General features: G+C 42.9%; 1 protein-coding gene across 1 annotated transcript; it reads right to left on the bottom strand.

The window, feature by feature from the left end:
- Window positions 1–74,028: 74,028 nt before the first annotated feature.
- Window positions 74,029–212,001, bottom strand: LOC126267812 (trace amine-associated receptor 8a-like). Its single transcript, XM_049973117.1, has 7 exons — window positions 211,817–212,001; window positions 179,994–180,238; window positions 139,401–139,608; window positions 117,641–117,776; window positions 117,260–117,580; window positions 74,221–74,286; window positions 74,029–74,154 (listed from the first exon to the last, which is right to left on the bottom strand). The coding sequence occupies exons 1-7, from the start codon at window positions 211,999–212,001 to the stop codon at window positions 74,029–74,031; spliced, it is 1,287 nt and encodes a 428-aa protein (XP_049829074.1).
- Between the last annotated feature and the right edge of the window lie 76,357 nt (window positions 212,002–288,358).

Raw genomic sequence — 288,358 nt, forward strand, 5'->3', positions numbered from 1 at the left:
TGATGGTGCACTGACGTGGACAAGACCACTTAAACCGAAATAATCAAATGATTTATAAATACCACGTGCATGAAATAAGGATGACGTTTTTTGACCATACCGTTGTATGCAATAATAAGACACCTTCAATGATGAATCTTCGTTTTAGTTAGGCTGTGATACTGAGCCACTTCTCTTTCGGATATTAAACAGTAAGGCGTCCAATGGGCAAAAACGTTTGTCTTGTTTAAATCATTTATCAGAATTTGGAATAAATGGGATTGGTGGAAACTCATAGGTTTTCCGCAGGGTGATATTCAAGATCATATGCCGCAAATGTTACATTTAATTTTTGGCCTTCATGTCGGTGAAAAAGTGATAGAGTTTCAAAACAATATCAAGACTATACTTCCAAGGACAGGTATAGTCATAGTTCAAGAGGAATGGAAAGAGCTGAAAAAAGAGTATTGTTACGATAACCGAGAAGAATTATGGGCGAGCTGGTGGCAAAAGATAATGGAAGAAAACTACAAGATAGGAAAAAGAACAAGAACTTTTAGAAAAATGATGGTCTGCACACGTAACACCTTATAAATCAATCGGTTTCGGTCAGAAACGGACAATCCTCACATACAACGTGACACAATTAATCAGATGAACGACCAATCGTAAGTATTATCAAGCATCATGCCATAACACAGTTGAGGACGGTCCATTTCTGACCCACACGGTTGTTTAATAAAGTGATAATATAGCTGTGTGCTAACCGTGATTTTAGAAAAAAATTTATAAAGTTCTTCTCAAAATAATGAGAACAGGAACTGATGTGAACAACGACAAAATGCTTAAAAAATACTTTCAGACCGACATTACAGAGAGCCATACATAACCGCTAAGAATCATGCACGCCTGTTTACACAAAAAAAAGGTTTAAATGGCTCTGAGCGCTGGGACTTAACATCTGAGTTCATCAGTTCCCTAGAACGTAGAACTACTTAAACCTAACTAACCTAAGGACATCACACACATCAATGCCCGAGGCAGGATCCAAACTGCGACCGTAGCTGTCGCGCAGCTCCAGACTGAAGCGCCTAGAACCGCTCGGCGACACAGGCCGGCTTCAGAAAAAGTAGGAAAGTCGCTTAACAAATGTAGTGATTCATTACTAGAGTATGTCAATTAAAATAAAAAAAATCCTAAGTACCTAACAGATGATAACAGACATTTCACCAAGAATGACGATAAAATTAAAGAATTTTGGGTCTTACTTTGATGAGTTGTTAAATGAAAATTTCATACAGTATATACAAGATGACAGTGCTGTATCAAATCCATTTGATTAAAACAAAAGAAACAGATGTTGCAAGAGTATGCCTGGAGATACGTCAAAACTGGGAAATTGCTGGAAAAATTACTATGAACACAACCAAGACCTGTGGTTGGCCTTTTTGGATATAAAGAAAGGAAACTGGAGTAAAGGATGAGGTGGTACACGAAACCAAAAATTAGTTTAAAGATACCTCTCTACAGTAAGTCAAAGCATCTGTGGGGTTTAGATCCCTCTGCTTTTCATTACTGTAGTGAAAGAGATCCAGAGAAACGTACATCATACCATCATCAGTGATAAAATGATGTTCGCTGGTGACGTAAGCCTGTGGAGCGACTCTAAGCAAGAGCTTTAAGATCAAATGACGAAGTATGTGACCTGATCTGCACCGAGGAGAAAAGCGAGATGATGGGCATAAACGATATGGGCAACCAACCTGATATGTTGAAATAGAGGACAAACGGGCACGGATGACCCATCATCCCAATATCTTGGTAGTGTTGTCTTAGACACTGGTTCTATAGGTGTAGAAATCACTCACAGAATACACGCAGGTAAAATGGAAATGATCCTATGGCGCCAGTGGCTGGGAGTTCCCTGGCGGGAAATTCGGCCGTCAATTGCAGGTCTTACTGAGTGCGACGCCACATTGGGTGTCTTTCGCGTCGACAATGGGGATGAAATGATGTTGACAGCACAACACCCAGCCCCTGAGAGCAGAAAATCTCCCACCCCAGCCGGGAATCGAACACGGACCCCAGTGCTTGGCATTCCAACGCGCTGACCGTTCAGCTATTGGGGCGGACACAAACATACAGTAACTTACATAAAATAGTAGAAGACCTAATATGGAACAAAGACGTGGTACTAACATGTAAAAGAGAAATCTATGAAACCTTGACCATTTTGACATAGTGAAACGTGGACTGTGATAAGGAAAAACAGGAGCACAGCTCAAGCAGCTGAGGTTTCTCCGTATCACTGCCGTAAAGACACAGAGGGACAGAATTCGGAATGAGGAAATCCGAAAACAGGCTGAAGTTGTATGGCTACAAGACAAAACAATATCGTATCGTCTGAAAGGTTTAGAATTAGTAATTAGGATAACATATAGTTGGAGAAAGGTGTAGCACAAACTTGAAATTATAGTAAAGCTTGCAATGTAACAAAACATTAGACAGTAAATACTGTAGGGAAAGAATATAAAAATGCAACGAACCATTGTTGTGTTTCATGCACTAGTTTGACGTTTGTCATGATTGATCAATCAAAAATTGCCCTAACGTCTTGTGACTCGTTTCTACTGCCTTCTTTCAGTTTACTGGTTTTACTGTATTTTTCGAAACATTTGAAAGAAGGGTGGTTGAATTTGTTGATGCAGCTTTCCAGGTTAGTGACTACATTTGAAAATGACGACACAATGAGTCGAAACTTGTTATGTATCCTTTCAAAAATTTCATTGTTTGAATGACTGTGGCTAGACGACATTTGTTGTTTCAAATAAACATTTTAATTCAATCGTGCTCATAAGTTATAATTAGTCATTAGCATAACAGGTAGCTGGAAAGAGGTATAGCACAAGCTTGAAATAAACGTTAGACAGTAAATACTGTTGGGAAAGTATATAAAATGAAACGAATATTTATTGTGTTTGGTGCACTAGTTTACAGTAAATTTTTTCGGTCTGATTGTCCTCCAAGAAGTTCATCTGGCACGCACAGGAACCTTACAGGTTATAAAATACAACTTATTAAGTATCTGCCAAATTTTCTGGCAGATTGAGATCGTGTGTCATACTGGGAATCGAACTTGGGACCTTTGTTCAAATAGCTTACGGGTTTGCTGCCCGGTGACGATACTTTTGTTGTTAGGCCTCATGGTAGTGAGAATTTAAACCGGTTTTTGGAACACATGAATTCAATCCACCCGAATATTGAGTTCACAATGGAGGTGGAGAAGAATGGATGCCTTCCCTTCCTTGATGTGTTGGTCGGACGGAAGGCTGATGGTACGATGGGATATTTTGTTTATAGGAAGCCTACTCACACTGACTTCTATCTGCGAGCTAATAGTTGTCACCATCCAGCTCAGCGTGAAGGAGTAATTCGTAAGTGGTTAACAGGGCCCACGTTATCTCAGACCCTGAAAGTTTGGCAGCTGAGCTATCACATCTCGAAGTCACCTTTCATCAGAATGGTTATAGTAAGAGGCTGATGAAACGTGCGTTGCTCCATCAGCCCTCTGTGCAACGGGTGAGTGACGATAGCAACGAAATGGCTCCTAAGTCTACGGCCTTTTTGCGTTACGCAGGAAGCATTTCCAACAGGATTGGCCATATTTTGCGGAAATATGATGTGAAATGTGTTTTTCGACTATCTTCTATGATTAAGGCCCTGTTGGCGTTCGTAAAAGATGATCTTGGTTTGCGTAAGGCTGGTGTCTATCGTATTCCTTGCAGTTGTGGCATGTCATTTATTGGTCAGACAAAGAGGACTGTGGAAGACCGGTGTGTTGAACATACAGAGTCACACACGCTCGCAACAGCCGAGCGAATCCGCTATTGCAGAACATTGCCTTGACACCGGTCATCCTATGGAACACAACAACACAGAGATTCTGGCTTGTACATTCAGCTATTGGGCTAGTGTTATTAAGGAAGCTGTTGAAGTCAAACTATCAAGCAACCTTATAAACAGAGATGGTGGATTTTGTTTAAATGCTGCTTGGAATACGGCTCACTCTCTCATCAAAGAACAGAGGGATAGAATTAGTGCTATCTTACCTGTTGATTAATGGTCACTATCGATATTTCCGATGTTGGTTATCTTTGGTTGTGTGTTGACTCTGCGGTTACTTGTTCTGTGTGTGGTACCTTCCTTGTTTCTTCTCTGTGAACCGAGGTATTAAATTACCTTGCACATTGCTTGCTCCTTTCAGTTGTGCTTTGAGAATGGCAGGGTGTGCTCCTGTCGAAATGTTGGAGGTGGTCGACGACGTCACCCGGCAGCAGACCCGTAAGTTATTTGAACATTCAATTGACCGGCAAAAATTAATGTGTCACATTCGGACCTTTTTTTTTCACGGGAAAGTCCTTCACCAGCTGATCTATCGCAGCACGACTCACAACCTTACCTTCAACCCTTACTTTCGTCAGTACCTCTTTCGTCAGTACCTCTTTCGTCAGTACCTCATCTCTAAGCTTCCAAACTTCTCAGAAGTTCTCCTACATGCCTTGAAGGTGTAGCGCTCCTAGACAGCTCAGTCTGTAGAGCACTCACCTGCGGGAGACAAAGGCCCCCTGATCGATTTCTGTTCCGACACACAGTTTTAATCTTGCAGGAAGATTCAAATCAGCACATATTAGACTTCAGAGTACATAATGACTGTGCAACTGAGATGTTACGAAACGAGCCATTTCACTTCACATTGTGATATAAAGTGGATGTTACATCCAAATAATTCATGTTCTTCCACAATTACGAGAGCTACTGATGCTGAAGAAGTCATGTGTTGTTTGGACAATCAGTAAGACTGATCAGGTAGCCGAATGACTCAAAGGCTTGTGCAAATATTATAGGACGGCACAACGTCGTTCTAATAAGAAGCTGTAGTCGAAGACCAAACTCTGGGTCAATAAATTGGCAGCAAACAGTCAACAATAACCCATTATTCTACTTACGTTGTTATTAAGCTTACTTGTATGCTTCTCCGTCTATTTTATTACATGTTACAATTTTTATTTGTTTATTTTATTTATTTATACAAACCACCTTACACACAGTAGAACGTGTGCATTGTCTTTCCTTGGTGCGCGAAAGACTGTTACCTGATCTGTTAAGAGTTCATACTGTTAAGAAATGCAAGTCACTGCAAACACATACATAACGTAAACAATTAGTACTATAACATATATAGCTTAAATAGTTCAAAGTAAATATAGTGAACGTACAAAAATTTTATAGAAATGTCAGCAGACACCATCAGTTGTCAGTATCGTGAGTTCCCACATTGAATTTCTTCAGAAGTTCCACCTGGTCTGAAGTTTTCTAACTGAAATTTGTATCTTGAGCTCAGTATCTGTTATTTCAATTGACGGTAAACTATTTTAACTATCCTGTATAGTATGTCTACCTCTGCTGCGCCGTCTGAATTTATTCGCCGCTGGCTCACCCCACGGTGATCTCTATACTTATCGCGTTTGGCCGACCTCTGACACTTCTCGCTGATTTCCCTGGGGTAAGGGGCAGTCGCGAGAATAAAAAATAACACTAGCATCCGGATGTCTGGCTGTCACGTAATTTCCTCACGGGACTAACGGTACTACTACTCACATGTTCATTTTTCTTTTATTTTTTGTAATTTTTTACACAAGTTTGTCCAGCCAAAAGTCGATGGGTTCAATGCCTAGTATTTAGCAAACAACAGCTAAACGTTGCTACAGGTGAGGAAGGAATGAGGCTCTCCAATAGCTACTTTATCGCAACGTTGAAATATTTGCTTAGATACCTTACCATAACTGTTCGTTCAGCACTCCTGAAGTAGCAAGATTTGTGAACCAGGCTTTTTACATATAGTTTGGAAAAAGCGTTATGTTCCATCTTCTGTACAATTTTCTGTTTACTCTCCTACGATTTTGATAGTTACAACCATATTCAAAGAGGAAAACATTGTACATCAGTGGATCAATAATACATTACAGTCATATATGAGCCATACACGTGTAGATCACGTATAATTGTCATGGGTTGTGTTAAAACGGACAGTTACGACAATTTTACACTGACGGGAAAAAAATCGGAACACCAAAAAATAATTAAAGTACAGTAATAAAAGTTTTGGGAATACATTTCTGTAAGTAACATATTTAAGTGACTAACGTTGTAAGATCACAAGTTAATGAAAGTTCGAGGTAAGCCATTGTAAATGTGAAATGCTGGTCCTTTAAGAACTGTTGTAACTACCAGACTGTTGAATGCAAGCGTGCAAATGTGCACGCCCTGCGTTGTACAGGTGCCGAATGTCAGTTTGTGACATGGTGCTTCATACCAACACTTGGTCAGTCAGGGGCGGTTAACGCTGTTTGTGGATAACGCAGGAGATGTCATTCGATGATGTGCTCGATTGCAGACACATCCGATGACTGAGCAGGCCAAGGCGACAAGTCGAGACACTGTAGACCATGCTGGGCTATAAAAACGGTGTGTGGGCAAGCGTTACCCTATTCGAAAACGACCCAAGGAATGCTGTTCATGAATGTCAGTACGACAGGTCGAATCACCACACCGACGTACAATTTTGCAGTAATGATGCGTGGGATAACCACGAGAGTATTTCTGTTGTGACAGGAAATCGCATACCACACCATAACTCCAGGTGCGTGTCCAGTGTGTCTAGCACGCAGACAGGTTGTTTGCAGGCCCTCAACTGCCCTTCTTCTAAGCAACACAAAACCATCAATGCCACAGAGGCAGAACTACACTACTGACCATTAAAATTGCTACACCAAGAAGAAATGCAGATGACAAACGGGTATTCACTGGACAAATATATTGTACTAGAACTCACATGTGATTATATTTTCAAGCAATTTGGGTGCATAGATCCTAAGAAATCAGTACCCAGAACAACCACGTCTGGCCGTTATAATGACTGGGCATTGTGTCAAACAGAGCTTGGATGACGTGTACAGTTACAGCTGCCCATGCAGCTTCAACACGATGCCACAGTTCATCAAGAGTAGTGACTGGCGTATTGTGACGAGCCAGCTGCTTGGACACTATTGACCAGACGTTAACAATTGGTGAGAGATCTGCAGAATTTGCTGGCCAGTGCAGCAGTCGAACTTTTTCTGTATCCAGAAAGGCCCGTACAAGACCTGAAATATGCGGTTGTGCATTATCCTGCTGAAATGCAGGGTTTCGCAGGGATCGCATGAAGGGTAGAGCCACGTATCGTAACACACCTGAAATGTAACGTCCACTGTTCAAAGTGCAGTCAATGCGAACAATAGGTGACCGAGACGTGTAACCAATGGCACCCCATACCATCACGCCAGGTCATACGCCAGTATGGCGAACACGAATACACGTTTCCAATGTCAGTTCACCGCGATGTCGCCAAACACGGATGCGACCATCATGATGCTGTAAATAGAACATAGATTCGTCCGAAAAAATGACGTTTTGCCATTCCCGCACCCAGGTTCATCCTTGAGTACACCATCGCAGGCGCTCGTGTTTCTGATGCAGCGACAAGGGTAACCGCAGCCATGGTCTCCGAGCTGATAATCCATGCTGCTGCAAACGTTGTCCAACTGTTCATGCAGATGGTTGTTGTTTTGCAAACGTTCCCATCTGTAGCCTCAGGGATCGAGACGTGGCCAACACGAACCGTTATAGCCATGCGGATAAGTTGCCTGTCATCTCGACTGCTAGTGATACGAGGCCGTTGGGATCCAGTACGGCGTTCCGTATTATCCTCCTGAACCCACCGATTCCATATTCTGCTAATATTCTGCTAACATTCATTGGATCTCGACCAACACGAGCAGCAATGACGCGATACGATAAACCACAATCGCGACAGGCTACAATCCCACCTTTATGAAAGTCGGAAACGTGATGGTACGCATTTCTCCTCCAGGAGGCATCAGAACAACGTTTCACCAGGCAACTCTGGTCAACTGCTTGTGTATGAGATATCGGTTGGAAACTTTTCTCATGTCAGCACGTTGTAGGTGTCGCCACCGGCGCCAACCTTGTGTGAATGCTCTGAAAAGCTAATCATTTGCATATCACAGTACCTTCTTCCTGTTCGTTAAATTTCGCCTCTGTAGCACATCATCTTCGTGGTGTAGCAGTTTTAATGGCCAGTAGTGTAGCATTCATCAGAAATCACAACAGACCTCCATCCTGCGTTGCAATGATGTCTCGCTTGACACCACTGAATTCGCAAATGGCAGTGGTCTGCGGTCAGTGGAATGCACGTCGCAGGGTTTCCTGCTCGGAGCTGTCCTTGAAGTAACCGATTTGTAAAAGTTCTTTATGCCAGTATGGTGCCAACTGCTGCTCAGATTGTTGCTGCAGATGCAGTACGATGCGCCCCAGAGCCATAAGCCGAACACAATGGTCTTTCGTTCCATGTTGCCGTCCAGTAGCAATCATGTCCTGTCAAGTATTTCTGCAATGTCCATCTTCTCCTAGCCCTATTACACGAGCTCGTTCAGATTCAGTGAGATTTTGATAATGACGTCTTAATCGTCTTAATGGCATCCTTGATTAACATCAGTCTCAAAGGTAACTAACTCTCGCGCCCATTACACTGTGTATTTAAAGCAAAACTGATGTACATGCTCATAGTGGCGCTTTCCTATGCGACTGCCGCGAAATTTGAATAGCATCATCTTTCTGATACAGAAACGCGCCTATGAACTTTCATTTATGCAACACAACTACTTCTCGGTGTTGCGATTTCTTTCCGTCAGTGTTTAAAAGGCAATCTCCCGATTGACTGACTCGCTCACTCATCATCGCCCAGCCAAAACCACAAAGAACAGGAACTTGAAATTTGCAGAGGATGCTGATCTTGACTGTAGGCGTCATCTAAGATCGGATTTTTCTGTATTCCATCCCTAAGGGGGTGAAACAAGAGATGAAAGTCTATGTGAAAATATGTCGCCATTTGGGCAATTTTGGTGCTAGAACCAAGAAAATTGACGTTTGGTTTCTAGGTAAGAAATAGATAGACGTCTGAGCATTTTTGAACATTTTACCCCTAAGGGGATGAAATGGTTGGTGAAAATGTTTTTGAAAATAAATCATTATTAAACGGCTACTAAAATATTTTTGACGCTACATCTACGAAAATTGACGTTTCTGTTACAAATCAAAAATATGTATTTCACTGATTTTAGAAATTCAACTCCCAAGCACGTGAAATACGGTGTGAGGTACGTGTGGAAATATTATATTGTGAGAACATTCGTAAAACTAAACTTACCAAAATCGGTATTTCTCTTCTCTTTCTAGAAATAAACCAGTACGTGTTACACTATTCTTGGAAGTTCAACCCTAAGTGGGTGAAATAGGGGATGAAACTTTCTAAGAAAATATTTCGATTTAGTTAAAAAAATCGAAGCTAATTCTGTGAATATTTCTGTTTTTCCTTTCAGCTAGGTATAAAGAAATATGTGATAGACGATGAAAGTTTCTATGGAAATATTACCAAATCAAGGCATTTGGATGATTTATAAAAGCCATGAGCTCCAGCTGTTAGAATCAGTTTTTGGTCTGAAGTAAAATCAGGAAACAGTGTTTTTATGGCCTTAATTACAGAGAAAAGCATAGAACCTCTTGCAGTTTGCGGGCAACATAAAAATTCGATTAAAGGAAGACAGAACAAATATCTATAGAGCATACAGTCCACGGGAGCAAAGTGGTGAGCACTAAGCTAATTCAGTACGCAGAGGGAGATGAAAATCTAACAGTCATGGAGAATTGAAATGAGATTGTAAGATAAAGCGTGGAAGAATGGGTTAGGGGAGAATATAGGCATGGTGCTAGGAATGAGACAGGAGAAAGACTAACATAGTTCTGCAATGAATTTCAGCTGTGAAATCGAATACTCTGTTCAAGAATCACAAGAGGAGGTGATATACATGGAATAGGTCGGAATATATGGGAAGATTTCAGTTAGATAATATCATGGTCATCGGTCCCTGCCGTCCGGTGTGGCCGAGCGGTTCTAGGTGCTGCAGTCTGGATTCGAGAGCCCGCTACGGTCGCAGGTTCGAATCCTGCCTCGGGCATGGATGTGTGTGATGTCCTTAGGTTAGTTAGGTTTAAGTAGTTCTAAGTTCTAGGGGACTAATGACCTCAGATGTTAAGGCCCATAGTGCTCAGAGCCATATTTGAAAGGGGAGAGGGGGGGGGGGGGGAGGGGGAAGCCACGCGGACCGTGCAAGGCGCCCTAGATCGCTCGGCTACCAAGCGCGGCGGTGTGTGGAAGACCGCCACAGGAAAAGTTATCATCGATCAAACAATTCGAACATCCCATCACAAAGCTTCAATTGGTGTTCGTGATAGACTCAGTATCCGCTGCGTGTTCCGTGACGAAAAATTATTTGAAGACCTTTTCAAAAGAAAAAGCAAGCAAACAAAACTGATAAGGTGCTTAGTTTTCTGCTTTAACTCAGTAACAACCAGAGATAATCAGTGATCAGGATTACATTGCGAGACACTGTTCGCTTCGTCCACAAATGTCCCAGTCTTTGGATAAGTAAGTTGATCAATGTTCGGTCTGAGGCTCCAGCTTGAGCATCACGTCCTTAAGTAGCGCTCTGCAAACAGATACGGAACTGGGTTACTGACGTCACGGAGGCTCTTTAGGAACCAGTGTTCGCTGCAGAGCAGAGGTAGTCTGTGGGACTCCACCCAGCTTAAGTTGATAAATTACCCCGGGGTCCGGCAGCCTATTTCAGGCTCTTGTGTCCCAGAAAAACAGAGACCACCCGACCGCCTCTAATCGTTTTCCTTCGTTCCTCGAGGCATCTTGGTCTACTTGAGTGGGAGTTCGCAGAAATTTATCCATGAGGTGGAACGTTTCATAAATGGACGTTTCCTATTAAGTGATTTTGATCGGTCACTCTGTGAATCTATCGTTCCTCTAGAACTAAATTGTGTCTTAAAGGAATGATAAGTATGTCCTCAATGTTTTTAAGACAGATTGCTTTGGTACCTAAATAGTTAGAATATATTATCACAACATGCGAAGTACCTTTGTTTTTAATTTTATGGTGCCCATAGACACCGCTCTTGGTCAATCGACGCAGCAAAATAAATGAAAAACAATAAATGCAAAACAATAAAATAAAGTAATTCTCTTTACAGCACCATTCACTATACCATTGTATTTTACGAAGATATAGCTTCATCATTACATAACGACAGGAATACTTGATAATAAAGCTGTGACTTAGAAATATGCAATATCAAACTAAAAAATGGTAGAAAGACAACTGATTTCATTATTAAGTTTCCTATTTACATTTTTAAAAATTTGAAACCCAATAAGAATGGAGCCTTTTTGATTCAACGTTCCGATATTAGTTTCTTCTTATGGTTAAATCGAGTATATTCAACAAAAGATCCACAAAAATATGTTTTATTCATTTAATTTTAATGTTGAGTTAATACTGAAGATTAAGTGAGATAGAACAAAATAGAAAATCAATATGACAGAGAAAAATCCTGTTGGATAGCAACAAGAAACCGACTAAAGCGTTATATTAATACTTCTGTGAGCCTTTGTGCCCGAGAGGTTTTAGGCGCTTCAGTCTGGAACCACTCGACCGCTACGGTCGCAGGTTCGAATCCTGCCTGGGGCATGGATGTGTGTGATGTCCTTAGGTTAGTTAGGTTTAATTAGTTCTAAGTTCTAGGCGGCTGATGACCTCAGAAGTTAAGTCCCATAGTGCCCAGAGCCATCTGAACCATTAATACTTCTCATGGTCCAAAAACAGATGTTCAAAAGCGGAGGCCTGTTCCAGGACTTATATCACATATTATCGTACTTTGGATAGCGGTTATTGTATCAAACTTTCATTTTTCATTTTTTCTTTCCAAACAGTTCCGTGTTTGCCAAGTATTACTCGAAATTTTACGGATGTAACTCATGAGTGGTTAGGACGTAGTTGTTAGTAATGAAGACGGGTAACGATACCGGATTTTTTTCATCAAAGTCACTTCTGGTGACATTCAGATTTCTGTCCTCACATCCTGGATCGTCTTGTGGGAACGGGAACTTTGGAACAGAGACCTGCTCACACTCTGCAGGGCGACACGTCAGACAAACTCGATTTTTGCTAGTACCTGGATTCCCGAGAAGAGGCCGTTGTGGTGAGCATCATTCTGCAGATTATCCGCTGGCTGCATGTGATCAGTGGGAGGCAGACCTGAAAGCATTTATGCGAACTTTGCATACAGTAACAAACTGTACGTTATAGGTGGTGGTATTGGGTTCCAGTCCTCGTTAGAGCCATTAGTGGGCGGTTTTGGCCCTTGACAATGAGGCTTCCTTCTAAGTATGCTCTGGTGGCGCTGTTTTGCTAACCAAGAATTAGTGCTACACGTGCGCTTCAAAAATTTTCCCTGCGCGTCTTCCGTGGGAACAAGGCTTGCATCCTTTCTAAAACTGCATCGTGGAGAAGCAGCCATAGGAATCTTCACCGTTCCCTACTGGCTAGTGAAACTACACTCCTGGAAATTGAAATAAGAACACCGTGAATTCATTGTCCCAGGAAGGGGAAACTTTGTTGACACATTCCTGGGGTCAGATACATCACATGATCACACTGACAGAACCACAGGCACATAGACACAGGCAACAGAGCATGCACAATGTCGGCACTAGTACAGTGTATATCCACCTTTCGCAGCAATGCAGGCTGCTATTCTCCCATGGAGACGATCGTAGAGATGCTGGATGTAGTCCTGTGGAACGGCTTGCCATGCCATTTCCACCTGGAGCCTCAGATGGACCAGTGTTCGTGCTGGACGTGCAGACCGCGTGAGACGACGCTTCATCCAGTCCCAAACATGCTCAATGGGGGACAGATCCGGAGATCTTGCTGGCCAGGGTAGTTGACTTACACCTTCTAGAGCACGTTGGGTGGCACGGGATACATGCGGACGTGCATTGTCCTGTTGGAATAGCAAGTTCCCTTGCCGGTCTAGGAATGGTAGAACGATGTGTTCGATGACGGTTTGGATGTACCGTGCACTATTCAGTGTCCCCTCGACGATCACCAGAGGTGTACTGCCAGTGTAGGAGATCGCTCCCCACACCATGATACCGGGTGTTGGCCCTGTGTGCCTCGGTCGTATGCAGTCCTGATTGTGGCGCTCACCAGCACGGCGCCAAAGATGCATATGACCATCATTGGCATCAAGGTAGAAGCGACTCTCATCGCTGAAGACGACACGTCTCCATTCGTCCCTCCATTCACGCCTGTCGCGACACCACTGGAGATGGGCTGCACGATGTTGGGGCGTGAGCGGAAGACGGCCTAACGGTGTGCGGGACCGTAGCCCAGCTTCATGGAGACGGTTGCGAATGGTCCTCGCCGATACCCCAGGAGCAACAGTGTCCCTAATTTGCTGGGAAGTGGCGGTGTGGTCCCCTACGGCACTGCGTAGGATCCTACGGTCTTGGCGTGCATCCGTGCGTCGCTGCGGTCCGGTCCCAGGTCGACGGGCACATGCACCTTCCGCCAACCACTGGCGACAACATCGATGTACTGTGGAGACCTCACGCCCCACGTGTTGAGCAATTCGGCGGTACGTCCACCTGGCCTCCCGCATGCCCACTATACTCCCTCGCTCAAAGTCCGTTAACTGCACATACGGTTCACGTCCACGCTGTCGCGGCATGCTACCAGTGTTAAAAGACTGCGATGGAGCTCCGTATGCCACGGCAAACTGGCTGACACCGACGGCGACGGTGCACAAATGCTGCGCAGCTAGCGCCATTCGACGGCCAACACCGCGGTTCCTGGTGTGTCCGCTGTGCCGTGTGTGTGATCATTGCTTGTACAGCCCTCTCGCAGTGTCCGGAGCAAGTATGGTGGGTCTGACACACCGGTGTCAATGTGTTCTTTTTTCCATTTCCAGGAGTGTACAGGTTTCACAAGCACTTTCCATATCTGAGGTTGGGGGTTCTCTTGGGCTCTTTTGCTGACTGGTCTCGCAGGGATTTTGCGAGCGGTGTTCCGAGGTGGCGAGGAGGTCTGGCGTGCCTTAGCGGTGGACTGTTGGTCACTGGGCGGATCCGGAATGCTGAAAGTGATTACCTTCTACCAAGTCGCCCGGAGTCTAACTTTTTCGAGACTTAAAGATTCAGCCGTGTCGCTATCAACACGATATTGAGCTCGGCTTCAAGCAGTATTCTGTCATACTAGAAATTTCTATCGACGACCAAACACCTTTTTTTCATCTCAATAATATTCTTCATTACAACAAATAGTGAACAGCATACTCTATTAGCAGCTCTTACGCTTGGACGGTCGGCGCCACCACCTTTGGCTACGATTGCAGCGGCCAAGGTGGTATTTCAGGATGGGAAGCGCACTTTCAACTTCAGGTTATGTGTGAGATCGCAGAAAGAGAGGCTTAACCTTGATTTACAGTACAGCTAATATTTTTGATGTACTGTTTGAGTTAAGTAAAATTATGCATGTTTTTTTCTAAAATTGGCATTTCTTTTATAGAATTCAGTCGCTAGCCACTCATGAATCAATTAATTGATGCTGTTATCAGGTGTAAGTCTCACACCTATTTTAATCATTTTCCAACTCGTTTATTCCAAACTCTGTTCTGTCTGTGTACTCTGATGATATCATGCTAATATGATTCGCCTTCCACCACAGTTGAAATCACTACTTGTGTGTTAGTAAATTGTTTTCCGGCCACCACTGATTCGACTTGTCCAGTGCAGTGTTCGTGGCGAACATTTGTAAGTAATTACTTAGTATACATCTAAGTAAAGAAAGCCATGTTTTAACAGCTCTTTTGATTCCAATCTATTCGTGAAGCTTTTTTTATTTACTTGTAAGGGAACGGCCCAACGTAACATGTCGAAACCTACCTTGGAATAATTCACCTATGAAGAATACACCAAATAAACACACTGTCACCATTTTAGGTACTAAGGCAAATTCTGAGCTTTCCAAGAAGCTAGAGAAACGTTCACCCCTGCCGTAGCTGAAGCAGACAGAGCATGCCCAACAGAGTGGGCAGATATCCTTAATTGACGGTACGTCGGTAAACAGATAGCATAGTGTAGTGCACTCTTAATACATGCAAAGTGGATTTCACTTACTGTTGTTATTTTCTCTGACACAATTATTTTAAAAAAATGTGTGTGAAATCTTATGGGACTTACACTCTACTTAACCTAAATTATCCTGAGGACAAACGCACACACCCATGCCCGAGGGAGGACTCTAACCTCCGGCGGTACCAGCCGCAAAGTCCATGACCGCAGCGTCCTTGACCTCTCGGCTAATGCCGCGCGCAAGTGTTTTTATTCGCTCGAATTTGCAACTTATTTAATATCAGAAGTAATTAGTAGTTGCCCTTGCGGTGTCTCGGTTAATAATAGAGATAAAATTCAATTAATTTTGTTTGTGATTTCTTCGTATATGTTTGCTAATTGAATCTGTCTTTGTGCAGGTTCCAGGTTTTCACAGTAATGTGGAATCCAATTAATGTTTTCAACGTTGCAAAAAAGGAATTTGAAGTTCTGGGTATCCAATCGAAATCGCTTCTCCAACAGCCCTACGTATGTGTTACACTCCTGGAAATGGAAAAAAGAACACATTGACACCGGTGTGTCAGACCCACCATACTTGCTCCGGACACTGCGAGAGGGCTCTACAAGCCATGATCACACGCACGGCACAGCGGACACACCAGGAACAGCGGTGTTGGCCGTCGAATGGCGCTAGCTGCTCAGCATTTGTGCACCGCCGCCGTCAGTGTCAGCCAGTTTGCCGTGGCATACGGAGCTCCATCGCAGTCTTTAACACTGGTAGCATGCCGCGACAGCGTGGACGTGAACCGTATGTGAAGTTGACGGACTTTGAGCGTGGGCGTATAGTGGGCATGCGGGAGGCCGGGTGGACGTACCGCCGAATTGCTCAACACGTGGGGCGTGAGGTCTCCACAGTACATCGATGTTGTCGCCAGTGGTCGGCGGAAGGTGCACGTGCCCGTCGACCTGGGACCGGACCGCAGCGACGCACGGATGCACGCCAAGACCGTAGGATCCTACGCAGTGCCGTAGGGGACCACACCGCCACTTCCCAGCAAATTAGGGACACTGTTGCTCCTGGGGTATCGGCGAGGACCATTCGCAACCGTCGCCATGAAGCTGGTCTACGGTCCCGCATACCGTTAGGCCGTCTTCCGCCCACCTCCAGTGGTGTCGCGACAGGCGTGAATGGAGGGATGAATGGAGACGTGTCGTCTTCAGCGATGAGAGTCGCTTCTGCCTTGGTGCCAATGATGGTCGTATGCGTGTTTGGCGCCGTGCAGGTGAGCGCCACAATCAGGACTGCATACGACCGAGGCACACAGGGCCAACACCCGGCATCATGGTGTGGGGAGCGATCTCCTACACTGGCAGTACACCTCTGGTGATCGTCGAGGGGACACTGAATAGTGCACGGTACATCCAAACCGTCATCGAACCCATCGTTCTACCATTCCTAGACCAGCAAGGGAACTTGCTGTTCCAACAGGACAATGCACGTCCGCATGTATCCCGTGCCACCCAACGTGCTCTAGAAGGTGTAAGTCAACTACCCTGGCCAGCAAGATCTCCGGATCTGTCCCCCATTGAGCATGTTTGGGACTGGATGAAGCGTCGTCTCACGCGGTCTGCACGTCCAGCACGAACGCTGGTCCAACTGAGGCGCCAGATGGAAATGGCATGGCAAGCCGTTCCACAGGACTATATCCAGCATCTCTACGATGGTCTCCATGGGAGAATAGCAGCCTGCATTGCTGCGAAAGGTGGATATACACTGTACTAGTGCCGACATTGTGCATGCTCTGTTGCCTGTGTCTATGTGCCTGTGGTTCTGTCAGTGTGATCATGTGATGTATCCGACCCCAAGAATGTGTCAATAAAGTTTCCCCTTCCTGGGACAATGAATTCACGGTGTTCTTATTTCAATTTCCAGGAGTGTATTTATTAGTTAATTTCTTTGACATTCATTTAGATCATGTAGACATTTAGTCAGAAACTGTGTAAACGTGGAAGAAACAACAAACAATTTGGACAGTTCCCCGCCTGTTTGTTTCTAAGGATGATTGTTTCACTAAGTAAAGCCCAGAACAAAATAGAGTAGTTCCCAGGACCAAGCAAAACACATGTACTAACAGCTTTCAGTGACAAAGAAATGGCTGTCAATTTTTTGTTTGTACGAAGGAGGGAGAAAAGGCTTGAGCTTAAGCAGTGTGCAAACCCTCTTTTGTTTTGTAAAACCTGTATATGAACGGTTTGAACAGAAGAAATATTTACAAGAAGTACAAAATAGGTCCCAAAATAGAACTTGCAAACATCTGAGAGAAAAACTGTTCAAAAGATTTACAACTGCTCGTGACAGCCAATGCACCGTTAGTGAGGGAAATCTGAGAATGGGCGCTCTGAATTACAAGTGAGATGGAATTTACCTGCGGCAAATAAATAGAGGGGATATCATTAATAGGCAGTACTGCAGGGAAATTAGTATCTGACTGGAAGAAGAAGCTTCTCGTGATACCCTAAAATGATATGCATGAAGTCAATTGTTGGCTGCGTCGGGTAGCCGCACGGTCTAGGCCGCCTTGTCATGGTCCGCGCGGCTCCCCTCCCCACCCCCACCCCCTCCCAATCTGAGATTCGAGGTCTTCCTCGGGTATGGGTGTGTGTGTCGTCCTTAGCGTAAGTTTAAGTTGGATTAAGTAATGCGTAAGCTTAGGGACCAATGACCTCAGCAGTTCGGTCCCATAAGACCTTCCCACGAATTTCCAAATTTTCCTTTATTGTTTGCAGTATGAAAGTGGGAGAAAATGTTTTTTGAAAGGTACAGTTTTGGGTTTTTGGCCAACGTTTAATCCAGGAGCAGCATTTTATTAGATGACCATGGAAAATATCTCAAATTGACAGGTAGAATCGTGTTCCTATGACTGAACCCAGGCTGTCCTCGTCTCTTTCAGTTTGACTCATTATTGTGCGGCCGTACTATCTGGCATTTCCCATTGCGCTCGGCAGCGTTAAATCTGTGATTTAACACAATCGCGGCCAATCCGAAAAAGGACAAGTGCGCTTCTTGCCCCCTCTAGCGGAATCCTATGTTAACTTGCAGCTATGCAGTAATAGTTAAAATTATTCAGCGCATTTTGTCTCAATCTCGATCCACTTTATAAACACTGTAACATTCTATTGTTATGATCGTTTTGACGCTTAAGGTTGTGTGGAATATCATAAACAGTATAATTTACATCTGCATCTACATCTACATCCGTACTCCGCAAGCCACCTGACGGTGTGTGGCGGAGGGTACCCTGAGTACCTCTATCGGTTCTCTCTTCTATTCCAGTCTCGTATTGTACGTGGAAAGAAAGATTGTCGGTATGCTTCTGTGTGGGCTCTAATCTCTCTGATTTTATCCTCATGGTCTCTTCGCGAGATATACGTAGGAGGGAGCAATATACTGCTTGACTCTTCGGTGAAGGTATGTTCTCGAAACTTTAACAAAAGCCCGTACCGAGCTACTGAGCGTCTCTCCTGCAGAGTCTTCCACTGGAGTTTATCTATCATCTCCGTAACGCTTTCGCAATTACTAAATGATCCTGTAACGAATCGCGCTGCTCTCCGTTGGATCTTCTCTATCTCTTCTATCAACCCTACTTGGTGCGGATCCCACACTGCTGAGCAGTATTCAAGCATTGGGCGAACAAGCGTACTGTAACCTACTTCCTTTGTTGTCGGATTGCATTTCCTTAGGATTCTTCCAATGAATCTCAGTCTGGCATCTGCTTTACCGACGATCAACTTTATATGATCATTCCATTTTAAATCACTCCTAATGCCTACTCCCAGATAATTTATGGAATTAACTGCTTCCAGTTGCTGACCTGCTATTTTGTAGCTAAATGATAAGGGACCTATCTTTCTATGTATTCGCATCACATTACACTTCGCTACATTGAGATTCAATTGCCATTCTCTGCACCATGCGTCAATTCGCTGCAGATCCTCCTGCATTTCAGTACAATTTTCCATTGTTGCAACCTCTCGATACACCACAGCATCATCTGCAAAAACCCTCAGCGACTTTACGATGTCATCAACCAGGTCATTTATGTATATTGTGAATAGCAACGGTCCTGTGACACTCCCCTGCGGCACACCTGAAATCACTCTTACTTCGGCAGACTTCTCTCCATTGAGAATGACATGCTGCGTTCTGTTATCTAGGAACTCCTCAATCCAATCACACAATTGATCTGATAGTCCGTATGATCTTACTTTGTTCATTAAACGACTGTGGGGAACTGTGTCAAACGCCTTGCGGAAGTCAAGAAACACGGCATCTACCTGTGAACCCGTGTCTAAGGCCCTCTGAGTCTCGTGGACGAATAGCGTGAGCTGGGTTTCACACGATCGTCTTTTTCGAAACCCATGCTGATTCCTACAGAGTAGATTTCTAGTCTCCAGAAAAGACATTATACTCGAACATAATACGTGTTCCAAAATTCTACAACTGATCGACGTTAGAGATATAGGTCTATAGTTCTGCACATCTGTTCGACGTCCCTTCTTGAGAACGGGGATGACCTGTGCCCTTTTCCAATCCTTTGGAACACTTCGCTCTTCTAGAGACCTACGGTACACCGCTGCAAGAAGGGGGGCAAGTTCCTTCGCGTACTCTGTGTAAAATCGAACTGGTATCCCATCAGGACCAGCGGCCTTTCCTCTTTTGATCGATTTTAATTGTTTCTCTATCCCTCTGTCGTCTACTTCGATATCTACCATTTTGTCAACTGTGCGACAATCTAGAGAAGGAAGCACAGTGCAGTCTTCCTCTGTGAAACAGCTTTGGAAGAAGACATTTAGTATTTCGGCCTTTAGTCTGTCATCCTCTGTTTCAGTACCATTTTGGTCACAGAGTGTCTGGACATTTTGTTTTGATCCACCTACCGCTTTGACATAGGACCAAAATTTCTTACGATTTTCTGCCAAATCAGTACATAGAACTTTACTTTCGAATTCATTGAAAGCCTCTCGCATAGCCCTCCTCACACTACATTTCGCTTCGCGTAATTTTTGTTTGTCTGCAAGGCTTTGGCTATGTTTATGTTTGCTGTGAAGTTCCCTTTGCTTCCGCAGCAGTTTTCTAACTCGGTTGTTGTACCACGGTGGCTCTTTCCCATCTCTTACGATCTTGCTTGGCACATACTCATCTAACACATAGTGTACCATGGTTTTGAACTTTGTCCACTGATCCTCAACACTATCTGCACTTGAGACAAAACTTTTGTGTTGAGCCGTCAGGTACTCTGTAATCTGCTTTTTGTCACTTTTGCTAAACAAAAAAATCTTCCTACCTTTTTTAATATTTCTATTTACGGCTGAAATCATCGATGCAGTAACCGCTTTATGATCGCTGATTTCCTGTTCTGCATTAACTGATTCAAATAGTTCGGGTCTGTTTGTCACCAGAAGGTCTAATATATTATGGCCACGAGTCGGTTTTCTGTTTAACTGCTCAAGGCAGTTTTCAGATAAAGCACTTAAAGCACTTAAAAATATTTAATTGTAACTACTAGTTGTTTAACATTAATTATTTTGCTTATAAAGTTTTAAACAGCAAGAATTGGGAACGTTGCATTCTCTTTTTTTATGTGATAGTATAATTTGTTACAAATACAGTTCTGGAGAATGTGCTGACCAGCGCAGCAGTCGAACATTTTCTGTATCCAGAAAGGCCCGTACAGGACCTGGAACATGCGGTCGTGGGTTATCCTGCTGAAATGTACGATTCCGCAGGGATCGAATGAAGAGTAGAGCCACTGGTCGTAACACATCTGAAATGTAACGTCCACTGTTCAAAGTGTCGTCAATGCGAACAAGAGGTGACCGAGACGTGTAACCAGTGGCACCCCATACCATCACGCCGGCTGATACGCCAGTATGGCGATGACGAATACACGCTTCGAATGTCACTTCACGGCGATGTTGCCAAACACGGACGCGACCATCATGATTCTATATCACAACCTCGATTCATCCAAAAAAATGACGTTTTGCCATTCGTGCACCATTTTCGTCGTTGAGTGAACCATCGCAGGCGCTCCTGTCTGTGATGCAGCGTCAAGGGCAACCGCAGCTGTGGCCTCCGCGCTGATAGTCCATGCTACTGTAAACGTCGTCGAACTGTTCGTGCAGATGGTTGTTGTCTTGCAAAACGTCTCCATCTGTTGACTCAGGGATCGAGACGTGGCTGCACGATCCGTTACAGCCATGCGGATAAGACACCTACTGATTTCTCCTCCTTGCACGAGGCATCAAAACAACGTTTCACCAGGCAACGCCGGCCAACTGGTTGGAAACTTTCCTCATGTCAGCACGTTGTAGGTATCGCCACCGGAGCCAAACTTGTGTGAATGCTCTGAAAAGCTAATCATTTGCATTTCACAGCATCTTCTTCCTGTCGGTTAAATTTCGCGTCTGTAGCACGTCACCTTAGTGGTGTAGCAATTTTGATGGCCAATAGTGTACTTACATTGAAGGCTTTCAGAGCCAGTATTTAGATTGTAGGTGATTTCTGTGGGCTGTAATGCATTGTCAGAGGCCTATTTGTGGTGGATGTCTCTCTCATTAGGAGACAAAATTTTAGGCGTAGATTTATGACAGGTACCGGCTAGTGCCATAAAGCAGAAATCGACAAGGGCGGAGACATTACACGTTTCGATTCTAGACTGAATGCTGGAAGTACTTCGCTGTAAACGAATTTCCATGTCGACATGCCCCTGATATCACTGATAACACTGATCTGTTGACTGACCACGAAAGCTGCACTGAACCTACTCGTCATCACCAAATACGTCCACATACGTCAAATATGCAGGGCTTGGCCACAAAATGTCAGTGATAAAACTGGGAGCTCCACATGGCCAAGCGTTTAGGGGAAAAAAGCAGCATTTTTGGCGTGGGGTGCTTCAGGCATAAGATGAATGCACCAGAGGGAATCCCATGAAAACCTTAAAAGTGTAACTAAAAATCGCCCCTCTTGTGATTACAACTATTGGAATGCCTTGAGATTTGGCTATTAATGTCACTTTCCATATCGGAGACAATTATTATTTGAGACAATGTATTATTTTTCTTCCGGTGTTTAAGTTCTCTACTTTTTGTTCTTTGAGTGATTTGTAAGTGGTTCTTAGGGAGCTAAACGCAGAATATTGTCTTCCCTCCAAAGAAATCCGTGGTAGTATGGACGTTCGAACCACAGATTTTTGTGACCCATTACATACCTTATTGTTCACGCATCGAGTAAGTTGTATATCAATAGTTGTATATCAATAGTTTTTCAATAAAAGCAATCATTTTCCGGAATAAAATTTACCCACTGTAATGAATGATACGGCTGTTTAACTATCATGTACTCAAAAGCAGAATTTTTAGATATGAGAATGAAATCGCCTCATGTGCTAAATCATCTCAAAGGATTTATATTACCGTGTTAGACGTGGCCACTATTATCGCCGGAGTGCAGCATGATCGCTAGACGTGAAAATGGCGGCTCCACAAAATTAAGCATAAGCACTGGTGTCACTTGCAGAATCCAATTCGTCAGTCGCTGTTCTAAGAAATTATCGTAGGTAGTACGCATGTGAAAACTATTAAGGAGTGGTATAGGAAATTCCCGGTCGCTGGAATTTTTCTGAAACATTATTTTGGTGCACGTCGTAGTATTTCGGAAGAGACAGTGGATGACGTCAGACAAGAGTTTCTCTAAAGCTCAAGTAAGTCCATTCGGGAGGCATCTAGGCAACTGAGTGTACCCCGAGCAACACTGTTTCGTACAGTACACCAGCATCTTCGTTTGTATGCTCATAAAATGCATAATCTGCAACATCTGATGACGAAAGGCAAATTGTTCCAAAACAATTTGCTACGGATATGCTGCAGCTTATTGACATGAATGTCACCTTCTTAGAAAGATCTTTGTTCTCTGACGGGGCTACTATTCGTGTATCAGTAACGGTTAACCGGCATAACGTTCGGATTTGGATCTTGCAACATCTGCACGCTATCGCTGAACACGTTCGTGATGGCCCTAAATTGAACGTCTGGCGCGGGCCAATGCACGACAGTGTTGTTGGACCGTTGTTCTCCGCAGAAAACAAAGTGACTGGGTCAGTGAATCTTGATCCGTTGAAGCAATTCGTATACTCTCAGATACAATACTTGCAACCCAATATCGTCTTTCAACAAGATGGAGCTACGCTATATTGGTCAACGGTTATTTGCAAGTTCCTGGAAATGGAATTTCCGAAGTGATAGGTCGGACGTGGAGGAACGATTGTCTGGCCACCATATTTCCTCAGCGTTACCCCGCTGAATTTATTCTTGTGGGTATTCGTGAAGGAACGCATGGATGTGCCTGCAGTGAACAATATTCCTATGTTAAGACGTACTATCATTGATGCGTTTGCAACTGTTACAGCGGACACGTTCCGAAGAACATGGCAAGAAAGTGAACACAGATTCGATATTCGTAGTGGTACAAATAGCTCATGTGCGGAGATGTTCCTATAAATATTAAATAAATTATTTGAGATGCTCTAGCATATAGTGCGATTTAATTATCATTAGTACTGTAGTTTTTTTCCTGTGCCTCTGAAATGTGGAAGGGTGATTCTGTGATGATCCTACAATATTTTTAGGGATGATTAGCAAAAATTCTTCTGGTTCCTCTAACAGTGAAATACACTCCTGGAAATGAAAAAAAGAACACATTAACACCGGTGTGTCAGACCCACCATACTTGTTCCGGACACTGCGAGAGGGCTGTACAAGCAATGATCACACGCACGGCACAGCGGACACACCAGGAACCGCGAATGGCGCTAGCTGCGCAGCATTTGTGCACCGCCGCCGTCAGTGTCAGCCAGTTTGCCGTGGCATACGGAGCTCCATAGCAGTCTTTAACACTGGTAGCATGCCGCGACAGCGTGGACTTGAACCGTATGTGCAGTTGACGGACTTTGAGCGAGGGCGCATAGTGGGCATGCGGGAGGCCGGGTGGACGTACTGCCGAATTGCTCAACACGTGGGGCGTGAGGTCTCCACAGTACATCGATGTTGTCGCCAGTGGTTGGCGGAAGGTGCATGTGCCCGTCGACCTGGGACCGGACCGCAGCGACGCACGGATGCACGCCAAGACCGTAGGATCCTACGCAGTGCCGTAGGGGACCGCACCGCCACTTCCCAGCAAATTAGGGACACTGTTGCTCCTGGGGTATCGGCGAGGACCATTCGCAACCGTCTCCATGAAGCTGGGCTACGGTCCCGCACACCGTTAGGCCGTCTTCCGCTCACGCCCCAACATCGTGCAGCCCGCCTCCAGTGGTGTCGCGACAGGCGTGAATGGAGGGACGAATGGAGACGTGTCGTCTTCAGCGACGAGAGTCGCTTCTGCCTTGGTGCCAATGATGGTCGTATGCGTGTTTGGCGCCGTGCAGGTGAGCGCCACAATCAGGACTGCATACGACCGAGGCACACAGGGCCAACACCCGGCATCATGGTGTGGGGAGCGATCTCCTACACTGGCCGTACACCTCTGGTGATCGTCGAGGGGACACTGAATAGTGCACGGTACATCCAAACCGTCATCGAACCCATCGTTCTACCATTCCTAGACCGGCAAGGGAACTTGCTGTTCCAACAGGACAATGCACGTCCGCATGTATCCCGTGCCACCCAACGTGCTCTAGAAGGTGTAAGTCAACTACCCTGGCCAGCAAGATCTCCGGATCTGTCTCCCATTGAGCATGTTTGGGACTGGATGAAGCGTCGTCTCACGCGGTCTGCACGTCCAGCACGAACGCTGGTCCAACTGAGGCGCCAGGTGGAAATGGCATGGCAAGCCGTTCCACAGGACTACATCCAGCATCTCTACGATGGTCTCCATGGGAGAATAGCAGCCTGCATTGCTGCGAAAGGTGGATATACACTGTACTAGTGCCGACATTGTGCATGCTCTGTTGCCTGTGTCTATGTGCCTGTGGTTCTGTCAATGTGATCATATGATGTATCTGACCCCAGGAATGTGTCAATAAAGTTTCCCCTTCCTGGGACAATGAATTCACGGTGTTCTTATTTCAATTTCCAGGAGTGTACATGACCGGTACTGTTGTTACTACGACTGTAAGGTAGGCAGCTTTCAGATGGACCAAAACAACGAATGGATGTCCAGCAACCATGGGATGAAAATGCTTGTCTTAAGAGCTACGAGCACTTAGTTATCTTCGCTACTGTGAAACACATCTCTTCTACTGAACAAGTGCCCATAGTTACTAAGGCATTCATTTTGGATCACCTATTTACTGGACATTTTCTTTAGTTTTTGGGTATAGTACCTCTTCCAAAAATACGGAAACCAAAGAGCTAGCAGTAGTAGAGATGTGTTTCACAGTGTCGAAGATGTAGAAGTTCTCATAGCTCATAGCTTGTAAGGTGTGCATTTTAGAGCACATGTTTTCCGAACATTTTTTCTTCTTTTCGTCCGTACCACCACCTATAATATTTGCCTACCTCACAATTTTAGCAATAACAGTACCTGTACGTGTACTCTACTGTCAGAGATACCAGAACGATTTTCTCTTATAAATGGCTCTAAGCACTATGCGACTTAACTTCTGAGGTAATCAGTCGCCTAGAACTTAGAACTAATTAAACCTAACTAACCTAAGGACATCACAGACATCCATGACCGAGGCAGGATTCGAACCTGCGACCGTAGCGGAGGCTCGGCTCAAGACTGTAGCGCCTAGAACCGCACGGCCACTTCGGCCGGCTTTCTCTTATAACTTCAGATTCTGTCGTTTCAGGTCCAGGGTTCCTTATCACAAATTAACACGTTGACCCTTCACCATCCTCACTGGAAGTTTGTAATATAATTGTAACAACAACGACGCTGTACTATTGTACATATAACTAATTTTTTTTTTCTGATTTTTCGATAAATTTGTGTAATTGATGTTCTGATTTCATTTCTTTTGTGTTTCATGCAATTGTGTTAAGACACAAGTTTCAATGGCTGTGAACAAGTTTCAATGCGAAGATTAATGTTTATGTCAAATGTCAAGTAATATTGTGAGAGAATTGAAATGTAACAAATTTTGGAACTGTTGTAAGATTTTTAACATTGTAATTGTGCGTCTGGTCCATACGTAGGCAATGTGTTAGGATATGTAGAATGCAAAAGCTCGGGTGTATACCCTGTCTGTAAGGGAGCGGTAAAAGCTGGACGGCAGGCGAGCGCGGGAGAATGCGGACGGGAATTGCATGGCACAACGGGCTCAGCAGCAGTAGTTGGAGTTTGGCACTGGTTTGAGCAACACCTTCTGGAGCGAGGAGGCTCTCCAGGAAGACGTAGTTTCACAGAGCCTCGGGTATGCCGTTACAAATCCCACACATCATGGTAAAATTCCATAGGCACTAAATGAAAAAGTATTGCGACGCTAAGAAGAATTAAAGTGCCGATACATCAAGAGCCATAGCTGTGGTTGTATGTGTGCTCTGTGCCTCATCATCTCGCCACCCGCCAACCGCCGCATCGATAGTAGCAGGTTGAAACTTTTAGTACTGTATTAGTATGGATCAGAGAGTGAACTGTTCAATAATAACCTAAATTTTACCAGAACTTTCCCATCATTTAATTATCCTCACAACTAACCTAGGCAGGGTCCTTTCCAAATGTTGTGCAATCCGAGTGTCCCGAAATGAAAAATAAAATTTTGTGTTAATAATAATAACTTGCAGACCTAGCTATGTTAGAATGGTGTTTAAAGAACTGTTTTGTTAATGAACGAGTAAATGAATAACGAAGGTCTAACGAAGTTGAAAGATAACTTTAATATTGATATAGTAATGAAGTTTAATTACTTCGAGACAGATATAAAGGTATTTAAATGAGCAGTAAATAAGATGAAAAGAGTAGTAACTTATATACTGGAAATCTTGAACGCATAATAAATTCAGTAATCAATTTTTTTAATACAGTGATCATAACAGTTTCAGGGTCCCCACCCATTTTTATTCATTTGAATTCTGAAGTGTTCTAAATTGGTATGACCAGCAAAAGTTAAAATCAATATAAAAGTCAAAATTTATCAGTGTTTTATCTATATCAAAATTGACATTTTGTGTATGGCTCAAAAGTGCTATTTCTAGGGTAACCTATGCCCAATTTCAATCAGATTAATAGACAGTATAAAGTTTTGTAGTATACATTGTAGTGTAGTATTATGTATTCATGGTTTTTCCATATCAGTACAGAACGTGAAACTATCAGTTCAATAGATTTCCTGGTTCTAAAATTCTACTATATTATGCACTGTTACTATGTGTTGGTTTGCATGAATATATACCAACTTGTACAGGGAAGAAACTCAGTTAACCCCTAATTAGGCTGGCGACCGTATTATTATCAAATTGGTAGCATCTTCAGTGTTGCTTTTGGTCCATCTTGACGTTTAATTCCATTTCGGACTTGATTGACGCATCATTGTTATTACAGAGTGGGTATAAGTCTGATTTGCCACTATTCAGGGACACTCGGTCGATATCTATACGAAAATCCTTTCTCATAAGGTGACCCCGTTCTCTTACTATAGCACAGGCTTTAAAAAGTATTGTGTGCTCCACGCACACATTACATAATAACGAAATCACCCTGTATAATCGTTATGTGTGTACTGGTTAATAAATGTTTTCCGTTCCATGGTTAATAACTATAATCGTTATATTTATCTTGTTGTTGCGAATTGCCCTAATTTCATGATTTCGTCAAATAATTCAATTATTCCATTATTACATGTCGTTGCCTTCCTTTATTTTCTACATACATAGTAAATTACAGTGAACATTCATCTACGTGAGTTAGCGTCGCTCTGTTCATTGGTTAAACAATGCATAAATTCCCCTGTGAGAACGAGCTATTGTGTTCCGTTGTGCCGAAATCTGACAGACACCGCTGATGTGTTTCGGATGTTGACACAGATGTGGACAGTAAAGAAATAAATGCTGTGCCTCCATCCTGGGAGGACCCGAAAGAAATGATATTCGACATCATCACAGGTATACCTGAGTCTCTGTGATCTGTCAGGCTAGGGAATACAGCCTCTTCTTCCAGTCCAGCACATAGGTAGCATAGCTCTGTCACAAATGAAAACATACACTTTCAAAAGCGGCGGTACTGAAGTCCACATGTCCTAACTGGCGGAGTTGTGGCGAAGGGTACGTATAATACGTATTTGAAGAACTCATAAATATTGTTGACACAGTGATGGAAATTATATTTACAAATTTCTTCCTAATTGAGTGATACAAAATTAAAGCAACAAAATTACACGACAAATTCCCACAAATATATTAAACTCCTGTCTAAATTATACAGTTCTTACGTTCTTGTACAAAATCAGCTTGTGCATACTGAAGTTGAGGCAAGCAGTATTTCAGTTCCATATAAAATTTTATGAAGTTTTTAGCGTAATACGATAAGAACAAAGGCAAATATGAACGTTAGTATTGCTGTACGACCTGCTGAACTATTTCGAGATCAAACTGAAACCTTTAGTTTCACACATAATGAATTCAGTTGACGTCAGTATGCCACAAGTGCTTTTATCAGAATTTTACAGTTGTGATTGTACAAGCCAGCAGCTGAATAAAATATCATTGCGTATCTTATTCAAATAACATAGAAATCACTACTTACCTTGTTCAATTATTGTCTTTGTGAAATCATCATCACGACATTTATTACGCCATATTTAATAATGAACGTGGAAGCTTTATTAAAATATTTTATTCATTCAGAAAAACATTGGTGATTGTAATTTCAGCAGTATAAAAAATAATAAAGAAGGATTAGCAAAGACGTTACGAAACTGAGGAAAAGTCATTATATTTGGTGTTAACACCAAGATTTCCAACTTTTTTTGTACAAGGAAGCTGTTGTAAGAGAGAGAGAGAGAGAGAGAGACAGTGAAAGAGAGAGAGAGAGAGAGAGAGAGAGAGAGAGAGAGAGAGGAAGTAAGCAAGATATTTATTCTTTCACAGTCAGCTTTCATCGTTTTATGAAGGAGGCAAGCTGCTTCAGTATGATGAGTCGGAAGAACACAATCGAAAAAAGCAATAGACGTGATAGATCTTAAGGCGAAAGCACCATCTGCTGCAAGTTACGTCCACCACCAGACGGTTGTTGGTTGTGACATCTGGAACTACCAGAGTGCTTCGAGCGCCTGAACGAATAACGAGTGCACCGGAAGGATCCAATCATTATTAACACTGCCATTAATAAACCTATCGATAAATTCCAACACTTATGCCTGCATGGACAATGAAACAAGTAAACAGAAAAATAAAAGAGGGTGGTGGTGTGCTTTGAGAAACTGAATGTCGTATGCTGCTGTAACTTCTCCAAGCGCGTGAAGCAGAAAGTGTATGTCGGGTCTGTGGTTATTACCGACTGTAAAGTGTGTCACTGTGACATAGAACAGAGTTGTGCCAGTTGACCAAAAAACTGAGGTTTGCCTAACAGACAATGTGATGAAGCATATCGAGAATAACGGTGGACGTCAAATGAAACTGGAGTTATAAATTCTTTGAGTTTATCGTGGTGGTAAACGGCATAGGTGATGACAATGAGGAAGGCCCGCAAGCCTCTCACAAAGCATATTTTGAAGCATGAAGGTGGAACTGTAATAAGTGGAGCAGTCTGGAAATTGAATTTATGCTCCAGTGAATGGAAGTAGGTGGTAACAGTGATGACGATGATGATAATGACGACGTCAATTCCGAAAATAATGACACAAGAACGGAAAGGACGATACGTCAGAACTTCTGCTACGCATGAAGAGTGTAAAAGCTACACCGAAAAAACTTCGTAGATTACATGGCGAAATTTTCTGAAAGCTTTGATGTGGAGCACTCATAGTTTTTATTGTATGGCCAGTGAATTATCATTCGATAGGATAGGCAGAACGAAGGAGTCTATAAAACAATCCTCGAAGATATCCAGCCATACTTCCTACCAGACGCACGCTTGATGATTCATAGGTTTGTCTGGTTTCAAAGTGACGGAAACCCGAAAAACCTTGTATTCAGTGTTAGGAAACTTGCAGATGATCATTTTTACCAATAATGAATTGGTCATGGTAGTCCTAATACGCAACTGGCTCATCATAAAAGGTAACGATGTTGACAGTATTCTTCTAGGTTCATGTGATGCGTCTACTCTCACAAATCAGTGTTTTCCTGGTTGCTGAAATATCGCATTTGCTGTACGACACTCTCCACGGAAGTCGCTGATGATTCGCTTCCGCGATGACTGCTTTCAACATTTGGAAAAGCTGCTTTTACCGAACCAGTTCAGCATCGAAACCAGTATTTGACTCTCCTATTGCTAAAGTTTGCGTGATTCTCTTGACCTTTCTTGTGTCACTCGTGTGATTTGTTTAGTGTTATAATTTTGCCTTACAAAATACACGATGCTACAAAGACAAGAATGAAATGAGTAGCTGAATTATTTATTTTTAAAGTTGAAGTCCGTCTTTCACAGGGAATTTTCATTAGGTGTCAAACTTCTGTTTCCAATTAGTAGTTAGCGTAAGATTTGAAAATATTCAATAAGCATCTATGAACAGGAACTGTAAGTTTATTGGTATAATTCATGTTCAAAGTGGTGTTTTTCATTAGTGTTTTAACGTGTAATAATTACAAAATGAGCGAGAACTCCACCGGCAAACTTTCATGTACAGTTGTATGGAAAAAACAAAAAAAAGGTCCAGTAAACATAGGTTATAAAAGTAAATACCTCATGAGCTATGAACACCTGTTCGTGTTTTCTATAGTGAGGTACATCTTTTCCATTGATAACTCTTTGCTTTCCATATTTTGAGAGGTGGCAGTAGGGATACAAACAAGAAGAAGACATTTAGTAAACATGGCTTCTAAACTGCATACCTGAAGAGCTATTAGGACTTGCTCACCTCTGCTACTTTCTGTTACTGACAAAGTACTCATAGCTCATAAGTTATGAATTTAAGAACACATTTCTTTTTCTTATTTTGTTCCATACTTCTACCTTTGAAAGTTTTCAGTTCCATTCTGTTTCGCCCTGTATACTGAAGGGGCGATGACGCTAATTTCAGAACTTCAATGTTTACGTAGAAAATGTAGTATCACCAAGACAAAATATGACGTTCCTCCTTTGCCTGCGCAATGACAATGTAAGAAAGCCACAGCGCAGGTAATATATGCTTATGGTTGTCAGGTAAACGAAATTTCTAATAATCTACTCCCATTCATTCCCAACTGGGAACCCCACTTCCCAGTCCCGAAAGAAGGCTGCTTGGTCATTGGCTAAGAAGAACCACAAAGGGGCCAGATATAAAAAAAAACCACTCTACTTGACATGGAGAGTAAGAAATGGAAAATAAGAGAAAGGATTTGTCAATAGTGACGAAGGTACCTTGGATACATCGAGTACGTCACTGACGTCACTCTGTATAGACATAGTAAATTACACCTTTACGTACACTAGGCTTGCGCATTTTAGACTGGGATTCATTTTCACAGCACTAAATTAAAAGTAGTTCCCATTCATAGGTTCTGACCAAGGTTTTCTGCACGTTTCCCTTGATCATAGAGCAAATTCTGGGAATGGCCATCCTTCCTTTACCCACCACGAACTGGAATGCATTTGTCTGTCTCACCACTAGCAGCACTCGTGTTTATCTCCCTTTGCCCTGCCAATAGCTGGAATTTTATTTATCTCCCTTTGCCCCACTACCAGCTGGACTGGGTTTGTCTCCTTTTGTACCACCACTATCTGGTCCAGTATTTGTCACCTTTGCCATACCACCAGCTGGGATCGTATTTATTTTCCTTTACCTCACCATCAGTTGGATTGGTATTTGTCTTCGGTTTTCCTAGCAGCGTCTGGTCTGCTATCTGTCTCTCTTTGCCTAACTATATTTTGCTGCACCAGTTGGACTGGTAGTTGCCTATTGATGATTAGGTAAGTTGATAATAATCGCTGTAGAATCGGTGAGAGTGGACTGGTATTCAAATCAAATGGCTCTGAACACTATGGGACTTAACATCTGAGGTCATCAGTCCCCTAGAACTTAGAACTACTTAAACCTAACTAACGTAAGGACACCACACACATTCATGCCCGAGGCAGGATTCGTACCTGCGATCGTAGCGGTCGTGCGGCTCCAGAATGAAGCGCTGCTCGTCCTCTCCTGCCGGCTGGACTGGTATTAGTCTCCGTTTGCCCCACCACCAGTCGGGCAGGTATTTACCTGCAGAGTCACTGACTGTCCAGTGTACCATTCCTTGAACTGTCTATTCTACATTTACGGGTAGGGAACGATACGTAATAATAAAAATAAAATGTCTGTAAACTACGTGATATGAATGTACACAAAAAAGCAAGATAGCGTTATGTGATTCATTTTTAATTAGCAGAAAAAGGCAGGTATGGAAGAAAAAGTTGATAAATTTGGAGGAGGACGAGAAATCATTAGCTTATCCCTTGTAGCAAAGAATTCCACATTGCCAAGAATGGTAAAGTCTTTTTGTGGACAATAATGAATTCGACGTCGCCTAAGTACAGCATGGCGCTTCCTGGAGGAATGTATTTACGCCATCTAGAGATAATAGTGGCAAGACTCCCAGAAACCATCGTATTATGGAGGTACGTACAAACAATAATTGCAAACTAGGTCCTCGTTTGACATGAGGACGCACGGTACTAATGTCCGAAAATTACGTCTGAAATAAGACAGTGGCCCCTTATATAGAAACTGCATGAATGCTTTTCTCTATCCCAGATGAGCTAGATGGCCTTACACTAACTAGTTATTGCATATATTGCTTATGAGAGGACATGGAAAAAATTGTGGACTTGCAAATCAACGATCGACAGTATCAACCCACATATTTATCATAGCCTCCTGACGATTAGGTGGACTGATAATATAAGAAATTAAGAGGTTCACTGCAAAATCGGTGAGAAAAAGAACATATGGAGGGCACTGACATGAAGGAGGGAGGTGTCGATAGGCCACATATTAAGAAATCAAGGAATATCGTGGTAACAGATGGGGCTGTAGAAGGTAAAATCAGCACGAGAAGACGGAGAGTGGAATATGTTTAACAAATAACTGCGGACCTAGGGTGCAAGTATCAAAAGTGTTACCTGGATGAAGAGGCGCCACTCTCAGATGAAGAAGTTGGTGCAAGAGAGGAATTCGTGAAAAATATTAAGTGTTGCTGATGTCTATCCAGACTGTCACATTCTAATACAGCATCTACCAAGCGATGTCTCTGGAACTTCCAGAGGGAAAACACAATTTGATAGGTGGGTATGTGTGTAACCTGAAATTGGGATTTAGTATATTGGTCATTAGTCTTCTGACTAATTTTAACGCCACTCATCATTCCTTTTCTTGGACAGTCGGTCCATGCTAGAGTAACACCTACACCGAACGTCCTCAATTATTTGTTGTAAATATTTAATTCTGTGTTCCCTCCAGGTTTTACCCTCTGCGGCTCCGTCTAATACCATGGAAGCTATGACATCCTAATGCATATCATCCTGCCCCTCCTTGAACTTCATGTTTTCTTACCTCGGCAATTGTGCGATGAGCCTTCTCAGTTTTTGTATATAGCTCACTAAACATACAGCCTGAGATTACGCTGCTCACATTAATTTCTCTTATTGCCACCAGGATCGTCGACAACGTGATACATAACACCCACCTTAGATGATGTTTACAGCGTTCATCGTTCCCCCTCAGTTCACCAGCAGCTCACAGTGGGATGAGAACTCCGTAAGTCAAATGGACAAAGCCCGGAATATTTGCATGTTTGCTGGCTAGGCTATCGCCGTCTTGGAAAGAGTCTTTATCTCCACTGCGCTACACTGCGTTCTATGTCACCAGATCAACAATGCTTGCGATACTTGCGAAGTTCATGGCTAACCATAGACGACCATTCACTTGTTGCTTCACAGGATGGTCGTGATCAGCCCACTGAGATTGACTTCATCCTGTATTCTGAATGTGTGCAACAGGGCATGTAATTATATGGTTGGATGGCGCCTTTGCTAAGCTTACCGAGTGATTCGATTGCAGCTCTCGCAAAGTCATAAATAGAGCGACTACTGTAGTGCAGCTTTCTTTCGATGAAAGTCGTTTAAGACAAACGTTACCGTATTTTTTTTATATTCGGAAGCACTGTGCAAGGGAGAAAACAGGAAACGACCTGCTCAGTCGAAATATAAACCTGACTGCGGATACTATGTCAACACATCCAGTGTAGTGGTCTGAAACAAGAAACATCTGCCAACCAAACGCTCGCTCTCAAGACATGAAAATATAACATATTACGTCCCCACACATGGTACGACACCGCAGTCGATAGGCTTAACGAAAGCAGAGAAGAGGTGTGCAATGCCGCTGCAGCGTCTGCTATTCGTAAACAAGAAGTAAAAGCACCACTTGTATTGACTGTATTGTATGTTAACCGGGGACCTACAAACGACGGAGAGACTCCGTCCCCGCCGCAGCCGCAGTGGTCCACAACCCCACGACGACTGCAGCAGTCCACTTCACCCCTCCGCCGCCCCACACCGAATGTGCGGTTCGGCCCCTGGTGGATCCCCCTCCCTCCCCCCTCAGGGAACGTCTCACACCAGACGAATGTAACCCCTATGTTTGCGTTGTAGAGTAATGGTGGTGTACGCGTACGTGGAGAACTTGCTTGCGCAGCAATCTCCGACATAGTGTAACTGAGGCGGAATAAGGGGAATCAGCTCGATTTCACTGAGGTAGAAGAAAACCGCCTAAAAACCATCCACAGACAGGGCGGTTCACCGGACCTCCACACAAATCCGCAGGGCAGATTCATGCCAGGAACCAGGCGCTCCTTCCCGAACGTAAAGCCATGCGTTAGTCCCCACGGTCAACCGGGAAGCTCCACTTAGTTTATAAACAACTTACATCGCACAAGTTTAGAAGTGAAGCCCACGGATACCGTGAATCAAGCTCACCTTTCCCACCAACATTCCAAGCTTTAACCAAACAATTGGTCCTCCAACGGGTCATTGCGTAAATTCTTATATCACTATATTGTGATCGTCTGCATTGACGCAACGCTTCTACTGGTTGTGAAATCTGTCTCTGCAGGAGAAAAACGTTATCAAGGCTCCAAGGTCCCACTATTGTATTTTCTGTATGTTGCAGTCTACATCATTTGCACTAATTCATTAAATTAGTATTATCGAACAAGAATTAAAGAAGCACCAGGATATAATCGATCAAATCATTTAATAATTATGTAACAGATTTCCTTTACAGGCCTCATGAACGATGATGTATTTTAGTGTTTTCATGTTAAGCAATTGTTATTTTTTTAACTTACCACCGAAATATTTTGCTACAAAGATTCATACTCTTATGTGACTATGTTTTCCAGACAGTATCAGATTTTTTCCAGACAGTATCACATTACTCAAGAGTCATTAGGAAGGAGGTTTTCAGACAATTATTTGCTCAAGTAACACGATTTTTCTGAGGTGGTGATTAAACTTAGGCGCCTTAACTGAAACGAATATTTTCTTTAGAAATAAATCTCATAATTATTATGCATGTTTTACACACAAAGACATCGAAAACATTTTGATATTTCCAGGATTTTCTTATTAAGTGCGAAATGAAAGAAGCTGCACTTGAGTGAGAGGCGTAATATACAATTTCCGTTAGAAGGCTGCATAATCCAGAACCGGTATACCAATCGTGCAAAATTACCGTTTGCAGGGAGGCAATAATCCTACCCAGGCACCATTTTGAAACTACCCGTTTAGTAACATACCGTGTCCCGCTGCCTGCTGCCCAACTCGTCCGAGAAAAATCGTCGATCCTTCAAGGCTTATTGTAAGTGACCGAAGGCGTGGTAACGTCATGGGGAGAGATCAGGACTATACTGTGGGTACACAAGTGTCCACCTGAGTTGGCGTAACTTCTGTGTTACGACATTTACGATATTGGCCCTTCTTGTGTCAAATTTTGACCAGGACGGAATTTGGGGCACCATTCTACGGTCGTTTTCGACAAACATGCTGCCTCATACACATTCTCCATTCTCCATTGCATGTCTACTTGTGTTTGTCCTTCGGCAGCGAAAAAAGGAATAACAGCTTGTTTGTCATGTTTCGATGCATTTGGCAGTAACATAGCCTTAGTTCACGTTTCTGCAATTTCCATATGCACGTTAGGAATACACGAATGCCACGCTAATACCTTGCCTACTTGGTAGTTCGAATATACACGCATGAAGTCGCACTACATTACATATACGCTGCATCAACGCTCTCAATCGAAAACCTTTTCATCGCCCCTTATCCATTGTATTAAAAGATCATATTGCAGAAACCAAATTCTTGGACTCATTTTGTTCAGAGTAGTCAGCATAAACATCACAAACTTATGTAATATGAAATGAGAAAGTTCTGATGTTGCGCAAGCTATTATTAATTTCGTCACGGAGCTTCACATGTCGAAGCCCTCAGAAGCCGAAAGCTGGTTAGTGATCAAAGAACCATTACTTGGCGGAACTTCGGGAAAGTGTTTCGTACTTAATACTGTTCTCATGTTCTTTTTAGTACCGCGGGAAAATTAATTCCATTTTACAAACTTTTATCTTTGGCAAATATCTTACATGCATTACGAACATGTCATGTGGCATGAACGGCCTTTGCAGTTGAATGAAATGGAGTTCTTTACTCGAAGATTGTTGCGATGAAGGTTACCTGTGCACTTCAGTTCCTTTTTTTATTATTAAAAACCACTTTCACAACATTGAGTTTCGAAGAGTAAAAGGGACAAATACCACACACACACGCACACACATACATACACACACACTCACGCACACGCACGCACACAGCACACACAAAGTTTATGTTGTTCTTGCTCTCTTCACAGGAAACTCACGCTTCCAGTTCATATTGTACTGCATTACTAAACATAATTCGTTATGGTAAAATACCGATCAATATTTGTGTATCGCACAATTGTTCTCACATAATCCACCAATTTGTAGTGTAGGCTGATTTCATTGTTGTGAAGCGTAATTACTCGGCGAGACCTGACAGTATTGTTCAGGCGTGTTCCACAGAAAAATGGGGAAACTCCATCGACGGGGAAAAAACTTTCTGCTAGCGCTCCTGGTTTCACCACGCTGCGTGGCCAGTTCGTCGCGCCGCCTGCAGGGGCGCTGGTGTCGCCCTCTCAGCAGTCGCTGCGGCCACGTCCTTCAGCGTCTCTAGCAACAGAGCCAATATTAACCCATTACACACAGTGCTACGTCTGAAGACTATGTAGAAATGTTATTTGCCCTAGAAGTATGGAAAGATGACTAATGCACGTTAGTAAGCCATCTTCAGCTACATCCATATATTTACCCCTCTTAGTCTTAGGTGCGAATGGTAATTTCACAGTATTACGAGTATAATTATACCAAGATCCAGGTAAGGTATCGAGAGCAAATCATGGTAAAACAAAGTTTCAGGAACTGTAAAAACGACTGCTAAGCATAGATTCAGACTATAACTAGTATCCTAAAATGTCAGAAACGAAGCGAGATAGCAGAAATTTGGAAAAAAGTGAAGTTCAGCAGGAAATCTCCCGAATAGAATCAAGCTCATAAAGTAATAGCGCTCAGGATTGTTCTCTAACAGACATACGAAACAATATGAAGTGAAACATAAAAACTACTGTCTAACGTGAGAAAAAATACTACCTGGTGCCGTTACGGACACGTGACATAATAAGGAACATCTAAAAGTGAGTAGAGACGAGTGGTGAGCCATTCCGAGCGAATATATCTGCGCCGTCTACTTCAACTCCTCACGTAGAAGTAACCGCAATCAGAGGAGCAATCTGGATATCGTCGAAGACGTCCAATGACCACCATCGCTGTGCCTAGTCGGGGAGGTGGTGTACTCTCTTGAAATGAGGAAGTATTTCAGGACAAAATTCTTCATCTTATAAGGGCGTTTTATTCAATGTAGCACGAAGGCATCCTCTAAAACATATAAATATGGGGGTAACTCTGGCCCAGGTTCGCTTCATCAAATCTTACCTGGAAGGAAGCTCCTATTTCTTGCGCGCCGACGCCACGCCAACAGAATGCTGTATCGTTAGTGATGCCCCACAGAAGTCAGTCCGATGACTGTGCTTGTACATATTGTACACAGTGAGTGTGCCAAGGATTCTCAAGTTGAGATGGCCTTTAACGCCGACTACTCAGCTCTCTACTACGGGAGTATGAATCCAACTATTTTTTACATTTATTGGATTTTTATAATTTACTTTTTTTGTTACTACACGTCGGTTTCCTTTCCACTTTACCTTTTAATAGTTATTGTTCCAATCTCAGTATAAATTGGAATATGAGAAGCAATCCACTATACATGTTCCGAAGTTTATTCCACCTTCTTCCTTTATAAGACTAATTCTAGAGTTATTCTACTGTGTTCAATTTTAGAATGAATTCAGTAATCAGTTTTTATTTCTTTAACAGATTCAAACTATCATAAGACAAATTCAATATTCATACAGTTAATAACAAAGTTTTTTTTCTTACTTACACACTAACGAGAATATTTTATAGAACTCTCCTTTTAATTGCTTTGTATAATTGTTTGTGCATTATGGATATACTCTGGAAGTCCACTGTTACAGGACTGGACAGTACAGAACTTCATGCTCGCCCATTGCCACAAACTCGGAAAAGAAAATTACAAGAAAAAGAAAAAACATTGTGTTAGATGACCATATTGTGCACACATACAGACAGTAAAAAATGTAGAAGCAAATGTAATTCCTGTCGCAAAATTCGCCTGCTAAAGCCTCAGATTCACCAATTCTGAAACATACACCATACTCTGAAGCGACAATTTGTTCCATTAGATCTTCCAATCTCCAACCTTACATTAGGCGTGACGGAATACATGCCTGCAGTATCTTCAAATCGAGAACGCGAATTAGCCCCTGCTTCGCCATCAGAACCTTCATCTCTGCTGCCATCGAAGCTGCTGATGCTGCTGCTGCAAGATCTCGGGCTAAAGTGTATTTTCGCGCCAAAAGTCCTGTTATTTATAGCCAGAAACCTAATGCATCTAGTTTTTGTGCTAGATTTGACCAGTAGGAGACTAGTGTGGTTCTTCTCCGTCACATGGCCGATGCCGTGTTCGTTCATGCAGCTCTCCAGTCAGTCGCACGTTGGCGCGTAGGCGCTGGCCATTGCCACTATCTAATGTGTTTCTGCATCTGTCCGTGCTGTTCAAAGAATACTGTACATACTATGTAAGGCTCCGTTTCAGGTAGCTGACACTGTGGGTACCTAGGACTGTTATCGAGGTCCCATGTAGGTGTTACGAAGGCAGAAAGTGATAATACTTTTTACTCTGCCAGTAAGACAACACATGAGCTCTGACAATTACCCAGCTTTGGATGGCTGCTGTGGTGTCCAGCACGCATATTGCCTGCGATGCTTGCTATCTAGTCATAAAGCCCCACTTACGTATTGCGGTGCTCCTACTCTCTGTTGTGTGTTAACGAATGATACTCGTACAGCCCTAACGTTTAAACAATAGAATGCTGTGAGGAAAATATATGACATCCACTTAACCCTGAGGAAGAAACTCCATATTGACATACGACGGCATTGTCTGCCAATACTATGTTTTAGCAATATAGTCATAATTCCTTAATGTTGAGCAGTTTCTCAGTACAAAGTGTTAAAGCTGCAATTTATTGGTATTAAGAACTCACCTATCTAGATACTACACGTCTCTATATACACACATAAAAAAAAAAAGATTTGCATCAGCACTGTTCCGAGAGTTCCAGAACCTGTACAGAAAATTGGAATAGAGATTACAAAAATACCATTTCCACCCTTTTTATTGCTCATGAAAACCATTCATTGCATATGGTACCACCATACAGCGAGACCTTCACAGGTGGTGTTCCAGATTGCTGTACACATCGGTACCTCTAATACCCCGTAGCACGTCCTATTGCATTGATGCGTGCCTGTATTCATCGAGGCATACTATCCACAAGTTCATCAAGGCACTGTTGGTGCAGATTGCCCCACTCCTCAAAGGCGATTCGGCGTAGTTTCCTCAGAATGGTTTGTGGGCCACGTCGTCCATAAACAGCCCTTTTAAATCTATCCTAGGCTTGTTCGATAGGGTTTATGTCTGCAGAACATGCTGGCTACTCTAGTCGACCGATATCGTTATCCCAAAGGAAGTCATTCACAAGCTGTGCACGATGGGGGCGCGAATTGTCCATGAAGACGAATGCCTTGCCAATATGCTGACGATATGATTGCACTATCGGTCGGAGTATGGAATTCACGTATCGTACAGCCGTTACGGCTCCTTCCATGACCACCAGTGGCGTACGTCGGCCCCACATAATGCCAACACAAAATGACAAGGAAGCAACACCTTGCTGGACAGTGGGTCTAAGGCGTTCATCCTGAAGAGGTTGCCTCCCAACACGTCTCTGACGATTGTCTGGTTGAAGGCATATGAGATACTCATCGGTGAAGAGAACGAGATGCCAATCCTGAGCAGACCCTTTTGCATGTTGCTGGGCCCATCTGTACCGCGGTGCATGATGTCGTGGTTGCAAAGATGTCCATCTTCCTCGTCATGGACGTCGGGAGTGAAGTTGCGCATCACGTAGCCTGTTGCGCAGTCTCAGTCGCAACACGACGTCCTCTGGCTGCACGGAAAGCATTATTGAACATGGTGGCGTTACTGTCAGAATTCGACCGAGCCATAATCCGTAGGCAGTGGTCATCCACTGCAGTAGTAGCCCTTGGGCGGCCTGAGCGAGCCATGTCATCGACAGTTCCTGTCTCTCCGTATCTCCTCCATGTCGGGACAATATCGCTTTGGTTCACTTTGGGTCGCCTGGACACTTCCCTTGTTGAGAGCCGTTTCTGGCACAAAATGCGGACGTGACTGAACTGCGGTATTGACCGTCTCTGTATGGTTGAACTGTTGAAGTACAGACAACACGAGTCGTGTACCTCCTTCCTGGTGGAATGACTGGAACTGATCGGCTGTCGGACCACCTCTGTCTAATAGGCACTGCTCATGCATGGTTGTTTACATCTTTGGGCTGGTTTAGTGACATCTCTGAACAGTGAAAAGGACTGTATCTGTGGTATAATCTCCACAGTCAATGTCTATCTTCGGGAGTTCCGAAAACCGGAGTGATGCAAAACGTTTTTTTGATGTGTGTAGAACGCAGATGTGTGGTGTCTCAATTCAATTAAAAAAAACACGTCCTTTGGCTGTGTATATCAGGATAGAGTATTCTTTACTAAATTAACCACAGTATCTCTAATGCAAAGCATACTACACACAACATTCTGCTTTCCATTTTGCATTCGAATTAAACAAGAAAAAAGAAATCCCAACGATTTGTTGCATTATGCACACATCTATAAGATGATGATCGATTCGAGGCACTTGATGTGTTAGAACATAAATTTAGGTTGGCTTGTGAGATAGCCATAGGTTTTTTTATTAATCTCTTTAAATGATTTCCGGCACTTCTCTGCCAATTCTTACCGACATACCTATTGCACATGCTGTATGGCCTATGTGAACGGGGTTATAGCAGTTTCCTCTCTGTAATGTACTGTCATTGAAAGGAGAGCAGCACGTTTAGTCACAAGTTTATCCAGTAAGCGTAATGGTGCCACGAAGACGCTCAGCAACTCCAGTCGCAGATAGTGCAAGAGAGGCTTTCTGCGTCACAATATGGTTTACCGTTACAGTTCCGAGTGCATATGTTCCTGGAAAAGTCGATCAATATATTGCTTCCTCCTACGTCTATACCGAGAAGAGACCTAGATAGGCTTAAAGAAATCCGTGGCCACACACAGGCTTGTCAGCAATATCTCTTCCTGCAAATGATACTCGACTTGGACAGGGAAAGGTGGGGGAGTGACTCCATTACAAAAAGTACCACCTTAGGTGGTTCATGGAGTATACATGTAAAGGTATTAACACATACATAATACGTGGAGTCTTCTATTCCAATCCCAAAGAAAGCAAGTGTTTGACAGGTGTGAAAATTACCGAATTATAAGTTTAATAAGTCACGGCGGCAAGCAAAATGCTTACACAAATTCTGTACAGACGAATGGAGAAACTGGTAGAACCCGACCTCGGTGAAGATCAGTTTGGATTCCGTAGAAAGGTTGGAACACGTGAGGCAGTACTGATCGCTACGACTTTTCTTAGAAGATAGATTAAGTAAATGAAAACCTACGTTTCTAGAATTTGTAGACAAAGAGAAAGCTTTTGTCAATGTTGACTGGAATAATCTCTCTCAAATTCTGGGAGTGCCAGGGGTCACATACAGGGAGCGAAAGTCTATTAACGATTTGCACAGAAACCATATGGCAGTTATAAGAGTCGAGGGGCACAAAACGGAAGTAGTGGTTGAAAATGAAGTGAGACAGGATTGAGGCCTATCGCCGATGTTATTCAATCTGTATACTGAGAAAACAGTAAAGGAAACAAAAGAAAACTTTGGGGTAGGATTGAAAATCCATGGAGAAGAAATAAAAACTTTGAGGGTCGCCGAGAACATTGTAATTCTGTCAGAGTCAGCAAAGAACCTGGAAGAGCAGTTGAACTGAATGGACAGTGTCTTGAAAGAGTGATATAAGATGTACATCAACAAAAGCAAAACGAGGATAATAGAATGTAGTCTAATTAAATCAGCTGATGTTTAGGGAATTCGATTAGGAAATGACACACTTAAAGTAGTAGATGCGTTTTGCTATTTGGGGAGAAAAATAACTGATGATGGTCGAAGTAGAGAGGATATAAAATGTAGACTGGCAACGGCATGGAAAGCGTTTCTTATGAAGAGAAATTTGTTAACATCGAATATAGATTTATGTCAGGAAGTCATTTCCGAAAGTAGTTCTATCGACGATGAAAAGTTTAGACAAGATGAGAATATAAACTTTCGAAATGTGGTGCCTCAAAAGAATGCTGAAGACTGGATGAGTAGATCACGTAACTAATGAGAAGGTACTGAATATAATTGGGGAGATAAGGAAATTGTAGAACAACGTAACTAGAAGAAGTTTAGTACTGTAGGGAAGTGCAGAGGGTAAAAATCTTAGAGGGAGACCAAGGCCAGAATACACTAAACAGTTTCAGAAGTATGTAGGTTGCAGTAGTTACTCGTAGATGAAGAAGCTTGCATAGGATAGAGTAATATGGAGAGCTGCATCAAAGCAGTCTGTGGATTGAGGACTACAACAACAACAACAACATCTGTCACCTGTATCTCGGTGTTACATAAGAGTCTTACAGCTCCTACCACAAATTCCAATTACGCACTGTTTGCAGTGCTCTTTTTTCTGCTGTATATCTAATGCTTATGCTGCAAATTTTGATTACTCCCTTTGTATAAACACCGATTTCCTGTAGCCCCATTTCGCATCCGGAATTTTTTCCATATTTTCCATATTTTCGAATTTTATCCATAACTCAACCTATTCTACCAGTAAATGTAGAAGAATATTTGTGATTTTACTGTATATCATCTGAGGTATCTTGAGCATCCGATAAAAATGAAATGATCACATCTCCCTGATGACTGGGTCTTCACCTGGGGAAATTTGACCCCCGAGTTGCAAGTCTCATCAGTTGGTGGGACATTGATGGATCTGCCTGTCGTTGATGATAAAAATGATGAGGTCAACACGACACCCAGTCCCCAAGAGGAGAAATCCCCAACTCGTCTGTGAATCGAACCAGGGCAGTCAGACGCCCAGTCAGACGCGCTGACCTCTCAGCTAGAGAGGCGGACAGTATCAAACAATGATTTGGATTCACCCACCAAGTCAGAGAGAATCTACACAGCGTCCGCAAAATCACTTGTTACTCAACGTCTTTCAAATGTCAGCACATAAATGAAACTTCTGACAACACAGAATACTAACTTCCGAAAACAAAGATTATGTATGCTCAATCACACAAGGCTTATAAACACATCACGCCACTACTACCTGACAACGATAACGATACATTCCAACTATAGCTCTCAAAGTTTCATACATACTATAAAGATACAAGATGGGAACAATGTTTACAATACTGTCAAATTGAAAAAAAATGGCTCTTAGCACTATGGGACTTAACTGCTGAGGTCTTCAGTCCTCTAGAACTTAGAACTGCTCAAACCTAACTAACCTAAGGACATGATTAATAAAATTCTTTTCCGGAAAAGAAATTTATTAATCATGACTGTTCCGGCCGTGAAAGTTTACATTTTACAATTAACCTAAGGACATCACACACATCCATGCCCGAGGCAGGATTCGAACCTGCGACCGTAGCGGTCGCGCGATTCCAGACTGTAGCGCCTAGAACCGCTCGGCCACCCCGGCCGGCTGTAAAATTGAAGATATCAAAGTTTGATGTATCAATAGCTTAAAGACACTGAGTGTATGTATGTCTCAGATGGAAATATTAACATTCGAGGAACTGGGTTTGTCCTATTGTAATAACACAAAGTCCAATCGTCCTATTTTTTTGTGTGTGCGTGTGTCAGTTTCTCGCGCTTTGGTTCATCCGTAAGCTGATGACGGCGTTGGGGAACAAACAGAGACAAATTCTACACTACAGAAACTTCCAGCGGTTTGGATATGAAGTTTATTATAATCACATGCAGTACCTCCGTCAAACAGTCGTGCTTGTTGTGAGAGCATGTAGATGTAAACACAGAAAAGAGGGCTCTCGCAATATTTGATTTTCTAAAATGAATTTTATAAATTAACTAATTATTTCGTTTGAAGGAAGTCAATGGAAAATGTAATAAACACCGCAAAACTAATTTAATTTACCGATGGGCATAAGAGATATCATCACCAGGCCCAATTTTAATCATACCCAATCTTCAGACAAGGATTAGTCGCTCTGGACAGGGCTGAGGTCCTGGTGCAGCCCATCTCTGTCAGTGTTTGTATTCTGGCCCTCTCGAAACTCCACATGTACATTCTTTACTATGGGTTTGTGAAGCCGAGCTTCACTGATCCAAAGCTACTTTACAGGGTGTTCAGAAATTACCGTTACAAACTTGCAGAACTTGTAAAGGGGATTGAGAACATGATATTTTCAACAGGAACCTATGTCCGGAAACGCACCGTTTCCGTGCTACTGGCGTTTGAAAACATGTTTACTAGGTAGGTATGCAACAAGGTAGTTATGGTGGGGGGAGGTGGTTACATCGGTTGGGCTGATGTCTTTTGACATCTGTCCTACCTCTCTGACATGGTTCGAAGATCATTAACGTGTCTGTGTGTGCTAGAGCAACATGGCTGATTACAGGCTTACAGAATACGCCGACATGATCCTTCCGAACGGCGAAGCTCCTGGTAATGGAAGTACTGATAGTCGCCTTTATCGAAATCGTTCTGCACAACGCGCAACTGCATCGCATATCTTTTTCACCACAATTACGCAACGGCTTCAAGATAGGGTACCTTCACCGTCGTCAGGGGTGATTGCGGTACTCTAAAGAACCACTGCACACCCGAACTGGAAGAGGCCATACTGCATCACCTTGAAGAGAACCACTCGACGAGTACACGAGTAATACTTTTGGCTATTAGTTCGTAGAATTGTACAACAAGTAATGCATTGGGTTATATCTAATCAGTGGTCGCGTTACCAACATGTTCTCAAACGGTTGTAGCACTGAGACGATTCGCTTCCGCACTAGGATTCAAATTCAAAATGTTACCAACTCACTCCTCTTTGTAAGTCCTAGAAGTGTGTAACGGGAATATACTGTTGTTGTTGTTGTTGTTGTTGTTGTGCTCTTCAGTCCTGAGACTGGTTTGATGCAGCTCTCCATGCTACTCTATCCTGTGCAAGCTTCTTCATCTCCCAGTACCTTCTGCAACCTGCATCCTACTGAATCTGCTTAGTGTATTCGTCTCTTGGTTTCCCTCTACGATTTTTACCCTCCACGCTGACCTCCAATACTAAATTGGTGATCCCTTGAAGCCTCAGAACACGTCCTACCAACCGATCCCTTCTTCTAGTCAAGTTGTGCCACAAACTTCTCTTTTCCCCAATCCTATTCAACACTTTCTCATTAGTTGTGTGATCTACCCATGTAATCGTCAGCATTCTTCTGTAGCACCACATTTCGAAAATTTCTATTCTCTTCTTGTCTAAACTATTTATCGTCCATGTTTCACTTCCACACATGGCTGCACTCTATACAAATGCTTTCAGAAACGAGTTCGTGATACTTAAATCTATACTCGATGTTAAAAAAATTTTCTCCTTCAGAAAGGCTTTCCTTGCCATTGCCAGTCTACATTTTATATCCTCTCTACTTCGACCATCATCAGTTATTTTGCTCCCCAAATAGCAAAAATCCTTCACTACTTTAAGTGTCTCATTTTCCAATCTAATTCCCTCAGCATCACCTGACTACATTCCATTATCCTTGTTTTGCTTTTGTTGATGTTCATCTAATATCGTCCCTTCAAGGCACTGTCCATTCCGTTGAACTGCTCTTACAAGTCCTTTGCTGTCTCTCACAGAACTAGTATGTATTCCAGTCAACATTGTCAAAAGCTAATGGGACTTAACATCCGAGGTCATCAGTCCCCTAGAACTTAGAACTACTTAAACCTAACTAACCTAAGGACATCATACACATCTACGCCCGAGGTGGAACATGCGACCGTAGCGGTCACGCGGTTCCAGACTGAAGCGCCTAAAACCGCTCGGCCAACCTCGGACGGCTTGGATGACGTTATCCAGGATACGGAGCAGCATACTTAGCACACGCCCGTTGGGAATTTTGATCACAATAGCCATACATCAACACCATATCGACGTTTTCAGCAATTGGTAAGCGGTTCATTTTAACGCGGGTAATGTATAAAAAATCAAATACAGTCCGCACTGGTGGAATGTTACGTGATACCAGGTAGTTATACGCTTGTGATTATTACAGCGCCTTCTATCACAAAGCGAAAAAAGTGGTCCAACTAAAACATTGATATTTCTTTACGTACTACACGAATATGTAATAAAAATGGGGGTTCCTATTAAAAAAAAAAACACTTAATATCCGTTTGCCCCGTGGCAGCGCCATCTAGCGGGCCAACCATAGCGCCACCTGGTTTCCCCCTTTGAACTAGACGAGTTTCGATCTTTATAGTTTTTTTTGTTTGATGCTTATTTCGTGAGATATTTGGCCCGGTTTCTATCAATGGACCACAGTGTAAATATACTGTAAACTAATAACAGTAAAGAAGAAGAATACTCTATACACTACATTTCCCATTAAATCATTATTTTATTCAGATTGGGTTTTTAGACAATTAATTTTTCCTTCCAATTATTTCTGTATATAGTTTTCAAGTTTTCACTCTTCTACACTACAGTGCATGGAAATCGCGAAATAGGGGAGCGAGTGTTACTGGCATACAATAGGATTTAGAGTGGACATCATTAAAATAAAGGCGTTTCTCGTTCTGGCGGGATCTTCTCACGAAATTTCTATCGCCTACTTTCTTCTCCGAAAGCGAAAATATTTATCTGCCGCCGACCTACATAGGGAGAAACGATGGTCACAATAAAATAAGGGAAATCAGAACTCGTACAGAAAGACGAAGGTATTTGTTTTGTCCTCACTCCTTCTGAGATTGTAATAATAGAGAATTATTGTGAAGATGGTTCGATGAATCCTCTGCCAGAGATCATAGTGCACACAACACACGCATAATTTGCACTTGCACACACGCACACGTGCACACACACACACACACACACACACACACACACACACACACACACACACACACACACACACAAGCAGTGTGCAATCCATTAACTCCAGCACACGTACTCACGTATGACAAACGATTCATCCACTCTTAACAGTTCACATGATTAGCGTCAGCATACACAAAGATGAAGCGTTTGTCTTCATGGCGTGACAACTTTCAGCACCAAGGCAGTTTGTTGCAACACGACCAAAGGAACATGGCACTCCACATGGAGAGGTCGAGACGGAGCAGTACCACCATCGACTATCAGCAACTTCTCATAATCTTCGACTGTGAGAGTTTGAGGCCGCAGGATGCACACACTTATCACTTCTTTGGGTGGCAGCTGCAATCCATATGGCACACATACACCTGATGCCTACAAACAAACAGTTGCGACCCATTCGCCTCACCTTTCACTGAGACGATAACCATCGTACATCAAATGTTATGCTATAAGGACTGTTGGTCGCATATCCAGACATGTCTAATGTATCAAGATAGTATCTGATTACTTCATATGGGTTGCAGCTATTTCACACAGTTGATGATTCTTTCTGTACCTATATACTGTATCCATAAACCATGGACCTTGCCGCTGGAGGGGAGGCTTGCGTGCCTCGGCGATACAGATGGCCGTACCGTAGGTGCAACCACAACGGAGGGGTATCTGTTGAGAGGCCAGACAAACGTGTGGTACCTGATTAGGGGCAGCAGCTGAAAGCAAGGGGAAACTATAGCCGTAATTTTTCCCGAGGGCAAGCAGCTTTATTGTATGATTAAATAATGATGGCGTCCTCTTGGAAGAAATATTCCGGAGGTAAAATAGCCCCATTCGGATCTCCGGGTGGGGACTACTCAAGAGGACGTCGTTATCAGGAGAGAGAAAACTGGCGTTCTACGGATCGGAGTGTGGAATGTCAAATTCCTTAAATCGGGCACGTAGGTTAGAAAATTTAAAAAGGAAAATGGATAGGTTAAAGTTAGATATAGTGCGAATTAGTGACGTTCGGTAGCAGGAGGAATAAGACTTTTGGTCAGGTGAATACAGGTTTACAAATACAAAATCAAATAGGGGCAATTTGCACAGAGCATAACTTAATCATAGCTAACACTTGGTTCAAGACTCACGAAAGAAGGTTGTATACATGGAAGAAGCCTGGAGATACTGCAAGGTTTCAGATAGATTATATAACGTTAAGACAGAGATTTAGGAACCAGGTTTTAAATTGTAGGACATTTCCAGGGGCAGATGTGGACTCTGACCACAATCTATTGGTTATGAACTCTAGTATAAAACTGAAGAAACTGCAAAAAGGTGGAAATTTAAGGAGATGGGACCTGGATAAACTGACTAAACCAGAGGTTGTACAGAGTTTCAGGTAGAGCATAAGAGAATAATTGACAGGAATAAGGAAAAGAAATACAGTAGAAGAAGAATGGGTATCTTCGAGGGATGAAGTAGTGATGGATGAAGTAGTGAATCCAGCAGAGGATCAAGTAGGTATAATATGCACTATTGGGCAACGGAAAATCCACGATGGCTGCGACAAGTGGAACAAGAGCGATCTTGGCGGGTTAATGTACGATGCGGAATTATGGGAGGAAGGATAATTGGCCCACATTTTATCGATGGCAATCTAAATGGTGCAATGTATGCTGATTTTCTATGTAATGTTCTACCGATGTTACTACAAGGTGTTTCACTGCATGACACAATTCCCGTCATACCCCATGGCCTACCATATAGTATGAACTTCCTAAAGCAAATCGTTCAGATGCTATAACGATTTTATTTCATATGGTTCGATAATTGTCCCTAGTAAGTTGAAAGTAATTTATTGGAGAATAAATTTGTATAATTATCCAGTTAGATATTCATTCAATTAAGCCCATCTTTGCTTACTACCATTCCTTGCACTTACTTCCTCTCTGCGGTCACTGTAGTTAATGTTGTCATCTGTAAAGTTGACTGTAATTTTTTTCTTAATGACAGACATAGTCGAAAGTTACAATCTGATATCATGCTAATCAGTATATCTCTTTTTCATTTGTTGTATACAAAATACCTCTCAGAGTTAGAGCGGTTTTAGATGGAGAGTGAATGCGAGTATTATTCATCAGCTTCCATTCATGCAAATATACAGATTCGCAACGAAATTAGCGACCTCCAGTAGGTTTTAGTATTCGATTACTACTTTGCTTTTCGTTATAAACAATCATACTCTGTCTCTGTCGTAGTATTTGATGAACCTCAGGTACACAGCTTTCGCTTTCTCCACAAAAAAGGTGGAAATCGATAGCTAAAAAGGAGTTCTTATCTCGAATGCATTTCAACGCTTGCCAGGTCCATTAGCGGCGCTACGTTGTGACGGAGTTGTATAGAGTCCGCGTTTCCTAAACTCATAACTGGGCCAAGCGCAAGTTAGCAAGGTTACAGCTGCGAGGTACCGAGTGTGGAAACTACTGGCCCTGTGCACATACTTATCGAACGATGGCAGCAAGCGGTATTTACGCAGTTAGACCAAGTAGAAGCAGTGCTCCACTGTATATAAGTGCCACATTTCAAGTCAGACAGCTTCTTCTAATGGAGGAGAACTCCAGCTATCTCGAATCTCAAGTAAATAAAGCAGTGCGTCATATGCTACAGGGGCCGATAAGATCAGGTTTACAAAAAGGGTGCCTTACACACAAAATCGCGCTAAATGTGCAATCGCAATCTTTTGACGGAGCGTGTTTAGAGCCTTATTTCGTTATTAACTTCGTCTAATAGAACTAAAACTCCGATATTCTGGAAAAAAAAGCGTAAAATTCACTACCGTCTTACTACTGTTTTTTTGTGAGGATCGTTTTTCGTAAAATTGATATCAGTGCACTCATTGTACGACCTATAAAATTCCGTAGAAACACGTAGCTCGTTCGCGTGAACAAAACTTGTACCAACACATGGTGTTCGGAAATTCCTATTGCAAGCTTCTAAGACTTGTAAAGGCGAGTGACGAGATAATATTTTGAACTGGAACTTATATCCAGAAACGTACCTTTTCCATATTACAATCATTCGAAAACATGTAGCTAACGCGACCACTTTTACAAGTAACTGGTTAGGCGTCACCCAGCACATCACTTGTTTTACAACTCCATTGACTAATGGGCAAATAAATTGCTAGTGTGCTCGTTGACTGATTCTCTTCAACGCGACGCAGTACGGCCTCTTCCAATCCTGGAGTGCAGCAGCTTCTTGGATCACCACCGTCAAACTGTGGCTCTAAGCACTATAGGACTTAACATCTGATGTCATCAGTCCCCTAGAACTCAGAACTACTTTAACCTAACCAACCTAAGGACATCAGACACATCCATGCCCGAGGCAGGACTCGAACCTGCGACGGTAGCGGTCACGCGGTTCTAGACTGAAGCGCCTAGAAGCGCTCGGCCACAGCGGCCGGTGATCACCACAGTCACGTCCACTGATGGTGAAGGTACCTTTTCTCAAAACCGTTGAGTAATTTCAGTGGAAAGGGTTCTGCTATGGAGTCAGATGTTGCCAGATGTTGCGGAGAACGATCCTAGTCAAGGCGACGAACAGCTCTTCCATTATCGTTAGCTTTGTCATTCAGAAGGATCATGTCAGTGTACTCTGAAAATGTGTACTGAACCATGTTGCTCTAAGACTTGCAACACGTGAATAAGACTCGAACCAGGTTTTAGAGAGTTAGCGTAGGCGTAAAATGAAACGAGTCAATCCGACATAATCGCCCCCCCCCCCTCCACCCACACCTCCTCCCCTCACACTCTGACTATTGTATACCTACCTAGCAGACACGTTTTCAGATGGCTGGAGCATGGAGACTGTATGTTTCTGGACCATGATTTATATTCAAAATATCATGTACTCACTCCCTTCTACCAGTTCTGAACGTTGGTAACGGAACTTTCCGAACATCCTGGATATTGCTGTCGTAGTGGCCCCTTATCAGAGGGTCCGCACAACAGAGAAGCAAGGTCGACTGCCGACCTCCATTCAAGAGCTCAGCTCAAAACATCACCAGTGGATACAAACATCAACAGACTTTACGCATAAAATGGCACTACTTTGTGAAAAGCCATGTGACAGAGATCCACCAATTGGAACTAATGTGACTACGTGTTGCACTCCGCTGAACCAGAGTTATAAGCACGCCGGCAAAGGCAGACCGGCAGTGTGTACCTACAGCTATGACAGCTCCGGCAAATACCTACGCCAACTCTAGCCTAGTAGACACTCGCTTCAATAGGCAATTGCATTTTTGTTAGATGTAGCAGCACTTTGTAAATGTGTAGAGTAGTACTTTGGTTATTATATATTTCCATTGTCTTGTAATCTTATCTGGCTTTTCCCACCACGAGAATTGTTGTGCTACTTGTTGTTCTTGCATTCGGATATTAGTGTACACCAAGAAGGCGTTTTAGTTAAATAAAGTGTGTTCAAACTTGATAATTAGTTCTTTCCTACAGATTGCAGGACAAATCAATCGGCAGGTAGAAGAAGTGCAGAGTATTAACGATATATCAAAATACTCCTCCCATTGGTTCATATTATTAATTTACAACCACTTTCCAATATCTTCTGACTGAGGGTTGATTTCCTATTTCTATCTGTGTCCTCATCAACAATACTTAAGAACTCTACTGTCCTTATTTCAGGGTATATTGTGCAACTTATTATAAACTTATCCATTTTTTCCTACATGCCCTATGTTATAAACTGGGTACGTGTTGTGTAGGCGTACCATCCGATTCAACCGTAAAGCGTACTGCCAAATGATTTACAGTCAATGCGACTGAAAGGGAGAGGGTTCAGTGATGTACTGTTGATTAACAGAGACTTAAAATTCACTAACGAGTCTATTAGAACTGATATTGGTACACTAGCTGTGTGGAAACCGTCCTTTAGTTACTGATTTCAGGAGAATTCATTTGTGTAAATTTTACAAGATTTTACGGCAGTGAGAAATACGGAGACATAAATGTCAGCTTTCGCAGTTGGGAGCATTCACACAGTTTGGGAGCGTGGAGCGACGAGTCTCTACGGTGCTTTGCACGAAAGCCCGTCCTGACTACAGCGCACTTCAGCGTGGCCCTGCTGTGGCAGCAGACCGGCCAGCGATTAACAGGCTTCCTAAGTGCTGCTCAGTGCCGGAGTTTGAAAGCCGTTGATCGAGTTCTCTTGTACGGAACTCAATGAAAGGCTGCGCTCCATTGCGTCCTTTCTTGGCTTCCGAAACAGAAGCGGTAGGGGATGGGAGGAGAAGCTTGTCTCACTAATTACTTTTTCGGCGCTCTTGCTACCCCATGGCCCCTTATAAGTAATCCAAGGTGTATTCATGGGAAAAGCAGTTTCTTTTTTCAAAGCAGTTCTCCAATTATAGGTCAGTTTCTCTGTGGAAAGTATTAGTGGCTTTCATTTTATCTTTTTAATGTTCTTCTCCAGATTTTTTTTATGCAGCTACTGTTGTCTATCATTATTACACATTTACGTTACCTTTCAATACTAGCTTGACGCTTTTCCGACGGACATGTTGTATATACGGTTCTTGGGTGAGACGTCGGATGTCATAATGAAAACCCCACAATATTTCATCAGCGCAACTGGCCGACATCTTCAGGTGCGACGAACATACTGCTAAGGCTTGACTAGAGCCCCTGCCAGTCTTAGGCAGCAAGTGCGCATGCGTGGAGGCGCCAAATTCAATGACCAATAGCGACGATATCAACTGAAAGCTGTAAGGATAGCAACGCCACCTGTAGGATAAAGAACCAAAGACTTCGGCGCACGCGCGGAGGCTGCCGCCGCTGCTCTGCGCTGCCATCGGCCGCGCCAGCTTACCTCTGTCGGAAGCCGCAAGCAAAAATGTGCGTCCGCATAGGTGCGTGACTATCCTCCCGTTGTCAATAGAATATTTATGATAATACTCGGCCACTGCGGACTTCTCTGGTTGCTCCAGACCAGTGTAGCGTCGGTGTTCAGTACATCTCTCTTCTACAGTGCGACAAGTTTGTCCGATGTACGACATGCCGCAACTACAAGGAATCTCGTAAACACCGTGTTTTCTAAGGCCAAGGCTGTCCTTAGGTGAGCCCAAGAGAGCGCTGAGTTTTGCCGGTGGACGAAAGACACATTATGTCTCTTCAATAATCTTCCCATTTTTGAAGATGACTGTTCTCCTTTGTTCTTCGCCTTCTTCCAGTTCTTCACGTTGGGTAACCCGCTTCGGGTGTAAGACACGGCGAATCTCTTGTTCGGAATATCCATTTTGTTGGAAAGTGGTACGTAGATGGAGCAGCTCATTGGATAAGCTGTCTGAGTCTGATATGGCTCGTGCTCTGTGAACCAACGTCCTAAGTAGGCCACTTAGTTGCGAAGGATGGTGGCAGCTGGTGGCTTGTAAGTATAAGTCCGTGTGTGTTGGTTTACGGTACACTGTTTGATCTAATGTGCCATCTTCTTTTCTCCGTTGGGGTGAAGCGAGTTAAGATACTCAAGAAATACATTCAGTGATGCACTGCCGTGAGGCCAGATAACAAAGGGGTCGTCCACATATCGCCAAAAAACACGTAGGTTTCAAATCCGACGAGTGGAGTGCTCTCTTCTCGAAGTCCTCCATAAAAAGGTTAGCCACAATGGGTGGGACCCATTGCGACGCCGTCAGTCTGTTCAAATTACTGTCCATAGAATAAAAAATACGTCGAAGCGAGCACATGTTGGAATAAGTCTAAAAGTTCCCCAAGTGTGTAAAATGTAAATAAGACTAAGGCGATGAAGATCAGTGAGTCGTTGCCCATCTTAAACTGTAGGCTCCCATATAACTGACTACTGAAGTCAAGGTAAATTTGGCGCAAACTGCAAGTTCAAGAAAATTTCCCATAACTGAGTACTGGATAAAAGTGTGTAGTAAACATCAGTTATACTTAATATGTAAAAAATGCATAAAGCTGTGAAACTACGTGAGCTGAGAAAAACAAGACAGTTGTAAGAAGTTAAGCACATTGGGAAAATATTGGGAGTGCATCCGGAAAAGCGGAAGTAAGTGAGCCACTCTTGAAACCAAAAAGGGTTGACACTGAAACCACAGTGGAGGAGGATAAGTTTGAATTTAATCCCCGCAGTGAAATTAAAATTAGAAAAGCCCTCTACATTTACAGTTACTCTAAGTCGCCCAGATCTTCACGTCATCGCCATCAACCATAATTATCATCTAATCGCTCATAGACCCTGATAAAGTACAGTGAGCAAAACGTTTAACCTCCTATATAATCAAAAAATACCGCGTATATAACGACCACCTATCCACAGAGTGCAAACCAACTGCCCTCACTGTAAGTCCAAGAATTTATTCATATAGTCATAACGCCATTTCCCTTCCTTCTTGTAACACTTCCAACGTGGCGTATCGTAATTACTCCTCAAGGTGTAAGGCTAATCCTTCACGTGCCAAATCATAATAAGCTCTTACCATCAGAGATACTGATATTACTAATTATATAAACAATTCACACTCCTGAATAATGAAGGAATAACACACACACACACACACACACACACACACACACACAAAACCAACAATTATCCTTTGCAGCTTGTTCTGTACTTCATCTTAATATCCAAGCCACCTACTCCTGTAACCATGCTTCGTATTCAACTGCCTCAACACCTCAGTCCCCTTCCTCGAACACAACTCTCCAGAGACCTCTCCATCATCTTATACTATGAAGTGTTAGTAGTATAACATTCTCTTTTTTCTACTCATCAGTCTTCTGACTAGCGTTATGTGAATTACTGCTGATCCCTCTTTTGTGCCAACCTCTACATCCGATTGTAACACTTGCAACCAGTATCCTCAATTACTTGTAGGACATATTTATATCTCTGTTCTCCCCTTACAGTTTTTACCCTCAACAGCTCTATCTAGTATTATAGATATCGTATTATCCTGTCCCTTCTTCTTGTCAGTTTCTTCCACATATTTCTTGCATAGATTTTCTCACAGTCCATGTGCTTTGTATATGCAGTTCACCCTTTGTACCAGCTACCTGTCTCACACCACTGTTATGCGAATGGCCTACGTGGGAAGCCCGCAGGGGCCACACCCGCGGACGACAGCCAAAAGGCCCTCACGCGCCGTCGGGATGACAGACGGCAATGTGAAAGCTGCCACAGGTCACTGGCCATGTGACCCTGAATGCTTACGTGGTGTCACGTGGCTGCAAATATATCTCCGGGCACCGCAGGGTAGTTAGGCAGTCACCGAGCTATTCAGGGCCAGTTTATTCCTCTGAGTTCTCTGGGCTTGGCGCCAACCAAAGTGACGGTTCATTAATCAGAGCTCTCGGTAAGCAACTTATCAGAATCTCTGACGCCATGCTACCGCCAGTCGCCACTGCAGTGTGGAGCCACTAGCGACTACTTTAAGCATCGCCAGGAAGAGGCCTCTACACCAGACTAAGCAGCGGTCTTCGATATTAGCCGTCATCGTTACTTTGTGTTGTAACTTTCCAAGTCAGACTTAAACGTGGTCATTTATTGGCCCCTTTTTCCCAGTTACGGACTTGTGTTGATCAAGTGATAACCAAAACGTTACAACGAACGGTTCTTGTAAAAACTTACTGCATAAGGGAACTTTTTATTTGTGTGTCCTTTATAAACTTGTTGCACATTGTGTATCTGGGCTGCATTCTCATTGTGCCTCAACCGGCTCGAGAATTATCGGCGTGATTCACTACCACAAAATACTTCATACATATATTCTCACGAATTTCTTCAGAAGATTAAGGGCAGTGTTACATACTACCAGACTTCTTTTGCTCACGTATGCCCTCTACATCTGTGCTGGTCCGCTATTTATGTCATTCGTGTTTCACCCATATATGTTATTTTACTTCAATGCCGTGGTCCCCAATTTTGATGTCTGTCTTCGGTTTACTCACAATCTATATTCTGTACTCATTAGTTTGTTTATTCCATTCAACAATTCCTGTAATATTTCTTCGCTATCATGAAGAATAGCTGTGCCATAAGAGCCTTATCACTCATATCCACTCACGCTGAATTTTAATCCCACTCTTGAAACTATTTTCTAGCTTTTGGTTCCTTTATAGCTTCTTTAAGGTGTAGATGGAACAGCAGTGGAGAAAATATGAATCACTGTGAGCCGTGCTCACTACCAACTATGCGTTTTCAGGAACTTCGCTGTCTATCTGGTTTGGGTTTCCCGCCTTTGTTGTGGCTACGTTGTGGTTATTCTTCCTTCTACGTGTGGCAGCAGTGATGTGTATCGATACTTGCACCATGTACCATCTTCGGTTTGATGCATATAGTTTCCGACTAAGGGGTCTGCAGGCAGTCGGTCGGTTGTTGCGAACGAGGGAAGTTATCTCCGTGCGGTGCAGTCGGCTGGGTCCGCTAGCAGCCACTGCGTACTGTCGGAGCGTGTGTGGAGCTGTCCGATCGGTAGGGGCTTTGTGGTTCACCGTCCCAGGACGTTAAAGTTGAATAGTGGTTTCAAGCACCCAAGCCACGTCCATTCATGTTGTGGTGGTTCGTTTCGGTGGTTTACTGTTGGGGAGGTCTTCCTGTGAGCAACACGGAGCGTTTCTACTTCTGAATTTTAGCCGCCATGTGGTGCAGTTAACTGTTTTGGTTGACTACAGTTCTTGTGCACCAGTGGAATTTTCTGCCTTGTGGCCGTTAGTGTTCTGGTTACCTGCCCTGCACACTAACGTAATTTGAAGCAGCATCCTTTCCCCACCTGTTGTCGCTGTCCGACATGGTGTGTAATTATGACAGCTCCCCTCAGGGAGTCACACCTAGTGATTACGTGGCTGGCGACCACGGGGCCTCGAGCTGAGTTCTGGAATTGCTTCCACTTACTTATGCCAGGCTCCTCACTATTATCGTTCCTATCTGGCCACCCTCGGCCAGCTCTTGTTCTTTTCCGACCCTGACGCTATTGGGTTTCGAGAGCTAGGGGTCTCTCATTTTCCTACCCATACTTCTCATGCAGCATCTGACCCGGAGCGGGCGGCTGCAAAAGGCGTCTGAATCCCATGTTAGGGGAGGCCTCCAGAACTGCGGAAGGCAATGGAATACCAAAAATGGTTCAAATGGCTCTGAGCACTATGGGACTTAACATCTATAGTCATCAGTCCCCTAGAACTTAGAACTACTTAAACCTAACTAACCTAAGGACATCACACAACACCCAGCCATCACGAGGCAGAGAAAATCCCTGACCCCGCCGGGAATCGAACCCGGGAACCCGGGCGTGGGAAGCAAGAACGCTGCCGCACGAACACGAGATGCGGGCATGGAATACCACCGCAGATTATCTTCCCTGTATAATGCAGCCTCCATTTTACGCACATGCACAAAAATGGCTTCCTCTCATGTTAATTCAGTGTCCGCAGGTAAAATAGTCCCCCATTCGGATCTCTTGGGGGGAGGGCAACTTGAAAGGAGGCAAAATATCAAAACAAGAATTGGTACCTGGAATGTTAGAACTATGCTACAAGCAGGAAAACTAGAAAACCTTAAAAGAGAGATATAAAAGAATCATATGGACCTCGTAGGAGTTTCTGAGGTAAGATGGAATGGACGTGGAGGGTTGCAGTCAGATGAATATGTATTGTACTAGTTAGGAGGAGAAGTAAAAGGAATGAAAGGAGTAGGAATGATTATGACAAAGGAATTGGCTAAATGTGTGGAATATGTAGACTATGCAAATGATGGGCTATTGGTGTAAAGCTGAAAGGAGCACAAAAAGATTTACTGATTGTCCAGGTGCATATGCCAACTTCAGAACATGATGATCAAATTGTAGAGGAAACGTTCAATATTATAGAGATGATAATGGATGAAAATAAAAAATGCTGCAAAATAGTTTTGGGAGATTGGAACTCCACTGTGGGAAAAGGAAAAGAGGGAAACATAGTAGGCAGTCATGGTCTTGGAAAGAGAAATAACAGAGGTGAACGGCTAATTGACTTCTGCAGGGAAAGGCAGCTGAGAGCGGCAAAGACATAGTTCTAGAACTACAAGAGGAGGCTCTACACTTGGTAATCACCAGGGGATACATACAGAAATGAAATTGATTTTATACTGGTAGGAGAAAGATACATGAATGGAATCAAGAAGGTGCACACATTACCAGGTGCAGATATTAATAGCGATCACAACTTACTTATGGCAGAAATAAAAATAAGAATGAAAAAACTGAAGAAGGCGGCTTTGGTGAAGAAGTGGGATCTAGAGATGATAAGATCCAACAAAGAACAAATTACAGAAAAACTGTCTCGGCAGTTTCTAAACACATTACGAGACAAAGAACCACCTGTTAATCCCAACGAGCACTGGAATATGCTGAAAGAAGGAATCATTAAAGTAGGGCAGAAAAATGTAGCATATGTAAAAGGGAAAGGGGAAAAAACCATGGGTCACACAAGACATGAATTCCAAGATGGAGGAGAGAAGAAAGTTGAAAAAAAAAAAAACACTGAAGATACAAGAAAGATATACCGAAGGTTAAATAATGAACTGCCAAGAGAAACAGAGCAGGCTAGGAGTAAATGGATTAAAGAGGAATGTGATGAAACTGAATAACTGGACAGGAAGAGATGATACGACTTACTATACAACAGAGTAAAGACAATGACATGGGAACAAAACAGAGCAGGAAGTGCTACTACAGAAATTTTGACTAAAGACGAAGTGGTGATGTACAAAGATCGTTCTCCGGAGATGGGAAGAATATCTAAAAGAGCTGTATGACACAAATAGCAGAAACTCTGCAACCTGAATCAAACAACACTGTAAGTGATGATGAGAAAGGACCAACAATCATAATGGAAGAAGTAAAGTCTGCCATGGCTGCAACGAAAAATGGCGAAGCGTTAGGTACAGATACGATACCGGGAGAAATATTAAAATGCATGAACCAAGATGGAATAAGAGAAATATTGAGGTTATGTAATAAAAGGTATGACAGTGGTGAATGGCCTGAGGACTTTCTGACAACAGTAATGATTCCATTACCGAAAAAACAAGGAATCAAGAAATGCAGCGAGCATAGGACAACCAGCCTGATATCACATGCAGCCAAAGTGATGTTAAGAATAATTAATAAAAGACTTGAAAAAGTAACGGAGGAGAATCTTGGCGAGGAGTAGTTTGGCTTTAGACGGAATACTATCACCAGAGATGCAATAGGGCTCCTACGAATCTTGGGGGAATGGTTTATTGAAAAAGGAAGAGACCTATATATGTGCTTCATCGATCTAGAAAAGGCATATGACAATGTGGTTTGAGGCAAGCTGGCGACTATAATGAGGGAAAAGAGACTGGACTGGAAAACCAGAAGACTCGTAAACTCATTATATCTTAATCAAGAAGCCTCAATTAAAGTGAGAGGGGAAAGTAGAAACTGGATCGGACTAGGAAAAGGAGTAAGACAAGGATGCTGTTTATCACCTACTCTTTTCAACCTCTACTTGGAAAATATGATTGACCAATGCTCATTAGATGACACAGGAGTAGAAATTGGAGGAAGAAGAGTAGGGTGTTTGAGGTTTGCTGATGACATGGTCCTTCTAGCCACAGGGGAAAAAGAGTTACAGGATTTGCTGGACTACATTGAAACTAACGGAAAAAATATAGAATGAAAATTAACACAGAAAAAACAAAAGTATTGGCACTAGGAGGAAATAAGGAAATAAAAATTATGCTAATGCTAGAACAGGTGCAAAATTTTAAGTATCTTGGAAGCACGATAGGCACCGACTAGAAGTGTACCACAGAAATTAAAACAAGGATAGCAATGGCAAAAGAGACGTTTTATAAGAAAAGAAGAATTTTCTGCAGTAGTATGGACAAAGAACTCAGGAAGAGACTCATAAAATGTCTTGTATGGAATGTTCTTCTACATGGCGCTGAAACATGGACTATGAGGAAGAAAGACAGAGAAAGGCTGGAGGCTTTTGAGATTTGAACATCGCGGAGGATGTAAAGAATAAGTTGGATGGACAGGGTAAAAAATGAAGAGGTACTGGGAAGAGTGGGAGAGAAAAGACATTTAGTAGATGTAATAAAGAAAAGAAAAAAATTGGATTGAGTATGTATTAAGAAATATAGACGGATAGATAAAAACAGTTTTAGAAAGTTATGTAGAAGGGAAAAGGAAGCAAGGAAGGAAGAGATTCCAGATACTGGATGGCATGATGGACGGTACAACATACAGCAACCTTAAGAAGGAAGCAATGGATCGCAGAAAATGGAGTGGCAAAGGATCTGGTAATATAGCAGATAACTGATGATGATGACATACTCCATTGTGGATTATCAAGTTTGTAACCTTTTCTGTTTGAGTTCTCGTGTACTGATTGGTGGGAAGCAAGTCGTTGTGTCGGTCGGTCAGTGGCTGTACCCTGGTTGGGTTCCGACAGATCAAGTGTAGTTGGGCTCACTACCTGCCTCGCCTAAGTGAACGAGGGCACACCGACCTCCGTGGAAGCTTCTGAGTGCCACTGGTGTCTAATTATGTTTTCAGGTGCTTAAAATTAAAGGCTTGTGGTTATTTTCCTTTTCTCTTAAAAATTTTGCAAAATTAATTCTTAAATTTATCTATCAAACTTAAACATTGCGACCTTCTGCCTTTAAAAGATTATGGTAATATATTTTAAAATTTTGAAACTTAATTGTGGCCTTCAACCATTTGTATTGCACCTTGCATATGTTTGTTCTATCTACTTTGCGGTGATGTTTCTTAATTGTTTTATTTCTATAGTAATTGGATTTTTATCTTGTTGATTTGTTAAGATTTCTTGTTTGGAGGCCTTCAGCCGTGAAAGAGTTGCATTCGGTAAAGGTATGGATATGTGTCGCTTTGGTTGTAGAAGTGTTATTAAATTACAATAAATTACATTTAGAAGATGAAACCGAGCCCAGCCTATATGTCCCTTTCCACAATCCTAATTACCTGTTCTGCCCAGCGGGTTTAGCGGGGGTTTCACACTGTCTAGAATAGTCGCTTGGTTGCCACTTCCCCATTGATTTGAGAAATTCGGATGGAACATTAGCTATGTCTTTCATCTTATGTGACTGCAAATCTTTGAAAGCTCTGTTTACTCTAATATTGAATGACGTATGTCTCCTAATATACTTCAATTTCCAATTCCATCACGTCATCAATAAGTTCTCCTCGTCGCTGAGGCCTTCGTTGTACTCTTTGCACTTATCCTCTCTTTCCTCTGAGTTTAGAGATGGATTCAATATTGCACTCTCAATGATGGCGCCTCTGATTTTAGTTTCACCACAGACTGTTTTGACTTATAAACATTTCATTTCAGATTTCTTTGCACATACCCTGAAGCTATTTCAACTACGCTTCCCTATACTTCCTATTAAATTCAACACTCAGTGATTTGTATTTCAACATTCCTGTTTTTCCCTGAGTATTTTTGTTCTTTCGTCTTTCATCAATCAGTGGATTTCATGTATTACCGTAGGCTTCTTCTCAGTTACAACCCATGTTTGACTGTTCAACTTCTGTGATTGATCTTTTTTCAAATGTTTAATCCTCTTTAACTGAACTACCATCTGTGGTGCTACCTGCTGGCGTCACATAACTTCAAACGCAAAACATCGTTACTCTGTACTTCAGTGTCCCTTTTCTTTCTGAACTGATACTTCCGATTCCATTAATCTCCAGCCTACTCTTTCATCAACATTACTAAATTTTCATCTGAGTCTATATCTATTGAAGGGTTTATCTTCCAGTCCAGTATTTTATATGTGAACCTCTGTCTCTCTATAATGTAATCCATCTGGTATCTCCCTATGTATCCAGGTCTTTTACAAGTTTTTACCCCCTTAAATCGTAATTCCTGAATAATGTATTCACTGTTAATCACTGAAATTTATTGGAGGACACTGTTAGTTTTCTTATTCTTACTATAAAGCCCATATTACCGAGTAACACTGCGTTTTCTGCCGGCCGCGGTGGTCTCGCGGTTCTAGGCGCGCAGTCCGGAACCGTGCGACAGCTACGGTCGCAGGTTCGAATCCTGCCTCGGGCATGGATGTGTGTGATGTCCTTAGGTTAGTTAGGTTTAAGTAGTTCTACGTTCTAGGGGACTGATGACCATAGCAATTGAGTCCCATAGTGCTCAGAGCCATTTGAACCATTTTGACCTGCGGTTTCTCTCTTCCCCTACGACAGTATCCCCTTCCACCTTGATTATCAGATTATTATCTGGTCTTGTTTTGCTCTCAGTTATGATGAGAATAAGTCACTGTATTGTTCACAGTAACTCACTCTGTGATCTACCTTTCTATTCGAAATAAATGCTTCTCCTATTACACAGTTTTGTGCTACTGTTAATATTATGTTATATGCGTCTGACTGTAAATATTTATGTTCATTGCTTTTCATTTCACTGACCATCATTATATCTAGATCTTACTTTTCCTTTTCCATTACCTTACTTAGACTTCTGACATCCCACACAACTATATGTAGAATGTTACTCTTTCATTATACAAGCTGCTTTGAATAATGACAGTGTGTTATGAATGAATGAGCACCTTGAAAAGGCGAAAATATGTCTTGCGATTGTTGTGACGTTACTATCTTGAGTCATTTTTCGCCACTATTCTGTGATTATTCTATTGACAGACTAGACATAGGGGCTTGGAGAGATTGCTTTGCATTTTTGCGCTGGGGAGGTACACTTCCAGCTGTAGTCATCAGAGGGCAAGCAGTGAATCTCTTTAGAACAGGTAAATCTCCCCAAGGAGACAAGCAGGTTTAGAAGAAATAAGGCTGTAGATTGCTTCTGATTTTTCTGAGCAGAGCTAGCGATCGACCTATCTGAGGAAAGGTGGCGCGATGCGCCCACTGCTGTCCACAGAGAATAATTGAGGTTGACATTTTCACCTTTTCTGCACAAACATGGTGCCATCGAACCAACGTAGGAAAAATGATTGCTTTCGCTCCAAAAGCTTGGTCACCAGGTCAAAATGAGTCGTAAATAAACGGTATTGTAATCTGCCACACTGGTAACAGGAATAGAGCGTCCCCTCCACAGTACATTTTTCAAAACGTTGTTAGCCAGCTGAGGACCGTGAACTAAGATTCTGGACTATCCTGTTCTGAACGGCTGTGCTGGGAGTCTCAGAATGATCCACATTCTGAGAAGCTCGTTATTTGCATCCTTTTCTAGGCTACTTGTTTTGATTAACCTGGTTATAACTTGTGGCTTTTGCTTATCTCCTTCACTCTGATTTCGGAAGCTTACCAGATGAGGAGATGTTGTTGCGCTTTTCCATGAAGCATTGTACTCTTCTTCCTAACTTCATCCAGAGTAACGTCATTTTGTAATTTGATTGTAGTTTTAGAGAACTTGGTTCTGTTAAATTTCATTGTGAATTTTGCCACTAATTAGAGCAAATGATTTTCTGGGAATCTCAGTCTAGGCAAACATCTCAAGATCCTTCAAATTGGCCAAAACTTTCCCATAGTTAGGCGACCCACTAAAAATAACTAAGACATGGTGCATACCCAATCTTGTTGTTTCCACTGTAACGGAGTTATCACTGTACACAGAGGCGAAACTCAACAAACATACTCTTATTATTCAGTGAAGATAAAGAACATTCAAATAGATCGTACTAGGGAGAACTGTGTCAAATTCACAAAGATTTTAAATTTTCTGTATGCTGTTTCATGACTATTTGACTAACATCCTTGCAGTATCCACAGTTAATAAGCTATAACACTGCTTAATGTCGGGTATTCGTAAGCTTTCACTGTGTAACCGCAGGTAGGCGATAAGGTGATGGACGTCCATGCCTCATCATAGAACGTGCGGCTTGGGTATTTGCCTTTCCTTAGATGCAGGATAGATGGAGATCTGTGACAAATATGACAACACAGTACAATGCTGGTACAGGGACAATCAATTCTGAACACACAGTACATTGCACATTGATGGACATTGGTATCCACAGCAGACGACTCCTACATGTACACATCGTCATTTAAGATAGTTCTTTGCCGAAGATCAAGAGAAACGTACCATTGGTCTGATGAAGCACGTTTCTGCACCAGGTTGATGGTCTTGCCCGCATACTCTGTTATTCAGGTGAACATCTGTTCGAAACATGCAGCTCGCAATTGATGGAAGCCGGTGAAAACAGTATTATGATGTGTGTGTGTGTGGGGGGGGGGGACATTCACGTGGGTGTTACAGAGACCTGGTGGTGGATCAACTGCTTCCCATAATGCTTAATGCCTCCCAAACAATTTCTTGCATAATAGCTGTGTTACCAGGTGAGATTAGTGTTGCAGTGGTTTGAGGAGCAGGGTAATGATATCTTGGGCACTACATTCGCCTGATACGAACCTGTTAGATCACATCAGGGACTCTATCAGGCGCTAGCTCCGAACCCGTAATTACGGAAATTGCGTTATCTGTGCGTGGAAACACGGTGCCACAAACCCTTGGGAAGCTACCTAGCACTTGTCGAGTCCATGACACCACTGAGAACTGCTGCTACCTTATGATCCAAATGCGTATCAAAATGCTATTAAGTGGATACTGTGCATCAAGGCTCCGTTATTTTCCCACTATTGTGCATCGTTGACACTGCAGATGTATCTAAATGTATGGGGGAGGGAGGGGCGGGGGGGGGGGGGGGGGGGTGGCAAGAGACGTAAAATACTGTTGTTGCTGGTCATAGAAGGAAGAGTAGTGACGTTTAGCTTTCAGCTGAGCGCTGACGCTACCAAATTTGAAGTTCGTTAATGTAAGCGTTCGCTGCTTGTCTGGACACATTGCTTGGGCTTACACACTGACTTGTGTTGTTCAACTGCAACCTTTGCTTTTTCTAATGTTTGGAAGTAGCCTTCGGTGTAGCAGTTAGTTCCATTGTAAAAGAACAATGTTAATCAGATCGCCGAGTATACTCGTGTCTCCTGCTGCGAGCGTTCTAACGAGTCTTAAGATCTGCGCCTTTCGTATTTGCACTGTGACAGTACTAGGCGCTACTGCAAACAATCAGCCTGCCTTCACCCGAAGTTTCTTCTCTGCATTTGCTCCTAACCACTCGGAAACTGCAGACCGATCTGTAACCCCCTCTCTCCTGTGTTAGGACACGACAGTATGCATAATCCTGGTTAACAACACGTGAAGATGGCGATCAAGTGCTTAAATTGGTACTGTAAACGTTACCATTTTAAGTGATTTTAGAAATAATACTAATTTTATAGGTATTTTGAAACGTCGCATTCTTCCATTTGTTCCCCTTCATAGCTCAGTGGTCATCGTGTCTGGCTTATATGCACGGGACCCGTATTCGATTCACATTGCTGCCAGGAATCGATTCCTTGATTTGTAGACTGGAATGGGGTGTACTCGTCCTCATGAGGCCAACTGAAAAGTTACGTGATAGATTGAGAAATTACAGCTCCAAGGTCAAGAAAGCTGATAACGACCATGAGAGTCGTGTTCTGACTTCATGTCCCCCAGTACCTCATCGAAATGACACCATTAACATAGCAGGACAAGGCAGTCACTCGGTTCCAACTGACGCATCTGCGCCAGAACGCGGAGATTGTCTTTTTCTGAATTCCATTTGGAAATAGCACAGTTTTCAAAAACACTACAGTACAACCGACTAAAACTAGTAAACTATTATGGAAACTGAAGCTGCGACCCATCCAATAAAAAGCCCATAATAATTTCTACTGTGTGGAACATAGGGATAACTTCTGTGCAACATAGTCAACACGTACAAAGCCTTTAGGCGACCAATCTCCTGTTAAGCTATTATTTAGTAGATTTCTACTCCACCATAATTTTACCAACCCCTAAAAATCCTGGAAAGCCATGCACTCCAGTTTGCCTTCCGTACCATCCATCTAATTTAATAATTTTAAAAAATATACATTGTTTATGTATGTAATTCTTTTGAAACTAGGTTTAATTTATTTATGCTCTTGATTTAAGACCGACAATAAACGGGAAAAGTTTAACCTGGTAATCAGAAGTCTTACCTCCTGAGAGCGAAAGCAATGATTGCTGGTGAAAGCTGAAAATCTAATCTCAGTTGAAGTGAAATGGAAGTCTAGAACAACTTATCAAAAAAAAAAAAAAAAAAGGTTCAAATGGCTCTGAGCACTATGGGACTTAACACCCTAGATCATCAGCCCCCTAGAACTTAGAACTACGTAAACCTAACTAACCTAAGGACAACACACACATCCATGCCCGAGGCAGGATTCGTACCTGCGACCGTAGCAGTCCCGCGGTTCCGGACTGCAGCGCCTAGAAGCGCACGACCACCGCGGCCGGCAACAATTTATCCAAATATCGTTGCGCATACTGTGACATCAAGAAGTTCACTATCTAATCAAAAGTATCTGGATACCTGATAGTTGGAAATTAATATGGGGTGTGCCATCCTTGGCCTTTAAGAAGGCAAGAAATCTTTTTGGGACACTTCCAATGTCTTTCGAGGAATGGCAGAAACCAGATAATGTAATGGTGTTAGACGCTGGGGTGTATAGCGTTCTAACAACCCCAAAAACTGTTCCTCTGGGCTCAGGTGGTGATTTAAGAAATGATGTTGTCCACAGATCATTGCCTGACAGATTCTGACTTGTGTCAGGATGCGTCTTTATGGTGATACAATCACTGTCTCCGAACTGTTCCTCTAATGTTCGCAACGCACAATGCATTAAAATTTGTTCATATCTTTCCGAATTGAGGGTTTTATTAAGCGTAATAAAGGGAACCATACCCCACACATTAAAAAATGCGCATACCGCCTCATGCGTACTTGTCTATGAGTATTACATGTGATGGCAGGTAATATTCTCTAGGAATGTGCAAAACCCAAGCTCTCCCATCGGATTGCCCCAGGATATAGCGTTATCCATCATTCCAAATCACTACAGAAACGTGTGGCTACTGATGAACTGTCCACCTATTATAGCCCATTCTCTTTTAACTAAATGCGTACAGTGTAATGATAACTTGACTGCTGGAACTAACGAGCGATTTCATCTGCTCATGTCACGCGGTTTTTAAAACCACCCTCTGCGACGCTGAATGTCCCTTTCTGTCAGTATTTGAGGTCTATCTGAGTTTAGGTGAGGAATTGCGCTTCGAACCCACATTTGCCGCTGTTGTTTTAACAACTTCGCGTATTCGGACATGCTTTCCGTCCAGCGCAAAGTCTCAAATTCTCGCTCACTACACATGTAGCGTCCTCTGTCCATTATCCTCATTGCTGGCAACTTAACCAAATTCCTGCAAGAATTCGAACATAGTGAGCAACCGCACTGATGTCATCACTGTGAAGGATCATATATATATATATATATATATATATATATATATATATATAATATATATATATATATATATATATATATATATCTTAACACAAATCATACTTTCAAATAGCAGATAAATTCTAAGTTTTGATTTGCAAAAATTTATGCCACAGTCTGTATTTTTCCATCAGTGTAACGTCTTGGAATCCTTTCTTTGCAGAAGTGTATTTTTCGTTGTGTAAGCTGTGTCGTGTCGATGTGTATGTAGCCAAGATTAAGAAAGGAACTCTGTTAGCGTGCTTGTACCTCAGCGCCAGTTGATTTTCAGACGAGAATAGTTGCTGAATCCAAGAGAACGAAGGCGTTTTCACTGTTTTCATGATAAAAAGTGGAATGTATCGTCTGTGTCGAAGATGCGAAGAAATTTTTCTTGGACTGAATAAACAGCCAAAATGGAAGCTTTCGTTTTCTTCAAGCAACTGATAGAAACGCGCACCATTATTAACACTAGGTCAACAGAAGAAACTTTCCTCGAGACAACTGTGCCGAAGTGATCTGCAATCATTTATTGAATGTACTCCTCTTCAGTTTAATTCGAAGTTCCCAATAAATGGTGTTGGCTCTGAAATGCTTTATTGATTAAGGGAATATTTTAGCCGATGGGCACAGAAACTGGGTGATGTTAGGACTTTTTTCATACATTGATTGTTTTTAATAAAATGAGGGTTTTAGCATTCTATTATTGATACATTCGTGTAAGGGAAACATTGTTTTATTTCATAACGAAACAGAACTGGCGGCTGCAGTGCTTGTCAACGTATAAGCCTCGCGGAGCGTCCGAATTTGCACAAAGCGTTATACAGTCTCGTGCCTATTGCTGAAACCCACCAAAACAGAAAATTATTAAATTGAGCTGGATCAGGATTAGGTTCTGAGTAATCCCTCGAATAAATTATGACAGGTAATTGAAGAATTTATTTGCGTGTTTCTTTATATTAAAATGTTTAATAGGAACATGTAGAATAAGAAGAAGAGAAAATGTGCTCTCTCACGCCCCTGGACTTAATTATTTTTCATTAAAAAAGTTCAAATGAATCGGTTAATCTGTCGAGACTCCAGAGTGCTTCGCGCGCTGAAAAACGTTGTTTATAGTTGGAAGCGAAAAAACGTTGTTTCAAAATTTACAGTTAATCTGCGATTCAAGGACGATAGAGGCATCCTTTCTCTTCGTCAATCATGCTCTGGTTCTCAATATGGTGCTGTGTTTTTTTTTCAGTCTGGTCTCTTTTAACAAGCTGAAACATTCCTTACTTCGCGGTGGCCACTCTTTTTCTGTGAGATAACTCCGCGAAATAATCGCTATTGGTGCCTATGACAATTCCCAACACGGTCAGGGTTTTCAGAATATATTAGTAACCTATGCTGAATACATCTGCAGTTGTATACGCTGCTATTTCAGCTTTATTTGCTCCACAATGAAGATGTGTCGGTGCCAGTTTCCAAACGCACCCGCTGAACCTGCAGGAGAGACGTCCAGTAGCTCGGTACGGGCTTTTGTTGAAGTTTCGAGAACATACCTTCACCGAAGAGTCAAGCAGTACATTGCTCCCTCCTACGTATATCTCGCGGTGAGACCATGAGGATAAAATCAGAGAGATTAGAGCCCACACAGAAGCATACCGACAATCCTTCTTTCCACGAACAATACGAGACTGGAATAGAAGGGAGAATTGATAGAGGTACTCAAGGTACGCTCCGACACACACCGTCAAGTGGCTTGCGGAGTATGGATGAAGATGTAGATGTTGTCATTATGCGTATTGGCAGGGTGCACCATTCAAGAAAATCTTTATTGGATAGAAATTCATGTCTTGGTCGAATATTTTCTTGAACCAGTTCATCGAGTGTCTCAAACTGCCTACATTTTTCTCAGTGTATGTTTCCATTCAACAAGCTGTAGTTTCTAAAATACTTCCACAATTTTCTATACGTAACAGTAATGCAAATTATGTAAAACAATAATCTATTTCTTTATTTCTTTAGCAGGTTTTACCAAAACATTCCCTTGGCTGTTCTGAGTAGTATTATTGTGAAAGTTGTGTACATTTCACACAATACACAGAGTATTCTGAATATTTTGGATCAGATAATGTATATTCGCTCCCACAAAAAGTCCTCCACATAGTGTGTGTAGGTAGTTGTGGTCCATAAGAAAGATAGCACAGCGGCAGTCATGAAAATAGACACCTCAAGGTCACTTCACCGTCTTACATCATTTCCAGTTAGTGATTATTTCAAATGTGAAAAAAAATTTTGAAAAAATTTTGCATACCTCTGTTTTCATTATAGAATATGATTAAGTACTTTCCAAAGGAAAATTCTTGCCACCTTTACGGAAAAAATTAGAAGCAACTTTATGAAAATTTGAAGACTTATAACTTTTTACTTAAACCTGTGGGAAATGCAAAATCACTGACACGTTTGGACGTATAAAACATTATGAATATTCTCAAAGTTTATAGAAGCTTGTTATATGTATTTTATCGCGAAAACATGAAAGTAGTCCACAATTAAAAATAAAATACCGTTAGAGATGTGCAACAACTCCACCTGTATAAGAAATAATACCGTCGCTGATGAATTTCCATTCTGTTGGTCCCTGTAAAAGTTTCCAGAGCGAAAGTTGTTAAGAAAACAGTGAAATTTAAGTGTGATAACATCTGAGACATCATTATGGTATCGTGTCACGTATGAACGCATTTTATTTACGAGAAACTCCATGCACGACAGTGAGCGATTATTAGTATGCCACCACCAGGATTTCAATTCCTGTAGCTCGTCTTAATATGACCAAGAATATTCCGTAACTCCCGAAAATTTCTCATTTGCAGCTCCTACTAACCCTTCGTCACTGCACCCGTCATCCAGTTCGTCCAGATAGGGTGCACTAACGTAGCTGCAGATACCTTCAGGCTAATATTTACGTTGACATCGAGCAAAATATACCTGTGTGTAAGTGTTTGTGTAACCCAAGTTTTATCGACGTATTCTACAGATCTACACTCCTGGAAATGGAAAAAAGAACACATTGACACCGCTGTGTCAGACCCACCATACTTGCTCCGGACACTGCGAGAGGGCTGTACAAGCAATGATCACACGCACGGCACAGCGGACACACCAGGAACCGCGGTGTTGGCCGTCGAATGGCGCTAGCTGCGCAGCATTTGTGCACCGCCGCCGTCAGTGTCAGCCAGTTTGCCGTGGCATACGGAGCTCAATCGCAGTCTTTTAACACTGGTAGCAAGCCGCGAAAGCGTGGACGTGAACCGTATGTGCAGTTGACGGACTTTGAGCGAGGGCGTATAGTGGGCATACGGGAGGCCGGGTGGACGTACCGCCGAATTTCTCAACATGTGGGGAGTGAGGTCTCCATAGTACAGCGATATTGTCGCCAGTGGTCGGCGGAAGGTGCACGTGCCCGTCGACCTGGGACCGGACCGCAGCGACGCACGGATGCATGCCAAGACCGTAGGATCCCACGCAGTGCCGTAGGGGACCGCACCGCCACTTCCCAGCAAATTAGGGACACTGTTGCACCTGCGGTATCGGCGAGGACCATTCGCAACCGTCTCCATGAAGCTGGGCTACGGTCCCGCACACCGTTAGGCCGTCTTCCGCTCATGCCCCAACATCGTGCAGCCCGCCTCCAGTGTCGTGACAGGCGTGAATGGAGGGACGAATGGAGACGTGTCGTCTTCAGCGATGAGAGTCGCTTCTGCCTTGGTGCCAATGATGGTCGTATGCGTGTTTGGCGCCGTGCAGGTGAGCGCCACAATCAGGACTGCAAACGACCGAGGCACACAGGGCCAACACCCGGCATCATGGTGTGGGGAGCGATCTCCTACACTGGCCGTACACCTCTGGTGATCGTCGAGGGGACACTGAATAGTGCACGGTACATCCAAACCGTCATCGAACCCATCGTTCTACCATTCCTAGACCGGCAAGGGAACTTGCTGTTCCAACAGGACAATGCACGTCCGCATGTATCCCGTGCCACCCAACGTGCTCTAGAAGGTGTAAGTCAACTACCCTGGCCAGCAAGATCTCCGGATCTGTCCCCCATTGGGCATGTTTGGGACTGGATGAAGCGTCGTCTCACGCGGTCTGCACGTCCAGCACGAACGCTGGTCCAACTGAGGCGCCAGGTGGAAATGGCATAGCAAGCGGTTCCACAGGACTACATCCAGCATCTCTACGATCGTCTCCATGGGAGAATAGCAGCCTGCATTGCTGCGAAAGGTGGATATACACTGTACTAATGCCGACATTGTGCATGCTCTGTTGCCTGTGTCTATGTGCCTGTGGTTCTGTCAGTGTGATCATGTGATGTACCTGACCCCAGGAATGTGTCAATAAAGTTTCCCCTTCCTGGGACAATGTATTCACGTTCTTATTTCAATTTCCAGGAGTGTATATTCTCAGCACGCAACACGTGCACTGTCCTCAAAATTTCGTTCTTGGTGGTGCAATGCGTCTGTTCCCTACTAAAAATTATCGTCTATCATTACGCTTTATGTACGAAAAACCAAGTGAGTGGAGATAAAGAACGGAGGTCTCCGAGATAGAATAGTTAATCTTTACGCAGAGAACAACCTGTACTTTCCAAGCCTGCGAATACTCTCCTGTGTAGCACTATCGGAGTAGAGTTCAGTGCACTAACTTTCATCAAATTCCGCAGATATTCGTTTTCATTTAGATCCCTTTCCTGGAGAATCAAAACACTAGCTCACATCTAGATATTCCGCCGATGTTAGTGCGCTGTTAATATGGAGCACAGTCGATACACACTCCGTAGCTCGTGGTCTAGTGGCTAGAATTGCTGCCTATAGATCACGGGGTCCCAGGTTCGATTTCCGGCCGGGTTGGGGATTTTTCCCTGACTGGGGACTGGGTGTTCTTGTTGTCCTCATCATTCCATCATCATTATCATTTGTGACAGGTCTAGACTGGATTGTTAAAACGTTGGACCTTGTAAAAATTGGGATTTTTTACGGGCTCTGATGCTCCCGCAGTTGAGCTCACCTGAAACCAAACATCAGTCGATTCAGAAATACCACAATGTTTTGTTCTCATTTTATGAACTTTCTCAATATTTATATTATTCATGGCTTCGTCATTGTTGGTCAGATCAGTAAAAACCTTGAGTATATTCGATACGGCAGTTTTAAATTGTTCCAAAAAAACTTATAGCGACATCGATAGGAGTAGCACCACACGTGAGCCCTCAATCCTGCATTTGGTTCAGGACCAAACACATGTCAATGAAGCGTTCCACGGAAGACTGAAACAACAACGATATCGCATGGAAACAATGAATATTCAGCTAACGCTAGCCTGCTGCACTTTACTTGGCAACACAGGTATGATGTGAGCGAATCACAACGCTTAGTGCCTGCGGATTGCAGGCAGCGGGTGTCGTCTTGAGGAGTCTAACTTCGTGACGGCCACTCTAGTAGCCCCATTGCTTGTCCCGCTACCTGGAGAGCGAGTAGACGTACCGTTGCACGGCTGTCGCGGCGCTCAGAGCTGCTCGCAGCCGAGGCGGGCCCTGCTGTGTGGGCGGCGCAGGCTGCCGTTGGCGGAGCTGGAGCGCGAGCAGCGGGCAGCGGCCCGCGGGCCCAGCGAGGCGCAGCGCACCAGCGACAGCTCCGTGGTGCCGCCGGCGACCGCCCCCGCGCCCGCCCCCGCAGACTCCTCCGCCCCCCCTGCCACCTCCAGCAGCGGCGCGCACCAGCGGCACGTTCTGCGCGCGCTCGCCATCATGCGCCGAGTCGCTGCCTGCCACACACAAAACGTACACCGCCGCCTTCACTCAGGCATCACTGCACCTCACAATGTTGTCAAGCTAGTGTCTGCACCAAAGTAACAAAAGTCACGTGATAACGATATGCACTTGTACATGTATAAGGTATAAAAGGGCAGCGCATTGGTGCAGCTGTCATTTATACTCAGGTGAACCACATGAAAAGGTTTACGATGTCATTATGGACGCACGAAGGAAATAAACAGACTTTGAACATCGAATCATAGTTGGAGCTAGAGGCATGAGACATTCCATTTCGGATAGTAGGGAATTCAATATTCCGAGATCCACAGAGTCGAGGATGTCTACATCTACATATACATACATATTCCGCAATCCTCCATACGGTGCGTGGCGGAGGGTACCTCGTAACACAACTAGCATCTTCTATCCCTGTTCCACTCCCGAACAGAACGAGGGAAAAATGGCTGCCTATATGCCTCTGTAGGAGCCCTAATCTCTCTTATCATATCTTTGTGGTCTTTCCGCGAAATATAAGTTGGCGGCATTAAAACTGTACTGTTGTTGTTGTTGTTGTTGTGGCCTTCAGTCCTGAGACTGGTTTGATGGAGCTCTCCTGTGCAAGCTTCTTCATCCCCAGTACTTACTGCAACCTACATCCTTCTGAATCTGCTTAGTGTATTCATCTCTTGGTCTCCCTTTATGATTTTTACCCTCCACAGTGCCCTCCAGTACTAAATTGGTGGTCCCTTGATGCCTCAGAACATGTCCTACCGATCCCTTCTTCTTGTCAAGTTGTGCCACAAACTTCTCTTCTCTCCAATCCTATTCAATACCTCCTAGATAAAATCTCTTTATTTAATACTACCTTTTGGCGTCTGCCAGCATCAGATATCAAAAAACTTTGATTTTGCGAAGTTGACGCCACAGCTGCGTATTCAACGACACCCAAAAGTCCTTTAATATTGAAAGCCCTCTACTTCGCGGAATAATGTAGGGAGACAGGTAAAACCTGCTACACATGCCTGCAACGTCATAGGGTCTTATTGAAACCAAAAACCAGTGCAAAAACTGGCTAACAGATGGCGCTGGACAGTAACACGATAGTGGCACCGCATGAGAATCGTGTAGAAAATGAGCTGTAATGAGGGAAGGAGTCGACGCTGAACGACGACTCCATACCAGCACCCAGCCCCAGCCGCCGAGCAGCACAACGCCAAGGTATCGACAAGCACGATACCTACTACTAACAAAGCCTATCCTTGCACAACCTATCGCAGGCAGCAAGACAACCGCTACTGCTCTTACCACCCGACCTAGCTAACGCAGAGATTTTTTTTCCCTTGGCTCTTGCCCTGGCACTTTTTTTCCTCTGACCTTAAAACCGCTACCCTTCGTCAGATTTCGACCAATCTATCTCCAGATGAGCGCATATTAATGGTTAATCCTAACCAGACGTACGCATACATCTCAGTACCAACATCCTGCGACACCTCACTTTAGTGAATACTAACCCTTATGCAGAAATGGCAGTAGACCTTTTGTGTTGGCCATCATGCCGGTGTGGGGGTGGAGGGGCTCCACCTCTTATAAGGAAGGAGTCAGGTCATCATTAGCCTCACTGATACACACCTGCTGGAAGGTACGACTTTTATGAAAGATGGCACTCCACCCCATATTGGTACACGCGTCAAAGATCTCTTGCGCATATAGTTTGGTGAAGATCGCGTGCTGAGCCGCTGCGTCCCTTACGCTTGACCTCCCGGGTCACCAGATCTCAGCCAGTGTGATTATTGCTTGTACGGTTACTGGAAGTCGCAACTCTAGCACTATCGTCGGACCTCATTATGGATGCTAAAAGACAACATTCGACAGAATTTTCTCTCCACGCATACTGATATGCTGTACAGTACCGTTCACGACATTGTCCCTGATTGAAGAATCGTTGATGAATGATGGCTGACATGCTGAGCATTTATTGTAAAGAACATCATGTTCTCTAAAAATCAGTTGTTCTGATAATTATTGCGGTATCATATGAAGCGCCATCTGTTGGTCATTTTGTGCCCTTTTTTGTTTCCAATAAAACGACATCTCATTTCAAGCATGTGTGTGAGTTTAGGCTTCTCCACTTATATTGTTCTGTGAAGTATAGGGTTTTCAAATATTGAAGGACTTTTGGGTGATCTGCATCTTTTAGGTAGTTAGATATAGTTTCATACTGACGCTGGAGCTTGTTTCGCAGGTTCACAATGTTTTGTTTTGATGTTGGCAGATGCCGAAACATCGTAATAAATAGACATTTTATTTAGCAATCTAGAAAGAACATAAAGGGGGGTTGTTCAGGGGGTTCGAACTCCCCCTTCCATCACTTACACCAAATTACACACGACCTAGTTGCCGTGTAGTGAAACTGAAACATACAAGCGTCGGTCGAAAGTTTCCTGTTTTGGACGCTGCTGCTAAGCGCAAAGTAGTGTGACTGTGATGCGGGTGTATAAGTACCGACACGTGGGAAAGGGATTAATGTGGCATTCACGTCTTCCTGATGTTCATGCGGTAAATGCGGAAACGTGAACTATCTTTTTCTTTGTTTCCGAAGGGTAAAAACTGGTAGACACCCATCGGCGGATAAACAATGAGCGTGGGGCAGCATGTCAATCGAAAACCACATTTCTGCTGCTGCTTCATTTTAGTTCACGTCTACATATACCAAGTGTCCTAATGGAGAAGTTTAACCAATTCCGATGGGAGACGGTGGACCACCCGTCCTATACTCCTGATCCTCGCCATTCGATGATCACGCCTTTTGTTCTTTAAAAAAATTCTTGAAGGGTTGTCGATTCCTGCGTCCACACTACTGTTACAGCCTAATTACCTACCTACTGCAGTTTAATGTTAGCACTGGAGTCGTCATCTGGAGACTGGCAGAACTTTACGGTTGCATTATTTCAATATTTTACAAAGAAACGGAGCCGTAACGATCATTACAAAAAACATTAAAATGAAATCTGTGAATAAAAGTACTATGCCCTTATTTCGCTGTGTCGCCCAAAAATCGCGTTGATCAACCAAAATATCACCGAAACGGCGTATTCTGCCTTTCTATAAAAAAATGTGATCGAATCACTCCCTCTAGTAGCCCAAACGCCGAAATGACGCTCATTCTGGTCACCTGGGCTGTACTAAATTATGAAAACCAGTTCTGCCATGGAGCGATGGGGAGGGTTGTGGAGAGCGAAAGTTGTACGTGTTGACAGTACACTCTACAGTTCCTTTGCTTTTAAAAGACTTCTCAGCGGGCACATCAGTTTGTCCGAACCGGCTGCGTCCTGCATCAAGCCCCCCCCCCCCCCTTTTCCCTTTTTGCAAAAAATCTATTCCCACTCTCGTAATACTATAATAACTGGCGGAACAAATTCGCTGTCCAATTAAATCTTAAAATATGTGTGCATTCATGCACAGTCAAACGAGGAAACATGAGCAAGTAAAAGGAAACCTGCAGTGCCAGAATCCTATCTCTTATTGTGATGCATTTTATTTGATTTGAAAACAATGTAAAGGAACAAGTTTTTAAGGATTCTTCACCGGTCGAGGTAGCTCTGTGCATTGAGGTGTTGGGCTAGCAGTCCCTGGATTCAGGAGGCGAGGTAGTTCGAATTCATGTGCAGGCAACCTTCAAAATGGCTTTATGTGGTTTCCAATTTTCAATTTAGCCTCTCTGTTTAAATGAAAAGAGCTGTATCAAAAGCGAGCTGAACGTCTCTTCGGAGACTCGTGGCACTAAAAGCCATATTTACATTAGAAGTCGGCTAGCAAACAATGTAACTGTGCATTGTGCTTGTAGAACGCATGGAACTCCATTTCCTGTCTGGAGAGTGGGACTATGGTTGGTCAATGTCCAATAATACAGTACCTAAATAACGGCTATTGATCTTGTATTATTGGATATTGAGCACTTGTGGAATATTGGAAAACGTTTTACTGTAAGAACAAGGATCAACTGCGAAATGTTTTATTCGTAACATCCTAGGAAAAGGGATTCCAACCATCAAGACTCTACCATATTTGTAAATAAACGTCATATAAACGACATTCCATGTTCTACATGTTAAGAGGAGTTTACTTGTATCAAAGACTATATAGCCATATTTCCTAGGAAAACTCATTTTTGAGATGGCATACGTTAGAAATGTAGTTGAAGTTAATGCTTCAATCAGTGTTAAGATCTCAAAATTGTAGCTCACAGTAATTGTGTATTCCATTTCCTTAAGTGGTCAGGGCATCTTCTTTGAATTATTATTTCAATAGTCAACTTGAAACTGTAGCAAGTAAATGTATTTGTAAAACAAATACATTTAATTGCTATAGTTTCAAGTTGACTATTGAAATAATAGTTCAAAGACGAGGCCCTGAGCACCTAAGGAAAGTTAAGCATTTTAACGAAATGAAAGATTTCTAGCTTGGTTTCAGATACATGTGAATTTGAATACAAGGCTGCTATAGGAGAAAGATATCTATTGTGAAAAAAGATTTGATCCGATTTGATTCTGTAAGTTATTCAATCTAACGTTACTATTCTTCTACTCTACTATACTGAAGCTTACATTAGAAGACAGACTTTTGCATGTATACTGCTAAGAATATATGTTACAATCTTTTTAAGAGAAGCTCTTCTTCTTAATTCTATAGACCAAATACTGTTTCTATGAAGGCCTCACAAAAGTAAATTTTATACATAGAATAAATAAATAGACATGTTTTCAGAACACAGTAAGAAAGATGAGTCTATGTAAGGTTCTCTATTGCAAATGGACCTCTCCCCGCGCACCCTTGGTCTGACAAAATCCTGACTATGCTCTTGACTCTAGACTGTTTTCTTCATAAGGTATTTCATAATTTCATATGCTCGTGCGATACAATACTCAAAGGGAAAGAATAGGTATTTCCAGTCAGATGTTTATAATATCCGATGACTGCCATAAAAGCTCTATTAGGGAGATAGATCGAACATTTAAGGCCTGCTTCAAAGAACACACTCTCATGCAACGTAAAACTGGACTGTATACACATTTATTAACAGACAACCATAAAATCTCTGGTGACTACAATAAATTTGATATTTTACATGGTTAACAAGGGGTGGATCGTGATGTCCTAGAAGAACTGCAACTTTGTGTTGCCAAAAATGTAAACAATAAAATGAAATAAGAAATAAAAGTGAGCCATAGTTGTGTCCGGCTCTTCGAAAAGCGTGCAAGGCGGAGTGCTTTCGCTTCGCGTCTAGTGTTTGTGATGGCACTTTTGTTTTGGCGCGCTGTTTGGATCGCTACCGCCCTCTGGCGGTTTGTGGAGCAAGTGTACGGTCGCGTAACGATCTAGGCAGTACCTACTGGGCGGTGACCGAGAGAGGTGGTGGCGCGAGCGAGACACTCTTGTTGGGGGTCGTCAATTGCTCGACACGTGCTTTGCCCGACCTCTTGGCTGTAAGGGGCTAAGTATGCCTTACCCGCATGTACGTGGCTTATGAAGTTTAGAAGCCGTGGTGCAGGAGATCAGCGCTTGGGACCGTATGTCTTCTTATCGGTTGTTGAAACCATTGGCAGCGGTTGGCTCTGACGAGCATTTGGAAGTGCAACGTGTTGCCGGTGCTGTGGTGGAGTGTGAGAAGTTGAGTACTGTTTTTATGTAATATATATATATATATATATATATATATATATATATATATATATATATATATATATATATATAGGGATTTTTCAAGTTCTAGTGATCTAGCATTTAGTTTCGAGTGATATTGATCGTAAGATCATTTCGTAGTTGAAGCACAAGGTGGCTGCGTTGCAGCTAAGCTAGCTTGTTTAGAGTTTGGTTCTGAGGAATTCAGTGGGTAGGTCGAACCGGATCGGGCGCAGTCGGGGATCTTGCCGAGAGTTCAAAACCAGAAGATCGGAGGTAGTTTGGAACCTTTTGCTAAATTACCTAAACCGATTGGGCTTCTTTTGAATGATATAGGGGAGTGAACTGCGGATTCCTTGAGTAAGTTGGAGGTTCACTTTGAACAGCACGCCCACTCCTTTCGGGTAGTGCACTCCACCCTTTCAGCTTTACTCTATTCTTTAGCCAAAAGTGGACTTAGAGATTGTGCCTCCAGAGCTCTCGCTGAACAGATGCCCTTACTTCAGCGTAGGCAGAAAATTATTAGTGAGAGACTTACTGCGGGGTTTGGGAAGTATTTAGAGTATTTGGAGGGTACAGGGAGAGTGTGAGAGCCTACAGCAGTATTTGGAGAGGGTGAAAGTTGCCTCACAAGCGCTCTCGGTCGATATGTCTGAGGACCAGTTGGTTTCTGTGATTTTGGGAGGGACGGCTGCTGCAGATAAATTGCATTTTCTCCTCAAATCCCCTCCGGTTACATGGGAGGATCTGCGTGGAGCAATTGTCACGGCGTCTGCGTTAAAGCTGCGAGACGACACAGGGGGCGCTAGTGTTTCTAGGCCCGTAAAAGTACTTTTGGGGGCCGAGGAGCGCGGTCGGGGCAGAACCACCGGAGTTGAGACAAGGCGATGTTTTCGTTGTGGAGAGGGTGGTCATTTAGTTCGGGATCGTCCTGTTCCTCGTTGTAGTAGGAGTAATAAATGACATAAGGCAAAGCGGCCAGCCTTGTTTGGAAAAGTTGCAGCTTGTTGTGGGCGTGCCGTCGTAGCCGAGTCCCGTTCGCGTCTTCCCTATATTTGTGTTCAGCTTAATTATGAACCCATTTGCGCCTTGTTGGATTCTGGTAGTACGTTCTCCTTACTTAGTGAGGCTTGGTTTTTGGAGTTTGGCCACCTTACTAAACTTAAGCCTGAGAAGATTCCGCTTCGGAGATGTCGTGTCGCTAATGGTCAGGTGTTGCCTCTGGCGGGGTGGGTTGATGGTAGTGTTTCGGTAGGGAAATTTTTTTGGCCAATCACCTTCGCTCTCGTGACGCGTTTTCCATTGAACCTGGTACTTGGCTGTGACTTTATTTCTAAAACTCAGCTGGATTTGGATTATGTCGGTGGGCTTTTCTTCTTTAAGTTTGCTCCTATGGAAAAGTTCGGTATCTGTGACTGTCGGGATGCGCTGTCGTCGGTGATCCCTGCCTTTGCGGTATCTTCTGTTGATGCAGTGAATATTAGCCACCTTTCGCCACAGCAAGGTCAGCAGGTGCGTGAGTTATTAGGTGAGTTTCCGGTTTACTGAGAGACAATCGCCGACATAATGTAGCTGAGGCGGAATAAGGGGAACGAGCCCGCATTTGCCGAGGCAGATGGAAAACCGCCTGAAAACCATCCACAGTCTGGCCGGCTTACCAGACGTCGTCACAAGTCCGCCGGGCGGATTTGTGCCAGGGACCAGGCGCTCCTTCCCACTCCGGAAGGCGGTGCATTAGACCGCTCGGCTAACAGGGCAGGGGAAGAGCGGTGTAGTCGACCCTGTATGAAGAGTTTTCAATAAGTAATGCAACACACTTTAACACATTTTTCCTCACCATTGTCTGTTGAAAAAAATCTTGATTTGTTGTGGGACACAGTGGAATATTCCGATTCACCCCCAACAGTTTCATGAAGTTACTACACGTGACGGTGATACAGGTAGTCTTCAAAACGGTGTTTGTAACGGAGGTGCGCTCCAAGCACGGAACTGCCGTTAGTTTCTTTTGACGGAAAACTAAAGCATCACAAACGTTCATAGGTGCTTTCGGAATACCTACTGAGTCATAGCAGTGAACAAAAGTAAGATGAGTCGTTGGGCGAGTCGTCTGTCATCCTCGCAAAATCCGATCCTTGGCTTGCCGCACATAGCTGTGACTTCTGTAATGTTGGAGCGTGCGAATACTCTCATTCGATGTGACTGACGGATCACACCTCGCTGCTCCATTGAATGTCTCTGTTAGTAGTGCTGATACACTCGTCCACCATTTAGGGTACTCCTCAGATTTGTTTGCACATTACGGGGCTGATCGTGACAGTTTTTCTTCTTTTCGTGGTTTTTTTTTTTTTTTGGGGGGGGGGGGCGTCACAGGTGATGAAACGTGGGTTTTACCCTTCGAACCGTAAACAAAACCATGGAGCGGCACCACACAACCTCTCCGAAGGAGAACCTAAGACGCAACCTCAGCCAGTAAAGTCATGGCGACGGTCTTCTGTTTTATCTCCTCCCTAATGGTGCAACGACTTTAGCTTGTTCGTCGCCACAAAATGCAAACGAACTTCACCTTCTTTACGATAATGCAAGGCCTCCACAAGTCTACGTTCCTGAGAGGAACCCACAAATCTTCATTGGACCTATCTTCCACATATATCCTACAGCCCGGACTTCAATCTGTTTGGACCGATGAGGGGTGCTCTCCACAGAAATAAGTATGTGTAAGTACTTGGATAATAGGAGGCTATTGATGCAGCAAGATTTCGATTCGTACAGAAGTACCATGTGAGCATACCGACCCTCTTTGTAAGACGGCGAAAGGCCGTCATTATGTTTAAAAATAGGGTTTCAAAGCCAAAAAGGGGTGAATAATATGGATTATTGGAAACCTGGATAGGACCAACATGCTTTCAGAAAAAAATGTGTTGCACTACTTACTGAAGGCCTCACAGTCACAGAGGTTCAGCACGGAGGTGCGTCGTTCATGTTTTGGGCTGGTGTCGTAGTAGGACGTTGGACGCCTGTCAGTGTTGCCAAGGGTAGCTTGAGGGCTCTGCCGTATCAGTATAGGATTCTCCAACCTAACGTCGAGTCCTACAGTCAGCTTTAATTTGATGGGTTCATCTTTAGGAAAAATAATGTGCGAGCACAACTACGACCAATTAATGATGGCCTAGAGCGAACAAGTCAGCCAAACGGTCCTTGCTATCCTTTGACATGTACTCGACCTGTCAAGCATGGGAGCAGCTGAAACGTGCAGTGCGTCATTGCCGAAAACCACATCACATGTTGGATGCGCGCGGGAGGAGCACCGGGAAGAGTGAGACAGGCTTGAACACCTTGCCAACAGCGTCCCAAGATGGTTCCATGCGTACCAAGGTGCGTGGGGCGGATCAATACGCTACCGTATGTTACCAGTAGCAGATTACGATTTCATATGTGTGAGGGAACTAATACTATCGAATATATTGACTCTGGTTATTGTTTTACTTTTCCTGCAGTTATTATATTTAATTTCATAAGACTTGTCTTTCGATTCGCGTTCCACTAAAATATATGTTCACACGCGTCGTAGGTATACAAGTTATGAAAACCTTTTTTTAAGCAGCTTCTATAGAAGATTGGATTGTTTTGGAGCTCTTTTCCACTTTGCTACTGTATGCGAAAGATACATGTTGTAGTGATTTCGTCATTTTGAAAATTGTCCGTTACGTCAGAGATTTTGTTATTATATCATTACATTGCTCAACTTCCCAGCGGCAAGTGATTCGTGCGTTTTGTGCAGGGCATAGTAGCATTAAAAGTGCATGTATATTCAGCCTTTTTTATTAGATAATAACATTTGTGAAAACAAAGATCTACTATGGACGACCTCACACATGGCCTTCAAGTATAAGTAGCGGAAAGGCAGAGATTGCCAAGGAGTTTCGAGAACAATAAAACTGGAGCATCGACCATGCCTCAGTAACAAAATAACGTTAAAAGGCAAATAACATCGTGAGTGAGAAATTGTTCTCCAGCATTTACTGACATCGATCAGGTTTCTTTCTGTTCCAAGTGATGTTTTACTTGCCTGATTTGTAAAGCACTAATCAGCCCTCGTGGTGTCTGAAGCAACGGTTTACTCTTTGCTACGGTTCATCAATAAAGTTACATTTATCGAAAGCCCTGGCAGTTCGAGTTCATCTAATATGGTTTTACGAAAGTTTATAAGCTCAAAATTACGAGAAGCAAACTTTCGGAATCTATACGGCCCCTGGAGATAGAGCTTTTTTTTGCAGAACCAGGGCAGTGAGTTGCCAGAGTGAAGAAACATAATGAGGCTGGCAGCTATTGCATCTCAGTCACAGACAGTCGCATGCAGCACAAAAGAATATTAACCTCACGAGTGCTTACCGCATTATTAATCTCTCACTGACAGACATTAGGCCAGTAAGTATATGATCCAGTCACATTAAAGTGACCAGCTCCCATATTCGACATCAGCGTTCCATAGCCATTCCGGCAGATGGCAGCACTATCAATGGAGAGTATCTAAAGCTTGTCGGAAATTGTGCAGTCGTCCTAGTAACGAAGAAACGGAGCGATTTGTCTGACGTCCTAAAGGACGTGATCATTGTCTTTAGTGTCAATGTGGAAGGATTTTCGCAACGGTTAAGTTTGTAAACGGTTTGCGTGACGCAATGGCTAAAGTACACGGTGTGTGGAAAAATGGCGGTATCCCAAATCGGCACCGGAGGAAATGCGGTGCACCACCGGCCACAGAATACGGGGATGAACGAAGGCTGCGAAGACGTTGATTGCCGAATAGAGATGCGACTGTCGAGCACCTGATCGGCCAGATGAACCAAGGGGCTACCAACAGTGTCTCCTTCAACGACTGTTCAGCGAATGTATCTGCGTATGCGTCCCCGCAGCAGACGCCTGGTTCATGCACCCATGCTGACTACTGGTATCGACAAAGGCTGTAGTTTGCACACCAATCACAGCAATACCGCAAGTGGACGTCCGCTGAGTGGTGACAGATGGTCTTTTCAAATGAATCACGTAATCACGTTTTATGCTCCATCGGACAAATGGCCTTTGGTGTATATGGCGTGAGACGGCTGAAAGCACTCTGAAACAATCGTCGGAAGGGTCCAGGCCGGAGGGCATTCACTAGGCGATGTCGTCATTCTGGAGCGCACAGTGGATCAACGCAAGTCTCCGTCTATCACTGGGGATCTTGTCCACACCTACATGGAGTTTGTTTTTCCTTGCACTATGGTATATACCAGCAGGACAATACAATGTGTCACACAGCTTGCAGTGCACGCTCTTGGTTTGAAGAGCAGCAGGATAAATTTACCGTAATTACCTGCCTAACAAACTTTCCGATTTAAACCCAATTGAGAATTTATGAGACCACATCGATGGTGCTGTTCGTACCATGGCTCCTCAACCGATAAACAGCGCAGTTGGTCACAGTACTGGAATCGGCGTGGTTCCACGTCCCTGTCAGTACATTCCAGCAATCTCCGCTGCAAAAAGTGATTAAGCAGGCTTCTGACAGGTGGTTACATAAATGTCGCTGGACAGTGTAGTATGACAAGCATTTAGAAAAATGACACGAGTTTGCACAATCGGAAAGAGGGGGGAAACAAATCTACGCAGAAAGTGACCGAGAACATCTTTTACTTCTAGGTGATTTGTCGCATTAAAGCAAGTTTTTAGCCGATGATGAAATGTGATACTATAGTAACCTGCAGTGTTACCATAGATTTTCTGTTTCTCATTTAGCATCCTAACCAAATCGTCTAGTTGTGAGTTTGTGCGCGAAAGATACAAGAGTTGTAAGTAGGCTGTTTAGGTTTTTTTATTGGTAACGCCACATAGCGCTCTGTTTGAAATATCACTGGCTGTGCTGTGTGCAGTCAGTGGCTGGTTGGCATTGTTGTAATACTCGCCATTGTAGTGTTGGGCGGCTGGATGTTAACAGCGCGTAGCGTTGCGCAGTTGGACGTGAGCCGCCAGCAGTGGTGGATGTGGGGAGAGAGATGGCGGAGTTTTGAAATTTGTACGAATGTTTGTCATGAACTGCTATATACATTATGACTAGTAAGGTAAATACATTGTTTGTTCTCTATTAAAATCTTTCATTTGCTAACTATACCTATCAGTAGTTAGTGCCTACAGTAGTTTGAATCTTTTATTTAGCTGGCAGCAGTGGCGCTCGCTGTATTGCAGTAGTTCGAGTAACCAAGATTTTGGCGAGGTAAGTAATATGTGAAACGTGTTGTTGTTGTTGTCTTCAGTCCTGAGACTGGTTTGATGCAGCTCTCCATGCTACTCTATCCTGTGCAAGCTGCTTCATCTCCCAGTACCTACTGCAACCTACATCCTTATGAATCTGCTTAGTGTACTCATCTCTCGGTCTCCCTCTACGATTTTTACCCTCCACGCTGCCCTCCAATGCTAAATTTGTGATCCCTTGATGCCTCAAAACATGTCCTACCAACCGATCCCTTCTTCTAGTCAAGTTGTGCCACAAACTTCTCTTCTCCCCAATCCTATTCAATACCTCCTCATTAGTTACGTGATCTATCCACCTTATCTTCAGTATTCTTCTGTAGCACCACATTTCGAAAGCTTCTATTCTCTTCTTGTCCAAACTAGTTATCGTCCATGTTTCACTTCCATACATGGCTACACTCCAAACAAATATTTTCAGAAATGACTTTGTGACACTTAAATCTATACTCGATGTTAACAAATTTCTCTTCTTCAGAAACGCTTTCCTTGCCATTGCCAGTCTACATTTTATATCCTCTCTACTTCGACCATCATCAGTTATTTTACTTCCTAAATAGCAAAACTCCTTTACTACTTTAAGTGTCTCATTTCCTAATCTAATTCCCTCAGCATCACCCGATTTAATTTGACTACATTCCATTATCCTCGTTTTGCTTTTGTTAATGTTCATCTTATATCCTCCTTTCAAGACACTGTCCATTCCGTTCAACTGCTCTTCCAAGTCCTTTGCCGTCGTGTGAAACGTATAGGTTAATATTAGTCAGGACCATTCTTTTGTAGGGATTTTTGAAAGCCAGATTGCGTTGCGCTAAAGATATTGTGTGTCAGTTTAAGCACAGATATGTATCATTTTTCTAAGCGGATGTTTCATATGTCGACCCTTAGCCGAGGATACCTCACTGGAATCTTCTGATTTTTTCCTTGTAGTTTGTGTAATTAGTGTAGCTATCGTTTATTGCTAGCGCGTAATTGTAGCGAGAATCTCCTTGTAGTTGCAGTCTTTTATTGCTGTACAGTAAAACAGTTGTGGCATGCATGTAGTTTTGCACGAAGTATTTCGCAGCTGCGCTTGCAATTAACTAGATGTTATTTTCAGTGCTATGTTAAGGTGTTCTCTTATTTTTGCTCTACAAATTGTGGTTTTCTGTGTTATCGTGTGAAATATTGTGACAATAATGGCGTGTGAAAAACGTAATAATAGGCTCCAAAGTAAACTGAGAAATAATAGTGACGACGGGCGTAGCTTACCAGCACCACTGTGTAATGAAATAACAGACATTCAAAGTAGTAATTTGGTAACTATGCATAGGGAAATGGAGCGCGCGTCAAATAATGGTGTAGACAGTGAAACAGGTAGTGAACAGGGAAGCATTAACGATCGATCGGTCGGCAACAGTTCGCCTCAGGAATCCGAAATGACAGAACACAATATTGCAAATACTGTAGACTTAGGTTTTGGGTCCTCACCGTTTTCTCAAATGAGTCAAGACACATTTTCTGCCTGTCAAAATGTGAATGTTGCCGGTGAAAATGCACTGACAAAAAGCATAAAGAAACAGATTCCTCACACTAATACATTATTATTGCAATTAATGCAACAAATGGAACAGAATCAGAAACAAATGGGACAAAATCTTCAAAAGTTAGACACAATGGAACAAAATCTTCAAAAGTTAGACACAACGGAACAAAATCGGAGACAAACACAGCAAAAGCTTCAAAAGTTAGACACAATGGAACAAAATCAGAGACAAACACAGCAAAAGTTAGAGGCAATGGAACAAAAGCTTCAAAAGTTAGACTCAGTGGAACATACGCTTGAAGAAACACATGAAGATTTAAGTACTGAGTTGCATAAAATCGAATCGAAATGTCAAAAAGTCTGTAATGACGTAAAAACACAAATTTGTGAGCATTTTCAACCTATTTTTTCGCGGCATGAAAATGCATTACAGAATCACGAATCGGCAGTAAAAGAGCTGCAAACTATTGTTCATGAAAATCATGAGATCTTGCAAGCCAAAACTGACTCAGTTGCATCTACCGATTCGGTTACGCAACTTGCAAAAATTCAAGAAGACTTAAAGGACACAGTAGATACTCTGAAAATTGGTTCAGAAAGACACATGGAGGAAATTAGTTCATTATCAGAGAAAGTAGTTGAACTTTCGGATCAGCTAAATAATTTATCTACGAAGGTAGATGATAATCTGAATGACGCAAAACCGGTAGTCTTTAATGACACAGAAGAGTGCGAACAAATTAGGAAGTTCAAACAAAATCAGAATCAAATTAATACGCAACACCAAAGAGAAATCCGTGAAATACAAGATCAGCTGACACAGGTAATACAAGAATTACGTATTTCAGAGGACACTCGCGCTCCAATACGGCAAGAGGGACATAGAAATACGGAACAGCCACAAAATAATAACACAGGGCACTTGGGAAATTATGAAAGAAATTGGCAAGGTACACCGAATTTTGAGATGGAACCGCCGAAACGACGTAACAATGACCGACATGCGACTCGCCGACATGATGATTTTGACTATAAGCTGTTCATTACTACACTTAAAATCAAAACATTTAAGAATTCGTGCAACGACAATCATCCACAAGCGTGGCTTCATCAATTCTCTCATTGTTTTCCTCCCAACTGGTCATTAGAACACAGATTAGAATTTATGTGTGGCTACTTAGAGAATGAACCAGCTGTAAGAATGCGATCGGTCATTCACGATTGCCACAGTGAAGGAGAATTTTATCATGCCTTCCTCTCAGCATATTGGTCTCAAGCCACACAAGACCGAGAAAAACATAGCATCATTTTGATGAAACATTTCGAACAATCGAAATTTTCCAGTCATGGGAAATATTTTGAAGACATGTTACATAAGAATCAGTATCTTTCAAACCCATACAGCTTTTCAGGGACTGTTACAAGAAATGGAAATTGACACTGACAATCGCGGAACGCCAAAACAGGAACACAAAAATTACAGCTCACATCCGTCACAATTCCGCGATGAAAGAAATAATAACAGGACACGTCAAGGCTATTCTCACAATACAAATCGTGATCAAAACAGACACCACCCGTATGACAACCGTTGGCAGAATAGTAATAATTACAGGGAAAGGTCACCTCTCCGCGGTAGTGACTATCACAGAGACAATCAGAGAAACAGACAATATGGGAAACAAAATAATTATTATCAAGGGAAAGAGAATAACTTCAGACGCAACGGTCCAGCGCGCAGTTACGATTCAGGGAGAAATTCTCCACCACATGACCGACAAACAAGAAACTATGTAAACTACCGACAAAACGACAGACCTGAATTCCATCAGAGCTGGCGAGCTTCAAACAGGGGAGGGCTTTCTCGTCAAGGTGAATTTGTAGAAGTTAGGTCTCCTAATCCCAATAACGGCCTTTTCCGTAACACAACAATACGTTACAGCACAGCACTTCCTTCATCACGGCAATAAGCGTAATAACTAATATATCTATACGCCAAGCAATTCACTTCGTTTATTACAAGGGAAGTACATTGACTTCAGCAGAACTTTGCTTACAGAGTACGATAACTACGACACTTCCACAGAGATTATCTTACAACAAGACGCACAGTTTAGCGCTACAGTACACGTATTTGAGTGATTAGTTCTGTACTTAAAACATTATTTTTGATATTTGAAGTACTATGATACAAAGGCTTTCCGTGATACATTTCATTCCATTGCTGTAATCTGTAACACCTGAGGGTATAATTACATTAATCCTCAGGGGGGTACACGCTTACTTTGTGTACCATGTGTTTGTCAAGCACAAGGAGCCTTAGCTAATATGGTATTTGCTTATACAATTTTACACATCGGTACCATATTTCTCTAACACAGAATTACACAGCTATCTGATTATTTGACAGAGAAACAAACATCTTTTTACTACGCCAGTGAGACATGTTTACGCAATTACGCAGGTGTATAACTTCGCACTTATGAAATTGTATTTTGTCTGTACTTTGTGAAATGTTCATATTTTTTCGAAACCATTGTGATACTGTGAGAACTTTGAATGATGTATTTGGTATGGGATCATGATTTTTAAAGTACGTTTGAGGCAGATGACACTTTTGACATGAGCAGAGAATTTTTTTTTTAGGTTTTGAAATTATTGGAGGAAGCTACGACGTCTTTGATATTTGGCTGAGTTTTTATGATGTTATTTTTACGATGGCAATGTGTATTATGCTGTTGAGGTATGTTTATGATCAATAAGCTGATGCTATATGGGTATCTGTTATGATGAAATATTGAAGAAGAGTCGAGTATAAGGTGAGAAATAAAGAGTAGTGGTTAGGGACTCTGGTTTGTGAAAAAGGTTGTTGGAAACCAAGAATCGTACTTTAAGAGTTATGAAATGTATGTAGGTGCGTGAATGTACCACAATGCCGACAAGGATGTTTTGGAGACTGTTATATTTACAGGATTTTGTTTCTACACATTTTAACGCAAATTCTTGACCTGTGAAAGTTTTTATATGAGACTGCCACTGTAGGCTGCTGTCGTAAATGTTTCAGTAAGGTGGGTGACCTTGACGTGATGTGTTTTGGGCGCACGGCTGAGAGGTAGTCGTCTGACAAAAGAAAGCCATTAGGTGGAAAAAAAGAGGGCATTATCCTCGCTATTGACATTCCTTTGTAGAAAGCATCGCAAATACGACACGCTCATTACTTGGAAAGATACTTTCTTACATCTGCACACCTGATAATGACAACCGTCTTTCTACGGGAATTGAGGGAATTTGTACTAACTTATGAAATGTCACATGACTATTGAATGATATTTTATGCTTTGCCTTTCATAGTTGCTTATTTCATTTGATATCTGGTTTCCAGCTGTGTTGCAGCATTGGTTTTATAAAATAAACTTAAATGCATTTGCTAATGTGAACACTTTCTGTCAACAGATCTATTAAATAATCATTTTATGATCCACGTTCTTCGAAAAAGGAGCACTTGGAAAGGAAAGAACAATAAGAAGGGATTAATAATAGTTATTGCATACTTAATTTTCTTTTCAACTACTTGGTAATATCTTTTGTAGAATTTGTTTTGTGGTGCACCACTTTAATGACATAGATATTAATATGTGAATAGACATTTCCCTTTCTTGCATTGTTTTTTTTACTGAAATATTTTTTCTGCTTGAGCTTTGTCATGTTTAGATATAAGTTATTGCATTTGCTGCTGCTGTTTGCCAGGCATAGTGTAACCGAATTTCACTTTGTATTACTCTGTTAAGCCAGTTTTACTACTGATTTATTTTTCTTGTTGCTGTTCATTGCTTCATATTAGTTGTAATGTTGCATTTGCTTTGCTAAGTCCTATATTGCTGCCTTTTTTGCCAATTTGTTTTTTTGTCATGTTGTTTGTGTTAATTGTTTTGTGTGCTGCTTTGCATCGTCCCTTAGTTTAGCATCTGAGCTCAGTAGGTTTAGGTTAGCTTAAGAGGGGGTAGACTATATAAGAAACTAACTATGATGAATTGGAAGAAAAGCATTGAGAAGCTATAAGAAAATGGTTTGGCCAAAAAAGTAGTGTAAAGTGGAGAAAAACTATTTTTGAAAGAGGATGTGAACAGAATACAGAAAGCATGCTTTAATAGGATTTTTTTAGCTGGAGCAAATGTTGAAATAAGAGGGACGATCTATGGAATGAAGTTTTGGGTTGGACTGCAGTACCAAATGTTACCCTGAAAACAAACCCTGTCCTTTTCTTTTGTGTTATCCCACTATGTGTTTGTGTACCCTTGTGTATTTGTTTTCTACCTGTCTCTGTGTACTGTTTCATAGAATTTTTTCTCTTCTAATACTAAGCTACATTCACTATGATGAGGAATACTGTTATCCTCAAATATAATTTGCAAGAATAACGTGTTATTTACTTCACAAAGATGTTTACATATTATTTATTCTGTTTTGTTCTAATGCTCATGTGTGAAGTTGATGTTTCAAAAGTTATTCTGATCTTTTATGTATGTACTTATCTCATAATTCCTGTAACACTGATGTATATGTTTATTTCTATTCTTTTGTAAAGCATGTTTTACTACAAATGTTATCTGTATTATTATGTTTTTAATGATATATTTTGTACCTTTGTGATTGTATTCTTATGCTGTAAATTTATAATTTTATAGACACCATTTCTTCAAATTAAGTTTCATTTCAGTGCACACGTTTCTGTTGGTCATAATATATGGACAATATGTGAGAAGTAGGGAGTGATAGTGTTTGCATGTGTGTTAATAATTCAGCAAGGGACTGGATAACAGCATTGCTGGTTCTAAGGATAATTCCAAAAACTTTGTGAGTGCACAAGTGAAAAACGTAATACTAGGCTACAAAGTAAACTGGTCACTAGAGCACAGATTAGAATTTATGTGTGGCTATTTAGAGAATGAACCAGCTGTAAGAATGCGATCGGTCATTCACGATTTGCCACAGTGAAGGAGAATTTTACCATGCCTTCCTCTCAGCATATTGGTCCCAAGCCACACAAGACCGAGAAAAACATAGCATCATTATGATGAAACATTTCAAACAATCGAAATTTTCCAGTCATGGGAAATATTTTGAAGACATGTTACATAAGAATCAGTATCTTTCAAACCCATACAGCCCTTCAGAACTGATCCGCATTTGCTTAATGAAATTGCCGGAACATTTAAGGAATATTATTTTGGCAGGGCGTTGCAAAGACGACATTGAAGCCTTTCAGGGACTGTTACAAGAACTGGAAATTGACACTGACAATCGAACGCGAAAACAGGAACACAACAATTACAGGTCACACCTGTCACAATTCCGCGATGACAGAAATAATACACGACAAGGCTATTCGTACAACGTAAATCGTGACCAAAACGGACACCACCCGTATGACAACCGTTGGCAGAGTAGTAATTATTACAAGGAAAGATCACCTCTCCTCGGTAATGACTATCACAGAGACAATCAGAGAAACAGACAATATGGAAACCAAAATAATTATTATCAAGGGAGACGGAATAACTTAAGACGCAATGGTCCAGCGCGCAGTTACGATTCAGGGAGAAATTCTCCACCACGTGACCGACAAGAAAGAAACTATGGAATCTACCAACATGACGACACACGATATGATCGTAACGACAGACCTGAATTGCAGCAGAACTGGCGGGAATCAAACAGAGCAGGGCCCTCTCGACAAGGTGAATTTGTAGAAGTTAGGTCTCCTAATCCCAATAACGACTCGCGCCAACAAAGATACAATAGGCAATGACTCATACCGCTGGCAGCCTCAAAACGTGCTTATGAAACTGACGACGCAGCTGCCGTAGCTAGTAATTACGTTAAAATGGAAGACATTAGGGACATATTACTCCAGGAACACGACGTAAAACATAACAACATTGCATATCCTGTGATTCACATTACTATAAATGACGTAAAATTTACGGCAGTACTTGACTCAGACAGTCCCATTTCGGTAATTAGTGAAACAGCTTTTAGCAAATGCAACAAATCGAACGATTGCCCCACAATTCCGTTACGCAAGATTAAATTACAAGGTGCAGTCATTGGAAAAAGTGTAGATGTACGCCAACAAACCAACTTAGAATTCTTTTGTCAGAGCCACAGCTTCTCTATGAACTTTCTTATTGTTCCATTGTTGTCGACGGAAATTATACTGGGAGTAGACTTTTTGAATGAATACAAAGCAATCTTAAACTTTCACGATGCTGAAATAAGTTTAGAGAAAGAAGGTAAGTCAATAGCTTTGAAATTTGAAGATTGGCTCTCAAACCATGACGAGGAAATTAATCGGCTTTACCTTCTGTTAGACAACAGTTCGGAATTTTCTATGGAACTAGACACTAACAGTCGCTCTGCAAGTACTGACAGGGATGATATCGACGGCACAATTGAAACTAATGAGTTAATTCAGAATAAAATTCAAACAATTGAGAATTGTAATGACACTGATAGGCAGGACCTTTTTGAGATTTTACAAGCACATTCCACAGTTTTTACTTACAAAACAGGAACAATCAAGGGATTTCAATACCAATTTTCGTGTTCGTGAGCATACTAAATTTTGTGTTAGACCATACGTAATTCCAGCACATTATAGGGACCGTGTTAGAACAGAAATACAATCCATGCTTGACGACGGCATTATTGAGCCTGCAGTAAGCTCATACAACAATCCATTACATGTTGTTGAGAAGAAAAATGGATCGATCAGGCTTGTCTTAGATTCGAGACAAATCAATACTATCATTATTCCTGAAACAGACAGGCCGCAAACGTTGGAAGAACTTCTTCAAAATTTTAATGGTGTAAAAGTGTTGTCTTCCATTGATCTCAGATCCAGCTTTTATCAGATCGAACTTCATCCAGAATGTAGAAAATACACAGCTTTCCTTTGTTTCGGCGTTTGTTATCAGTTTCGGAAACTTCCTTTTGGTTTGAACATTTCCTCTGCAGCATTCATTCGCGGGCTAAATTCCATATTACCTGAGCTCTTAAAACGTCACATCACCTTATATGTGGACGATATTCTGATAGCAGAAGCCTCATGGGAACAACATAATCGCATCCTCAACAGCGTGTTACATATTTTTGCAGAATCTGGAATTACAGTTAACTTGGAAAAGTCTGAATTCGGTAGGACAAAAGTGAAGTTTTTGGGACATATTATTTCTTCTGAAGGCATCCAGCCGGATCCTGAAAAGTTAGAAGCAATCAGAGCCATTCCAGTTCCTTCCACAAAAAAACAAGTCGGCAGTTTTCTAGGTCTCGTAAATTTTTACCGTCGTTTTCTGAATATGCAAATTCTAGTTACACCAAAACTTTGTTCTCTCACTGGAAAAAATACTATTTGGAACTGGGACGAACAAGCACAGTTGGAATTCAATTCTTTGAAAGAATCGTTACTTAACGCGCCACTACTAGCTCATCCAGATCTCTCACAAGATTTTTGCCTTAGCACGGATTCTTCTAAAGTCGGTCTTGGTGCCCATTTATTTCAAGAAGCCACAGAAAATGACATTACTGTTCAGAAAACCATTGCTTTTGCTAGCTGAGTGCTAACAAAATCTGAAAAAAATTATTCCGTTACTGAATTAGAAGCTTTAGCTATCGTTTGGGCATTTAACAAATTCCGTTTCTTTCTTTGTGGTAAGCACGTAAAAGTATACAGTGACCATCGTGCATTACAATTTCTTATGTCTTCAAAATTAAATCATGACAGGTTAAAACGTTGGGCATTGTTTCTGCAAGAATTCCACTTCACAACAGTCTACATTCCCGGCAAGGAGAACATTGTTGCGGACGCACTGTCACGCGCACCGGCTGGGCTTGAGAAAAGTAACACAGAAAGCAACCTCGAGAGAAATTTCAGTATTCTTTACATCCAAAAAGTCGCCTTTGAAAACTTCATCACCACATCTTCAAAGGACATTGCTCATGAACAAGATAAAGATCCGATTTGGAAAGACATCAAAAGTAAATGGCATGAAAAGACACACACACAGATTCGGCATTATTATCTGGTTAGAAACAACATACTGTTCAAACGATGCACTGTTGATGACAAGCTGTGGGTACTTTGCATTCCAGACGATTTTGTTAATAAGCTCATTTGGTACATTCATTTCAGCTATGCACATTTTGGTGCACGAAAATGTTATCATATTCTTCGAACGACTTGTTATTTTAACAATATGGAAAAGAGAATTCGAAGAGTCTTGTCTATTTGTAAACTTTGTCAAAAGGCGAAACCATCTACTGTCACTCATCGTGCTCCATTGTTTCCTATCATTCCTTCTAAATTAAAAGAATTTGCTGCTGTTGATCTCTTGGGACCGCTTGTCAGAACATCTAATGGATTTTCGTACGTTCTAGTCGCTGTTGAACTTACTTCAAAATTTGTTTCTTTCACTCCGTTACGTAAAGCCACTGGACGGTCTGTATCCAACGCCTTTGTTAGAAATTTCTTACGTGAAGTTGGACACGTTAGTAAAGTAATTTCAGATAACGGACCGCAATTCAGATCTGCTGTTTGGTCACGCATGCTTCGTAACCATAAAATCAAATCTGTTTTTGTTTCATTGTACTCACCACATTGTAACCCGTCTGAACGGATTATGAAAGAAATCAATAAGCTTTGCAGACTTTATTGTCACAGAAAGCATCAGCATTGGGACAGATATTTACACTTATTTCAAAATGTGCTGAATGAAATGCCTCATGACTCCACTGCTTTACCACCTGTTCTTGTACTGAAGAATAAAGAACCACCAAACAGAATCAGAGAGCTTGTACCTTTTCCGAATACACGTAAACTTCGACACAAAGACATAATTGATTTGGCTATTAAAAATATAAATTCTGCTGCAGACAAAAGGAAAAAATTACACGGTAAAGCAAATGCAAAGAAATTATATACTGGTCAGGAAGTTCTCATTAAAGCTCATCCATTGTCACATAAGAAGAAACACTTGAGTCACAAATTCTTTCTAGTTTACAATGGACCTTACAGAATCCGACGTATACCACATGATAATTGCGTTGAAGTTGAAACTCTGCGTACTAGGAAGAGTAAAGGTTTACACCACATTTCACATGTAAAACCGTTTATTGAAAGATAATCTGCTTTTTAACTTTGTCTTTGCCATAAAATTTTTCACTTCACGTTATTAGTATGCTTTGTCAGACTTAGAAACTGTTAACATGCAACAATGTTTTGAAGTTCACTATCCAGTCTAGAACCTGGGGAACATTTTTAAACAGAAATTACGAATGCATTGTTATAGTGAACAGACGTCACAGTGTTATTGTGCGTGTACATTCTTGCTTGTTAGTTGCACGATTACGTAACGACTATAAGGCTGACATACTTAGAACAGTTACCAATACTGCTAATGAGATTTTAATGCAACATTTTGGTTCACTTGAAAATAAATTCTGGATTTAAAGTTCTTTCTGTGAGATTAAAGATGACTTAGCATTTGGTTTCTTTGATAGCTACACGACTATATCACGACGCTACTAATATGTGACATGATTTACATTGTTGCTTTTGCGGTGTATCTGTTTTATATCTGCACAGTTTTTCTGTATTATTCTGGAAAGTAAAACATGTTTTAGTAGTAACTTTTGTGGTATAGTTACAATGAGACAGCCTTTTCTGTAGCACAACAATACGTTACAGTACAGTACTTACTTCATCACGGCAATAAGCGTAGTAACTACCATATCTATACGCAAAGCATTTCAATTTCGTTTATCATGAGGGAAGTACATTGACTTCTGCAGAACTTAGCTTTCGGAGGACAATAACTACGACACATCCACAGAGATTGTCTTACAGCAAGACGCACATTTAGCGCTACAGGACACGCATTAAACTATTTATTTTTCAACATATTTGAATTACAAAGAAAGTTTTCCGTGATACATTCCATTCCATTGCTGTAATCTGTAACACCTGAGGATATAATTACATTAATCCTCAGGGGGGTACATGCTTACTTTGTGTACCATGTGTTTGGCAAGCACAAGGAGCCCTAGCTAATATGGTATTTGTTTATACAACTTTACACATCGGTACCATATTTCTCTAACACATAAATTACACAGCTATCTGATCATTTAACTGAGAGAAACAAACATTTATTATACTACATCAGTGACAGATGTTTACGTAATTACACCATTGGATAACTTCACACTTACGAAGTTGTATTTTGTCTGTACTTTGTGAACTGTTCATATTTTTTCGGAACCATTGTGATACTATGAGAGCTTTGAATGACATATTTGGTATGGGATCACGATTTTTAAAGTAAGTTTGAGGCAGATGACACTTTTGACATGAGCAGAGAATTTTTTTTTTAGGTTTTGAAATTATTGGAGGAAGCTCCAACTATTTTGAGATTTGGCTGAGGTTTTATGATGTTATGATGACGATGTGTATTACGCTGTTGCGGTATGTTTATGATCAATAAGCTGATGCTATATGAGGAATTTGATTATGCTACGTATTTATTATGATGAAATATTGAAGAAGTGTCGACGAATATATATATGTGTAATAAGGTAAGAAATAATGAGTAGTGGTTAGGGACTCTGATTTGTGAAAAAGGATGTTGGAAACCGAGAATCGTACTTTAAGAGTTATGAAATGAGTGTATATGCGTGAATGTATCACTATGCTGACGAAAATTATTTGGACACTATTCTATTTAAAGGATTTTGTTTCTACAGATTTGAAACGCAAATTCTCGACCTGTCAAAAATTTTTATATGAGACTGCAACTGTAGCCGAAACTGGTGTCGTAAATACGAGGGTCGGTCAAAAAGTAATGCCTCCCATTTTTTTTCTACTTAAAAAAATTAAGTTAAGTGAAAAATTTGAATTTGGCGCCATTCCTCAAACCTTCTTCTGCAATCCACTGCAGTAGTAACTTTCTGTGTCAACAGGTGGCAGCACAGCATAAGTTTGTAAGATGGCCGACATCGATGTTCGTTTGAGACAGCGTTGTGTGATTGAATTCTTGAATGCAGAAGGTGAAACGCCCATACGCATTCATGAAAGACTGAAGAAGGTGTATGGTGTTGTGACAGTGGATGTCAGCACTGTTAGACGATGGGTTCGTCGTTGTAAGGAAGCTGAAGGGCAAACACCGTTGACTGACGAAAAGCGGAGCGGCAGGCCGGTGAGTGCAGTGACTCCACACAACATTCATCAAGTTGATGACATCATTCGTGGTGACCGTCGGGTGACTGCAGATGAAGTGTGTCGCATTATTTCTCTTAGTAAAGGCAGTGTGATCACGATTATTAAACAATTGGGGTACTCAAAAGTTTGTGCATGGTGGGTTCCAAGAATGTTAACCGATCAGAATAAAGAGGCAAGGAAAACAATAGCCTCCCAACACTTGCAGCGCTTCCGTTTGGAGGGAGATGAGTTTCTGAAAAAAATTGTGACCGGGGACGAAACATGGGTGCATTTTTTTGAACCCGAATCAAAGAGGCAGTCAATGGAGTGGCGTCACACAAGCTCGCCGAGGAAGAAAAAATTCAAAACTGTGCGATCGGCAGGGAAAGTTATGGCAACAGTTTTCTGGGATACAGAGGGTGTGATTCTGGTTGATTTTTTGGAGCAGGGATGCACAATAAATTCTGTTCTATACGTCACAACCCTCAAAAAACTTAAAGCACGTCTTCAGCGAGTTCGCCCAACAAAATCAATGGCAGATGTTCTTCTTTTGCATGACAATGCAAGACCACACACCAGTCGTCACACCTCTGACGAGATTGTCAAAATTGGATGGGAAGTTTTGCCTCATCCCCCAATACAGCCCTGACGTGGCACCATCAGACTTCCATCTGTTCGGGCCACTAAAAGAATCTCATCGTGGAATTCATTTTGAAGATGAGGAGGCCGTCAAAACATCCGTGCGTCAATGGCTTAGGAAGCAGAGCTGTGATTTTTACCGTGCTGGGATACATGCCCTTGTTCAAAGATGGACCAAAACTGTAGAGATGGGCGGAGATTACATTGAAAAAATGACAAAATGATCCTCAATGTTGTGGTTTTCAACCTATGTAATTGCATTTAAATTTCCTGACAATTAAACGTAGAAAAAAAATAGGAGGCATTACTTTTTGACTGACCCTCGTATTTCGGTAAGACAGTTAAGAGACCACCTGCCCGTAATGCGTCGTGGGCACCCAGCTGGGCGACAGCAACCGGGAAACAAGCCATTAGTGTGTGCCTTTCAGAGGCACAGGTGGAGAAAAAAATAAAGAGGCCATTACCCTCGCTATTGACATTCATTTGTAGAAAGCATCGTAAATACGACACCCTCAAACTTGAAAACATGATTACACTGTAGAGTTCTTAATTTATGATATTTACTGAAATGAAATGATGAGAAACGTTTCATGTCTATTGTCTTGCTAGCTGGAAGATTGTTTACTGCATTATGAAGTGCCTTATGGCTAGCGAATGACGTTTCACGCCTTGCTTTGCCTATTTTTTTTAATATATAGTTTCTTGTTGCAATGCAGCATTGTTTAAATTAAAATTTAGTACATGCACTAATATAACTACTTTCTGTCTACAGACCAAGTAAAGAATCATTTTATGATGTACTTCCTTAGAAAAGAGGGCACAAATAGACATTTCCCTTCACAGGACTTGCAAAAATAATTTTTTTTACGATTTGGTAACTTATCTGCTAGCGTATGTTCTAGTGATGCATCACACTAGTGTTAAGGTGTGACATAGGTATTAAACATTTTTACTGTAATATTTTTTCTGCTTCAGCTTTGTCATGTTTAGATATAAATTATTACATTTATTGCTGCTCGCTATGCTTACTTGTATCTTTTTGTCATTGCTGTTTGTATTAATTGTTTTGTGCTGCTGCATTGCGTCGTCCCTTAGTTTAGCATCTGAGCTCAGTAGATTTTAAGTTAGCTTAAGAGGGGGTAGACTATATAAGAAACTAACTATGATGAATTGGAAGAGAAGCATTGAGAAGCTATATGAAAATGATTTGGCCAAAAAAAAGTAGTGTATAGTGGAGAAAAACTATTTTTGAAAGAGGATGAGAAAAGTACAGAAGCAGGTATAGATAGGACTTTTTGGAAATAATGAAGAACGAAGGGAGATCTTCCGAGAAGTAAAGAAAGTTTTGTTTGCAAAATACTGCAGTAAAACAAACCCTGCCATTTCCTTGTGTTATCCCACTATGTGTTTGTGTACCCTTGTGTATTTATGTTCTTCCTGTCTTTAAATGTTTATCTGATAAGACTTATGTTGCAGAATTTTTCTAATACTAAGCTACATTCACTATGATGAGGAATACTGTTATCCTCAAATATAATTTGCATTAATAACATGCTATTTACTTTGTGTTTACACATTATTTATTCTGTTTTGTTCTAATGCTCATGTGTGAAGTTGATGTTTCAAAAGTTATTCTGATCTTTTATGTATGTACTTATGTCATAATTTTTGTAACACTGATGTATTTGCTATTTCGATTCTTTTGTAAAGCCTGTACTACTACAAATGTTATCTGTATTGTTCTTTAAATATGTATTTTGTACCTTTGTTATTGTATTATGTTATAAAATTGTAATTGACACCAGTTCATCAAATTAAGTAACTTGTAAATTACATTTCACTGCACACGTTTCTGTTGGTCATAGTATATGGACAATATGTGAGAAGTAGGGACTGATAGTGTTTGCACATGTGTTAATAACTCAGTAAGGGACTGGATAACAGCACTGCTGGTTCTAAGGATATTTCAAAAACAATTTTTCTGAGTGCACAAGTGGTGGTTATGGACTTGTTATATTATCCGCAAGACTCTTCAATGGTGATTGTGCGCCTGCACAGTCAAACAGATGGCTGCTGGCCATCTCTACAAGGACTACAGTGGGTCTACACCTTTGATGACCCACCAATACCATTATTTCTACAAGGACTGCAATGGGTCTGCACCTCTGGTGGCCCACCAATACCGTAATCTCTATCAGGACTATAGTGGGTCTGCTTTGTGAAGACCTACCTACCGATAGTCTTCAACGTCGACTGACTCTGCTGTGGGTTTGCTCTGTTGTGGCCCATTACCTGTCTGCATGTCAAGAGTCAGCACTGTCTTTCGTTGGAAGGACAACACTACTTCTTCAAGATTGCATGGAAATCCACTTCTTCCGTGTGTATTTTCTTTTACTACTCAGACCTTGAGAAAAACACTGCAATTTTACTTTGATGAATGATCAGGACTGTCTTTATGGACTGTGAGAAAATTTTAGCTCTTGACCAACATTGTATCGATAAGTGTGTGCATTTCATTTCTTTGTTATTGTAATTATGAAAAAATATTTCAAATCTGTATTGGCCATGGCCCAAAACAATTTGAAAATTTTTTTGTGGGGAGCATAAGGGCTATGTAAATAAGCTGTTTGCATTTTTTATTGGTAACGCCGCCGCCAAGTAGCGCTCTGTATAAAAATCACTGGCTGTGCCATGTGCAGTCTGTGTTTAGTTTGCATTGTTGTCTGTCATTGCAGTGTTGAGCAGCGGCAGCTGGATGCTAACAGCGCGTAGCGTTGCGCAGTTGGAGGTGAGCCGCCAGCAGTGGTGGACGTGGGTAGAGAGATGGCGGAGTTTTGAAATTTGTAGGAATTGGTGTCATGAACTGCTATATATATTATGACTAGTGAGGTAAATACATTGTTTGTTCTCTATTAAAATCTTTCATTTGCTAACTATGCCTATCAGTAGTTAGTGCCTTCAGTAGTTTGAATCTTTTATTTAGCTGGCAGTAGTGGCGCTCGCTGTATTGCAGTAGGTTGAGTAACAAAGATTTTTGTGAGGTAACTGATTTGTGAAACGTATTCTTTCGTAGGGATTTTTTGAAGTCAGATTGCGTTGCGCTAAAGATATTGTGTGTCAGTTTAAGCACAGTCGTGTATAATTGTTCAAAGAGGACGTTTCACATAGACCAGTCTTATATGATTGTTCTAAGGTGACGTTTCAACTACAGTGGGTCTACACCTTTGATGACTCACCAATACCATTATTTCTACAAGGACTGAAGTGGGTCTGCATGTCTGGTGGCCCACCAATAACATAATCTCTACCAGGACTACAATGAGTCTGCTCTGTAATGACCTATCTACCAATATTCTTCAAAACTTCGACTGACTCTGCTGTGGGTTTGCTCTGTTGTGGCCCATTACCTGTCTGCATGTCAAGAGTTCCGTTGGAAGGACAACACTACTTCTTCAAGACTGTATGGAAATCCACTACTTCCTTTTGCATTCTCTTTTACTGCTCAGACTTTGAGAAAAACACTGCAATTTTACTGTGATGAATGATCAGGACTGTATTTAGCTTTTGACCAACATTGTATCGAAAAGTGTGTGCATTTCATTTCTTTGTTATTGTAATTATGAAAATTGTTTTCAAATCTGTATTGGCCACTGCCCAAAACAATTTGTAAAATTTTTTTGTGGGGAGCATGGGGCCTATGTCAGTAGGCTGTTTAGGTTTTTTTATTGGTAACGCCACAATGCGCTCTGTTTGAAATATCAGTGGCTGTGCTGTGTGCAGTCAGTGGCTGGTTGGCATTGTTGTAATACTCGCCATTGTAGTGTTGGGTGGCTGGATGTTAACAGAGCGTAGCCTTGCGCAGTTGTAGGTGAGCCGCCAGCAGTGGTGGATGTGGGGAGAGAGATGGCGGAGTTTTGAAATTTGTAAGAATGGGTGTCATGAACTGCTATATATATTATGACTATTAAGGTAAATACATTGTTTGTTCTCTATTAAAATCTTTCATTTTCTAAATATACCTATCAGTAGTTAATGCCTTCCGTAGTTTGAATCTTTTATTTAGCTGGCAGTAGCGGCGCTCGCTGTATTTCAGTAGTTCGAGTAACCAAGATTTTTGTGAAGTAAGTGATGTGTGAAATGTATAGGTTAATATTAGTCAGGGCCATACTTTTGTAGGGATTTTTGAAAGCCAGATTGCGTTGCGCTAAAAATATTGTGTATCAGTTTAAGCACAGTTATGTATAATTTTTCTAAGGGGACGTTTCAGAGTGAAAACGTAAATTACTAAGGCTTGAGTGTAAGTCTACAGCAATACAATCCTAACAATGTTCGTGATTAAATTGTTTCTCCTTTCACTTCGTCTGTCGCTATTGAGTCGTATGAAAACCTTCTCTGTGTTCCTAATTAAAATATGTCCTAGGTTACTGCTAACTGTAAGACATTAGATTGATATAATTTTTGCTCTGACTGCCACCCATGAGAGTATGAAGAATAAATAAATAATCAGTGACCATGACATAGATATAGGCACATGCGAACTCGTGTGCGCTCCTGCACACACCCACACACCCACGCAGACTCACCCACCCACCCACCCACCCACACACACACACACACACACACACACACACACACACACACACACGAACGCAGACACACGTTATTTAATTTTTGTTTGGAATGTTGGGCAAAACCGATACAGAAATAAAACAGCTGCAATTCCCTGTTTCGACCAACGTTTATTGGAGGTCTCCTTTCTCCGCTGGAATGCTGGAACAAGTAATTCCGAATACTGACAATTGAAACCCTTTGCCCCACTGGTAGCCTACTGGAATGTTTAGCTAATAAGGACGACGTGTGTTCTGTAGCAGACTGTGCCACTCACGTTAATATAGGGTGCAAGGTGGTGACTTTTCTTTTTATGTGCACATGTGGAGCAAGTCTTCGATGTTACTCTGTCACCGGTACTCATAACCATATACACTTTCATATACTAGGCTTTCGTTTTTTGTATGCATCATTTTTTTCCAGAATTATATTAAACGTAGGTTCAAATGGCTCTGAGTGTTATGGGACTTAACATCTGAGGTCACCAGTCCCCTAGAACTCAGAACTACTTAAACCTAACTAACCTAAGGACATCACACACATCCATGCCCGAGGCAGGATTCGAACCTGTGACCGTACCGGTCGTGCGCTTCCAGACTGAAGCGCCTAGAACCGCTCGGCCACACTGGCTGGCTATTAAAAGTAGATTCCATTTCCCATTTCTGACGAAGTTCCTCGCAATGCTTCTCTTGGTTGTAATGTAAGTGCTGGAACTGGACACCACATCGTAAATATTCGCAATTGAGATAACCTCCGCTCAGTACTCAGTCTATTTCAAATTTTGGTTGAAGAGAAAGGAGTCATTGACTTTACTTTGTATACTCAGACAGATATACGCTTATATAAAGGATGTTTGTGGTATAAGGACTAAAGACAGTGTACTGAACAACATCACATCAATATTTACTCATATGCAGGTTAATAATTATAACTATTAGGAGTAGTACGTTTCTAGTTTGGTTAGCACCTCCACGTGTTCGTGGCTAGAGCAAGCCATCAATGTTTATTTTCCCCTGGGCTGCAGGTCAGTTGAAGAAGTGTGAGCGCAAGACTTTTATGACATCTATACTAAAAGATGTAGTTCACGTAATGGTGCAGCTGCTACCATGCAGATAACATACTGTATCAAATAATGTGACTTTTTTGCGGGAGATGCAGAGATCGTACTGGTTAAGAAAGTTGCTGCACGTCTAGCAAAGAACGTTAACTTTCACGGCCAGCGTGCATTATCCTATTGGAACAACATATCACCTACCTGCTGCAAGGATGGCAAAAGACCGGATCTAACAACATTCTGCATGTTACCGTCCCCTTCAGAAACATCAAACGTGAACGAGACTTGGAACTTATCGCACCCCAGACCACAAGGCCTTTGGTGGAGTCAGTATGTCTTGGATGAATGCTCTCTACAATACAGCACTCACCAGATCTACGTCGTACGCGCAAATGGCCATAGCCTGCATGCAGGCAGAGTCTGTTTTATCCCTAAAGACCACGCAGCGCCATTCCATATTCCAAATGACCCTCTGACGAAGTCTGTCGAGTTGTGCACTTCAAGCTGTGGTGTGAGAGGAAGACGGGCTGGAGGAGTGCGTGCCCATATGCCAGTTACCAAGAACCGGTTCGCAACAGTTCGGGTTGACACATATTGGCTCACAAGCCCCTTTGTTTGTGCTGTGGTAGCTGTACAATTTTCCACTGTTGCCCTTACAATACGGTGATCCTGGCGGACGTCTGTGCTGCGTGGACGTCCAGAACCTCGTCTATGGGTGTGAGAACGTTTACGTGACCACTGATATAGCAACGTTGCACAACCAATATAGCTCGTCCAACTTACGTGGAAGTTCTCTGAAAGGACCATCCCTCTCCTCGGAAGGCCACAGTTTGACCCAACTCAATCAGTTGGCTGTAGGAAGGACAGGTGCGGCTCTCTGGGAAGGTTGCATACTTGCTTCACACGTTTGCGCCACACTGAGCGTAATGGCCGTGATCATTTCCTATTAAAGGGTAGACACAGATGACGCTCTGGTAGCTGCGTCACTATGTTACCTGCTGGCAGATGACGCTAAAACCATTACCAGTACGTCTACTGTCCCACAGGTGGCATACGCCGCCATTGGATCAAACCGACATCACCTTTCCACGTGCACTATTTTGCTCCGGCAGTGTGCTTTCTGTGAAAAATGTATGCCTGGAAGAGAAAGAACTTGCTTATTGCACTGAAAAAAAAGACTGTGAGGTCTAGTTCTCCTTAAAAAATAACCACTGCAGAATTGACAAGTCAGTGTAATGCTTTCACCTCTGTCGAATACGAACACATCAGTTACGCTAATGAATGTAAATGTCTGGAATTATAGGGACGCCTCTGCTTCTGATGACTTGGCATAATATAGGCGATATCTGACGTGTTATATTGCCGCTGGAGCTAAATTTACACGAATAACATATCTGAGTAACCTACAATATGTCTTGAAATCTGACAAGCTTTACTCGATCATACCATATGTAAGTGTTGCTACACGCTCTAAAAATCTCATCTATCTCCTAAGATCCCTTCGTAGGTATCTTATTCGTTTGCATTTACGTCGAGATTTTTTACCGCTTTCTGTTCTGTGATTCAAACTTTTAATTTCCATAAGAAAAGTTTTCCTTGTCGCAGGCGCTGTGTGAAAGTACCGCAAGGGTTTAGACAATAGGTTACTACAAAAAGTATAGTAATTCTTAGGACGACAATAAGATTCTGAAGGTCACAGTATAAATGCCCATTTCCACCAGAGGAGAAAGCGATCATGCTTTTAGTTGGAGTTAAGCTTCCCTCCCGCAACAACCGTCTACAAATTCTGCTCGACCAATAGGATAGTAGAGATGAGATGCTGTTATCTTAATGGAACTAGCAGCGGCGCTTTCGAGCCATTGCAACCCAACCGACATCAGACATCAATATCTGTCAAACGGACTGCTAACGACTTCGTGGTCTGTCAAAGAGGAAAGATCGATATTAGAACGTGGTACAATTCTTGCTTATGGGTGCGATACCCAGGTGCTTTGATGTGCAATCGTCCGTAGCATCTTGTATGGTCACACTATAATCGGAACAACAGCCATGATATTGGAAAGTCAGCTGGCTGACAGACTGCCAGTTCACTTACGTACATACCAGTCGTGGTAAATCCAAGTATCCCCCCTCTTGTAGCACAGATGACCATGTAATGTGTAATTTGTGGGCAATTAGAACAGTACCACACGTGCGATTGTCTGATGGGAACGATAAAGTATCAAATACAGGAAAGCTGACTGTAGGACAGACGGCGCGCCGCTTGTAGAATGTACACATAAATACACAACCTTAGTAGAAGATCTGACATCAGGCAAAGAAAGTTATGATATAGAAAACCAATGTAATTGCTAAATAAGGAGATCCTTGCAACGAGTTTTGAGCCTACGCTCGTCTGTAGCTGCAGCACGTCTCTGTTTCTTCGACTAAAGTGAGCAAAGCAATTCAGTAGTTGACACAATCGACTCGTATCTGAGCAATGAGGAATTAAGATAACCGGCTGGCTATACAGAGTTGAATAATTATGATCTCCCTAAAATGATTACGATGGCCGTCGGAATTTTACCTTCGAAATTAGTACGGCCAATCCTGCCCCTGTCCTTTTCCTATTGTTGGCATATCTTTGTTGGCATGACACTAAATTCTAGTTTTACTTATTTTTCTTCTTCGCATAAGAACCTTAAAACACTGATGCATAGTTTTCTACATCCAGCCAATCAGCGAAATACTTCCAGCATCTACACTCATGGTCATAAATTAAGGATGATTGCAGAATGTGGTGCCACACAACGTGACACTACACAAAACTGACACTAATAGCATAGGTACATAGGAAATACACACGACACAGATCTTTAAGTCCACGTTATTGGTCCCGGGGGAGATTCGAGTCCTCCCTCGGGAATGGTTGTGTGCGTTTGTCCTTAGGATAATTTACGTTAAGTAGAGTGTAAGCTTAGGGACTTAGCAGATACGTTCCATAAGATTTCACGCACTTTTTTTCCCACGGTATTGGTGATAAGGTGAGAAAACCGTCCCGAAACATATGTGCTACAAAACGCCACTGTTTCCTGCGCATGTACCCCGACATCAATGTGGAATATGATCACCATGCAAACGTACACAGGCCACACAAGGGGTGGGCATACTCTGGGTCAGGTGGTCGAGCAGCTGCTGGGGTATAGCCTCCCATTCTTGCACCAGTGCCTGTCGGAGCTCCTGAAGTGTCGTAGGGGTTTGCAGACGTGCAGCGATACGTCGACCGAGAGCATCACCGGCGTGCTCGATGCTGTTTAGGTCTGGAGAACAGGCAGGCCACTCCGTTCTCCTGACATCTTCTGTTTCAAGATACTCCTCAACGATGGCAGCTAGGTGGGGCCGTGTGTTATCATCCATCAGGAGGAAGGTGGGACATCCTGGTGGAATATGACGTCCCGATACACATGGTCTGTTACAGTTCCTCTGTCAAAGACATGCAGGTGTGTACATGCACCAATCATAATCCCATCCCCACTCCATCAAACCACGACCTCCAACTAGGTCCCTTTCAAGGACATAAAGGGGTTGGTATCTGGTTCCCGGTTCACGCCAGATGAAAATCCTGCGAGAATGGCTGTCCAGACTACACGTGAACTCGTCCATCAACATAACCTGGGACCACAGTTTCAATGACAGTGTAGTGTGTTCTTGACACCACGCTTTACGCGCTCTCCTGTGACTAGCGGTCAGTGGAATGCACGTTGCAGGTCTCCGGGCGAATAAACCATGTCTGGTCAGTAGTCTGTAGACCGTGTGTCTGGAGACAACTGTTCCAGTGGCTGCAGTAAGGTCCCGAGCAAAGCTATCTGCAGTACTTCGTGGCCGTCTGCGGGCACTGATGGAGAGTTGTCGGTCTTCTTGTGGTGTTGTACGCTGTGGACGTCCCGTACTGTAGCGCCTGCACACGTTTCCTTTCTGCTGGAATCGTTGCCATAATCGTGAGATGACTTTGTGGCACACGGAAGGCTTGTGCTAGGACTTGCTGTGTTTGACCAGCCTCCAGTCGCCCTAGTATTCTACCCCTCATACCTTAATCAATATGTGTTCTTTGAGCCATTTGCAACACACAGTCACCATTAGCACGTCTAAACACGCCTGCACACTTACTCGCTCACCGTACTCTGACATGCACCAACACACACTGCGTATGTGGACTGCTGCCAGCGCCACCGTGCGACGACCATAGGTCAAATGCACCGCATGGTCATACCCTGAGGTGATTTAAACCTGCAAACCGCCAACCAGGGCGTTGTTTCATTATGTATCAGCATTATCCTTTATTTATGAGCATGAGTGAATAACACTGAATTAGCGATCCGAGCCGACTTCATACAGGTAGCTCTACCTACGGCATGCTGACTTGTGTGAGGGAGCGATAGTAAATTTCACACACAAACGTTCATAGTCAATGAGTCCAACTAATAATGAAACCCAATCAAAATTCCTACAGCAGTTTCTGAGTTTAGTCGCTACATTCACTTGTATAAAACATGTAATAAAACGATGGGGTAATTTAATTCATTGTAGTGCAATCAATTAGCTGGAATTATTTATAATTATATAGGCCTACACTCACTTTCTTCGTCAATTAATCTATTAGTGAAAACCATATGAAAATTTCTACAGTAGTTCCTCGATTAGCCTTCACTTAGAGATAGAAAAGTGTTGCATGCGACTTCCTACGTATAACGGTACAGACGAGTACTAGTGAAAAGTAATAGCGGTTTGACTACAGTGATCACACATGTGATATTATGTTTCATCAAAGAATGTTCTCCTTATGCGTAAATATCCTGCATAAAGGAAATAAAATCATCAATAAAAACGAAGAGAGATTTTCTGACTGCACTTCTAAGTTTTTGATAGGAATATACTTTCCATTTCCCTTCTACTCAGATATAGACTTATACAAAATGGTGACACTGATTTCTGTACGAACCTCATTCAGGACTTTGCACTGATGTACATGAATTTTACTCCACTATGATACTCTCTGTAACGCATTACGTGTTGTACTTTGACGAGATGCGAATAGTTACAAACCAAATAACTGTGGTAGACACTGTTCTCTACTGTAGATGACCCTGCCTTTGGCTGTAAGGATGGACTGCCGTATTTTCGTGATCATTACGGATTAAAGTATCCTATTATGCCAGTAATCATACTAAAATTTTGTGGTCTCTATTGTCAGCTTTTGTACTAGATATTAGTAGCAATGGTAACAGTATTAGTATTAGTAGTAATCTTTGTCTGTTATTCACATTTATACCAATAATTAATTGTGCAGATCTAGTTTTAAACGTGCAGATATCACCCCAAACTGAGCCAAAGACAGTCTGACTGCAATAGTATACATTATATCCTTTCCTACAGAATTCTATCCACGTTCGGCCTTATCATCCTTGGACTGAAATGAATTGCCAATCATAAGTTTGGTCAGAGCTTAAAGACTTTGTAAATTTTTGTTTAGTTGCCCAAACTGCTTAAATAAGTGTCTGAAGAATTCTCGTATATCGTGCGAAAAACTTCTTGCGGAGGCTTTACCAGCAGCAAAGTTTATGGCACAGTACAAAAGGTTTCAGTTGCCTGTTGCTTAAAACAGTTTCATTTAATGTTTCGTTCGTGCTGTTATACGAGTTTTACTCTGTCGTTACAAGGTGAAAGAGATACGCAGATATGATTTCTGATGAATTTTACCTCAACTTCGTAATTAACGACGAAATTAGCACTATCTTTTGCAGAACCACCCCGTAGTCGTGACGGATCACGTGATGAATTCTGGAGGCTCTGGTAGCGGAGCACATGAGATAACGACCATATCTGTTTAGGTCTTACTTGACACAACGTTTGTAGAAGATACTATCATAGGGTGCGTTGGTTTCTGCAAAGTATTCTTAAGGTAATAGTGGGTTACCTGTTATTTGACCCAGCTTATCCTTACGAATTAAACAGAGCAGCTCTCGGATCGTTCGGTTGTGTCCTAGTCATTTACGTTATTTTAGATATTTATGTGAGGTTTAGACATTTAATTTAAGAACTGTAGGTAAATATACATTCTGCAATTTGTTATTCCACATGGGTTCATTAGTCCTACGCTATGTTTGACTTTCATGCTATTCCCTTAATGTGTTTGTGACGTTTTCTTTGATGAATTTCATTTTTATGTTACTTATTTTAATTTAAATATTGTATTTGTTGGAGTTTGTTAAATTAATTCCAGAGTACTCCTATTTACTGGAAATTTCTTCAAGGTTTTGAGAAGAGAGCCACTGCACATCGAATCACACGATTTAAAAAAAGAAGAAATATTAGCACTAAGTCTGTATTCTATGTTTTCATACACTTAAATATTTTATTAAGTTTTGAAATTTGCAGTGCAGATAAGGTGCTGTTTCTAAATCTAGCTTGATACTCTCCAATTTCTTTACGGTATATTACTGAGTATTTAAAATGTCCAGAAGAGCTATTGATAAGGTTTTGTATTTTGAGAATGGTAATAAAATTCCTCTCTAATTATTGATATCTGTTTTGGGAACTAACGCAAGTTTCCAGTTATCTGTAATCGTTTCAGAGTACCAGATACTATCCACTTTTCCCTTTAAGATTATGAACCGTACCCTAGATGTTCACTATATTTTAGAATTTCTGCTGGCAGGCCTTTTTCACATAGGGCCCTGTTGCATTGTAATTGTTGATGCAACATTAATCGATGCTTGGTGGTTCTGGAGATTAATTTGGAATATTATCAACGAATTACACTTATTAGGTCGGTTTTTCGTAGTTCAACAATTTTTTTATAATAAGCTGCTAGTAACGTACAGTTTTCTTCATTGTTAAGTGCGAGTTTTCCATATTCTTTCCTGAATCTTAGCGAATGCGGAACGTACCCAGACATACTGTTGTGGAATGTTTTCCAACAACTCCTGTATTATTTTTTTGAAGTGCTCTTTCATAGTATTATGTTGCTCGTTTTCCAAGCACCATTTTGCAATAATTTATCCTTATCTAACTGAGCGCTAAAGTTTTTTATCGTGATTATTATGTGGTTTATATAAACTTTCAACAACTTTTTTTCAGGTGCTGGGGAGCTCTGTGTTACTAGAAATTTCGTACGAAAGGGGGTTGAGGCGACATTAGGCGGCTGAGCCGCCAAAAGTTCACCGACAGGAAGTGGACCTCTGGAGTTGGGTGGAAGTGTTTAGACTGGACCATTTATAAGTACTTTAAGACTGGGTACTAGATCACAGTTTAGGCGTATAGGAAAACCAAACACAACAGAGTAATCACGGCACAAAGTTAAATGTTTTGAGACAAAGGCATCACGTATATCCCAAAAACTACAGATGTTATGTCGTGGCGGCAAATGTATATTCCTGTAAAAAAACGTTAAAAATTAATGACAATTGAATTCTTCATACAGTCTTGACAGATAATGTATTAAATCACAGCAGAGGACACCAGCTATCTTCCTTAAAATCCACACATCTGTATACATTTTCTTTGTTGACTTATTATCTTCTTTTTATTATTTAAATACACTAACAAAAGCAAAACTGCAATATCCTCAAGGAGCGTGTTTAGCAGCAGCAGGTTGTAGGATTCGTCACAGTCAGTCTGGACATCCTCTGTTTTGATTCTGCAGGCAGTAACTGTGCTGACTTTAGAGGTGAACTGTGGTGTGCGTACTGTAAGACCTTCGGTACACACACCATCAGATTATTTGACTTGTCGCTCTAACGAAGTAGGCGAGCGTCAGCAATATGTCTCTTGGTCTTATCGTGGCGTGTTTATCTTCTGCCGTTAGGTCAGACGATAGAAGTGCCACTTGCACGCTTGGAGTAGCAGATTGACGGTGACCAACTTTAAACAGAACTTGATTAATTTTCACACATATTTATTAAAATAATAAAAATCATAGATATTACGTAAATTGCTTCTAGATCCTGTTTACAATTGACAATCTGAAGTTCCTTTCTTCTTGGTACGCTAATCTTATTCTCACATATCTCTGATACTTGACAAAGTGTCTATACATTTATCTTCATGGCTATGTACAAGAATATGATAATCTTATTAGGCGCAGACTGAAACTTGACTATACACTGGTACAGACAAATGCAGACTAATGCAGACTGACTGATCGGAGGTCTGTACACTCGTTATAATACCTCGCGCGTTTAGGTATCACTGTACGAGTGTGATCCGCGTGGAGATAAGGTTCTACGTTACCAGCAATCTCATTGGCTGCGTTACATATTAATACACGGATCGGCGGAAGCAGAATTTGGTCAGTCTCTATGACAGCGCCATCTCGTAGTGTGGAGACGGACGAGCGCTGCGCCTGCGCTCTTGTGCTTAGCGGGGCGCGCTCTAGTGGGCAAGTTGTGTACGCTCTGACTACGCGGAACTATGTACGCAACATGAACAGTGTTTGAAACATTCATTGTAGGGTACAGCCATGTAACACTGACAGGTGCATAGAGCCAGCCATTTGAATGGAGTTGTATTGGGGGCCTGCGGTAAACTGTATTCAACAGTGGTCTGTGGAACATTTTCACGCCTATAGATCAGGTTCTGGCCATCGTCGTGGTACATACGATTACCAAGTTCGACGTTTGGTGTGAGCAATGATGGTTGAGTCTACTGTGCCATCAGGTATCATTGGGAACAATCTTCTTGCTAGGAGATTAATATCACTTGTCCTTCTTTTCAGGATACATCTGATACCACGACACCGCCAAGCATTGATACTTTGGTGTTGTGAAAGACCTGGTTATGGAACGGCACTCTTGTATTCACTGATGAGATTAAGTTCTAAATGTATGTGAGTAATGTAGATACACGTGCATGGTGGTTAAGTATGCAGAGTGCATTCGCTCACGACACACAGGCTCCATCCGGGACTTCATGGTGAGTAGCACCATCAGTTACTACTCGCGGTCACATTTGGTGTTTCTGTAGGATAAACTAACCATTGTTTCTTCATCTCTACAATGCACGTCTCCATATGCCTGCTTTGAAGCAACGCGCTCTTTGTGGAGTACAACTGCCCTGGGCGAAAAGATCACCAGATTTATCGTCATTTGAACATGTGTGGGGACTGCTGAAGTCGGAAGTTATATTTCCTGTGGGTCTGCAAGAACACGTGACGAACTGCAATAAAATTCACAAAATGTTCGGGACAATCTATCGCAGGATGGCATTCGACACCTGCATGGTAGTTTGCAGGCGAGAATACCACCTGCGTTGCCCCCAGGGTTGGGACACTGGGAGCTGATGTAACTGTTTTGGCGTCCTTTACTGTGACATAACTGTTTCACTTAGTTTGAATTTGTTGTGGTCACTGAGCTAACTTCGTCCATGCTAGACTTGCATTTTTCTCCAGCAGTGTATGTAAAGATACCACAGTTACACAGAAGATGAATGTAGCATGACTTTCCTCTTTCCTTTCCTATGTGCCCATGTGTATACGTTTTAGGCGATTTCTAGCTAACTTAATTAAACATTAAATTTGGCCATGAATGTGGTATTCTGAATAGAGTAATTGAACAGAGCTTCTGTTAGAAAGGTCACTTTTATTTTTCCCTTACTTTCGCAGCTATTTTGTAACAATTTATCGTAAGGGTGCCTCTGACCTGTAATCTCACTGGCTGTAGTAGCATCGTCTTGAGTTATGAGTTCCGCTTCGAACTGAGTCCCGATGACCAACGAAGACGTGCGTGTTGACGCCTCGGATACTGATGGCAAACCAACCTGACTGTCGGCCAGCATAAAGCCTGTCATCCAGGAGTGATGGTCCGGGGGCTCATTTCATTTCATAGCAGGACCCCTTTGGATGTTATCTGCGGTTTCCTTATAGTACAGCGGAACGTCGACGAATTATACCCAGCCTACCTCTCCCCCAGTGTTTTCCCACACAGCAACCATCCTGGGCTTACATTTTTACATCTACATCTTCGTGATTACTCTGCTATTCACAATAAAGTCACTGGCAGAGGGTTCAATGAACCACCTTCTAGCTGTCTGCTTACCGTTCCACTCTCGAAAGGCAAGCGGGAAAAATGAGAACTTAAATTTTTCTGTGCGAGCCCTGATTTCTTTTATTTTATCGTGGCGATCATTTTTCCCTATGTAGGTGGGTGCCTACAAAATTTTTTCGCAATCAGAATAGAAAACTGGTGATTGAAATTTCATGAGAAGATCCCGTCGCAACTAAAAACACCTTTGTTTTAATGATTGTCGCTCTGACACTATCTCTCCTATTTCGCGATAATAGAAAACGAGCTGCCGCTCTCTTTTTCGATGTCATCCACCTGATGCGGATCCCACACCGTACAGCAATACTCCAGGATAGGGCGGAGAAGCGTGGTGTAAGCAGTCTCTTTAGTAGATCTGTTGTACCTTGTAAGTGTTCTACCAATGAATCTACCCACAATATTATCTATGTGATCGTTCCAATTTAAGTTTTTTGTAATTTCAGCAAGATAGTGGCTACTGGTAGATAGCGAGAGTTACTGCTGTTTGCCTTCGTGCTTGTCAAACTCTGTGTTGACCAGAAAAGTCGCCGCATCTCTCAACAACTGAGAACTCTTGGAGAGGTATCTGCAAGACGCTTTAACCTGCTCGGGATTTTGATGGCCTTACACGACACTCGGACAGAATTTTTCACGATATCTCTCATGAGGACATCCAACAACATTGTTGATCAATAGCAATCCGAATGACTGCTTGTATAAGGACCTGAAGTGTATCGTCGTGCTGTTAACTTGTTCAATTTCTGAAGATCATTTTCTCGATAAAATCATCCACGTGTTCTGAAATTATAATCAGTTTCCAGAATGAGATTTTCACTATGCAGCGGAGTGTGCGCTGATATGAAACTTCCTGGCAGATTAAAACTGTGTGCCCGACCGAGACTCGAACTCGGGACCTTTGCCTTTCGCGGGCAAGCGCTCTACCAACTGAGCTCCCGAAGCACGACTCAGGCCCGGTACTCACAGCTTTAGTTCTGCCAGTATCCGTCTCCTACCTTCCAAACTTTACAGAAGCTCTCCTGCGAAACTTGCAGAACTAGCACTCCTGAAAGAAAGGATACTGTGGAGGCATGGCTTAGCCACAGCCTGGGGGATGTTTCCAGAATGAGATTTTCACTCTGCAGCGGAGTGTGCGCTGATATGAAACTTCCTGGCATATCAGCGCACACTCCTCTGCAGAGTGAAAATCTCATTCTGGAAACATCCCCCAGGCTGTGGCTAAGCCATGTCTCCACAGTATCCTTTCTTTCAGGAGTGCTAGTTCTGCATGTTTCGCAGAAGAGCTTCTGTAAAGTTTGGAAGGTAGGAGACGGATACTGGCAGAAGTAAAGCTGTGAGTACCGGGCGTGAGTCGTGCTTCGGTAGCTCAGTTGGTACGCCGGCATGGTAGCTCAGCGTGTTCGGTCAGAGGGTTACGTGCCCTCTGTAATAAAAAAAAACCTGAGTTAATCGATCATCATCGAAGTTGAAGGGATGTCTTACGACGTCCGCCCCGAGCAGACACAACGAACAAAATCGAACAAAATGAGAATAAAAAAAAAATTGGTAGAGCGTTTGCCCGCGAAAGGCTAAGGTCCCGAGTTCGAGTCTCGGTCGGGCACACAGTTTTAATCTGCCAAGAAGTTTTATAATCAGTTGTTTGTCTGTACATGCACAACATATGTAGTGATTTCTGTCCGATTCTGATAATACCTTCGTTGTGCGTAATTCTTTTTTTGTCTTATATGTGTTATATAGAGCAATAGCACATTTATCACTAAGCTACGTCATTTAATGTGTATATGGCTGACCATATATTAGCTATAATTTGAATTGTACTTCTAGATGGTTAAGAAATCGGATACAGTGGTTAAGAAACGGTTGCACCAACCTTGATCTCCTGCATCCGCGCCGCGTAGATGATGGGGTTGAGCAAGGTCTTGAGTATGATGAGGAAGTTGACGGTGGTGTAGATGAAGAACATGCGGAACTTGTCGCGCGGCGTCTCGGGGAACGGGAAGGGGCAGTCGGCGCAGACGAGCACGAAGACGAGCACGCCCGGCATGAGGCCGACCACGTACGAGCCGAGGATGAGCAGCGTGGTGCGGATGGCCTTGACGCTGCGCGCCATCTGCTGGTTGCTGTGCTGGTGCTGGTGCTGGTGCTGGTGGTGGTGGTGGTGGTGGGCGCGGCGCTGGCTGCCGCGGTGGCGCTGCGGCGCGCCGCCCGTGGCCGCGCTCGTGCTCGTGCTGGCGGTCGTGCGCAGGCTGGCGCGGCTGAAGCGCAGTCGGCTCGCCTGGTGCCGCCGCACGATCACGAAGATGTGCGCGTAGATGATCGCCATCAGGAGCAGCGGCCCGAAGAACAGCGAGGAGAAGGTCGCCCGGAACTTGCAGAACAGCAGGAAGCTGCGCCGTGGGAAACGCGCTGTGGTCGTCCCGCCGAAATCTGTCTACAATATGCGCTCTACTGCCAGCTGCCGCGCCCTATGCTAGACATCAGACCACTGTTGACCTAATACCTGGTAGTAGCGTCGCATGAGCAATAACCTTAAGGGCACCTGGGCGTCATGAGGGCCTAAAATTTGTTATATAATAAAGTTGTCTGATTCTTCTTGATTCTAAAAATACACTACTGGCCATTAACATTGCTACACCAAGAAAAATGCAGATGAAAAACGGGTATTCATGGGACAAGTATATTATACTACAACTCACATGTGATTACATTTTCACGCAATTTGGGTGCAAAGATCATGAGAAATCAGTACCCAGAACAACCATCTCTGGCCGTAATAACGGTCTTGATGCGCCTGGGCAATGAGCCAAACAGAGTTTGGTTGGCGTGTACTGGTACACCTGCTCATGCAGCTTCAACACTATACCACTGTCCATCAGGAGTAGTGACTGGCGTATTGTGACGAGCCAGTTGTTCGGCCACCATTGACCAGACGTTTCCAATTGGTGAGAGATCTGGGGAATGTGCTGGCGAGGGCAGCAGTCGAACATTTCCTGTATCCAGAAAGGCCTGCAACATGCATTCGTGCATTATCCTGCTGAAATGTAGGGTTTCGCAGGGATCGAATGAAGGGTAGAGCCACGGGTCGTAACACATCTGAAATGTAATGTCCCCTGTTAAAAGTGCCGTCAATGCGAACAAGAGGTAATCGAGATGTGTAACCAATGGCACCCCATACCATCACGCCGGGTGATACGCCAGTATAACGATGACGAATACACGCTTCCTTTGTGCGTTCATCGTGATGTCGCCAAACACGGATGCGACCGTCATGATACTATAAACAGAACCTGGATTCATCCGAAAAAATGATGTTTTTCCATTCCCGCACCCAGGTTCATCCTTGAGTACACCATCGCAGGCGCTCCTGTCTGTGATGCAGCGTCAAGGGTAACCGCAGCCATGGTCTCCGAGCTGATAGTCCATGCTGCTGCAAACTTCGTCGAACTGTTCGTGCAGATGGTTGTTGTTTGGCAAATGTCCCCATCTGTTCCCTCAGGTATCAAGACGTGGGTGCACGATCCGTTACAGCCATGAACATAAGATGCCTGTCATCTCGACTGCTAGTGATACGAGGCCGTTGGGATCCAGCACGGCGTTCCGTATTACCCTCCTGAAACCACCGATTCCATATTATACTGACAGTCATTCGATCTCGACCAATGCGAGCAGCAATGTCGCGATACGATAAACCGCAACCGCGATAGGCTACAATCCTAACTTTATCAAAGTCGGATACGTGATGGTACGCATTTCTCCTCCTTACACGAGGCATCACAACAATGTTTCACCAGGCAACGCCGGTCAACTGCTGTTTGTGTATGAGAAATCGGTTGGAAACTTTCCTCAAGTCAGCACGTTGTAGGTGTCGCCACAGGCGCCAACCTTGCGTGAATGCTCTGAAAAACTTATCATTTGCATATCACAGCATCTTCTTCCTGTCGGTTAAATTTCGCGTCTGTAGCACGTCATGTTTGTGGTTTAGCAATTTTAATGACCAGTAGTGTATATACTTTTGCATAGGACCTCATGGTTTTCATGTTTAAATGCTTTTCTAAACCAGATAATCGTGAATACCAGCTGTCCCATTACTGTCAAACACAAATCCTTGCCTAGAATGTCTCTTTACTTTGTTCTGGTGCTAAGAACTCTTTCAAGGGGACGCTGATAACCTCGTCGTTGAGCGCAGATAAAATCAAAGCACACACACTAATTCCTACGGTAGAACTAAAGCCAATTTATATTTATCTCTCAGACTCTTAACTCATGGAAAAATTTTTACATATCGAAACACAGAATATGAATGACAGCTTCAATAGTCGTATTTGGGAACACTTGCCAAAAAATCTTTTTGTTGGCATGTCAGCGTTTCTGAGTAATATGATGAGCCCCATAATATGTTTTAAAGCTGGATTAACAAGTAGATAAAAACCATGGGCAGACTGGGCATAAAACAACCCGAACAAAACGAAAAGTGTGTTGGTATTGCCAGACAGACAACGTGTCGCTGAAGCTGAAAAAGCTGCTCAGAGCATGAAACTGGAGGCTAGAAATATAAAGACTAGAAAGAAAACTAAAGAAGATGAAAATAACTCTTAGAATCAATAAGATTATCGAGCTGGAATGTTTTGACATTTTGTCACTGATAAGAAAGTGACATGCCAGTCTTCAGTTTCAGCTTCCTGTAATCAACATTATAAGTTGCTTGGGTACCTTTATCTCATTCGGTATAAAAGCTTCAAAAACAACCTTTGTGGGAATAGTAATACTGTACTAGCCTACGCAATGAATCACAGTATTCAACAATGTATTACGTACTTTTAGCAGGAGCATGACACATGTTCGTGAATTATTAGGAGAAAAGTTTATTCTAAAAAAAAAACAGTTTTTTAAGAATACACATAACAACAAACTGGTAAATATTACTGGTTTACTGCTTTGACAAATTAGAAATAAAGAAAACAAAATTTGTTTTGTCTTATGTTGAATAGTGAACCTAAAATAAAAATTACATGTCATTCAATACGTAAAACAAAAATCAATATTCAGTGCACCATGCATTCTACAATTTTCAAACTTATTTCACAATAGAGTTCACTATCGACGAATTATTTGGTTAAAGTTTCATTCTAATATCTATTAAAGTTTTTAGTTATTAAATTTAAAAATAGTAGTAAAAATTACATTCCATGATGTCCAGGTCTCGTTAAGAAGTCTTCAGGTGGGACGAGTTAACTGACGTTTGCCTGAAGTTGTACGAGTTTGAGTTTTGTGACTTCACTTCCTGGTTTTTCACGTTGCGGAGGCACTGTCGCACGTGAAACACAAAACTAGCTCTGAAATATTTCGCAACGCACTACGAAATATTGAGACAATAATAAGGAAGAACGATCTCTGCGTCAAGAGCACAACTTTAGAGATGCCGTGTTGGATTTTCTCTTTTGGAGTCCAAGACAGTATTCGCTGGTTTTACATTATAATGTATACTATTAGAATGCAAGATCGCTTGTTGTGAACTATATTATTATTTCATGACCAATTTCGACAGTAACAGGCTGTCATCCTCAGAGTTCAAAAAAAAAAAAAAATGGCTCTGAGCACTATGGGACTCAATTGCTGTGGTCATTGGTCCCCTAGAACTTAGAACTACTTAAACCTGACTAACCTAAGGACATCACACACATCCATGCCCGAGGCAGGATTCGAACCTGCGACAGTAGCAGTCGCACGGTTCCGGACTGCGCGCCTAGAACCGCGAGACCACGGCGGCCGGCCATCCTCAGAGTCTCTGGTCTCCAAGAAGTGTAACTAAACATTAGTCTCGTTGACGTACGGGTACTGAGAACATGTTCCGGCAACACACTATGAACATTTCGCAGCTTGTGTTGCCAGCAACTGAGACTCCTGTTACGTTGGTGACGAACGCACATAAACGTGACCTTCAGCACAGTCTTCTTCCTTTCGATCATTGATGCTTCCAAAACAAGTTGAAAACAATTTTTCCAGTGTATTTATATAGGTTAATTTTATTAGTTTCATTATTAACCTTTTCATTCTTCAATCACTCTAGAACCCGATATTTTCCTGGCTAACATTTGCGAAGGGCATCGTTTGTTGCTGGACATAGGCCCACAGAACATATTTTAATCGGTACAGTAATGACAGTTCGTAATTGTAACACAGATTAGTCCCAATTTTGGCAGTTGTTCCACATTACACGGGGATCGTTCACATTTCTTTTTCATTTCAGGTACTGCCTCGTTGTTTTTTAATAACGGTTCAGTTTCTAATTCCTAATTCCATTCCATCGCTTTTATATAATGGGCATTCTTCATTAATGATGGTCTTAACACCTGAAGCGCCAAGCCGTGCCAACCGTTACTCTGCGGCATTCGGTAATATACTATGTGATCAAAAGTATCCGGATACCTGGCTGAAAATGACTTGTAAGTCCTCCATCAATAATGCTGGAATTCAATATAGTGCTCGTGATGACTGGGTGTTGTGTGATGTCCTTAGGTTAATTAGGTTTAAGTAGTTCTAGGTTCTAGGGGACATGACTATAGACGTTAAGTCCCATAGTGCTCAGAGCCAGCCAATATAGTGCTGTCCCACGCTTAGCCTTGATGACAGCTTCCGGTCTCGCAGGCATACGTTCAGTCAGGTGCTGAAATGGTTCTTGTGGAACGGCGGCCCATTCTACACGGAATGCTGCACTGAGGAAGGGCATCGATGTCGGTCGGTGAGGCGTTGCACAACGTCGGCGTTCCAAAACACCCCAAAGCAATGCTATAGGATTCACGTGAGGACTTTGTGCAGGCCAGTCTATTACAGGGATGTTATGGTTGTGTAACCACTCCGTCACAGGTTGTGCATTATGAACAGGTGCTCGATTACGTTGAAAGATGCAATCGCCATCCCCTAGCTACTCTTCAACAACAGTGAACGAAAAGTGTTTAAACCATCAATACAGGCCTGTGCTGTGATTGTGCCACGCAAAACAAGAAGGGGTGCAAGCCCCCTCCATGAAGAACCCGATCACATCATAACACCACCGCCTCCGAATCTTTCTGTTGGTGCTACATACGCTGGCAGATGACGTTCACCGGGCATTCGCCATACCTAAAGCCTGCCATCGGATCGCCACATTGTGTACCGTGATTCGTCGCTACACACAACGTTTTTACGCTGTCAAATCGTCCAGTATCTACGCTCCTTACACCAAGCTAGGCGTCGTTTTGCATTTACCGGCGTAATCTGTGGTTTATCAGCAGCCGATCGACCATGAAGTCCAAGTTGTTTCACCTGCCACCTAGCTGTTTTAGCACTTGCAGTGGATCCTGATGCCGTTTGGAATTCATGTGTCTGGATAGATGTCTGCCTATTACACTTTACGACCCTCTTCAACCGTCTGTGGTCTTTGTCAGTCAACAGACGGGATCTGCCTGTACGTTTTTGTGCTGTACGTGTTCCTTCACGTTTCCACTTCACCATAACATCGGAAACAGTGAACCTAGGGATATTTAGGAATGTGGAAATGACGCTTACGGACGTATGGCGCAGTCACTTACGCACGTTCGAGGTCCGTGAGTTCTGCGGAACTCCTCATTCTGCTCCCTCACGATGTCTAATGACTACTGAGGTCGCTGATGTGGAGTACCTGGCAGCAGGTGGCAGCACAATGCAGCTAATACGAAAAGCGTATGTTTTTGGGGGTGTCAGGATACTTTTGATCACATAGTGTATTATAAATCTGCGCAAGCCGCCAACCTCACCGCCAAACTACACTCGATGTGTAAACTACTTATCTAATTAACACAAATATATTACAGATTTTGTTAAAAAAATAAGTTTCCTCTTTAAAATCATAAAGCTAAGGTAACTTTTAACGTTGGGCCACGTGTCTCCCTCATCCAGTATGACTTGCGTCAGAAACAGTCTGTGCTCACACGTAAATTAAATTCTATTGATAAAAGATCAAGCAATAGATACTTGGGAGTGTCCGGATACTTCTGATCATATAGGGTACGTCCCTTACCATATGACATAGCACTGTAAGTAACCACGACCCTTGGAAAAGGGGGTCCAGAAGCATACAGAGAGTCAGGGTCCTCCCCAGCCCTTGCGGTGGGAAACTGCCCCGAAAGGAGGGGGAATCGCCAATGTCAACGGTATGAGGATGGAGAAGACAATGGAAACCACTGCATTAAGGACACATAATATGTATCCATAGGACATGTAGCCTGTAATTGAGAAAGTGTCTTGAGATCTGTCCAGTGGCAAAAGATATCAGAATAGCTCATATTCGGATCTCTATGAGGAGGCTGCAATGGGGAGGTGACCGTGAGAAAACGTTTCAATAATCAATGGAAGGATAACGTTCTACGAGTCGGGGCTTGGAATGTCAGAAGCTTGAAGCTAGATAATCTGAAATGGAAATGCAAAGGCTCTATTAGATACAGTAGTGGTCAGTGAAGTGGAGTGGAAATAAGACAAGAATATCTGGTCAGATGAGTATAAGGTAACATCAATAGCAGCAAAAATTGGATTAACTAGAGTAGGACTTATTACGAATATGAAGGTAGGGCAAATGGTGTGTTTCTGTGAACAGTTTAGTGATAGGTGTTGTTCTCATCGGAAGAGACACAAACCAACAACGACAGCAATAATTCAGCTGTACATGATGCCGTCGCAATCAGAAGATGATAAAGGTATATGAGGATATCAAAGAGTAACTCAGTACATAAAGAGAGATCAAAATCTAATACGCAAGGGGGGATTGGAATGTTACTGTAGGGGACGGAGTGGAAAAAAGGGTTATGGGAAAATATGGGCTTCGTGTTAGGAATGACAGGGGAGAAGACTAATTGAGCCTCCAGTAAATGTCAGCTCTCAACAGAGAATACACTGTTCAAAAATCACAAGAGGAGGCGAAGGTATACTTGGCAAAGGCCGGGAGATACGGGAAAATTCCAGGTACATTACAACATGGACAGGCAGAGATTCCAAAATCAGAGACTGTGCCGTAAGGCGTACTCTGGAGCAGATATAGAATCAGATTACAATTTGTAAGCTCAGGTTTAACAGATGGTCAGAAAAAATAAATACGCAAAGAAACGGGTTATGGAAGTACTAAGTAAGGAAGAAACACCCTCGAAGTTCTCTAAGGCCCTAGATTCTGCAATAAGGAATAACTAACTAGGCAGTTCAGCTGAAGAGAAATTGGCAGCTCTGGGAAGGGTAATCACATAAGTAGCAAAGAAAAACATAACTGTAAAGAAGGAACTGGAAGAAGCCGTGGGTAACACAAGAAATACTTTAGTAGATCGATGAAAGAAGGAAATACAAAAGTGTTCAGGGAAATTCAGGAATACAGAAATACAAATCGCTGAGGAATGAACTAAACAGGAGGTTTAGAAAAACTAAGACGTAATGGTTGCAAGAAAAATCAAAAAAGAAATTATAGTCGGAAAGACGTTTTCAGCATATGGAAAAGTTAAAAGAACCATCGTTGACATTAAAAAGAAGCGTACTAAATCTCGTCTCCTCTCTCTCCAACGTGCACGATTGTATGGTGTCGTGGTGCGTTCCCGACGACAGGACCTCCTCCACGACGAAACGCCATCCACAAGCCATGCAGTATCCGACCATCGTCGTCGACGACGACTTTTCGGCCCCCACATCACGACCTCCGACGGTGTTCACCACACAACACACGCGCCAGTGGTGTCTGCCTTTGCTTAACATAATAGCCAATTTTATGACGATGAACCGATGGCAACACCAATTCTTGATGATCTCTATCCTTCGCGTGATCGGACCCTCACCGTAGCGGAGTTAACGTCCATGGTGTCTGCAATCAACGCAGAAGAGGTGGTAGATGCGATCAACAAAGGGGCCTAGAACAAATCAACAGGACCGGATGGTCTCCCCATGGAGTTTTAGCCGGAGTTCACCATTTTAATGCTTCCTTGCTGGACGGAAATGATCCAGGAACTCTTTACTACGTCCTTCCCAATCCCACCTGAATTCGTCACTGACATTCTTCTACCTGTGCCTAAGCCGAAGGGAGGGTCTCATGTCTCTGCATGTCGCCCCCTCACATTACTGAATGCAGATTATAAAATCTATGCACGCCTCTTAGCAGCGCGCATACGCGCCGTCTTACCCACGGTCCTCTCACCGGAGCAGACTGCACGTGGTTGTGGGGCCACCCTACAGACAGTCCTAGGACAATGCCGTGACCTCATCGCGCTGGCGGCAGTTTGTCGCCTTCGTGCAGCACTGGTATCCATCGATTTCACGAGTGCCTTTGATCACTTTCGGCACCAATTCCTCCTCATGGTGGCGAAACGTATGGAGTTCCAATTACTCTTTGTCGATGCCATTCACCGATTACTACTTCCCGCGGTCTCGTTGGTACAAGTAGTTGGTAGATTCCTATACGCCGCTATGAGCGTCAATGATCCCTTATGTCTACTTTACTATATGTCATTGCACTTGACCCGCTCATCACTGGACTTACCTCTAGACTGCAGGGTCTCACTGTACAAGACTACACCTTTCACTGCAGGGCTTATGCGGACGACGTCCTCCTTCTCACCTGCTCCTCGACGGACTTCTGTGATGCACATTGGGCGCGGCCTCCTGTTTATGGTGACGATCCCACTCTCAGTCAGTACCACCCTTCGTTACTTGGGTATAGAATTTACAAGCTCCGCACACCGCACAGTGGCCCTGGCATACCGGCGGCTTTTGCAGTCGATTCGGCACCATGTTCACAGTCAAGTGCACCGTAACTTAAATCGCCTCCAACGTGCGTCCTATGTCAACATGTATGTAGTCCCTAAGCAGGTACACGTCCCCCAGATCCTCCCGATGCCGTTACTCCTTGGCCGCCGCATCCAATCAGCCTTTGGATATTTCGTGTCAACAGGGGCACCTTTCAAAGTCCCCCACAACACCGCCTCCTGCACAAGGTGATCTCGGACTCGTCAACGTGCGGGCACGATCTTCTGCACTCTTTGTCCACTATTGCGGCACTGGCTGGGGCCGATCCCGTCCTTAACACGCAGTCTCTTAGATATCCTCCGACCAACTTCCCTCGATCTACCGATCAATGTGGCAACTATTTCTCCATTATTGTACCATGTCACCAATTGTTTGATAGAACTTAGATACGTTCGGGCCGCTCTTCCAGTCACCCGTCTTCCTCGTACAAAAGACTATTGTCGTTTGCTTATGCTGTCCAACCCTTGCAACATCATGGTACTACAGCACCCTGAAATTCACTGGCGAACGGTTTGGGGGTGTGTGCATGCACCCTTTTTACCGTCGTCTGTGTCTGCACTCTGGTATGTTTTAGTCTATGGCAAATTCCCGACCAATAGTCGACTTAACCGCATAGGACTGGCCACCTCCACACTCTGCCCTGACTGTCAGCTCGAAGACACCGACGAGCACCGTCTTCTCTAAAGGGAAATGTTTTGCTCCTCACCCAACGAATCGTGGGCTTCTACCTCCGTGCTCCGCCAACTTCGGTAACGTAAGATTTCTTGTTGTTGTCCCAGACATTTCACTACCCTCTTGCTAAGCTCAATACACTCGACTGGTTTCTTTCAGAGTGGTCTGCATACAGTCCTCGACTTCTGGTACAAAGTTGTGACCGTGCATAGCACCCTCACCCGAAAACCATCCCACCGAAAAACTTTTGCCACTTATCTCTTCTTTGACCCCCCTCAAAGTTGGGGTGTGCCATGCCTACCCATCACATAATGCAACACCCTTATCCACGTTCTCTTGCATCGAAAAAAAAGAAGAAGACATAGGAAGAAGACAGAATGTTTTTATGTTGTTGTATTTCATGTTTTTCTAATATTTTTGTTAAACTAACAATCATTTGTATATGTATAAATTGTAGTACATTGAATAACTGTTGCATCATATATATATATATATATATATATATATATATATATATATATATATATATATATATTAAAAAAAGAAAATAAAGGGAAGTGACTCAAATTAGCAATAGAACTGTCATCGCTCCCGGGTCCGAACCCTGCCATGACTCAACTTTCGATGCGAAAAAAGTGATTAGCGCGACGGAATGTCATCCTAACGGTCTGGGTTCAGTTCCTGGCTGGGTCGGAAATTTTCTCCGCTCAGGGACTGGGGGGGGGGGGGGGAGGGGGGGTTCCTTAACATCATCATTTCATCCCCATCGACACGCAAGTTGCCGAAGTAGCGTCAAATCGAAAGACTTGCACTAGGCGAACGGTCTTTCCACACTTCTGTGATAGTTTTCTGTCGTAGCTCTTCTTGACATGTATCTGCGTACAAGCTCCTCAGCAGCTACACACTTGTAGATTTATAGAAGCAGTTCTTTCAGCAGCTGCTGTAGGGTGGTTCCCCGCCAATTTTGAGCGTTATTATGGGCTATGGCACGCAGCAAGGTGAACATATACAAACACGCGATTGGATAGGGCCGGTCGGTGTGGCCAAGCGGTTCCAGGCGCTTCAGTCTGGAACCACGCGAGCGCTAGGTCGCAGGTTCGAATTCTGCCTCGGGCATGGATGTGTATGTTGTCCTTAGGTTTAAATAGTTCTAAGTCTAGCGGACTGATGACCTCAGAGCCATTTGAACCACTTGATTTGAAAGGTAAACAAAACTCGTTACAAGCATCCTCAGTCATGCTCCATTTACCGAGGTGGAACACCTCTGGTTCATTCAGTCTGGAGTAGCGGAGTAGAATGAAATTGTCTCCAGCACTGTGGATTGACTGGCCATTTCAAGAACCATAAACAGATTCTGCACAGGCAGTAGTCTCCATGAGTTACAAAATGCATCCTCAGTCCAGTCTCTTGCCTCATCATTATTTTGTGGGAAGTATTCCGCATATCCCATCCATTATCTCTTTACTCACCCATTAAACTCCAACATGAACCCGCCAATTCTGTGCAGTTGCATTTCTTTGAATTTCAAGCAGCGAGAGTGTAGGGTAAGTGTCAGCTCCGTTTCCCCATCAAAATTTTGGCTATTCTTCCAGCAGGACAATACACATATGAATAGATGAACACAAATCCCATGGCAGTACCTTAAATACTTCGTCTTCAGCAGCTCAGCGCAAAATAAATCTTTTTCTCACCAGTTCGCAAGTGGGGGAGGGGAGGAGCCCTGTCTCCCACAAACTGATTAAATAAAGAAAATTCTAATAGAATTTTATAAAGAAACAGTGTATCATCTGCATTGTAACTAACACTGATTTGAACTTCGTGTTGTGAGATCCTTCCACAGCAAGAGTTCATCGCGGGCTGAGATGGAAAATCGAGTGGGAAGGGAGGGGATGTGGGGGAAGTGGAGGAATGGGGGGAGGGGAAGTGCCTTAGAACTGAAATGGGAAGGAGGTGACCAAAAATGTCCTAGCATTGACATACGGTTCCCAGAGAGGCGGGGGTGGGAGATGGAGGGAGATGGCTCAGGGGTTTCCTAGATGGGTGGACTATCCCAGGGGGTAAGTATAACGGTATGCTAAGGGAAGGTGAATGGGTATAACTTGCCCTTCAATGTGTTCTTCGCCCTGGAATGTAGGCAAACTACACAAAAATACGTGCTTTCACCCTCCTCTGTCCTTTACTACTTTCTGCTTTAGAGTATATTGTTTGGTGTCCATCCTGAAGCCACAGTCTTATGATAATCTGAGGGAGGAAACTGTATGCATCACGTAAACTGTGTTAACTCTATACCTTGTGTTACCATATTTTCACTGTGTATCGTATGAGGTGGAATTTGTAGGTGACCCAAATATTTTGCTAAATCGCCTAAAAACAACACAGGTGGCCATGCTCCAACACACGGTGGTTAAACCTTCACGCAGATTCGATCCAGGTTTGGTTCACCTCGCTGTATCGCAAGTTAGTTGTTTGTGCATTACAATATACAGGTGTGTCAATGTTTCTACAGTATAGGTTCATGTCACTTTCCGACGTAGTCAACATGGTTGTCTAAGCATTTGATATAACGGTAAACCAGTCTGTCGGAAGTAGTACAAGACAAACCAGGATCCAATTATAGGAGCCACTTACCTACAGGCAACTGGATGTCGGGATAATTTCTTAATTAAATACTTTGGGAGATACGGGCTATTAGCACGGTGTTCCGAGGCAGTCCTTCGGAAACACCGAACCAAATCACACGTAATTGAGCTCATTAGGGTAGGCCACCGTGGTGCATCAGCAAAACTCCTAGAATGGAACACACTACCGACGACAACGCTTTAAGTACTAGATAGACAACCCTATTCATTTGGTATTATTTCGTTTCAGCGTTGCTGCGGTACCCAGCGAGAATACATCCTATGGGTCAGTGGGTTGCGTACACAGTTAATGAAGATGCTTTTGTGCAGTGTACACTGTACGTCATTCTACGATGGGAGTGAATCAATCATTTGCCGTGTGTGGTAGCCGCTCGATCAGACGCTGCTCGCAGGGCTACCCCAGTCGTAGGTTCGAGTCCTCCCTCGGACAAGCGTGAGTGTGTTGTCCTTAGTGTAAGTTAGTGTAAGTCAGATTAAGAAGTTGTGCAAGTCCAGGGACCGATGACATCCGCAGTTTGGTTCCAACAACAATACCACACCAACCAACCCTTCAAAATAACACAATTTGACATTTTAGACAACCTATGCTGCCCTATTGTGTGTGTGTGTGGTGTGTGTGTGTGTGTGTGTGTGTGTGTGTGTGTATTGAACTGGGGACCTAGAAACGACGGAGATGCTTCATGCTGCTGTAGCCCTCAATGGTTCACAACCCCCCATCAGGTCACAGCAGTCACCCCACCCCACCGGCGCCCCCACTCCGAACACAGGGTTATTGTCTGGTTCGGCCCTCAGTGGCTCCCTCCGGGAACGTCTCATACCAGATGAGTGTAACCCCAAATGTTTGCGTGGTAGAGTATTTATGGTATGCGTGTACGTGGAGAGAGTGTGAAGCAATCGCCGACAAAGTGTAACTGAGGCGGAACAAGGGGAATGAGTCCGCATTCTCCGAGGCAGATGGAAAACCGCCTTAAAAAACCATCCACAGACTATCTGTCTCGCGTGTGTCGACACTAATCCACCAGGCGGATTTGTGCCGATGACGGGCTTCCTGCTCGGATAGCAGCGCGTTAGACAGCACGGCTAACTGGGCAGACTACCCAGGGATTACTACAAACAACATCAACTGGAACTATGGCATAGAAATGCTAGTGGAGGAGGCGAAACATACACTTAGAAGATTCATCATATTTAACAACGACACTGCCTAAACTACGTTAGTCCATCCTCACCTGGAGAACAGCTGCATCATATGGATTCCTTACCAGATGGGGCTGACAGAGCCGATCGAGAAGGTTCATTGAATAACAAGCTGTTTTTCATTATCGTGAAATACGAAAGAAAGTGTTACGGATGTAACATGTGAATGGGGTGGTAATTATTAAAACACGGAGGCGCCTTTCTTTTTTTTTTGGCGATTTCAATCAACAAATTTCTCTTCCGAATGACAATATTTTTTTGGAATTCCACCTGAAATGTAAGAGAAATGAGAGATCGCACTGAATGCTGTAGGCCTTTATTTTTCCACGTGGTATTCGAGAGTGGAAAGTGGAGAAACAGTCTGAAACTGCTTGCATAAACCCTCTGCCACAAAGTAGTCATGTAGATATTTAGCTGGGCATCAGTTGAAAGTCACTGGTTCCTGTGGCTGCTTGCCCCTTATTCAGGGTATTACAAAAAGGTACGGCCAAACTTTCAGGAAACATTCCTCACACAAAAATAAAGAAAAGATGTTATGTGGACATGTGTCCGGAAACACGTAATTTCCATGTTAGAGCTCATTTTAGTTTCGTCAGTATGTACTCCAACGTGATCAAATTGTAAATTTTCATAATCAACATGTGTGGGCTGACGTGAATCCGCACGCAATTGTGCAATTACGCCATCAACACAGATTTTCTGTGAACGTTTGGGCAGGCATTGTTGGTGATGTCTTGAATGGGCCTCATGTTCTTCCACCTAAGGTCACTGGAGCACGTTATCATGATTTCATACGGGATACTCTACCTGTGCTGCTAGAACATGTGGTTCATGCACGATGGAGCTCCTGCACATTTCAGTCGAAGTGTTCGTACGCTTCTCAACAACAGATTCGGTGACCGGTGGATTGGTAGACGCCGACCAATTACATGGCCTCGACGCTCTCCTGACCTCAACCCTCTTGACTTTCATTTATGGCGGCATTAGAAAGCTCTTGTCTACGCAACGCCGGTAGCAAATATAGAGACTCTTTGTGCTCGTATTGTGGACGGCTACGCCTGCCTCCAGGGCTGCATCAGCGCATCAGGGATTCCATCCGACGGAGGGTGGATGCATGTATCCTCGCTAACGGAGGACATTTTAAGCATTTTCTGTAACTATGTGTTTGAAGTAACGCTCGTACGTTCTGCTGCTGTGTGTTTCCATTCCATGATTAATGTGATTTGAAGAGAAGTAATGAAATGAGCTCTAACATGGAAAGTCAGCGTTTCCGGACACATGTCCACATTACGTATTTTCTTTCTTTGTGTGTGAAGAATGGTTCCTGAAAGTTTGGCCGTACCTTTTTGTAACACCCTGTATAGTTATCAGCGTCGCTCACACATTTACAAGGGGGGGGGGGGGGCAAGGCGTTCGGATCACGTATTTCCATTAAACTATGAACACTTCCATTAGTCCATTACGTCAACGCAGTGTGCTAGTAGTAAAGCGCACTACTTGCACATTTCTGGAATATCGCAGAAGAAATTTTGCGCGTAATCGCTGGATCGCTGGAGGAAGTCCGGCTCTTTTTTCTTTCTTTCTTATTTTATATTTTTTATAGCGCTGATCACGTCATTTAACATATATTACATCCTGAAGTAACATAAGGAAAAGAAACGCGTATATTTACACGGAAGTTTATTGAATTTCCAATGTTATTTGACTGTTTACTAACTTCTATATCCGTCCACAAGTAAACAACCAATGCAGAAAGTTTTCCTGAAAATATATGCCTATCGTGATTTGCGACATCGCTTTACCGGCTATCAGGTGAGCTATCCGTTATTGCTTTGCATCTGGATGCGTCTGCCTGCAGACACAGGTTGCCAGTACGAGCGACAGGCTTGGAAAGCCCAAGTGATACATCGATAAATAAAGGTATAAATACATTTGTTCACTAACACAGTGAGTTACAGTACGCCATCATATAAAAATAACGTACGATTGAACATCGGATGTACTTTAGACATTACTGTTTTTATGTTTTCTTCTTGTCCCCTTAAATCGTCCTTCGTTTTTTCAATTTATCGTGAGAATTTGTACATTCGAAGTGGTGCATTGTTTTGCCAGTCTCACTACTTTTACTTCTGTCTCCAACGGAGTGAGTCCACCTTTGGAGTGGAAAAATTTTCATTTTAACGGAATACGCCTTTTTGATCTACTTCGTGCTAATGAGTATATCGACGGTAGACCGATAAATTTCTTCTCCAGTCGTCATTGCATCCGCACAAATCTTTTTTACTTATTCTGTATCAATAATGCTTCGTGAAGGATAGTATGGCAGTACACAATCGCATCTTTTAACTGGCGCTTTGCAACTTCTTTATGCATTGAATCTTCATGACATTCATCATCCGCAGTAGTCGAATAATTGGGAGTACCTCCCTTTTTGCAATAAAATTGTAAATTTTGTGATTTTCAAAAAATTCGCACTATTCGTTCTTGCTACACTGGTAAGGTCTCACCGCTACGCAAGTCAACTGTCGAATGTGGCCAGTCTCTGTGTATGCAGTTCGAAGCGTCCAAACACAAACCCATTCAGGGTATCTTCTCGATTAAAGGTCTAAGATTGGTTGGTTGGATAATCTGGGGGGAGGGGACCAAACAGCGAGGTCATCGATCCCATCGGATTAGGGAAGTATGTGGGAGGAAATCGGCCGTGCCCTTTCAAAGGAACCATGCTGGAAATTGCCTGGAGCGATTTAGGGAAATCACGGAAAACGAAAATCACGATGGCCGGACGCGAGTTTGAACCGTCGTCCTCCCGCATGCGAGTCCAGCGTGTTAATCACTGCGCCACCTCACTCGGTCAGGCCTAAGAGATTTCGCAAATCACTACATGCACACATTTTCAGGAAAACATTATGCGTTTGGTCGTTTACTTGTCGATACTAATATCTAATATTTGTTGTAATAATGACGATTAGTACATAGCCAAATAAAATTTGTTGTTCAATAAACGTTCATGAAATAAATACAAGCAAATATAGGTGATGACTTTTCATTATATTATGTTTCAAATGTAATCTACAGTATATGAAATTACGACCATAGTTTGAAAAAAAAGTACATAAATTAGAAAAAATAATTAACGGGACTCGATCCAGCGATTCACAGATTGCGGAGCTAGAGCGCTAACCAAGTGATCATGCCATCCCGTGCTGAGGGGACGCAACGCGCCGGTACATCATCGACGCATAAAACTTCTTTTGCGGTTTTGTCGAAATCGTGTAGTAGTACGCCTTACTATGCACATTATGTAGTCCTTATAGACTAATAAATGTGGAGTAAAAGTGTGTTCCGAACGTCGTGGTCTCACCCTGGTTAGTTATTACCCAATTTACGTTTAGTCAATAGGGCTATAACACAGGAACAAAAGGGGTTTTACGTCTCCGTGGAATGCAGTTACAGCTGTGCCGTGACATCGCTGTACAGATTACGGCGCTTTATGTCTTACAGCCCAAAGCTGGGTAAAGCGCACCGCGGCAAAACGACTTCAATTACTGCAGTAAGACGGGACGTGCTAGCGTAAGTACGCAATTAATTTTACTATTGTGTGGAAGGTTATAATTTTTGTGATGGAGGGCAGATGCAAATTTTGTGAAAAGTAAATTAGAACTTGATCTTGAACGTAAATGCAAAGAAGTAACACAAGTTCAAAAGACTAATTGCCCTAAGAGTAAGTAAATTTCACCTCATGTTTCTGTCTTCATTCATGTGAATCTTTTTGAGACGACTTGCAGTTGCATTAAAACAGTTTGTAAATGGAAAGTAATATCTTCATCAACGGAAAACCGGAATTACCATCTGTCTCTTTGTTACGAGGTTCGTTCAACAAGTAAGGTAACAAGAGCTCTCACCGCACGCGGTAAATGAGACAATCCAGGCTTCTAATCACTGCGGTAGATAGCGGTAGTTGTGCATTTGCGCTTCGAAATATGTTTTTAAGGTGGAGCGGTTTAGTGATACATGGTCGGCGATTGAACTGCTAAGTGCTGTGTTGCATTGACGCAAAGAGCCCCTACAAAAGTTCATCACCTACTGATAGAAGTTTATGGGGTCAATGGTTTTGGGCCCGGAATTTGATGAAGCAGAACACATGTGAAAGACGACCGACCATAGGTCAGCCTGCCCGCCTGGCTAGCCGCACGGTTTGACGCGCTGCTTTGCGAGCGGGAAGCCCGTCCCCGGCGCGTATCCGCGTCGAGGTCCGGTGTGCCGACCAGCCTCTGGATGGTTTTTAAGGCGGTTTTCCATCTGCCTCGGTGAATACGGGCTGGTTCCCCTTGTTCCGCCTCAGTTACATATTGTCGGCGATTGCTTCACACTCTCTCCACTTACGCGTACACCTTAAATACGCCACCACGCAAATAATTTGGGGTTACACTCGTCTGGTATGAGACGTTCCCGGGGGGGGGGGGGCTCCACTGGGGATGAACCGCACAGTAACCCTGGTTTCGGAGTGGGGCGGTGGTGGGATGTGTGGACTGCTGTGGCTTGTTGTAGGGTTGTGAACCACTGAAGCCTACGGCGGGGACGAAGCCTCTACATCTTTTATAGGTTCCCAGTTCCATACAATACAATACAATCCCTAGGTATTCAGTTGAATCTAAAACGTTTAGCCCGGAAGTGTTTACTGATGAAGACGCCGGCCGTGAAAGCCTACATGGGATGATAAAACCTTTAAATTTATGTCATTCAGTATGCAACCGAAATTTAAAGGACTTTTTATAGTCATATGAAGAACTTCACACTTTTTATGCTTACAGTCAATTACCACTTCTTGCATCTTGCTGATATCTATATTATATCCTTTTTTTATCTTCTGGTATCTTCAGTAGATGGTAAATGACAACATCATCTACAGACAATCTAAGAGGGCTGTCCAGTTTGTATACTGAATTGTTTTTATAGATTAGGAACATCAGAACATCAGAGGGGTTATAACATTTCCTTTAGGAAACCCAGATATCGCTTCCTACTTCATGAGTTTCTGTCAGTTACTACGAATTGTCACCTATCTATCAGGATACCACGGATATAGTAACACAACTGCGGCGATGCTTCCGAGGTATACAGTTTGATTAGAAGCCGCTTGTGACTAGCGGTGTCAAAAGATTTCTGCAAATATAGAAATATGATGTCAATCTGATGTCTCCCGTCGATAGCACGCATTATCTCGTGCGTACAAAGAGCCAGTTGTGTTACACAAGGAGTATTTTTTGTAAAGCCGTGTCACTAGGTGGTTTTCTTCTGGGTAATTTGTGTGTTTCAAAATCCTACTTCAAATCAATATCAACGATATGGTAATCAACGATATGGTGCTAAAACTCACAGAATTACTTGTATATCGTTTATCGTGTTTTGCACGGACCTGTGCTATTTTTCAGTGCTTAGGTGCGAATTTTTCGTCGAACAAGCTGTTGCGAATGTGGGTTGGATAAAAAGTAGTGACGACAGTGTTTTAATTCATACCAGACTTTATTGAGAGATATTCAGCGTATTGCATGGCCTCAATGTATTCGCTCCAGATATCTATCACCTTGCCCCACAGTGATTGAAGGCATTGTACACAGCGCGCTCATCTCTGTCCATGTCTCTCATGGACAGCCCTTTGGCAGCATGATGTCTTCTCTAGTATTGTATCGTGTGCCGTGTAGAAGTCCCTTCTTCTTGGCGAACAGATTGTAATCGAATGGACTGATGTAGGGTGAATACGGTGGATGTTCCAATATCTCCTACCTCCACACGCGCAGCAGCTCCTGCACGTGTTTCACCATGTGGCGTCATGAATTGTCATGATGGGTGATAGGATGCAGTGATAGAAACTGCCGTCTTTTATTTTTCTCAGTGCGGCACGAAAGTCAGATGGTTCAAATGGCTCTGAGCACTATGCGACTTAACTTCTGAGGTCATCAGTCGCCTAGAACTTAGAATTAATTAAACCTAACTAACCTAAGGACAGCACACACATCCATGCCCGAGGCAGGATTCGAATCTGCGACCGTAGCGGTCGCTCGGCTCCAAACAGTAGCTCGGCGCCTAGAAACGCACGGCCACTCCGACCGGCGAAGGTGATGTCCCAAGAAACTACTGTAGTAGGACTGCAGTATGCTGCAGTGACCACTTGTCCCTGTGGTACAACGTGATGCGGGATTAACCGATGGATGTCGTTTCCACGACAACCATCGCTTTGGCACCGGCTGGTTCATGGCGCACGTACTGTGGGCGAGGAGAACCAGGACGCTTCCATTCATTGGATTGGCGCTTTAATATTGGCTTGTGCAACAGAGCCCAGGTTTCATCCATATGGACCACCCTTCCAAGGTAGACTTTTCACCCTTCCTGTGGTAACGGTTGAGCAATTCCTCTGCAAGTGCATAACAATGCCACTGTTGCACCTCGGTCATTGCATGTGGTATCAACGCACTGAAATTTCGCGGAAACGAGGAATATAGTGCAAAACGTGTGGCACTGTTTTATGGTACACGCCTGCATTTGCAGCTAACTCACGCTCAGTCCAGTTCACATCCAGCGGGAAGGCAAGGAGTTCAGTTGTCATATTCTGTTTTGAGGGGTCTCCCGAACGGGGCAGATCATGAATGACATCGCTGCTATCCCAGAACATTGTCCTCCATGTCATCACTTTACGATATGGCAATGCTGCATCACCACTCGCCTCATGCTGTCGCCGAAGATATTGTTGTGCACTTCAACCACGTGCCGCCGAAATCTTGATCCACGACGCACTTTGTTTGTGTTCCCTAAACATACTGCCAGGGTGCTTCAACATCACTGGCCTCCCGCACTTCCAGACAATACACACTGCAAGTGACACAAACACAGCCGACACTGCATACTGCACTGCTTCAACTGCTATAACAACAGCCACAGCTATTGTCAGCCTGCTTGCCATTTGACAGACATCTGTCATTTTACAACATCGTTGCCACAACTTTTTATCAAATTCTGGTATCATTGGTAAAAACAAAGATACACAATGTGATCGGAAATATCCGGGCCCTCAACTCCCCCCCCCCCCCCCCCCGCCTGAAAAAAAGTTTTTCATAGTAGATGGATTGTGCTGCCACAAAATGCCAGGTACTCCATATGAGGAACCTCAGTACTAATTAGACATGGCGAGCGAGCACAATGGGGTGCTTCAGGGATCCCACAGACTTCAAACGTGGTCAGTTAGTTAGGTGTCACTTGTGTCATACGTCTGTACGCGAAATTTCCACACTCCTAAACATACCTAGGTCCACTGTTTCCGACGTGACAGGGGGGAAACACGTATAGCAAAAAAGCGTACAGGCCGTCTTCGTCTGTTGACTGACAGAGGCCGCCGAAAGTTGAAGAGGGTCGTAATGTGTAATAGGCAGACATCTATCCAGACCGAGCGAGGTGGCGCAGTGGTTAGCACACTGGACTCGCATTCGGGAGGACGACGGTTCAATCCCGTCTCCAGCCATCCTGATTTAGGTTTTCCGTTATTTCCCTAAATCGTTTCAGGCAAATGCCGGGATGGTTCCTTTGAAAGCGCACGGCCGATTTCCTTCCCAATCCTTCCCTAAACCGAGCTTGCGCCCCGTCTCTAATGACCTCGTTGTCGACGGGACGTTGAACACAACCACCACCACCATCTATCCAGACCATCACGCAGGAATTCCAGACTCCGTCAGCATCCACTGTAAGTACTATGACAGTTATGCGGGAGGTGAGAAAACTTGGATTTCATGGTGGAGCGGCTGCTCATAAGCCACACATCACGCCGGTAAATGCCAAACGGCCCCTCGCTTGGTGTAAGGAGCGATCGAACAGTGGATAAACGTTGTGTGGAGTGACAAGTCACTGTACACAACGTGGCGATTCGACAGCGGGGTGTGGGTATGGCGAATGTCCGGGTAAAGTAATCTGCCAGCGTGTGTAGTACCAACAGTAAAATTCGGAGTTGGTAGTGTTATGGTGTGGCCGCGTTGTTCATGGAGGGAGCTTGCACTCCTTGTTGTTTTGCGTAGTAATACCACAGCACAGGCCTACATTGATGTTTTAAGCACCTTCTTGTTCCCACTGTTGAAGAGAAATTCGGGGATGGTGATTGCATCTTTCAACACGGTCATGCATCTGTTAATAATGCACGGCCTGTGGCGGAGTGGTTACACGAAAATAACATCCCTGTAATGACGGATCTGCACAGAGTCCTGACCTCAATCCTATAGGACACCTTTGGGATGTTTTGGAACGCCGACTTCGTGCCAGGTCTCACCGACCAACATCGATACCTCTCCTCAGTGTAGCACTCCCTGAAGAACGGGCTGCTATTCCCCAAGCAACCTTGCAGCACCTGATTCAACGTATTCCCGCGAGAGTAGAAGCTGTCATCAAGGCTAAGGGTGGGCCAACACCATAATAAACTCCAGCATTACTGATGGAGGTCGCCGCGAACTTGTAAGTCATTTTCGGCTAGGTGTCCGGATACTTTTGACCACATAGTGTTTTTGGTCAGCACACATAAGTGAATAGGTTTAGATTTGCCATGCGTTTGTATCTTCAAAGATATAGAGGGTATAAAATCGGATGTCTTTCTGCAGCACACTGCGCACATCACTACACAGAACAATGTGTTAGTCATGCTGCTGGTTTCATCACCGCAACTACCGGCTGGCGACTTACTTGTAGTTGCAGGTGGGGCTCTGGTAGCCCTGTCCCGGGACGGACGAGAAGTACACAAAGAAGAAGGCGGCCGGCAGCAGCCACAGCAGCGCGATGCACGCGGACGTGTTGCGGTGCGTCATGATGGCCGGGTAGTGCAGCGGCCGCAGGATGCCCAGGTAGTGGTTCGCCGCCAGCGCCAGCAGGTGCGCCACCGCCGCGATAATGCCTGAGCAGGGGCGCACTCAGCCGCAACCACGCACATCTGAGGTTGCTCATAGTCCTAATCAAAATATCTGAAAAATGCACTGCTACGTGAGTCGAAGCAAGGCTCCGGGATTAGACAATATTCCGTTAGAACTACTGATGGCCTTGGGAGAGCCAGTCCTGACAAATCTCTACCATCTGGTGAGCAAGATGTATGAGACAGGTGAAATACCCTCAGACTTCAAGAAGAATATAATAATTCCAATCCCAAAGAAAGCAGGTGTTGACAGATGTGAAAATTACCGAACTATCAGTTTAATAAGTCACAGCTGCAAAATACTACTGGTAGAAGCCGACCTCGGGGAAGATCAATTTGGATCCCGTAGAAATGTTGTAACACGTGAGGCAATACTGACCTTACGACTTATTTTAGAAGAAAGATTAAGGAAAGGCAAACCTATTTTTCTCGCGTTTGTAGACTTAGAGAAAGCTTTTGACAATGTTGACTGGAATACTCTCTTTCAAATTCTGAAGGTGGCAGGGGTGAATTACAGGGAGCGAAAGGCTATTTACAATTTGTACAGAAACCAGATGGCAGTTATAAGAGTCGAGGCGCATGAAAGGAATGCAGTTGTTGAGAAGGGAGTGAGACAGGGTTGTAGCCTCTCCCCGATGTTATTCAATCTGTATACTGAGCAAGCAGTAAAGGAAACAAAAGAAAAGTTCGAAGGAGGCGCTAATATCCATGGAGAAGAATTGAAAACTTTGAGGTCGCCGATGAAACTGTAATTCTGTCAGAGACAGCAAAGGACTTGGAAGAGCAGTTGAATGGAATGGACAGTGTCTTGAAAGGAGTATGTAAGATGAACATCAACAAAGGCAAAACGAGGATAATGGAATGTAGTCGAATTAAGTCGGGTGATACTGAGGGAATAGGATTAGGAAATGTGACACTTAAAGTAGTAAAGGAGTTTTACTATTTGGGGAGCAAAATAACTAATGATGGTCGAAGTAGAGAGGATATAAAATATAGACTGGCAATGGCAAGAAAAGCGTTTCTGAAGAAGAGAAATTTGTTACCATGGAGTACAAATTTAAATGTCAGGAAGTCGTTTCTGAAAGTATTCGTATGGAGTGTAGCCATTTATGGATGTGAAGCATGGACGATAAATACTTTGGACAAGAAGAGAATAGAATCTTTCGAAATGTGGTGCTGCAGAAGAATGCTGAAGATTAGATGGAAAGATCACATAACTAATGAGGAGGTATTGAACAGATTTGGGGAGAAGAGGAGTTTGTGCCACAACTTGATAAGAAGGGGCCGGTTGTTAGGACATGTTCTGAGGCATCAAGGGAACACCAATTTAGTACTGGAGGGCAGCGTGGAGGGTAAAAATCGTAGAGGGAGACCAAGAGATGGATACACTAAGCACATTCAGAAAGATGTAGGTTGCAGTAGGTACTGGGAGATGAAGAAGCTTGCACAGAATAGAGTGGCATGGAGAGTTGCATCAAACCAGTCTCTGGGCTGAAGACCACAATAACAAACAACAACCTTATTGTGTTGTGAATTGTAGCTAACTGTGATATTAGTTACTTCAGATAGTTTTCATTTTCTTTCCGTTTAGTATCTAAAGCATTTCCATTCATTTGATTCTGTCACGTACAATTTTCAAATTCATAAACATTTTGTGCTGGTATACTCGTCATTACACTACTACTATACCAGCCATTCACAATAATCTTTAATACATAGCTAAGATTATTACAGCACACTCGCGGGATTGTTAGAAGAAAAAAATGCACAATAATCTGTGATGCACATTTATTATCCCGATGATGTCCTTTTAGGACAACTCACAAAAAAGACCGTGAAATCAGATCTAAATGTGTTTTCCATAAAGATCGCATTATAAAGTTGTCTTCTAACTTCGTTATCACTGTCTTCCAACACGACAGCTATGTATTTCCTTTTGAACGGGCTAGGAGTGGAATGGTGTGATCAGTTTGAGTTTGGCTGGAAACAAGTACCATCTTGGGCTCGACGCAAGAGACCAGTAAAGTACCAAAAGAGGACTTACTAGCATAAAACTTCACTGCAATAACTTCCGACACTGATCTTATATCCAGTTTGTGAGCGACAGCAGCGCAGTAGCTGCGGTGGCAGCCTGAACTAACAAACGCAAACATCAGATGTGCATTCCACCAGTCAGTTTTGGCGAGGCAGTGTTAAGCAGTGGGCATGTGGTCATACGTAGTGTTTCAGCGTTGCTGAGTCACAAATCGGAGTGGAGAAATATCTCTAAACCAAGTGTTCGACATTTGCTAGAGTATTTTGATGAAGAGAGAAATATATCCTGCACGTCTTGACTGCCGAGCAAAAAACTACGACGCTTGGACGCCTGGCGCAACTCGACTGAAATAAAATGCCAGAAAATTCTTTTCTGAAAAAAAAAAAAAAATGAATCATCACAGACGTGGCTTGGCCTTATCAATAGTAACCTATCACGAAACGACAAAATACAGAGTAGGCTTCTGATGGCTCGCCGAGACCTAAGAAGGTCTGAATGTGACGCATGAGTTGAATAATATCCCAAAGAAGTACTTTTCTCGCAATTTCACATTCACATGGTTTTATGAACGTTGTGTGCATAGTCGGTAATGTATGACTATGTGGAATATTTGAAGCACTGAACCAACCGTCATAACTTTCATCTATTTTTTTAAATCCAGTCCAGAAATTTTTCGTATTCACAGAATACAACTCAGTAACTACACTTTTTAATGTTATTGTCAAACAAACAAACGTTCCTTTTTAACTTTTCTACCCAACATATCACGTAGACTAACTTTCCTGAAACTGTGTACATCACAATCATAGAAGTTCCGTATGAATTTTCACTGTATTTACTGACTTCTCTGCCAAATTGGGTGATTTTAGTTATTATAACACATTTCTGTCTAAGCTGACTACAGGACCTGTTTCAAGTTTATGAATGAGCATTCGATTGAAGCCTGTGAATACTATAACGGTGCTGTTGTATACATTAGAAAAATGACTGTATGTTGCAAGAGAACAAAGAGGCCAAACAAGCACAAAAAATACCTAAGTACAAGATTATTACAAGCGACTGAGGCATGAACTACGTGACTGCAGATGCATACCCGACTGGTTGCGGTAAATCTTCCAGCTTGGTGCAAGCAGTATCAGCGACTTGCCTGTCAAATTTGCTACTTATTTTATGAAACAGCTTCCAAATTACACTAGCGAGGCTTAGTGGGCCTGGTTTCAGACATTAGTAGCACAGAAATATGTGAGGCGGGCACCAGTAACTGGACATGGATCACTGTCAGATAGGCTACCAACTTAAAGGTATACATCCTCAAGCCACTTCAGAGTGAGATTTGGTCGATACTCCGCACCATTATCAGCTATAATTGTGGATATAATCCTGTATCTACATCTACATCCTACTCCGGGGGTAGTTTTGGTACCGCTAACTGAACCCCCTTCAATGTTCCACTCGCGAGCGGTGCGTAAGAAGAATGAGCCGGTAGGTCTTTGTGTTCGCTCTGGTTCCTCGAATTTTCTCGTCGTGGTTATTTTGCGAGATGTATGTGGAGGAAGTAATATGTTGTCAGACTCTTACCAGAAAGTGTTCTCTTGAAATTTCAATAGTAAACGTCTCCGTGACGCACAACGCCTCTCTTGCAACGTCTCCATTGGAGTTTGTTGAGCATCTCCGGAACGCTCTCGCGCGAACTAAACGATCCCATGAAGAAACGCGCCGCTCTTCGTTGTATGTTCTGTGTGTATTCCATAAGTCCTCCCTGGTCCTAGTAAGGAACCCAGACACATGAATAATGTTCAAGAATCTATCAAACAAGAGCCTAGTACGCCACTTCCTTCGTAAATGAGTTAATTTCATGAGATTCTTTTTACAAATCTCATTGTGCCATCTGCTTTTCCTAATATTTGTCTCAGTTGGTCCGCGTTCTCGGTTCCCGGGTTCGATTCCCGGCGGAGTCAGGGATTTCCTCTGCCTCGTGATGACTGGGTGTTGTGTGATGTTCTTAGCTTAGTTAGGTTTAAGTAGTTCTAAGTGCTAGGGGACTGATGACCATAGACGTTAAGTCCCATAGTGCTCAGAGCCATTTGAACCATTTTTTTCTCAGTTGTCATTCTAATTAAGGTCGCTCTGAACAGTTTCTCCTAGATATTTTACGTAAATACTGTTTCCAGCAATTTGTGATCAATAGTGTAGTACTGCAGTAGTGAATTTCTTTTCTATGTTTGCGCCATGTACTACATTTATATACCTTCAACTGCCAAAGGCCGCAAAATTACTCAGTAGTCTTCAGGTCATTCTGCAAATCGATACTGTCTTCTGGCATTGTTACTTTCTTATACACAATCGTATCATATGCGAAGAATGTTAAAGAGCTTCCGACGATTTCTACTAGATCATTTATATACATGGTTGACAATATGGGCCCTATCACACTTACTTGGTGTACGACGGAAACGTTTACATCTGTCGATTTTGTTCCGTTAAGTGTGACATCGACATGCGAGGAACTCTTGAATCCAGTCGAATCTCCCGTCTAATACTCGGTAAGCTCGGATTTTTTTTACTAAATTGCAGTGCAGGACATCGTCAAATCCCTTGCTGAAGCCAAGGAACACGACAGCGTATCTCTTGTCTACAGCGCTATGGATCTCACGTACGGTCAGAGGGATCTGGGTTTCACAAGATCTTAGTTTTCGGATTCTATGGTGACTTTTGCTGAAGAGATTTTTATTCTCAAGAAGTGTCATAATTCTACAGCAAGAAACGTGTTTCATAATTGTACAACAGATTGACGTCAACGATATTGGTCTATGATTACTTGCATCTGACCGAGCGAGGTGGCGCAGTGGTTAGCACACTGGACTCGCATTCGGGAGGACGACGGTTCAATCCCGCTTCCGGCCATCCTGATTTAGGTTTTCCGTGATTTCCCTAAATCTCTCCATGCAAATTCCGGGATGGTTCCTTCGAAAGGGCACGGCCGACTTCCTTCCCCGTCCTTCCGTAATCCGCTGAGACCGATGACCTCGCAGTTTGGTCTCTTCCCCCAAACAACCAACCAACCAACCAACTTGCATCTGTCCTGCGTCCTTTCCCGTAAACGGGAATGACGTTCGTTTGCTGCTAAATTGGAGCAAGTTTTTTCGCATAATCTTTTCAGAATCTTATAGGTACCTCATTTGGTCCTGACGCATTTCCACTACTAAGCGACTGTAGTTGCTTTTCTATTCCGTTATCGACTAATTCAATATCTGCCGTTTGTGCGTTCTCACGGTGACTGAAAGGAGTGAGCGTGTTACGATCTTTCGTGGTGAAACAATTTCGGAAGACAGAATATAATATTTCGGCCTCCTATCTGTCATCTTTCGCTTTGGTGCCAGTATGGCCAGCGAGTGAATGAACAGAGGATTTTGATCTGCTTACAGATTTTACACAAGACCAAAACACCTCAGGGTTTTTACTCATACCGTTTGACAAAATATTTGCTTTCCAAGTCACGGAATTCCTCTCTCATTGCTCTCCTTACTCTTATTTTCGCTTTGTTTAGCTGTTGTTTATGAGCTAGGTTTTTACTTCTCTAGAATCTGTGACGCAGCTCTCTTTCTGTACGTAGTAGTTTTCTAACACTGCTATTAAACTGAGGGGTGTCTTCCCGTTCCTTCGGACCATAATCGGAACATATTTGAGAAGAGGAGTGGCTGGCAGTCGGTGAAAATAAGCTGCGTCTGGTCAAGGCCACCACGCGGCCATGGCGAACGTCCTACCAGTCAAGCAGGCGGGATGAGGTTCTCCTCACTCGCCTCTGCATCGAGCACAGTCCCTTCACGCATGGTTTCTTACTCCGGCGGGAGGACCCCCCAATCTGCAGTGCTTGTGGCGTCCAGGTTACTGTCCGCCACATTCTACTTGACTGTCCTTTATTCTCTGACCAGAGGGCGGTGGTTTCCTTGCCACTGGATTTGCCCTCTATTTTGCAAGATGACGCAACGACTGTGGTTAAGGTCTTACAGTTATGTGTCCTGTCCAATTTGTTGCCTCGGATTTTAGGTAGAGGACTTTAGTGTGCTGCTGAGTGACTGGCTCACCCAGGTTTTAGGTACGAGGTCCGCCAGGCACGATTACCTACTTGTTTCACTTCGATTTCTGTTCTCTTTTCCTTGTGTTTCCTTTCTTTTTAGTGCGTTTCTTTTCCTCTTGTTTTGCCTCTGTATGAGAGGATTTAGAACTGCGTCAGGTCTGTGTCTTTTAGCAGTTTTCCTTGTTCGCTGTCCGTCTTCGTGCCTTCACCGCATGTGTTCCTGTTTCTAAGCGTTTGGGCGCTGATGACCACGCTGTTTAGCGCCCGAAAACCTCAACCCCCCCCCCCCCCCCCCCCCCACTCACACACACACTGAACGATGCTTTTGAATATTTTCAGTTTATGTGCCACAGCTTCGTCCTCGACACTGAATATTTGATGCTGAATTCTGAGATATTCTGTAATTTGTATCCTGTCACCCAAGCAAAGAGAAAGTATTTTCCTACATTTTTAGCATTCCTTGCAGATGCGATCACAGTCTTATGATCGCTGATATTTTCCTCTCCGTTAACTGATACGAATTTTTGGACAACAGATTCAGAATAACAGGACTCTCTGGCTGCAGTACCAGTTTTTCTGGCATGACTCTCCCAATATATTTCTGGCAAGTTGAAGACACCCCGCAATACAACACCACGATCAGGAAAATTACTAACGATATTCTGCAAGCTCTCTCTGAAGCACGCTACTACTATAGCTCCCGGCACAGGCGGTCTGCAAAAGCATTCGATTACGCTTTTTGACTGATCTTTCACGCTTAACTTCAGTTAGATTAATTCACAGTCCGAATCGCTGCATAGTATCGAATTTCTTGCTGCAATAAATACTCCACCGCCATTGTCGATTAACCAGTCCCTATTATAATTTTCCAGTCTGAACCTAACATTTCGTTGCCATTTACTGCCGTTTGAAGCAACTTTTGTTGCTAATACTATTCGGGTGTTGTGACATTCAATACGCAATACAAATTCTGGGATCTTTCCTTAGATGCTCAAGCAGTTTACTACACTATTGGCCATTAAAATTGATACACCACGATAATGACGTACTACAGAAGCGAAATTTAACCGACAGGCAGAAGATGCTGTGATATGCAAATGATTAGCTTTTCAGAGCATTGACACAAGTTTGGCGTCGGTCGCGGCACCTACAACTTGCTGACATGAGGAAAGTTTCGAACCTATTTCTCATACACAAACAGCAGCTGACCGGCGTTGCCTGATGAAACTTCGTTGTGATGCCTCGTGTAAGGAGGAGAAATGAGTACCATCACGTTTCCGACTTGGTCGGATTGTAGCTTATCGCGATTGCGGTTTATCGTATCGCGACATTGCTGCTCGCGTTGGTCGTGATCCAATGATTGTTAGCAGAATATGGAATCGGTGTGTTCAGGAGGGTAATATACGGAACGCCGTGCTGGATCCCAATGGCCTCGTATCACTAGCAGTCTAGATGACAGGTATCTTATCCACAGCCACGTCTCGATCCCTAAGTCAACAGATGGGGACGTTTGCAAGACAACAACCATCTGCACGAACAGTTCGACGACGTTTGCAGCAGCATGGACTATCAGCTCGGAGACCATGGCTGCAATTACCCTTGACGCTGCATCACGGACAGGAGCGCCTGCGATGGCGTGCTCAACGACGAACCTGGATGCACGAATGGCAAAACGTCATTTTTTTCGGATGAATCCAGGTTTTGTTTACAACATCAAGATGATCGCATCCCTGTGTGGTGACATCGCGGTGAACGCACATTGGAAGCTTGTATTCGTCATCGCCATACTGGTGTATCACCCAGCGTGATGGTACGGGGTGCCATTGGTTACACGTCTCGGTTACCTCTTGGTCGCATTGACGGCACTTTGAACAGTAGACGTTACATTTCAGATGTGTTACTACCCGTGGCTCTACCCTTCATTCGATCCCTTGTCCAATGAATACCCGTTCACCATCTGCATTTGTTGTTAGTGACGCAATTTCAGTGGCCATTAGTGTAATATCATATTGAAATTCTCTGTAGCTCATTAGCAAGGACCAGCATTCTCTGAGGACATTATGCCTTTTTACTTCGATTTTTGCTAATAATTAGTCTCTGATCCCAAGGGAAGAGCTTCCTGTGTGCACGCCACACGTTCTCCGCTACTTTTGTAGCAGCCCCATGCATGTAGTGCACGCCTGACTTATTAAGGGCGATCCCCCGAAAGTAGAGGTTGGGAAATTCGCATGTGATACCGTTACAGTGTCGTTTGAGCCCATGCTCCAAAGCAGGGGACCAGGGTTGACCTATATGCGATGCTAGCTATCTTCCCCAAATCAGCCATCTGCCGAAAGCAACTGAGGATGGTATCAGAAACCAAGCAGCAGGCGTCATTCGCCCCGACATGTGCCACTATTTGCAGCTGGTTCCACCCAGCGCGCTCGATGGCCGTCGGCACGAGCTCTTCCGAGTCGCGGACGAGGCTCGGCCGGCCAACATACCCAGTGCTCATTCTTTCCTGCCTGCATAATTCAGTATTGGCTGCGTTCCGTCGTACTGAATTTATATATAGATCAAGGGCCATATAGCCGTCTGTATGCCTCTCCTCGAGCGCCAGTCTTTCTCCTCTTACCTCCGCGATCCCTAGGCCAGATAATCACTGCTGGCAGCAGAATGGTCACTCTGTCTTCCTTCCGTATTGTTTCTCTAGATTTACCCAACATAGTGTTGTTAAAATAATATTGTCACTAAAGGATACGCGACCAGTATGAGTACTGAGAAGTCGTATCCCGTATTTGGCTGTAGAAGTTATTCTTACGCTTTTGCACTTTAGGCTTTGTGCCTCTGACAAGCATAAATTATTGGTGCTACATCGAGGGACAGGTATAAGTTATTAGTAGTGGTACTGCTGTGAGCTACACTCCTGGAAATTGAAATAAGAACACCGTGAATTCATTGTCCCAGGAAGGGGAAACTTTATTGACACATTCCTGGGGTCAGACATGATCACACTGACAGAACCACAGGCACGTAGACACAGGCAACAGAACATGCACAATGTCGGCACTAGTACATGGTATATCCACCTTTCGCAGCAATGCAGGCTGCCATTCTCCCATGGAGACGATCGTAGAGATGCTGGATGTAGTCCTATGGAACGGCTTGCCATACCATTACCACCTGGCGCCTCAGTTGGACCAGCGTTCGTGCTGGACGAGCAGATCGCGTGAGACGACGCTTCATCCAGGCCCAAACATGCTCAATGGGGGACAGATCCGGAGATCTTGCTGGCCAGGGTAGTTGACTTACACCTTCTAGAGCACGTTGGGTGGCACGGGATACATGCGGACGTGCGTTGTCCTGTTGGAACAGCAAGTTCCCTTGCCGGTCTAGGAATGGTAGAACGATGGGTTCGATGACGGTTTGGATGTACCGTGCACTATTCAGTGTCCCCTCGACGATCACCAGAGGTGTACGGCCAGTGTAGGAGATCGCTCCCCACACCATGATGCCGGGTGTTGGCCCTGTGTGCCTCGGTCGTATGCAGTCCTGATTGTGGCGCTCACCTGCACGGCGCCAAACACGCATACGACCATCATTGGCACCAAGGCAGAAGCGACTCTCATCGCTGAAGACGACACGTCTCCATTCGTCGCTCCATTCACGCCTGTCGCGACACCACTGGAGGCGGGCTGCACGATGTTGGGGCGTGAGCGGAAGACGGCCTAACGGTGTGCGGGACCGTAGCCCAGCTTCATGGAGACGGTTGCGAATGGTCCTCGCCGATACCCCAGGAGCAACAGTGTCCCTAATTTGCTGGGAAGTGGCGGTGCGGTCCCCTACGGCACTGCGTAGGATCCTACGGTCTTGGCGTGCATCCGTGCGTCGCTGCGGTCCGGTCCCAGGTCGACGGGCACGTGCACCTTCCGCCGACCACTGGCGACAACATCGATGTAATGTGGAGACCTCACGCCCCACGTGTTGAGCAATTCGGCGGTACGTCCACCCGGCCTCCCGCATGCCCACTATACGTCCTCGCTCAAAGTCCGTCAACTGCACATACGGTTCACGTCCACGCTGTCGCGGCATGCTACCAGTGTTACAGACTGCGATGGAGCTCCGTATGCCACGGCAAACTGGCTGACACTGACGGCGGCGGTGCATAAATGCTGCGCAGCTAGCGCCATTCGACGGCCAACACCGCGGTTCCTGGTGTGTCCGCTGTGCCATGCGTGTGATCATTGCTTGTACAGCCCTCTCGCAGTGTCCGGAGCAAGTATGGTGGGTCTGACACACCGGAGTCAATGTGTTCTTTTTTCCATTTCCAGGAGTGTATAAGTGAAAAGCGGCCTTAGAATTGCTGTGACACGCCACAAATTATTTATGTTGCACAATGCCATAAAGCTGAAAATGCTCAATACAATGGAACTTTTACGTGGAACATGGAGTCGTTTCAACGTCACTATTCTCCCAAAGATTCCCTTTTATCTTTCTCGAACTTCTTGCGTGTCAGCCCTGTATAGCTTAAAACTGTCGTATGACCGTACCCAGCTCTATGATACGTGAAAAACATATTCCATGTGCTGTACACCTTAAAACTCGCATCCATAACTGTATTAATATGAAATAAGTGGAATGTTTCCTCCTAGCATGAGTCCATTACAGACCAGAATACTACCACCACAGTATTTGCAGTTCCAGATGCACGCCAGATGAAGAGCCGTTGAGTATTATTATCCACTATTAAACTCTACTAATCCGTGACCAACAATTGCACCACTGTGCTTTGAAACACCCACAGAGGACAAAAATTCGAGCCACGTAGTGTCTTTGCATTAGGGGAGTTAACCTTGCGATCGCGAGGCACACAAAACAACTTCTCAAAGCCAGCGATACAAAATCAGGTGAGAGACGTGTTATGGTGTGCGTAGAGCTCCCTCCCCCCGCTCCTATCTAGCGGGTCTGTGTTTTGAGCACATCTTTTGCCATATCAAGGAAGATAACGGCTGACGTTCTGGCATGCATCAGTACCGGCATGCGGTACTAATGTTGAATGTTTCCCCTATTCTAGTGTCTTGTCCTTACGCTGATTGCGGCTGGCACCTGATCTTCCAATTGTCTGGCCATGTGGAGTATCATCCAGCTATGTCCGGGTATCATCTTGACCACCCTACTTATCTACAACTAGAATGCTGTGATTAACGCACAAATCAAGCAGCCAGAACCAATGTACTAAGAATGAATTTCGCGCTGGCATTTGTTTGATGTTCGTCTATTTAAACTATGAAAGAGGATGAGAGCTTGCCTCGTCTGAGTCGAAGTTGTTACACTGAGCGCGAAATCCACCTTGTTTTGTTCAACGAACCACAGTGGCATTCGTTTCAAGTGAGTAAGTCAAACCAAGGAAAACCCCTAAATAAAGATGGTCTGAGCGGTATTTGAATGCTGCAGATTCCAAATCAATGTATTAAAATTAAATGAAGTTTCGGACAGCTATTTTAGGAAACATTTAAATCACGAGTTCTTAAGATATGAATAAGCCTCTTCATGGCTACATAAATATTTTTGCAGTGAGGCACAAAACGTTAACTTGCTGTAAGGTTTGTGGGGTATGTGCCCTGGGTTTTACAGAACTGTACCTTTGTACAGAGATGTACCTCGTGGATTGACTTATCTCAAAGGCAGTATAACAGATGATTTTGTTAATGGCGTGCTTGAAAATCTGTGCATTAACCGTGTCCATATCATCAACAATATGGTTTTGTCATAGGCATCCTTACTGTTCTGGTTAAAAGTAGATTGCAACTGACCTTTCAATCTGTTTTATGACGCCCAACATTTCTTCCCCCTTGAGATGTATATTTCTGTATCAAAAATAGGTGTTTCTTCATACGACATCCTTTGAATGTATTCCTGCCATTTCTTTCTGTACTTTTTTTTCTTTGTCCGATTCATGAGTTTGTAACCAGCTACAGGTCTTAGGAGTCTCATCCTGCTACTCAAATACACCTCCGGTGAATGGCAGTTGGAGTCCAAGTCTCTGACCCACACATTGGAACAGGTAGTGCCATCACATAAAATTTTAGTAAGTCTCTTTCTTTACTTTTTTAAGGAGAGTGCGATTTATAGTATCTTACAATTGTTCGAATTTTTGCTGTTTGGTTTTTTTAATCATTGCATGTAATATTCGAGATTTCACATCCCAGATATTTAAAAGTGTTTGTTTGTTAGAGGGGTTTCTCGTCAACCAGCAATGCGCTCATTGCTTCGCTGGCATAGACTGTATGGTCCGCAAAGGTTTCTTTTCTTTCATTGGAGCTTTTATATTATTCACGAATGGCAGCAGCATCTAAATGTTTCATCATCAAAAAGCGATTCTGGTAGCAGGAGAAGAAGATCTTTGTTAATCCTGTCTTTTGAGTTGTTGTCGTGATAATTCAATAAAAACTTTCGTTCCGTAACACCTGTTCATCTAGAAGTAAAATACGAATTTTCCTAGGTTTAGCTTTAAACAAGTTTAATATGCACATGAAACAAAGTTTTGGATCACCCCGGTTTCCAGAACTCGTGAAGATAGACGTTGACTATTTATATTGTATCACAGACACAGTCGCTTAGACTCCATCCATGAGTAGCGGCTATACATGGAGGGGGTCCGACAGCCGATCAGTCCCAGTCATTCCACCAGGAAGAAGGTAGGCGGCTCGTGTTGTCTGTGGTTCGTCCATGCCTAGACGGTCAATAACGCGGTTCGATCACGTCCGCATTGTTAGTTTGTGCCAGGGAAGGCTCTCAACAAGGGAATGTCCAGGTGTCTCGGAATGAACCAAAGCGATGTTGTTCGGACATGGAGGAGATATAGAGAGATAGGAACTGTCGGTGACATGTCTCGCTCACGCCGCCCAAGGGCTACTACTGCAGTGGATGACCGTTACCTACGGATTATGGTTCGGAGGAACCCTGACAGCAACGCCAGCATGTTGAATAATGCTTTTCGTGCAGCCACAGGACGTCATGTTATGAATCAAACTGTGCCCAATAGGCTGCACGATGCGCAACTTCACTCCCGACGCCCATGGCGAGGTCAATGTTTGCAACCACAACACCATGCAGCCCGGTACAGATGAACCCAAGAACATGCCGAATGGACCGCTCGGGATTCGCATCGCATTCCCTTCACTGATGAGTGTTGAATATGCTTTCAAAAAATGCTTCAAATGGCTCTGAGCACTATGGGACTTAACTCCTTAGGTCATGAGTCCTCTAGAACTTAGAACTACTTAAACCTAACTAACCTAAGGACATCGCACTCATCCATGCCCGAGGCAGGATTCCAATCTGCGACCGTAGCGGTTGCGCGGTTCCAGACTGTAGCGCCTAGAACTGCTCGGCCACTCCGGCCTGCATATTCCTTCAGTCAGACAATCGATGGAGACGTGTTTGGAGGCAACCCGGTTAGGCTGAAGGCCTGACACACACTGCCCAGCGAGTGCAGCAAGGTGGTTGGTTCCCTGCACTTTTGTGGTGGCATTATGAGGGGCCGACGTACGCCGATGGTAGTCATGGTAGGCGCCGAAACAGCTGTGCGTTACGCGAATGCCATCCTCCGACAGATAGTGTAATCTTATCGGCAGTATACTGGCGAGTCATTCGTATCATGGACGACAATCGTGCACATCTTCTTAAGGACTTCGTTCAGGGTAATAACATTGATCGACTTGAGTTCGCCAGCATGTTATCCAGGCATGAACCCATCGAACATGCCTGGGACAGATTGAAAAAGGCTGTTTATGGACGACGTGACCTACTAACCACTCTGAGGGACCTACGCCGAATCGCCGTTGAGGGGTGGACAAACTCGACCAACAATGCCTTGATGAACTTGTGGATAGTGTGCCACGACGAATTCAGGAATGCATCAATGTCAGAGGGCGTACTACTTGGTTTTAAAGGTACCGATGTGTACAGCAATCTGGACCACCACCTCTGAAGGTCTCCCTGTATGTTGGTACAACATGCTATGGGTGGTTTTCATGGGCAAAAAATAGGGCGCAAATGATTTTTATGTTGGTTTGTATTAGAATTTCCTGTACAGGCTCCGGAGCTCTCGGAACCGAGGTGATCGAAAACTTTTTTGATGTTTGTATAACGAAATATTTCCATACAAAATTTTCATCACCTCTTTCACCCCGTTTACGGGTTTAATTTCCAAGAAATATTGAAGCACGTATTTTTTCTTTGTAAATGAAAAGCCAAATACCAATATTCATATACGTAGATCGGAAAATGCGTTAGTATAACTTTAATAATATTTTATTTTAGTAATAAACTTTCACGCACTATTTTACCTCCTCAGAAGTTAAATTTTCAGGAAACAAAAACCAGTATCTTTTTCGTCCTGAACGAGAAACCAAATACCAGTTTTCATGGTTCTAGATTCAAAATTTTTATAATAGGACGTATGTTGAAAACACATTTCCCCGTCTACGTCACCGCCTCAGAGGCGGAATGTCAAGCAGTCCCTCACTAAAGAATGCCTATAGTATAAGAACAACACCATCTGCACATTTCACGTTTCTATCCTTAGTAGATCAGGCTGGGCGATAGTGACCTCTTAAAGGTTGAATTCCCAAACACGTTGAAAGATTAAATTTTTATTTGCAACCGAGAAGGTAAGTAGCAGTTTTCATAGATGTAGCTTTAACACTTCTTTAGTAGTTTGTAGTGATCCATACCATTCATGGAAAGATATGTATCACGTACGTCAAATACAGAGCTCAGTATAAAAATATGCGTGATAGCAATTAGTTTGTAAACATCGGGCCACACACTTTGAGAAAGTGTTACACAACAAGTGTAGAATCTGCTTGCCGGAGAACATTTGTAATTTCCGTGGAACGAGGACGAATGAAGAAGCTCTTCTACCATGAAAGATCTGCGGCACCAAGGAAGATGAATGTGACGTATTTGAGCGAGTGTTGTTATGTACTATTCACAAAGAGAATGTTAACGACAAATCTTTGAGACAGAATGTTAGATGGTTCCCATGTAACTTTTTGTGACAGTTTGTGATAATGTACAGAGTTAAGTGGAACCAGTCTACACTTCACGTAGAGAAGCAGTGTTTTGGTTGAAATGGCTCTGAGCACGACGGTGCTTATCATCAGAGGTCATCAGTCCCCTAGTACTTAGAACTACTTAAACCTAACTAATCTAAGGACATCACACACATCCATGCCCGAGGCAGGATTCAAACCTGCGACCGCAGCGGTCGCGTCGTTCCAGACTGAAGCGCCTAGAGCCGCTTGGCCACAATGGCCGGCTGCAATGTTTTGTTTTATTGTCACTTTACTTACTGAAGTCTGCACGGAAGAACGAAGTTCGATTCCGATGAAGAACAGGACACGGCATAGCGTGACCTTGTGGTAAACCACTAGAGTTGCAAGGCTGAATATCGACACCAGTCAAATGAAGGAGTGTTAACGCAGTGGTGTTAGATGTAGCTGCAAGGAATAGTATGTGTAGAACAGACGTTGCTCAAGCAGTCAAAACGCCGCCGCACTACCTAAATAAAGTAGTCATCAGACGCAAAGAACCAGTCCAAGTACTTTAACAATGAATTATTTTCAAAAAGCTTTCGCCCAATATTTGACGCCCAAAAGGGTTATGTTTCCAAAAAGATGAAACACGTATTTCTTTATTTCTGACTGAGAACGAAGTAGCAGTTGTCGTAGTTCTAGCTTAGAGATTGCTTAATACTGACATATTTTCAAAAATCCTTTCATCCCCTACTTCATCTCTCACAGTTCATATCGTTCTTTGTCACTGTCAAGCTGCTGTTCGTTTTATGTGGTTCACGATGGTTTATGGGGTACCGGCAAGAAGCATCTTCTTTTTTGTTATGTACAGGAAGATTCTACATTCGATTACGTATTTTCCTTTTAAAAGTTATTCAAATCACAGGATTTCGATGTATCCAACCTTGTCGGATTATAAACCATAAACTGTTTTTTCTTTCCTACACAGGTGGAATTTAACGTAAAGATGAAGACTTATCGAAGGAAGGAAGGGTTCTTTAAATTGATTTTAAACTTTCTACTTCAAGTCTGCTGTAACTAAATTTCGCTTCAAACTAAATACTACACTGGGCTAGGTTATCCTGTACAGCTCAATGCATGTACATTCGAGACAGCTGAAGTTTGAAATAAATCATATGGATTTAAGGCATGCTTTCTCTTAATGCATGTGACTTAAAGGGAAAATAATGTGTTCATTATCCTACAAAAAACGCGCACACACACACACACACACACACACACACACACACACACACACACACACACATACACACACACACACACGCACACACACACGTGTGTGTGTGTGTGTGTGTGAGATAGATATACAGAGAGAGGTAATCATTAACGATTTTATTCTGGGTAACGAGACCTCACTACTTCCAACCAACCTTTGCTTTTGCTTTACTTGCCATAAATATTCGATTTAAACGGCACAGTAACGCTTACCTCCCCTCTCTCTTTAAACTAGAACTCGCACCAAGGCTTTAGCAGAAAGCGTTACACCACAATTTCAGAAAGTGAAATGTGTTTTCTCTCTCTCTCTCTCTCTCTCTCTCTCTCAAGGGCTCCGCCTCGAGAGAAACATTTTTTATTTTCTTCTGTTACACAGAATTTGTTTCGCTAAACTTTCAGCGTTTTCAGTGGGCTTTCATTTTCTTTCGATTAAACAACAGGAAATATTCTCTTTCGTACTTGTACAAATTAGAGTTTTTTTCCTACTGTATAATAGAAAGAAAGTAATAGCGCACTGATGGTGCTGAAACTCAGGGAAACATGTCTGGGCAATAGAAAAAAAGTAAAATCTGTGTTCTGCACAGGGCAGACCCCATACACAAATTTATCAAGGAGATGATGCTTTCTTTTCCTTTATCGCCGTACAAGAAGACTGTGATACGTAGTATTAATATACCGAAATACATTTAACTGAACATCAAAACGAGTTATGTGTCTTTTCCCTTCTAAGTTTCGTTTAACAAGCAGTTGTTCATGTATGAAATGGGACCTCGGAGTGAAAATATATTTTCCAATGAAATATGGTATATTTCACAGCTATAGTATTATGACTGGCGCAGTCGATATTTTAGTTCAATTCAAACAGCAAGAAACTAAACATGCTTATATACTATGTAAAACAAAGTAATCTGTAAGCCATGCTGTCGCTGTGGAGAAACGAAGCCGTAGTGTGACAGGTATTATAGTCATCCATCGGTCTGACGAGAACTTATCAGGCCCCCCTAAATTAATTAAGCACGAAATTTTCTTCTGGCGATTAATTCACTCCACGATGAGCAAGTAACAAAGTAGTTCCATGCCTCTGCTGATAACCTAATTTAACTTCGTGGCCTGAACTGCTGAGGCGTCTTATTGCAAAGTCCAGAACTGGCCGCCTTCCAATACTGCAGATGCGCCTGTGGCTCTTGAAGGCTTCTATTCATTTAGTATAGCGCTAATGTCAGGGCTGTCCAAGCTATGAAAATGTAATGTAACAGTCCAAGGGTATACGAATAGGGAAGAACTTACATCAATAGAAAATATGTGTATGAAAGCTACGTATTGCTTCCTTGAGACCACGGTATGAAAAGTGGCAACTAATGTCAAGCTTTCATAGTGGATAAAAGTGGCAACTAATGACAAGCTTTCATACTGGATCTCCAAACACAAATTTTCTAGGAAAGAAAGTGAATTCTCAGTTGAAGTGGTGTGAACAGCCAAAGATGACTGCAAACAAAGTGTCATCAGAATGTTGTGCGCTTAGTGCTGTCATCACTGCGTAACAGCCAATGCCTTTTAGTTACATACTCTTCAATTTCAGTTCTTAGCTATTGAATTCCTGTCTGGGAGACAACTGCACAAAATATGAACACAGCATTCAAGCTACAGAAAGGAGCTATGAAAACAGTAACCAAAAATAGGAGTCGAGCTCATTGTAAAGATCTGTTCGAAACATTGGTTATTTTAATTATATCATTTAAACACATTTATTAGAGAATTATACACGTCAAAAATAACTTTGAGAATTGCTGCACAAACAGCTCTCTCCATGACCATGGAACAAGAGCTAGACAGAATTTACGTTTACGAAGAAAGCATAAACATAAAATTCAAAACAGCATTTTCAACCAGGCAATAAAACTGCACAATAAATTAGTGAAGAAGTTTACAGAATTTACTGAAACAAACATAAAAAACAGTTAAAACACCCGTTAAGCAATAAACTACATACAGTGAAGGATTTTCTGATTTTAAATAGAATTATTTATTAGGAAGAAGGGCTTAACACCAACACATTGCATACTAAATTACTCATAAAAGACAGAAGTTTATAAAAAAATATAACACATATAAACTATAGTAACGAAGATAAGAAAACATACATTATTTCAGATAACACCTTCCAGTTTCACACCATGTTTCTTCCTTCGTACTTGGAAAATTTACTCCCACAATTGTATAATGAGTAATACTAACACTTGATCCTCCTTCTGTTCTCAACATCTCACTCGTTACAGAGGGATGCTGAATCAGGCTAGTAAAGGGGAAGTTACGCTACACAAAATATAAACCTGACCATGTCGCTATGGTCCTGACATCAGCTGAGAGTCCTCACATCAGCTAATAGTTTGTGTATTGTTATGTTATGAAACAAAGTGTGTGGCGTGTGTAGTGTGCAGTGACCGTGAGTGTGACACGAATGAACAGTGTAGCACTGGGCTTTTACATTATTAAATTACTTTACCAGAGAGCATTTTACACTAGAGAGAGGTCTACTAAGGTATCACTGTTTTAAACATACTGGCCATGTATTTTGGAGGGTGGAGGCTCTAATATTGATCTGACCCGCTTGATTTAGGTTTTCCATGATATTTCTAAAGTACAGGGTGTCCCAAAAAGAATGGTCTGATTTTAAATAGAATTATTTATTAGGAAGAAGGGCTTAACACCAACACATTGCATACTAAATTACTCATAAAAGACAGAAGTTTATAAAAAATTCATCATAAATGTTCAATATGCCCACCATTGGCTGCACGAACGACATCTAGCCAATAGCCGATTTCATCCCAAGCAAAGTGTAAGGTGTCTTCTGTCACTGAAGCTACAGCAGTTGGTATTGTGGTTTCTAGTTCATCAATGTCACGAGGTAAAGGAGGAGCTTAAGTACATTGTTTAACATATTCCCACAAGCAGAAATCACATGGTGTTAAGTCAGGGGACCAAGAAGGCCAAGAGTGCAAAGCCTGGTCTCGTGGTCCTGTACGCGCTATCCAACGTTGAGGCACGTTGACATTGAGAAAACTGTGCACGTTGTTGTGCCAGTGTGGTGATGCTCCATCTTGCTCGTAGATGAAATTATCAGAGACAAATTGTGGGAATAACCAGTTCCATAGCATTTCAAGATATGATTGTCCTGTTACGGTTTCTTCCTCAAAAAAGTAGGGTCCATAAACCTTGCTTTGCGAAAGAGCACAAAAAATATTCACTTTTGGTGAATCACGCTCGTGTTCAATTGTTTCATGACGATTTTCAAGCCCACATATACGCACATTATGACGGTGAAAGTTGCCTCATCGCTGAATATCGACCGTGACATAAAAGTATCATCTTCCATGTCCTCTAGAATAGCACTGCTAAAGTCCACTGGCTTCACTTTGTCAATATCTCGAAGAGCTTGTACCAGCTGTAAAGAGTATGGTTTGAGGGCTAAACGTCGTGTGTTAACACGCCACACTGTTATGCGGCATAACGCAAGTTCTCGGCTAGCACGAGGCGTAGACTTAAGGGGGCCCCGCTCAAATGCTCTTCGGGTTTGTTCCACTTCTTGTTCAGGAGTGTGAGGCCGACTAGGACTTTTGCCTTTACAGAGGCACCCTGTTCCTTCCAACTATTTACACTGCAGTTGAATGTTCTTCGGTGATGTTGATTTAGCACAAAATCGAATATGAAACGCCCGCTGAACTGCGATCACTGACTCAGTGCGACTAAATTCAATAACACAACATGTCTTGTGTTGCACGGACGCCATATTGCGAGAGACTAACTGCACGCTCCAGCGACATCTAGCGGATATTCTCTGAAACTTTAGACCATGTCGATTACATCTTGGGCTGCTTCAGTTACGTAGTGACATTTGTCTCAATATTATTACAAGTTGTAATCGGGTCATTCTTTTCGGGACATCCTGTACTTCAGGCAGATTTCTGCTTTGTTCTTACTATAAGGCTGCGGCTGAACACTGGTCCCACACGTCTGACTGGGTCTCTTAAGTACGTAAATGTCTGTATATGTGAATGACTTCCATCCCTCCAAAAGCCAGGCGATCATTGTAGGCAAAACCACCCCTTCCTTCCGCCTCCTTGATTTCTATCTCACCGTCTCTGTCCGTCCTATCCCCCTCACCCCCACCCTCAAGTACCTTGGCGTCACCCTCGACCGTCGACTCTCCTGGACCCCACATCTCCGGACAATCCAAGCCAAGGCATGCTCCCGACTCCGTCTCCTCAAGCTCCTTTCCGGCCGTATGTGGGGTCTGGACCCCTCCACCATACTCCACATCTATAAATGCCTCATCCGCCCTATCCTTTGTTACGCCCATCCGGCCTGGATCTCCGCCCCCTCCCACCTTTTACAAATCCCTACAAATCTTTGAACGCTATGCTCTCCACCTCGCCTATCGCATCCGTCTCTCCTCCCTACGCGAATCCTGTACAATCTCATTCCATTCACCCACCTACTCCTTTTCCTTGAGAGGATGCAGATCCTGTACACCTCCTGCAAACTCGATCCTGCTCAGCCGCGTGTCTCACCCATCCTCTCCCGTCCCCGCCCGCTGCCACGCCTGTATTCCCACGTCCCACCCGGTCTCCATCTCTCCACCCTCCTTACCCTCTCCCAAGGTGGCTTCCGCCAGCTCCCCCTCCCTGATGATGCCCTCCTCCCCTCCATATACCCCTCCTACCAACTTTGATCCTCGTTCCTTCTTCCTGTGTCTGTTCCTTTTGGCACCTTCCCTTCCTCCTTCCTTTCTCCCCACTCCTCCCCCAGGCTTCCCCTCCCCTGTCCCTCTACTCCTCCTCCCATCTCCTCAGTCATTGGATTCTTTGTTCTCCCGTCTCCACCCTCTCCACTCCCCCCCCCCCTCACCCTTCTTCCCCTCTTGGCAGGTCCCTGGACTCGCACACGCTACATGGACTTTCGCGCTCCGGAGATCATCGCCATCAGTGTCTCGTGTGTGCCGTCGTGTTTAGTGTTCAGTGTTCACCGTCGCACTCCATCGTTCACCTGTGCCATCGCCGTCTTCAGTGTTTGTGCGTCGTGTCAACAGTTTCAAGTGTGGATTATCGTCGAGTGTGAACGGCTCCGTGTTTGTCTTTCTGTGTCAACTGTTTTCTTGCCCACCGTTCTGTAACCTATGTGTAATCTTTCTGTATTTCCTCATTGTGTATCCTCTGGCTGAAGAGAAGCATAGAACGCTGCTGACAGCCTGCCTGTTGTACAGGTTTTAAAATAACAATAAATAAAAAAATGAATGACTTCCTTTGTTGTTGTCAATTTGTAATACGAATACTTATTCAGTTTTCTTCTAAGTGTAATATACATATGAATAAAGCTACCACTACTGCTACAAAAACAAAACGTTTGATGACAGTTTGTCTTAACTACCAACTCTGCCTACGCTTAAATAGCGAGTCATTAATATGATTTCATTTCAAAATGGTGTCAAGACTGCTAACTTGGTGTAATTGTTCTTAAATGTCAAATTGTGCACGTCACTAAATAAAAAATTGGATATCCTATGATCTCATCATCTCTGAGTTAGTATTGGAATCGGTCAATTCCTGTAAATAATTATATCTAACACTTTTTAGTGTCATGAAACGATCCCATAGACTCAGTCGTAGATGAAGCAGGTAAGAGACTGCAGTTCATCTGTAGGACACTAGCGAAATGAGACCTGTTTACAAACCATATGCCTTACAAAACATTTGTGCAGCCCATACTTGAAATTGCTCAAATGTGTGGAACCCATATCAGAAATACCAACACGGGATTTTGACCAAACGCAAAGAAAAGCAGCGCGGGTGGTGACACGATTGTTTGATCCATGGGATAGATTCAGAAAGATGCTGAAACAACTGAACTCGCCAGCAACCGAAGAGAGATGCGAACTATCCCGAGAAAATCTACTTTCAAATCTTAAAAAAAGAAAAAAAAAGCTTTAAGTGATGAATCTAGAAGTACACTACAGCTTCTACACATCCTCCCCGTAGGGATGGCGTAGACAACATTAGACTAATTTCAGCGCCCACAGAGGCGTTTTAGTATTTTTCATCTCGCGCGCCATACATGTATGGGACGTCAAGAAGCCTTAATAACTTCTACAGTGAGAGATACCCTTTGCCATGCACTTCCCATTGATTCGCAGAGTATGCATGTAGTTACGATTTATAAGGTATTGCGATAAAATCTGGACAAACATGTAGGGCAAAGTGATTTTTTATAGTGAAGTAACTTCTTTGAATTTGTAAGTGAATTCAAGTTGTAGAGTCAGCTGCAGTAGAGGTAAGCTTCGTAACCGTAAGTCGTAATCTGATGACGGTATGAAACTGACAAGAAGTAACACCACACATTTACATCCGGTTCCTGTCGCTCAGTTTCGACATGTTACCCAAGTAGCCGCCACGATTTCTTCTTCGCCAAAACAATTTCGGTGTCAAGTCCCATATCTCACTGCGTACACAATTCATTCGATAGGGACCTTAATATTTATGGGAGAGATATCTCAGCGAGAAGTAAAAACTCAAAATAACCACACAACTTAAAGTAATGAGAACCTAACACGGCGTCAGTGAAGAGCGGTTTATTAGACACACTGTCGTATCCTTTTCCTACGACTCAAGCTACTACGGTATTGAACACCGCGTAGTTTTGTTCTTTTCCTTGTCTCGTTTTCTCAGGGAAGTCTAGGTATTAGCTGACATTTTTGGAATCATACCCTTCACTAATTTCAGTAATTAATTTGTAACTTCCTTATTACAAGCACCGTTAGCTCTTCGCGACGGTCACCCGTATCTCTCTCCTCCTCTAGCTTACACATCCACACTCCCTCCTCATCTATCCATTCACCCGTGTGCGTCTGTGTTCGTCTGTGTGTGTGTGTGTGTGTGTGTGTGTGTGTGTGTGTGTGTGTGTGTATGCACCGGTGTATGCGTGCATTTCAGATGCCATCCTCCCTCACAAATCCTCCCATAAACTTAGGCGTGCGATTACAAGCGCGCACTCTCTCTCTCCCCCCCCCCCCCTCCCCCATCTCTCTCTCCCTCTTTCTCCATTCTATCTCTCTCACACATACACACAGAAACGGATAGGAGCTATTCTCGGTAGTGAAACTGCAAAAACCTGCATTAGCATCCTGTTTGCAGCCTAATGGAGCCCGACGTGAAGTGCAATATATCACGAATCCTTCTTGGAAGAGTGTCATAAATACTGTGTTGTCAAGAGGAGATTCAGTCTCTTCTGATAAGTCAGTCATTGGGGCTTAGAGCGCCGCAAATAACCGGGCGGTGATAAGTAACTGCTCGATAGCCTGTTTTATGTAGAAGATAGGTAGTGAGTTTCGAATTTATGCGTTCCATAATTCGATTTTCAACTGTTATTCAATACGAGATGTCACCGTTATATTGCATACGATTCTCGCGTTCGTCTACATTGGAGTCATTCGGTGGCAAAATGCTCCAGTCAGCGAAAAAGTGAAAAATCCAGGTGTTTGGTTTTCATAAAAGACATTCAGCTCTGATACAGGCGTAGTTAGATAATTGACTATAAAACCTACTTCCGGTTGTGTTTGGTGTGAATAATAAACATTATTTGGCAAAATATAAAAAAGCTCAGTTACTTCTCCTGGTGATCGTAGTTATTGAAAACTGAAGCGCTGGTTTTTGAAATATCTGTGAGTTCCGTGATAAGTCTTTAAAACAAACCAGGCTTTTTTGCTTTCACCATACTTATGCATGGTGTCACAACACAACTGTAGTCGTTTCCAAGGTTCAAGTCAACTGAGAGCGTGAGTCACTAGTTGCCGACGGTTTATAGAATATGGTTTTTGGTGGAACGTATAGAATGGTACTCCCACGAGGAGCCACTTATAAGAAAGCAACATAGTGCCTAGTGCCTAGTCTAGCAACGTCCTATGACGCACGTTGGATAACGATGCACTGGTACTGAGGTGAGGTTTCACGCTGTTGGTCATTGAAATAGCAACATCGAGAAAGATATATACGACAAACTTCAAATAAGCGCAATGTGTACAGCATGCATGAATATGTAAACGATTAGCATTTCACCGACACCACGCAATTTACGGTTGAGTAATGCCAGCGACATTCAGTGTTTATGGACAGACTGTGCAGCGGATTTCTCATTCACAAATCGCGCTTCAGTGTTAGTTGCCCGTAAGTAGATCTTATTATGCGTCGAGCTGAGTCCCGGGATCGATTTCAGTCACTACTTAAATCTCTATATGTATAAAAGTAAGTGTCCTGACTGATTCACTGTCTCATCATCGTGCAGCTGACACCACTAAGGAAAAAAACTTGAAATTTGCAGAGGATATCGTTTTTATACTGCATACATGGTTTTAAAACGGATTCCCCTAAATTCTGCCGCTAAAATGGTGAAATACGAGATGAGGGATTTTTCGAAAATATGCCACTATTGCAGAATGTTTGAAGCGAGAAAACTGGCATATGAAATGTAAATCAATTTTTTTGGAAATTCGACCCCTAAGGCAGCCAAATAGTGCTCAGAATTTTTCTGAAAATAAATCATTATAAAAAAAACCTACATGTTCGAAAATTGGTGTTCGATTTCTCAGCTGGAAATAAAAAAATTGATGTTTCAGTGTTTTTGGAACCTCATCCTCTGAGGAGGTGGGGGGTTAAATAGGAGATGAAAAGTTTTTTGAAAGTGTTTCATTATGATAGAATTTTTAAAACCAAATCAGTGAAAAGTTACGTTTGGTTTCTGGGTTAGACATTAAAAAAAAGAATGTGTTTCAGTGTTTTTGGAAATTCGAGCCCTAAGGGAGTGAAATAAGCACTGATTACTCTTGTAAAATTACTTTGTTATACGAAAACATTTTTAAAGCTAAATCTATGATAACCGGTATTTGACTTCTCGAGTAGAGATAAAGATACACGTGTTAGAGAATGAAGTCTCTATGCGAATATCACAAGAACCTAAAAGGCAGGATTAAGAAAAACTTCCAAATGTAGCTACCAGAATCTCTTTTTGGTCAGAAGTACATCCGGAAGATGCTATGCTTCTATGGCCTTAATTAGCTTGAAACATTTAGAAGAAGTTGCAGTTTGTTAACTAAAGCAATTTATTATTTAAATAAATTTTGTAATCACCATGAAAAATCGGCTTTATCACACCTGCATACAAAAAGAAATGGCTTTATAATACAATTTTTTTTCAGTAGCCCTAACGTATGTTTTTACAGCCATGTTTCTTATAATTATTACTGAAACGCGAGCGAAGCAGCAGGCACCAAACTGATTTTGAATAAAAATCATCAGCAATCACGGCCGACGTTGTTAAGTATAAGCAGTGTCCCCGTTCTGCCAAAGGCCGTGTCAAAGAGGGTGGAGGAAGAGACATCGGCTGCAGGCATCTCCTTATTGTTGGATGGAAAACTGTCCCAAAAAGGGGGAAAGATCAACAATAATCAACGAAACGCGGATGCAGGAGGCAGTGGAGACGACTGTATTAGGAGGCCACTTACGTATGTCCACAGGATGTATGGCTTGTAATTGAAGGGAAGTGTTATGCCGGTATCTCCGTCGACAAAAGATTCGGAATTAGTCCCTCATTCGGACTTCTGGGTGAGAAATGTCAACGGGGAGTTGCCACACTGAATTTGGTAAGGAATCAGGAAAATCTGGAAAGGGAAATGCAAAGACTCAGTCCAGTTCTAGTGGGGTCAGTGACATGAAATGGAATGAAGACATCAATAGCATCGGAAAGGACTGTAACGGGAATAGAATTGCTCACGAATAGGAAGCAGAGAGGGATCTCCTGTGTTTCAGCATGATTAACCTCTTCAGAACCGACCTCATACCGACGCCAACAACAATCGCTTAGGTTTCGTGCCGACGTTGCAAGCACAAGATGAATAGATGGAGAAATTGAATGAGAAAATTGAACATTTAACTCAATATATAAATGGTGAAGAAAATCAGCAGTGACTGGAATACTACGGTACGGAAAGGAATAAAACACAGAGTTACGGGAGAATGTTGACACAGAAGTAGAAATGAGAGGGGAGAAAAATTAATTTTCTGCAACAAATTTCAGCTAGTAATAACGAATACAGTGTTTTTAAATCAGATCACGGGAGGAGAAGCTGTATTTGGTGAATGTCTGGAGACCAGCGATGATTGCATTTGGATCCATCATGATGAGAAATTCCGAGGTGAGATATAGGATTGTAAGGATGAGATATAGACTAAGATCACAATTTAGTAGTGATGAAGAATCAATGTGGGAAGTAGTGGGATACTGAAATATTAAGGAATGATGTGGAACGTTTCAGTTTCTCGAATTGTTTAGATACTGCGATGATGAATACCACACAAAAGCACTTCAGTTGAAGAGACATTTACGTCTATAGTCATTGTAGAATGAAATTAAAAGGAAGCATAGGAATGCCAAGGCAAAAGGTTGCAAGAAGAAAGCAAAGAAATCGGAAACTAAAAGGTGGCTGAAGGTTTGATTCAGCACATAAAAAAGTGAAATCAGCCGTCGCGGAAACAGAAACCAAAGACGGAAACTTTATGAACCTAAGAGAAAGTCTACTCTTAAATGCAGAGATTGGAAAGGTGCAAACATCACATTGAAAGCCTTTACGAAGGAGAGTCGGTTTCATATGAGAAGTAATGGGAGTCGATATGAAAGATATACGTATAAGAACAACGTCCAGAAGAATGAAAATCAGTGAGCAGTTTGGCATTAGGATAGACAAAAGGGACCAGAGAAGCAATTTTGTCGTTGTGGTTGCTAATGGAAGCAAGACGTAAGAAAAACCAAGACACTTTCATAGGGTTTGTCGACCTAGAAATGGTTTTGATTGTTTGAGGGAAGAGGCCAAACAGCGAGGTCATCGGTCTCATCGGATTAGGGCACGACGGAGAAGGATGTCGACCGTGCCCTTTCAAGGGAACCATCCCGGCATTTGTCTGGAGCTATTTAGGGGAACCACGGAGAACCTAAATCAGGATGGCCGGACGCGGGATTGAACCATCATCCTCCTGAATGCGAGTCCAGAATGCTAACCACTGCGCCACGTCGCTCGGTGACCTAGAAATGTATAATGGCTGAAGCTATCTGACATTTTCAGGAAAATGGGTGTAAGCTTTGGGGATAGGCAGTTAATATCCAGTTTGCTCAAGAGCCGGGGGGCTCCAATAAGAACGGAATACCAAGAACAAAGGCCCTAGTGTTCAATCAGTACATCAAGGAAGTCATGACGGAATAAAAGGAAGTCTCAGGAGTCGTATTACGATTGAAGGTTAAAGGATATCAATGATAAAATTCACTAATGAAATGCTATCCTTAGTGAAAGTGAGGAAGAACTGCAGAAATTGTTGAATGTAATAAACATTCTACTGAGCACACACTGTGGACGGAGAGTAAACTGAAGAAAAATGACAGTAATTGAGGTTTGGAAGAAACGAGATTAACGATAAATTTAACATTAAATAGTATTCCGCGATAAAGACTATGTGGAGGAATTCTGGGAAGCAAATTAACACTTGGAGGACGGAGTAAAGCGGGAAAGAAAAAAAGACTAGTACAGTTAAAAATAGCTTTCCTAGCCGAAAGAAGTATAATGGTAGCAAATGTCGGCATTAATTTGAGGAAGAAAGTCCTGAGTGTATATTTCTGCCACAAAATTGTACGGCAATAAACCATAGAGTCTGGGGAAATCGATAAGGAAAAGATCGAAGCGTTTGAGACGTGCTGCTGTAGAAAGCTGTTGAGTATCGGGTGGACTGATGAGATCAGAAATTTCTCAGAATAATCGGCTAGCGAAGGAATGTGTGGAGGGATGATTTTCAACACATAAAAACATAGCTTCATTGGTACTTGAGAGTACTGTTGAGGATGAAATCTGTAGTGATAGACAGAGGCTGCTATATAATCAAGAAATGACTAAGGGAGACCGGTGCATGTGTTACTGTGAGATGATTATGTTGGAATAGGAAAGGCATACATTTCAGAAGACCCAAACAGAAAAGAATATTCCCTTCCGGAATGTGCCAGAATTCGACAGGATCGTGGCCCACCGAGTCTGTCGTTTCGTGGTATATCTGCTCCTGTTTATTGCGACCCCTCGTCCATCATGCACATGTGGAATTGGTGAGTTCAAGTGGGCAATACCCACGCAGGATGTCATTGGTCCCGTCGAATAGTGTCGGTGGTAACCCGGTAGAGCAAGGTCATCCGACCATGTCAAGGAAATGGACGTGTTGCAGGAAGACAGCATACGACCATCACGTGGCATTAGGGAGAGACGAGCAGACGGTGATGAGCTCAATGACTGGGCACAGCAGTGGCGTGACGTCGTCCGTTCAGTCGAGTTCCAGTACTAGAGTCGCGATAGAGGCTTTGCAGAGTACGAAGTTGGCCATCCCAACAGAAAAATGATGCTTGTTACCGCCACAGCATTTCTTTCCACTCTGTAAGTACTATGCGTGCCCGTGTTTTTCGTCCACAGATGCATATGTCAGACATGTTGAACATATTTGACACATATTTGTTCACATATTTTACTTTTAGTTCTATCGAATTTCGTCCTACAGTTTCGTTCAAGCGCATTTCAATGTTTATGCGTGACATTTCCTTAACTATGTGTCTACGGTGATAGACAAACGGTGGTATATGTGAATACCGTTTGTAAATGTGTTGCAAATAAAGTTAGTGGTAAAGAAATATTAAATTAAAAGGCAATGCCTGATGTAGCAGTCTTGCTACGAAAACGTATTAAGTCGTAACTTTTTTTCTTTCGCTATAGTTGACACACTCGTCGTGAGAGATTCAGCAACTTGTTGATATTAAAAATAATTCTCAATTGTCGTTCTGTGTAATTAAGAATGTGGCGTTGAAACGGAACAATAAACGAGAATTATCTTAATTTTTTTTCTTTCATCATTCTGTTGAGGGTGCCAGCGAGTAAAATGTTCGTAATGATTCGAATTTATGTGTGAAGTAGGTTGCAGATCACTAACTGCTCTCATTGTCAAATACTGGATGAATATAGCTTGGCTATCGAAGCGTCGTGAACTACGCAACTTTTTCATCTCCAACCCCACCATTTTGAGAGGTAAGTGATTCATACCTCCACCAGACATAAATACATTTTCATAACCATTTGAGAACCTGGCGCTGCTCGATTATACATTTGTTACAAATCTATTATTCCATCTCCTCCTTCCCCCTCTCTCTGTCTGTCTCTTCAGTTTCCCGCTCCATCCACCTCATTATACCCCATAATTCTATCAATATCCTTCACCCTCCACTCATTTTCCATTTCCTCCTACCCTTCTGTACATCTGCTACTCCTTCCTCTCTCTCTGTCCATCTATTCCTCTCCATCTCTCTGTCCTTCTCTCCTCTTCCCTTTGTCCATCTACCCCTTCCAATCTGTCCATTTCCTCCTCCCCTTCTATCTCCTCATGCCCATTCTACCTCCTTCTCATCCTACATCCTCGTCCCCCCTCTCTCGGTCCATCATCTCCTCCCACTCGGTCTACCTCCTCTGCTCTTTCTCTATTTCGCCTTCCTTCTCTCTGTTCATCTCCTCACATAACTACGCCTATGTCCTCGTCTGTCCATGTCTTCCTTCTACCATTCCCTCAACGTCTTCACACCCACCTCAATACGTGGTTACTGGTTCTCATCCTCAAAGTATTTCTTTAAAGGTAGTAAATCACGTGTGTACCATGTCTGTGTGAAATCGATCCCAGGGATTGGCAGTTGTTTTATGCGGCTTTGCCTGCATACGCTCATCTCACACATCATATCATACATCGTTAACGTATTTCACATTTATTTGTTTATATATTTCAACAGTATTTTTAAAGAATTTCCCTGTGTTTCATTTTCACGCAGTGTTTATAATCGTTATATCTCTGGAAATATGTTTCGTACAATGATATAATTTCTTGAGTACACTTAACGTCACATCTGGACATTACCTGCGAAATCTGTGGTGAGTAAGGCTAATAGCAAAGAAGTCATAAATTTAAACGGTGTACATAAGCTGTAAGTTTTTCACTCATCTCAGTGTGTATGACGTCGTGTATGCTGAACTGTGTGTCGCTCAATGACACAGTTTTACAGGTACATATAATTATAGTGTGAATAATGTCTACAAAGTGTGTCGCGATTAAAATGAGAAGTAAAGAAGTGATCAACTGAGACGTCATGCATGATGCTTCAGTCTTACTCTATGAACAGCGAAAATGTAGTAAGGGTAAACTTTTTCTACTTTTCATCTCCTTTTGAGGGTTGTGATCGAGAAAAAGTTTCATCGACGTTTTTAAATTATGTATAAAGGTGTCGCAAATCACCAAGTGCTCTCATTCTCTAGGATTATTAAAGTGTGGATATTAGCTCGTCATGGGCTACACATTTTGTCACCACCATCCTTTTGATAACCTGTTCTTACTACCCCAGCAAATCCTCCCTGACAGCAGTTGATGTGTATACCAAGTTCTGTTGAAATCGGTCCAGTGGTTTAGGAGGAGATGTGGAACATTCAGACGTTCATACGTCTAGTTTTATAATTACTATGAATAGGTATAGATTGTTGACTCGCTGAACAGTCTTGTAATTCCTGTCTTCATCAGTCACCTGAATTATATATTTTGTTACCCAAGGCTTCTTCGCAGTTACCTTCCCAATACCTACGTTTGTCTTTCCAACATCACTGCTTGCTTCATTTAGGGACGTCCAATCCTCTTCAACTGCACTGCCTACTCTGGTATTTCTAATCGCAGAAGCCACGTCTTTAGCGAACTTTAGGTACTTCTCATCATTCCTGTATTCCTGTACGTTAGTATCCACCTTCTATCCACACTGACTTTTCCGGACAATCCTCTCAAACTTCAACATTCGCTTCATTACCAAATTGTGATCTGAGTCTATATCTGCTCCGGGAGCAGCTTGCAATCCAGTATCTGAGTTCAGTCACTGTCTGATAATGATGTGATCAAAATGGTATCTTCCCGTATATCTGGGGTTTTCCACTATACTTTGTACTCTTGTGATTCTTAAACAGAGTATTATCTATTACTAGCTGATATCTATTGCAGAACTTTTCTCACTCCTGCTACCAAGTCCACCTTCTCCTGTAACCCTTTCTTCTTCTAATCCGTCTCCTTTTACCGCATTCCAGTACCCCATGATTCATTGATTTTCATTTCTCTTTATAAACTGAATTATATATGTATACTCGTATATTTTCTCTGTTTGTTTATCTTCTGCTTGTGATGTATAAAAAAATGGCTCTGAGCACTATGGGACTTAACAGCTGAGGTCATCAGTCCCCTAGAACTTAGAACTACTTGAACGTAACTAACCTAAGGACATCACACACATCCATGCCCGAGGCAGGATTCGAGCCTTCGGCCGTAGCAGAAGCGCGGTTCCGGACTGAAGCGCCTAGAACCGCTCGGCCACAACGGCCGGCTGTGATGTATAGCTGAGGCATTGCAGACGTTGGTTTGCTGTCGATTGTGATAAGTACAACGCCGACACTGATTTTTGCACAGTAACTCATTCACCGTCCTACCTTCCGCTTCATAACGAATCCTACTCATGTCATACCATTTTTTATGCTGCTTTTGATATTGCCATATATTCGTTTGACCATAAATCCTTATCTTATTTCCATTTCACTTGAAACGTCCCATTAGAATAATTATACATGACTGTGCTTAAACTGACAAATTTTTTAGCGCAACGCAGTGTGACTTTCAATAATACCTACAAGAGAATGGCCCTGACTAAATTAACCTATACGTTTCACAAATCAGTTACCTCACAAAAATCCTCGTTACTCGAACTACTGCAATACAGCGAGCGCCACTTCTGCCAGCTAAATAAAAATTCAAACTACTGAAGGCACTAACTACTGATAGGCATAGTCAGCAAAAGAAAGATTTTGATAGAGAACAAACAATGTATTTACCTTAATAGTGTTTAAAGTCAGGCCATGCTATCCAATATTACAAATTTACTCTTTCTGATGGACACACGTCCAGATCTTCAGCTCTCAAAGTTCCGCCATCTCTCCCCCCACATCCACCACCGCTGGCGGCTCACTTCCAACTGCGCAACGCTACGCGCTGTTAACATCGAACTGGCCAACACAACAATGCAACTAACCACAGACTGCACACAGCACAGACAGTGATTTTCATACAGAGCGCTAGGTGACGTTACTAACATAAAAACCTAAACAGCCTACTTACATAGCCCCGAGCTCTGTATGAAAATCACTGGCTGTGCTGTGTGCAGTCTGTGTTTTCATACAGAGCGCTAGGTGACATTACTAACATAAAAAACCTAAACAGCCTACTTAGACACTTCACTGACGCCCTCTGTACCTAGAATGCACCTTTGCATCTCCCTTTTGAAATTCTGTTGCTTCCCTGCCACGTTTAACCGTCTTACATTTTACGCTCTGAGTCACAGAATATTACTCTTCCGTTAATTATTCCCTCTTTTTCTCAATAACATCTCCCATTTGGGAGTGCCCTCCCGGAGATCGGAATGGGTAACTAATCCGGAATCTTTTTCCGATACAAAAATCATCATGATACTTTTTCAACTACTGGAAACATGTCCTGTGAATATCTCTTACATCTCTTTAATGCAGTGGCTTCCAGTGTCTTCTGTATTCTCAGAGGTCGTCCATCATTGTATCATTGTTATTCATCCAACCTATAGGGCACTCCACCCCCCCCCCCCCCCACCCCCACCCCAAAGGGCAAGAGAGCGCCCTGAAACTCTGTCCGCTCATCCGCTCTATTTGACAAGGCCGTTGGAGGAACGCGCTCACTTCTTATACCGGAAGACTTCGGCCATATTTGCTTATGTAAATCAATCTGTTGCTCCTGGGGTATCGGCGAGGACCATTCGCAACCGTCTCCATGAAGCTGGGCTACGGTCCCGCACACCGTTAGGCCGTCTTCCGCTCACGCCCCAACATCGTGCAGCCCGCCTCCGGTGGTGTTGCGACAGGCGTGAATGGAGGGACGACTGGAGACGTGTCGTCTTCAGCGATGAGAGTCGCTTCTGCCTTGGTGCCAATGATGGTCGTATGCGTGTTTGGCGCCGAGCAGGTGAGCGCCACAATCAGGACTGCATACGACCGAGGCACACAGGGCCAACACCCGGCATCATAGTGTGGGGAGCGATCTCCTACGCTGGCCGTACACCTCTCGTGATCGTCGAGGGGACACTGAATAATGCACGGTACATCCAAACCGTCATCGAACCCATCGTTCTACCATTCCAAACCGGCAAGGGAACTTGCTGTTCCAACAGGACAATGCTCGTCCGCATGTATCCCGTGCCACCCAACGTGCTCTAGAAGGTGTAAGTCAACTACCCTGGCCAGCAAGATCTCCGGATCTGTCCCCCATTGAGCATGTTTGGGACTGGATGAAGCGTCGTCTCACGCGGTCTGCACGTCCAGCACGAACGCTGGTCGAACTGAGGCGCCAGGTGGAAATGGCATGGCAAGCCGTTCCACAGGACTACATCCAGCATCTCTACGATCGTCTCCATGGGAGAATAGCAGCCTGCATTGCTGCGAAAGGTGGATATACACTGTACTAGTGCCGACATTGTGCATGCTCTGTTGCCTGTGTCTATGTGCCTGTGGTTCTGTCAGTGTGATCATGTGATGTATCTGAACCTTGGAATGTGTCAATAAAGTTTCCCCTTCCTGGTACAATGAATTCACGGTGTTCTTATTTCAATTTCCAGGAGTGTATATCCTGCTTACAATAAACATGTCGTCCGATGTCTTTAGATAACGAAATATTGACTGAATATTAAGTAGCATGAATTGTTGTTATCACCCCTCGGATTCCCACCTGTTATCACTTTTAAAGAAAAGTATGGTTGAAGAGCATATGGGTATTTTGCACAGGGAGACCCTGAATAAAATGCATGCAGAACAGCTGTACCTGATGTGGTGTAGACAAAGGCAGCATATTATACGAGTGGACTGGCGTCAAGTCTTGGTCTTGCCATAGATGTAATAGTCGTCAGCAAGATGAGTAACATGTATGAGAGTGCGTTCCCGGCACTTGCGAGGTTGCCAGGAGTTCAGACACTAGAGATTTCACATGTATCATGTCAGAGATGTAACTTAAGTATTGCGATTCGTGGGAAAGCACTGCCGACGCGACAAATGCCTCACACAACAGCTTTTAGATGTCAAGGGTCCCTGTCACTTATCGCGGAATTTACGATTGGTAGATGGGCCACAATGCAGCCAATCTTTCGCAGATGTGCTCTTGGATGTGTGATTATGGTGGAGTCGATAACGCGACTGTATCACGTAGTAACAGCGCCGTCGGGATGAATGGAAGAAAGATAGCTTTGTGAGGAAAGGGGGAGTGGAACCATACAGTAGTATCTTTCACAGGCAATTTACGTAGAGGTCAAGATACGGGGTGGTGTCATGATTTTGACGTTGTTGCTTTATATCACGATAATCGGAGATGTCTCTGGAATAAAGCATTTTGTATTTTCGTAAAATACCAGTAAGCCAACCACCCCTGATCCTCTAAAAATTTAAATACTCGTAAATAAAACAGCTTTGAACATTTGATTACCTTACTTCTTCTTTTTCTTCTTCTTCTCAGCGATCACGAGCCCTGTAGAACACGCGCTGCATCATCGATCTGCTTACATCACCTTCTATCTCTAGCAGTCTCTCTCCACCCTCCGGAAATTCCTAATTTTGCGGTGTCCTTCTCTATCTCATCTTCCCACCTTGTACAAGGTCGGCCAATGGTCTTGTTGCCTGGAGAGTTCCTTCAAATGCTTTCTTGCTGATTCTGTTGTTTTCCATTCTAGCCACATGTGCAGCCCACCGCAGTCTCCTACTTTTTGATTTCTGGATGATAGTGGGTTGCTTCATTAACTGATAAATCTCATTGTTCTTCCGAATTCTCCATATACCATTCTCCAACACAGGTTACCAGATTTTTCTCATTACTTTTCTTTCGAAATCATTTAGTTTTTCTCTTTCATTCTTTGTAAGCGTCCAGCTTTCTGAACCGTTCTCTAATATGGGGCAGATGATAGTATTGTATATCTTTATCTCTGCGGTGACTGACAAAGCTTTACTTTTGCGTGGGTTGCTTAGTGAGTACAGACATCTTGACCCTGAGGCTATTCTTTCGTTTATATCCATTCTTATGATATTTTTACTGTAGAGACGTGATCCAAGGTATTTAAACTTAAGAATGTTTCTGAATTTGGATTGTTGTTCAATTTCAAAATAAGGATTTGGGTTTATGACTCGACCTATTTCAATATATTCTGTTTTCTGTTGATTAATCAAAAGCCCCATTTTGCTGGCACTGTGTATGAGAGATTTGTACTTGTCTGTCAGTTCTTCCTGAGTTTCACTCAGCAACACTATATTTCCTGCATAATCCAGGAGTTTTATTTCACTGTGTTCGATTCGGGGACCATTGTTTGGATGTAAATACTCTCCTGAACCACTTTCTCTAATGCAAGGTTGAAGAGGACACATGAAAGAGCGTCTTCTCGTCGTAAACCCGTTGTAATTGGAAAGGTTGGGGATATGGATCGTCTGACTTTACTCCGGCCTGGAAGCCACCCATGCACAGTTGTATTATCCTAATGATTTTACTGGATATACTAAATTCTCGTAATGTGTTGTAGAGGCTACTTCTGTGGAAGCTGTCATATGCTCGCTGGAAGCCAATGAAGAGACAGTGGATGTTTTTGTTAAATTCCCAGTATTTCTCAATGACCCGTTGTATAGTAAACAAATTATCAGTTGTGGAACGGTGTGTTCCAAATCCCACCTGGTAATTTGAATAATGTTTTCTCCGTAAGGTTTAAGTTTTTCAAGAATGATCATTGACAGAATTTTATATCTTATGTTATGTTATTACCTTATGTTATGTTGTTACCTTACCAATGAGTTAATGTGTGAAGTATTTGATGTTTGGCATATAAGCGGAAGGGTTTCAAGTTACGTCAAACTTTGTTATAAATCGCTAACTGCTCTCATTACCGAACACAGGATGTGTATAATGCGGGTAATTTGCGCTTCACTTTAAGCGAAGCTCATTTTTCAAGCTATTCAATGTGTATGACGCCACTATGTGTGGTACAATGATATACACAAGTACATTCAATGGTATACATGCTATTGTCCGCTAAACGCGTGTCCGATAGGAAGTAATAAATTACGATGTCATCGCTGATGATGATGTTTTACTACATAAAGAGCGAAAAATGTAAGCGACGGACGTTTTTTGTTTCATCGTGTAGTGAAAGATATCAGCGAGGAAAAGGTTCTTAATAGTTTGAAACTATGTTTAAAGGTTGTTAGATGCCTCTAATTGGTCTGATTCTCAAATAATGGATGGATGTAATGTGGTTAATTTGCACGCAATGAGTTCTACTGGCTGAAGACATACATAAAATAAGACATACATAACACTGGGCAGCTGCGTTAAATCTTTAACGTATAGTTGTATCTCTCAATGATAGACTATGAGCGCATTTTAATGTTTTCAAATTTGGTCCATAATTATATGAAATATGGAAAACGAAGCTTTTTAAATGTCTATAAGCCGTTAGACAGCGACCAGGCAACTAAGAGACCATCCACTGTGCACTAGATTAACCTTTCACTACTGTACAGGATGTTTCACAATTCATGTTGGACACATCTAGAGGTTGTTTAGGGGAATTAGTAGAAGTAATTGGACGTACGAACCGCCGTCCGGAAACGTCGTCGAGAGACGTTACAGACTGTCAAGGGTATAGGCGCAGGCGCCTGTAAATGTACTGTATGTATATACAGGGTGATTCCGTGATGATGTTTCAAACTTTCTAGGATGATGGAAAATAAATGAATCAATTCGAGGTAAGGGTTCCTGTAATGGAAACGAAGGAGTTGTAAGTTACAAGCGAAAACCGTTCTGATAAGTCTGCCGCTGGAATAGATTTAATGGTGCTGCTGTTGCTAAGATTCCAGGTTAGGCAACTTCGAGAGATCGTACTATGGACTAAAACATGGAAAAATGTCCAGTAAACATGGGCTCTACAATGCACACCCGAGGCGCTGTGAGCACTTGTTCATCTTCGCAACTGTGAAACATATCCCTTCCACTGAAGAAGTGCTCATAGCTCTTAAGGTATGCATTTTAGATCCTATGTTTACGACATTTTTGTCTTGTACTGGTCCATACGAATACATCTGAAAGTTGCCTGCCTTACAGTCTTAGCAGCAACCCTACCAGTACATGTGTTCAACTGTGAGAGGTATCAGGAAGGTTTCCGCGTGTACTTGTCAACTCTGTCGTTTTCGGTACAGAGATATCTACCTAAAATTGTTCCATTTGTCTTTCTCCATCATCCTAAAAAGTCTGTAACATCATCACGGAATCTCCATGTATGTACATACATCCACAAGCACGGCATCTATAACTTGACGCAGCCAAAAACTCAGACAAACAGAAACTAAACGATGTCAAAGTTAGCGTAAGGAGGGCTATGCGTGAAGCGTTCAGTGAATTCGAAAGTAAAATTCTATGTACCGACTTGACAGAAAATCCTAGGAAGTTCTGATCTTACGTTAAATCAGTAAGTGACTCGCAACAGCATATCCAGACACTCCGGCATGATGGTGGCATTGAAACAGAAGATATCACGCGTAAAGCTGAAATACTAAACACTTTTATCCACAGCTGTTTCACAGAGCAAGACCGCACTGCAGTTCATTCTCTAAATTTTCGCACAAATGAAAAAATGGCTAACATCGCAATAAGTGTCCAAGGAATAGAAAAGCAACTGGAATTACTCAACAGAGGAAAGTCCACTGGACCTGACGGGATACCAAATCGATTCTACACAGAGTACGCGAACGAACTTGCCTCCCAGAATGAGATTTTCACTCTTCAGCGGAGTGTACGCTGATATGAAACTTCTTGGCAGGTTACAACTGTGAGCCCAACCGAGACTCGAACTCGGGACCTTGGCCTTTCGCGGGCAAGTGCTCTACCATCTGAGGTACCGAAGCACGACTCACGACCGGTACTCACAGCTCAACTTCTGCCAGTATCTCGTATCCTACCTTCCAAACTTTACAGAAGCTCTCCTGCGAACCATGCAGAACTAGCACTCCTGAAAGAAAGGATATGCCAGGAAGTTTCATATCAGCGTACACTCCGCTGCAGAGTGAAAATCTCATTCTGGAAACATCCCCCAGGCTGTGGCTAAGACATGTCTCCGCAATATCCTTTCTTTCAGGAGTGTTAGTTCTGCATTGCAAGTCTCTACAGGAACGGAAGGTTCCAAATGATTGGAAAAGAGCACAGGTAGTCCCAGTCTTCAAGAAGGGTCGTCGAGCAGATGCGCAAAACTACAGACCTCTGACGTCGATCTGTTGTAGAATATTAGAACATGGTTTCTGCCCGCGTATCATGTTGTTTCTGGAAACCCAGAATCTACTCTGTAGAAATCAACATTGATTCCGGAAACAGCAATCGTGTGAGACCCAACTCGCTTTATTTGTTCATGAGACCCAGAAAATATTAGATACAGGCTTCCAGGTAGAAGCTATTTTCCTTGACTTCCAGAAAGCGTTCGATACAGTTCCGCACTGTCATCTGATAAAGAAAGTAAGAGCCTACGGAATAAGAGACCAGTTGTGTGGCTGGATTGAAGAGTTTTTTAGCAAACAGAACACATCATGTTGTTCTCAATGGAGAGGCGTCTACTGACGTTAACGTAACCTCTGGCGTGCCACAGGGGAAAGTTATGGGACCATTGCTTTTCACAATATATATAAATGACCTAGTAGATAGTGTCGGAAGTTCCATGCGGCTTTTCGCGGATGATGCTGTAGTATACAGAGAAGTTGCAGCATTAGAAAATTGTAGCGAAATGCAGGAAGATCTGCAGCGGATAGGCACTTGGTGCAGGGAGTGGCAACTGACCCTTAACATAGACAAATGTAATGTATTGCGAATTCATAGAAAGAAGGATCCTTTATTGTATGATTATATGATAGCGGAACAAACACTGGTGGCAGTTACTTCTGTAAGATGTCTGAGAGTATGCGTACGGGACGATTTGAAGTGGAATGATCATATAAAATTAATTGTTGGTAAGGAGGGAGAGTCCTTAGAAAATGTAGTCCATCAACAAAGGAGGTGGCTTACAAAACACTCGTTCGACCTATACTTGAGTATTGTTCATCAGTGTGGGATCCGTACCAGATCGGGTTAACGGAAGAGATAGAGAGGATCCAAAGAAGAGCGGCGCGTTTCGTCACAGGGTTATTCGGTAAGCGTGATAGCGTTACGGAGATGTTTAGCAAACTCAATTGGCAGACTTTGCAAGAGAGGCGCTCTGCATCGCAGTGTAGCTTGCTGTCCAGGTTTCGAGAGGGTGCGTTTCTGCATGAGGTATCGAATATATTCCTCCCCCCTACTTATATCTCCCGAGGAGATCACGAATGTAAAATTCGAGCGCGCACGGAGGCTTTCCGGCAGTCGTTCTTCCCGCGAACCATACGCGACTGGAACAGAAAAGGGACGTAATGACAGTGGCACGTAAAGTGCCCTCCGCTACATACCGTTGAGGGCATGGGTTCCTGTGTAAAACCTGATCTACTAAGTTTCCTCTAGAATCTCTAGACGTGTGTAACGTGAATTGTGGAACATCATGAAGGTGAAGTGATACATTTAACCTGTGGTGTACACATGATGGTATACAGTAAAACCTGTTGACATACGTGTGGATTTAAGGAACATATGTGCCTCAGTTGCTGACGTGCGCTAGCATTATTACGTCATGAAGACCTTAGATTGCGGCAGACGTATTAGAATAGAGAGTGTACCTGTGAGCCGCAGCGCCTCGACGGTGAACTGCAGGCACTGGTCCTGCTGGAGGTGCAGCGCCTTGAAGAGGCTGTTGAGCATGAGGCCTGTGGCGAGGGCGGCCGAGGCGAAGAGGTCTGCGCCGGCCAGGCTGAGCGAGATGTGCAGCGTGGGCGACAGCGGCCGCCGGATCCAGCACACGGACACCAGCACGCGCGCGTTCACCGACAGCGACACCATGCACAGCACCAGCAGCGCCGGCACGCTGCGCCACCGCCGGCAACAGCACACGACCACGTCACCAGCCAGGTCCCGCACTACTGCAGGTCACCGAGCAGTCAACAAGTGGCGTTACGGTGAGCAGCACCACCAATGGTAGCACGTTGCTACTGCCAGCGCCGATGATGCACGACCACTTCACCATACAAATCACAGATTACTGTGGATCACCAAGCACATAAGAAGTAGCAATATCCTCGACTGTACCAGCAATGCTGGTATGCTGCTACAACCATCACCGACAACACGCAACTATGACACCAGACAGTGGCGATGCTGCTGCCAGCCATTAACCTTTTCAAAAGTAACAATACAATGAACAGCACCAGCACCACTAGCATGTTCCACCATCATAAACACACAACCATATTACCAAACCAGTGCTCTACAGCTGGCCAGCACAAATATCGATGCACGAATGTAGGTCCACCAAAGTAGCTCCATGGTTAGTATTGGTGGACTGCTAAGTGAAGGGATCTGGGCTCGATTCCTGGCTGAGGGAGATTTTTCTCCACTTGGGGCCTTATGGTGGTGGTGGTTAGTGTTTAACGTCCCGTCGACAACGAGGTCATTAGAGACGGAGCGCAAGCTCGGGTTAGGGAAGGATTGGGAAGAAAATCGGCCGTGCCCTTTTCAAAGGAACCATCCCGGCATTTGCCTGAAACGATTTAGGGAAATCACGGAAAACCTAAATCAGGATGGCCGGAGACGGGATTGAACCGTCGTCCTCCCGAATGCGAGTCCAGTGTGTTGGGGCCTTATGTTCATATTGTCATAAATGACACTCCACTGTCGAAATGGCTGTATAGGCATGTCCCAAATGCTAATAAAGAAAGCAACATGGATCTGAATGGAATCTATAGCAGCTCCACGTGGGTACAAGTCTCAACTCTATCACGTAAACAAACTTTCGATGTGAAATTTTGCTTTGGAGGCAGCGACATCAGGAATGAAAATGCTCGCCCGAAATTAAGTGCGGCACCTTGCAATAGCAAAGCGTTCCTTAAAACAGAAGCACGTTTCGATATAATCAGTAGATCAGCAGTTTATTTATTTATTTATCTAACCTCATCTGATTAGGGCAGTTAGGCCCTCCCCTACTTTGGACCACGGTTTCACACATACAGTACATCTTTTACATCATTGTTATTTAAGAAATAGCAATTTTTATGTGACAAATAGTATGAAAATGATTCGAATGCCTATAGAGTAAACAGTGGGAGTAAACGTTAATACTGACTATGAACTAAGAAAGTTAAAACTGGAAGTGCTTCTACTACTGCTGCCAGTAACATTAATAATAAAGTCCAATAACCTCGATTCTAAAGGTTCTGAGGTTGCCTTTCGCATCCCAGGGTAAAGGGGGAGTGATATAGGACTAACATCTCTGGAAAAGAAAAAAAAAACCTAGGTTGAGCTGCCCACCTGATATTATCGTGTAAGAGCCCCTTTGAAAGGGCGCGGTGAAGACCTGAACGGAGTTGGAGAATGGGGCAACCCATTGTCCAACGCTAAAATGGGCAGGGGGTACGATGGTTCCACACGTATCTCGACAGCGTCTGCTCCACATGTTAATGGCGGTTCAATCAGTAATGTTCCTGGAAAAAATACTAGCCTTTTTTTGGAAATTCAAGGATGACTCTACATTTTTTCTCTCACTACAAATTACAACTTCAATTCGTGAAGTTGAAAGTTCGCACAATGCGTGCACTACCACACACGGTAACTATGATGAAGGATCTTGTAATACTTGTAACGCTTTGGCACCTAGGGTTCTGGGGTGTCCCAGCATTTGCAGTGATGAAGACATGGACGATACTGAAAAGCCTTCTTAGTGTAAGTTCAAGGAAAAGTACTACTTTGAGACAATAACTACAAACTCTCTTCTGAAAATTAGGAAACAGAAGGAATTAGATGTATTTGTACAAATTTTAGCAATGCGAGAAATGACGTTCTTAGATGACATTGTAATTAACAAGAAATGTTAGAGAATCTATAAAGAAATTGAAGAATAGTGTAGGTGAATAACCAGCACACTTGAGAAAAAACAGAAGTGGTGAGAGACTGATCAATATGTGTAAAATTTTACAGATAAAATTGATGTCAACAGATTTTAAGAAAATACCAAGAAAAACCAAAACTTGGATACATCCAAATCCTGTCGTAGAAAAATTTCAGATCTATCACATAACCAAATATAAAAGGAATGTCATGGAAGTTATGAACATAAAGTAATCAGGAATAGGACATTTGATTCAGACAACTATCTAACATTAAAATACAATTTATCCCGTACAAAACAAAAAATACAACCAAGAAAGTAATCAAACACAACCCCACTGCAGCTAATGCTACAATAGAAAACACAGAAAAATTTAAAGACAAAATGGAGACAAAAACAAAAACAAAAAAAAAGCAAAGTCATTGCCATGAAATCCAGGTATAAATTACAAAAGCAGAGGAATCGAACATCGAAGACGTAATGCTTCCGTTGTGATGAAGTATGAGGACTACCATAAGAAGATCAGTGACATTTTGAATTATAACACTTACAAAAAGCTTCAGAAGGATCCTACAACGAAAGAGTTAGGAGCTACCAGTCGATTAATAGAAAAGTCTTCCATTCCTACAGAGGATTAATAAATCTATGCAAAACGAAAGCTTACCCTCCTAGATTATTTGGGCTTGGGAAGAAACATAACCCTAATGTCCCAGTGAGACCGATAGTGAGAGCTGTTGCATCGTCTATTCAAGATTCGGCTACAACAGCATATTGGTAAAACAAATTATCACATTAAAAATTCTATGCACTTTATCGAAAAACTGAAAGCGATTAGTGTCAGCCAAGGTGATCTCCTTGCCACTTTTGATGTGGTATCCCTGTTTACCACGGTTCCTGTTGACGAAGCTGTTTCATACATATTTGATATGTTTCGCACTGATATGGTAGCTGTGTTTCGACATTGCCTGTCTACAATTTATTTCCAGCATAATAATGAATTTTACGAACTAACCGAAGGAGTGGCCGTTGGCAGCCCTGTCAGTCCAGTAAAAAGAACATTGAAGTGGTATCTGTCTGTGGATGACGCTTTTGTGGTTTGGAATCACGGTGAAGAGGAGTTATGTGGTTTCTTGATGCACCTAAACAGTATTTATCCAAAGATTACTATGTAGGAAGAGAGTAATGGACAACTAGATTTTTGGGATTTATCAGTATTTAAAAGGGTAGACGGGAATGTAGGGCGTAAAGTGTGTAGAAAAGATACACACATCGAGCGTTGCCTCCACAAGGCTACGAACCATCATCCTAGGGAGAAAAGAGGTGTCATTAAAACATTGGTGGAAAGAGCTAATAAGATCTGTGAGCCAGTTTATTTACAAGATGAACTAAATCATTCGCGAACTACTTTTAAAGATCCGCTGACAACGAGACAGATCCAGAACTTAATCCCGGAAGAAAAGTGTCTGACAAAATTCAGCAACAACAACTATCAGCTGGAAAAGTATTTCTTCCATTTATTCGGAATATTACGGACGTTATTGGGAATGTTCTGGCCAAGTTTCAAGTGAAACAATGTTTAGACCACCAAGAAGATCAGTGAGTGCTTAAGATCGGCGGAAGATTCTCGATACCCCTTAGCAACTCCTGGGGTGTATAAAATTCCATGTAGCTGTGGGAAGGTTTATATAGGAACAACGAAACAAGTGTCAATACCCGCTTAAAATGGCTCTGAGCACAATGCGACTTAAGTTCTGAGGTCATCAGTCCACTAGAACTTAGAACTACTTAAACCTAACTAACCTAAGGACATCACAAACATCCATGCCCGAGGCAGGATTCGAACCTGCGACCGTAGCCGTCGCATGGTTCCAGACTGTAGCGCCTAGAAACGCTCGGCCATCCCGGACGGCAATACTCGCTTGACCGAACACAAAAGGAACTGTCGACTGGGAAATACCGATGAATCAGCTGTAGCGGGACACGTTTTTAAAGACAGTGATCATGAAATAAAATTTAGTGAGACAGCGTGATAGTAAGGACATCACATTATTATGCACACATGCCTGAAAAGCTATAGTGATTCAGAAACACCACAATAATTTTAATAGAAAAGAGTAAGGCTTAAAGTTAAATAAGGCACGGCGCTCGACTTTGCACCATCGATGTGACAATCGATTATCTTCAATCGAAGGTAATGACATTAGTCAAAGATAGACTTACAGTCGACCGCACGTGACATGTGTTGGTGCCCTCTATGCGCGTATATAAAAGTGACTTCCTCGGCCTTGCAGCCAGTTGTCAAGTCACCACGGAAGATGTTGCCCGCAGTTGACCACGAAACGTCAGGAAGAAGAAATTTTACAGATCGACCACGGCCTCTCAGTCCGGAAGTTACAACTAATGAAGACGCTCGCCGTGAAGGTCTACACGTTATGATGAGGAGTAAGACTTATTTAAGAAAAAGTCCTGCAAATTCGACTGAAAATTTAATTGCGAAGCAGGTCAGCTTTGTAGCCTCCATTCATTAAGATATTAATCGAACTCTATTAAACACAAAATACACAATGCACCTTCTAACCAACTTTTTTGTACGGCAACAAATATGGGTGGCAGAAATAGCTCTCCAGACTACTAGGTTCCCAGGTGAGAGACTTGTCTTACGTTGTGTTCTTTGGGTACATTCAGCCAATCGGACGCTTTGCCAAGAGAGATCGATAAACGACAGTTAAAATTTTGGTGTCAGTGGTATGCAATCTCAGGTAACCGTCCGTTCGTTATCCTACCTAAGGTCGGGATTCTGTCAGCATTCAAGTTGTTACTACTACTAACGAGGTTGACATGTGCTTCCGGCTTAGGGGATGCGTTGCTACTAAAATCTGCTGAACTCTCGATGTCACTGTTACCCACAATAAATTATTCCATTTTTCTGCTTGTAGACTGAAATCGGAAATCTGATCTTGTGCCCACACTGGGCGCCTATGCACTCAGTCATACTGGCATTCATTCTCATACTCTATTTATTTTATTTGAACATAAAACCTGGCCGTTGTCGTTCACTTAAGGACCCAGCAGAGGCTGCCCCTCAGAATTCAGTCTGGCAATCTGCACGATCTGTCAACACTGTATTATACACGGTGTTACAAAAAGGTACGGCCAAACTTTCAGGAAACATTCCTCACACACAAATAAAGAAAAGATGTTATGTGGACATGTGTGCGGAAAAGCTTAATTTACATGTTAGAGCTCATTTTAGTTTCGTCAGTATGTGCTGTACTTCCTCGATTCACCGCTAGTTGGCCCAATTGAAGGAAGGTAATGTTGACTACGCTGCTTGTGTTGACATTGCTCTACAGTACTAGCATCAAGCACATCAGTACGTAGCATCAACAGGTTAGTGTTCATCACGAAAGTGGCTTTGCAGTCAGTGCAATGTTTCCAAATGCGAAGTTGGCAGATGCTCATTTGATGTATGGATTAGCACGGGGCAATAGCCGTGGCGTGGTACGTTTGTATCGACAGAGATTTGCAGAATGAAGGTGTCCCGACAGGAAGACGTTCGAAGCAATTGATCGGCGTCTTAGGGAGTACGGAACATTCCAGCCTATGACTCGCGACTGGGGAAAACCTAGAACGACAAGGACACCTGCAGTGGAGGAGGCAATTCTTCGCGCAGTTGACGATAACCCTAATGTCAGCATCAGAGAAGTTGCTGCTGTACAAGGTAACGTTGACCACGTCACTGTATGGAGAGTGCTACGGGAGAACCAGTTGTTTCCGTACCATGTAGAGCGTGTGCAGGCACTATCGGCAAATGATTGGCCTCCATGGGTACGCTTCTGGGAATGGTTCAACCAACAATGTGTCAATCCTCATCTCAGTACAAATGTTCTCTTTACGGATGAGGCTTCATTCCAACGTGATAAAATTGTAAATTTTGGCAATCAACATGTGTGGGCTCCCCCCATGAACCATGGACCTTGCCGTTGGTGGGGAGGCTTGCGTGCCTCAGTGATACAGATGGCCGTACCGTAGGTGCAACCACAACGGAGGGGTATCTGTTGAGAGGCCAGACAAACATGTGGTTCCTGAAGAGGGGCAGCAGCCTTTTCAGTAGTTGCAGGGGCAACAGTCTGGATGATTGAGTGATCTGACCTTGCAACATTAACCAAAACGGCCTTGCTGTGCTGGTACTGCGAACGGCTGAAAGCAAGGGGAAACTACAGCCGTAATTTATCCCGAGCACATGCAGCTTTACTGTATGATTAAATGATGATGACGTCCTCTTGGGTAAAATATTCCGGAGGTAAAATAGTCCCCCATTCGGATCTCCGGGCGGGGACTACTCAGGAGGACGTCGTTATCAGGAGAAAGAAAACTGGCATTCTACGGATCGGAGCGTGGAATGTCAGATCCCTTAATCGGGCAGGTAGGTTAGAAAATTTAAAAAGGGAAATGAATAGGTTAAAGTTAGATATAGTGGGAATTAGTGATGTTCGGTGGCAAGAGGAACAAGACTTTTGGTCAGGTGAATACAGGGTTATAAATACAAAATCAAATAGGGGTAATGCAGGAGTAGGTTTAATAATGAATACGAAAATAGAAATGCCGGTAAGCTACTACAAACAGCATAGTGAACGCATTATTGTGGCCAAGATAGACACAAAGCCCATGCCTACTACAGTAGTACAAGTTTATATGCCAACTAGCTCTGCAGATGATGAAATGTATGATGAGATAAAAGAAATTATTAAGGTAGTGAAGGGAAACGAAAATTTAATAGTCATGGGTGACTGGAATTCGTCAGTAGGACAAGGGAGAGAAGGAAACATAGTAGGTGATTATGGATTGGGGCTAAGAAATGAAAGATGAAGCCGTCTGGTAGAATTTTGCACAGAGCATAACTTAATCATAGCTAACACTTGGTTCAAGAATCATAAAAGAAGGTTGTATACATGGAAGAATCCTAGAGATACTAAAAGGTATCAGATTATATAATGGTAAGACAGAGATTTAGGAATCAGGTTTTAAATTATAGGACATTTCCAGGGGCAAATGTGGACTCTGACCACAATCTATTGGTTATGACCTGTAGGTTAAAACTGAAGAAACTGCAAAAAGGTGGGAATTTAAGGACATGTTATCTGGATAAGCTGAAAGAACCAGAGGTTGTACAGAGTTTCAAGGAGAGCATAAGGGAACAATTGGCAGCAATGGGGGAAAGAAACACAGTTGAAGGAGAATGGGTAGCTCTGAGGGATGAAGTAGTGAAGGCAGCAGAGGATAAAGTAGGTAAAAAGACGAGGGCTGCTAGAAATCCTTGGGTAACAGAAGAAATATTGAATTTAACTGATGAAAGGAGAAAATATAAAAATGCAGTAAATGAAGCAGGCAAAAAGGAATACAAACGTCTCAAAAATGAGATCGACAGGAAGTGCAAAAAGGCTAAGCAGGGATGGCTAGAGGACAAATGTAAGGATGTAGAAGCTTATCTCACTAGGGGTAAGATAGATACTGCCTACAGGAAAATTAAAGAGACCTTTGGAGAGAAGAGAACCACGTGTATGAATATCAAGAGCTCAGATGCAACCCAGTTCTAAGGAAAGTAGGGAAGGCAGAAAGGTGGAAGGAGTATATGGAAGGTTTATACAAGGGCGATGTACTTGAGGACAATATTATGGAAATGGAAGAGGATGTAGATGAAGACGAGATGGGGGGTAAGATACTGCGTGAAGAGTTTGACAGAGCACTGAAAGACCTGAGTCGAAACAAGGCCCCCGGAGTAGACAACATTCCATTAGAACTACTGACGGCCTTGGGAGAGCCAGTCATGACAAAACTCTACCATCTGGTGAGCAAGATGTATGAGACAGGTGAAATACCCTCAGACTTCAAGAAGAATATAATAATTCCAATCCCAAAGAAAGCAGGTGCTGACAGATGTGAAAATTACCGAACTATCAGTTTAATAAGTCACAGCTGCAAAATACTAACGCGAATTCTTTACAGGCGAATGGAAAAACTGGTAGATGCAGACCTCGGGGAGGATCAGTTTGGATTCCGTAGGAATGTTGGAACACGTGAGGCAATACTGACCTTACGACTTATCTTAGAAGAAAGATTAAGAAAAGGCAAACCTACGTTTCTAGCATTTGTAGACTTAGAGAAAGCTTTTGACAATGTTGACTGGAATACTCTCTTTCAAATTCTGAAGGTGGCAGGGGTAAAATACAGGGAGCGAAAGGCTATTTACAATTTGTACAGAAACCAGATGGCAGTCATAAGAGTCGAGGGGCATGAAAGGGAAGCAGTGGCTGGGAAAGGAGTGAGACAGGGTTGTAGCCGCTCCCCGATGTTATTCAATCTGTATATTGAGCAAGCAGTAAAGGAAACAAAAGAGAAATTTGGAGTAGGTATTAAAATTCATGGAGAAGAAATAAAAACTTTGAGGTTTGCCGATGACATTGTAATTCTGTCAGAGACGGCAAAGGACTTGGAAGAGCAGTTGAACGGAATGGACAGTGTCTTGAAAAGAGGATATAAGATGAACATCAACAAAAGCAAAACGAGGATAATGTAATGTAGTCAAATTAAATCGGCTGATGCGGAGGGAATTAGATTAGGAAATGAGACACTTAAAGTAGTAAAGGAGTTTTGCTATTTGGGGAGCAAAATAACTGATGATGGTCGAAGTAGAGAGGATATAAAATGTAGACTGGCAATTGCAAGGAAAGCGTTTCTCAAGAAGAGAAATTTGTTAACATCGAATATAGATTTATGTATCAGGAAGTCGTTTATGAAAGTATTTGTTTGGAGTGTAGCCATGTATGGAAGTGAAACATGGACGATAAATAGTTTGGACAAGAAGAGAATAGAAGCTTTCGAAATGTGGTGCTACAGAAGAATGCTGAAGATTAGATGGGTAGATCACATAACTAATGAGGAAGTATTGAATAGGATTGGGGAGAAGAGAAGTTTGTGGCACAACTTGACTAGAAGAAGGGATCGGTTGGTGGGACATGTTTTCAGGCATCAAGGGATCACAAATTTAGCATTGCAGGGCAGCGTGGAGGGTAAAAATCGTAGAGGGAGACCACGAGATGAATACACTAAGCAGATTCAGAAGGATGTAGGTTGCAGTAGGTACTGGGAGATGAAGCAGCTAGCACAGGATAGAGTGGCATGGAGAGCTGCATCAAACCAGTCTCAGGACTGAAGACAACAACAACAACAACATGTGTGGGCTGACGAGAATCCGCACGCAATTGTGCAATCACGTCATCAACACAGATTTTCTGTGAACGTTTGGGCAGGCGTTGTTGGTGATGTCTTGTTTGGCCCCATGTTCTTCTACCTACGCTCAACGGAGCACGTTATAATGATTTCATACTGGATAATCTACCTGTGCTGCTAGAACATGTGCCTTTACAAGTACAACACAACATGTGGTTCATGCACGATGGAGCTCCTGCACATTTCAGTCGAAGTGTTCGTACGCTTCTCAACAACAGATTCGGTGACCGATGGATTGGTAGAGGCGGACCAATTCCATGGCCTCCACGGTATCCTGACCTCAACCCTCCTGACTTTCATTTATGGGGGCATTTGAAAGCTCTTGTCTACGCAACCCTGGTACCAAATGTAGAGACTCTTCCTGCACGTATTTTGGACGGCTGTGATACAATACGCCATTCTCCAGGGCTGCATCAGCGCATCAGGGATTCCATGCGACGGAGGGTGGATGCATGTATCCTCTCTAACGCAGGACATTTTGAACATTTCCTGTAACAAAGTGTTTGAATTTACGCTGGTACGTTCTGTTGCTGTGTGTTTCCATTCCATGATTAACGTGATTTGAAGAGAAGTAATAAAATGAGCTCTAACATGGAAAGTAGACGTTTCCGGACACAGGTCCACATAACATATTTTCTTTCTTTGTGAGTGAGGAATGTTTGCTGAAAGTTTGGCCGTACCTTTTTGTAATACCCTGTATAACAGCTTCAGGAGGAAGTGCTGTCTTCAGCTTGAGGTGTTAATGTGCGCTGTCTACTCGTGGTCTAGTGGTAAAAGCCGTGCAATGTAAATGAAAAATTCTGTGAGTTCAAGGCCACTCGTACATTAATTTCTTTAACCACTTTTCGGATGTCTGCTAAATGTATCATTTTCATTGATCCTCAGAGATAATTTCTTCACATTGTAATCCACTAGCAACAGCAAAACCTTTCGTGAAAGAGCTTGTGGTTGCGTCTAGATCAGAACAGTTAACGCTCGAGAACTTCCTCGCCCTGCAGCGGTCACCTGCCACCGACCGCCTAAGGCCGCAACTGTCACCAGATGGTGACTGCGTGGTGTTCCTTTCTTGCATGTTTTTACTCTCACATTGGTAAACACTGAATTGCTTGTTATAGTAGTTTAATTTTACGTACAAAATAATTTCCATAAACCGAGTGAACATTGTACAGTTACACAGTATTCGTAGGTTACTATGTTTGGTTTTAGCAATTGTCATTTCCGTATCTCAAGCTCTAGTTTCTGCATTACAATTGCATACTGGATTTTGCGTATTTGAATCGTATGAACGTTGATTAAATTTTAACCCTACTTTATGTAGAGTCGTAAGTGGTAAGTGGACTAACATTTGCCATATCCAGATCGCGTAGGGGTTTAATAGCGGGATAACGGTATCAGAGGCAGTTCAAAACAATTGTATCGTGTGTGGGATTAGAGTGCTATAGGGCAAAAGACGTTAGATAATTGTTTTATTGTTTCGAGAAACATCAATCTGGCATGAACGATTTTCCACAATCAGGAAGTATTGACAACTAACGTTTGTGAAGAACTGCGACCATTTAATCTTCCTGCGAAATTTGATTTCAACAGCCAAAATTCATAGTTTGGGTGTCGGAGTACTGCATGCTCTAATTAAAAGTAACAAAAATCAAAGATGATCGTCATCAGGCAAATTGTTACTGGTAACGAGTTATGATGTCTTTAAGTTAACTTCTTAAGAAGAAATTAGTGGATAAGCCCTTAAAAAAGACAAATACTCGAGAAAATGTCACTGTGGACGCATACTATTTTGGATACGGTGTTGCAAAAGAGGATGTTGTGCTTTACGAACTCCTCCGTAGTGACGTCTCCATCTCACCCAGCATTTGCCACTTGTTTCCAACAACTGAAATACTTTTGAGTCACAGTGTAAGAAAAAATACGAACAAAACTGCGGAAAGGTTTGCTACTACATGATAATGTGCTGTGCTGATTGTAAAAAAAAAAAAAAAGGTCACTCTTTACGCACTTGATCTTCTGATCTTGTGCACTCAAATGTCCATCTCTCCCACTCCGTGATGAACATTCATCAAAAATATTCTTTCCAAATCAAAATGCAGTTGAGACCAGAGTTAACAACGTCTTTAATACGGTACAATAAGCTACTACAGGTGTTGAATTGGTATAATACTTGATATTGTAAGGCTGTATTATACAGTGTGACACAATATATTGTTGATGATTAATTATTCTGTTATGTTTACTGATGTGTTCACTGAACTAATGGAGAAAAGCTATTGAAATATGTACTGTACTAATACAAAGAAATTACAATTTATCACAATTACCCTACTATAAAAGTAATTTTAGCAAAAGATAAAATATCTGTAACACAAGCGTGAATGCGTCGACACGAATGAGTTAGGTTTACGCCCTTTCGCCTGTGAAATGATTGCGTTTGTGTACTGTCCTACGTGACACTACAATAGCATGGAAATTTGGCTGTTATAGTACATGTAGAAAGAAACCCAGATAACAAATTGTTCAGTGTCAAAATTTCAAAGATGGAACTGCGCATTAAAATAAAATTCAAATACTTTTTTGACAGGAGAAGAAAAGGAACTACCAAATGTGCAGTGTCTTATGTTTCTCGCCGTTATGGTAATAGGATATTGGAAGTACTGGGATGTAGAATTTTTCTTGAGATATTCTTATTTGTATCCAGGTTGATTGTAGCTCTGTCACCGATTAGGTCAAATCCCCATCACCATCTAGGTTGTAACCGAAAGCAGGCACAACCTTTATCTTAGAACGTGACGCCATCCCAAAACTAACGAAAGGTTGCTTTATTTGTCTCTCCATTAGTATCCCAGTGGTCGCTAGGATACCTAAATCTTAGTCCTATATATTGAGGAGGGAATAGTGGCAATTGTATCTATGAAAGAGTTACAGAAATCAATAAAAATTGAAAAATGGGAGTATCTCTAGGCTCCGTAGGAAATCCCAATTGGCCGATAAAACGTACAACAGAGGACGCCTTAAGAATACTTCATCTTATCTTTAATAAGTGTCTGACTAAAGAAGAAGATCCCAAAAGAATGGAAAAAGTATTCTTTATACTATTTCTTCAGGAAGGATAAAGAAGTGTAGCAGTAACCATAGGGGCATCAGAACTGCTGCATCACATGGGGAGACTATAGGGTCGAGTTATGAACGTCTGGACAACGAGATCGTAACATGAGAAGAACAGAGTGGTTTTAGCGCAGAATGATCCATTATAAATAATATATTTACTATAAACAAGACATGAAAAAACGAAGGCAAAGAAACAGGCAGACATATAATTTTCGTAGATGTTTGAGACGCAAGCCAAGCTAACAAAGCTGAATTCCATCAGTTGCTAAAATAAAGTTAAGAAAAAGATGAAAACCGTTTGTATGAATCAATAATGTAAATCATTTGTTTATGTAGAGCAAAATCATGGGAACTGACAAAACAGGATAAAGAAGGCTTGAACCTGTGGAAATGGATTTACTGTGAAGACGTAGAGTTCCAAGTCGAGAGAAGATCCCGAACAAGGGAACCTGGAAGCGAATGAAAACTTCAACGTACATCACCAAAGAGATAGAAACACTGTGTTGAAGATGGTATGAACGTTGGAGCAGATTAGACAATCCATGATGGCTCTAAAAAGTACTTACTTGGCAATCTCGATACAAGAGGAAAAAGAATGTCCTGCGCATAATGGTAAAACAAAGTGAAGGATGATATGCAACGAAGATATTTGAAGGCTTGTTTATTCACCAGTCGAGAGACTTGGATACAACGTTGCGAGAAATGGCCTCTAGGAACGTAAACATGTCGAAGATATTTGTTTACTAGATTTTGCACTGTCGTTTCACCCATATAAACATTCAACACATATTGCAAACCACCTCCTCCTCCACCTTTCTGTGTCTACCTCTTCCTCCCTGTGGCTGTCCACCTCACCCTGCCTCTCCTATCTATCTCCTCCTCCCCACTTCCTCTGTCTCTCCATTTACTCCTTTTCCATTTCCTCCACCCCCTCTCCATTACCATCTCTTTCTCTCTATGACGAAATAATCCTCCGTTTTCCTCTTTACATCGCCACTTCCCTCTTTACATCGCCACTTCCCACCTTCCTTTTCCACTTGACCCCTACCCTCAGAACCTTCTAACTGACTCATGTATCTCAACCTCCCCCTATCCGTTTCCTCCCTCCCATCACTGTCCATTTCAACCTCTCCTCAGCCATGCTCATCGACACATATGGAACTTCCAACGTAATTCAATAAAGCAGGCCAATACTCTAAACCAAAATGCCTGTCATGCAGAGCCATCAAGGGACTGAAAATCATTTATTTGTCTCTGATGCACAGGGTGCCATTCAAATCATGCCGATAAAGCAAGCCGATACTAGTTCAACACAATGTGCCTATCATACAGGGCAGCCTGGGAAAACCGTTTTTTGCCTCTGATATTTAGGCTGCCCTGCAAAGCAGGTTGATTTGGCTGGCCGATACTGTTCCCACTCAACATTCCTGTCATCGAAGACAGCTTATATACCAGGTGTGGAAAGAAACACGTTTTTGCCTGGATCTCCAGTCTTATAGGATCTAGGAGGTTATAAACTGATACTCATGAGGCTTTGGGTAAAGTTATGTTCTTTTGCACATTGTATTGCTAATGTTAACTGTCGTCACTGCACTATATGGACAAATGCATTATTAAGTGGGCCTCTTTGGAAAATGACTTCATGCAAATCTTAGAGGTCTTTCATTTAACTTAAAATGTCAGACAACTCCAAACAAATTTCATTCAACACAAATTCCTCCTGACAAATAACCTATTGCATTGTTTTGTAGTTTGCTGCAGTAAGATACTGTTGAGAATTCTATTCATTGAACTGATTCTTCAAATTCACCATTTTTATATTTTAATATAATATTACTTGTATGTCTCGGAAGTGCAGAACGTTAACAAAAGTGGGTATAATCATTTTTTCTACTAAAATCAAGAGTAATTTCCACAATTGTAAGGTTCTTTTTGTGTGCAAGCGATATTCACAGTTTGGTTGTGCAACCTCGCAGCACATAGTGACAGGGTAAATCAAATACTGAGTGGCGGATTTTCCCGTAAAATGGGAAAAACAATATTTGTCACTAATTAATGACGTAAAGGTGGTCTGATGCGTTAATCGAAAATCTTTTAAGGTGTATGCAAAGTACCTATGGACATTAATGCTGCTAAACGTCGAGTCATCATCAATGTTGTAAAAAGAAATCTTCTGATTAATTTCATTTGGGTGTGTTTTCGTAGCGTTTTTGAGGCTAGGACTTAAGGTGAATTTTTGCACAATCGAAAACAGTGAACTGAGCTTCAAAATGTCCCTGATTTTTCTTCTCGCAGGCCTTATGAACATAACGACTGTATAATTGACTTCAGCGACTTATAACACTTATTCATAAAGGGAACTAAGCACTTCTCACATGCTGTTAGGGACCAAAGTAGTATACAGTTTAGGCACGTCAGATTAGTTGTGTTGGTGTACTTAAGAACAGAATCCCAACCAGCACCAAAGTTCTCAAAAGTATTCACGCTTCCCCATGTAAACAATTCGAGTTAGAGTCAAGAGCTTCAGAAAACTGATACACTTGCCTAATGTCGTGTAGGGCCCCCGCAAGCACGCAGAAGTGCCGCAACACGATGTGGCATGGACTCGTCTGGAGCTGTGCTGCAGGGAATTGACACTATAAATCCTGCAGGGCTGTCCATAAGCCCGTAAGAGTACGAGGGGATGGAGATCTCTTCTAAACAGCACATTGCAAGGCATCCAAGATATACTCAAAAATGATCATGTCTAGGGATTTTGGTGGCCAGTGGTAGTGTTTAAACTCAGAAGAGTATCCCTGCAGCCACTCTGTAGCAATTCTGGGCGGGTGTTGTGTCGCATTGTCCTGCTGAATTGCTTAAGTCCGTCGGAATTCACAACGGACATGAATAGATGCAGGTGATCAGACAGGATACGTATGTACGTGTCACCTGTCAGAGTCGTATCAAGACGTATCAGGGGTCACATATGACTCCAACTGGACACCTCCCATACCAATACAGAGTCTCAGCCAGCCTGAAGAGTCCCCTGCTGACAAATGGCTCTGAGCACTATGAGACTTAGCTTCTGAGGTCATCAATCCCCTAGAAGTTAGAACTACTTAAACCTAAGGACATCACACACATCCATGCCCTAGGCTGGATTCGAACCTCCGACCGAGCGGTCGAGCGGTTCAAGACTGTAGCGCCTAGAACCGCTCAGCCACTCCGGCCGGCCCTGCTGACATGCAGGGTCCATGGATTGATGACGTAGTCTCCATATCCGTTCACATCTATCCACTCAATACAATCTGAATATTAGGAGACTCGTCCGACCAGGCAACATGTTTCCAGTCATCAACAGTTCAATGTCGGTGTCGACGGGTTCAGGTGACGTGCAAAGCCTTGTATCGTGCAGTCATCAAGGGTACACAAGTGGGCCGTCGGCTCTAAAGGCCCATCTCGATAATGTTCCGTTGAATCGCTCGCATGCTGACATTTATTGATGGCCCAGCGTTGAAATCTGCAACAATTTGCGGAAGAGTTACACTTATGTCACGCTGAACGATTCCCTTCATTCGTCGTTGGTCCAGTTCTTGCAGGCCGCAACGATGTCTTAGATTTGATATTTTACCGATTTCCTCATATTCACGGAACACTTGTGAAATAGTCGTACGGAAAAACCCCACTTCATCGCTAGCTCGGAGATGCTGTGTCGCATCGCTTGTGCGCCGACTGTAACACCACTTTCAAGCTCACTTAGATCCTGATAACTTGTATTGTAGCAGCAGTAACCGATCTAACAACTGCGCCACACACTGTTTGTCTTACATAGGCGTTGCCGACCACAGCGCCGTTTTCTGCCTGTTTACATTTCTCAGTATACCACTCTCTTTGGCGCTTCATTGTGTTTGACAGGGGTCAGCAGATCATGAGCGCCTTGAAAAAGTAAGTAAGGAAGTTTAGGTTCAATGCTGCTTCAGTGAATCGGTCTTACAGAAGAGAAAGTACCCAAGTTTTGTTAGGAATGAAACCGAGAGTAAAATAGACTACATTCTTGAGTTAAAACGAATTCGCGGAATATGAAATGCGTGTCAGAGCTCGGCTTTCCCGGCATGCCTTAACACTGTGCCACCATGCCCCGTCGCACCACAGCCGCACCATTCCAATTATCCGTGGCGGGATGTTGCCTGAAGCAAGGTCACGAAAACCATTCACGGTATACGCAGATCATTTAACGGATTACATCGGCAGCCCTATGACGCTGTTCGCAGACGATGCAGGAGCTACGATAATTAGAAATTAGTTCACGAACCAAGATGATGACAATATGCGACATGGTTGTTAATGTTTGTGTAACTTTAACTGTAACTAATACTCCTTTACGCTTTATGTTATAAGCTCTCTTGTATTACGTATAGTTTCTTCACATATCAAGTAAACTCAGTTTTCATTGAAACCTACGTTTCAGAAACAGAAATTTTGTTGTGAGTATGGGACACATTGTGTGATTAGGATAGAGTAGTTGGCTACAATTGTCACACCCATCTGGCTCTTAGGCGGGAATCTTACTTTCATTACGGACGTGCTACACTGTCACGGGATTATATTTGTGCTGTTGACTGTAGTTTCCCAGTTACTCAGACATGAGCTGCCGCAAGTGTTTGACTAACCCAAAGGAATTCTGTTGTGTATGTGGTAACTACATTGTTGCTAAGCAAAGACAGGAAATGAACATTATCAGGGAAAAAGCTTTCAGTGATCAAGACGAAAGCTGGGTACCGCACGAGGTATGCCGTACACGCGTTGAGGTACTGAGACTGTGGGAAAATGAGAAATGGAATGCAATGCCTTTTGCAACTCCTTGAGTTTTGAGTGAGCCGCAGAATCATGTATATGATTTTTATTTTGTACGATTGATGTTGAAATTCATAAGAAGAAAAGTGAGAAGGATATAAAATATTTTAACATTTCGAACGACATCCGACCAGCTATCCATAGTGACTCTCTCCCTATTCGAATTCTAACTACTGTTGTTGAAGATTTGCAACAGGAGAACAGCTCAGCTCAGAAAAAGAATGTGATGATGGTGATGATTACAAGCCACAAGAAGATACTGCACTGGAATTCTTTAGTCAAAATGAACTAAATTATTGAATTCGTGGCATGCGGCCGAATTGCTTGAGTCGTGATTGACAGAAAAACATCGTCCACTACCTGGAGTACCAATATCTCTGTACAGGAACAGAGGAAAGAATTAATAAAATTTTAAATTCACAATCATTAAAATATTGAGGGTTTGTTAAATTTCTTTAAACTCAGTTATGATCCAAGACAGTGCAGACTGTGTAGAGAGTCCTCAAAACTTAGCTTGAAAGGTGTACTTTAAAATATTGCAAATTTGTTTGTCTCAGTACGTGTTTGTCCCAAGAAATAAAATCAGGGAAGGGAAACTGAAATGTCATACACGTGTTGCGGTCTTGTAATAATTACTGGCAGTTAGCGCTGTATGCGTTCGCACATTGTCGTGCAAAATGATGGGTAGGTTGCGCAGAAAGTGTCGCCGCTTCTTTTGCAAAGCGGGTCGCAAGTGATGCCCAAAAACGAACAGTAATACTATGCATTGAGGGTCTGCCGTGGAGGAACCTAATGCGTTAGGATAACAAGTTGTGGCCTCTCTGTTCGGTCGATGGGACTGGAAAGTACTGTACCATCCATCATACTCCTCGGACCTAAGTCCTTGTGAGCGTGATTTGATTCCGAAGATGGAGGAACCTCTTCGTGACATTCGCTTCAGAACTGTGTCCTTTGATAGGCCGTATACCGCTCCAAACGCATCATCAACAGAACAAGCTCTGGTAATGATATACTGCATCTTCCACATCGCTAGAAACCGGCTGTGATTAACATTGGCGACTACTTTTAAGGACAGTAACAGGTGGAAACATGTAACTCTTTTGTATCGGTTGTGAATAAATAGTTGCCACTATTTAAGTTCCAACCGTCGTATTATTTACTATAATGATGTATTGTAGTGCAGCTATACAAGGTTAGAAAATAAATAATTTGTTGTCAATGCAATCAAACAATTTTCTTGTAGAAAAAAATCGTGATTTCAGCTAAAACTACAGATTTGTTTTGTACAAAAATCTGACGTGACATTGAAAAACCAAAACCAGCATCACAAAGATTTTAAACAAAACCTTACTGCTATCAAACGTCGTTCAAAAATTCTTAAAATGCAGTATAGTTGTATGGTACGTTGTGGTGGCATGGGCTACCACTAAATACACAATACGACCACCTCTTGTTCGCTTAGCCTGTAATTGGGACAGAAACAGCTACATTTATAGCGTCTGAAGGCCTGCGGCAATGTCCTGTCTCCATATTCACAATCAAAGGCCGGCCGAAGTGGTCGAGCGGTTCTAGGCGCTTCAGTCTGGAACGGCACGACCGCTATGGTCGCAGGTTCGAATTCTGCCTCGGCCATGGATGTGTGTGATGTCTTCAGGTTATTTAGGTTTGAGTAGTTCTAAGTTCCAGGGGACTAATGACCTCAGATATTAAATCCCATAGTGCTCAGAGCCATTTGAACCATTTTTAACCACAATCAATGGATAGTTGTTAATTATCGTCCCCAGGTGAAAAGGATAGCAACTAACGCTGGATAAGTCGCAACGCCATGAAGCTAGCATGCGATAGAAGTAAAACTGAAAGGTACTGTTCTAAAATGCAAATTACAGTATTTCAGCGCTATCACAGAAACAGGTGCGAATACTGCCATATACATTCCGTTTATAAGGAAAGGATTCTCATTCAGAAGTCACAGCTCCCAGCGATTGTAGCCTTAGAGGACAGACGTATTGTTCCCTGGATCGTATTGTAAGGCATAATTACATCACTACCTTCTGTCTATAAATATACTTGTTTGCAGTAAGACAAGCGTATCGACGCCTGGAGTACCACGGAATGTTATCACTGTGAACATTGTTGCGGCTTACCTCGACGGGAGAGCAGAGAGATAGCGCCAACAGTGGTGCGCCCAAATAGAACAATGGAAACAGGACACGTATCGCCTCGTGTCTTTTCAGACGAGTCCCGTTTCTGCATGCGGTGTCACCGAGGATAACGAACATTGCCACATTGTATTCGCTATCGTCATACGGGTCCAGTGGCGGGCATGACGGTATGAATGGCATTAGCTACACAAAACGATCTCCCGTGGGTTGCATAGCCGATAGTTTAGAGAGGTTCCCTTGTGTGACGTGTTAATGACGGTGGATGTGCTCTGTCTGCGAGGTCTCTGTCACGTTATCTATCAGCACGACAGCTTGTTGTCCGTTCTGGCCTGACCTAACCCAATACTGATTGTTTTCGACTGTTGGTCTAATACGTTCTGCAGGCCTCTCACCCACTGAAAATATCTCTGCATCGGTTGCTGAGAGCGTGGCACACCACCGCTTGCCAGTCAATGTGGTATAGATTAGAAGCAACATCAAATGATGTATCCGTTTCTAAGCTCAGTTCGCCTTAATTCCCAGCCGTTTCAGATCCATTGTTGCTGCAAGAGGTGGCGGCTCTGTTTACTGAAGTCCACTCCCAGTTTACTTCAAAATAACCTACAAATTTTGTCGTAAACTTTTCCCACTATCTGAACTATCGTATAAAGTCAAGGCGCTGTTTAACGTTGTTACCAGAAATCTACAAATATTCTTGACCTATTTACTGCAAGTTTCACACGATACTCTATAAAACGTTCGGACGGACATAGGCTACATAGGGGTATAGTTTTCAGAAAAAGTCACGTGAAGTTCTAAGCCGATTTACTCCAAAAAGGTGCAAATGGCACTGAGCGCTATGCGACCTAACTTCTGAGGTCTTCAGTCCCATAGAATTAGAGCTACTTAAACCTAACTAGCCTAAGGACATCACACACATCCATGACCGAGGCAAGATTCGAACCTACGACCGTAGAGGTCGCTCGGTTCCAGACTGTAGTGCCTAGAACCGCTTGGCCACACAGGAAGGCGATTTATTCCAAATTTTGCGCGATTCAGTAATAAACTTTCCGACCAACAAATGCAGGATGTTTATAAATTAGTTGTACAAAAGTAACTTTTAACTGTGAAAAAGGTTAAGAACTTACAGAAATATTTTCTGCGACGCCGAATGCAGATGTCCAGCATGGCTCCCTTTTGTAACGCGACAAACGTCCCACATATAATAAGTTTCTTGCCAAATCCTATGAAGCTAGCCTTGATATATATGGTGGGAACTGTCTGTGTTATGTCTGTGTTATCCGTTGTCGCAGCTGGTCGACATTTCCTGGAAGCGGAGGATCAAACACTCTGTCTTTAATGTAACTCCATACACAGAAGTCCAATGGGGTTAAAGCAGATGATCGTGATGGCCAAGAAATTGTTCCACCACGTCCAATTCAAGTTAGCACATTCCCACGAAGACTGGGTGACAATTTCACAATGATAGTGTAGTTGCGCGCATTTTGCTAGCAAATAAATTCTTTGCCCACGTCCTCTTGTAATTGAGATATTAGATAATGTTGAAGTAAGTCCAGGTACGACATATGCCAGTTACAGCCGACTCGGAAACTATTCAGTAGCTGCGTCAGAGACTGATGGCTGTCGCTGACCAGGCATCTTTCCGATGCACAGCCATTTTTGGTGAAACGATTGTACCAGTTAGTATCATTTGTCTCTGAGGTGGTGGCTTGTAATGTTTAGTCTTGAATGGTCTCTGAACTATAGTAGCAGATTTGGATCCGTGAAACCATAAACAACACTGTTCTTCTTCTTCACCGTACACGACTCCATGATAACTGTTACATTTAATGACAGCTAGAATAACTCATTTCCGCGTGACACCTAGCGGGAACGCCGGGAACTAACAGTGTCAGGTGGGAATAAAACTTAGAAGATATACTGCCAATCCATGCTGTATATAATTTTTGCACGATAATCCAATAAACATTCGATGGACATAGGCTATATATATATATATATATATATATATATATATATATATATATATATATATATATATATATATATATGAAGCGGAAACTTATTCAACAAAAATCTCTAAAAGTTCCTGACCAATTTAGCTCAGATTTTTTCACCACACTAACATTTGGATGAACTTTGGCTATATATTTTTTTAATTGATGTAGTATATTAATGTACGTATAATAAATAACTAGTAAATGTTGTTCCAAAAAGTTTCGAAATATTCTTGACGGATTTATTTCAGGTTTTTACACAATATCCTAGTAAAAATTGAAACATACTCTTCTTTTTTTTTTAGACAACGATGTACAGGTTTTGTGTTAAAACCGAAGTGTCAAAAAGTGTGTTGTGCTGTGTTGGTAAGATGTGCGGTTTCGTCTTCTTCCTCGCAGTCGGTTTTAGCAGAAGCCAGGGTTCAAAAATTCAAATGGCTCTGAGTACTATGGGACTTAACATCTGAGGTCATCAGTCCTCTAGAACTTTGAACTACTTAAACCTAACTAACCTAAGGACATCACACACATCCATTACAGAGGCAGGAATAGAACCTGCGACCGTAGCAGTTGCGCGGTTCCAGACTGAAGTGCCTAGAACCGCTCGGCCGCAGCGGCTGGCAGAAGACAGGGAAGTTGAGTATATGGCTTTCCGACTTCTGATCTGAGTACAGAATCCGTATCGTCCGAATCTTTATAATCACATCCGTTTGCAGATTAAAACTATGCGAAATACCGTCTTTCAGGCTACTATCTTCATACATCCAACAGCTAGAGATGTCTCTCTCATACCCTCTATACCAATTATCCCAACCTCATTTACCCATTCGTTTCAAGTGACTCAGTTTCCCAATCAGTGTTTCGTTTGCTATACAAATAATCAAGTGTCAAGGTCAGAGAAAGAAATGGATAGAGAGGGGGAATGGGGATGAGGAAATCGACGTAGAGAGGGATAAAAATGAGATGGTCAGAGAGAAGGGGAAGACGGAGAAGGACAGAGAAAGAGAGAGTGATCAGGGGATATGGAGGGAGGAGGAGGAGGAAGTGATAGAAAGAGAGAAGGTTTACGTAGTGAACATTTACAAAGAGAGGGAGGAACTGCAGAGCTGGGTAGTGGGGAGAGGAAGGGGAGAAGAAGAGTAGATCGAACATCCAACGTCCATACATATTTGGCAACTGAGAAACACTGCCTCGTTCGTTAGTACTGTATATGCCTAATATATCATACTGTTTCGTACGGTATCCCCCATGATTTAGCGTTTTTAATGTGCAACAGTGTGAATACATGTAGCGTAGCATGCGAAAAATAAGAAAAATGTTATACAAATTGGCTACACTATCCACAGTCCGTCACTGGGATCAGTCACAACCTTCAAATTTGCGGAGTATCCATCTGGAGCGAATTAAATTGGAACGACGCCAGCAGTGAGGCCGTTGTTTTCGAGGTAGGTGCCAGGTCTGTCGGAAGAATCTTAAACAGATATAATTTTCCACAAAAAATGGTGTATTATAAATCATTGAGCTGTTTTTGAATACTCTTCGACCCTTTTTTATCCTTACAAATTTGTATTTTCGGAACGAACAGAATAGTACGCAAGAACTTTCAACATGTATGACACGTAATGGCCAAGACACTAAAAGCACAGCAATTCATCTCGTATACCATTCGTGATAGGGAGGTAAGGTACATAGCTTCGTCACATACTATACAGTCGGGCGTGGAGTTTAAATATAGATAGTTGAAAGGGGGGGGGGGGGAAATAACTTTGAATGATGACGAATCTACAGTCTGAAGATCACCTAATTAGAGAGTGAAGCGTTCTTTTCCAGCAACCTTTTACATCTTTATCTATATCTAGCTGTGTACTCCGGAAGTCACCTTGCACTGTGTGGCGGACCTACGTACCGTACCCGCTGTCACGAAGGTTATGCGGGATGGGATGTCGCTTACCCCTTTCCTGTTAAGATCGTGAGTAGTTTGCTGGAAGAACGATTTCCGTTAAGTCTTGGCGTGGGTGCCAATCCTTCTAGCAGGACATTGACGAACAAGATTCTGACGCATCCTGACAAATATCCATGGTGTGTCTCGAATCACATCACATGCCTCTACAATTCTGGCAACTAATTCCATCTTCGTATCCACTGTGGGGGTCTCATACACAAGCGACATTAGACGTACCCTAGGAAATAATCAATGACATTCAGGTCAGGTGACCTCGCAAACCACGGACAGGACCTCCCCTTCCAGTCCAAGAACCAGGAAATAAAGCATTGAGATGGTTGCAGACAAAGACACTGAAGCGAGGCGGTGCACCCCCGTATTGTATCCACGTCCTCTCACGAACAGCCAAGGGGGCAGTGTAAATACGATACAACAGAGCCACCTAATGGACAAGTGAAGTAATCAAAAACTTTTTCCCTGCAGGAAATAAGGAATGTGCATGTAAATAAGCCCGCATCTCGTGGTCGTGCGGTAGCGTTCTCGCTTCCCACACCCGGTTTCCCGGATTCGATTCCCGGCGGGGACAGGAATTTTTTCTGCCTCGTCATTGCTGGGTGTTGTGTGATGTCCTTTAGTTAGTTAGGTTTAAGTAGTTCTATGTTCTAGGGTCTGATGACCATAGATGTTAAGTCCCATAGTGCTCAGAGCCATTTTGAACCATGTAAATAAACAGCACAATACACGTTAACTTGTACGCACATTAGTTGTAAATAAGCTGGAAAACAGTAATGCTTGACAAAGCGGTAGACAAAGTTACTTCTCTATCTCCTTAAGCTGGCCTCTTCGACCCCACGTTCTCTGCCTCAAATTATTCAGTGGAGCATTTTCTATGTCCTGTTACATTTTTGCATGCTCTTATGGAAACACCCCTTATATTCGCAATTCGTTAAATTTGTTTATGTTGAAGGTCTATTGCCACTCCCTGCAGAAAGCATTGATCCTGTGCACGTCTTTCTCCATTTGGTTACAACTTTCTTTCTTCTCGTCCTCTCTGTGCACCACAGCATCATCCAGAAAAATCCTCATGGAACTTCCTACGTTATCTGATAGGTCATTTATAAACACTGTGAAACGTAATCGTGTATAACCCTCCACTGGGATACGTTCTAAGTTACCTTCGTGTTTGAAGACTTCTCTCCGTTAAGAATCACATGCAGTCTTCTAATTTCTACAAAATCTTCAGTCCAATCACACACTGCGTAGGGTCATAGATAGTTTATTACGCTGTAGTGCGCAACTGTATGGAACACCTTCTGGAAGTCAACGAACACGGCATCTACCGGGGCGCCTTAATCAACTATTCACTGGTTCTCGTGAACGAACAGTGCGAGAACGTTTTCACATTATCGTTGTTTTAGGAATTCATTTTGGGCTTGCAGAGGAGATTTTCAGCCTCTAGAAATGTCATAATACGCGAGCATAAGATATAGACCAAAATTCTGTAACCGACCGAAGTCAGAGATATAGACCTGTAGTTTAGTGCGTCAGTTCGACGACACTTCTTGAAAACGGGAATGACCTGTGCTCTTTTTGGATCACTGGGAACACTTCTCTCCTCCAAATATCTACGGTATACTGCTGTTATAAGAGGGGCACGTTCTTTCTCATGCTCAATGTAGAATCGTATTGCTATCCCGTCAGGTTCAGTGGTCTTCCATCTGTTGAGGAATTTGAAGTACTTTTCTATTCCACGGTCACCTATTTTGATGTCAGTTATTTTGCCAACAGCGTGAATGTTTAAAGTAGGCACTAAAGCGTGATATTCCTACTTAAAACAGTTTTGGAAAAGAGTTTTAGTATTTCGGCCATTTTCTGTGTCGTCCACCGTTCCAGTACCATTATGGTCACAGAGTGGCTTCTATGTGTTTTCTCATTTAAAATCAGACCAAAACGCCTTAGACAGTTGACAGAATTTTACTGCCGAACTCGTTGAATGCTTCACGCATGGCTTTCCTCACGCTAAATTGGATTAATTTAGTGTTTATTTGTTTTTGGTTCTTTGGCTAAGCTTAAATTTGAAATTCTCTCTGTTTCCGTAGTAGTTTTCTAACATGGCTGTTGAACCATGGCAAATTTATTCGGCCACAAACTCAGACAGGATCACAATTGGGAAACAAATCCTCCAGTCATATTCAAAACATGCTAGCTAAACATGTTAGGGTAACTACAGGTAATCGAAATGGGGATTGTCAAAAAAATGGTTCAAATGGCTCTGAGCACTATGGGAGTCAACTGCTGTGGTCATTAGTCCCCTAGAACTTAGAGCTACTTAAACCTAACTAACCTAAGGACATCACACACATTCATGCCCGAGGCCGGATTCGAACCTGCGACTGTAGCAGTCGCACGGTTCCGGACTGCGCGCCTAGAACCGCGAGACCACCGCGGCCGGCTGGGGATTATCAGACGTGACTTGATGATGATGGTCCATCACGGTCCACCTGTCCTTGAGTGTAGCTTTGCTGAATTCAAATTACCACCCCAGAATGTAGCAAAGTAGCACCGCTGTTACTGGTTACGTACCGCAAATCACACGAATACGTTATTTCATCCATTATTTCTCTGTCACACGTCAAGTTACTTTCCTTTTGAAAACAATATTAATTCATTTTCAAGCCGAGGTTTCCCCTATGCACCGGAATGTACGATTTGAAATTTCCTGATATGTTAAACTGAGTACCGGGAACTTTCAATGTTAATAGCTATTGCAGGTTTTTTGTTTTGTTTTTCCTTTAGTTATAATGTGGAATATATAAAGTGAATGATTGATACATGGCCAAGAACTGCACAGTAGTAAATATAAATCAGCTGTTCGTCACTGGCATGCCTTTCACTATTTTGAATCATATAGGATCGTACTGCAGACGACAGTCGTCCTTTAGAAACTTCCACGTGGTGAGTCAGACAAACTTAATACGGGCAGACTGTTGAACCGCGAACGACGGGGCAAGTTTGTGTTCTCACGCTGTGGAATAACAATAACACTTGATGGCAAGCAGAGTAGTCCCTCATTTGATGAACGCCCCTGAACTCGCGAAAATTCACGTAGTAATTAGATTTCCCACTTAGCTTGAGATACTCAGCAGTCCTTAGAGGCATGTACCCGTACAACAGTAATTCCTAACATTCGGCTGCTGGAGTGTGAAGTTTCATTCCGCTCGCGTACAGGAATGTGATATGAGTAGCAGGAATACTACGGCGGTCCTGAGCAATCCCTCAGCTCTAGACTCGGATCTAGCTTCATGACCCAGGTAAGGTATTTCTGCTGTGACGCTACCTATCACCTTGACCTTGAACGCTGATGACATCATGGTAATTTATTGACCTTTAATGCCAATACTAAAGTCACAACTTGGTTAGCTGGTGAGATATCTCAAATATTTACTGAAATTGTAATAACCTACGGTATATGGTAGATGATATTATAAAAAATTTTTTGAATGTATATTAAATTCATATTTTTCCTCTTCATATGGGAGCTGATTCTTTTTCAGTACAAGACGCGGGTTGATTGATACATTAAGGACACCAATGCATTCTTGCATTGTGAACAAACGGAAAAAAAATAAATCTGTGAACAACATAAAAATATTAAATTTAAGATACATAGAATTAAAATTCTTAGTATTCTTCGTCACAGGTAGGGTGTAGGTGCACATTCAACCAAGTGTGCATCTAACACTCTTTGCAATATAATCTCTTTTTTTTGATAAATTCCACATCTAGAGTATTTCTGAAGACTTGTTGTTCTTTTCTATTCTGGTGATAGGGCAGTACAGTATTTGGCGCACACATTAGTGGATTATGAAAACAGAGAGCGATATTTATAATTAACAGATGAAGCAGATGTGAAATGAAATTTACTGACGAGATAATACAGTATTTCACATAAACGCTAAGAATTTAACACGTGCTTACAAACTTTTTGGATAAGTAATCGAATGATTTTGAATACACAACCCAGTTCAGGGTAAGAAGCTTGTGCAACTACTGTAGTATAGTTGAATACTTGTTAATGTGAAGTAAAAATGAAAAAAATTACATGTGGGTGCTGAAAATGTTTTCATGAGGTGAAAAAGATTGTGAAAATATTGTAGTATGATTCAGTACTTTTGATTGTGACATAAAAATTAATAAAAATATGTCGACATGCTTCCGATTTTGTTATAAATTACATTGTGAGAAATTACTGTGGATACTTTTGAACATGACTGGTTTGGCCAAAAATATCTATGCAGTACTTTAACTGACTGACAAGTATTTCCCACCAGAGCCATCTTGCACTCTGATTGCCTGAAAAAATTTCCCACCATCTTTGATGCTCACCATCAACTATCTTCAATTTTTATATTTCCCACCATCTCACATCTTCATGGCCCAGTGGATTCAAGGTCAGTGACCTCATGTGACATCACCAGGTTTCAAGGTCAAGTTCAATGTCATTGATGACGTCATACCAAAAATGCCCCCAACAGATCATGAATCCAGGACTTCTGCATCCAAACCCATCGCTGAGGAGTTGGCCAGAGTCGTTAAAGCACATGTACTGGTACACCGTGCTGGTGCTGCCAATCTGATGTGCTGATAGATGGCAATGTTCAGTCACTGTTCAGTAGAAACTGATAAACAGCGTTCACAAATAATTTAATGAATAGCGTGTTTCATGGGAAAATTACATTTGATGGTAGTGCACGCAAGGCATAGAGCAGTAGGTGATTGTGGCAGGTATCTATTGAGCAATAGGTATGAACTAGACATACCTGAAGTTCACACACACACACACACACACACACACACACACACACACACACACACTACCACAGCATGAATCACCACTAAATTTGAAGTATGTTATCATGGCGTTTTTAATGGTTATACATCCTATCAGATTGATATTCTCCTGTTTCCAGTCTTCATTTCTTAATATATGGAACAAATTTTAACGTCCTGGCAATCCTCAGTTGTTAATAACAATATATTAAGGAACTTTTAGGAATGCATGGTTGCAACAGTACAGAGAAACTTTGTAGATAGAAAGGGAAGCAGTCTCTTGCTGTGTATTAAGTTATGCATTATGCATTAAGTTATACATTTCTTCTCATTTTATTTGAATCATCTTCAGTTGTCTCACATACACGCACATTTTAACATAAATATATGGCAAAAAAATATGCCCATAACGTAAAATATAGTGTAACAGACATATCAAATAACTGATACACTGTGTAAAACAATAACCACTCCCAAGCTAATTTAAACAACATCCAGTAGAGATTGATTTCCACTAGAAGGCATTTATCAACTTAAAGACCATATCTGCAATATAATGTACATGGGAATGACTAGCAGAAATCGTATGACATTGAAGACCCCCCAACAGTGTTCTGTGGTACAGCAGCGCAGCACAAAGCAGAGTAGACTGCAGCAAGTAGTAAATAAACCTTTTTTAATTTTTTCAATAACAAATCAATAACATTTGAATCTTGAGTGCAGTGAATAATTTGGCGTGTTACATCATATGCAAAGATAGATCGATGCAGGAGACTGATGGGTAGCACATCAGGTTCAAATACGATCAGAACACGGACGATAATGTGTAAGACACCACACAAAGACTTGTGGTCATGAGAAGTAGGGAGGTACATTTGTCTGCAAGTGAAACAAATGATGAATAATTTTCGTCAGATCCACTGGATGATATGACAGAATTAAAGGCAAACTATGCGATTTCAGTCTTTCTCGGCATATTCCACTGAAGAATTCTTCTTGGGTTATCAGCCGAGTGGTGGCGTCGTCTTGTCGCAACGTTTCAATGAGTTTCGTACCCAACATCTTCTGACGAAGTGATGGGTACGAAACTCATTGAAACGTTGCGACAAGACGACGCCACCACTCGGCTGATAAACGCAAAATGTTTCAGAAATGTCAAACTCAAATGTATTAGAATTAAATCATGATAGTTCGTCAGCACAAAATGTTTTAGAAATGCAAAACAAGTCAGAAGTATCTGCAACCACTCATCGCTTTCATGTTGCTAAAGTATGCTCTGAAGACATGAGTCTGACACAAATGAGCCAAATGCAGCACACCACACTGAACTGGTAGCTATAATACCTACCGACAGTGATGAAAGATGGTCTATAGGAAATAATGTAGTAAATGCTACTTATATGCTCAATATGTTGCTGATACACATGAGAAAATGGCCGATAGCCTTAAAAGCAATCAGAAATTCTGTTAAACAATCGAAAGTTCTATTAATAAAGCATTAAAAGGAGTAATTAAAAATAACAATTATTGAAACTGACAAAATAAGGGGTGGGATTACTTAGAAACATCAGCAAGCTTGAAGAAAGACAAAATTTACTGATGGTATGAAGGCTTTCACAACTGGATGACATATCTTCTGGTAAACCTTCCGAGATGTAAGGTCGTGGTCCATGAAACTCTTCAGCTCCTAACGGTTCGTCCAGAGTTGCGCTGGACATCTTCAGAGGGGTGTTTCTCCTCCGGTGAGTCTTGCCGACTGACGGGTCGGACGTCTGAGAGCGACTTACATATCGTAGAAAGTGGGCGTGGCCAGAGTTACATATGATATGCAGAGATAATCTTTGTCAGAGATAGAACTGAACTATCGATCGTAATCTCGTCACAGATAAAACTGTCTAGCAATTCTGTAGTGCTACTGTCCAAAAATCACTAAGTTTCATGGTCTCTTCTTTCCGATTAAAATTTTCCCTATGTTTATATATTTCAATTGCTTCTCTACAAAGCCGTGGGTAATAGTTCGTCGTCGTAGATAAAATTTTTGTTTCGGAAAACTTCACTTGATGATTTCCTGACTGAAAAGCTTGTTCCGCTACAGCCGATTTGTCTGTTTTTCCTAATCGGTAAAGACTTCTGTGTTCTTTAGTGGAATAATGAATTTTATGAGCAACTTAATGGCGTAACAATGGGTATCCCATTGGGTCGTGCAGTAGCTAATTTATACATGGAGAAATTCGAACAGTCAGTTTTGGAAAAAGTAGATAAGAAACCATCTCGCTGGTATCGGTATGTAGACGATACATTTGTGGTCTGGCCACATGTTAGAGAAGCCTTAGACGAATTTTTTGATTACCTTAATAACATCAATCCAAGAATCCTGTTTACCATGGAGAGAGAAAATGACAACAAAATACCGTTTTTAGATGTTTTAGTTATGAGACTGACAGATGGAAGATTGAAACAACAGATTTTTAGAAAAATAACGCACACAGACAGCTACTTACATAAATACTCTAACCACCATCCACAACAAAAGAAAGGTGTGATTAAAAGTCTCGTTGACAGAGCCAGACGGATTTGCACGCCGGAGTATCTAGACGCCGAATTAAAACATCTGAAGCACGCTTTTGAGAAAAATGGCTACTCAAAGAAAGAAGTAAGCAGAATTCTGCACCGAAACAACAGAAAGCCTAAGGACAAGCCCGAAAAACGATGGAAGAATACAGTCTCTCTCCCTTTTATAAAGAAAGTAACGGATCAGATTGGAAAGATTTTAAGTAAACATGATATTAGACCTGTTTTTAGACCAACGAAGAAAATTTGTCACGTTCTCCGGTCTGTAAAAGATAAACGCGCTTCTATATCAGCCAGTGGCTTATATAAAATTCTGTGTACACGTAGTAAAGTTTATATGGGAACAACGAAGACAAGCGTAAATAGACGGTTAAAAGAACACAGAAGTCTTTGCCGATTAGGAAAAACAGACAAATCGGCTGTAGCAGAAAATGCTTTTCAGTCAGGAAATCACCAAGTGAAGTTTTCCGAAACAAAAATTTTATCTACGACTTCGAACTATTACCCACAGCTTTGTAGAGAAGCAATTGAAATATATAAACATAGGGATAATTTTAATCGGAAAGAAGAGATCATGAAACTTAGTGATATTTGGACAGTAGCATTACAGAATTGCTAGACAGTTTTATCTGTGACGAGATTACGATTGATAGTTCAGTTTTATCTCTGATAAAGATTATCTCTGCATATCCCGTGTAACTCTGGCCACGCCCACTTTCTACGATATATAAGTCGCTCTCAGACGTCCGACCCGTCATTCTCCGGCGGTATTCCATAAGGTTGCCGCCCTTCGATTGTGCAGTCCCCGCACTAATCGCAACGCTACGGTTTCAGGTGCCAGCCAGCCAGCCAGCCAGCCAGCCAGCAGTAGTAGCAGTTCCAGCGGTCCCGACGAGCATCGCGGTCCAGCCTGTAGCAGCCAGCCAGCCCGACCTCCAGCAGCTCCAGCAGCAGCAGCAGCAGCAGCAGCAGCCCCGGCCCTGTCTGCGGCAGCGGTGCCAGCTGCGGCATTCCTGCCAGTCGGCGTCAGCTTCAGCTTCCGCGCCAGCAGCGTGGGACTTTGGTCGTCGTCCGTCTTCGTCTTCGTCCGTCCCCAGTTTTCTTCTTCTTCTTCCCCTTTCCATTTTGTCCTGTGTACTTTTCTATATCCTTGTCATCATGTCAGCTCCCACCACTACTACGACCACTACTACCACAGCTATAGTCTACACGTCCCCCTCTGCTGCCACCACCACCATTACATGGTGTGCCCAGTCACACCCCCCTCTTTCCATCCCTCCTCTTCTCACTCTCCCTTCGCCTTCGCTCTTTGTCGCCCCCTCTCCAGCTTCTTCCTCCCACTCCTCTCCCTCTGATCCTTTCCCCCCACTCCCCCAGCCTGTTACTGCGGCTCCAGCTAGGGTGGTGGCCCGTCAGGCCACTGCCCACGCCCAACTCTCCCCTTCGCCGTCACCGCCACCGCCGTCGCCCTCACCGTCACCATCTCCGGCGCCGTCTGCTGCGTCAACGCTGGGACCTGCCCGTTCCCGCCACCTCCCTATAGCTCCTATCCCTCATGTCACATCCCACCCTTCTGCCGCCGTTAAACGCCCTAGTGGCACCGCCACCTCCTCTGCTCCCAAAAAGGCCCCGCCCCGTCCTCTTTCCCCCTCCCAGGATGCCATGGATGTCGCCCCACCTGCCCCTGCTCCCTCTGCTTCCTCCTCCTCCTCCCTTCTTTATACAAATACCTCCTCTCCCGTCTGGATCCTTCCCTTCTCGAGGACCGGAATCTCTCCCTCCTCGTCCGTCAACACGTCCCTGGTGCCCCCGTCTCTCTCTCCTCACTCCCAGACGGGATTCCATTCTCATCTCCTCCCCCAACCCTGCCCTCCATACTGACATCCTCTCCCGCCACCCCATCACCCGTTTTGGCCCCAATGCTTCCCTCACCCCTGTTCCTTCTCCATCCCCCAACCGCCAACCCCAACCCACGCGTCGCCCGCCGACCCTCACCACTGTGATCACTCGGCTCAGTCCGACGATCACGGAGGAGGAGGTGTTGCCGGAGCTCAAGGTGCATCCCACACTGGAGGTGCGGGTGGTCCACCACATTTACAACTCGTCCGGCCCCACCCGCCTTATGCGGGTTTTCTCTGAGGACGCCTCCTCCATTGATTATTGAAGGAGGGTGCCCTCCTCTTCCACCAGCGCTATAAGGTCGACCCCTCCCGTTCTCCTCCTCAATCCCTGCGCTCCCAGAGGTGTCTGCGCTATAACGCACACCCAACAGCTGAGTGCCACGAGGCCCCCATCTGCCCGCACTGTAAACAAATGCACTTCCTCCGGCAGTGCCCTAACCTACAATCCCCTCCCTCCTGCAATACCTGCAATCTCCCCCTTCCCACCTACTCCCAAAAGTGTAAAGCCCGACCCCCTCCGACCACTCCTGAACTCACTGTACCTGTCCGTCCTCTGGACGCTCCCACCCCTCCTGGCAATTCCCTTCGTCCCACCCCCCACTGCTGAGGACATCATCAGGTTCCTTACCATTGTCTTACAAAACATCCACCCTTTCCAGCGCCCTCACACCCTTCAACAGGTCTCCCTCGCCGCCCGTTCCATTTTCCACTTGAAAATGTATGCCACCTATTGCAGCAACCAGGCCCATTTCACCTTCTCCCGTCTTGACACCCTTGTCTAAATCCCTGTCATGGCGCGACAGCACCGTATCCTTTTCAACAACATCCACTCCCTTCCCGCCAACAAGAACCTCTTCCTGCACACCCTTGCCACCCACCGCGTAGATGCCTTCCTCCTCAATGAAACTTTCCTCCAACCCCACCACACCGTCCACACGTCGCCCTACCTCCTTCACTGCTCCGATAATCCCCTCCCGATTGCGCGTGGCAGAGTTGCCATTGGTCACCACCGCCAGATCCCAGTACGGCTCCAACCTCTCCTTCCTGACCCCACCAAACACCTGATCCTTAGTCTCTTCTTCCCTGGCCTTACCGTCACCTGCGCCACCATCTATGTCCGCCCTAACGTCCCTATTCCCTTCGACTTCCTCTCCCACATTGACTGTACCTTTTCCTCCTACGTGATCGCCGCCGACCTCAACATCCATAGCCGTTCCGCCGCCCAGTTACGGCGGTGGCATCGGTTCCTCTCCTCCCTTCAAGAGCACCTCATCCCCATCCCCCAGCACACCCGTCCTGAATCCAACTCCACTCCCGATGTTATCCTTTCCTCCCCTAACCTCCTTGGCCGCATATCGGTGGATGTCCTGGAACCTATTGGTAGCGACCATCTCCCTGTCCTCCGCACAGTTTCCGACGGTCGTCGCCCCCGCCCCAACCCTCGTAATGACCCTCCCCCAAAGTATATCCATGACTATTCCCGTGCCAACTGGAATGCCTACCGGGATACTCTCTCCACCCAGGTCAATAGCCACCCCTTCACTGACCGCCATCCTGACGATGTAGCCGATGCCGCCTCCTTTCTCCAGCAGACCTTGTCTGAGGCCGTGGAGGCCCACATCCCTACTGTCGCTATCCACCCCCACCGTCCTACCTTACCCCCACAGGCCGTCCTCCTCCTCTGTGAATCTCGTGGTCTCTACCGTGCCTTCCTCCACATACGTAACCCAGACACACTCCAACGCCACCGGCAACTCCAGCGACACATTCGTAATTTGCTCGCGGCCAAGAAACGCCTCGACTGGCGACAGACATTCACCCGTTTGAATGCCACCCTACCTATCAACTCGTCCAAGTTCTGGTCAGCCTTCCGTCGCCTTACCGGAACTAAACCCTCCCTCTACTATCCTCTCCTCCATGATGATCACCCATTCCCTGACACCCTTAGTAAGGCCAATCACTTTGCCTCCTACCTCAGCGATGTCTTTTCCATCCCCGACGATCCCCAGTTCGATTACTCCTTCTTCCCAGATGTCCGCGATCGAACTGACACCTCTGTCCCTCCCCTAGCGCCTGGTTTCCAGTACTTGGACAACATAGCACACACAGAACTCAATGCCCCTATCACTACATGGGATCTCATTGCTACACTCCGCACCAAACGCAACACTGCTCCTGGTCATGATCGTGTCACCTACCGTCACCTTCGTGAAGGTCCTGTCACTTTCCTCTCCACCCTGGCCAGACTCTACAATGTAGTCTTGTCCACCGGTTACTACCCCGACCTGTGGAAAACCTCACGTATACTGATGTTCCTTAAAACTGGTAAACCGCCATTCGCTGTCTCCTCCTACCATCCCAACAGCCTTACCTCAGTCTTCAGCAAGGTCCTGGAATATATCCTCACCTGCCACATCCACCAGCATCCCCGCCAGCACCGCCTCCTTCCCATCACCCAGTGTGGCTTTCGGCCATCCTTCTCTTCCGATGACCTTCTCCTTCAACTCACTCATCTCCTTTCTGGACAGCTTAATTCTCGTAGCTCGGCAATCTTCCTCTCCCTGGACCTTATACGTGCTTATGACTGCGTATGGCATTCCGGTCTCCTCTTGAAGCTCCAAACCTTCGCCCTTTCCATTAATTACGTCCGTTTGATCGGCTCCTTTCTCTCCCGCCGTCCTTCCTACGTCACCATCCATAACAGATTCCTACACCTTTTTTCCCCTCCGCCGGTGTGCCCCAAGGCTCCGTCCTCTCCTCCCTTTTGTACCTCTTGTATACGGCGGACATGCCGACGCCGTCACCCCCCCATCCACCTTCTCCAGTTTGCCGATGACACCGCCTTCTTTGCCCCCACCCTGCCGCGCTCCCAACCCCTTCTCCAATCCCATCTTGACCGGTTCACCGCTTGGTGCAACCAGTGGTTGTTCAAGGTCAATCCCTCCAAAACCCAAGCGATCATTGTAGGCAAAACCACCCCTTCCTTCCGCCTCCTTGATTTCTATCTCATCGTCCATGGCAGTCCTATCGCCCTCACCCCACCCTCAAGTACCTTGGCGTCACCCTCGACTGTCGACTCTCCTGGACCCCACATCTCCGGACAATCCAAGCCAAGGCACGCTCCCGTCTCCATCTCCTCAAGCTCCTTTCCGGTCGTACGTGGGGTCTTGACCCCTCCACCATAGTCCACACCTATAAATCCCTCATCCGCCCTATCCTTTGTTTCATTGTAGGCAAAACCACCCCTTCCTTCCGCCTCCTTGATTTCTATCTCATCGTCCATGGCAGTCCTATCGCCCTCACCCCACCCTCAAGTACCTTGGCGTCACCCTCGACTGTCGACTCTCCTGGACCCCACATCTCCGGACAATCCAAGCCAAGGCACGCTCCCGTCTCCATCTCCTCAAGCTCCTTTCCGGTCGTACGTGGGGTCTTGACCCCTCCACCATAGTCCACACCTATAAATCCCTCATCCGCCCTATCCTTTGTTACGTCCATCTGGCCTGGATCTCTGCCTCCGCTACCTTTTACAAATCCCTCCAAACCCTTGAACGCCATGCTTTCCGCCTCGCCTATCGCATCCGTCTCCCCTCCCCCACGCGCATCCTGTATGATCTCATTCCTTTCCCCCACCTCCTCCTTTTAATTGAGAGGCTAAGGATCGAGTACACATCACGCAAACTCGATCCTTCTCACCCGCTTGTCTCGCCCATCCTCTCCCACCCCCGCCCGCTGCCGCACCTGTATTCCCATGTCCCACCCGGTCTCCATCTCTCTACCCTCCTTACCCAAGGTTTCTTCCGCCAGCTCTCCCTCCCTGATGATGTCCTCCTTCCCTCCATATACCCCTCCTACCAACTTTGATCCTCTTTCCCTCTTCCTGTCTCTGTTCCTTTGAGCATTCTCCCTCCCCCCTCCCTTTCTCCCCACTCCTCCCCCAGGCTTCCCCTCCCCTGTCCCTCTACTCCTCCTCCCATGTCCTCAGCCATGGGCGTCTTTGTTCTCCCCTCTCCACCCCACCCCCCCACTCCTCTTCCCCTCTTGGCAGGTCCCCGGACTCGCACGCACTACGTGGACTTTCGTGCGCCGGAGATCGTCGCCATCAGTGTCTCGTGTGTGCCGTCGTGTTTAGTGTTCAGTGTTCACCGTCGCACTCCATCGTTCACCTGTGCCATCGCCGTCTTCCGTGTTTGTGCGTCGTGTCACCAGTTTTCATTGTGGGCTATCGTCAAGTGTGAACGGCTCCGTGTTTGCCTTTCTGTGTCAACTGTTTTCTTGACCACCGTTCTGTACCGTATGTGTAATCTTTCTGTATTTCCTCATTATGTATCCTCTGGCTGAAGAGCAGCATAGAACGTTGCTGACAGCCTGCCTGTTGTACAGGCTTTAAAATAACAATAAAGAAAGAAAAATAAGTCCGACCCGTCAGTCGGCAAGACTCACTGGAGGAGAAACACCCCTCTGAAGATGTCCAGCACAGCTCTGGACGAAACGTTAGGAGCTGAAGAGTTTCATGGACCACGACCTTACATCTCGGAAGGTTCACCAGAAGATACAAAATTTACTAATTGATATTTTATCAGCGAAAGTGGATAAGAAATAAGAATTGTTTGAAGAAGATGAGCATATTCCAGCTTGTTTTGAACCTAAGACGGTGTCATTAGAGAAAGTAAGTCACAAGGTCCCTTTTGAAGATAATATATCATGACATCTCGTTGAATCGGGTGAACTGCTGGTGGTCTGCGTTTGTATAAGGCAATATTTCGACGTCGTACCTCGGCATCTTCATCAGGTGCTTCCTGTGAGTGAACGACAGACTGACCGTGTCGGTTGGTCGTCAAATGTTCCGTCTTCAGTAAGCGTCCGCTTCCGCAGTTTTCCAAGGTGACGGCCATTTCTTGGCGTACCCTACTATGTCCCCGCCAGCCAATGGCGTTCCTAACACTATCGACAGGTTGCGTTTGCCGTTGGTGACCGTTCCGACTTTCTCCAGGACCCCTGTCATTCTCCTAATCCTATGTTTTCTTCCGCTGTTTTTGTAATACGCCCAAAGCTGGGTTCCACCAGATGCTGAGTTGGTATCCAGCTTCCCGGTTTATCAAGTTCTGTCATCTTCATTTCGATCAATTCAGTGATGACGCTGTCCCGAAATTTGGAGGTCTGAGATAAGATTCTGGTTTTATCATCTACATGATTACTCGGCAATTCACATGTAAGTGCTTGGGAGAGGGTTCATCGAACCACAATCGTACTATCTCTCTACCATTCCATTCCCAAACAGCGCGCGGGAAAAACGAACACCTAAACCTTTCTGTTCGAGCTCTGTTTTCTCTTATTTTATTTTGATGATCATTCCTACCTATATAGGTTGGGCTCAATAAAATATTTTCGCATTCGGAAGAGAAAGTTAGTGACGGAAATTTCGTAAAGAGATCACGCCGTGACGAAAAACGTCTTTGCATTAATGACTTCTATCCCAACTCGCGTATCATATCTGTCACAGTCTCTCCCCTATTACGTGATAATACAAAACGAGCTGCCTTTTTTGCAGCCTTTCGATGTCCTTCGTCAATCCCACCTGGTAAGGATCCCACCTTGCGCAGCAATATTCTAACAGGGGACGAACGAGTGTAGTGTAAACTGTCTCTTTAGTGGACTTGTTGCATCTTCTAAGTGTCCTGCCAATGAAACGCAAACTTTGGCTCGCCTTCCCCACAATATGATCTATGTGGTCTTTCCATCTATCGAGTAATCGAATTCCAAAGGATTTCTTTTGGAACTCATGTGGATCACCTCACACTTTTCGTTATTTAGCGTCAACTGCCACTTGCCACACCATACAGCAATCTTTTCTAAATCGCTTTGCAACTGTTATTGGTCTTGTGTGCTCAAGTTGCAAGCAATGTTCTGCTATTACCGATTTAGTGGTTTGTCGTAGCCTGGTATTCCTTTGGTGCTCTTTACATCTTATATCAACGGTCCTGGTGGTCTGGCCAATATAAGACATACCGCATTCGCTTGGTATATGGTAGATATCTGCTTTTCTAAATCCCAGATCATCCTTAACCTTAACCGTTTTAAGAAGCGCCCTGATCTAGTTTGGTGGGCGGAACACACTCTTGATATTGTACCTTCCCAGTATTTTGCTGATATTAGCTGATAGAGGACCTGCATACGGTAGAAAGGCTACCCTCCTGGTCTCTCCTTCTCTTTCTTCTCCCTCAGTATCAGGTCGTCTGGAGGGACGTAGCGCCTTGCGGATATTCCTGGTTGAGTAACCGTTTTCTGCGAACACTTGCTGAAGGTGTTCTAATTCTGCTTCCAAGTTTTCTGAGTCGGACAATGTTTTGCTCTGTGAACAAGTATTCTTAGCACCCCATTCTTCTGTGCCGGATGATGGCAGCCGTCAGACTGTAGGTACAAGGCGAATACCAATTTCACACCTCTTTTGTGAATACGTAAATGGAAAGCTTAGGGCTTCAAGTTATGGTGGTTCGTTTTCCATTATTCTAGGTTACTGCAATATTGTTTGCTCTCCTACTTTCGATACATCTACCAAAAATACATCTTAACTATAGATATATCAGGAGTGGAGGAGTACTGCATGAAAACTCAGTTATGGAGTCAAAGATACAATTGAGTACAGCAACAGGAGAAACTTTCCTTAACTATTTTTAACAAAAGATGCGAAAGATTTTGGAAGTCGTGGAAATCACAAATGTGAACTAGATTCCAAAACAATATACAATACACTGAAATGTGTAGAGCTGAACTGACAAGTTATTTGGATAGGATGATTGACAATAACATGCAAAATATTTTGTACATTATAAACAAACAAATACGAATTTGTTACTATGCTATGCAGACTTAGCTTACAAGTTGCATGAGTATAGAAAAACAAACACGCTATGTATAATCATTAAACGTTGTAATTACGAGTTTAAATCTATACTTCTGTTAATAAGTCAATAAAGATAAGCTCTGACAGGAAACCTGCTGGACCTGAGAGCTCAGAGTATTAGGATTTAATGAGAGCGTGCTGAAAACTATTGCCTCCAAAATTTTTATATGAGTAGATAATAAGTGTAGGTTGTAGCTCACTTTTTTCCAAGCTATCTCACATTATTTCAACCTAGCTCACTTTTTTGACTCACTACATGAGCCAAAACTATCACATTGATGAATTAAATTTCCATTTTAAGAAGTGGAATTTTTGTGTGGTCGCCAAAATGGAGGTAGCCAAATGTGTGCTACTAACAGAAATAACTATAAATTTAATTACTAAAATAATTTAAATTAAAATAAATGGAAAAACTACTTATTACCAAAGATGTTACACCTTGGGAAACGGATGTATGAATTTGCATAACTAAGGAAGTTATAGAAAAGGATTTGTTTCAGTTATTATTTATTTACGATATACTGTTTACCACATTTGTTGTGCAGAAGATGGAAATTAAATGTGATGTTGTTACATTTTTGGAATTTATTACATTCGTAAATATATAGCAAATTTAGTTGCCTTAATTTTGAATATCCTCCATTAATGTTATATTTTTTGAACAGAATAATACAGTTATTCGATTGAAATTGGAAACATTTAAAACAGATACAACTGCAAGCTCATAAAACTAAAAACTAAAACACAAACGTAAGTCTTTCTTTTTTTCTTATATTATGTTGTTTTATTTCCATCTAGTTTGATCTTAATCTTGTGATTTAGATCTATATTGTTATTTCTAATTTACGCCTGAAGCCAACAATTAGATCAATAATACTCTTCTATATTTTGGTATTTAAAAATGTATGTGCCTTTCCTACAATAATTTTCGATTGTAATATTAGAAATAATTATTTCTAATCCACCTTGTAGATCTCTTAGTCACCTACAGATTTTTATTTTTATATGTCCTAGAGTCTGTCACATTTTTATATTTTCAATAGTTTCTATATCTTCTGCTTTATACAACAATCCCTCTCTGTCATTAAAAATAGTTATTGTTTTTAAGTAAAGTATTCTGGGAATATAATTTCCATTATAAGTAGAAAATCCATCTGCTTTTATTCCCAAAATATGTTCTCCCTTAGGTTAAAAAATATTTCTAATTCGTATGTAGAACTCCTATATGGAGTAGAAATAAATCCTTCATTTTATGAATGTTTTTGTTTTCCTTAAGTCCCATAAATTTATTTTTGTTGGGGCCTTCAAAAGAATATACATATACCATTTTGTTTACCCAGTACATCTACATGTACACCCCCAGACTGTGGCTAAGCCATGTCTCCACAACATCCTTTCTTTCAGGAGTGCTAGTTCTGCAAGGTTTGCAGTAGAGCTTGTGTAAAGTTTGGAAGGTAGGAGACGAGATACTGGCAGAAGTAAAGCTGTGAGTCGAGCTTGGGTACCTCATTTGGTAGAGCAATTGCCTGTGAAAGGCAAAGGTTCAAATGGCTCTGAGCACTATGGCACGTAACATCTATGGTCATCAGTGCCCTGAAAGGCAAAGGTCCTGAGTTTGAGTCTCGGTGCGGCATACACTTTTAACCTGACAGGAAGTTTCAAAAATTGATGTCTGCTTGCATCTTTTGTACAGAGTATTAAATTGAACTACCATAATATTATCACAGAGTAGTTCTGTAATTGGTATAAGCTCTTTTCATTTTTAATCTCCTTTTGTGTAGATAACATCTCCAACACTTGAAATATGATTGATATTCTTTCAACCATCTGTAAGTAACCATAACCCAAATATATTTATGTTGGTAGGTTTTACATTATTTGCAAAAAGTTCTTTCATAGACTGTTTCTTTTTGTTTGTAGTAAACATTTAATTTTCAACTTGTATTTCTAGAGGAAAAAATTTCTTAGGTTTGCGTAAAAGTAGTAAGAATTAGAGATGTTATATTAATATCAAAATATTTAAAATTTAATTATTTCAATGAAGTAGTTGAGACTGGGCAGTTGAAAGTAAAGTAAAGTGATTTTCTTACCTATTTAAAAAGAGAACTGAAGTCAAAAATGATTTTAAAAATTTTCCTACAAACTTACGAATAAATCAGTGTTTGGTAAGAACATAGAAAATATAAGAAATAGAGTGGATATAAAATTAGTGTCAGATGGAGAAACCGAGCAAGGTTTCGCAGTGGTTGGCACATTGGACTCGCATTTGGGAAGATGACCATTCGTTCCTGTGTCCGGTCTTTGTGATTTACGTTTCTGTGATTCCCCTAAATCGCTCCATACAGTGCCAGCAACTTCCTTCCCCATCCTTCCCTAATCTGATGAGACCGATGACCTCGCTGTCTGGTCTCCTCTCCCAAATCATCCCTGTCCTAATCCTGAGATGGAGAAAAGTATGATGAATTACTAGCTAAGCCAAGCTTTAAAGGAAAGATTATATCTTTTAATGAATCCACATATGTTGGTATGAGTATACTTGATTCATCTAAGGAACTGACATATAATTTTGACTATAGAATAATGAAATAAAAATATGGAAAAAATATTGAGTTGTGTGAAGATTTCTATAAGGATTTGAAATTGATGACTCATAAATTGTATATAGTGATTATCTCAAAAATTATATTTATGGTGTTCCACAAATAAACATGAATGTTGTAGGAAAAATTAAAAACAAATGTAAGGGAAAAATGTATGCTTACAAATAGGTGATAAAATAGAGAAAAATCCAAAGAAGCTAAGAAATGCATCGTTAAATACAGAATAAATTTATAAATTTATTAAGACTGTTTGTTTAATAACTGAGAGAAATTAATAAGACTCGAGGTGAAAACACAAAATATATACAGATGAAATAAAGAAGAAAGTGTTGAGTCCAAATGATGACAAAAGATATATTGTGGAAAATAAAATAGAAACAGTACCATATAAACATTGCTCATTGTAAAAAACTCTGTAAAACTTTTTCTATATAAATGGAAACATTCCTGAAAGGGAGCAAAAACTAACTTGTTAAAGAAGATTTGTGATCTAGAAGTAAATGTTTTAAATAATATTACCAGTTGTTGATATTTACCTACCAGTTATGGAAGAAAACTATGTTTAGTACCCAATAATGAATTTAAAATTATTATAGCTAGGAGACATTTAAAACTATTTATTAACTACGATATTCAAGTTTTTGAATAAGAGAAAAAATCATTTGAGGTATAAATGAATGTAGATACTTAAAATAATGATATAGAATTTCATGATTTTGAATTCATTCTGTGAAAATATTTTAAAGCATTTCATTTTTTTAATTAAGTTTTGTAGTCTTTAAATGGACAATACCAAACAGCTAAGGGAATGTGGTGATTGTATGAATAAAAAGAATATAAGTGAATTTTATTAAGGTAAATATCAAACAGGTGGATATTGTTTGGTTTGTAAAAAATATAGAAGGGAAAATAACTCTGAAAAAGCCTTCTCTCAAAAAGATTTACAAACAACATTTCATAAAAATCTTATGTCTGCTGAAGAAGAAAAAATAAGGAATATTTTGGGCAAAGAACAGAAATTATGAAAATCTATTTCATCTTCTTACATACACTTTTTGTGACAAAATACACTGACGTACCGATCTAGTAAAATTGGAAGATATTTTAGGTATTGAATAGAATATATAAAAAAGTACAACTGGTTTTTATATACCTCCTTACTTCCTCCTTTTTCAGAAAATTTTTTTACATGCACCTTTTATCAAAAAATGTTATATTTATTTCCTTATGCAATCTGTGCTGAGAAAAAAATAATTTTTATAATATATGAATGGGTTAAGACAAATAGTTTTTCTCAATTTTTATAAGTAATTAATGATAAAATATATGTTTCTTAAATGGAATTAATGAGTTACACCTAAAAATTGGACTATAATGGATAGTAAGTGTTGGTTCTAGGTAAGTTATTTACAAGGTACTGAACTTCATGAGTCAAAATAAGTGAACAAGCTTGGAAAATGTGAACTACAACCTATACTTATTATCCCTTTATGTGGAAAATATTAGTATTTTTAAGGTCATTAACAGTCTAGACCTTTATTCTTCATGTCTCTATATTTATTTCTCAAAATAGTCACCCTATACAAAAACACGTTTCTCCCAATGAGATATCAATTTCTTATACCATCACTGTAGTGAAGTCCTTGAAGGTATTCCTTAAGTTTTGAAAAGAAACGAAAATCGGATGGAGCCAACTTGGGACTAGAGAAGGTGGTTCAATGACAGTGAACTCAAGACTTCGGGTTACTGCAGATGTTGCTGTTCTCGTGTGTGGTCTGGCATAGTTGTGCTGAAGGTGAGGCTGCTGCATGTGTGGATGAACTCTTCAGATTCGAAACTCAATAACAGCATGCTGTTTGTCTCGCAGGGCAATAATAACGTTACACAGCACCATTTTACATGCTGAAAATTGAGCCCCGTAGTGCAAAGGGCTGCAAATATGTAGACACAGAGATTATGGAGGTAGAGTGTTAATCAATAGGCTTAAGAATTTTAGTATCAAAAATTCCGAGGCATAAATTTTCGACACGCTCCATTTCAAATATTGTAGGCAAGACGTAACAGGCCACTGATAATTAAGATAGAGAACACTGAATATTGTAGGTAATTGGCCACATTTGCTTTATTTAGCGGGTTAAGTATTTTTGCCATTAGAAATGAGGAATATGTATCTGTTTAATATTGGGGTAGGAATGTAATATTAAACTTTTCAAAGTGTGTGCACTGGAAGATACAAGAGAGAAAACTAATCACCATGAGTCACCATAATAACAACAACAAGAATATGAAGACATGAGAAAATGGATATTTCATAAACCTGTGCAATATTAAATGTTAATTGTAAGCTTTGTGGTGGGAAACGATACTGGAGAAAGAAACATACTTGGCAAATATTGAACAATATATTAGAGACAAGAAGAAAAGCTTTTGGCACAATAATAAAAGGGCAAATATTGAATACCAAATAAATACTGTTGGTAGCGAGAAACGAATTCTTTCATATTTGAAATGGGATGCCTGCATTTGAAAGGAACGCATAACACAATAAAATAAGGAGTAAACCATCGTATGTATTGTGTTGCAGCAAGTGCGATAAACGATATCTCAATATTCTACGTGAATAGGTCAATGTAAACTGGCAAGCGAATCACTCTCGATGTTTTTACCAGAGAGACGCAAGGCGAGCTACTCGCTTGTTGTGGGCTTCGGGTACAGTCACAGTCTGCTAAGTACATTAGCGATAGGGACAGCCCAGCTCTCACACAGGCGAGCTAAGGAAGCGAGACACAATAAACATTTATCGATCAGTAACGTTGTTGGCTTCTAGACTGGATAGAAACAGGATTCTAAAGGTTAACGACACATAACGTGTAGCCATTTATAAGGATACAGTTAATAATAGTAACGGTACCTGCTTTTCAACTCTTAAAGAACATATATTTCCTTTAAAGGACTGGAATGCAGCTGCGTGTTACTAACTGATAAAAACAGTTTTTTACATGTAATTATCTAAATGATGTACGATGGGAGAGAGAGAGCAGAACACGAAAGAGAACTACCTTACTATAACGAAGCAATGGTCGAGGGTAAAATGTCCAAAGGAAGATTCCTCGACAGCACCATCCGTGAACAGTGTTTAGTGAGGTGTAAAGAGGGTAATGTGCCAAAAAATGAATTCAGTACTGATATAAGGCAAATAAGACGCCAAAATACCTGTATTGATAATTGTCACTAACAAAGACAGCAAGGTGCCAAGTAACGAACAATCTTAGTCATTGAATTCAACAATTAATATTTCAAATAACAGAATAAAAATCACTAAAAGCCTTTCTGAAGGAAAATACTTTTAAAAATGAAAGTAATAGTAATAGGCATAATCTGAATGATACGTCACAAGAATTAGTAATAAATTAGGATTATGGCTGAAGTTGGTCCAGAATTGAAAGAAAGACATGTCAGGAAAGGAGTCTGCCTTCGTTTTCGGGTTTTTGAAACTTGTCATCGTTTCTGAGTTCTTCTCATTTCGGAAGAAAATCAACTAGTGGAATGTGTAATATTTATATTACATAGTAGAAATCGAAGACTCTCTAAGCTTGAGCAGTACTGCACAAAGGCTATTGCTTATGTGGAACAACAATATGGCGTCGGAATGACGTGGAAGCTACAGCGTGACACGTATATGACATGGCCTTGGCGTCACTTACGTCATAAGCTTTCTTTTGCCTGAGGAAGGCTCCAGTATATATAGTAAAGCAAAATTTCCGCTGCTGGGATTGTCTGAAAAGAGCGACGCAGAAGCTACCTCGTTTAAGCAGACATGAAGAAGGAGAGGCATTAGCAGTCTCGTAGCGGAGGTCACAGTGAACAGTCATATTGGTATGGCTCAGGTTAATTACCGCAATGTAGACGCCCGGATCGTTGGTGGCTCTCGTCAGTTGTTGAGAATTCATTGTTTGTGATTGCACAGCCAAAGGCCAGTCTATAGTTTGGTTACAGATGTGAGTTGAAAGCAATTGAAGTGTAAGCTGCCCACAATGTTAGTGAATTTGGAGATAACATATATCTTGTGCAACGTATAAAGTGTCGAGTGAACTGTGATGTGATTAAAACCACGGAAATTACGTACATCCCTTGGAAAAGTTAAATTTTGTACTCTTTTTCGCAAACCAAGTAGTTAAGAATTTCGTCAAATAATCACTATTACAGTCCCACTTCTGCTGCATCTGCGCGAGACCACGACAGAGTTTATCCATTTCAGCAAAATGGACATCTCTGAAGAAGCAAGGTTAGTGGAATGTAACGGATTTGGATATCTGAAGTTACAACCTCGTATGCACGATTGCTTTGAAATAACAAGAGGCCGAGGCACATCTTGCCAATGTAAGGACACCAATGTATCCGGACGTATCTCTTACGTCTAACAAGATATTCTTCAGAATTTCCGCTCGTACGAAGTATGTGTGACTAGAAGAATTATAAAAGTAACAATGTCACTAAGATAAAGTTGTAAGATAAGGATATGGTTAATAATAATATTATAGTGGTAACTACAGCAAATTTGGAATGTGAATGTGAATAAGTTTGTCAGTAAATAATAAAAATGAGAACGAGTCATTATAATGATGATAACACTCCGGTTGTGGTCTGTCTACAATGTAGTCGTTCTATTTTTAATAACTAATAAAATAAAGACATAAGAAACTCAGGCCGGCCGCTGTGGTCTAGCGGTTCTAGGCGCTCAGTCCGGAACCGCGCGACTGCTACGGTCGCAGGTTCGAATCCTGCCTCGGGCATGGACGTGTGTGATGTTCTTAGGTTAGTTAGGTTTAAGTAGTTCTATGTTCTAGTGGACTGATGACCACAGATGTTAAGTCCCACAGTTCTCAGAACCATTTGAACCATTTTTGAACATAAGAAACTCTATTTTTAATAACTAAAATAAAAACATAAGAAACCAGATGGAAGATGGCTACGCCAGTAGTAACACAGGAATTACAGGGAAGTGAGTAGTGTCTGAAGAATCCAAGCTTAGATAAGGAGGAAAAATGGCAACACTGATGAGTTACCTTATAACAGGAAGTTATTTGAGATAAGGAAAGGTGAGGGGCTAGAAGAAAAAAGTATTGACACCGGAACTGAGTACTTATTTGGAAGTTGCTTATCGAAAAATGTCATTTTTAACATAGTGAAATTACAAGAATGAAATATCCACTCTGCAGCGGAGTGTGTGCTGATATGAAACTTCCTGGCAGATGTGTGCCGGAACGAGGCTTGAACTCAGGATCTTTGCCTTTCGCAGGATTTTGGTAGAGAACTTGCCCGCGAAAGGCAAAGGTCCCGAGTTCGAATCTCGGTCCGGCACACAGTTTTAATCTGCCAGGAAGTTTCACAGTGAAATTAGTGTAATAAATGTTTCGGCGTTTTCCTACAAGCAGTAAAAGATTGGGGCTGAGGCAGAGTTGTTTCCAGAAGGAGACAGCAGTAACAGAAAATGTCTTATGATTACTTGAGAAAAAGTGTATATAGGGAGACAGAATTCCATACAAAGGATTTTTAATGCTCAATGATCGGATTTCCACCACATAAACCTTTTTAAGAAATGCAAATAGTAATTTGTGTTGCATACTACCTAATTGTATGATTGAGGCAATGACATTTATATGGGTGAATAGCTTAGACATATCAACAGCAAGAATTCATGCCAATTACAGTCACTGACAGCTGTTACCGCTTGTACAATCCTGAAACAGTTGACACTATTGAAAAATCGGTAAAGCAGTTTTGTGTAAGTTCCTGATCAGTTAAAGATGAAGTTATGTAACAAGTTTCAGCTAGTAATAACGAATACCCTGTTCAAAAATCACAAGAGGAGGAGGTATACTTCGTAAAGGCCGGGAGATACAGGAAGATTTCAATTAGATTTAATCATGGTCAGACAGAGATTCCGAAATCAGATACTGGATTGTAAGGTGTACCCAGGAGCAGATATAGACTTAGATCACAATATAGTAGTGATGAAGAGTAGGCTGAAGTTCAAGACATTAGTCAGGAAGAATCAATACGCTAAGAAGTGGGATGCGGAAGTTCTAAGGAATGACGAGATACGTTTGAAGTTCTCTAACGCTATAGATACAGCAATAAGGAATAGCGCAGTAGGCAACACAGTTGAAGAGGAATGGACGTCTCTAAAAGGGGCCATCACAGAAGTTGGGGAGGAAAACATAGGTACAAAGAAGGTGGCTGCGAAGAAACCATGGGTAACACAAGAAATACTTCAGTTGATTGATGAAAGGAGGAAGTACAAACATGTTCCGGGAAAATCAGGAATACAGAAATACAAGTCGCGGAGGAATGAAATAAATAGGAAGTGCAGGGAAGCTAAGACGAAATGGCTGCAAGAAAAATGTGAAGACATCGAAAAAGATATGATTGTTGGAAGGACATACTCAGCATACAGGAAAGTCAAAACAACCTTTGGTGACATTAAAAGCAACGGTGGTAACATTAAGAGTGCAACGGGAAATCCACTGTTAAATGCAGACGAGAGAGTAGATAGGTGGAAAGAATACATTGAAAACCTCTATGAGGGTGAAGATTTGTCTGATGTGATAGAAGAAACAGGAGTCGATTTAGAAGAGATAGGCGATCCAGTATTAGAATCGGAATTTAAAAGAGCTTTGGAGGACTTACGGTCAAATAAGGTAGAAGGGATAGATAACATTCCATCAGAATTTCTAAAATCATTAGGGGAAGTGGCAACAAAACGACTATTCACGTTGGTGCGTAGAGTGTATGAGTCTGGCGACATACCATCTGACTTTCGGAAAAGCATCATCCACACAATTGCGAAGACGGCAAGAGCTGACAAGTGCGAGAATTATCGCACAATCAGCTTAACAGCTCATGCATCGAAGCTGCTTGTAACACCATAGCTCCAATACTCCAATGATTTATTTTGCTTTTGTTTCATTTAATATTACATTGTTAAGCTTCTGTAAATGTGTTTGAGTGAATAGATAACACAGAATTGTATACTCCTTTCTTTGTACAAACTTTGATGTCATGGTTTGGTTCTAGGCAAAGTAGTGTATCTGTCATTTAAATTCTTTGTCCCATTTGGAGGGAACAAAACTTACTGTATATAATTGTGATTTTGTGTGAATAATGTTTTGTAGAAATGTCTATGTGTGGAAATGTTATGTTTTATTTAATGCATTTGGGTGCTGTTATGTAAACTTCTCATCCTCACTTAGGGTTCTTAGTTAGTTTGTATGTTAAAAGGTGTAGTGGTTCTCCTCGGGAACGGAACTGTGTAGCGCGCGCAAATTGTGGTTGGCTTAGGTAGAAAAGGTGGAACAAGAGTCAGTCGGGGACGAGCCACCAGTCGGGGACGAGCTACCAAACTGTACACTGCCATGTAAATGTTGCATATTGTGCTGGTCCCGAGAGAGGAAATTTCTGCTCTTTTCCAATGCATCGGATGGATGGATAAATAGTTGGAACTATTCTGGAATATGTATCTATCATCGCCACCAAGAAATGACAGAGTCCAGCAATTCTACCTGCAATTCCACCTACCTACATGCAATCGCCACCACATTGCGCAATCACTGTAATGGAGTACTATAATAATGTACAGTGAAGGATCAGCTAAATGGATGTGTTACTGTGCTCAAATATAAGGTAATTTATAACTGCATTTATGTACCTACCTTGAATTTTCTCCTTATCATAACACCTCTCAGGTTCCTCTCCGTTTGAACTTAAGTGATTTCCGAGTGTCTCTACTGAAAGAGCATTAACAGAGTTTTTGATAATTAATGCCTCTTGAGCATAAAAGGAAAGTTAATGAAAGTAATTTTCCTAATAAAACTGCTTATTAATGTATTGTTGCCAACTTCAAATTAAGAGTTCGTAAGACTGAGGCTTATAAAGTTTTGCTTCGTAAATGATCTCATTACTGCCTGTTGTAAATCACAGAAGGTGAGTCAGTATCTTACATATATGTTAATTTAGTCTCTCAATGCAGTAAGAGTGGAAAACTGCAGTATGAAACGTTATATACTCATGTTTGCTAAGTGTTTGTCTCTCTTGTGTATTAGAAGTGCATATGAATAGTATACCAGGATCCACAGTCTGTCTATTGTGTTAATGCTCGGTAACAAGTAATGGAAAGACCATTAATTATGAAAACCATAATTTCTTTATTGAAATGATAGTGAGAAGCAACCTGTTATTGGATTCCAATTAACATTCATTTTAAATAGTAAAGTATTTATCTGAGAGAGACTTAACCTATATCCAATTAATGATTCTGCAGTGAATAGTGATAATAACGTTATAAAGACCATCCAGTTTGTGTAACCTTTAAAGTAATAGTGTGTTTCGGTATCTGTTATAAATTTGCAAATAGTTTGTGCTGCTCCAGTTGTTAGCTTCAATCTTAAAACATACGTATGTGTCAAGAGTTCACTGCACTGTCGTGTGACAAAGTATAGGTTGTGTTTATCCATTAAAGTTACTAATAACTATTTTCTTGAACGAGAATGTTAATCATTCTCTTGCCTAGTTAGGCTGGCGACCGTTTTCTTTACCCATTAAACAGAACAGATAGGCAAAATTTAGTTTGTTACTGTTCAAATATTTCCGTAATTCTGACTTTCACTTCCGATAAGCCACCTCCGTTAGGTACAAGATGGTCAACACAACAAAATTCCTCTCAGAGGGTAACACTGCTCTGTTGCGTTATACCATAATTGCTTTAATAAGATTGTGTTATTTCACAACCTGCTTTAAGATTATGGTACAACAGCAGTAGCAAATCGCAGCAGACGGTAGCGTTATATGCTTACAAGAATAATATACAGAAGAATGGAAAAGAAAATTTAGAATGTGCTAGGTGAAGATCAGTTTGGCTTTAGGAAAAGTAAAGGCACGAGAGAGGCAATTCTGACGTTACGGCTAATAATGGAAGCAAGGCTAAAGAAAAATCAAGACACGTTCATAGGATTTGTGGACCTGGAAAAAGCGTTCGACAATATAAAATGGTGCAAGCTGTTCAAGATTCTGAAAAAAGTTGGGGTAAGCTACATGGAGAGACGGGTCATATACAATATGTACAACAACCAAGAGGGAATAATAAGAGTGGACGATCAAGAACTAAGTGCTCGTATTAAGAAGGGTGTAAGACAAGGCTGTAGTTTTTCGCCCCTACTCTTCAATCTGTACATCGAGGAAGCAATGATGGAAATAAAAGAAAGGTTCAGGAGTGGAATTAAAATACAAGGTGAGAGGATATCAATGATTCGATTCGCTGATGACATTGCTATCCTGAGTGAAAGTGAAGAAGAATTAAATGATCTGATGAACGGAATGAACAGTCTAATGAGTATACAGTATGGTTTGAGAGTAAATCGGAGAAAGACGAAGGTAATGAGAAGCAGTAGAAATGAGAACCGCTAGAAACTTAACATCAGGATTGATGGTAACGAAGTCAGTGAAGTTAAGGAATTGTGCTACCTAGGCAGTAAAATAACCAATGACGGGCGGAGCAAGGAAGACATCAAAAGCAGACTCGCTATGGCAAAAAAGGCATTTCTGGCCAAGATAAGTCTACTAATATCAAATACCGGCCTTAATTTGAGGAAGAAATTTCTGAGGATGTACGTCTGGAGTACAGCATTGTATGGTAGTGAAACATGGACTGTGGGAAAACCGGAACAGAAGAGAATCGAAGCATTTGAGATGTGGTGCTGCAGACGAATGTTGAAAATTAGGTGGACTGATACGGTAAGGAATGAGGAGGTTCTACGCAGAATCGGGGAGGAAAGGAATATGTGGAAAACACTGATAAGTAGAATGGACAGGATGATAGGACATCTGCTAAGACATGAGGGAATGACTTCCATGGTACTGGAGGGAGCTGTAGAGGGTAAAAACTGTAGAGGAAGACAGAGATTGGAATACATCAAGCAAATAATTGAGGACGTAGGTTGCAAGTGCTACTCTGAGATGAAGAGGTTAGCACAGGAAAGGAATTCGTGGCGGGCCGCGTCAAACCAGTCAGCAGACTGACGATTAAATATGTTTCTTAATTTCCCTAAACACAGCTAGAGTGTTTTTCATAGTACGCTGAAATGTATTTAATGAGGAAAAGTATATCTGAAATAGGCTGCAAAGAAATGATATCAAAATTTCGGAAGCAGTGTTTCCGATGGCACCAGAGTCGTTCATGATTTTCTTGCGACGCCTCCGTAGCCATTTCATGCCATGTAAACGAATATACAACCATTCGAGCAGCTTAATGAAAATAGACCCACTGCTTCATTACGATGATATTATTTATGATGACTTCATATCAAAGTTTCTATACAGTTTTCAAGAATGGGGACAATAAGCAGATTAATGCCACTATTAGTGAGTACGCCAGACAAATCAAAGACGACCGCAATCTGGACAGCCTGTTTCTTTGGGAACAACGGTGTGAAAACGTCTTGCACAACTGAGACAGCCCGTGTCTGGAGTTCCCCACGTCCTGTAGATCCGCAGAGAGAAAGCTGGGGAAAAAACACGATCAAACACGTCCAAGCGCTGACAGAAAACGTAAAATACCTTTATTTCAGCCGTTTATTTAAAAGTTATTAAATTAATGTGAGGCGAAGCTCTTTTAAATGCGCGAGAGAAAGCAGAGAGACACGGCGCGGTGTCGCAGTGAGCGCAGAGGCGGCTCTGACGTTGGACGAAAGCCACACCACAGCTGAAACGAAAGCGTTGAATGGGATGCGATAAAATAACAAACCTATCTTGGGGAATGTTTTTACAAGAATATGAGAATCGTAAACTGATGGGTACGGTTTCGTTAGATAAAGAACATTCATCTTTCCACAACTTTGTCCACAGAAATACTAGAAAGGATTCACGTGTCGCAAACGGTTATCTGCTATCTGACGGATAGGATGAACAGCAATCTGCTACTTTCTGCTGATGACGCTTTTGCGTCCGGTAAAGTGTCGCTGTTGAGTTACTGTAGGAGGACAGAGGATCACTTGGACGGAATTTCTATTTACTGTTATGAATGACAGCTTGCCATAAATATAGAAAAATGTGGATAAATAGGCAAAGAAATCGTGTAACGTTGAAATACAGTATTATTCGTGTGCAAAGCGATATGAAGTGGAACGAACACATGGTATGGGTGATAGGGAAGGTGAATGGTGGACTTCGGTTTAATGGGAAAAGTCTGGCAAAGTCCAGCACCTTTCTCAATGAGACCGTGTATACAACACTAGCGCGATCCAATCATGAATACTGTTAAAAGAAGGCATCGAGGCAGTTAAGAAGAGTGATGCTAGATTTGTTACCGTTAGCTTCGATTTACATGCAGGATTAGATGCTTCTTAAACTAAAATGGAAATCGCCAGAGGAAAGATGACGTCCTTTTCGCGAAACATCATTGATAAAATTTAGGGTACAGCATTTACAGCTGACTGTTCAACGATTCTACTACCGATATAGTACATTTCACGTAAGGATCACGAGGACGAGGTAAGAGAAATTACTGACCTTACGGAGGTATGTAGAGTGTCACTTTTCGCTCGCGCTATTTGCGAGAGCAATGGGAAAGGAAATGAGTAGTTGTGGCTCAAAGAACCCTGCGGTACGCACTGTGTGATGGATTGCGTAGCTTGTACGTAGATGTAGACCGGGTTTGGAAACAATTACACTCCTGGAAATGGAAAAAAGAACACATTGACACCGGTGTGTCAGACCCACCATACTTGCTCCGGACACTGCGAGAGGTCTGTACAAGCAATGATCACACGCACGGCACAGCGGACACACCAGGAACCGCGGTGTTGGCCGTCGAAAGGCGCTAGCTGTGCAGCATTTGTGCACCGCCGCCGTCAGTGTCAGCCAGTTTGCCGTGGCATACGGAGCTCCATCGCAGTCTTTAACACTAGTAGCATGCCGCGACAGCGTGAACGTGAACCGTATGTGCAGTTGACGGACTTTGAGCGAGGGCGTATAGTGGGCATGCGGGAGGCCGGGTGGACGTACCACCGAATTGCTCAACACGTGGGGCGTAAGGTCTCCACAGTACATCGATGTTGTCGCCAGTGGTCGGCGGAAGGTGCACGTGCCCGTCGACCTGGGACCGGACCGCAGCGACGCACGGATGCACGCCAAGACCGTAGGATCCTACGCAGTGCCGTAGGGGACCGCAACGCCACTTCCCAGCAAATTAGGGACACTCTTGCTCCTGGGGTATCAGCGAGGACCATTCGCAACCGTCTCTATGATTCTGGGCTACGGTCCCGCACACCGTTAGGCCGTCTTCCGCTCACGCCCCAACATCGTGCAGCCCGCCTCCAATGGTGTCGCGACAGGCGTGAATGAAGGGACGAATGGAGAAGTGTCGTCTTCAGCGATGAGAGTCGCTTCTGCCTTGGTGCCAATGATGGTCGTATGCGTGTTTGGCGCCGAGCCAGTGAGCGCCACAATCAGGACTTCATACGACCGAGGCACACAGGGCCAACACCCGGCATCATGGTGTGGGGAGCGAACTCCTACACTGGCCGTACACCTCTGGTGATCGTCGAGGGGACACTGAATAGTGCACGGTACATCCAAACCGTCATCGAACCCATCGTTCTACCATTCCTAGACCGGCAGGGAACTTGCTGTTCCAACAGGACAATGCACGTCCGCATGTTTCCCGTGCCACCCAACGTGCTCTAGAAGGTGTAAGTCAACTACCCTGGCCAGCAATATCTCCGGATCTGTCCCCCATTGAGCATGTTTGGGACTGGATGAAGCGTCGTCTCACGCGGTCTGCACGTCCAGCACGAACGCTGGTCCAACTGAGGCGCCAGGTGGAAATGGCATGGCAAGCCGTTCCACAGGACTACATCCAGCATCTCTACGATCGTCTCCATGAGAGAATAGCAGCCTGCATTGCTACGAAAGTTGTATATACACTGTACTAGTGCCGACATTGTGCATCCTCTGTTGCCTGTGTCTATGTGCCTGTGGTTCTGTCAGTGTGATCATGTGATGTATCTGACCCCAGGAATGTGACAATAAAGTTTCCCCTTCCTGGGACAATGAATTCAGGGTGTTCTTATTTCAATTTCCAGGAGTGTACTTTCGGGTGAGGGTGAAATGACAAACAATATACTAAAGAATAAAAAAACTACAACTCGTTTGACACGTCGTAAGTCCGACAGCTTACTGAATGATGTACAGTCAAGAAGTTTCCAGTGTATATAAATATTTCTGTTTATGAGAAATTATGTTAACGTTACGTATGAGATAGGCGAAATACCGTCGCACTTCGAGAAGAATGTGATAATTGAAATTCGAAAGGATTAGTTGCTGACAGGTGTGAAAAATTATCGAACTATCAGTTTAAAACGTCATGGTGGCAAAACACTAACACGAATTCTTTGCAGTAGAATAGAAAAATTGATAGAAACAGACCTCGGGGAAGATAAGTTTGAATTCTGGAGAAATCTAGGAACATGTGAGGCAATGCTGACCCTACGACATGTCTTGGAAGATAGGTTAAGTAAAGGCATTTGTAGACTTAGAAAAAGCTTCTGACAATGTTGACTGGAATACTCTCTTTGAAATTCTGAAGGCAGCATGAGTAAAATACAGGGAGCGAAATGCTACTTACAACTTTTACAGAAACCAGACTGCAGTAACAAGCGTAGAGGGACATGAAAAGGAAGCAGAGGGTGAGAAGTGAGTGAGACAAGGTTGTAGCCTATTACCGATGTCAATTAATCTATACAGTGAACAAGCAGTAAAGAAACCAAAGAAAAAAGAAAAGTAGGAATTAAAGTTCAGGGAGTAGAAATAAAAACTTCGAGTTTTGCCGTTGACACTTTTATTCTGTCAGACGCAGTAATTATTTTGGAAGAGTAGCTGAACGGAATACACAGTTTTTGGAAAGGAAGATGTAAAATGAACAATAGCAAAAGCAAAACAAGGATCATCTAATGCAGTAGAATTAAATTTAGTGATGCTAAGGGTATTGGGATAGAAAACAAGACGCTTACAGTAGTATACGATTTTTGCTATTTTGGCACCAAAATAACTGGTGATGGCGAAAGCAGAGAGTATATAAAATGGGGAATGGCAATGGCAAAAAAATCATTTTTGGAAAAGAGGAATTTGCTGACACCGAATATACACTCCTGGAAATTGAAATAAGAACACCGTGAATTCATTGTCCCAGGAAGGGGAAACTTTATTGACACATTCCTGGGGTCAGATACATCACATGATCACACTGACAGAACCACAGGCACATAGACACAGGCAACAGAGCATGCTTAATGTCGGCACTAGTACAGTGTATATCCACCTTTCGCAGCAATGCAGGCTGCTATTCTCCCATGGAGACGATCGTAGAGATGCTGGATGTAGTCCTGTGGAACGGCTTGCCATGCCATTTCCACCTGGCGCCTCAGTTGGACCAGCGTTCGTGCTGGACGTGCAGACCGCGTGAGACGACGCTTCATACAGTCCCAAACATGCTCAATGGGGGACAGATCCGGAGATCTTGCTGGCCAGGGTAGTTGGCTTACACCTTCTAGATCACGTTGGGTGGCACGGGATACATGCGGACGTGCATTGTCCTGTTGGAACAGCAAGTTCCCTTGCCGGTCTAGGAATGGTAGAACGATGGGTTCGATGACGGTTTGGATGTACCGTGCACTATTCAGTGTCCCCTCGACGATCACCAGAGGTGTACGGCCAGTGTAGGAGATCGCTCCCCACACCATGTTGCCGGGTGTTGGCCCTGTGTGCCTCGGTCGTATGCAGTCCTGATTGTGGCGCTCAACTGCACGGCGCCAAACACGCATACGACCATCATTGGCACCAAGGCAGAAGCGACTCTCATCGCTGAAGACGACACGTCTCCATTCGTCCCTCCATTCACGCCTGTCGCGACACCACTGGAGGCGGGCTGCACGATGTTGGGGCGTGAGCGGAAGACGGCCTAACGGTGTGCGGGACCGTAGCCCAGCTTCATGGAGACGGTTGCGAATGGTCCTCGCCGATACCCCAGGAGCAACAGTGTCCCTAATTTGCTGGGAAGTGGCGGTGTGGTCCCCTACGGCACTGCGTAGGAGCCTACGGTCTTGGCGTGCATCCGTGCGTCGCTGCGGTCCGGTCCCAGGTCGACGGGCACGTGCACCTTCCGCCGACCACTGGCGACAACATCGATGTACTGTGGAGACCTCACGCCCCACGTGTTGAGCAATTCGGCGGTACGCCCACCCGGCCTCCCGCATGCCCACTATACGCCCTCGCTCAAAGTCCGTCAACTGCACATACGGTTCACGTCCACGCTGTCGCGGCATGCTACCAGTGTTAAAGACTGCGATGGAGCTCCGTATGCCACGGCAACAGGCTGACACTGACGGGGGCGGTACACAAATGCTGCGCAGCTAGCACCATTCGACGGCCAACACCGCGGTTCCTGGTGTGTCCGCTGTGCCGTGCGTGTGATCATTGCTTGTACAGCCCTCTCGCAGTGTCCTGAGCAAGTATGGTGGGTCTGACACACCGGTGTCAATGTGTTCTTTTTTCCATTTCCAGGAGTGTAGATTGGGGAGACAAGAAATTTGTGGCATAACCTGACGAAAAGAAGAGATCAGTTGGGAGGACACGTTTTGAGATATCAAGGGATCACCAGTTTAGAATTTGAGAGAAGTGTGGGAGGTAAAAATCGTAGAGAGTGACCAAGAGATGATTACAGTACGTATTCAGAAAGTTTAGGTTGCAATTGTTATACGGAGACGAAGAGGCTTGCACATGCTAGATTAGCATGGAGAGCTGCATTAAATCAGTGTTCGCACTGACGACTACAACAAAAACAACAACATATTAAAATTGACCCATTAAATGTAGTATTTTTGAAACGAATACAATAATAACAAGTAAACTGGGGACCAAATAGTCTAATCATCGAGACCATCCTACTAGAAATGCGTTGTTCTCAAGGAGGTTTATTGTTGAAAGTATGCCAGTGAGGTTATTCGGGACGGGGCACAAGTTCATTTAGACAAGTACTCGATTGGGGCTGAAGAAACTGTCCTTGCGTTCACCTGAAACATTTTAAGGAAACAGATGTCAGTTGGCATGAATGGATGGAAACTTGGACGACAAGGTATCGAACCCGTTAAGGCAAACGCTAACACACTTTTAAAGCAGGTCTGTTTACCTTCATATTGGCAGCGTAGTTATTAGGGATGGAGTACTTGGCCAGTTAATAAAGGCTGAGGGAAGAATTCACGTTGTGGCATTGAAAAGATGAGATAACAGATTTACGATAACCACGCAAAATCTAGCTCTAGAAGGCAGAAAGGGATCTGAACATACTCTTCGAGAATTGGAAAATATTGTTGTTGTGGTCTTCAGTCCTGAGACTGGTTTGCTGCAGCTCTCCTGTGCAAGCTTCTTCATCTCCCCATACGTACTGCAGCCTACATCCTTCTGAATCTGTTTAGTGTATTCATTTCTTGGTCTCCCTCTACTATTTTTACCCTTCACGCTGCCCTCAAATACTAAATTGGTACCGAGCGAGGTGGCGCAGTGGTTAGCACACTGGACTCACATTCGGGAGGACGACGGTTCAATCCCGTCTCGGGCCATCCCGATTTAGGTTTTCCATGATTTTCCTAAATCGTTTCAGGCAAATGCCGGGATGGTTCCTTTGAAAGGGCACGGCCGATTTCCTTCCCAATCCTTCCCTAACCCGAGCTTGTGCTCCGTCTCTAATGACCTCGATGTCGATGGGACGTTAAACACTAACCACCACCACTTAATTAAGAACTGAGTTATTAGGGTTCAACGATTTGTAAATGGTTAGATAACTGGAGACTGAGTCCTAGTTTAGAACTGAGAAGGATGTAGAAGAAAATCAGCCACGTTCTATTCAAAGGACCAGTCATCAGCCTTCAGCGATTGACGGAAATCGTGTAGATATATGGATGGACAGTTTGAACTCGCTGTTCGATGCTTTACTCACTCCGTTATTTAACACGATTACCGCGCCACCTGCTCACCACCCGAGTTGCAGCAAGAGGTAGAGACGTTCATTCCCACTGTTCTTCCCGTTTAAGGAAATGAGGTGAAATGAAGAATGACACAGAGTTTGAGTGAAATGAATTTGTGTGACTATTGGGTTCACACATGGATACACACAAAAATCTATTAATATATCAGTGGATATACAAGTGGTGTGAAATATATCATCTAACACATAAAAAGTTTAAGGAAGAAGTAAACATAACCTTCAATGTATCGTTAATATACCTGTCATTTGAGTAGTAAAACATATTTCGTTTCCAAAGGACTTGCACGGATGCGTTCAAGGGATAAACTGTCTACAGAAACGTTAGAAAATTGAAATCAGGATGTCAAAAGTATTTGTGTCTTGATTCTATAGAATAGCATCCTGTATGGCGTTTACTGCTTCGTGTAAATAGAATATCAGTCAAGGATACAGGAAAACGAATTCTAAAAAACATACCAATTGTAGTAGATCGGAAGCAATTATTCGATAACGGCAAATTGCGTATCTCTCTTCCTGAATTTCGGGTGAGTAACAACATGTTCGGCATAGAAGTGGCAAGAGAGGCCCTGCGTCAGGTTTTCGAATTTTTTAGTGCTATTGGCGAGCCATTCCGTAACTTGTTTAGTTCCTGAATTTAGGTAGACAGGAAACTCAAACTCTGACAGTGATATTTCTAGAACTTCTACTCTTAATGCATGTTCACTGATAAAATTCAAAATTCTGTCACATTCGATGAATTTATAGGTTACCTCTACCAGTGCTGCCTGCGTCTCTGTCTTATTGCTAATCATGAACATAAGACACCAAAAATATTACCAAATAGATTCCTTCGTTGCTTGTCTATGATTTTACGAGCTGCAGTGGTGGACGCCGCTACAGTTCCTTACTCCTCAACAAACTCCCAACATTTTTCGATATTATCAATTGCATCATTATTTGACTGTAGAAATGTCATTTTATTCGTTGTTTGTAAGATTTCCTGAACATTAGAGTTCAGTCACAATGGCTCTGTACTTTATCAGAGGAATGTAGCGCCCAGGGTGTTATGAACTTGTTGCGGAGTGTATGAATGTCACATGAATGTCACATATGTGGCAGCTCTTTAGTTCTGTGCTGGCATTGATTGTCGAATAATTCCTGAAGCCTTGATGAAACGTAATAGAGATATTCCAGGGACCACATATTTAGGGCTGAAGTGCTGAATTGGCTTATTGCACCGAAAATGATATTACAGGGCGGGGGGGGGGGGGGGGGGGGGGGGGGAATTGGAGCGGACGTGAAACCGATATTTTCTTTTTCATGACCTTCAAATTATTGTGGCGTACGGCAGGCGCCTTACGATCTAATTACATGCCCCGCAAGGACATGCTACAGGTTGCCCACTCTATCAAGTAGACGCAATTCATCTTGCCTGTGACAGCCGCTGAAATATCAAGGGCGCCACATCCACCGGATACAGCCGGCACTATCTCGCAAGTTCCCGGTATTCCTTCGTCGGGCAGCCTTTACAGGACAGCTCCCAGAGCTCATCTTCCTGCACTACACCTGGCGCAACACGCCGACTATAAGGCGCCCTGTATCACCGGCCACAGCACCGACCAGCTCATCGCTCGTCTGCAGAGGCAGGTGGATGCAACAGGCGCCTATTGCCTTTCAAACAAGACTGTTCTCAGTACCGCCAAAACTACGGCGGTCTACTTCACCAAACGTCGCTTTATCCTCCGCCACAACATATTGCAGGCGTACGAGTCCCACGATACCCAGATACCATATATCAGGGTGTCGGAATGTATAAGAAACTGCTCTACCACCGACGTGCGGAACACGTCACCCAAGACTGGCAAAATCTGATGAAATCATTGTATCCGCTCTTCAACAGCAGGGAACTGAACCTAGGCGTCAAGCTCCGACTGTACCGTGTGATTGTCCACACTTCCCTCACCTATGGTTCCACTGCATGGGCCTCGAATAGTGCCTCCAGAATGTAGACCCTGCAGCGCCTGCAGGATAAGGTGCTTCGGTGTTGCCTGCATGCCTGTACACTCACGAAGACGGTTCTCCTCCTGTAAAGGCGTTCATTCGAGAGAAGGCAACGCGTCACCATGACAAAGTGTACACCCTACGTGACACGGTCAGTGGCTTACAACATACTGGCGCCACGACTCCCCTTCACTGGCAGCACCACCTGGATCCTCTAACCTCCCGCCAGGACTCAGATGCGGACCATAGCTAACGATAGCCCTTGTATGGCCACCAATAATAGGTCAGTTTAAATGCGGCCACTCATTATATGAAATACATGGTACGATCACCGCTGTCACTACCTGTGTAGGTATTAGCTATGTCACCTCTTGCCGGCAACTATGAACTTCCACCGTCGGAGGGTGGTACGCACCGGACGCAAGTCCTGCAGATACAGCTTCAAAGTGCACTCCAATGATGTCATTCTAAGATAGAAGCGTTTTAACCATAGTACGACCGCTACACACCTTTGACGCACTACCGCAAACCAGTGAGAGCGTGCTGCAGTATCGATAATAACAACCTATTTCATGACTGCAGCGACTACATTCCTCAGAGTGCACTGCACGCCATCTAGGACATCGCCTGTGTAGACTACACGGACTGTGTCTGCGACAGTGCTTCTCGATAGTGAGGCACTGAGTGCTCATTTGTTTCTTCAGGAACTGTTATTGTATTAGCCATAATCTTTCAGCAGATCAGGATGGTCTTTGTGTTGCCTTCACTAGGAAGCAGTTCCAGTTTCTCAAAATTATGATGTAATTCTATGTTATAATAAAGTTCTGTTGCTCTTGGCTACCTGGGATCTTCCCTCTTCGTTTGCGTGCGTCCCACACAAAGGTATACTAAAGAAATAACTCGGGTTAATACTCTGACAGATATAAATGCTCTGTCAGGCTCTTAATAGTGAATTGCTGAGGAATCATATAGATGCAGATGTAGACGATTACAACAGTGAGCAAACAATATTATACAATGAGGTGAAAAAAGTCATGTGATACCTCCAAATATCATGTCAGAGCTCCTTTCGCAAGGCTTAATGCAGCAGCCCTGCGTGACATGAACTCAACAAGTCCTTGGAGGTCCCCTGCAGAAATAATGAGCGGTGCTGTTTGTATATCCGTCCTAATTGTGGAAGTATAGACAGCCTAGGATTTTATGCACGAGCTTACCTCTCGATTATGTACCATAAATATTCAATGAGATTTATGTCGGACTATCTATTTCACCACATCATTCCCTCCAATTGTCCAGAATGGTCTTCGAACCAATCACGAGCAGTTTTGGCCCAGTGATATGAAACCGAAGTTTTGGAACATGAAGCCCATGAATGGGTGCCAATGGTCTCCAAGTAACAGCACATAATCATTTCGAGTCAATGACCGATTCAGTTGGACCAGAGGACCCAGTCCATTCCATGTAATCATAGCCCACACCATTATGGAGACATCACCATCTTGCACAGTGCCTTGCTGTCAACCTGGGTCCATAGCTTCGTGGCGTCTTCGCCACACTGGAACCCTGCTATCAGATCCTACCAACTGAAATCAGAATTATGTGTCCAGGCCGCGGTTTTCCAATCGTTTAGGTTTCAAACCGACATGTTCACAAGCCCAGGAGACGCGCTACAAGCGATGTCGTTCTGTCAGATTTCGCCACACTGTCATAAAGGATACGTTCGTTATACGTCCCACATCGATTTCTGCGGTTATTTGACGCAGTGTTGCTTATCTGTTAGCATTGACAACTGTACGCAAACGCCGCTGTTAACCGATCGTTAAGTGAAAGTCGTCGGCCACTGCGTTGTCTGTGGTGAGAGGTAATTCATGAAATTTTGCATTCTCGACACCCGTTTGACACTGTAGATTTCGGAATGCTAAATGCTCTAACGATTTCCGAAATGGAAAAACCTATGCGTCGAGCTCTAACTACCACTCCGCATTCATTCTCTGTTAACCCGCGCGCTGAGGCCTTACACAATTCGCAAACCTTTTGACATGAATCACCTTTGTACAAATGACAGCTCTGCCAATGCAATGCCCTTTTATACCATGTGCACGCGATACTGCCGATATCCATTTATCGCTGATCCATGCCCCTTGTCTCTTCAGTGAGCTATGGCAACAGACGACGCACACGAGTGTTTTTGCTAAAAGTACGACATCGCTGGCAGCACCTCTCCTGAGCGCTTGACCATGTCGGTTTAAACCTAGACGAATGGAAAACAGTGACCAGGTTAGATGAGTGACGATTTCAGTTGGTAAAAGCTGATGGTTGTATGTGTATGGTGCCGAAACCTCGAATCTATGGCTCCAAGTTATCAGCAAGGCACTCCGCAAGTTGGCGGTGACTCCAAAATGGTGTGCACTGTGTTTATGTGGAATGGACTACGTCCTCTGTTCGAACGGGACCGATCATGGACTGGAAACGGTAATGTTCAGCTATTTGGAGACCGTTTGCAGCCATTAATGGCTTTCACGTATCCGGACAACGATGGAATGTTTATGGATGCAATGCACCATGTCATTAGGTCACAAGTGTTCGCAAATAGTTTGAAGAACATTTTGAACAACTTAGGCACGCAGATCGACGACTGACTGAAATGGTTGAGAAGGCTCTAAGCACTATGGGACTTAACATCTGAGGTCATCAGAACCCTAGAATTAAAACTACTTAAACCTAACTAAATTAAGGACATCACACACACCCATGCCCGAGGCAGGATTCGAACCTGCGACCGCAGCAGCTGCGCGGTTCCGGGCTGAAGCGCCTAGAACAGCTCGGTCACAAAGGCCGGCGCCGACTGAATCCCTTTGAACATTTGTTGCATATAATCGAGAGATCAGTTCGTACCGACAACATTTTTGCAATTATGGACTGCTGCTGATGCAACATGGCTCAATATTTCTGCAGGGGACTTCCAATGACTCCATGAATCCACGCCACGTAGGACGTAAAAGTTTTTTATTTTTTATTTTTATTTATTTATTTATTTATTTTTTCCGGTCCGCCACGAATTCCTCTTTATCTCAGAGTAGCACTTGCAAGCTATGTCCTCAGTTATTTGTTGGCTATATTCCAATTTCTGTCTTCCTCTACAGTTTTTGACATCTACATCTCCCGCTAGTACCATGGAAGTGAATCCCTCATGTCTTAACAGATGTCCTATCATCCTGTCCCTTCTACTTATCAGTGTTTTCCACATGTTCATTTCCTCTCCGATTCTGTAGAACTACCTCATCCCTTACCTCATCAGTCCGCCTAATTTTCAACATTCGTCTGTAGCACCACATCTCAAATGCTTCGATTCTCTTCTGTTCCGGTTTTCCCACAGTGCATATTTCACTACCATTCAATGCTCTACTCCAGACGTACATTCTCAGAAATTTCTTCCTCAAATTAAGACCGATATTTCATATTAGTAGACTTCTTTTGGCAAGAAATGGCCTTTTTGCCATTGCTAGTCTGCTTTTGATGTCCTCCTTGCTCCGTCCTTCTTAGCATAGGGGTGCTTGAAAAGGAAGAGCGGATGAGACACATGGTGACATTGTAAGTAGGCTGTTTAGGTTTTTGTGCTGGTGACGTCACGTAATGCTCTGTATGAAAATCACTGACTGTGCTGTGTGCAGTCTGTGGCTGATTTGCATTGTTGTCCGCCATTGTAGTGTTTCGCAGTTGGCTGTTAACAGCACGTAGCGTTGCGCAGTTGGAGGTGAGCCGCCAGCAGTGATGGATGTTGGGAAAGAAATGTCGGAGTTTTGAAAGGGGATGATCTGGACGTGTGTCCATCAGAGACAGTACATTTGTAAGACTGGATATATATAATGACTTTTGAACACTATTAAGGTAAATGCATTGTTTGTTCTTTATGAAATTCTTTCATTTGCTAACTATGCCTATCATTAGTTAGTGACTTCAGTAGTTTGAATCTTGTATTTAGCTGGCAGTAGTGGCGCTCGCTATATTGCAGTAGTTCGAGTAACAGAGATTTTTGTGAGGTAAGTGATTTGTGAAACGTATAGGTTAATGATAGTCAGGGCCATTCCTCTGCAGGGGTTACTAAAAGTCACACTGCGTTGCGCTAAAAATATTGTGTGTCAGTTTTGCATTGATCAGAATAAGTAAAGAGAGTATTGTCTGAGTAAGTTCAGTTTTGCTCAGGTGTTTGAAAAGCCAATAACGTAAGTGGTTTATCAGCACAGTAATTCATTAATTTTTCTAATGGGACGTTTCAACATAAGGTAACATATTTTTAATCGGTTAAAGAAAGAATCCCCAACGGAGACTGACCTTCGGAAGCTGGAAAGAAAGGCCTCTCCATCTGGGTTTGTGACAGATGCGCAACGCTTTGGAAGACCCAAGAAATATGACAACGTTAATGATATTATTGAATGTTTAACTGTATCACCAGCAAATCGAGAAGGAGGTCGTCGGCTCAGATGAAAATTCGGAGAACCTCCATGCATCCTTGAATGAGGAATAAGTCTTCCTGTTCATTTCGACCAGAAATTATCAATGAATTCCGTGACTATGATATGAATAAGCGACATGATTCGTTCAAACATTACTTGCAACTTCTCCCGCACTAACGGCTCTCCGCAAATTTATAATGAGAGACGATTATGCTGTGGGTCCCAGCGCTCAGTCTGTTTATATCTCGGTAAATGACAGTTCTGAGAATGATTACTCCCTAAATGGTGGGGCGGACATGCAGACGCACATGACAGGGAATCCATACCTGCGCCGAGAATGATGGTCAACATGCTCCTACAGAGGCAGTTTGACATATGTTAAAAATGTGTAAGATTATTCTCTTTTGAGTTATTTCATTCTTGCATGTAGCTTTTTCTTTTAAATGAGGTTTCTACTGGAGCCAGGGAGTCGTTTCATGTTCCTGTTTGCCTTTCATAATATTTCTTGTTTCAATAGAGTAAGATTAAACATTTCCGATCGTGGCTTCTGGCCAACCCTGTATATGTCTATTAAAAGTACCATGCTATACGTTTTGTGGGACAATGGATGAGCAAAATAAAGGGGTCATCAACCCAAAGGTTTATTTGAACACCATAGTAGTTTCACTTATGGCTACTTTCACCTGTGACAATGCTGTTAATAGGAAAAGCTCCGAGTGGTTCGGAGTCGCCTTTAAACTGTAGGTCCCCCGTCACTGGATGGCTTAGTCAGTTCAAGAGATCAGAGGAAGCCAATGACGTAGAACGCCTGGTACAGCGCAATGGTGTTAAAAACCAATGGTCGCGCTGACCGCTTTACTTATGAACGAAAATGGAAGTGAATCATTTGCAGACGTGAAATACAAACGGTGCCAGTGCATAAACCTGTCCTCTCGGGTAACTGGAAGTTTGACACCATTAAGACTCTTATGTGTCATCACCCCAAGAGACAAAGCACAAAAGTTCTTTTTGAATTTAGGATATCATTCTCACATCCTCGGTCGAATTGTAGTGACGAATCAAGGTACTTTCTCTTTGGTCTACCCCGACTCCTCCTACCCTCTACTGCTGAACCTATGAGTCTCTTGGGTAACCTTGCTTCTCCCATGCGTGTAACATGACCCCACCATCTAAGCCTGTTCGTCCTAACTGCTACATATATAGAGTTCATTCCCAGTTTTTCTTTGATTTCCTCATTGTGGACACCCTTCTGCCATTGTTCCCATCTACTAGTACCTGCAATCATCCTAGCTACTTTCATATCCGTAACCTCAACCTTATTGATAAGGTGACCTGAATCCACCCAGCTTTCGCTCCCATACAACAAAATTAGTCGAAAGATTGAACGGTGCACAGATAACTTAGTCTTGGTACTGACTTCCTTCTTGCAGTAGAGAGTAGATCGTAGCTGAGCGCTCACTGCATTAGCTTTGCTACACCTCGCTTCCAGTTCTTTCACTACGTTGCCATCCTTTGAGAATATGCATCCTAAGTACTTGAAACCGTCCACCTGTTCTAACTTTGTTCCTCCTGTTTGGCACTCAGTCCATTTATATCTCTTTCCCATTGACTTAACTTTCGTTTTGGAGATGCTAATCTTCATACCATAGTCCTTACATTTCTGATCTAGCTCTGATACATAACTTTGCAAACTTTCAAGCGAATCTGCCATGACAACTAATCCGCATATGCGAGACTGCTTATTTTGTGTTCATATATCTTAATCTAACCCAGCCAGTCTATTTTTTTTCAACATATGATCCATAAATAATAAGAACAACAGTGGAGACAGGTTGCAGCCTTGTCTTACCACTGAAACTACTCTGAAGCATGAACTCAACTTACCGTCAACTCTACTGTCTGACTATCTACGTAAAGACCTTTAATTGCTTGCAAACGTTTGCCTCCTATTCCATAATCTCGTAGAACGGACAATGACTTCCTCCTAGTAACACGATCATATGCCTTTTCTAGATCTATAAAGCATAGATACAATTCCCTGTTCCACTCATAACACTTCTCCATTATTTGCCGTAAGCCAAAGGTCTGGTGCTGACAACCTGTAAGAGGTCTAAACCCACCCTGATTTTCATACAATTTGTCCTCGACTAATACTCGCACTTCCCTTTCAACAATATCTGAGAATATTTTACCCACAACCCTGATTAAAGAGATACCTCTGTAGCTGTTACAATCTTTTCTGTTTCCAAGATTATAACAGTGCGGAAATAAATATCTAGACATACAGGGTGTTACAAAAAGGTACGGCCAAACATTCAGGAAACATTTCTCACAAACAAAGAAAGAAAATATGTTTTGTGGACATGTGTCCGGAAAAGCTTACTTTCCATGTTAGAGCTCATTTTATTCCTTCTCTTCAAATCACGTTAATCATGGAATGGAAACACACAGCAACAGAACGTACCAGCGTGACTTCAAACACTTTGTTACAGGAAATGTTGAAAATGTCCTCCGTTAGCGAGGATACACGCATCCACCCTCCGTCGCATGGAATCCCTCATGCGCTGATGCAGCCCTGGAGAATGGCGTATTGTATCACACCCGTACATAATACGAGCACGAAGAGTGTCTACATTTGGTACCGGGGTTGCGTAGACAAGAGCTTTCAAATGCCCCCATAAATGAAAGTGAAGAGGGTTGAGATCAAGAGAGCGTGGAGGCCATGGAATTGGTCCGCCTCTATAAATACATCGGTCACCGAATCTGTTGTTGGGAAGCGAACGAACACTTTGACTGAAATGTGCAAGAGCTCCATCGTGGATAAACCACATGTTGTGTCGTACTTGTAAAGGCACATGATAGCAGCACAGGTAGAGTATCCAGTATGGAATCATGATAACGTGCTCCACTGAGCGTAGGTGGAAGAACATGGGGCCCAATCAAGACATCACCAACAGTGCCTGCCCAAAAGTTCACAGAAAATCTGTGTTGATGACGTGATTGCACAATTGCGTGCGGATTCTCGCCAGCCCACACATGTTGATTGTGAAAATTTACAATTTGATCATCAGAATCGAGGAAGTACAGTACATACTGACGAAACTAAAATGAGCTCTAACATGGAAATTAAGCGTTTCCGGACACATGTCCTCATAAGATCTTTTCGTTATTTGTGTGTGAGGAATGTTTCCTGAAAGTTTGGCCGTACCTTTTTGTAACACCCCGTATATTTCGTGGGTTTAAATACTGCAGGCAAGCAGAACGTACCTATAGAAGTAGAAGGCCTCCAGCTCAGTGTCCTCGGCGCTCTGGCTCGGTAGCTGCTCGTCCGTGCCATTGGAGGCGTTGGCGGGGGCGGCGTCTGTCCAGGGGGCGGCGGCCGTGACCGCCTCCAGCCCCGGCAGCGGAGTCCACAGCCTCTCCTCGCCGCTGGACGCCATGCGACCCGCATCCGCCACCCTGCAGAACGCGTGCCGCTTCATATGTAGGGGGCCATAAACATGTTTCCATTGAGGGCATTGCAGCAGCTATAAGCAACTTAGATCGACTCCGATGCGGGTATTCAAGCACCGACATGTGGACAAGGGATCACTGTGGCATTCGTGTCTTTCTGACATGCGCGCGTAAATGCAGAAAAGTGAACAACCGTACATTATTATCAAATGCATCCAAACTGGACCAACGTGGTATCATTCTGTCATTCGCAGCCGCAGAAAAATACCGGTCAACATCCACCAAAAAATGAAGAACGTATACGGGGCAGCACGTCTGTCCAAAACCACCGTTGTGGAATTGTGCGCCGAGCTCTGTGCGGTCGTCATTCCATACAAGACGCCAGTCGATGTAGGAGATTTCTGGTAATGGACCCATCTGATTGAACGAAGCAGTTGACTCGAACAATAAAGTTTGCATCTCTTCCGTACCTTTCCCTCATCCATTCGGGCACGCTTAACTATAATAATAATAAAAAGTACATTTGTCTAGAGGAGAAAAGCATTCAGCAATTCTTCTTACAAGCCAGGATGGGGTGGGGGGTGGGGTGGAGGGGAGGGGGAGGGCGGGTGACAGGGGAGGGTAAAGAGGGCGGCTCTTGCGCCGAAACGTGATGCACAGAGCTGCTACGCTCTTTCACTCATCTCTGTCTGCAGTGTTCTCGATCTTATTTTCGTCTCGGGAACATGTGTTCCTAAACTTCCTGGCAGATTAAAACTGTGTGCCGGACCGAGACTGGAACTCGGGACCTTTGCCTTTCACGGGAAAGCGCTCTACCAAACGAGCTACCCAAGCACGACTCACGTCCCGTCCTCACATCTTTACTTCCGCCAGTACCTCGACTCCTAGAGCGCTTGCCCGCAAAAGGCAAAGGTCCCGAGTTCGAGTCTCGGTCCGGCACACAGTTTTAATCTGCCAGGAAGTTTCACATCATCGCACACTCCCCTACAGAGTGAAAATCTCATTTTGGAGGTGTTCCTAAATTTTCCAAAACGCTCCTGTTCAAAACCCTCTCCTGATGACAGGTCTCTACTTGCGAATGAGTTAAGGACTTCTTGATAGTAAGAAACCTGCCATCCTCTGCGTCGAATCAATCATTGACAGAAAACTAATTTGCAGCACAGCCATTACTGTATCTTATCTACATAAGCTGATAGTCATTAAAATTGCAACTTCATGAATTACAGTTAAGAACAATATTTACTTTACTGTGCGTAGTGGATTAAATTTATAGGTGATGTAGCGCTATTATAATTAGTTAAAATTCCACGTTCTGGACCTGACAGAGCGTCTTGTGTTTCTCTGCCAATGGCTTCACCTGATGAGGTATGGAGGAGCGTGTAGTCAGTACACCACTCTCCTTGTCGTTTCCGGTTTTCTTGAAATTGGAACCGTTACTAATTGATCGTGTAGCTCCTCATTTGGCCTCAAGAGGCTGAGTGCCCCCTGAAGAAGGGAAAGTCCCTGGCAGTGCCGGGAATCGAACCTGGAATATCGCTTGACATTCAGCCGAGCCAGCCACTAATCTACAGAGGTGGATAATGTAGTACACATAGCTGCAGCCTCCAAGAGCAACGACGGCTCTAACCCGGATGGACATCAAGCATGGATGACAGATGCGGGCATGAGTTTCCATGGTGCTTCAGCTCTATACCACATTACATCCATCGTACTGCCCGTCAAGAGGTGGCGTGCAAGTATCTCCACGAACAGTGACCAGTTTTTTTTTTTTTTTTCAGTGGGGAGGGAACTTGAGACAGTACTGATCAGGAGAGCAGTCAAATACCCTCCGTTTCAAGATAAGTCAAGACAGGAAGGGGAACACGGGATATTGCTTATCTTGTTGAAACAGAGTCCCAAATAATTACCTTCATCTGCTTGATTTCTTCTTTTAGATCTGAAAAAACACCGGCTGTCCTAATTTGAGAGCTGTCTACTCATATTCAAAGGTCTTCATCCAGTGCCCAGTAATCGTTCTGGCTGGGTGTAATATCCACCGGAAATTAGAACACTGTTGAAAAGTATTTTTGCGACATGTTACGAGCGCATCAATGATTTTAAATTGTGCGCGCGAATGCTACAGTCGCAGGTTCGAATCCTGCCTCGGGCTTGGATGTGTGTGATGTCCTTAGGTTAGTTAGGTTTAAGTAGGTCTAAGTTCTAGGGGACTGATGACCACAGATGTTAAGTCCCATAGTGCTCCGAGCCATCTGAACCATATTTTAAATTGTGCAGTCGATATAGGCAATGCACGACCTAATTACTTATTGGCTCACCTCGTCGTGTTGTCTGAGGGGTCGGTTATACAACGTCGCTTTACAGGCCAAATACACAATGTATTCGAAGCAAAGCGTCGAATACTTTGAAAGGTGGTAGGAATCTTGGAAACAATAAAAGTAAGTCGAATAAATATGGGACCGTAATTTCTCACTTTGTGAGATAGGTCGAAAAACCTGGGCCCCCAAATGCAGACCTTCTGCTACAAACATATGTTTACAATAGGTGTGCAACGTGGCTGCTATTCGTGACAATGCACCCCTTTGCCCTCCGGCACATTGTGACGAAAGTGGGTTGGTGCGCCACCATGCATGAATCACATTTGTATTTCTTGCTGCAGTGGCGTAGCCCGCAGCAAGGTTGGAAATACATTACTGAGAAAGTCCTAGTAACGCGCCCTAGTTAACCTTTGTGGTAGCACGTTTGGCCCTATTAATATATTGCCAAATATGATAGTCCATACGTTGACTGAGAATAGATATTGATGCCCTCTTTCGTGACCTGCTTGGGGATTTGCATCTGCCCATGCAGGTTATGAAAATTCACAACGCTGTCTCTTATGGTGAACCCTGCCTCAGTGATAAAACAGTGTGAATAGGGGGATCTCTGATACACTTCTGCAGCAGCCTTTCGTAGGAACGTCGTCTTCCATGATGATTCGTGGTCTTAGGGCCTGAACACGCTGTAGATGATAGGAGTGTTCCAGTTGTTCATGAAGTAACCCCCTCCCCACAGCCTGACGCACAGTGGTGCAGCCGGCCGCGGTGGTCTCGCGGTTCTAGGCGCGCAGACCGGAGCCGTGCGACTGCTACGGTCGCAGGTTGGAATCCTGCCTCGGGCGTGGATGTGTGTGATGTCCTTAGGTTAGTTAGGTTTAAGTAGTTCTATGTTCTAGGGGACTAATGGCCACAGCAGTTGAGTCCCATAGCGCTCAGAGCCATTTGAATCATTTGAACCACAGTGGTGCATGGGGTTCCTTCCACTGAATGTAGCACACGCTCCGTGTGAAGTATGCGGACTATGTGGACTGTGAGCAGCTTTCCACTGTCAGTGTTTCGAGGTGCAAGAGTGCCTGTGTCCCTCAGTCACTGGAAAAATGTGCCGAACAGCTTATCAGAGGGCCCTCTGCACTGTGGATATTTTTCAGCGTACAGGGCACAGGCTTGAGGGCTGTGTCTATTTGGTAAACGATGGCAGAATATCATATCCGCCTTTTCATTTGCCGAGTGGTAGGTTTCCTTTGCTAACAGGTGGTGGAAGGGAAAATGTAAATGTACTACACCATTTGTACGTGCAAACAGCACAATAACAGTAAATACATGAGTGAATCCGCGTTTGGAAGAAGGTAAATCATCATGAAACGTACCCAACGTTGACAGTAAAGTACAGCAAGGCGCAAAAGCATGACGAAAACTAACGTAGCCTACAACATGACTCAAACCACACAACTGACTGCAGTTCAATGATAGGCAAAATACTGTGAATAAGTCATCATAATACGCTGCCGACGCATTTGACGGTGCGCCAAAGCAAGGACTGTGCTAATATCCTCAACCAAGCATCACGCAGTTCTTTCTGTAAACACTTATTTATCTCCGAAGGTATGTGTTTTCGGACGCTTGTTGTTGGACTTAATTTTCTTGTTTCGATGAGTAATTCCACCTCTGAAAGTACTCGACACATTGTTTTCAGCACCCTGTATAAAACATAATGGTTCTTCAAACACTTATTGAGTAGACAGACGTATTTGCGTAATAAGTTAAATGCCTGAAACATACGATGAATTAACTGGATATAATCCGATAGGATAATGATGTAGGCTAAATCAGATAGCTGTAGTTCAGTCCACAAAATGTTGATTAGACCACGCTTGAAGATTTATCAGAATGCTGGCATTAGATAGGTTTTACAAGTAAAACGAAATTAAAACAATAAAACAGTAATTAATTATGTAATAAAAATTATGTAGGTATGTAGTACACACAGAACCCTGAACACAATGTGATATGCGAGCCACGTTCATATAACAACAGAGAAATTATCAAATGAAAGTGCGAAAGTGAATTTCCCTGTTATCATTCGCAACGTAAATTAAAGTTCGTTATTGACAATGAAGTCCGACAAAAAACGTCCAAAAAGTTCATCAAACACTGTTACACACCGATAATTGCGACCACTGCCCAACGCAATGTTGGATGCGGTCTGGTGCGGTTGCGGGCACATGACTCGGTAATAAAAAGTACACTACTGGCCATTAAAATTGCTACACTAAGAAAAAATGCACATGATAAACGGGAATTCCAATAGGACACTGCTGAATGCTCACAGACGAAAGCTTATTCACGCTGGTTGATCATTCGTTTATGCTCTTTGTGACTTCATGACTATTGAATCTAAGTTTTCAAAACGTAACCATCTCTCAATTTTAAAGATAATCACGCTTATATGTAATATACCACACAAGGATAATAATTACAGCCACTTTGGAACCTCTCTTAAAAACATCGAGGCAGTATTAATTAAGTTATTAATAAAGTTTGCGAACGCATGCCTACATCTGGCATTGCGATGTGTTCTAACTCAACTTAAAATTACAAATTATTTTCAAGAAACAGATTGTGGTTGTCCATCCGAATTATAATAACGGAAAATGTATATACGACGACGGTTCAAACCCTCTTCTGGCCATCCTGATTTGGGTTTTCCGTGATTTCTCTAGCTCGCTTCAGACAAATGCCAGGCTGGTTTCTTTGAAAGGTCACGGCCGGCTTCCTTCTCCATACCTCCCTAATCCGATGGGACCGATGACCTCACTGTTTGGTCCCCTCCCCCAGATAAACCTATCAACCAACCAGAAAATGTATGGAATACCTGGGATAGCAGGACAGAGCGGATTAAGTTGTGGAAACGGGCCAAAATGAGTCCCTGTCAGTTGCACTCAACATACGAACTTTATTTATCAAGACACAGTATTACAGCAAGGATGCAAAACACTCAAAACTTTAGTCGACCTCCTTTGACTGACTTTAGATCGGCTTAAGACTACATTCAAATTCAAGACACAAAGCCTAAACAGAATTGAAATACAAAGTTCTTCTAGAGGTTTCACCCAAGAATATTTTCTAAATCTTCAATGTAATCGGCTGAAGGCCTTAGCAATTTAATTTTAATGGAACTTGGCTGACGGCCAGCTATTAATCAATAATTTAAAGGCTTGTACCAAGAAAGAAGAATTTCAATTTAAAAAGCAGAAGGCCTTGTCTTAAAAATAAGATGCGAAATTCGGCTGAAGGCCCCATATAAGAATAACAATTTTAGGAACATCAATTAAGGAGATATTAAACTCAGTTGAAGGCCACTCATCAACATAATGATTTAACGGCTTAAGACCTTAAAACATTTCATTTAAAATTCTGCTGAATTCCGCATATGTAGCAATAAGAATCTTATGGCTGAAGGGCAAGACAGGAACATTAATTTCAGAGATATTAAAACTCGGCTGAAGGCCACACATCAACCAAATAACTCAAACTCAAACAGGGAAGTTAGTATCTAACAGACCGGAACAGCGCTCATAAGTTTCCACGGGTCGGCCTGGAATTGTAATACTGACACCCGTTTAGGCGAGACAGGCAGCCTGACCAACAATCTCTTAATCGGAAGGCAACCCAACCGACAGACAGCGGACGAACCAACCAACTACCTGATTTCGATCAGCAGACCAGCGGCACTACAAGAAAAGTGCCAGCGAGTCGAAGCGACGAGTAGCACTCTCTTCAAATACAGGTGTGTTAATAAGCCAAGGCACAGTAATTACTGGCATACATGAACACCGCAACGGCTGTGGAACTATACGCCGTGGCCGACAGCATCAACGCGATGAGAAAACTCTCACTCGCTGCTCTGCCGCACCAACCAACTGGCTACTGCCGTACGCAGACAGCATTACAGCATTTAAAGCATTGCTCAGTCGAACTGACACAGGGTACACACGAAACACTGCCACTAGAAACTCGAACACTCTTAAAACGAATCACTGATAAACAACAAGAACAAATCACAGTCGGACACACACACACAAAACCGAAAGACCCTCGGTGACGAAACAGACGTCGTATGACCACAAAATCGACCAACAGCCAACCACGGTCGTTGGCACTCAAACGATGTGCGTCCGCAGTCGGGAACTGGGAGACACGGTGATACGGGCACACTGGCTAGGACGCAATCATGCGGAGGTAACTCTTGCGCGTTAACCACGACGTCTCCGCACAAGGAGGAACTAAACCAGGTCCAGTAAGATGTCCAAGCGACGACACCCAGAAGCGGTCAAAAGCCCAAACACACGTCACCCAATGAGGCGACCTACTGAGAGACCCCATCTCCGTCCGTTGGACAGTCCATCCTGTGTCACGAGCGGTAGGCGAGTACTGGCTGTCCGCATCTCCCTGCCGCTCCGTCCCCGCCTGCTGCTACGTCCCGACTGAACTCCTGCCGCGTCCCAACTTACTTCAGCCGCGTTCCAACCGCACTTCTAGGTTCCAACTCTCTCTCCACGACCCAGCACGACCGGGAAGTAATAGCCGTCGAGCAAAGATGATACTGCAGGGAAAATATCGATACACGCTACTGCTGCCACTCACGGGCAGGCAAGACAGTAATTCACTGACACCAGTAATTGAAATTTAAAATGACGAGGCGGCCGTATGGTAAAACAAGATGTTACGTAATAGATAGCACGTACATGAGCCACGCATAGCTCAATGTGTACAGGAAACTCAAGCTGTCCTCATATTATGTGCATGTGAGGAGAATTTATAGTGATGGCACAATCCGCGTATCAGTTAAATAAATTTGTTCGAAATTCTTTACACATGATGTACAATTTTAAAAATGGTTGTTTATCGTGACAACTGATCGTGATAACTGATGTCTTTAAATTTATTTTGAGGCATCATATGCAGACACTTACTAATTTCGTAAACTATTGTAATAAGAAACAAACACAACTTTCAGAACATTAGGCGCATAATCATAGTCAAAGTTACAATGAACTCGTGTTATCACTGTGATTTCTCAAACGTATCTAGTTTTTTTGTAGTATTCCCGTGTGGTATGTTAAATATTTATGATAGAAATATTGTATCCATCTTCTCATTTTGTCCATTTGTGGCTCCCATATTGTTACTTCCCCTCAAAGTTGATCGAGCGAGATCCTACCACCCGTTCGTAAAACAGCATAGTCTTGTGGTTATCCACTGCCTTCATGCTGTTTGGTCGTCACGCCTTTGCTGCCCGGCTGTTTGGTCCGCCTTGGCATGCCGACCGCAAGAGCCACGCCATCAGATACACAGCACTGTCGTTCCACCGTCTTTCCATTTTTCAAATCAGCCCGTCTTAATATGTTTTGTTTTATATTACGCCGCGCAACATACTGTTCTCTCACAAGTAATTTTATTAACATCATTTGTGAACAAATGTTCAAAAATTTCAGCAACTGTTAGATGAAAACTTTGGTTTCAGTGCTTGAGAATTTTGATTTAATTTCTCATCTACTGGCTCCCAATTATAGGACGGTGCAACAATGGGGCATTCAGGAATATCAGTCTCTACGTATTTTCTTTCGAGACTGTATATCCGGTCGAAATTCTAACCACTGGTCTTTTTCATTTTCATCCACATGTCTTTACAGTCAACAACATGTGCAGTAACTTGAACATAATGTATTCCATCATCAAACCCTTGTCCATCGGTTAGTTAGTCAATATAGAGTGGTAGTGGTACTTTGTCAGTATCAATTGCTTCTGACGTAATGTAACCTGCTACTTCTTCTATACTTAAAACATTGTTGTTCCTGTCTATGCTTTCACTCCTTCATCTATCCTCATGTGAGGACGTGTATTAGAATAGGTTTTACGAATAGAAAAAGAAACTAAACTCAAAAATCGTTCATTCATTATGTAAGTCAAATTTGCACCATAATTATGAGGTTCATTTCAAGCATTCTTCACACTGTAAGACAGATTTGAAGCAAATAATTAAATTAGCAAAATACCATTTCAGGCCTTCAGTACAGTCTCCACTCTTGCTTATGACAGCTTTCGAACGTTTTGGAAACCTGTATTCCGGAGGCTTCATCAATTATATCGGAAACTTCCCACGGACTTGTTCTTCAATTTGGGTTGCAAATAAACGTCTGGCTGGCTCATACCAGGATATTACTGTGGGTGGGGGAGTATTTCGCATTGATTTTCGTTGTATGTTTCCTTCGCTAATTCGGCAATATGCGGCCTTGCAGTTTCCCGTGAAATGAGGACACCATCTGCAGGTATGTACGCCCACTTCATCGAATTTTTTGGCCCAAAACATTTAGCAGGAACAGCTTGTAGTACTCGCCTGTTACAGACGTCCCCTTGGGGACTCTACATCTACATCTACATGACTACTCTGCAATTCACATTTAAGCGCTTGGCAGAGGGTTCATCCAACCACAATCATACTATCTCTCTACTATTCCACTCCCGAACAGCGCGTGGGAAAAACGAATACCTAAACCTTTCTGTTCGAGCTCTGATTTCTCTTATTTTATTTTGATGATCATTCCTACCTATATAGGCTGGGCTCAACAAAATATTTTCGCATTCGGAAGAGAAAGTTGGTGAGAAAGTTGGTGACTGAAATTTTGTAAAAAGGTCTCGCCGCGACGAAAAACGTCTTTGCTGTAATGACTTCCATCACAATTCGCGTATCATATCTGTCACACTCTCTCCCCTATTACGTGATAATACAAAACGAGCTGCCCTTTTTTGCACCCTTTCGATGTCCTCCGTCATTCCCACCTGGTAAGGATCCCACACCGTGCAGCAATATTCTAACAGAGGACGAACGAGTGTAGTGTAAGCTGTCTCTTTAGTGCACTTGTTGCATCTTCTAAGTGTCCTGCCAATGAAACGCAACCTTTGGCTCGCCTTCCCCACAATATTATCTATGTGGTCCTTCCAACTGAAGTTGTTCGTAATTTTAACACCCAGGTACTTAGTTGAATTGACAGCCTTGAGAATTGTACTATTTATCGAGTAATCGAATTCCAACGGATTTCTTTTGGAACTCATGTGGATCATCTCACACTTTTCGTTATTTAGCGTCAACTGTCACCTGACACACCATACAGCAATCTTTTCTAAATCGCTTTGCAACTGATACTGGTCTTCGGATGACCTTACTAGACGGTAAATTACGGCATCATCTGCGAACAATCTAAGAGAACTGCTCAGATTGTCACCCAGGTCATTTACATAGATCAGGAACAGCAGAGGTCCCACGACGCTTCCCTGGGGAGCACCTGATATCACTTCAGTTTTACTCGATGATTTGCCGTCTATTACTACGGACTGCGACCTTCCTGACAGGAAATCACGAATCCAGTCGCACAACTGAGACGATACCCCATAGGTCCGCAGCTTGATTAGAAGTCGCTTGTGAGGAACGGTGTCAAAAGCTTTCCGGAAATCTATAAATACGGAATCAACTTGGGATCCCCTGTCGATAGCGGCCATTACTTCGTGCGAATAAAGAGCTAGCTGCGTTGCACAAGAGCGATGTTTTCTGAAGCCATGCTGATTACGTGTTAATAGATCGTTCCCTTTGAGGTGATTCATAATGTTTGAATACAGTATATGGTCCAAAACCCTACTGCAAACCGACGTCAATGATATAGGTCTGTAGTTAAATGGATTAGTCCTACTACCCTTCTTAAACACTGGTGCGACCTGCGCGGTGAGCGAGCGGTTGTATATGAGTGCTAAGTAGGGAGCCATAGTATCAGCGTAATCTGAAAGGAACCTAATCGGTATACAATCTGGACCTGAAGACTTGCCCGTATCGAGCGATTTGAGCTGCTTCGCAACCGCTAAGGTATCTACTTCTAAGAATCTCATGATAGCAGATGTTCGTGTTTCAAATTCTGGAATATTCCATACGTCTCCCCTGGTGAGGGAATTTCGAAAAACTGCTTCAATAACTCCGCTTTAGCGGCTCAGTCGTCGGTAACAGTACCATCGGCACTGCGCAGCTTAGGTATTGACTGCGTCTTGCCGCTTGTGTACTTTACATACGACCAGAATTTCTTCGGATTTTCTACCAAATTTCTAGACAATGTTTCGTTGTGGAACCTATTAAAGGCATCTCGCATCGAAGTCCGTGCCAAATTTCGCGCGTCTGTAAATTTTAGCCCATCTTCGGGATTTCGCGTTCTTCTGAACTTCGCATGCTTTTTCCGTTGCCTCTGCAACAGCGTTCGGACCTTTTTTGTGTACCACGGGGGATCCGTTCCATCTCTTACCAATTTATGAGGTATGAATCTCTCAATTGCTGTTGCTACTATATCTTTGAATTTGAGCCACATCTCGTCTACATTTGCATAGTCAGTTCGGAAGGAATGGAAATTGTCTTTTAGGAAGGCTTCTAGTGACACTTTATCCGCTTTTTTAAATAAAATTATTTTGCGTTTGTTTCTGATGGATTTGGAAGAAACTATATTGAACCTAGCTACAACGACCTTGTGATCACTAATCCCTGTATCAGTCATGATGCTCTCTATCAGCTCTGGATTGTTTGTGGCTAAGAGGTCAAGTGTGTTTTCGCAACCATTTACAATTCGCGTGGTTTCGTGGACTAACTGCTCGAAATAATTTTCGGAGAAAGCATTTAGGACAATCTCTACTTCGACTTGACTACACTTCTATTTGTAGCTATAAATCCATTCATGTCATACGCGGATATCATGATCAGTTTCACCTTTGGCTGCTAGCAGCGGAATTTTTTCGGGAAGAGAATTGGGGTTTTTCCATTGTGACGACTGAGAACTGGGTTCTCGTTCAGCATCTCGCACTCATATTTCATTAAGCGCAAAGGTCCTTTTCAGAAACTATTCTTCTGTTCGATAACGCTGAAACAATTCTTCATCCATTCTCTTACGATTTGCTTTCTGCTCTTACATTTAGATCATGAGAAACCCACCTGGCAGCAACTTTCCTCAAATGGTTCAAATGGCTCTGAACACTATGGGACTTAACATGTGAGGTCATCAGTCCCCTAGCACTTTGAACTACTTAAACCTAACTTACCTAAGGACATCACACACATCTATGCCCGAGGCAGGATTCGAACCTGCGACCGTAGAAGTCGCGCGGCTCCAGACTGAAGCGCCCAGAACCGCTTGGCATTTCGGCAGGCTAACTTTCCTCAACTTTAACTTTTCAGCAATGCTTCTTTAAACTGAAGTGAGAGACATTCTGGCTTCCTATGCAATTTACTCACATGTTTCCCATCGATCCATTCTCAAAATGTTATTAATAGTAGCGTGTGAGTTGTAGCTTGTTGCAGTTGGCCTTCCAATACCGGATTGTCCGCAACGCTTACTCGAGCTTCACGGAAACGAGCAGACCATGCATGATACTGTGCTGTTGTTCACTAAACTGTTCCAGCAAAACTCTCTCTAAGCGTCGTAAATTTCCGTTGTTTCTTTTTTTCCACGTAGGGATTCGACTTTAATTTTAAAAATGAATTCCTCAAGACACACCCACGCGAACCAGAAAACACGTATGTGATCATTACCCCTAAAGTCAGGCCCCACAACTGACATGAATTCAGCTTGATCGCCTCACCGTAGCTGTCGTGTATGCGCATCGTGCAGATTTTTGAAATGATCCTTGTAGAAAAAAAAGTGTAGTAAAATTCAATGATTATTGCTGGACACGAAACATCTAACAGACATGTCATGAACTGAGATAATTTTCAGACAACATTACATTATTGCATAGCTTTCCACGTATGGCCGAAATAGAACCATTTGTTCCGCACTCGCATGAGAGTCGCGCCATTTTGACCAATGGCAGCAGCATTATCGTGGAACGATCAAACGCAGTCATAATAGGCCAGCATCCTGTCGCTGTCGGAACCCGAAACGTGCTGTAGGCCTGCCAGATTAAGCCAGAAGCGACGCAGGCCCCATCTTGGGGCTCCGGGAACGCCCGGGAGCAACATAAGTGCACGTCACGACGATTAGCAGCGAAAACTAACATAGTTCAAAGTGTACGAGAAGAAAATGTGGACGAACGATGGAGGAGGGGGGGGGGGGGGCAGAGGCTTGCATCAGTATCCTCGAAGTGGCTCTAGGTACACATTTCTCCTCTGCACAAAGCACAGTCTTCTCTTTCAGCTACCTTCTTGTAATTTCATTAACAGTTTCTTCTGTGTAAGTTTATTGAGCTGTGTTACGTGGCAGTGATACGTCATGGGAAAGTTACTTCACGTCAGTGTATTTTGTACAGTTTTGCTGAAATGCTCATGTTCAGGGTAATTTGAAGTATCTTGCCTCATGGGGTCTATACGATGTTGCAGTTTTGATATCCACTGGTGTATATTGTTGAGTTATTGGGAACGACTAGTTAGAATCTCAGCTTTTTTACAAGTGACTCAGTTATGAGGAAAATTATTCTGTATGAATATAAGGCACAACCACGTACTAATTAAAAGTCATTACAGTGTGGGGACTGACAATCACTTCGGAATGTATAGAAACTGCTCCCTTATCCACAGAGTGAAATGTAAAAATATATCAACCTTATCTCATACAGTTATTGAATCGCAGTTGGAACCATGTCTTTAAATCTCTTGGGAGTCAAAAAACTTCTGTATGGACTCAAACGTCTAAGCGAGTGAGCTGCCGTTATTGTGAGACGACGTGACTCATTGCGAAGCTATGGGAATCAGTGTTCCTGCACAGGAAACTGATTGCTTACGAAATACTTCTGTTGTTGTGGTGAACTACTGATAGAGTTCTTATGATCTGTAGCATGTGAGACTGACAGGGAATGATCAATAGTATCTACGTATCAGTGTGAAGAATTAGTATTTGATACACGTAGGAATGTCACAGAAACGTCGATTAGTTGTTTACTGCCACTTAGTAGTGGTCACTTAAGGTAGATAGAGATTTAGAAATTACACACTATTCGGTTTTAATGTCACTGGCCTGTCAAACATATTTACCAAGCCTATTTGCTGATGACCCAAGATTGTCTACAGCGACTCCCACCGTGAGCATAGATTTTGATTTATTTATGCCAAACAAATAACGAATGTTTATATAGTGTGTCAGCGAAATTTCACATACAAGCTGAGAGATATTTTAAAGCATTTTTGTATAATCACCTTGAACTCGCAAACGTCAATTCAGCGGTAAAGGGTAACACTGCTTCTTGCGAGCTTCCATACTAACTCCTTCATTAGTCATACGTCACAGTATGAGACTTGTCGACTCTACAAAAAGTGCCTTGATATCATAAGCATTTATGTGGGACGTCGTGAAACACAGTCATGGACAAAGATGGTAGAACAGATTGGGTTACTGTGGGATCACTGTCCGGTGTAATGTGTCGGTGCCCGTCTTAACATCATTAGTAGGTGCAGGACGCATGGTCTTTTTTAGCTTAAGTACTGATTTCCTTGACGGTTACGGAATGTTGTAGCAAATTTGGTATACATATCTGCAAATAGTTGGAAAGTGACACTTAAAGTAAATCTCTAACATGCAAGGTTTCAAGATTTTAACCAAACTGAAGACTGTGAGGTCACCTCTAACAGTGTATTCGCCGTGAGAATATGTTGCTATGCACAGTTACACATACTTGTGAAAGAACGTTAGCAACAAGGCTTCAGATACCCGTGGGAGCTCATTAGCTCCTCATGTAGTACTTTCCATGTCATTTAGCTCTCATGTACGCTGCTCGTTAGTTGTTGGTAGTAAAAATTTTACTCAGCAGAGACTATTGGTAATAACTGTATAATTAATGTTGTGGCATGTGCTGTAGGGTTCCATATCGATTAATATTTGTCAAGGGCTGCATTATACAAGTAGATTAGTGTGCTCTAGAAAACAAAAGTTTGTAGCTCCTCTACCGCCAGACACCACACTTGCTAGGTGGTAGCCTTTAAATCGGCCGCGGTCCGGTAGTATATTTCGGACCCGCGTGTCGCCACTATCAATGATTGCAGACCTAGCGCCGCCACACGGCTGGTCTAGAAAGAATTCCTAGCACTCGCCCCAGTTGTACAGCCGACTTTGCTAGCGATGGTTCACTGACAAATTACGCTCTCATTTGCCGAGACGATATTTAGCATAGCCTTCAGCTACGTTATTTGCTACGACCTAGCAAGGCGCCATGATCAGTTTCTATTGATGTTGTAAATCATGTACCGTCAAGAGCGACGTTCGTCATTAACGGATTAAAGTTTAGTATTCCACCAGCTACGTCCGTTTTTCTCGCTTTTAATTCCCTTGTCATGTTCCAGACCTCACGCCAGTCTGCGTGAGCTAAAACGCGTGCATATCGGCCTCCTTTAGGAAAACGGTGGACTCTCCTGCCAACCACAACAGTCAGAATGTCTGATAGTGTGCTGGTGGCCACAGTCGTGCACGTCACAGGAGACAGGAGACTCCGCCAGCACTGCACTAATGCGCTGGCCTGTCTCGCTCGACCGCAGTTCGCCTGTTTGCCAGACTGACAACCCGCGGCTGGCGCGCATAGCCGATATGACGTGACGTGGCTGGCAGCGCGTGTTCTCGACGCCGACAATCTGTCCGCTACACGCTCTGTCGCGATCACTACGTCTGCATGCGACATGTCTTCCGAAAGACGAAAACCATATTTCGGAAAGTGTTTTTCGCTGTCTTGTTTACATATAAGGGTCTAAAGCGGATAAGTCGATATTAATTGAATATTCTGAAAACAAGATGTAACTCGACAACCCAACCACGTTTCAAAATCGGTAGGGTTTCCACGGATGCGAAAATAGATTGCCGAATTGGAAAACCTTTAGCTAGAAGTGGTTTTCCAGAGTTTTCATGACCGCCCAGAAACGGTGTTCGGAAATCGGTTTCCAGCATCCGGTTTTTGGAGACCCATTTAAACGCGGTTCTTCTCTGTCGCGATGTCCACTGTACCTGTTCTCGGTCTCTCCCTGCTTTTTAAGAAAATACATTGTGCGTGTTTGTGTGTGAAAGAAGCACAATAATTTCTTTTATTGCGAGGGATGTGATATCTCACAGAAGACACCACATGAGCGGACGACTTGGATGGTATTCAGATTATGAAAAGGGGACATACAATTCAAGGTTTATTTCCCGAAAACAATTGATTAATTATAATAAATTACACTGTGGCATACAAATTACAGGGACACAAACAAATCAATTTCCTTACAATGTAAGGTAATAAAGATGTTAATATGCCACAGGTAAACAGACAAACTTCAAAACTGTTTACAATTTGATACATTAACAAATAATCGTTGTGGATTACAATACATACTTTCACCTAATACAGTTAAATTTTTAAATGTGAAGCACAAATGTGTAATTTACAATTAAATTTTCAGTTGAAGTTACTCCTTCGTATACCTTCTTTAAAAGAGTGATAAAATTTTCAACAGGTATCTCAGTTAAAACTGTCCTAAAACCCTTAACAGAACAACACGTACATGACTAAATATATGTACGGCAAGGCCCAACATCAACAGCGCAAAACACATTCAAACTTTCGCCAGCATGGGCCGCTCGCCGGTCAAAACATGTTACGACTTCAGCAGCGGGCAAACTTACATAGGTAATAACATAGGTCACCTAGCAATCTTGCCAAAATCACAGAATGAGATTTTCACTCTGCAGCGGAGTGTGCGCTGATATGAAACTTCCTGGCGGATTAAAACTGTGTGCCCGACCGAGACTCGGTCGTGCACACAGTTTTAGTCTGTCAGGAAGTTTCATATCAGCGCACACTCAGCTGCAGAGTGAAAATCTCATTCTGGAAACATCCCCCAGACTGTGGCTAAGCCATGTCTCCGCTGCATCCTTTCTTCCAGGAGTGCTAGTTCTGCAAGGTTCGCAGGAGAGCTTCTGTAAAGTTTGGAAGGTAGGAGACGAGATACTGGCAGAAGTAAAGCTGTGAGTACCGGGAGTGAGTGCTTCTGTACCTCAGATGGTAGAGCACTTGCCCGCGAAAGGTCCCGAGTTCGAGTCTCGGTCGGGCACACAGTTTTAATCTGCCAGGAAGTTTACACGAAGGAATAAGAAGGGGTGTAGGGGTAAACACAATAAACATCATACGCAAGTGCACTTGCCAAACCTACTACTAAAAATACAGTATAAAAAAGCCCTCAATTAATGACAAATCCGGGATAGACCCGGCAATATTGCAACTGAGCGCTAGTAGCCAAAATAAGGTTTCCAGATACCAAGGTCTGACATCATCTTAGGGCTAACTGGCACAACAAATAAATAGAAGTAAAAGAAAAATCAAATGCCAATGCCCAAGAATTTAAATAGGATTAAGTACACACGAGGCTAAAATCAATTGCTAGCACCTTGGACATCGTCTTAGGCTTCATTGACACTACAAATAAATAACGGTAAAAGAACAGACAAATGACAATGCCCAGCAGTTTAAGTGAAAAAGCAAGCACAATGCTAAAAGCAACTGCTAGCAACTTAACAAGCACACATAAAAATATCAGACTGCTGCCACACCACAAACGGAACAGGAGCGTGCGCAGTCCCCAGCAAGCCAGAAAACCCAGTAACACACACTCCAGCAACCGAGCCAGCCTGACCACAGCAATTTCAACTCAGAATCAGGGCGCGTCAGCACACCGTGGCCACGCAAAACACACACTGCCAAATGATTCCCACCAACAGATACGGCTGCCCCCCGGGCGGGAAAACAGGGGCGACGACCGGGTACGTACCAGCAGAAAACTCGACACCCAGACTCCGGCTAAAACGGAATCACGCAGAAAACATAAACAACAGCTGAAGTAAGGTGAAGTCAGGTGAAACGAACCCCGCCACGCAGACCGGACAGAGCAAACACACAGATAACCTGCCCTGCAGTCCTTACAACTCCTGGGTGTGGAAACACAAGCGATATCGTGGCACCCTTTTCAGAGGCTGAGAACCTCGAATGATCTCGTGCGGGAATCGATCAGTTGTTCAGTACACCACATCATCAACACGCCAAACTGCCCATTGCCCAAATCAACGAGGCCCGCAAACAACGAGACAAGACCTCCGTGCTGGGGCCTGCGCAGGCCGACGGCAGGCAGGCAGGCAGACGGAAAGAAAAATACAAGTCGCTATCGATAGTGCCGGATACGCAACGCGCCAGAGAAATGGCACACCACATTTCGTAAGTAATTATACAAATTTCTTTACTGACCGTATTGAGTTATCATATACTGAGATGGCAAACGTCATGGAATACATTCTGATATCATGTCGGACCTCCTTTTGTCGGTCATAGTGTAGCAACTCTATGTGGTATGAATTCGAAAGGTCCCCTGCACGAAGGTTGAGTCTTGCTGTCTCTGTAGCCGCCCATAATTGCGAAAGTGTTGCCGGTGCAGGAGTTTCTGCACGAACTGGTCTCTCGATTATATCCCATAAATATCCGATCTGGGTGGCCACATCATTCGCTCAAACTGGCCAGAGTGATCTTCAGAGCAGTTGTGAACAACTGTGGCCTGGTGATGCGATGCACAGTTATTTGGCAACGTGAAGTCCATGAATGGCCGCAAATGTTCTGCAAGTAGCCGAGCACAACCGTTTTCAGTCAGTGATCAGTTCAGATGGACGAGAGGACCCAGTCCTCACATAAGCTACACCATTATGTAGCCACCGCCAGCTTGCAGAGTGCCTTCTTGCCAACTTGGCTCCATGGCTTCCTGGGGTCAGCGCCACACGCGGGCCCTACCTTTAGCTCTTAGCAAGTGAAACCTGGACTCTTACGACCAGGACACCGATTTACAGTCGTCTAGCGTCCGACCGATACTGTGTGCAGAAGAGGCACTGCAAGCGATGTTGTGGTGTTAGCAAAAGCACTCGCTTCGGTCGTCTGCTGCCATAGGCCGTTAACGTCATATTTCGCCACACTGTCCTAACGGGTACGTTTAGCGTGCGTCCTACATTGATCTCTCCTGTTATTTCACAAAGTGTTGCTTGTCCATCAGCAACGATAAGTCTACGCAAACTCCGCTGCTCTCGGTCGGTAAGTGAAGGCCCTCGAATACTGTGTCGTTCGTGGGGAGAGGTAATATCTAGCACTTAGCATTTTCGGCGCACTCTTCACACTGTGGATCTCGGAATATTGAATTTCCGAAATGGAATGTACCACGCGTCTAGTGCCAACTACAAATCCGCGTTAATAGTGTGTTCAGTTCTGCCGTGCGGCCATAATCACGCCGGAAACCTGTTCACATGAATCACACTTGAACACAAATGTCAGCTCCGCCAATGCACTGCCCTTTTATTTCTTGTGCAAATGATACTACTGCCATTTGTGTAAGTGTGTATCATTATGCCATGACTTTGGTCACCTCAGTGTAAAATGTGTAAATAGTCTGTTTTGGAACAAAGTTTCCCCGCCCCCCTCCTCCCATCACCGTTCCTATTACACGAAGGCACGTACATCACGAAAGCTTTATGTAAATGTTCCTGGGTGCATTTGGGGTCACCACCTCTTGTGTTATGAAGGTATGTCTATCACTGGAGAATGTGATTTTGGCGTTCCATCTGTTCCTCCGACTTAAATCTCATCGGGAACTTGTGAAATGCTTTAGGGAGACATACTGCTGCTAGTTCACATGCACTAAAAACCATCCAGCAGTTTTCAGCTGTTTCAATGGAATATCCTCCTTGCATGAGAGTATCTACATCTACATCTACATCTAGATCTACAGCCATACTCCGCAAGCCACCTGTCGGTGTGTGGCGAAGGGTACCCTGAGTACCTCTACCGGTTCTCCCTTCTATTCCAGTCTCGTATTGACTGTACTTGTGAAGACACTGATAATATAAGACATAATGGGAACCCAGTTCTAAGCAAAGAAAGGAAAGCAGAAAGGTGGAAGGAGTGTATAGAGGGTCTATACAAGGGCGATGTTCTTGAGGACAATATTATGGAAATGGAAAAAGAGGTAGATGAAGATGAAATGGGAGATATAATAACGCGCGAAGAGTTTGACGGAGCACTGAAAGGCCTAAGCCGGAACACGTCACAGGAGTGGACAACATTCCATTAGAGCTACTGATAGCCTTGGGAGAGCCAACCCTGACAAAACTCTACCATCTGGTGAGCAAGATGTTTGGGACCCTCAGTCGTCAAGATGAATATAATAATTCGAATCGTAAAGAAAGCAGGTGTAGACAGATGTGAAAATTACAGAACTATCAGTTTAATAAGCCACGGTTGCAAAATACTAACACGAATTCTTTACAGACGAATGGAAAAACTGGTAGAAGCCGACCTCGGGGAAGATCCGTTTGGATTCCATTGACATGTTAGAACATATGAAGCAATGCTGACCCAACGACTTATCTTAGAAAATAGATTAAGGAAAGGCAAACCTACGTTTCCAGCATTTGTAGAGAAAGCTTTTGACAATGTTGACTGGAATAGTCTCTTTCAAATTTTCAAGGTGGCAGGGGTAAAATACAGGGAGCGAAAGGCTGTTTACAATTTGCACAGAATCCAGATGGCGGTAACAAGAGTCGAGGGACATGAAAGGAAAACAATGGTTGAGAAGAGAGTAAGACAGGTTTGTAGCCTATCCCCGATGTTATTCAATCTGTGTATTGAACAAGTAGTAAAGGAACCCAAAGAAAAATTCGGAGTAAGAATTAAAAAACCATGGACAAGAAATAAAAACTTTGAGGTTTGCCGATGACATTGTAATTCTGTCAGAGTCAGCAAAGGACCTGGAACAGCAGCTGAACGGAATGGACAGTGTCTTCAAAGGATATGAAATGAACATCGACGAAAGCAAAACGACGATAACGGAATGTAGTCGAATTAAATCAGGTGATGCTGAGGGAATTAGATTAGGAAATGAGACGCTTAAAGTAGTAAATGAGTTTTTCTATATGGGGAGCAAAATAACAGATGATGTTCGACGTAGAGAGGATATAAAATGTAGACTGACAATGGCAAGGAAAGCCTCTCTGAAGGAGAAAATGTTTTTAACATCGAGTATAGATTTAAGTGTTAGGAAGTCGTTTCTGAAAGTATTTGTATGGAGTGTAGCCATGTGTGGAAGTGAAACATGGACGATAAATAGTTTGGACAAGAAGAGAATAGAAATTTTCGAAATGTGGTGCTACAGAAGAATGCTGACGATTAGACGGGTAGATCCCACAATTAATGAGGAGGTATTGAATAAAATTGGGGAGAAGAGGAGTTTGAGGCACAACTTGACTAGGAGAAGGGATCACTTGATAGGACATGTTCTGAGGCATCAACGGATCACCAATTTAGTATGGAGGGCAGCGTGGAGGGTAAAAATCGTAGAGGGACACCAAGAGATGAATACACTAGACGCATTCAGAAGAATGTAGGCTAGATGGGTATTGAGAAATGAAGAAGCTTGCGCAGGATAGAGTAGCATGGAGAGTGTGACGGTACGTCACACAAATATTGACATTTTTATCAGATGTAAACAGTGAACATAATTGTAAAGTGTTAAGGGTGAACTAAAAATTATTTGCAAACACTTAAAGTATTTTATGAACATAATTAGTATAAGAGATACAGTTAATGTTCTTGAAACAACTGATATGTAGCTATAATTTAAAAGTAGCAGCTTTATTTAAAACATTTCTATAAAAATAAAAAAGGATCGTAAAGAGACGCGATTTTATGGCAAAGGAGGAAGGACGTACTTTATGGTACTCACACTGTTTTGTATCGCGATACAGAAGGCAGTCATTGAGCGGCAACAAATATTTTATATACGTTATTCGGTATTCTGCTAAAATAAACTAATTATTGTTATCACAAAATGAATGTCTTTTAATAGTTGTCACCTCAAATGGTCGCAGGGCTGATTATTTTTAATAAGCATTTTTTTCAGTAATATGCGCTGCGGGAAGCTCATCTTTCGATGCAGCCTCTGGTTTGCCATTACGCGCCGAAGTATTAATTTATTTTCCAAAGTGTTAACAGTAGTGGTAAATGCGGGAGATTTAGTTGTAAGAACCTTTCTAAATTGCAACAGATAATTAATTTACGTTAAAGTTCGTTTTTTAAATTATACAGATTCCATGAGTTCAGTAAGTTTTATCTTGGCCACTCCACGGCAACAATCGAAATTCTCTCGTGCCTTGCTTTGCATTCAATAAACAGAAATTAACAAAATTACATCCAATTCGGTTAACGACAACTATATTTTAGTCATCAATTTCAAAATCCAAAGTTGGTACATGAATAACAGCGTCCTTTCAAGAACCCGTCTCATATTTACTTATGCACGTAAGTAAAAGTGATAAGAAAAGATAATATCCCTGCGAGCAAGAATCATGCTCTAACAAAAGTAAAATTCAATATTATATATAAATTGCGCCCAACGTGGGGCACACCCGCGGAGGGGTAGAAGATGCGGGAATCGGTGTTATGTATGGCAACCTAGGAGGGTGCGGCAACCTGGCAGGCACATCAAAACATGCCGTCAGGTCATGTGTCTGCTAATCACGTCAGTGTCATCCCGATGCAACCGCCTCCATCTCAGCCTCCGAACAATCAGTCACACGTGTATGCACCGCAGTGGACGTCACCAACTGTGACTGATAATGTTGGAATAACCGATGTGTCTGATCAAGTGTCGGCAGGGTGCGACAGGCCGTCAAACTCTGGCTGACCTCTGTAGGCCCTTCCCAGACGGTCGGCAAGATGAAAGAACGGGGCAGACAGATTGCGGGGGTGAATATGCCCCGCTGCTACAATGACGGATGCGAGATGAAAGATGAACTGACAGTTGATGCGCGACTTGCGGACCACCAAGAAATAGAACATGTGCAGGCTGCCTTTGTGGCAAAGATAAATGGGGTCGAAGTGACAATAATATTGGATACAGGGCCGAGTGCTTCTTGGATTGATGAGCACTTATTCAAGTGCTTGGATCGTGTGAAAAAGTTATAGAGCCTGGCAGTAGAAAATTGTACGATAGTAGGTGACCTACGTGGCAGGGTGCAGCTAATAAAGAATCAGGTGCAGGCACAGATTGCCTTGGAAAACGAAGCCATACTGTGCTCATTCCTGGTGGTCAAAAATCTCACAGTACCTTGCATCCTGGGCCTTGACGCGCTTAGGGAATTGAAGGCAAAAATTGACCTCTCCCGAACCAGATGCACCTTAACCTGTCTAAACTGACAAGTTGATCTGGCATTAATGAGGATTCCGGACGCGTATGTGAACTACTGCCGGAACGTCCGGCTAACTTTACAGGATCCTGACGCGTTGAGTCACAATAACTGTGTTGTAAATCAAGACAGCAGCGAACCGGAACCCGGTAGGGAACGGGAAAATGCTATTATTAAGCAACGTATTGCATCAAAAGTAGCCGAATCTTCGCACCTGAGACTGTCACAGCAATCTGATTTGAGCCAAGTGCTGAACCAGTTTGTACAAGTGTTTTCAGAAAAACCGTGGATAATGGAAGAGTATGAGTTCGACATGCAAGTAAAACCTCACCAAACTTTCTGCCGTGCCTCCTATTCAATACCGTGGTCGAAACGACAAACCGTGGGGAGAGAAATTCAGAGAATGCTGCGATGGCAAATAATAGAACCGTCAACATCACAATTGTAGTAGCCCGCTGTTAGCGGTTACAAAAACAGACGGCAGCGTTCGCCTGGTGTTGGACGCGTGGGATATTAATAATATAATAATACATGTTCCAAACCGGCCGGAAAATATAGAGGAACAAATTCTGAAATTTCAAGATGTTAAGTACTTAACAAGCCTGGATTTCAAAATTCGTACAGGCAGGTCCCGTTAATGCCAAATTCAAGAAAATATACCGCGTTCGTTTATATTCGCCGATAGAAGCTATCAGTTTCGAGTTCTACCGTTTGGGCTGAATATAAGAGCGGGTGTGTTCATTGCAGCTCTGGACACCCATTTAGGACCAGACCTTCTTGCAATGGTAACGGTGTATGACGATGAGATTGGTATTGCCACAGAAGCCTGGTCTAAGCACATGCAGATTTCGTACCGTGTGCTGGCAAGATTTGCTGCCGTCGCGGTTACTGGCGACCTCGAAAATTCAAAATTTGGCTGGTAAGAAATAAAGTTTTTAGGACATATTATTTCTCCAGTGGGGATTTTGTCTAGCCCGAAGAAGTTGAAAGCGATAGAGGAGATGCTGCACCCAAAGACGAAAAAGCAATTGAAAGCATTCCTTAGAATGGTCTCCTTTTTTAGGCGGTTTTTAACAGCGCAGCTGCTAAACAGTGGGGACTTACTAGGTCTGCTTAAAAAGAATCGGCCATGGAATTTTACGGAAGAATGCAAGAGAGCCTACGACCAAATTAAAGCGGTATTAGAGAATGCAAAAATCCTACACCATCCTGACATGTCACGAGATTTCTATCTAGCATCATTTTGCTGGTTGAGATGTTGTTTATTCTAAGTAGACATCAATTGCCAGCAAACAGAAGTAAAGATAATAGGATATGCCAGCCGAGTGTTAAATTCATGTGAGCGGTCCTTTCTGCAACTAAATTAGAGGCCCTTGCAGTAATTTGGGCCTTGAAGAAATTTTGACTACAATGTATATGGTAAAAGAGTCATAATCTTTTGCGACCACCAGGCGCTCAGCTATGTGCTTACGTGCCATTTGTTGCACAAGCGACTCACGAGGTGGATTTTAGCTCTACAGGACTATGATTTTCAAATCAGCCATATGAAAGGGTCGACAATGTAATGGCAGATGCGTTGCCTAGATTACGCCGAAAATTAACAGAATTTGCAGGGCTTGTAGAAAAATCTACAGAATCCCAAATCTTGGTACTGGGAGATTCTATCCGGCGGAATAAATATGTGCGTATGTGTCGAGAGATCGCTCACATGCAGCATGATGATCCGTTGTGGTGTAGAATAATGGATTCTCTAAGCAATGATCCGTATTGGGAACTTGCCAAATTATATATGACACAAAATGGTATTTTGTACCACCGAAGGACTGAAACATCTGCAAACTGGTGTGTGTGTATACCACCACAGTCAGTAGAGAATTTAATGTGGTAGACACACTATTCTTGGGGACACTTTGGCGGAAAGAAATATGCAGACATGGTCTAGGTTCTGCTACTTTCCAAACTTACATAGTAAGGTGAAGGCTCTAGTGAGAACTTGCCTTATTTGTCAAACCGTGCACTCGCAGCGCGAGACACGAGCTACACCCAATAGTGCCGACAGTACCAGCATAAAAGGTTGCTGTTGATGTGAGAGGACCCTTGCCGATAGCAAGAGGCGCGTTAAAGTATGTTATAGCAGCCTTGGATATTTTTTTCAAAACATTTGAAGTTGTGTCCTACAAAAACGTGTACCACAAAAGCAATAGTCAGGAAAATGGTATCAGATTACATACCGAACGTCGGAAAACCGATGACCTTATTAACTGACAATGCTACTTATTTTAAAAGTCACAACTGGAAAATGTTTGTTTGGGAATATAACATCAAGGATGTTTGTGTGTCATTGTATAACCCGAGCGTGAACCCTGTGGAATGTTGCTTCCGCGACTTCAGCAGGTTTGTCCGCACACATGTGGCAAATCATCAAACGAAGTGGATTGAGTTAGTATCTCAATTCGAGAAAATATCCCCATGAACCATGGGCCTTGCCGTAGGAGGGGAGGCTTGCGTGCCTCGGCGATATAGATAGCCATACCGTAGGTGCAACCACAACGGAGGGGTATCTGTTGAGAGGCCAGACAAACGTGTGGTTTCTGAAGAGGGGCAGCAGGCTTTTCAGTAGTTGTAGGGGCAACAGTCCGGGTGATTACTGATCTGGCCTTGTAACACTAACCAAAACAGCCTTGCTGTGCTGGTACTGCGAACGGCTGAAAGCAAGGGGAAACAACGGCCGTAATTTTTCCCGGGGGCCAGCTTTACTGTATGGTTAAATGATGATGGCGTTCTCTTGGGTAAAACATTCTGGAGGCAAAATAGTCCCCATTCGGATCTCCGGGCGGGGACTACTCAAGAGGATGTCGTTATCAGGAGAAAGAAAACTGGCGTTCTACGGAGAGTGGAATATCAGATCCCTTAATCCGGCAGGTAGGTCAGAACATTTAAGAAGGGAAATGGATGGGTTAAAGTTAGATATAGTGGGAATTAGTGAAGTCTGGTGGCAGAAGGAACAAGACTTCTGGTCAGGTGAGTACAGGGTTATAAATACAAAATAAAATAGGGGTAATGCAGGAGTAGGTTTAATAATGAATAGGAAAATAGGAATGCGGGTAAGCTACTACAAACAGCATAGTGAACGCATTATTGTGGCCAAGATAGATACGAAGCCCACGCCTACCACAGTAGTACAAGTTTATATGCCTACTAGCTCTGCAGATGACGAAGAAATTGAAGAAATGTATGATGAAATAAAAGAAATTATTCAGATAATGAAGGGAGATGAAAATTTAAGAGGGGAGAGAAGGAAACAGAGTAGATGAATATGGATTGGGGGGTAAGAAACGAAAGGGAAAGCCGCCGGGCGGAATTTTGCACAGAGCACAACCTAATCATAGCTACCACTTGGTTCAAAAATCATAAAAGAAGATTGTATACATGGAAGAAGCCTGGAGATACTGACAGATTTCAAATAGATTATATAATGGTAAGGCAGAGATTTAGGAACCAGGTTTTAAATTGAAAGACATTTACAGGGAAGACATTTTGAGGGGCAGACGTGGACTCTGACCACAATCTATAGATGTAGATTAAAACTGAAGAAACTGCAAAAAGGTGGAATTTAAGGAGATGAGACCTGGATAAACTAACTAAACCAGAGGCTGTACAGAGTTTCAGGGAGAGCATAAGAGAACAAGTGACAGGAATGGGGGAAAGAAATACATTAGAAGAAGAATGGGTAGCTTTGAGGAATGAAATAGTGAAGGCAACAGAGGATTAAGTAGGTAAAAAGACAAGGGCTAGTAGATATCCTTGGATAACAGAAGAGATACTGAATTTAATTGATGAAAGGAGAAAATACAAAAATGCAGCAAATGAAGCAGGCAAAACGGAATAGAAATGTCTCAAAAATGAGATCGATAGGAAGAGCAAAACGGCTAAGCAGGGATGGCTAGAGGACAAATGTATGGATGTAGAGGCTTATCTCGTGAGGGGTAAGATAGATACTGCCTACAGGAAAATTAAAGTGACCTTTGGAGAAAAGAAAACCACTTGCATGAATATCAAGAGCTCAGATGGAAACCCAGTTATAAGCAAAGAAGGGAAAGCGGAAAGGTGGAAGGAGAATATAGAGGGTCTATACAAGGGCGAGGCACTTAAGGACAATATTATGGAAATGGAAGAGGATGTAGATGAAGATGAAATGGGAGATATATTACTGCGTGAAGAGTTTGACAGAGCGCTGAAAGACCTGAGTCGCAACAAAGCTCCGGGAATAGACAACATTCCGTTAGAACTACTGACAGCTTTGGAAGAGCCAGTCCTGACAAAACTCTACCATCTGGTGAGCAAGATGTATGACACAGGCGAAATACCCTCAGACGTTAAGAAGAATATAATAATTCAAATCCCAAAGAAAGCAGGTGTTGACAGATGTGAAAATTACCGAACTATCAATTTAATAAGTCATGGCTGCAAAATACTAACACGAATTCTTTACAGACGAATGGTAAAACTGGTAGAAGCTGAACTCGGGGAACATCAGTTTGGATTCCGTAGAAATATCGGAACACGTGAGGCAATACTGACCCTATGACTTACCTTAGAAGAAAGATTAAGGAAAGGCAAACCTACGTTCCTAGCATTTGTAGACTTAGAGAAAGCTTTTGACTATGTTGACTGGAATACTCTCTTTCAAATTCTGAAGGCGACAGGGGTAAAATACAGGGACCGAAAAGCTATTGTATATAAACCAGGTGGCAAGTATAAGAATCGAGGGACATGAAAGAGTAGCAGTGGTTGGGAAGGGAGTAACACAGGGTTGTAGCCTCTCGTCGACGTGATTCAATCTCTATATTGAGCAAGCAGTGATGGAAACAAAAGAAAAATTTGGAGTAGGTATTAAAATCCATGGAGAAGAAATAAAATCTTTGAGGTTATCCGATGACATTGTAATTCTGTCAAAGACATCAAAGGACTTGGAAAAGCAGTTGAACGGAATGGATAGTGTCTTGAAAGGAGGATATAAGATGAACATCAACAGAAGCAAAGCAAGGATAATAGAATGTAGTCGAAGTAAGTCGGGTGACGCTGAGGGAATTAGATTAGGAAATGAGACACTTAAAGTAGTAAAGGAGGTCTGCTATTTGGGGAGCAAAATAACTGATGATGGTGGAAGTAGAGAGGATATAAAATCTAGATTGGCAATGGCAAGGAAAGCATTTCTGAAGAAGAGAAATTTGTTAACATTGAGTATAGGTTTAAGTGTCAGGAAGTTGTTTCTGAAAATATTTGTATGGAGTGTAGTCATGTATGGAAGTTACATATGGACGATAAATAGTTTTGACAAGAAGAGAATAGAAGCTTTCGAAATGTGGTTGTGCAGAAGAATGCTGAAGATTAGATGGGTAGCTCACATAACTAATCAGGAAGTATTGAATAGGGTTGGGGAGAAGAGAAGTTTGTGGCACAACTAGACTAGAAGAAGGGATCGGTTGGTAGGACATGTTCTGAGGCATCGAGGGATCACCATTTTAGTATTGGAGGGCAGCGTGGAGGATAAAAATCGTAGAGGGAGACCAAGAGATGAATACACTAAGCAGATTCAGAAGGATGTAGGTTGCAGTAGGTACTGGGAGATGAAGAAGCTTGCACAGGATAGAGTAGCATGGACAGCTGCATCAAGCCAGTCTCAGGACTGAAGACCACAACAACAACAAAAACATAATTCTATACTCTATGATTCCACTGGGTGCACACTGAGTGAACTCATGACACTGGATTCACCCGACGAGGAGTGGTTAAACCCTTTGCCACGAATTCCACGACTTGTAAACAGAGAGCAGAAGCTACAGCAAGCCCTGCTCGCAATGCAACACAATGCAACCCTTAGGAAGAAGAAGTACGATCGCACATTAAATAAACTCCACACGTTCAACAGAGGAGACTTTGTTATGCTCAAGACTCACACCAAGTATTCGAGTATCGAAAAAGTCAACAGAAAGTGTCAACTCTTGTATACAGGACCACATAGGATATTAGAGATACCACATGACGGATGTTACCTGCTGGCGCACCCGGACACAGGAAAGGTTAGAGGGTTGTTCCCACACAAGGACTTAAAACCGTTTATATCCAGGGATACTTAGGGTATAAGTCTAAAATGTGTAGTGTGCGTAAAGGTAGATGTAAGTTGTATGCCTAGTTAATAAGATTTATTTCATGTTTATTTGATTTTATACTTGTGCTTGTTAGATATAGAGTAGTTAAAAGTGTATGTATGAATGAGTTGTGGCAGAAGGTGAATGCTGCACTTGAACAAGGGCCGTGACAGAAAAGAGATTAGCGAATGAATCTGCACAAGGACGCTCTGCACAGGATAAACCTTGAAAAGGGAAGAAGCATTGTGCATGGTTGTCGGAAGCGCACATTAACAGCTAATCGGTGTAAAACACGCGAGAATTCTCGTAATAAAAAATTGCAAACAGAATAATATCTATTAACTTCCACACTGATTCCAGCTTGAACGCGCTTGCAAGTACACCCCCGTGCAAGCAAGGCAACAATGACAAAAGTATGTGAATCGGTGTTGAATGAATAAATAATACCCATGTCATAAAACCTACTGAACTCACGTGTCCAGTATCACCATCTGGTCAACACTTTAAATGAGAGGTGTCAACTATGTCAATCACTGAATACTAAGTGATAAAAGGACCTAGAAAGAACTCTAATTGTACCATATATAAACATGTAAAATGGAAAGCATATTTATAATGTAATTCTAGTAAAATGCAATAAACCATGTTCCAATTTAAAAGTGACTAACCGAACTCTCAAATAGTGAAAAGACGGATAAACTGAACTATGAATTGGAACGACATAAAAGTGTGAACAGTTAACTGTTGAAACGTCCTCTTTGAACAATTATACAAGACTGTGCTTAAACTGAAACACAATATCTTTAGCGCAACGCAATCTGACTTCCCTACGAAAGAATGGTCCTGACAAACATTAACCTATACGTTTCACAAATCACTTAGCTCACAAAAATCTTCGTTACTCAAGCTACTGCAATACAGCGAGCGCCACTACTGCCAGCTAAATAAAAGATTCAAACTACTGAAGGCACTATCTACTGATAGGCATAGTTAGCAAATGAAAGATTTTAATACAGAACAAACAATGTATTTACCTTAATAGTCAAAATATATATAGCAGTTCATAACATCCAGTCTTACAAATTTCAAAACTCCGCCATCTCTCTCCCCACGTCCACCACTGCTGGCGGCTCACCTCCAACTGCGCAACGCTACGAGCTGTTCACATCCAGCTGCCGCTGCCCAACACTACAATGGCGAGTATTACAACAATGCCAACCAGCCGCAGACTGCTCACAGCACAGTCAGTGATCTTCATACAGAGCGCTACGTGGTGTTACCAATAAAAAAAACCTAAACAGCCTACTTACACTGTGCAAGAATACATGTGTGACTGTGTTTAACAGTGGAAGATTGTTCTGAAAGTATGGTGAACAATAGAATAAACATTAATAGCTCAAATGGTGTGCTGTTTGCAGAAAATAGTTTAGATCCGAAACATGATAGACATTCACAGTGTGGATAAATGTTTCTGCAAAGAAGTGCGACTTCTGATTAACGGAGCCATAGCAGTTCACAATGGTTTTTTAAAAAAAATGGTTCAAATGACTCTGAGCATTATGGGACTTAACATTTGAGGTCATCAGTCCCCTAGAACTTACAACTACTTAAACCTAACTAACCTAAGGACATCACACACATCCATGCCCGAGGCAGGATTCGAACCTGCGACCGTAGCGGTCGCGCGGTTCCAGACTATAGCGCCTAGAACCGCTCGGCCGCTCTGGCCGGCGCCATTGCACTGGGCCGTGAAAATTCACTATAGGTAGCGAACAGCGAACTGTGGTTTCCGGACCGACAGATGCACGCTAGAAGCGACTCAACCCAAGTGGTATGAAGCGAAAAGTGTTACCACGACGTATTCAACTGAACACTCACCATAGCGACAGTGCATACTGCGATCAAGTGAACACTTAGATTAAAGCTACAGTTCTGTTAAATCAGTGTAAAATGTATGAGTTCGAACCAGAACTTATTTGAAGGCCTGGAACTCGTTCGTTCGTACATTCTTACAATGCATTCCGTAAACAGTGAACACGAGTGACTGTGGAGTCTTTGGGGAACTAATTAATTTTCTTCCAACACTTACAGCAGGTATATTTACTTTATTAGGCTGATGAACTGATACTCGGTGAAATGTTTACATGTTGCGCAAGGCGGCGAGTGATCGGCGGTTGTCCTGTCTGTGCAGCGAGCGCGGCGCCCCGCCCACCGACCGGCAGCTGTTCGCGCCTACGTCACCGCTTGGGCCAACGAACCGGCGCCAGCAGCAACAAGCGGTCACACTCGCTACCGTCTACGCCAGCAGCGACACACCGCGACAAACAGCCGTCGGCAACGTTTACTTCGATCAGATCCGAAAATGTTGTAGTCGACGATAAACTGATACACCATGTAAATTTGTAACAAACTTAACTACTCAAAAACATAAAGACTAAAACAACTATGTGTACAAAAGAAACAAGACTGTTGTAAGTTATGTAATTTCATGTTTTAATGATGAATTTTTCTAATGTAAATGTATATGTATATATTTATCTGTTAATTTGTGTGCATGTGTTAAACATTCAACGTAAAATCAAAATGAACCATAATACCAACAATCTGAAGGCTCTGGGTGGGTTTTTTTTTTGGCCCGTTTCTTTCCCTTACACCTGTAACCCGAATGGGGAAGCATAAGCCAAAGTGCTTTAGGTCCTTAAGATACCGGATTGTACCTATTCATAATAAAACAGAAAGACACATGGGACTGACAGACGTACTCACCTGCAATTGCGAATTATGTATGACATCCATAACTGTGTAATGAACAGAGTATTGAACATTGAATTGAAATAGGTGGGCCAAACATAAACTTCTGGCCGTCCACAAAACTGAACTAAAGGTAAAACCGTAGTGTGTCTGTACATAAACAGTGGACTTTATTACGTACCCCCTCACTAGGGAGCCCATGTGACGGTACGTCACATAAATATTGACATTTTTATCAGTTGTAAACAGTGAACAATATTGTGAAGTGTTAAGGGTGAACTAAAATTATTTGCAAACACTTGAAGTATTTTATGAACATAGTTAGTGTAAAAGATAGAGTTAATGATCTTGGAACGACTGATATGCAGCGATAATTTAAAAGTAGCATCTTTATTTAAAACATGTCTATGAAAATAAAAAAGGATCGTAAAGAGACGCGATTGCACGGTTTTTTTCTCTATTGTTATGTTTCTCACCTTATACAAGGCGGGCTGTCAGCAGCAGAGTACGCCGCTCTTCAGCCTTGAGTTTGACAAAATGTAGTACATATAGGAGACATAGAGAAAAACAATCGAAACGGCGGGCAAAAATAGTAGACACTAAAAACCAAAAACATGGAGCTCACCGTGAAATATCACTAACACTAGTTGACACGGCGCACATAACATGGATGACGGCGGCGGCACACGTGAACAGTGGTGGCGTGACGGCGAAGATCACAAAACACAAACCAAGGCACACACACGAGACACTGATGGCGATGATCTCCGGCGCGTGAATGTTCACTGAGCGTGTGCGAGTCCGGGGACCTGCCAAGAGAGGAGGAGGAGGAAAGGGAACTGGAGAAAGAGAGGGGGGGCAGGTGCCATGGGCAGAGGTGGTAGGAGGAGGGGTGGAAGGGTGGGAGACCGGGGGAAGAGGGGAAGAGGAAAGGGGATGAGGGAAAAGGAAAGAGAAGGGAGGGAGGGGCGGAAAGGAAAGGACACAGGAAGTGGGGTTGGAAAGAATCAAAGTTAATAGGAGGGATAGATAGAGGGGAGGAGGACATCATCAGGGAGGGAGAGCTGGCGGAAGCCACCTTGGGAGAGGGTAAGGAGGGTGGAGAGATGGAGACCGGGTGGGACGTGGGAATACAGGTGCGGCAGCGGGCAGGGGTGGGAGAGGATGGGCGGGAAAAGCGGGTGAGGAGGGTCGAGTTTGTGGGAGGTGTACAGGATCCATATCCTTTCAAGGAAAAGGAGGAGGTGGGGGAAAGGAATGAGATCGTACAGGATCCGCATGGGGGAGTGGAGACGGATGCGATAGGCGAGGTGTAGAGCATGGTGTTCAAGGATTTGAAGGGATTTATAAAAGGTATGGGGGGCAGAGATCCAGGCCGGATGGGCGTAGCAAAGGATAGGGCGGATGAGGGATTTATAGGCGTGGAGGATGGTGGAGGGGTGTGGACCCCACGTACGGCCCGAAAGGAGCTTGAGGAGACGGAGTCGGGAGTGTGCCTTGGCTTGGATTGTCTGGAGATGGGGGGTCCAGGAGAGTCGAGGGTCGAGGGTGACGCCAAGGTACTTGAGGATGGGAGTGAGGGCGATAGGACGGCCATAGACGGTGAGATAGAAATCAAGGAGGCGAAATGAAGGTGTGGTTTTGAATACAATGATCGCCTGGGTTTTGGAGGGATTGACCTTGGGCAACCACTGGTTGCACCAAGTGGTGAACTGGTCAAGATGGGATTGGAGAAGGCGTTGGGAGCTCTGCAGGGTGGGGGCAAGAGCAAGGAAGGCGATGTCATCGGCAAACTGAAGAAGGTGGACGGGGGGTGACGGCGGCGGCATGTCCGCCATATAGAAAAGGTACAGAAGGGGGGAGAAGACGGAGCCTTGGGGCACACCGGCGGAGGGAAAAAGGTGTAGGAATCCGTGTTATGGATGGTCACGTAGGAAGGACGGTGGGAGAGAAAGGAGCCGATCAGACGGACGTAGTTAATGGGAAGGGCGAAGGTTTGGAGCTTGAAGAGGAGACGGGAATGCCATACGCGGTCATAAGCTCGTTCGAGGTCCAGGGAGAGGAAGATAGCGGAGCGACGGGAATTAAGCTGGTCGGAAAGGAGATGAGTGAGGTGAAGGAGAAGGTCGTCGGAAGAGAAGGACGGCCGAAAGCCACACTGGGTAATGGGAAGGAGGCGGTGCTGTCGGAGATGCTGGTGGATGCGGCGGGTGAGGATAGATTCCAGGACCTTGCTGAAGACCGAGGTAAGGTTGATGGGACGGTAGGAAGAGACGGCGGACGGCGGTTTGCCAGGTTTAAGGACCATCAGGATACGGGAGGTTTTCCACAGGTCAGGGTAGTAACCGGTGGACAGGACTACATTGTAGAGCCTGGCCAAGGTGGAGAGGAAAGAGGCAGGAGCTTCACGAAGGTGACGGTAGGTGACACGTTCGTGACCAGGAGCGGTGTTGCGTTTTGTGTGGAGCGTAGCAATGAGATCCTGTGTAGTGAGTGATTGGGGCACTGAGTTCCGTGTGTGCAATGTTGTCCAAGTACTGGAAACCAGGTGCGAGGGGAGGGACAAAGGTGTCAGTTCGATCGCGGACATCCGGGAAGAGGGAGTAATCGAACTGGGGATCATCGGGGATGGAAAAGACAACGGCTGAGGACGAAGGACGTACTCACACTGTTTTGTTTCGCGATACGGAAGGCAGCCATTGAGCGGCTACACATATTTTATGAAGGTATTCGGTATTCTGCTAAAATAAAGTAATTATTGTTATCTCAAAATGAAATTCTTTGAAATAGTTGTCACCTCAAATGGTCGGAGTGGCTAATCATTTTTAATAAGCATTTTTTTCAGTAATTTGCGCTGCGGAAGCTCATCTACCGATGCAGCCGCTGGTCTGCCATTACGTGCCGAAGTTTTAATTTATTTTTCAAAGTGTTAACAGTAACTGTAAATGCGAGAGATTTAGTTGTAAGAACCTTTCTAAATTACAACAGATAACGTTCATTTTTTGAATTATACAGATTTCGTGAGTTCAGTAAGTTTTATCTTGGCCGCTCCAGAACAACAATTGAAATTCTCTCGAGCCTTGCTTTGCAATCAATAAATAGAAATTAACAAAATTACATTCAATTCAGTTAACGGCAACTATATTTTAGTCGTTACTTCCAAAATCTAAAGTTGGTACACGAATAACAGCGTCCTTACAGGAACCCGTCTCATATTTACTTATGCACGTAAGTAAAAGTGATAAGAAAAGATAATATCCCTGCGAGAAGGAATCATGCTCTATCAGAAGAAAAAAATCACCTAATAAATTACATATACCGTATATAACGTAACAAGAGCTGCATCAAACCAGTCTCTGGAATGAAGACCACAACAATAACAATTTTTTATTGTTCTTCTTTCTTATCTATAGCTTCATTTGCTCTTTACGTATAACTTTGATCGTCCACAGTATTTTTTTTGGTTTCCTTCTCTGTAATGTGAAATTTTGCTATCTTTTTGCTTCATTGATACTGGTACAAGAATCTCTTTTAACTGAGTAAGCAAAAGGGTCAATTAAGGTTTTATTTTCAGTATGCTTTTGTGAAAAGCGTTGTGTGAAACCAAATGCAGTACACAGTACTGTTGCATGAGCTGTCACGCTAGGATGATATCGATAGTGGCGGTCGGACAGTGTTGTTGTTGTTGTGGTCTTCAGTCCTGAGACTGGTTTGATGCAGCTCTCCATGCTACTCTATCCTGTGCAAGCTTCTTCATCTCCCAGGACCCACTGAAACTCACATCCTTCTGAATCTGCTTAGTATAGTCATCTCTTGGTCTCCCTCTATGATTTTTACCCTCTACGCTGCCCTCCAATACTAAATTGGTGATCCCTTGATGCCTCAGAACGTGTCCTACCAACTGATTCCTTCTTCTGGTCAAGTTGTGCCACAAACTTCTCTTCTCTCCAATCCTATTCAATACTTCCTCATTAGTTATGTGTTCTACCCATCTAATCTTCAGCATTCTTCTGTACAACCACATTTCGAAAGCTTCTATTCTCTTCCTGTCTAAACTATTTATCGTCCATGTTTCACTTCCATACATGGCTACAATCCATACAAATACTTTCAGAAAAGACTTCCTAACACTTAAATCTATACTCGATGTTAACAAATTTCTCTTCTTCAGAAACGCTTTCCTTGCCATTGCCAGTCTACATTTTATATCCTCTCTACTTCGACCATCATCGGTTATTTTGCTCCCCAAATAGCAGACCTCCTTTACTACTTTAAGTGTCTCATTTCCTAATCTAATTCCCTCAGCATCACCAGACTTAATTCGACTACATTCCATTATCCTCGTTTTGCTCTTGTTGATGTTCATCTTATATCCTCCTTTCAAGGCACTATCCATTCAGTTCAACTGCTCTTCCAAGTCCTTTGCTGTCTCTGACAGAATTACGATGTTGTCAGCGAACCTCAAATTTTTATTTCTTCTCCATTGATTTTAATGCCTACTCCAAATTTTTCTTTTGTTTCCTTTACTGCTTGCCCAATATACAGATTGAATAACATCGGGGAGAGGCTACAACCCTGTCTCACTCCCTTCCCAACCACTGCTTCCCTTTCATGTCCCTCGACTCTTATAACTGCCATCTGGTTTCTGTACAAATTGTAAATAGCCTTTCGCTCCCTATATTTTACCCTTGCCACCTTCAGAATTTGAAAGAGAACGTTCCAGTCAACATTGTCAAAAGCTTTCTCTAAGTCTACAAATGCTAGAAACGTAGGTTTCCTTAATCTAGCTTCTAAGATAAGTCGTAGAGTCAGTATTGTCTCACGTGTTCCAACATTTCTACGGAATCCAAACTGAGACGGACAGTGAAGACAGACAAAAATGTGCAGTTTCGTGGAGTACGTTGTGTAATAGTGCTAGACAGAATCGCGCGAAAATGGAGGGTCGCGTAATAATTTTTTGGTCACGACTTAAACTAAACTTCAGCGTTGACGTTACGGAACGAAATGTTGTGCTGTGTGAAGGCTGTGAGTTTCGCACAGCACTATAAACCGCAGCGACAATGCTTGCGCGAATAGACTGTGATTGTCGTTGTGAGAACTGAACTGTTTGCAGTTAATCGAACTGCACGAACTAATATACTTCCGAGTTCCTCTCTCGTTTGCAACTTAATGAACTGCTGGGAGCTGAACTATTAATTGTCGCCGTGCAGATTTGCAAACCGATTGTGACGTGTGGCACTGTTTTCGACAGAAATGGAAATTCGCGATCGTGATTGCTAAAAGTGTACCGACTGTAAATAGCGATCAGCTGATGGAAATAGATTTTATTTTGTTTTTTCGGAGCGTTGCAAACACGAACGTATGCGTAACGAACATTGTAATCACACACCTACGAACGTGGAGTTACACGTAAATAAATGCGTCGTACCGGCCTGTGACACAAGGAACGCAACGAAGAATGGAACAGCCACCTGGAGGAACACATTCCAAGAAAGATGATGTTTCCATGGCAGTTCCACTAACGAAGCTACATTAACTACGCCGCCAGCATCAACAAAATACTACCGACGTCACGATACATCGTCTACAAACAGATAAGCTACAAATCTAAGCGTTCTCCCCATATAAAGACTCCAATAATTTGAAACTTTGAATTTTTATTTCTTCTTCTTCCGTATCTAGCATTCCTCAGTATATACGTCCCTTAAAATAAGAAATTATTTCTGTGAAGTGTGTTCGTAAATCAGTGTTGACGTAGTTGGGTCCACTCTTAACAGTAATTATTACTGTTTATGTTCTCTGTCTTATTCATTCGCATTGTTGTAACAGCAACTCCATGTGTTTTGTGTATTCTTTTGGAGAGTGTATTTTCATGTAAGTGGATAGTACTTTATCAGGCGTATTTACGTGTTTTAGGTTTTGGTTGTGGTATGTGCCAGTCTATGTAAGTTGCAGAGTCAACCATTAGATTCCGGGCGCCGACCAATCAATGCAAAGCTGCTAACACAGTACTGGTTCAAGGCAAACTACCGGTGGAAGGTTTGATTTTGAGAGCTGTCATCTACGTAAACAATGTTTGCATTCAATAAGACGTTATATTACTACATTATTGTTATCAAATGAGAGTTTATTTATCTGTTTCAGTTATAACTGAACATAATTATAGTCATTTCATTACTTATTAAAGGGCACTTAGCTGTTATGTGTTCTTTTGATGCATGTTGCCAAACTGTGACATGGGTGCTTCAGTTAAAAAATTAAAAAATGTGTTCAAATGTGTGTGAAATCTTATGGGACTTAACTGTTAAGGTCATCAGTCCCAAAGCTTACACAGTACTTAACCTAAATTATCCAAAGGACAAACACACACACCCATGCCCGAGGGAGGACTCGAAACTCCGGCGGGACCTGCCGCACGTAAGTAAAAGTGATAAAAAGAGATAATATCCCTGAGAGAAAGAATCATTCTCTAACAAAAGAAAAATTCAACCTTTATATGTACTGCAGCTCCTTCGACTGCTCGGCTAATCCCGCGTGGCCTTTAGTTAAGTTTGGAAGTAAAACGAGTTACTCTGGACTTAAATAATCAAAAATCACGGTCGAATCAACGCTAAGTAGATATCTGAGAAACATTTTCTTCACATACTGACATCCAGACGTGTAGTTCCAAAACAGACAACCAGTCCAAAGACTTTTTACATATTGTATAGTAATTTAATACTGTCTGTGAAGAAGTTGGTATAATTAATATGAATACCTCACCATGAAAGAAACTGTTGTGCTTCTGCTTCACACAGGAGAAGTCGCGTTGTAAGGCATATACTGCCGTCCGTTGTGATTACACATCACATTAAGAAACATATTCAACCATCCAGGGGACGATCATGAATCTCGATGACTTCAGTCTAAGTATTGCTTTCGGATAAGGTAATTTCAGTTAGACTCATCGCGTATTTTGATCAGTTCCGTTCTGTACTATAGTGCAGCAGTTCTTTCTATGTACGTTCCAAGTGTCATCTAGTTCTGTTACATGCCAGTGACGTTTTCATTTGAAAGTTACTTTGTCCGGAAGTCTTGTCTACCACCGTATGTAGGTAATAATTGTCAATAATAGCGTGTCAGGGGAGACGAACGGTCATTCCCGTTGCTGAAATATTTTACATCTGTTTGTCTTCCTCTATCTCAAATGGCCAGTACAGTGGAAAAAGGATTTTCATTGCATATTTCTTTATTGACGAAAGTATACCGAATGAACTGCAACGATCGGTAATAGGAAATAAAATAATCAGCTGCTTGGGACCTGGCAGTCGTACGGCTGTCAACTGTCCACGTTTATTGTACTGCTTGGCGAGGGATAGGAGAATTAAAATAACTGAAAATCTGGGCAAGTGTAAGCATATCTACACCCAACAGACAAGAATTACCTGGTGAAATTGTAAACGACATTTTTCAGAAAATCATTAAGTGGTTCTCTGCAAATGGGCTTTCATTAAACTTTGACAGAACACAGTATATAC

This window comes from Schistocerca gregaria, chromosome 4 (assembly GCF_023897955.1).
Source record: "Schistocerca gregaria isolate iqSchGreg1 chromosome 4, iqSchGreg1.2, whole genome shotgun sequence".
NCBI classification, from domain to species: Eukaryota; Metazoa; Arthropoda; class Insecta; order Orthoptera; family Acrididae; genus Schistocerca; species Schistocerca gregaria.

Excerpts from the sequence above, each read along its gene's own strand:
- LOC126267812 (XM_049973117.1), bottom strand. The coding sequence starts at position 212,001 with ATGCCGCAGCTGGCACCGCTGCCGCAGACAGGGCCGGGGCTGCTGCTG. Across the intron at positions 180,239-211,816 it reads GCTGGCTGGCACCTGAAACC|CGTGCCGGCGCTGCTGGTGC; the intron begins GTAGCGTTGCGA and ends GCGGTGGCGCAG. Across the intron at positions 74,287-117,259 it reads CGCGGATGCAGGAGATCAAG|GCAGCGACTCGGCGCATGAT; the intron begins GTTGGTGCAACC and ends TGTGTGTGGCAG.